The sequence below is a fragment of the Talpa europaea genome, assembly GCF_964194135.1.
Source record: "Talpa europaea genome assembly, chromosome: 4".
NCBI classification, from domain to species: Eukaryota; Metazoa; Chordata; class Mammalia; order Eulipotyphla; family Talpidae; genus Talpa; species Talpa europaea.
The window spans coordinates 57,451,917-57,740,274 of record NC_140070.1 but is presented as its reverse complement, the minus strand read 5'-3'; positions in this window follow the sequence as shown (position 1 = coordinate 57,740,274).

Below are 288,358 nucleotides of genomic sequence, written 5' to 3'. Positions count from 1 at the left end.
ACTGCTGAGCAGAGCAGCAGGCAAGTCAGGAGAGGTCTGCTGCGCCATATGGGTACCTCCTTGGCCAGGGATTGAACTAGTGCTGTAGTGGCTGCGGATAGCTTCATAGATTGCATCTTAATCCCTTGTGCCACCAGGGAGGCCTTAAACTTTCACATTTTTACTTTGATTATGCTAAGTATTTGGTGACAAACTAACCAAATGACTTAGTTTGGCAATAATATTAGCTATGATCCCTTTACTTTCCTGAAAAATAATAATGTTATTATAATAAATTATGTATTATTACAAATTTATTTTTAATAATAGATAATAAGTAATTTTAGCAAAACAGTTATACCAGAGCCACACATATTTGTTCTGAATACAGACTAGGTTTCAATAGATCAGAATTGTTCAGTATGTTAGCGAGTAAGCATATGTCACTAGGTAAATCAAAAGGATGAAAATTAAAAATCCAGTTCTTCCATCACAGTAGCTCCATTTTAAAATCTAAACAATCACATGTAGCTAGTTACTATGGTATTAGTGCAGATTTAGAATATTTCCTTCATCACAAAAAAAATCTGTTGGATAGTGCTGATCAAGATAATTAGTGTTCTGTTCCTAATTTTATTTTTATAGCATGTTTAAAGAAGCAAATTTTTGTATTAGTATTTCAACTCTCTTTTTAAATTTCATCATTACATTAAAAATGTACTTTTTTGAGAGAGTAACAGAAAAGACATCTTTAGTATGTTTTGTTTGCCATGTGTGTTTATGTGACAAAAGAAAGTCATATGATTGAATAATAGTCTGTACTAAAATAGAATCCATCTTTCATGCCTTTGTTCTCACAATATTTGATTTTTTTTTTTCAAAACCCAGATGTTTCTTTTTTTCTACTTTAACATGAGCTATAGGGCACAAAGTCTTATGCAAATAGAAAGTGTAGGAAAAACCTAGAGGTTACCAGTGATTTAAAATTGAAAGGTAGGGCCTCCCTGGTGGCACAGGCCAGTGCACTGTGAAGCTGTCTGCAGCCTCTGCAGCACCAGTTTGATCCAGGCCCGCCAGGGAGAATCCCACATGGCGCAGCAGAGCTCTCCTGCCGCGTCCTCTGCTCCCCTCAGCAGTGTATTTCGTCCGTCGGCCTGTTCTGTTCCCTGCTCTGGCTCTGGTAAACTCTCTCACCCTCCCACGCTTCTGTCTGTACCCAGTGCTTATATAAATAAATAAATCTTAAAAAAAAAGATCAAAATATCTTCACTATATTTTCATTTTATTATATTGCATAGTTAATATACATTTATAATTGTAAGAATGAAGTTCTAAGAAGGAGTGAACCTCTTTCCAAAAATCATAAGTAATGAATGTTGTAACATTTTATACGTCAATAAAAAAATCAAATGGGCATTTTTTTGGTAAAAAAATCTCAATATATCATAACATTTATTCAAATAATTAAATTCCTCACAAAATAAAATTTTAAGTCTTTTATTTTGGCATAGGGTTTATTTAACTAGCTTATTGCTTTGGGATATTTGAGTTATTTTGAATTTTTGTATCATTTTTATTTGTTTTAATGATTTTTATTTCTTTGTCATGATCAGGAAGGTTTGTTCACTATGGCAAATGAAGGTCAAAACAGAAAACATATTGTATTTGGTCAAGTAATTAAAGGAATGGTTGTGGCAAAAATACTGGAAAAAATGAAAGTGAACACTGAACAATCTGTCACAGTAAATAAAAAAGTTATAGTGAAATGCACTTAAGTAGTTGCTGTCTTAAGGAAATGAAGGCAAAAGGAGAGGAGGAAAAATCTCAGGATAAGTGTTGGCATAGGAAGTCTGGATCTGCCACTTTTTCTTTGAAACTATTTCTACAATACTAAAGATTAGAGCAGTTGAGATTTTTATTATATCAATTTCAATCTTGGTGATTTTTGGAATGTTACTTACATCTTCCTACACCTGTGAAGCTTTGAGTCCGTATGTATATTATCAAAAGCAGGTAGAAGAAGGAGGGCAGGAAACCTGGAATCCTGTTTAGGCTGCCATTTAACTGGTGACTGGGTCTTGATCTTGGTAGTTAGCTTTTTTGTCCTCTAACTCTATATTAATTACTTAAGGGCCTACTCTAGACTAGAGTACATAACTAACAGTCCCTGTGTACTAATTGTGGATCAAAATGATCATAATACTATCAAACCTAATGGCAGTGTGTGATTGAATTCTATTATTTAAATAGTGCTGCTTTAAACTTTTTTACTCCTGAATCCTTACCCACTTAGGACATTATTTTTTCTAATGTTTTAAGGATAGTAGAATTATTAGATTATGGATTATAAACATATTATTCTCATGTTTCCTATTGATACATTTCTTTATAAAAATGTGATTTTTTGTATGTTTTGGGTACATCCCTAGGCTTTTGAGATTATTAGATTATTGATTATACACGTTATTCTCATGTTTCCTATCGATACATTTCTTTATAAAAAATGTGATAAAGTTTTTTGTACACTTTGGGTAGAAACGTAGGCTTTTGAGATACCTACACACTGTAGGGGTTGCAGCAGTCTACATTCCCACCAAGAGTGTAAGAGGTTTTTTTTTTCCCTCCACATCCTTGCTAGCACTTATTTCTGGTCTTTTTGATATTGGCCATTCTCATTGGTGTGAGATTGTATTCCATTGTGGTTTTGATTTGCATATCCTTGATGATAAGTGATGATAAACATATTTTCATGTGTCTTCTGACCATCTGTATGTCTTTTTTGGAGATGGCATTATTATTATTATTATTATTTTAAAGATTTATTTATTTATTTATTTATTTATACAAGCACTGGGTAGTCAGAAGTTCAGGAGAGTGAGAGGATTCACCAGAGCTAGAGCGGGGAGCAGAACAGGCAGAAGGACCGAAGTACGCTGCTGAGGGGAGCAGCGCGCACAGCAGGAGAGGTCTGCGCACCATGTGGGACCCTCGCTGGCCGCATGGGATCAAACCGGCACTGCAGAGGCTGTGGGCAGCTTTGCAGCCCAGCGCTCAAACACTGCACCCACCAGAGGAGGCCCTGGAGATGGCATTATTTGGCTCTTCTGCCCAATTTTTGATTGAGTTAGTCATTTTCTTTTTGTTGAGTTGTATGAGTTCTTTGTAGATCTTCGATATCAATCCCTTGTCAGATATATGATGTGTAAATATGTGCCATACAGGAGGCTGTCTCTTTGTTTTAGTTACAATCTCTTCTGTTATGCAGAGACTTTTTTAATTTTTATGTAGAAACAATTATTTATATTGTTCTTTGTTTTTCTTGCTACTGAGAACAGATCCACAAATATATGATAAAACCTGCACTCCAATTTTCATAGCAGCATAGTTTACAACAGCTAAGATATGGAAACAAACTAAGTGTCCCAACTCCCTCAGGGGAAAGGAAAAAAAAAAAAACTTCCACAAAATAGGTTACTATATTTATATTCTATTGTGTAAAAAGTCACCAAAAATAAATAAATAGTTAAAACAAAAAAAGAAGTGTATATATAAAAATGGAGTACTACTCAGCAACTAAAATATATAAACATACCCATTTTGAAAATATTTTTATTTATTATTTATTTTTATTTATATAATTTACATCATTGTTTATTCCCTGTATAATTCCCACAACCAGTTCACCCGTGAGTCATCACCATAGTCTTTTGTATTCTTGTCTCTTGTTTTGTTCTCATTTCCTCTCCCTCCCTTGCAGAATGTCTCTGATGTATGGTTGCCTGCTAATTTTGTTGATTTTATTATTATTTTTTTCCTGATCCCTTATTTGGTTCCCTTATATTCCTCTTATAAGTGAAACCATCCAATATTTTTCTTTTTAGTTCTGCTTATTTCACTAAACATGATCCCTTCCAGCTCCATTAATGTTCCTGTGAATGGCATTAGTTTATTCTTTTTGATTGCTGAATAGCATTCCATTGTGTGTATATACCATATCTTCTTAATCCAGACATCTATTTTTGGGCATTTGGGTTGTTTCCATATCTTACCTATTGTAAATAGTGCTGCAATAAATATAGAGGTGAAGTTATCTCTTTGAATTAATGTTTTTGTGTCCTTTAGGTATATTCCTAGGAGTGGAATTGCTGGATCATACAGTAGCTCCATTTTTAATAGTTTGAGGAAACTCCACACAGCTTTGCATAGTGGTTGGACCAGTTTGTACTCCCACCAGCAATGAAGGAGAGTTCCTTTTTTATCACATCCTCATCAACATTTTTGCTGCCTGTTTTTTTTTTTTTGTGTGTGTGTGTGTGTGTGTGCTTGTATGTGCCATTCTCACTGGTGTAAGGTGGTATCTCATTGTGGTTTGATTTGCATTTCCCTTATTATAAGTGATGTTGAACATTTTTTCATATGCCTGTTGGCCATTTGCATTTCCTCCTTGGAGAAGTGTATTTTTAGTTCTCATGCCAATTTTTTCACTGGATTGTTTACTTTGTTTTCGCTGAGTGTTGTGAGCTCTTTGTAGATTTTTGTCATCAGTCCCTTATCAGTTGTATTGTGTGCAAAAATTTTCTCCCAATCAGTAGGATGTCTCTTTGTTTTGGTTAGTTTCTTATTTGCTGTACAGAATCTCCTTAGTTTGATGTAATCCCAGTTGTTTATCTTTTCCTTCACTTCTTTGCTCTGGGGGATGTCTTTAAAGATTTTTCTGATATGTGTGTCATGTTGTGTTTTGCCTATATTTTCTTCTAAGTATTTTATGTAAACTCATACTATTTGCAGCAACATGGTCAGAGCTAGAAGGGATTATGCCAAGTGAAATAAACCAGGGCAAAGATAGTACTGAATGATAAGCCAGAAAGAGAAAGGTAATACCTAATGGTATCACCTATGTGGAATACAAAAAAAACAAAAGAAGTGTTGGACAAAGACACACTTTAAAACCCATCCTTGAAAATTGAGCAGAGATCTGCAGCTTACAGAGAGGGAAATTTGAAGAGTGAGAAAAGCGTGATGGGGTGGGGGGAGAACACAATGGATTATGTTAGAGGCCTACCAGTGATTCAGTGGTGGGTGTGTTAAGATGACTACACCTGAGGGAGTAAATCCTATACTGTCAAAACAGTTACAAAGATGTAAAACAATGATATTTCAGTAACAATTAAAAATACATTTTAATAAAACAACTATGTGTTACTATGAATGTGTTTATACTAATATAAATAGTAATATTTGCCATTGTGAGAAAGGCATAAAAGGAATAGTATGACTACAGTTGGAAAATATTCAGTGTATGTCTATATTTATTCATGATTGATAATACATTTGAAAGAATTAATTTTAAGCTATGCTAAAGCAATATCTCTAGCTATCTCAAAGTATACTTCTTCAATGAATAAAATACTATTAACTATTATGCAGAAATGGAAGCTTTAATTTCCCATATGTTAATCAAAACTTCTTAAAAGTACAGGATATATAATGAGTTAACAATAGCATTTGATATGGCATTTTCTTTTGATTTTCTTGTTTTATTGAGGTATGACTAACAAAAGTTGTATATATTTAGGTTGTACAATGTCATATTTTGAAATACATATTCATTTGGAAATGATTACAAAAATCAAGCTAATTTACATACTCATCCATTCACCTCACATAATTATCCTGTTTTGTGTGTGTGTGTGTGCACACGCGTGTGTGTGTGCATGTGTGTGTGCATGTGTATATGTTGAGAACACTTGAGATGTCTCTTAGGAAATTTGAAATATACATACATTATTATTAACTATAATCATTATGCTGTATATTATTTCTCCAAAAGTTAGTCATCATATAATTGAAAATTAGTACCATTTTTACTCAACCACCAATTATCTGCAACTACTAATTTACATTTTGTCACTAAAAGTTTGTTTTTTTTTATTTGGGGTCCACAAATAAGTGAGACCATTCAGTATTTATCTTTCTGCATTTGAGTATTTTCACTTCAGATGATGTCTTTCTGCTTTATCCTTGTTATCATAATGGCAGAGTTTTCTCCTTTTTTAATGCTGAAAAATATTTTAGTCATCTGTCTGTTTATACATAAGTTGGTTCTTTTGGGGTGGGGAACTATAAATAATTCTGCAATTAATATGGGTGTACAGGCATTATCATGATACTGATTTCATTTCTTTGAAATGGGATTGCTGTGTTAAGTTAGATCTATTTTTAATTTTCATAGCACCCTCTATCCTATTTTCCATAATGGCTGCATCAATTAACATTCCACCAACAGTGTGCAAGGGTTCCTATTTTTCTACATCTTCACCAACACATACTATCTTTTGTTAATTAGTCACTCTGACAAGTGAGAGGTGATATTTCATTATCTTTTTGATTTGCATTTCCCTGATGATTACAGCTGTTGAACAACTTTATGTATACCTGTTGGCCATGAGTAAGATTTTTGAAAAAGAGTATCTCTGTTAAAGTCCTTTGCCCACTTTTTATTTGAAATTGTTTTTTGCTATTGAGTTGTAATTGTTTCTTTTTCTTTTTTTTTTTAAGATTTTTTAAAATTATCTATGTATACAAGCACTGGGTACAGTCAGAAGCGCAGGAGGGTGAGAGAATTCACCAGAGCCAGAACTGGGAACAGAGAAGGCAGACCTACGAAGTACACTGCTGAGGGGAGCAGCAGGGCATGGCAGAGAAGGCCTGAGCACCAGGTGGGACCCTCGCTTGTACCCAATCGAACCCAGCGCTGCAGAGGCTGCTGGCAGCTTCACAGCCCAGGGCGCAACCACTGCTCCACCAGGGGAGGCCCTGTAATTGTTTCTTTATTGGCTGTCTTTCTTGTCCTCATAATGGATATTTTGTTTACAAATAAGTTTCTTCCATTTTATAAGTTGTCTTTTCACTTTACAATTATTTCCTTTGTAGTGTAGAGACTTACTAGTTTTGTGAAATCTCACTTGTTAAATTTGCTTTTACTGCATGTGCATTTATTGTTATCTAAATTCTAGTTTTTTTAAATACTAAATTTTTTGATTAAAAAAATCCAAATATATTATTAGTCAGATCCTACATATATTTATTGCTTCTGGCTTTACATTAAAGTCTTTAATTTATTTTTTATATTTATATTTTTTATATTTATTGCTTCTGGCTTTACATTAAAGTCTTTATTTTTTATTTGATTTATATCAATGGTGTAAGTTGGGTCCAATTTCAATCTATTCTTTAATATTTAGTTTTCCCAGCACCATATATGGAAGATACTATCTTTCTTTATACCGTATTTTTGTCAAACATTAGTTGACCATATAGGTCTTTTTTTCCTATTGTTTAGGTGATTGTATTTTAGTATAGATCTGTCATTTTCTTTTTTTTTAAATGATTTTTTGTCAGGTTTTAATATCAGAGTGATGTTGGCTTCACAGAAAGTGTCTGAAAGATATCCCTCTATATTTTTTGGCAAGTTTGAAAACAATAGGCATTAGTTCATCTTTGAGGATTTTATAGAACTTACTAGTGAAACTATCTGGGCCTTAGTTTTGTTTTTGGAGAGAATTAAAAAAACTGTTTTATTTTCTTTACTTGTAATTGGTCCATCCAAGTTTTCTATTTCTTTCTGGTTATGTCTTGAAAGATTGTATATCACTAGTAATTTGTCCATTTCATCTAAGTTGTTGAATGTGCTGTCTTGAAATATTATAAACCACTATTAATTTGTCCATTTCATCTAAGTTATTGAATGTGCTGGCATATAGATGCTGTAGTAATCCCTTATGATCCTTATGATACTACAATAGATACTACAATATGATCCTTATGATACTACAAAGAGATACTACAATAGTATCTCTTTCATTTCTGTAGTATCTCTTTCATTTCTGATTATAGTCATTATATTTTTCTCCCATTTTTTGTTTGTGAGCCTAGTTAAAATTTCATCTATTACGATGATATTTTTCAAAGAATGAGTTTTGGTTTCATTGATGTTTTGATTTCTCTTTTGTTTATTTCTGCTCTCATTTTGGTTCCTTCCTTCTACTGGCTTTTAGTTTAGTTTATTTTTCTTTTTCTATTTCCTTAAGGTTAGAGGTAAGCTTGTTTATTTGAGCTCTTCCTTGTTTATTTGTGTGGGCCTGCATTATTATATACATTTCTCTTATTACTGCTTTCACTGTGTCTTATAGTTTCTGATAAGTTGTGTCTTCATTTTCATGCATCTTCAGGTATATGTTTTAATTTATTTTTCAATTTATTCATTTATCTCATGTTTGTTTAATACTGTGTTGTTGAATCTCCAGACTGGAGAATTTTCCCCCTGAGTAAACTATTTTATTTATTAAATGAATATACTGATTGGTAGTCCCCTACATCTTTCTTGACTAAATCTCAACCTATTTGAATTGTCTATATTTTCTTGTTTCATGTTTTCAAACTAGAAGAAGGTATTTTGAAATGATATTAAGTTCAGTATGCTTGTGAATTAACTTATTCCAATCATTTTTTGTTATCCTCAATAAGAATTGTTTTTCTCTTTGCATTTGTATTTCACTGGATTATGAAATAACTAATTAAATAAATAAATTCATTAACAAGTCCAATTAATATAAACATTTTGGATATACAAATAACATACTTTTCTTAAATATTTAACTCATCCAACAGAGCAGACAATGGTGGATGTAAAAGATATTTACAAACCTAGTGCTCTACACATTGCATGCATCAGTAGATATGTTATACAGATGGAATGAAGAACTTTAAAAAGCATTGCTTTTCTCTGAAATATATAGCTAAAATTAATCCTTTTCTTATCTCTTATATTTGAAAGATTACCATCCCTTCTTGTTTGTTTTCATTATATTCATGATAAACACTATTTGATATTTTACTATAGAAAACACTTGTAGAAACTGTGTAATCCCAGAATTTTTACTAACCTTGATTAAACCTTAGCTGGGACTAAAGAATATGAAAAATAAAGTTTTCAGTGCCTTGGGTAAAATCAAGGAGGATTTGTTATTCAAACAAAATGCACTCCATTTTTTTTAAATTTTCTTTCAGGACTTCTAATAAAGCCAATATTATGATTTTATTAAAAATAATAAAGTTTTACATGCCATTGACTTTTTTTATCAACAAAGTGACCAAATCTATAAAGAATCTTTACAATCTTGACAAGTATTAAAATAATCTAAAATATTCTATGGAAAATATGGCGGTTACCAAAGGGAAAGAAGGAAAGGTAAGGGTTAAGAAAACATTTCGATAGTTTGATGCAACAAAACCTTTTGTGATGGGCAAGTGAAGCACACACACACACATACAGACATTTGAAGGTATATCCTGGAAATTACATAGATTTGTAAATAAAAATATATATATTAATAAAGGATTAAAATTATTTAAAATGCTACAAAACTTTACTATAAATTTATCCTCACAGCATTAGAAGTATATTAAATGTTCAACCATATGCCATTAAGATCATAAGAATCTGTCCTTTGATTCTCAAGCATAGAATGAAGTAGACTTGACCAGGAAATACATTTAAGTAGAACTCATGCAATCTAAAGATGCAAACACAACTCTTAAAAACCTCAATATAATGTATGACTAAGTTATTTTTTAAAGATTTATTTGTTTATGCATACAGGAGCTGGGGTACAGGCCAGAGGTGTGGGGGGGTGAGAGGATTCACCAGAGACAGAGTGGGGAATAGAACAGGCAGATTGAACAAAGTACATTGCCGAGGGGAATAGCAGGCTAGTCAGGAGAGGTCTGGTGCACCATATGGTTTGCTCCCTGGCCAGTTGGGGATCGAAGTCATGCTGCAGAGGCTGCGGACAGCTTCATAGGTTGAGTCTTAACCCCTTGCTCCACCAAGGAGATCCCTGACTAAGTTATTGTGTTAATAGTTAAAATAAATGACCATGCGTATATCATGGACTAAGTAGGAAACCACTGAAATCATTTTAGGAAAGATTTTAAAAATAATATTGAAAACTTCTAATTTTATAATGTAAAACCATAAAGTGAAACTGATAATATGGTCTAATCATATCTATTAATAAAAGGGTGATATAAAACACTGAGGAATATACACGTGTAGAGCTTGTTGGTAATTTTTATTTTTCCTTCACTTTTAACTTACTATCATTTGACATAAAGGCTATTTTAAACATGTATTACATACATTTCACTTTTCCTTAGTATACAATTTAACAGATGAGTTTTAAAAAATCCCCCCAACAATTTAAAATTCATATAATTTTTGCAGTCAAATTATGTACCATTGAGGTATATTTACCTCCAAATTCAAAGAATGTTTACTTATTTTCCAGTCTTGATGAGCATGTATTTCAGCACAAACAACTATAAGATGTTAATGGTCTATCCATAGCAAGGGACAAAGGTATTGCATTAACACTGTCAATATCCCATGCCTCATTACATAGATTGGGATGCATTTATATACCTTAAAATATAATATAGCCGGCAAATATTTTCTGAAAAAGGAAAGCTTTATCAGATTAAAATTAAATTAAGTATATATTTCCCTATTAGTAATGCAATTCAGTTTTTGTAGGATATATGTTTTTTCAATTATGTGATAATAAATGACCTGATTACATGACAACTCTCAACTAAAGCCATTCCAGATAATCAAGGTCCATTTAGGTTTCTTACTCTGTGAAGGTTAAATAATATTTTTGTATTTTAGTTTGATAAGGAATTCTGTGGTAAAGATAATAGATTTCCTATAAATGGATAAAAAATGTAATGCAATGAGATGCTCAAGTTTTGAGTAGGTAAGCAAAAAATAATCACTATCACCAATTTGTTTATTGTGTACATTTTAGTTCCTGTGTCTCACCTACATCCTTCTTGCCTGACTTTTGTTAGAAAAGGTCAGATTTTGAGTAATTGGCTTAAAGTATAATTAAAGCTAATTAACAAGTAATGCAAGCAAGACTGTTCAATTGCAGAAATGATTTATACAGTGATAAGCTATAGCAAAAGTTAGAGTGTTACAGCTCCTAAAATATTATTTCCCTAATCATTCTTTAAATTGCTTCCATAATATAGGCAAAATAGGTGTGACATTATTCATATATTTGACAATATATGTTTTAATTGTTATTCATCCTTCACTTAACCCAATCCAGCTATCCCTACTAAATTTAAATGGGCCATGAATTTCATTGTACAAATGACACCACAGAAAATATTACTCTTTATAGGTAAATAAGATGCATAGAATAGAAAAATAAGCCTTTTTAAATTTTATGTCTAAAATCCTTGTGGTTTTAGATTTAAAATAAATAATGAAATGCCCACCAAATTATGAAATAAAAAAGTTGTGAACTTGTTGAAATTGGTTAAAAAGATTAATTTACAATATTTCTTTATATTTTTGATTCTTCACAACTTGATGTATGTACATTTATCTGAAGTAATACTGTTCACAATAAAAATGCTTTCATGGCAAGAAATGTATTTATATATTAATTTTCATCTGTTCTATTAGATCCTGATTATGGAATTTTTTAACTGCAAACGTTTGTCAGCCACACTACCTCAAAATAGATAAGTAGAAAAAATAAAAAGGAAGTCTTTAGACTGAATACTTGTTTCATTTTGTTATAGCGATTATAACACAACTAGCAAAATTAGTGAACTTGAGATAATCTCAGTACTGCTATATGTATAGGTGTGAGTAGTTAATTATAACTTTTTTAGGGAGAGGTTGAAGAAATAATAGCTATGTTGTTTTTCCTATTAACATTTTAGTAACAGGATTTCCAAATACTTAATCCTGTTTTCCCCTTTTTTTAATAACCATCAGCACCATAACAATCATGACCAAATATAAAGGGGTTGTAAGAGTTGGGGAGCTTAATTTGAGGCTCTATATTATTTTACAGATTGTGCGCTTACTAGGTGAATGTGTTTATAACAGTATGGGGGTAACTTTTGTGTAATTTCTCCAATGATGGCTGCTGATTTGACTTATGAAACTTTCTTTCTCTTTTTGATTTTACTTTTTCATTTGTTTTCTGAGTTCACACTCTCCAAGAGTCTGTAGCTCATTTTCAAATTCCCATATCCTTCATCCTCTTACTTCTAATCAATCTTCAAATCACTTAAATATGTTCTATCATTCTACTCCTACAGTATTTCATTGATTCAGTCCTATATAATTTTTCACTTTACTACTGTAATAGTTTTTTAAATTATTCTATTTGATGATTCCTTTTCTGTACTATTAATGTTTTCTATGAACTCAGTTCCAGAGATCTTATATAGTTCCATAAATTCTATGTACAGTTTTGAAGGGAACACATGAAGGTCATAGTAATTCTGAACACAAGTTAGAATATAGCATCTGGTATAAAATAATTGTTTCATTTTGCCTCATTGTAATGCTGATATGTTTGCATAAATTAATTTATATTTCCAGATTATTAGGTGCTCCTGGGTTTCCTATTTTCATAAGTTGCACAGGACTGCAACCATTGGGCTTTCCTGTCTAATGAGTCCTGAGCAGTAAATTGTAAATACTAAAATATCTGCAGATATTTTAATTTCTAAATATAGAAACTGTACAGTGTTTCTTAAACTTTAAATTGCATATAGATGATTTAGTGGGTTTTACTCTATACAATGGAATCAGTTGTTTTGAGTATTGCCATCAATGATTGCATAGATGGAACTCAAGAAATATACTACCTGTCCAAAAAAACTGTCAGTTCAACAAATATGTATGGAACATTGCTGGACATAGAGTTAAACAATATCACCCTTTTTTCTCATAGAGATTTCAATTAAAAAGAGGAAAAGCCAAGGACAAACCACTACCATAGTACAGGGTAGAAAGTGGCACATGTCAATATAAAGACATGATAGGGAGCAGGATGATGTGCCAATTACTTGGAATTTAAGAAAAAGCAAAAAATTCTTCAGAAAGGATGTATCTCTTTGGAATGTAATTAGCTTTCTACTTCTTCTTTTTAAAAGATTTATTTTATTTATACAAGAATTGGGGTATAGGCCAGATGCGCAGGAGGGTAAGAGGATTCACCAGACATAGAGCAGGGAACAGAACAGGCAGACTGATGAAATACACTGCTGAGGGGAGCAATGGGTGAGGCAGGAGAGGTCTGCTCGCCATATGGGTTGCTCTGAGGCCAGCAGGGATCGAACTGGCACTGTAGATGCTGTGGACAGCTTCACAGTGCTGCACTCAACCGCCTGCGCCATCAGGGAGGCCCCAGCTTTCTTCTTTTTTTTAAGATTTATTTATATATGCATACAAGAACAGGGGTACAGGTCGGAGGTATGGGAGGTGAGAAGATTCACCAGAGACAGAGTGGGGAACAGAACAGGCAGATCTACTGAAATACACTGCCAAGGGAAGCAGTGGGCTGGCTGGGGATCAAACTCATGCTACAGAGGCTGAGGATAGCTTCATAGTGCTGTGCTTAACCCCTTGCGTCACCAGGTAGTCCCCTGGAATGTAATTAAATTTCAAGAGTAACAATATGAATAATGTGATAGGGCAATAGGAATAATGAAAAAAGCATATTCTGGTTTGAAGATATTGCTATTGATTAGAATGCAAAGGTAGAATAGGAAATATTTAGAAGTCTTGTTTTGCTATTCCATCAGGTAAGTAACCTATAGAAGAGGTCTAAGAAATGGAGAAGACATTTTAAAGGTTTGCCAGATGTGAACTTGGACTATATTCCACACAGGAAAGGTAAGTATGATACTGTGTTTATGATGTTGCCTGAATATTTTGGACTTGCCTAGACAAGTCATCTCCCTTGAAGCAACAGGACATGTAATAAATAAGATGCAGGATATAATAAGCAAATCTTTGATTCTAAACTACTTAATCAGGTGAATAAATTCTTGTCCATAAAGATGTATTAAGGCACCAGAACTACCATAATGACTACATTCAGGACATGATTAATGGTGTAAAAGTGACTTCAATATTATATAGGTAACAAATGTTATACAGGTGACATTTGAAGTACAACCACAGATGGCTGGAATTAAACCTCTTAACACTGTTTTTAAGATTCTAATTCTCAGTTGCACACAACAATTTCTGCAGAGATATTTAATTTGATTGGACAAACTAACACAGAATTTTTTTAATTTATTTTAATCTTCCAATGGCTTCTCTGGTCTTCTTGATTCTTTGAAGATAATGAAAACATCAGAGTCTTTCTCTCATTGTGTCTCTTCTCTCCATAAAATCAGCAAATAAAAATATAATACAAAAGTGGTATTTACTAAATGTGGAGTCAGGTCATTCCAAGGTAATATGCAATCCAATTTAAAAAATAGTGATCTTTTTGTGACTTCTAGACAATCCCTCTCACCTCTTATTTAAGCTATGCTATTCTTCTATATATATTGTCCCTTCTAGAGTTGCCACCATAAAGAAAAATATGGAATTTAGGAGGATTTCCTTGCTACCTGTTTTCAGTCTCTGTATGTTAACTGCAAGTTCATCATATCGATATGACTCTGTTATACATAATGTGGCAAACATGGATGTTTTCATTTTTTCACTGAGAAGAGAAAGGTATAAAGGGGAAAAACAATGGATTGTATTATTTCCAAAATGTGAAAATAAGAGCCATGCAAGCATTTGGGAGGTAGTGACTCAGAATCAACCTTCATGGAAGCACATAGTAGCAATAAGTATCAAAGTAGCTGTAACTCAAAATTCTTAAGAAAGTAAGGTATTGAAATATATAGATCCTGTTTGAAGGTCCTTTAAGACATAAAAGTTAAGGGATTGTCCCCAAATACATTGTCTTTTCTTTATTTGTTTTCTTGGTGAAGTAGGCATTTCTGAATGTTTTTGATCCCCACCCTGACCTCTAGGCAAGAGAATGTAATTTCCCTGAAGTTAGGTGGAAGTTAACAATTTTAAGTCTATGATGGGTCGAAGAAGAGGTGGGGTTGGCCTTCATTTTCTGAGAAGATACTTGGCTGAGATATTCACATTATAAGAGAGCACACATTTGGGGACAATATTAATGTTTTCATTGAAAAATTAGTATACTTATGAGTTAATATTTGACTCAGGAATAGCATAATAGAACAACAGATTTATTGAAAGGTAGCTTTGTGATTATTCTCTAATTACTGATTAATCTTTAATAACTACTTAGTTAATAAAAGTTTTTCAAATATTTTGCTAGTGCATGAGACATATATGCATATGTGTTTTTGTCTCTGCATGTATGAATGGAAAAAACATTTTCTGTTCAAGGCAAACAGAGACTACTGATTGTGTGGCAAATTATAAAATGATAATTAATTTTTTGTAATGGTATATAGTTCTATATACCTGTATCCTTTATATCCATATCCTATAAAACAGGTTATACTTTTTAAACAGAGAAAAATAACCAGAATCTACCCCTCCCAAAAGAACTTTGTGATAAATAACTCATTTCTCATAAAATAAAAAAAAAAAAACCCTTTGGGCATGATATCATGTGTTTATTTCAGTAAGAAACATGTGTTATAATAATAGGATGGATTATTGAACTCTAATATGCTTTCTCAATCTGCTCAATCACTTTTTTAAAAAAGATTTATTTGTTTATGCATACAAGAACTGGAGTATAGGCCAGAGGTATGGGAAATAAGAGAATTCACCAGAGACAGAGTGGGGAGCAGAACAGGCACATCGACTGAAATACACTGCTGAGGGGAGCAGCTGGCGAGACAGGAGAGGTCTACTGTGCCATGGGGCTAGCTCCCTGGCCGGGGACTGAACTCATGCTGCAGTGCCTGCTGATATCTTCATAGGTTGAGTCTTTTGTGCCACCAGGGAGGCCACAGATCAATCACTTTTAGTACAAAAGGATTTTCTTTTTTTTCCTTAAGATTTATTTATTTATTTATACAAGCACTGGGTACAGTCAGAAGCGTGGGAGGGTGAGAGAATGCACCAGAGCCTCAGCAGGGAGCAGAGCAGGCAGACTGATGAAGTACGCTGCTGAGGGGAGCAGCAGGCAGCAGGAGAGGTCTGCGCACCATGTGGGACCCTCACTGGAGGCCGGGGATTGAACCGGCCCTGCGAGGCTGCAGGTAGCCTCGCAGCCCAGAGCTCAACTGCTGCGCCACCAGGGGAGGCCCAGTACAAACGGATTTTCTAGGGAGGTCAACAAAATATTCAAACAGCAGGAATTGAGTAGACTTTATCATTTCATAGAAAAAAAGTCTGAAAAAGTTGCCATGTTCCTTTCTGAAAACTGTAAAAAAAAAAGTTCTTAATATTACCAATATTTTAAGGAAAGAAAACTAACAATTTTATATTATATAATTTAATTACAATGAAAGCCACTTTGTTTTTCAACCCCATATTCCCTAACATAACACAAAGTTGTTCTTAGATAACAGTAAACTATGGCACCATTGACCAGTTACAAATAGTGAAGACAATGAAGGAGTATGTGTTTAAAGGCCAATTGAAAAATATTTGAATGGCCTTTATCAAACTCTAGAATTCTGAATTTCATGCATGTTGATAGCAAGTAAAGTGGAATAACCAGAGATAAAAAGGATTTTTGATCATAGGAATAAACATATCCAGGTAGAAATTAGCCATAAAATTTACTTTTGCAGTTACTTCAAACTAAAGATATTTATAAATCATGTCCTTTTTCCTTTATGTTCCATCTCAGCAGACAAATACTTTGCAGAAGTGTGCTCTGAAGAAGTCACATGGAGGGCCTTCCTGGTGGCGCAGGTGGTTGAGCACCGCACTGTGAAGCTGTCTGCAGCCTCTTCAGCATGGGTTCTATCCCAGCCAACAGGAGAGAAACACACATGGCACAGCAGACCTCTCCTGTCTTGCCCGCTGTTCCCCTCAGCAGTGTAGTTCGTCAATCTGCCTGTTCTGTTCCCTGTTCAGTCCCTGGTGAATTCTCTCACCCTCCTGTGCATCTATCCTGTACCCTGGTTCTTGTATAAATAAATAATTTTTTAAAAAATAAGTCACATGGAGCATACCACCTTGTGCAATTATTTTTGAATATCAAATTAAAATTTGCTGCATAGAGCCTCCCTGGTGGCACAAGGGGTTAAGATGCAACACTATGAAGCTATCTGCAGCCACTATGGCACAAATTCTATCCCCGGCCAGGGAGCTACCCCTATGGCACAGCAGACCTCTCCTGTTGTCTGCTGCTCCCCTCTGAGTGTATTTCAGTAGATCTGCCTGCTTTGTTCCCCACTCTGTCTCTGGTGACTCCTCTTACCCCCACACCTCTGGCCTTTACCCCAATTCTTGTATGCATATATAAATAAATCTTTAAAAAATAAAAAAATAATAAAATTTGCTGCATACATTTTGCCTTTTGTTAAATTATATAAAAATATAAAAATGCATTTTATATTTTTATTATTTTATATTTTATCCTATAATAAAATATTATGATAAAACTGATAAAGGTTGAACTCTTTTTAAAAATAATCTTCTAAATAGTTTCATTAATAAATGTGTAATCAAAATGAGTTAAAAGTCCTAACAGGAAAATTTGGAGTGACCAATGAATGGGAGTGATACTTAAATATTGTTTTGATCAGGGGAGGAAAGAGCACAAGGAACTATTGTGATGGTCCATGGGTGAATTGGTGGTGGGGATCTTATGGGGACTATACCTGAGAGGAGAAAGGAAACATTGTATAAAAATGAAGATGTGGTACATATACACAATGGAATATTACTCAGCAATCAAAAATGATTAACACATGCAGTTTGCAGCAACATGGATGGAGCTAAAAGGGATCATGCTCAGTGAAATAAGTCAGAAAGAAAAAGAAAAATAGCCGATGATTGATCACTCTTAGCAGGAATTTGGAAAACCTAAATAAGGGACCAGGAAAAATACTAATTAATACAAAGTAAAAATCAAAATCAACAAGCAACTATAAACCAGAGACACACTACGGGTGGGGAGGCAGGGAGGAAGAATTAGTGTCAAAATAAGGGGGGGGTGCAATAGTATAGGGAATATAACCAAAATGAAAATGCATACATTGTGCAAAAATGAAAAGTTTTGATTAGAAGATTAAGTCATTTATAGGTATAGATATAGTGAAGCTGATATCTGGAATATTCAAGGTAGGAGGAACAGCAAGCTTGAAGCAAAGATGAAATAGCTTTAGTAGGTTTTATAAACAGAAAGATCTCATGTTGCAAGAGAATGGAAATTCAGTAATGCAAAATTACTGTAAAAAGACCCTGATAATACAGTTTTGTAAGCCACAGGAAAAAAAAAATTGGATATTGTTTTCAATATAAAGAAAACATAAAGATTCAGTGAAGGGCATTTACATGATCCAACAAATATTTTAAAATATGTGACATTTTGTTCTTATGTCAAAAGTAAACTGAAAGGGGAAAAGGGAAAAGAGAGATCTGTATGGAAGTCTGTTGGATTGGTCTAAGGGGAGATGATGGTGGTTTTGACCAATGTGGCATTGATGATGAAGAAATTGATGGATTTAAGAATATGTTGAGCTGTTAATATGATATCGAAGGTAACTGAGAGAATGTCAAAAATGCTTTGTTTATGGTGTGGGAAAAACGCATGGCTCTAGGTGCCTTTGATGAGAAAAATTGTCCTTCAGGAAAGAAGGATTGTCCTTCAGGACAATTTATTACTCATGTCTTGTCTAACTCTTAGAGTTGTATTTCCGGCATCTCTGCAACCTTGTCAGTTTCATTTAAAATAGTTTGGAACTTTCTTGTTAGGTACCTAAATGTTTATATTAGTTCAATTTTCCTGGAACAGTGATCATTTTATTATAATAAATGTCTATCTCTAGAAACAATTTTTATTTTAAAATCTATTTTATCTGATACCACTATAACTCCTAAGCTTTCTTTGGTTTAGTGATTTTATAGATTTTCCACCTTTTTATTTCTATCAATCTCTTTGTGACTTTGAAACTAAAGTGTGTATATTGTAAACAGTAAATGGGTAGGTGATTTTTTTTTTAAATACATCTTCTAATCTCTGCCTATGATTTGTGTGAATACTCCATTTATATTTTATATAATTATAAATAAGTCTCATCTGGTATTTATTTATATCACTTATGTCATTTTGTTTCTCTATTCACCATTTACACGTTTTATATTAGATATTCTTTAGTGTATCATTTTAATTTCCTTATATTTTATTGTATTTTTGAGGGATTTTTTAAAGGAATTTGTGTTTACACTGGTATTACCATTAATATATTGAACAATTCAGTTAGAATAATACTAATTTCAATAGCACACAAATACTTTGTTCCAATGTTGTGCTCTCCCTCTTTCTGGTATAATTGTCATACAAATTACATTTTTTCATTATAAGCCCATCAAAACAATATTGCTAATGTTGCTTTATGCATTTGCATTTAAATAAGATAGTAGGAAATAAGAGTTACAAACAAAAATACATTAATCTCTCTTCATATTTACTTATGTAATTATATTTGCAGACTCATTTCTTCATGTGGGTTCAAGTTACTATGCAAACTTACATTTCAGTCTGAAGAATTTCTTTAGTAATTGCCGTAATTAAGAATTACTACCTTGGACCTCCCTGGTGGCACAAGGGGTTAAGATGCAACCTATGAAGCCATCCACAGCCACTGCAGCTTCAGTTGGATCCCCAGCCAGGGAGCTACCCCCATGGCACTGCAGACCTCTCCTGACTAACCTGCTGCTCCCCCAGCAGTATATTTCAGTCAATCTGCCTGTTCTCCCCACTCTGTCTCTGGTGAATCCTCTCACCGCCACACCTCTGGCCTGTACCCCAGTTCTTGTATGCATAAATAAATAAATCTTTAAAAAAAAGTTGCTACCAGTGCAGGTTCGCTTTACTTTTTTATCTGGTAACGTGTTATTGTTCCTTTATTTTATTTTAAAGATTCATTTATTTATACAAGAACTGGGGTACATGCCAGAGGCATGGGAGGGTGAGAGAATTCACCAGAGACAGAGCAGGGAGCAGAACAGGCAGACAGACCAAAAACACTGCTGACAGGAGCAGCAGGTGAGACAGGAGAGACCTGCCGTGCCATGTGGGTATCTCCCTGGCTGGCTGGGAATCGAACCCATGCTGCAGAGGCTGTGGACAGCTTCACAGCAGCACTGCACTCAACCCTCTGTGCCACCAGGGAGTCCCTGTTCTTTTATTTTTTGAATAATATATAGAATTCTGAATATATTGTCTTTTTATCAGCACTTAAATTTATCGTCACACTGCTTTCTGAGCTCCATGGTTTTTGCCAATAAATCACTTTTTACTCTTATTGAGAAGAACTTGTATGGGATAAGTTGTTTTTCTTTTGTTACTTTCAAGATTTTGTCAACATTGAAAGTCCTTGATAGGACTATATATGACTAGGTTTCATTATTTTTTGAGTTCATTATACCTGGTGCTACTGGAACTTATAGGATAAGTAGGTCAGTATTTTTTTTCATTAAATTTCAGAAGCTTTGTTCAATATTTCTTCAAATATGTTTTCTGGGCCTCCCCTGGTGGCGCAATGGTTGAGCACTGGGCTGTGAAGCTGCCCCGTGGCCTCTGCAGCGCCGGTTTGATCCCCGGCCACCGGTGAGGGTCCCACATGGTGTGGAGACCTCTCCTGCCACCTGCTGCTCCCCTCAGCAGTGTGTTTCATCGGTTTGCCACTCTGGCTCTGGTGAATTCTCTCATCCTCCCATGCTTCTGACTGTACCCAGTGCTTGTATAAATAAATAAAAAATAAATCTTAAAGAAATTGTTGCATTATATAGTAGATTTAATATATATATATATATATATATATATTTTCTGACCTTTCTCATCATTAAGACTTCCTGTTCTATGTATGTTGGCATGTTTAATATCCCTCAGGTCTCTGAGGTTTTGTTCATTTTATCAATTCCTTTTCTTTGCAGACTGGATAATCTGCTCCTCAGATTATGTGGTATCTCTTAAACTACCAAACATGATGATTCTTCTTGCCTGCTGCAACAGTCCAACAGTCCAACAGTCCAAAAGTCAATTGGACTGTTTTTGATATCCTTGAATATTTCTTTCTCAGTTGTATCTTTAAACTACAAACCTTCTTTTATATGGTTCCATTGAAAATCTGTTCTGTTTCTTGCATTTGTGCTGACACATTATAGTCATACTTCTATTCATATATTTAGATATAATTTCCTTTGACTCTTTATAATAGAGTAATATAAAATCTTTATGTACTAAGTCCAAATTCCCCATTAACAATCTTATTTCACTCGTCTTTTGCATTTTTTGTGGCATTCTTATTTTTCATTTTGCTTTAGTTTTTGTTTTTTCCAGTCTCATAACTGTATTTTGGTGTTGCTTCTCTTCCTCCCCTTCGGTTAACCTCAGTTTTACCGTCATAGTTATATGATTTGTTATTGGTTTGGATTTCCCACTTCAAGATCTACCTAGGTATAGAAAAACACCAATTCTTAAGAGACAGGAAGAGAGAAGGCTTTTATTCTACATAAAAAAGTTGTAAAAACTAAGGAAGTGTCTTCTAAAACTAAAATTGACATGTTTAAGTATACAAACAAAGCTGACAAAATTAAGCTTAAGTAGAAATAGATGAAAAGAAGGCCTCCCCAGTGGCGCAGTGGTTGAACGCTGGGTTGCGAGGCTGCCGGCAGCCTCTGCAGCGCGGTTTGATCCCGGGCCACAAGCGAGGGTCCTACATGGCGTGCAGACCTCTCCTGCCTCCCGCTGCTCCCCTCAGCAGTGTATTTTGTCATTCTGCCTTCGCTGCTCTCCGTTCTGACTCTGGTGAGTTCTCTCACCCTCCCGCGCTTCTGACTCTAACCAGTGCTTGCATAAATAAATAAATCTTCAAAATAAATAAATAAATAAATAAACAAACAAATAAATAAATAAATAAATAAATAGATGAAAAGAAAAAGAAGAAAAGAAACATACAAAAAACAAACTGAACTATAATTTATTAAGCTATCTCCTTTGTAAAAGGTTATAAAATACTAGGCCATTTGTTGCTCTATCTGTGAGAATTAAAACACTGATCACCATTTTTAAGAGTTGTTTTTATTATGTGTAACATTATTAATATAGACAGCTGTTCTTCATAAAGTATTCTTCCAATGTTTTCTGAAAAGCTAGAAAATGGTGTATATGTCTTTATATATATATATTCAACCAAACCTGCTCTGGGAAGGTTTTGCCAAAGCATGATTTTTGGAGTATTCTTTAGGTTGTTGATGTGTATGTGTGTCTTTCAAGATTTGGCTATTATAATTATTCATCAAATCCAATATCTGATAATGGTTATCCTTTAATTATAATCAGGCCCCAACATCTGATTTGGAGGAAAATAATTATTTATTTTTCAGTGAAAAAAAAAGGTAAATTCTTATTCAAAGATTTACCTAGACTAATTCTCTATATTCTGTATATCCTGCTGTGTGCAACTGCTGAATTTTCTGCTTGATATTTTTTATCAAAATGTTGAAAAATTATTTTAAATGGGATGTAAGATACTTTTGAGGGAAACACAAATCACTCAAAAAAACTGTGCATGGAAGCAGCATTTCTCCAGAGTCTTTTGAAAAACAATCTTAGCTCAGCCATCTGAGACTCTTAGCAGGGAACTGAGTTGAGCCCACTTAGACTTCTGACCTATAGAACTGTGTTTATTAGATTTTATATCTATCATCTCTAGCTGTCTAATGATTTATTTATTATTATTGTCTCTTATTAAGGGAACATTGTTTTAAAATACTGTATATGTTTTAGGGGTATATGTTCACATTTTTAAAAATGGATGTTATCACACCATGCCCACCACCAAAGCCCTAATAATCATCTTTTAATAATCATTTGGGCCCTAAACGCATTTACTCTCTATCCCAATGTCCCCTGGTTGTCAGGTATGCCTTCAGATTTCAAAAGTTTATTTTGATTAGTTTTTTTTTTCCTTTTCTTTAGCACTGTTTCTTTATATTTCATACATGAGTAAAATCATCTGATATTTGTATTTAGTGTCTGATTTACTTCACTTATCATAATCCCTTTAGTTCCATCAATGTTTTCTCATATGGCAATATTTCATCATCTTATAGCTACATAGAACTCCACTGAGTTTGTGCACACACATGTAAACGCACACACATTTTTCATATCTTCTTAGTACACTCAGATATTATTGGGGTCAAGTTTTTTCCATAACCTGACTATTTTAATTACAGCTGCAGTGAACAAAAGGGTGACCTTATCCCTTCAAATTAGTTTTGTATGCTTCAGATAGATACCTGGGAGTGGAATTATTGGATCATATGGTATTTCTAATTTTAATATTTTGAGGGAATTTCATTTTTGTAGGGATTGCATCAATCTAAATACCCATCAGTAATTTATGAGGGTAACTTTTCTCTGCATCCTCACCGACATTTGTGGTATCTGGTCTCTTTTATATGGACCATTCTCATAAATGTGACGTGGTCTCTTATTGTGGTATCTCATTTGCATGTCCCTCATAGTAAGTGTTGATAAACCATTACTGCATGAGCTGTTGTACATCTGTGTGATTTTGGAGAAGTGTCTATTTTGTTTTTCTGTCTGTTTTTGAATGGATTATTTTTTTTTTTATTGATTTGCAGTAGTTCTTGTAACTCTTAGATACCAACCCTTTGTTGGATATATTATGCACCAATTTGTTGGATATCTTTTAATTATAGTTTTCTTCATCATGCAGAATGTGTTTTTTTAATTTGGTGAAGATCCATTTGTTATATTTGCTATTATTCTCCCTGTCTTGTAATTGAATCCGCAAAGACTCACTGAAGTTTCAGTGTGAAGTGTTTTGCCTATTGTTTTTTCTATGTACTTTATAAGTTCAGATCTTACTTTCAAGTCTTTAATATATTTTGAGTTAATTTTTGTAAATGTGAGAGAGGTCTAATTTTATTCTTTATCATATAGCTGCACAATTTACTACTAATTTTTTGAAGAGAAATTCATTTCTCCATTGTATATTCTTAGTTCCTATCTTGTAAATTAACTGTCCATAGAAATGTGGGCTATTATCTGTGTTTCTTCCTCATTGATGCATATGTACTTTTATTTTAATGCCACATTTTAAAAAAATATTTATTTATACAAAAACTGGGGTACAAGCCAGATGCACGGGAGGGTGAGAGGATCCACCAAAGACAGAGCGGGGAACAGAACAGGCAGACTGACGAAATACACTGCTGAGGGGAGCAGCAGTCATGACAGGAGAGGTCTGCTGCACCATGTGGGACCCTCGATGGCTGACCGGGATGGAACCAGCACTGTGGAGGCTGTGGACAGCTTCACAGCGTGGCACTCAACTGCCTGTGCCACCCGAGGAGGCCCAGTGCCACACTGTTTTGATTATTATTGTTTGGTTGTATAGTTTGAAGTCATATAGAATGATATTTCCTTTTTTTTTTGGTCAGAATTGCTTTGTCTAAGGCCCCCCTGGAGGCATAGGTGGTTAAGCACAACGTTGTGAAGCTGTCCACAGCCTCTGCAGCACCAGTTGGATCCCGGCCATCCAGCAAGGGTCCCACATGGTACGACAGACCTCTCCTGTCTCACCCACAGCTCCCCTCAGCAGTGTATTTCATCAGTCTGCCTGTTCTGTTCCCTGCTCTGTCTCTGGTGAATCCTCTTACCCTCCCATGAATCTGGTTCTTGTATAAATAAATAAATAAATCTTAAAAAAAAAGAATTGTTTTGTCTATTTGGATTCTTTTGTGATTCCATATAATTTCCATTAGCGTTCCCTCAATTTATTTGAAGCATGCCACTGAAACGTTGACATTCATTGATTTGAAGCAGAATATTGCTTTGGGTAAGTTGGCATTACATTTGTGTATTATTTTGGTGAGATGTTCATTTTAACTATGCTAATTCTTCCAATTCATGAGCAGGTAATATTTATTCATTTTTATTTATTTTAAGATTATGTTACAGCTTTCCATAGTATGCTTTTCACTTACATTGTTAAATTGATTCCTAGATACTTAATTCTTCTTGATGCTATTGTAAAGTGTATTTTTCTTAATTTCTTTCTTGTTCTGTTCATTTTATGTATCTAGGAATGGAACAGACTTTTGAATATTGATTTTGTAGCTGGCCAGACTACTGTACTGATTTATGTTTTTCTAATATTTTTCAATGGAATCTTTAAGTTTTCACATGTATAATATCACTTTTCTTCCAATTTGAATTCCTTTTATTTCTTTTTCTTGCCCAATATCTCTATGTAGGACCTTCAGTATTATGGTGAATAATAGCAGTGAGAGAAGGAATGCTTGTCTTGTACCTAATCTTAGAAGAAATACTTTAAGATTTTCACCATTGTGTATAATATTAGTATGCTATTAGCTTTGCTTTTTTCTTATTAAATCCTTGTAATGTTGAGGTATATTTATTTTATCTCCATTTTATTGAGAATTTTTATTATAAATGGATGTTGGATTTTGTCAAATGCTTTTTATGCAACTATTGTTGTGATCACAAAATATTTTATCTTTCTTTTTTGTTGAGGTAGTGAGTTATAGTCACTGATTTATGGATGTTAAACCATCCTTGAATCCTCAACATTAATTTTACTCGGTCAGATGTATGCTTTCTTTAATGCACTGTTGATTTTGTTTCACTAAGATTTTGTTATAGATTTTTGCATGTATTTTTATCTTAGAAATTTCTCTGCAGTTTTCTTTTTTTGTGATATGTGTGTCTTCTTTTGGCATCAAGATAATATTGTCCTCATCTCATAAAATATATTTAGAAAAGTGCTGCCTTCAATTTTTTTTAAGAGTTTGAGAAGGGTATGTTTTAATCTGTTTAAAGGTGAAAGAGAGAATGAGAGTGAAAGAACATGAGAAAGAGAGAGAGAGAGAGAGAGAGAGAGAGAGAGAGAGAGAGAGAGAGAGAGAGAGAAGAGATTATCTTACCCTAGGTAATGTCCATGACTCAAAGTCAAATCTAAGCAGTAACCATTGCAAAATGATTACTGGGTCTCTACAGCAGAGGTAGCATTAGCAAGCCCTGTCAAGATGGCAGCTGGTCTGCTGAGGACAGACTGTAGTTCACCCCACAGAGAAAGTCCTGTTTGCTGGGGCTTGAGTGCAAACAGGAGCCAGGTCCATGTAGAGGCCAAGAACTGAAGCCACGAAAACCACAGTCATGCTTGCCAGAGTCCACCATGCTAAAAGAAAGTTGACCAGTGAGGTTTCTGGATCTTAAAGTCTCATGGCCACCTGTAACTCTCTTCTTTCTCAGCTGCCCTAGTCAGTGGGTAGAGTAGGAATCTCTACCCTTTACTGGTGGGCTTCCAGCTGGGCTGCCTGGGGAAGAGGCAGACTATGGATCCCGCTGCACAGAAATTTCTGCAGCTGAGCTGGACAGAGATAGATAGTGGTTTCTCTACCTCAGAAGCATGGGCCATGGCTAGGATCATGCTGAACAGGTCCCTGACACCGCCTTTGCATCAGATATCTTGAATTGGTTCTTCAACAAGGTGGTGCAGCAGCAGTAGTTAGGAAAGGCTGAGACCAATAGACAGGGACCAGGAGAAGAAGGGGCTGTGTCCAGGTAAATAGGGCTTTTCAGTGCCCAGAACTGAACCAGTTCTGATGGCGGTGGCAGTGGTGATCTCTGTGCCTGCGTATTTGGGAGATACTAATGCCTCCTGGAGATTTTCATGTACTAACTGGCTTGCCATGAAGCTAGAGGGCTAGAGGTAGCAATGCCCCCCTTTACATGCGGCCCCACTGGAGTTTTTCTTCCTGAAACTATGTTTATCGAAGTAAAGTAGATTCATTTTTGTATCTGCTTGAGAGGTTATGGGTTCAAACATCTACAAATGTATACTTGTACACCCTGCCCACCATCTATGCTCCAATAGTCTTCAACCATGTTCCATTAGACGCCTTTCTATCCCTCACCCCATTCTCAGGCTCTCTCATTGCCTCAGTATTACAGTCATTTGTTACAAATTTATTATTGGTTTGGTTTTGACTTACCCTTTGTTGTGTTTTTTCCATATTCAACATATAAGTAAGACCTTTGAGGTCCATCCTCCAATACATGGAGAAGATATAACTCCAAGGTATTGTTAATCTACCATCTTGTATCTAATAGTGGTAAGGATTTTTTACTTTTTTTAAAATTTTTAAAAAAAATTATTTGTTTATTCATTCATTTATTTATTTAAACAGGCACTGGGTACAGTCAGAAGTGCGGGAGGGTGAGAGAATTCACCAGAGCCAGAGCGAGGAGCAGAACAGGTAGACTGACAAAGTACACTGCTGAGGGGAGCAGCGGGCGGCAGGAGAGGTCTACGCTCCATATGGGACCCTCGCTGGCGGCCGGGGATCGAACCGCTGCTGCAGAGGCTGTGGGAAGCTTTGCGGCCCAGCGCTCAACTGCTGCGCCACCGGAGAGGCCCTAGTGGTAAGGTTTTAAAGGTAAGAGCTGGTTGTAAGATTATATTTAAGGCTTCAGGTATACAGTATTATAATATGATATGCATGACATACACACACACACACACACACATATATATATATATATATGTAACATTGTGATCATGAACAAAAGTCTAGATTCTGTCTCCACCATATAATTGATTATTGATACTTGATTTCCTCACCTCCACCCCCCTTTTCCTTCTAGTAACAACTATTTTATTTATATAGTCTAAGTGAAATAATTCTTGTTTAAATTTTAAACCTGGCGTCCTATGAACCACTCTGCTTTATATAATTTAATTGTAGGCAAGGGAATGATCAATAAGAATATGCCTTTAATATGTTGCCTGTATATTTTCTTTTTCCAGGGGATCTGTGTGAAAAAGAGTGCCTTCAAACTTCAGACAAGATAAGATAGTCCTAGCTTCCACTTAATGCTTGCTCCAAACCTCAATTTCATATAGACATACATGGGGTTTTCTTCTTAAGATTGTTACAAGGTCTTTACAAGGCTGTGTACAAGGTTATTCAGACTTTTATATGTCCAGAAATATGTCAGAGCTTTTCAAAATTTCCTATAGCTTTTTATTCTCCAATGGCTCCTTTAAAATCCCTGACAAGTTTTTGTTTTTTTTTTAATTCTAAGTGCACTAATAACTTTTGGTAGCTGCAATGTTGTTAGTATATTGGTATTATTTCTGTGTTGACTTGGGTAAAGTATTCTTCTCTCCCTCCTCACACATACCACCCCCCTCACCCTTTAAACCAAAATCAGAATTAAAAAGCCATAATTCACCAACAATAGAGCTTTTTCGTGGAGTTCAATATTTGCACATTATGTTGACAAAATAATTGAGATGATGTTTCTTACAGAGCTACAGAAGTCTCAGCAATTGGCTGAAATACTATTGGCTTTTTATGGCTGTGGAGTCACAGGGGTATTGAGAGTATAGAGATAGGAATGGCTCCAATTTATAATGTTGAGTTCCCTGCTTTCTAAAGAAGTTAAATGAATTCTTTGTGTAGGGTAAGTAAAGTATCAGGCTTTTCCGCCCTCCTGTCATTAGATTAAATGCATGCCTGATGGCGGACACCTGGAATAGGGTGTGGGCATGCATAGGTGGGTACAACTGTGCTGAGTGACTGGGCTTATAAGGGCGGCATCACGGGGATGTCAGCAGAGAAGAAGAAAGAGAACCACTGGAAGCAGAGAGCCCAGAAAGAGTGAAGATTCGCTGGGGACTGGGAGGCAGGCTACAAAGCCTCCTGGCCCCCAGCACCCCTGCCTGCGGTGGGTGTATGTGGTAATCCCCATAAAAGCCTGAAAAAGTCACCAAGGAGTCCTCCTTTACCCCGTCTGCATAGGAGTATAGAGATCCTGCTCCATCCCTTCCTGACACTACACTTTGCATAGATGATTTTTAGTTCTTGTTCTGAACCTTCTTATTTGCTCCATTGGTGAAGGAGAACTCCATTTGCCTGCATAATATAATATGGTTGAACACAGAACACCCAACATTGTTGATATTGGAAGCAGTTTATCAATCACATATACTTATAACCAGTGAAAACAGGATGCAGCATACCATGAAATGTGGTACAGAAAGTGCTATGGAGATAGAGTGATCAGAAGGAGCTGTGGGAGGTAAGCTTTATTTTTGTATTATAGTATGGTGAGAGTGCTATTGTTTCTCTCAGGAGGATATGACTCTCTTGTTTGAACAATTTTACTGGTTATCAGGAAGGTGAAACTAGTAAGACTGAGAGCCAGGTGGAGAGCAGCCAAATAAATTCATAGGTAACTGCTTGGGCAGGGAGACTTCCTGATTTAGTAAAGGGGGAGGCATAACTAGCAAGAGTAAGGGAATTCCTGGCTAGGCCTTTGATGTTCACTAGGCTTGAAGCTATAAAGGGAGATGATGGAAAAGCAGGCCTTATTGTACAGCTCTATAGCTTTGGTTAATTTCCAGTTAATTTCCAGTTCTAGAAATGGTTTTAATAACTGTGTCAAAATTTGTGTCTTCTTTTTTTCATAATTATCATAAAGATTTTCTTGTTGTTGTTCATTGCAGTTTCTCATGCTGACATTCCAGAAGTCAATTTCCAGTTCCTTGGTTCCTTGATTTTGCATATTAGAGTTGGGCCATTAAATGATATCAGACATTGGGAATTTAGAAAAGATTTTAATCAAAGTGGTCTTTCTCAAAGCACTATCATTCTGCTTAGGATATTTGGATAGAAAAGATAGGAATTAGGAACATGTAAATTATATTATTCTAAAATGCTTATAATGCATTTCATCTCTGAGAGATTTGGTTAAAAATGAGTTATTGTTTTACCTATTATTGTATATATTAGAAATCTCTGATAAACATGTATCATTTGATTAGTAAGAGGGTTGAAAAATGTATCACCTCTCTTTAAAATTGTTGGTAATCGATAAAGATAATATATATTCATGACATAATGTCATTATTGAATATTAATAATTCATTCAGAAACAATTTATTAGTCAGAAATAGCATTTAAGAGAAATAGCATGATTTTCAGCATAATTTCTATTTAATTTAATATTATATCTATATTTTATATTTGAGTGTTAGTTTCATGTCTTTAAAAATAGGAATTATAAAACTGTACAGAATTATTTAAAGAATGAAATAAGTTTATACATTAAAATGTAGGCATTTAGTAAGACTTCAGTAAATGCTAAATAATCTTACTGTCCAAAGCATAAACCTAAGAATGTTTAAGTAGTACACAGTGGTAATATTACTGTGTGTCAATGTGGAAAAGGAAAAGTAACATGGATTACATTCAGAACAGCTTTATGGATTACTAGGTGGAAGAGCCTTGTTTAAAGAGAGGGGTGCCAGCTTCCCCGGTGGCGCAGCGGTTGAGCGCTGGGTTGCGAAGCTGCCCGCAGCCTCTGCAGCATCAGTTGGATCCCCGGCCACTGGGTGAGGGTCCCACGTGGCGCGCAGACCTCTCCTGCCGCCCGCTGCTCCCCTCAGAAGTATACTTCATCAGTCTGCCTGTTCTGTTCCCCGCTCTGGCTCTGGTGAATTCTCTTGCTTACCCGCGCTTCTGATTGTACCCAGTGCTTGTATAAATAAATAAACAAATCTTTAAAAAAAATAAAATAAAATAAATAAAGAGGGGTGCAAAGGAATTCAAAATGTGGCAACCAGACGCCACTAATTTTGACTTTTGCAAGTTAATCTGGACTGGGTTCATTTATTAACTCTACACTAAATGAGCTCTCAATTATCTTTTTGAGTTTCATTATTTTATTCACACCTACTTTACATTCATTCCACATTTACTCTCAAGTTTATGCTTTTTACATTTATTCCCTCACTTAACTCTTTTTTTATCTAATTCATATAAATGTTTGGGTCTTCAACATTCTTGTGGTATCAAGTTACTGCAGAATGTCTATACATTTTTAATAGTTATCTTTCCTTAATCATTTGCATTTTCTACACATTTTATGTAACTTTTCTTTCTTTTTTTTTTTAAAGATTTATTTATTTTTTATTTATACAATCACTGGGTACAGTCAGAAGCGCGGGAGGGTGAGAGAATTCACCAGAGCCAGTGGGGAGCAGAGCAGGCAGAAGGACCAAAGTACACTGCTGAGGGGAGCAGCGGGCGGCAGGAGAGGTCTGCGTGCCATGTGGGACCCTCTCCTGGTGCCTGGGGATCGAACCGGGGTGCTGCAGAGGCTGTGGGCAGCTTTGCAACCCAGCGCTCAACTGCTGCGCCACCAGGGAGGCCCGAGATGGCATGTGTTTAAAGTTTTTTTTTTTTTTTAAAGATCTATTTTTATTTATTTATGCCTATAACAACTGGGGTGTAGGCCAGAGGTGCAGAGGGTTGTTGAGAGGATTCACCAGAGACAGAGTTGGGAACGGAACAGGTGGATCTAATGAAATACACTGCTGAGGGGAGCAGCAGGTAAAACAGGAGAGGTTTGCTGTCGCATGTAGGTTAGCTCCCTAACCGGGGATCAAACTCATGTCACAGTGGCTGGACATAACTTGTTAGCACTGAGACTTTAACCCCTATAACACCTGCGAGGCCCATGTGTTTGAAGTTTTATTTTTGTATTTTCCTCTTTTACATTTGCCAACATTGTTCATCTCAGGCCATACCTCTGAGGAATAAGTTGGTATTTACAATGTAAGATTGTATTTGTATGTAAGTTTCTGTATTTGTACATAAGTATATATACACACATATATATGTGTATACATATGTGTAAGGTGAACATTGGTATGTTTTTATATATTTATATATAAATAGATAGATATAAATCACAATCAATTTAGAACTTGATAAAATTTTAGTTTAAACTATATGAAATCTAACTGCCAATTGTCACTGGGCTTGATATCTCATTTTGAACTTTCCATTTTACAAAACAATTATATGAGTTGAACAGGATAGCAGACTTTAGATTTTATTTATTATGCATTATAAAATTTACTTATTAAGTTTAGCAAATTATTAAATATTATATCAATTTTAGTCCTTATTGCATAGTTTACACAATTTAACATATATAATATTTTGAGGGGGAAGATACTTTATTTCTATAGGTAGAAATGTCTAGCTCTAGACATTTTTCTTTTTTTTCCTGGCAAGAAAAATAAAAGTAGCTCTGGATAAACTTGTGAATGCTTTGTCATTTCTGGAAATTGAAAATACCAAAAGCAGTTAGTTTATTCATCCTTGATTTTCCCAGATGGCTAAGTTCCCATTAACTCACCAGAGAATGAGATGCAGACCTAGTGCCTTCACGTATCATTTTGACAAGACATAATGTCCGATCTTGTTTGTGTATGCCTCTCCCTTCTACCTCAAGCCTGCTTCGCTATTGGTGGTCTGCCCTGGTGCAACACAGATGTTTCTCTCTCTCCTCTGCATGCCTTATTTTTCAAGTAGCTTGGAGAAGCATATGTTTCCATGTGAGCCTCTTCCTTCTCCCAACACCTTTTTGTGCTACATAAACAATCTTCATCTGCCCCCCTCAGATCTGTAGTGCACGAGACTTTCACAGATGTCTATTTCTTTTTCAGTTGGCTCGCCTCTGGTGAACAACGTCTACAGATAATGTCTCCATTCCTTCTCTGTTGCAAATGACTCAGAATGCTGATATCCCCCCTCCTTTCAACTCAGTTTCCTTCTGTGACCCCAGCATGTTTTCATCCCCTTTCTTCCAAGTTTCTCTTTGTACTAGCTCTCCAGATGGGATCAAGAATGAGATCGTCCTGCTTCTCATTTTATTCTCTTTACCACTGTTTGGTTAGCAGGAGTAGCAAGAAGCAAGCTTCACATGTTAAATATTTTACATGCATGGCCCCTTTTGTTTTATGTTTGATTTTTTTCACATTTTATTTATTTATAGCTGCCATGTTTCCCCCCATTTTTGCTAGTTAATTGCAAAGGACAAATATATGCACAAACATATGTCATCTATAATTATATATGACATTAAGGCTGAAACTACAATAGTAACTTTATTTTGTAAAAGAGGAGTATAAACTTCTCTCATATTTATTCAACACGTATTTGTTGAGCATGTTTTATGTGACAGTTTTCTCTGGATGTCAGAATATCATAATAAACAAAATAGAAAAGGTCTCCTTTCTCAAGGAATTTTTATTCTACTGTGAGAGACAGACAGATAATATAAAAATATACAAAATGTTAAGATAAGTTGGAAAGTTTGCCAATTGAACTGAAATCCTAATGTTAAGTAGAAGGTTTGATGCAGAGATCAAGGTGATGAGCTTTCTGTGGGAAGGAACAAGTGCAATGTTCCTACAGAATTGGTCTTGGTTTGGTTGAGAAACAGAAGAAAGGGCACTGTGACTGAAGTCCCATTAATCATGAGCATAGGCTTTGTAGTATAGTTTGAAGTCTGGGAGTGTGATGCCTCCATTCCCTTCTTTTTTTTTTTTTCAGGAGAGCTTTGGCTATTCGGGGTTTTTTGTGATTCCATATGAATTTCATCAATAATTGTTCTATTTCTTTGAAGAATGACTTTGAAATTTTGATTGGAATAGCATTGAATCTGTAGATTGCTTTTGGTAGGATGGCCATTTTAATAATGTTTATTCTTCCAATCCATGAGCAGGGGATGTCTTTCCATTTCTTTGTGTCTTCTTCTATTTCTTTTAACAGTGTTTTATAGTTTTCTTTGCATAGGTCCTTTACCTCTTTTGTTAGATTTATTCCCAAATATTTGATTTTTTTTGTTTCGATAATAAAAGGGATTGTTTTTTTTTTTTTATTTATTCTTCTTGACTGGATCAAGAAGATGTGGTACATATATACCATGGAATATTACTCAGCATTCAAAAAAGATAAACACATGCAATTTTCAGCAACATGGATGGCACTGGAAGGGATCATGCTCAGCAAAATTAGCCAGAAAGAAAAAGAAAAATACTGGATGGTCTGACTCATAGCAGGAATCTAGAAAACTTAAATAAGGGACCAGGAAAAGGAATAACTATAAGAAAGTGAAAATCAAAATCAACAAAAAACTATGAACCAGAGACACTCTATGGAGGGTAGGGGGCGGGAGGGAAGGGATTAGGGTCAAAATAAGGGGGTTGCAATTGTATGGGGGATATAAAAATAAAATTTATTATAAAAAAATCTTGAGCATAGGGAAGGAAAGAGAAAGTATTAAAGAGATATCTATGTTGAAATCATTTAGGAGTTCAGAAGGCAAAATAAGAATTGGCGATATGATTTCAAATGCCCTGAGAAAACATGAATCTTGTTTAAAAAAGTGGAAGTAATATGATTTGACTTACTTTGTTTTTGAAACATTGTTTTGGTCATTCTGATAATTTCATATAGTGGCTTGACAGTAAGAGAAAAAAGATGGTGCAAGTGAAAAAAAGATGACTTTCTTACTTTATTTTTGAATTCTATTTTTAGAGCTAACTTAGGCTAGCAATAAAATTCATAGGAACATAGAGATGTCCCTTTTATTCAGTCCTACACATATGCACAGCTTCCCCCATTACCAATATCATTCACTAGAATCCTAACATTAGTACAGCTAAGGAAATTATACATAATGTACCTTAGGGTTCACTCTTCGTGTTGTACAATTTATGGGTTTGGAAAAATGCAACTATCACTCTAATAGCATACCCAGCGCTTTCACAATCCTGAAAATCTTTGGTGCTTGTCTATTCATTCTTTCCTTCCCTTAATCCCTGGCAATGACTCATCTTTTGGTTGTTTACATAGTTTTTTTCCAGAATGTCATATAATTGGAAACAAATAGTCTTGTAACTTTTTCCCAGTCATCTTTTTTCACTTAGTAATTTTGCATTTAAGTTTCCCCTATATCTTTTCTTTGCTTGCTATCCCATTTCTTTTTAGCTCTGGATAATATTTCATTATCTGAATGGCATATGCTATTTTGAAAGCTCATTTGGGGGATCAAGCAAAGGAGCACAGCTACTCATAAGCCCTTGACCAAAGAACAGCCCTTCTCTCTTCATGGATGACCATCCTCTTCCATTGAGCACACGACCTTGGGAGAGATGCACATGGAGTGGGAAGGGAGGAAAGGGATACCCACCTCGCCAACCAGATTAGCCAAATTGACTCTAATGATCAGTAGGGTGTCAGATGTCACAGCCACATAACTCTCATATCTGGCATATGGTATTTTGTAATTAATAGTATATAAATGATATAAATGTGATCAATAATATGATTAATTTTCAAAAATTTGCTCCCATTTTTTTCCCCATTTCTTTTCTTAACCAGCTTGCATTTGTAATAGAATGATGGTGTCTGGATATTTCAAATTCTGTATTTTAACATAGAAAGATATATTTGGATTCCATTTTTGAAGCTCTTTTATTAGTTTTTGGCTTTCTCTTCCTATTTTAAGCACATCGTATTGTAAACTTCAGCTTTATTGAACTATGTCCTGACTTCTCAAACTTACTTTGTGACTTAGACATCTATCTCTGCTCATACTGTTCTCGTCCTGAGGATATGTCTTCTCCCCATTGCCTGTTTGGGATGCTTATTACTCACGCCACACAACAGAGATTTCTCCATGAGGCCTTGTGTGTGCTTTCCCCATACTCTGCACAGGCAAGCAAACATGATTCTGAATGAACAGCAAAAACTGGGAAATGCTGAGGGCTGGCACAGACAAACATTACAAAAGACATTAATTACAGGTTAGGGATTTTTATTTTACTTTAACCCCAAAATTGCAGAGTAAATTTTCAAGAATTTCAATGTGAGAGTAAGTGGACAGATCTGCCATTTATTTATTTATTTATTTATTTATTTATTTATTTATTTATTTGCCTTTTAGAAAGTTCACTCTGGCAATGTACCGGCAAGAAGAGCATAAGGAATTATGAAAAAAGATTGGAAGCAAACTATTGCATTATACTGGGTAAGAAATTATGGTGGACAGGAGAGGAAGGTGGCAATGGAGACGGGAGAAGATTCCATGCTTCACTCCCAGGAGAATAGTCTATAGAGTAGTGTAGGGGCAGGATGGGGACAGAGCAGGTTTTCTATGATCCAAGCAGTCTGTATAAAGGAGAATCCTGGAGCCCTCAGTGGCTTTCTCAGGCTTTTATTGAGATTTTACATGTAGTACAGTAGCCAGGTATATGGAAGGTGGGGGTGCTGGGGGGCCAGGAGGCAGGCAGGCCTTCAAGCCCCTGGCAAGTCTTCATTCTGGGATTCCGGGTGCCGGATTCTCTCTCCTTGCCTCTGCTTCTCCTGGCAAATATCTCGAAACTGCTGCCATGGCCTACAGAAGTAAACAACACAATTTATAACAATGCAACAAAATGCAGGAGCCCCATCGGTCAGGGGAATTCTAATGGCAGGAGGGCAGAAAAGCCTGAAAACCATTTACCCTACAAGTAGTCAAGACAGGTACTGATCATGGAGAATCCCGTAACTTAGGACAAAGTTGGAACACCTCCTAGATATTGGGTACTTATGCTGACCATTCACAACCAAAGAGAAACTGAGGAAATTCAACTCTAGGCAAAAAAAGCTGGGTGGGGAGAGGCATCTGGGGAAGCAGAAACTGTGGTTCAAAGCCATGCTAGGGAAGCCTCTTGCTATAGCTATAACTGTGGAGTCAAATATGAGAGTGTTGGTGGTGAGCCAAGTGAACAAGGGCCCCAGTAGTGAAGTTAAAGCACAGAAAACATGACTTCTCTGTTTCTCTCTGGGATCAGGCAGATATCTGTTTCTCTCTGGGATCAGGCACCAAGTTAATACAGTGAAGCTGCGCTGAAAACCCAACCTGAAGACTGCAGAGACACCAGTCTGAAACCCAGAGGAGGGCAATCATTGGTCCCATAAGCACAAGCCACATCCCCAGACATGATGTTCACTGGTGATGAATCATAACAGGTCTCTCCACACCCCTAAGAAGTTTCAGCTACAGATTAGTTCTTCCTAACAAATAATATATAATTTATTGAAAAAGTGGAAGTTCTGCACTCATAAGACAAACAATACCTGAAAATGAATAATGGGGACATGGGAAAATATAACAAATATTACCTTATGTTTTCAGGGGAATTACATGTCACAGATAGAACAGATCTGTAGGACTTAACCAAAAACATGGAAGATATTTGCTTCTTATCAGATATGGAATTCAAAATTGCTACAATAACGAAATTCAAATAAGTGGAAGAAAAAACAGAAAAGCTGAATAGAAAAGAATGTCCTGAGAATTAAAATTCATGAAATTAAAATTGAAGCTTAAAATTAGAAAAAAAAAGAGGAATGTGAAAATAGCAGAGGAGATAAAAATTTCTGGAGAAATTATGGAAATAGAATAGACCAAATCTAAGATTAAATTAGTTACCTTCTAGGCAATGATGCTGTTGTGCCAGGATGGGCCACTGAGCAGGTTATCAATGATTCAGCAGACTGGGCTTTCTCAGGCTTTTATTAAGCTTTTACATGTAGTGTAGCAACCAGGTACATGGCAGGCAGGGGTGCCAAGAGGCCTCCAAGCCCCCAGCAAGTCTTCACTCTAGGCTTCTCTAGCCTCTTCTTTCTCCTGCCTCTCTCCTGCTTCTGCTTCTGCTTCTCTTGGTGACTATCTCAATACTCCTCCCATAGCCCACAAAAGTAAACAAGACAGTTTGCAACAATGTAACAACTGCAGGTGCCCCATCAGACAGGGCAGTCCTAATGGTGGGAGGGCAGAAAAGCCTGAAAACCATTTACCAAACAATTTACCATACAGATACCTACAAATTCCAGTAGGAAGTAGAGAGAGATACAAAGGAAAAAAGTTTAAAAAAAAGCACTTTGAGAATTATCTCATTCCATTAAGAAAAGCAATATGAGGGCCTTCATAATGACCTAGGAGTTAAGTCTCAGTGCTGTCACTGCTATGGCCTTAGCTGCTATGAATTTGAGCCTCAGCCAGGGAGCTAACCCACAAATGGTGCAGCAAACATCTCCTGTCTTACCTGCTGCTCCTCTTAGTAGTGTCATTCAGTAGATCTGCCTGTTTAATTCCCTATTCTGTCCCTGGTGAAGCCCCCACACCTCACCTCTGGCCTGCATTCAGTTCTTCTATGCAAAAAAAAAAAAGGCAATATGAAAATAATGAATACTCCAATACTGGCCACCGGAGGAGGGTCCCACATGGCGTGCAGACCCCTCCTGCCGCCCACTGCTCCCCTCAGCAGTGCACTTCGGTCCTTCTGCCTGCTGTGCTCCCTGCTCTGGCTCTGGTGAATTCTCTCACCCACCCGCACTTCTGACTGTACCCAGTGCTTGTATAAACAAACAAACAAATAAACAAATAAATAAATAAATCTTTAAAAAACAAAAGATTAAATAAGATTAATGAAACCAAAACCTGGCTCTCTGAAAATAAATAAATAAAACAGACAAGCTTTATAGTTAGGCTTACAAGGGAAAAAACCCAAATAAAATCAGAAATGAAAGGGAAGTTCAGATAGACATTCAGAAATTCAGAGTTATCATGAGATTATTGTGAACAATTGTATGCTTTAAGTTCTTTGCTGGAATATTTATTTTAAAGTATTTTGAATCTATCACTCCAGTATCTTCTTGTTTGTAGGTTTGTTTGAGAAGTCTGAAGTGAGTCTAATAGGAATAACTCTATAAGTTACTTGCTTCTCTACCCCCAACCCACACCATTTACAATATTCTTTCCTTGACTTGAACTCTTGGTAGTTTCACTAAGACATTCATGCAGTTATACTATGTGTCTTGATGCAAGTTAATTTACATTTAGATTACTAGGTGTTTTTTGTTGCTATTATTATTTTTTAAAGATTTATTTATTATACATACAAGAACTGGGGTACGAGCTAGAGTTGTGGGGGGTGAGAGGATTCAGCAGATACAGAGTGGAGAATAGAACAGGCAGACAGCCTGAAATATACTGCTGAGGGGAGCAGCGGGTGAGGGTGAGACAGGAGAGATCTGCTGTGCCATGTGGCTGTGGCTAGCTTCATGAGTTGCATCTTAACCCAGGGAGGCCATATTATTTTTTAACTTCCTGGATTTGTAACATATTTAGTTCCTCCCCCAGGACTGGTAAGCTTTCCTGTATTATTTATTTGAGTAAACTCTCTCTTCCTTTCTCTATTTCTTCCCCATCAGGATACCTATTATTCTCATGTTGCCTTCCTAATGGAGTTGAAAGTTCTCAAAGTGTTTCTTCAAATTTAGTTTTACTTTGTATTGTCCTTTCTTCTTCTGCCTGCGTCTTTGTGCATTATATTTAAGCTAACTGATGTGATCCTTCACTCAATCTATTTTATTTCCATAACTTTGTCTAGATAGTCTTCTATCAATTGAGATTATTTTACATTCTGAATCTCTGTTATTTTCATATTTAAATATTCAATTTGTATTTTTGGGCTTTAATTATATCTCCAAGTAATTTGTTTGTCTGAATTTTGTTGTATCCCTTTGATTAGTTTTTCTCGAATTCTCTTGTATTATTTTGACTTGCTTTTCTCTGCTTTATTGCTTTTCTTTGTTTTCTTACTTTTCTTTAAATTTCCTTTTTTTTATGGCACTTTTGAAATCCATGTCTTGCAGAAAGATAAAATCTTCTATGTGCTGTGGTGGGAATATGGAGAATTGATCTCTCCTTGAAATGACATGTTCCCTTTAGGTCTCAAGGTCCTGTTTGATTTAATTTTTGATCGTTCATTTTACTGTTTTATATTTGCCTATTTTTTATTGTATCTATAAGAATAACTTATGGTGTTAAACTTCTTATATTTTGTCAGCAGATGCTACTGTGGTCTTATTATAGATTTTTGGCCTTCATCAGTCTCTGTCAATACTGGAACCTGTTTTTCTGAGTCACAGTGTGGAGGAGAGATTTAGAAGGGTCTTTCCACTAGGGATGGCTGGCTTGAGCTGTAGCAGTGCTATTATCCCTCCTCTCTGGGGTTACAGATGCCATCTGCATTCTGCATGATATCCTCACTCTTTAGGACTTATTACAATTCCCAAATGATGGGGTAAGGGATCTGTAGTCCATTGCATGGTCCTTGCTCTTTTCACTGTGTAGCAACCTGTTCTGTGGGGGAATATCCCTTTTTTTCTACATCTGTTTCTCCTAGTCATGGTTGTGTGCCTCCACAACAATTTTATCTCCCTCCCCAGAGCCCCTGACTGAGTGGCAGCCTCACTAATTGTATCTCCTGCCCCCAAATTGTAGCTTCCAGTCACATGTCTCCATTACCTCTTGTCCGTGATCAATGAATCTCATTTGTGTTCCTCTTGCTGCAGTCTGTGATGATATCTGATATCCAAGATGTGTTCTAGTCTTCCTCTAAGCTGCAGGGCTCTCTGGGTGTGGTATCCCTCTAAGTAACCACTAGATGATCCTCTCAGAGTGAAGCAAATAATTTCCTCTGTCATCTTTTCTCAGAAAATATTTCTCAGAAATATTTCTCAGAAATATTCATTTCATTTCAGAAAATATCCATGTCATTATGCAATGCATGACTCTACATTCCAAGTAGTTCCCAAATGGTGTTCCTGAATATTCTGGAGATGCCAGAGAGCATCGTACACAGCAAGTAAATGGCAGGAAGGAGTTGGACACCAGGGGTAAAGCAAAGTAAGAGATTGTCCCTCTGTGGCTACAACTTTCCACTAGAGTGATTCTGCTTCATTTGTCTTTACTTAATGAGTCTTTTGTGATGAAAGAGGCCTGTTCCCCTAGTCTCACTCATCCAGAGAAGTCTGTTATGTATGTCTGATTCTTTTTAATTCCACATGCTCGATCCACTGGCAATGTTTTATGATTTTTACAGTTTTACCTGCCTAGAGTTTCTAATGACCTCCAGCTTGGTGCTATCATGAATGATGCTACTATGTACATTATTGTATACTTCCTTTGCTAGTACACGTTTCCATTTTGCTTGGATATATATGGAGGAGTAGGATTGCAGAACATAAAGGTGATTCAGTCTTACTTTATAGGAAATAAACAGTTTTTGAAAATGAATGTAACATTTTACACTGCCATGTGAAACTTTTAAAATTTTTTTTCATATGCATTTATTTTTATTTGTAGATATGAATTGAGAAGATAATTATACTAGTATTCTTTTCATAAACAGATCTTGAAAGTTATTAGTCAGGGGAAGTTAATTATTATAACAAATAGTGCTAAAATCTTAGTGGCTTAACACAGAAATAGTCTATTGTTGGTGTTTGTTTTTCCCTCACATATCAATCCTGTATGGACTGTGAGTGAGATTCTGCTCCATATAGTCTTTCAGGGATGCAGGCTCTATGCAGTTATTGGCTTTGTGTGAAACATTGTTAAACAGAAGATTGCTGTTTTCTAAAAAAAGATTCCCTGAGAATTATATAATTTTAAGTACATATTATAGTCTTTTTTAAAGATGTATTTATTTATACAGGAACCATGGTATACTCCAGATGCATGGGAGGGTGAGAGGATTCACCAGAGACAGAGTGGGGAACAGAACAGTCAGATTGATGAAATACACTGCTGAGGGGAGCAGTGGGCGCTACAGGAGAGGTCTGCTGCGCCATGTGGGACCCCCTCTGGCCTGCTGGGATCAAACCAGCACTGCAGAGGCTGAGGACAGCTTCACAGCGCTGCGCTCAACCACCTGCACCATGGGGGAGTACAAATCTCTGATCTAAAATCTTGTCAAAATGTTCTAAGTCAGTTTTCTAAAATCTTTTTTTTTTTTTACTAATATGAACTTTTAATTTTTTTAAGGTTTATTTATTTTTTTCTTAATTTATACAATAACTGGGGTACAGGACAGAGCATGGGAGGGTGGGAGAATTCACCAGAGACAGAGCGGGGAGCAGAACAGGCACATGGACTGAAAACACTGCTGAGGGGAGCAGCGGACGAGACAGGAAAGGTCTGCTGAACCATGTGGGTTGCTCCCTGGTCAGCCGGGAATCCAACCTTACCTTCAGAGGCTGCAGACAGCTTCAGAGCACTGTGCTCAACCCGCTGCGCCACCAGGGAGGCCCAGTTTTCTCAAATCTTATTATGATTTTCTTTTGCTTATAATTTTCTTTTCTTTTTTTATTTTTACATCATTTTTCATTTTTGCACAATGTATACATTTTCATCTTGGTTATAGTCCCCATACAATTCCCACCCCCCTTGTTTGGATCCTACTCTCTCCTCCCCACTCCGTAGTTTATCTCTGGTTTATACTTGCTTGTTGATTTTGTATAATCTTATTATGAATGCTTGTAAAAGTAGCAGGTTGATAAGCACTAATGGATTGGTTGTTAAGAGATTATTCTTTACTTAATGGAGCATTACGTGCAAATTAATTTAGCAGAACCTTTGTGCAAAGGAAGAAGGATAGGGGCTTTTACTACTCTTTGACTTAGGAAGTCACTGTACTAACAGGAGCGATCCTATCCATGCTCTGGCCCATCATTCAACTTCTTTCTTCATAATTTTTTTTTTCTTCCCATTCCAGCTTCATCTGTTTGGAATAAAAAATGTTGAAGACCAAGAAACTGAGACAGTCAGCAGAATGGTCCTCTCCATTGACTCATAGTGAGGTACAGAGAATGCTCTTTTGCTGAAATAGCGAAAGTTGCAGCAGCTGAGGGAAATTAAGCAGAGTGGTCAAAAAGACTGTATATTATGGTGTCGGGCAGATCTCTCCTGAAGGATAAGAATGTGCCTTCAGATCTATTTATTTAGCTTTCCTCAATACTCCAGTGCATTATAATTTTCAGGCAATGAGGTTATAGTTTTGTTAGTATGGTAATTGTTGCATATCAATTACCATAAAGCTTCATCCACTATATGAAACTCAGTCTGTCCTATATTATTTAAATCTCTAATTAATGTTACATTTCTACCTAATAACAGAGTAGAAAAAGTGGCAAATCAGTGATTCTCAATCTGGAATGGTGGGATTTTCCCCCTGTACCCTGGGTGGAGGAAAACCAAAGTGATTCCATTTTGTGTCAACCATCTTAAGCATGTAACCAATATCTGCCCTACCATCGGAGGATAGTCAATATCCCCATCATTTATTTTATTTGTATTAACCTGTACTCAAGACCTAAATGCAATTATTTTAATATTAAAAAAATATTTATTTACTTATGCATACAAAAACTAGAGTCTAGGTCAGAGGTGCGGGGGTGTTTGAGGATTCTTCATAGACAGAGTGGGAGCAGAACAGGCAGATCTACTGAAATGCACTGCTGAGGGGAGCAACAGGTGAAACAGGAGAGGTCTGCTGTGCCATATGGGTTTGCTCCCTAGCTGGGAATCAAACTTGTGCTGCAGTGGCTGGCAATAACTTGATAGCACTGAGACTTTAATCCCTGTGCCACCAGGGAGGCTCAATTATTTATTTATTTTTTTTAAAGGATTTATTTATTTATTTATTTATTTATTTATTTATTTATTTATTTATACAAGAACCGGGGTACAGACCTGCGGCTCGGGTGGGTGAGAGGATTCACCAGAGACAGTGTGGGGAACACAACCGGCAGACAACCGAAAACACTGCTGAGGGGAGCAGTGGACGAGGCAGGAGAGGTCTGCTGTGCCATGTGGGTTGCTCCGTGGCTGGCAGGGATCGAACCAGCACTGCAGAGGCTGTGGACAGCTTTATAGCGATGTGCTCAACCGCCTGCGCCACCAGGGGAGGCCCGAGGCCCAATTATTTTAATCTTAACAGTGTAAAGATGCACGTTTTATGTTCCTCCAGACATATTGTGTCAGTAGTTTTATAAAAGAAAAATATAGGAAGGCACCTGTTATGGGTGGGATTGTATGCATCTTGCCTCCAACTGAAGTCCTGTACACTGTCTCTGTTGCTGATAACCCCTGAATATAGATTGGCCTATAAAACTTTAAGGGTAAAAAAATGCATATGCATGCTCAGACTGACTCAAATTACCTTCTGAATTTGGGGGAACTTATTCATTCCAGTAACTACACATCAAGGGTATATTTGGCATGTCTTGAGATATTTTTTGGATGTCACAGTTTGGGAGTGGGTGCTACTAGAATGTAGATGTTAGGGATGCCGTTGAAAACCATACAATGTCAGAACAGCCCCTCACAACAAACCCCAACCTCATAATATACAATAAAAATTATTTTGGTTTATAATTCTAGCTTTTTAGTGTATTATCTTCAGACTTACACCAATTATAGGAATCTCACAAGTCTTGTGCTGAAATTATAGACCTGAATTTTTTATACAAATAAGGAGATTGGGGTTTTATAACCTGCTAATTAAAAAGTACCTGGTATAGGGTCCACATTCAAGGGTGGAGTATGATCCAATAATGAAAATGAGTAGAAAAAAATCAGACCTTAAATGTATAATGAATTTCACTTTGGTTTTAGGAATTTGGAAATGATGTTACTTTGAGGAAATATGGGATCTCAAGCAAGCTGTGAGTGAGGGAAAATTTCTGTATAAGTATAGTCTCTGTAGGTAACTCATGGTGTCTTACTAAAAAGGGATAATGTGAATAACATAATGAAATTGTTTACGTACACATCTTTGTCTATTGACATGCTACTTCTCTCTGCCAACACTATGAAAAATTTAAAATTGTTATGGTTGTTGTATTATATGTTTATCACAATGGACTATCATCTCTACAAAAACAGAAATTGCACTGTGATATTTAAAATTGCACTCCTAGTAGCTAGCCCAGTGGCTGCCTTTATAACTAACAAAAATATATATTATTATTTTTAAATTTTATGAATGAGTTTAACATTTAACAGTTTAACCTTTAACATTTATGTAGTTTGAAATATCATCATATTCCATCTATATTTAAGAAGAGGAAAATTTTATTCCTTCTAACACCTAAAGGGAAACTTTTTCTTAAAAAATTCATACATTATTTCTTCTTTATTCCATTTATATTTATAAGAAAAGCTCAGTTGAAAATTACTGCTCCTACCTTCTGTTTCCTGTTCAAAGACACTGCTCCTGGGCCTCCCTGGTGGTGCTGTAGTTGAGTGCTGGGCTGCGAAGCTGCCTGTGGCCTCTGCAGCGACAGTTCAATCCCCGGCCAGCGGGCAAGGGTCCCACATGGCACGCAGACCTCTCCTGCCATGCCCACTGCTCCCCTCAGCAGTGTATTTCTGGTGAATTCTCTCACCCTCCCGTGCTTCTGACTGTACCCAGTGCTTGTGTAAATAAATAAATAAATCTTTAAAAAACAAACAAATTATAGTCAGGGACTGACTTGAAAAAAACAAAAAAAGACACTGCTCCTGCCTTTTTTTTTTTTGAACCTTAGAGAATGAATGGGATCTTATGTGTAAGAAAAGATATTTCTTTTGAAGAAGAGCATAGGTTGTTTACCTATAATGAGAAGAAAGAGTACAAACTATATGGATTGAGTCAATAAGTGGAAGGGAAAAAGGACTATGACTCGCTGAAGTTCTCAAGATGCAACAAAGAAGACAGAAAAAGACAGGCAAGATTTCTACCTCTAAGAAGTTTAAAATGAGGATGTTGTTCAAGTGATAATATAGAATACTCCTGAAGTCATTTCCTTCCATAAACACAGTGAATCTATATCAACACAGGGGATGATTTCCTCTGAAGGAAATGCAAAATATGTTGACTTACTGGTAACATTGGTGCATGAGGAAAAAAAAAAACAAACATCAAAATGAGTTGCTGATGTCTCCATGAAGAGAGCTGGCATGTTCGATTTTGTAACACTCACCCAGAGGTTCTAGTGACCAACAAGTCTGTATTTGTGGGACTACTATGCTAACTAAAGAACATGTTGTATATCCCCTTGGGGTCTGGAGTAGAGGAAACAGAGGCACACATCTCCCAATCTATCTCTGAAATTAAGGGATGGATTTTACAGGAATAACGGCAACGAAAATAATGAATAAATTACAGGGATAGATGTATTTGAATAAATAATGCATGAGATGGAATTAAGTATGGTCAGACTAATGACATTATATAAAAAGAACAAGCACATTTATATACTGTGGAGAACAAGAAGCTAAACCAAAACTGAATTCAAACACGCTTATTATAACAGGGGCTTAATATATTTCATTTGTTAATTGCTGAGTAATATTCCATTGTGTATATGTACCACATCTTCTTGATCCAGTCATCTGTTTTTGGGCATTTGGGTTGTTTCCAAAGCTTAGCTATTGTAACTAGTGCTGCTATAAACATGGGGGTGCAGGTGCTCTTTGGAATTAATGTTTCTGTGTCCTTTGAGTAAATACCTAGGAGTGGAATTGCTGGATCATATGGACGCTCTATCTTTAGTAGGTTGAGGAATCTCTACACAGCTTTCCACAGTGGTTGCAAAAAAGATAAACACATGCAATTTGCAGCAACATGGATGGAGCTGGAAGGGATCATGCTCAGCGAAATAAGCCAGAAAGAAAAAGAAAAATACCGGATGGTCTCACTCATAGCAGGAATCTAGAAAGCCTAAATAGGAGACCAGGAAAAAGAATAACTATAAGAAAGAAAAAATCAAAATCAACAAACAACTATGAACCAGAGACACACTATGGGGGGGTGGGGAAAGGAGGGGTTGGGGTCAAAATAAGGGGGTTGCAATTGTATGGGGAATAAAAAATAAAATTTAAAAAATATATATTTTCATTTGTGCTATTATTTATACTTCTTTATGAGGCTTTATCATATCAATAAAAATATGATATCAAGTCAGCATCTTTGAATATTTGAAGCTGGAAATTATATCTATTTGTATGTATGATATGCATATATATGGAAATGGATATATGTTTGCATATATATGTTTGCATATATCACACTGTAAATATATATATTTAAATTTCAAATTCTAGGATTTAAGGTATCTGAGTTAATTCTGAGTTAATATTTATGTGTCATCTTTGTTACTTCACATTCTGCGATATTTACGTTTGGAAGATACTACACAAGTTCAGTTGTTCAAGAAAAAACAATATTTACAATAGTGAAGAAAGGGAAGGGCAGAGAAACAGTTTTTGGACATTTCTTATTTGAGGAATTAAGCATATAAATCAAATGTTTTTGGTGACCTTAGTGAAATGTATATCTACTAATTTATATATTTTATGATTGAAATTGACTTATGATTTAGACATTCATCACAGTCTTATAAGGTTACAGATAATTTATCTTATTCCACACTGAATTAGCCTTTTTAATTGAAATCACCATATTCTAATACTAATTTTTCAATATTTTTATTGAAATAACATTGGTTTACAACAATGGATATGATTCAGAGGTAGAAGATCCCAGATCATCAGATGTACATCCCCACACCCACCAAATCAGCACACATAACCCTTCACAAAATCCATTGGAACCCATCTACACCCTACTCTTTGGTGGGTTCCATTCTACAGACAGACGTCTAGGGTGTGGTTATTGGTGTGGTTCTTTGTTATTGATGTGGTTCTTTTTGATGCTTAGTTTTGTTTTCCTATATTCCACATATAAGTGAAACAATCTGGTATTTGTCTTTTGTTGTGCTTATTGAGCTTTGTTTAATAGTGTTTGCTATTTTACACATTTGCTTAATATCATTGCTCCTTATCAGACTATAATTTCCATGAAGGCAGGGGCCATGTTTATGTTCACAACTGTAAATCTAGAAATGTACTTCAGTCAGTATTCAATAAACATATAGTAAGTGAATAAATACAAAAATATAAAAGATATTTTTTAAATTGGCAAAGGGGCCTTCCTGGTGGTGCAGGTGGTTGAACACAGTGCTGTGAGGCTGTCCACAGCCTCTGCAGTGCCAGTTCGATCCCCGCCCGCCTCAGAGCAACCCACATGGTGCAGTAGACCTCTCCTGTTGTGCCCGCTGCTCCCCTCAGCAGTTATTTTGTCAGTCTGCCTGTTCTGTTCCCCGCTCTGTCTCTGGCGAATCCTCTCACCCTCCTGCACACCTGGCCTGTACCCTGGTTCTTGTATAAATAAAATAAATCTTTTTAAAAAATTGGCAAAGACCAAAAATTCAGGATATGTGGTTATCATACTTAGATGTCAAAGTGAAATTAATTTAACAGTTTTGAAAATTTCCATTTTAGAATACAGTTCCTGTTTCTGAGATATCAATGGTAATCTACCATCTCTTTATGCCTGAGAACTATGCCCCAATTTTTTATACTAAAAAAATCAATGAGTTCACTTGTCCACCTTTCACAAAACGTAGTTAAGATTACATCAAAATTTTAGTAACTTGAAGCTGGGTAAGTTGTTTAAAATACTTTCACTGAAAATTTTGTATTTTGTACTAATTAGACATTCAGACACAACATTTCTATAATATTTTTCTCCATAGCTAGTGTCTTCTGCTTGTCACATGATTAGTTAGTTGGTAAATATGATTGGCACACCCTTCTACCTCTGGAAGCTCTTAGTAAAGATAATTGATGGCCACATAAAGCACAGTGTTTAATCTTAAGATCCTTTCAACATGCAACTCTGCATCTGAAATAGTAAAATTTCTATCATGCCAGATTCTCCCAGTGACTAAGGATCCTGGGAAGTGGACATGGACTGATCTAGTGAAGACTTTCAGAGATCCCCCTCTCCACAAACATTATTATTGCTAAATTGCTGCTTGTCACCTTTTTAGAGATATTTTCCAGTTTATTTTATTCAAATGTTTTAGTATGATGGAGTTTCCTGCTGGTGCTTTCTTAGGAAAAAGATGATTGTAAGTCCTTTCAATATCATGTTAGGAAAGTTCTTCTCAATTTTAAATGTGCGTCTGAATCAATTAGTGAATTTTTAGATTGTGTTTTCTGACAGCATATATGTGGTGATGGCACAGATTCTGAATTTCAAACAACTCCCAGATGGTGGCAATACAGCTGGATGATGGAGTGCATTTTGAGTAACAAGGTGCTAGAGCAAATTGTTAAAAATCCTTGGAAAAAAAATCATGCTATTTTCTAGGTTTATGGTTCTCAAACTTGAACATCTCAAACTGGGGAATTTTTAAAATCCCTCCTGCTCAGGCCAATTTCCAATTATATTAAAATATCATGGGTATGACTTAGTTATCATCAGTTTTTAAGACTCCTAAGCTCTTTCTAATATGCTCTATGACTATCATTTTTTTTTTTTACTCAACTAATAAGGGTCATTTTACAGTTCTATAAAACTGGTAAAAACTGATGATGCTTTTTTGACCTTGTAATACTTTATCCAATTTTGAATCTTATTTAGCAATTTATGTCAAATTTTCATTTTACCTACCTACTAAAAAATGTTTCTTATTTTATTAAGATTGTCTTTGCATATTTGCTAGTTCCCTTGTTAATAGGTTAAATTAAGCTTTGACATGTAATGCTCTTATGCTTTTTATTTATTTTATCCAACAAGTTACCATTTATCAGCTAGTATTTACATATTCCTTTTGTTTTAGTAGCAGGCCAATGTTTTTGGAATCAGTAATTAAAATATTATAAATTTGTACATTATTTTAGGGTCTCCATATACCACCTAGTTATCATCAATTCAATCCGAATAAAACCAACAATTAATTAGTCACTCAATAATTGTTGGCATACTGAATTTTAAAATACTTTTCTGGAGATCAAATTTATACTCTCATCTATGCCAATTCACTATCATTTCTGAGGTTTATGTACAAGATAACTATGACAGACAGTATAGCTATCATCTAGTTTGGATGTGGACTGTTTTCCTACAGTGGAGATGAGTTGGTTCTACTCCACCCATACATTTCCCCCAGCTTCTCTTCATAACTGGTGGTTCCCTGTTGTAGGGTGTTAGAAGGACTGACTACCTGCATCACAGTAATTGTTCTCACTTAGGAATCAAACCTGTGTACTTCATCAGCACAGTAATCTTAGCAGAGAGAGGAACTGGCTGTTTGATCAACTGATTGATTTAGTGAAAGTTATGATTCTGAAGTTGTTCTGCTTTTAAACTTCCGTGTCAAAATAGCTAGAAAGACAGTCAACCAGAATACGATTAATGCTGCCTCTCCAAACTTTTAGGTAAGCAGAAAAATACAAGAAATTGAAGCCAGCATATTCCCCAAAAACACACACATGGATACAAAGTATTTTTGGAACTTAATGGGCATCAAGAATTTTTGTTATTACTAATAGATTTGACTTAAAACTACACATTTTTTTGTGCTGCAGCTCATGGCTACTTATTAGTTTAGAAATATGTAACTTTTAAGATACACATGTGTCTTAAAATCCTTCCTTCCTTCCTTCCTCCCCCCCCCCTTCCTTCCTTTTTTCTTTCCTTTCTTGGAACAAATGCCATGTTAGAAACAGGATATTTCTGAAAGGCCAGTATTGCTACAGGAATACTGCTTCCAATAGGAATTCTTCCAATAGGAATTCTTCCTTTCTTTCTTATCCTTGATGCAATATTATGTAGCATTTCAAAGAAACAACATTTGAAGCTTCAGCTATGGTTAGGATAAAGGTGGGTTACTTTCATACATGCATCTGCGGTTCTTGCACTTCTTGCTGCATTCATTCATTCATTCATTCATTCATTCATTTATTTATTTATTTGTTTGTTTGTTTGTTTATCTATCTATCTATCTATTTATTTATTTATCTATTTATGGCTTCCACTTTTGCACAGATGTTTAAGGTTACAGTTTTCTGGCTGCCTGTGAAGAAGGGAAATTTCCTATTTCCCGCTGTCCTACATTTTCAATAAAATAGGTCAGCCGCAAAGTACTGTTTCCAAGCATATAGTTCTTTCTTTTTGAGGTAATGAATTTCTGGCATCTGATCCTTTTAATTGATGTGTTGAGTTTTCTATCTTTGCAGTCTAAATATTATTAATCATGGTTTTATCTTACAAACTTCTATGACATTAGTAGACCTTCAAATATTTAGCATTGTTAGCAGCATCATAAATGATGAAACAGGGGTTTACTATTTATTATGGTGAAATTTTGCTATTTAATAATGAAAATTTATTATTTTTTAATGCAGTGTGTATACTATCTTGGAGGTTTATTTCTCAAATGCTCAATTCAGTTCTGTTACTTAAAATTAAATTAATGTCTGCTGTTTTTGTTTAATCGAGGTAACAGTTTACAACACTGTATAATTGCTCTTCTCAGTAACAGAATCCATCACTGCATAGCCACCACAAAATATCCAGTCACCACTCACTACCAAGCAATTGACACTCTCTATTCCTTCCCCACTCCTTTCCTGTTGGTAATGATCATTCTGTTATCAGTGTAAGCATTTGTTTTTGTTTTGCTTGTTTAATGTTTTTTTTCTTTATGTTCCACAAATGAGTGAGATCATTGGGTGGTTGTCTTTCTTCTTCTTATTTATCTTATTTGATATAAATCCCTCTAGATCATTCATTTTGCAAATAGCACAATTTCATTTTTTATGATAGAGTAGCATTCCTTATATATGCATATGCAAATACACTGAAGTATATTTGGTAGTTCTATCGTTACTATTTTGAGGAAGCGTATATAGTTTTTCACATTGATAACACCAATTTACATTCCCACTGACAATGGATGAGGGTTCCTTTTACTTTACAGCCTCAACCACATTAATTATCCCTTGTCTTTTTGATACTAATCATTCTAATGTGTATGAGGCAAAATCTCATTGTTTTGATTTTCACATCTCTAATGACAAGTGATGTAGAACATTTTTTCATATGTTTATCAGTCATCTGTATTTCTTGTTTGGTGAGATGCCTATTTAGATCATCTGTCCATTTATTAGTTGGGTTGCATTTTTGTTGTTATAAAGTTGTATGTAATTTAAAAAAAATATATTTGGATATTAGGCTTTGTCTGATATATGGTTTACAAATGTCTTTTTTCAAACAATAAGCTTTTTTGTTTCAATTTTTTTCACTGTGCAGAAGTTTTTTGATTTGAGATAGTCTGATTATTTATATATTCTCTTTTGTTTTTCTTAATGTTGGAAATACACAAAGGCATCATTAAATCTAATGTCCAAGAGTTTATAATCTCTGTTTTCTTCTTTATATTTTATGGTTTCAGACTACATTCAAGTTTCTAATTGATTCTGAATTGATTTTAATACATGGTGTAAAATACTGGTCTTGTATTATTCTTTTGCAAGTGGCAGTCCATTTTTCCCAGCACCATTTATTGAACAGACTTTCATTTCTCCACTGTGTTTTCCTGACTCTTTTGTTAAAAAACTAGTTATTATTATTTGTTTATTGTATTTTTTAAGATTTATTTATTTTATTTATACAAGAATGGGGGTACAGGCCAGATGCGCGGGAGGGTGAGAGGATTCACCAGAGACAGAGCGGAGAACAGAGCTGGCAGACTGACAAAATATACTACTGAGGGGAGCAGTGGGCATGACAGGAGAGGCATGCCACGCCATGTGGGACCCTTGCCGGCCAACCAGTATTGAACCGGTGCTACAGAGGATGCAGACAGATTCACAGAGCTGTACTCAACCACCTGCGCCACCAGGGGAGCCCCTATGTGAGTAGTTTTAATTCAATTTCTACTTCAATTATTTGTTTACCTGTTTTTCCCTTATACTAAACTCTTGGATTATTACAGCTTCGTAGTATAATTAAAAGTGAGGAAACATGATACCTTCATCATTTTTATTTTTTTTTCCTCAGGATTGTTTTGGATATTTGAAAGTTTTTATGGTTTCATATAAATTTTAGGATATATTTTATTACAGTCTGTGAAGAAAAACATTAGGATCTTAATAGTGATTGTGTTGAACCTGTATAGGTAAAATGAATGTATGGGTATTCTTTAATGGAATAAACTAAGCTATTGTTTACCATTCTTGCTTTTCCTATTTGAAAATTTAACCTAGGCTGTTTTCTCTACTGTAATAGTAAATCTTTAAATAATTATTATGACTTGAATAGCTTATTTCTCTCACATATGTATTTACACATGTATATATGTACATGCATACATGTTAAACACTATTTGAAATCCTGGCTATAACAAAGAATAACATGATAAAATAATACAAAAATAATCTCACCTGGTTATTTTCATCTAGTTTAGAGCATTATGAAGGCTGAGTTTCAGCTTCTTATTTCATTCAAAGTCCAATAATTACATAACTGAAATATTTTTCATAACTTAATGCCTATATATATATATATATATACATGCATGTATGTATATACATGATCTGTGAATATATACATGTATGTATGTATATACATGATCTGTGAACCGTAATATCAAATGTAATACAACTTCTTATCTATACATTATTATTTACCTTAAGCATGATGTCTTTGACAATCAATTTTTTTGTTGTTGTTGAGTTGTGTAAGCTTTTTGTAGATTTTTTTTTAAAGATTTATTTTTTATTTATTTATGCAAGCACTGGGTACAGTCAGAAACACAGGAGGGTGAGAGAATTCACCAAAGCCAGAGCTGGGAACAGAACAGGCAGACTGACGAAATACACTGCTGAGGGGAGCAGTGGGTGGCAGGAGAGGTCTGCACTCCATGTGGGACCCTCGCTGGCAGCCAGGGATTGAACCAGTGTGCGGTGGCTGCAGGTAGCTTTGCAGCCCAGCACTCAACCCGCTGCGCCACCCGGGAGGCCCAACAATGAATTTTAATGTGCAGGTATTAACTTTCTATAGTGACCTACATATAATGACATTGATAAAGAGCATTGCAGCAGAACACTCTTTAATTAGTCTGGGCCTGGGCCTCCCCGGTGGCGCAGTGGTTGAGCGCTGGGTTGCGAAGCTGCCTGCAGCCTCTTCGGCGCCGGTTCAATCCCCGGCTGCTCCCCAGCCACCAGAAGAGGGTCACATGGCACGCAGACCTCTCCTGCCGCCCGCTGCTCCCCTCAGCAGTGTGCTTCGGTCCTTCTGCCTGCTCTGCTCCCTGCTCTGGCTCTGGTGAATTCTCTCGCCCTCCCGCATTTCTGACTGTACCCAGTGCTTGTATAAATAAATAAATAAATCTTTAAAAAAAAAAAAATTAGTCTGGGCCTCCCAGGTGGCACAGTGGTTGAGCGCTGGGCAATGAAGCTGCCCACAGCCTCTGCAGCGCCAGTTCTATTCCCGGCCGCTGGCGAGGGTCCCACATGGCGCTCAGACCTCTCCTGCTGCGCCCACTGCTCCCCTCAGCAGTGTACTTCAGTCCTTCTGCCTGTTCTGCTCCCCGCTCTGGCTCTGGTGAATTCTCTCACTCTCCCTCACTTCTGACTGTATCCAGTGGTTGTATAAATAAATAAATCTTTAATTAGTCTGCAAATTTGACCCAGTAACCAACATGCATATTAAAACACTGATGTGAATTGTAAATAAATTAATTTCACTTGGCAGATATAATAGTTTAAGTGATTTCAAATTAACCACATACCACTGACCACAAGTAAAGAAGGTGTGCTTTCTCCTGCAATGAAACAAATTCTGGGGGCTTATTATATTGAGTGGAGGAAGTAAATGTGGAGTTGAGTAGTTGGTACTAGACAGGAGATAGTGACAGCCACTTTATGATTCTCACGGATACATAAAGATACCACAAACATTGATATGTTATTTTCATCTTAATTTTTAAAAGATTAATTTATTTATGCATACAAGAGCTGGGTACAGGCCAGAGATGTGGCAGGTGAAGGATTCACCAGAGACAGATTGGGGAACAGAAAAGGCAGACTGACTGAAATACACTGCTAAGGGGAGCAGCGGACGAGACAGGAGAGGTCTGCCTCGCCATGTGGGTTTCCCCTTGGCTGGCCAGGGATTGAACTCATGCTGCAGAGGCTGTGGATTGCTTCATAGTGTGGTGCTTAACCCCTTGTGCCACCAGGGATATCTTGGAAGAGTATACTCATATTGTAATTTTGGAAGAGTATACTCATACGTGTGTTGCAATTTTAACACAAAATACAGCTGTGAAGGAAAATTAATCACAACAAGGGTGCATTGGTTAGTTCAAGAAAATAATAAATAACAATTGCCTTTTACATTAAAATATATATTTCATAATAATCTTTGTTCTCTTCTATTTCTTTAAGAATTAATGTAATATTTTTATCTGAACTGTTAAATTTCATTAGTTTTTATACTAAGAATAAAAACAGTATTATTTTATACACATATAATTGTATATCTTTTGCTTGTCTTTAGGTTACACAAATATGTTTGCTAAAATAATGTTTAAAAGTGGAAATATTAAAAGAATTAAAAATATAAACAAAAGTTTTCTTCCAAAAACCAAATTTGGCTAAAAAAGAAGCAAAGGTGTAAAATTGAAGTCCTGAAAATATTTTGTTGTGGAATTTTTTATGCCTCTATTTATATTTAAATATATATTTATATGTCATGCACTGTGCCTAGCACTGTGGATACAATGGTGGACAAGAAAGATTTGTGTGCTGTATTCATATCGCTTGTTATTTATCAGAGAAGCAGATGTTATATGTAACTTTACATGAAAATGGCAAGGTGTCACAGATGTATATAAGTTGTAACCTTTAAGACCATTTAAGAAATCATATAAAATTTCTGACACTTGGAGAATGAAGAAAGTTTTCTATTGTCATCTTAGAAGATGAAGGAAGGACAAATTAGGAGAAATAGCATGGAGCAATAGTAGAGAGTAGGTAATGTAGCCTTGCAAGCATGGTAAAATGTTTGAATTTTTATTAACACAGAGTAGAAAAGTTTCATGTTGGGAGTAGCGAATGCAAGTTTGTATTTATGAAAACTCTTTGAAGCAGCATTGTGTACTAGAAGGTAAAATAAGGTAGAAAGAGCAATTTGTAATTATACTATTTTTATCTAGATAAGAGGTGAAAATAACTTTGATTAAAATAATATTGGTGGTGGGATGACTACAGCTACCACATCAGATAGAAGAAAGCAAATACTATCCAAAAATTAAGAAAGACCTAAGAAAATAAATAAAACAAATGTAAAAGAAATATTGGTGAAATTAAAAAAAATAACATATTTGCAAGAAAATACTGAAAGAAGTATGTTTTTGTCATTGATTATGGAGAAGGATAAAATGGGTAATAGATTATATTCAGGATCCTGATTTAGATCATTGGAAGGATTGTGACATTCATATAGATGAGTAGATAAGAGAAACTGACCATGGACAAATCATGAGTTTAGTTTGGAATTTAGTGAGTTTTAGGTGGTTGCAAACTTATAATTTTGAATGTCCACTAGGTTTTTGCATATATGAATCTGACACTCTTATGTGGACTTAGATAATAAGGAAAGATTGAGGTCTCTATGGAAATGGCAACTGAATCTCTGAGAGAATAACAACATCCAATGAACTGGCTAAGGATCAAGCCTCGGGGAATATCAGTCTTTAACTGGAGGAATTAGAGGGGCCTGTGAAGGAAGCACAATTGCAATCAGATGTAGGACACAAAATTAAAGGCCTAGATGAAGAGAGTATTTCAACAGCATCCAATGTTGCAAAAATAGACAGAAAGGAACACTGTATTTACCAACAATGCTCTTGGTAAAATTAGTTTATATTATATAATGTATTCAACAATCAGAGAGCAATAAATTGTTGAGTGTTTATGGAGTGACTGAAGACTATGAAGAACTCTTGCAAAAAGCTGTACTATAAATGGAGAAAATAAATAAACTGTAGCAGACATTCCATGAAGATGAATGACGTGTGTGTGTGTGTGTGAGTGTGTGTGTGTATTTTAGGTGAGGGAAATTTAAATACATTGACTTAAGTATTAATAGGAAGGATCCAGTTGAGAAGAAATGGTTAATATATAAGTGTGCCATTGCTGTTGGAAAGAGAGGTGTGAAATTAGATTAAGTGAAATACAAGTACCTGGTATTAGAAGGAGACATGAAAGGCACAAAGCAAAAACAATGTGGTTGTGGGTCCTCACTTTGAAATTTCAAGCAGAGGTATTCTCTATTTATTAGAATGGAAACTTAGAACAGTGCAGTCAGCATAATAAAAATCATTTTATAAATTGTGGTGTAAAAGTCATGTAAGGGAGAAAGTACTTCTTTGATTATTGCTCAGTCTCATGTAGACTGAACAGTATGGAAAAGAAGAATATTTTTTGGAATATTCTTTGGAAAAGAAGAATATTTTTAAAAAATCAAATATTGAAACATTATTGAAAGGATACAAAACAGTGCTGATAGACACACACTGAACAAGTGCTAATCAGTCACATACGTAGTGCTAAGGGACAGTGACCAAGGTAGGGGACAGGTCACTCTTCCTTCAAATGTACTCAGTCTCAGGGCCCAAAAATAAAAGGAGGGTTTATTTAATAAACAGGAAATGGGAGAAAAAGACAGAGATCTGAAGCCCACAAATGGCTGGCTATCTCACCCAATATAGTGTCTGCAGTGTCCAGAATTCCAGAGGCCCCTTGTAGAAAATGAGGTGGCACAGAGCAGCTCACAATAAGAATCTGAAGACTGGGTGGGATGTCAAAGCAGACAGTAATGGACTCAATAGCGCTAGAAATGGTGCTGGAGAACCAGAGGCTGCGGTCAGCTGTTTGAGACATTGGGCTAAACCCAATGGTGCTGTCAGAAGTCAGAAGCAGGAAATGTCAGAAGCAAGGCTAGAAGCAGGTTCAGCAGTTAAGCCTCTGTGGAGGTCTACAGAGGTGCAGAGCTGTAGTGGTCTAGAAGTCTACAAAGTCTATGAAGGTCTAGGAAAGTCTGATGAATCACAGGGAGGTCAACTACATGATGATTCTCTATCTTCAGATGATGGGCACATAATCCTTCAAATGTGGTCTGATGAATGTTCCTCTTCCAACGCTGGCTACAGAATGAACCCTTCTCTCTTTAGCAGCCAGGAGCAGAATTCTAATTCAAATATAGTCCAACAAATTTTTCTCTCTCTTTGGAGACCTGGAACAAAATGAATCAAGCTGGCTCTAGCTCTGCTTTAAATCCCCTTCAGTGTCCCCCACCCTACAAGCCTGATTGGACTATTTTCAATACTAATCATCTGATTGGACCTTTTTACACCAATCAGCTCATTTTCCATTTTTCAATCTGAATGATTAAGGAAGTATGCTTGAACCTGCCTGCACTTTCATAATTGATGGAAATTACTACATTATTATCATTCACACCCATGAAGCTAAACAGGCCACAAGCAAAATACACACACACACACAAGCACACACACACAGGGAAAATGCTGAAAAACAAAAATAAAAGTAATCTAGGAAGGTAAAAAATAAATATGTATTGGGAGCGGATCAATTAGAACTTAGCACTACAAATAATACAAATCATGAGATAATGGCATATTTAACATATTTATTTTTAAATATTTATTTATTGATGCATACAAGAGCTGGGGTACAGGCCAGAGATACGGGGGAGGGGGTGAGAGGACCCAACAGAGACAGAGTGGGGAACAGAACAGGCAGACTGACTGACATACACTGCTGAGGGGAGCAGCAATGCGAGATAGGAGAGGTCTGCTTTGCCATGTGGGTTGCTCCCTGGCTGGCCGGGGATCAAACTCATGCTGCAGAGGCTGCAAACTGCTTCATAGTGCGGTGCTTAACCCCTCGCACCACCAGGCAGACCCATATTTAATATATTTAAAGGAAGAAAAAACACCTGCAATCTTGAACTTCATGTACTACAAAAAATTCAAAATAAAAATTAAATCAAGATAATTTCACACAAAATTTGAGGGAATTTCAATAGCCAAATGCCAATAAAAAATTATGAATTTCTTCAGGCTGAAGGGAAATACTTGACATAAACTCAAATCTCTATGATTAGCACCAGAAATGGCAAGAAATGGCAACATAGTTAAATATAAACCACATTTTTCTATTTCTTTTGTATTTTACGTAATAGTACAGGTGTACTTTTGAATTAATATTTTTGTGTCCTTTGGGCAAATTCCTAGGAGTGCAATTGCTGGGTCATAGGGTAGCTCCATTTTTAGCAGTGTTAGGAAATTCCACACAGCTTTCCATAAGGGCTGGACCAGTTTGCATTCCCACCAGCAGTAAGCAAGTACTTTATTCTCCACATCCTCACCAGCATTTGTTGTTGATAGTTGTTTTTTTTTTTTTAACATGGGCCATTGTCAGTGGAGCGAGGTGGTATCTCATTGTGATTTTGTATTTTGCATTTCCTTGATTACAAGTGATGTTGAGCATTTTTCATATATCTGTTGGCCATTTGCATTTCCTCTTTTACAGTAGAATCTTTTTAGCTCTTCTGCCAATTTTTTAACTGGACGTGTGCTTTGTTTTTGCATTTTCCTATTTCTTAATAAAAACAAACAGTAACAATGTGGGGAGGGTTTACACTAAAGAGAGAGATAAAATAAATAATAAATATTTAACAAAAGATGGAAAAGGATAAGATGGAAAAGGAAAGATGGAAAAGGATAAGTAAGTCTCTTACTACACACATGAAGAGGTTTAATTTTAATTCCAAGACTATTGGAATAAATTGAACATGCATATTTTAATACTTAGAGCAATAAATTAAACTAAGAGATATAACCAATAAGGGGGATCAAAATAAGTTCTTAAAAAACATTTGAATTTAGGGGCCTCGCTGCTGGCACAGGGGTTAAAGAAGAGCTATCAACCTATCACCAGCCACTGCAGCACAAGTTCAATTACCTGGTTGGCCCACATGGCACAGCAGACCTCTCCTGTCCTGCCTCCTGCTCCCCTCTGCAGTGTATTTCAGTAGATCTGTCTGTTCTGCTCCCCACTGCCTCTGGAAATATCCACCTTTTCATTTGATATCAGGGAAATGCAAATCGAAAGCACAGTGAAATACTGCTGCATATCCTAGAATAGCTAAAATGAAGAAAGCTGAGTATAGAAGTTTGGCAAGAATAAGGACTAACTGGAAATTTCATGCACTGATGGTGAAAGTATAAAATGGCATTAATAAATAAGGAAAATGAGTTAAAATCAGACTATTTTTCACCTTCTACTTTTCACCTTCTACACAGCTGTCAATAACTTTGAAATGCTTTTTTTCACCATTCATAAATCTAGCAAACAACAGATTATGCTTGCATTAGCAACGATGTATCAGTTGTGTGGCTATGGGTGCCTAACAGTGTCAAGGGGACTCAGTTGCTGTTCTGCCTCTCTCAGTGTTACAGTCTCTCTCAGCCTACCTGTGTTTATACACAGGCCAGCAGAGTCCACCAAAGGCTCCAAAATTTTATTTTTGCCTGTGGAAAATGACAATGAATCTGCCTGACCTGGGATGGTTGTGCAACACATTCTTTTAAAAAAACTAGTAGTTTCTTTTAAAAATAATAAAATTGAGACCATCTCTTATACATCCAGAAATTCTACTCATAGTTATTTACTGAATAGAAATGAATTATATAGACTCTAAAAGACTTGTGCACAAAATGTATTATATACATAATAGACAAAAATGATAAAATAACCTAAATTCTCATCAAGTAGAGAATAAACATACTGCATACTACCCCACAATTAAATATTATGTAACAGTAAAAAAGGAATGAACTGCTGACATGCAAAACACAAATTAATCCCAGCAATGGAGCTAAGGAAATAACACAGAAATATGCCCATAACATGGTTCTATTTATATGAAGTTATAGAATACAAAATATTTAAAAAAATCATAGAAATTAGAGTAAAAATAGATACCAGAAATAAATTACTTCCGTGTAAAAGATTGACTGTGAAAGGATTAGAGGAAATTTTTGGAGCATTGTTATTTTATATTTCATGATCACAGTTCCTAATGCAAAAAAAAGGAACAATTATGAAAAATGTACAAATGCTTTCAACATGGTATCATGTTCACTTGTGTTAACATTGGATCTTTGGCTGCTACTAGAAAAATTTTCTACATTTTAAAATTTAATTGAGGAAAGAAAAAATAAACAAAAAAGAAATAGAAATCTGAATTGTTTTAAATCTATTAAAGAAATCACACAATATCCTTGCAAATAAAATAATAGTCCACCAAGAAAAAATCAGCAGGCCCAGTAGTGAATTTTACTAAACATTTAAGGAAGAAATTATACCAATGTGCTATAATTTCTTTTAGAGAACAGAAGAAGCGGATATAGTTTCCAACTCCTTCTGTCAATAGAAGGATTACCCCAATACTCAAACCAGACAAGACATTATAAGAAAAGTAAAGTACACCCTAATATCTCTGATGAAAATAGATGCAAATATCCACAATAAGATATTATTAAATAAAATCCAAACACATATAAAAATGTTATGTTCCACAACATAATGTTTATCCCAGTGGGTAAGAGTAGTTCAACACTAAAGAGTTGTTCGCTAAAGAGTAATTCAACCACTAAAAATCAGTTAATGTAATCTAGCACATCAAATTTTTTTTTTCTTCACATTAGAAGGGGTTAGATTATATGGTGTACCTTATTTTTAAAACTCATCAAGCTTTGGGCCTCCCCTGGTGGCGCAGCGGTTGAGCGCTGGGCTGCGAGCCTACCCGCAGCCACTACAGCGCCAATTTGTTCCCCTCCGCCCAAGAGGGTCCCACCAAAAAAAAAAAAAAAAAAAAAAACACAAAAAAACAAACGAAAAAAACTCATCAAGCTTTTTGTGTGTGTGTGTGTGTGTGTGTGTGTGTGTCGTGGTTAGGGTTGTCTACATACAAGATCATATCATCTGTGAATTGAGATAAAATTACTTTTTCCTTTCCATTTTGGATGCCTTGTATTTTTTTTTTTCGCAGAGAGCCCATTTTTTATTTTTTATTTTTTAAATTTAATTTAATTTTATAAATATTTTACATCACACTTCCTTTTTTATAATAAATTTTATTTTTATATTCCCCATACAATTGCAACCCCCTTATTTTGACCCCAATCCCTCCCCTCCCGCCCTCTACCCCCCATAGAGTGTCTCTGGTTCATAGTTTTTTGTTGATTTTGATTTTCACTTTCCTATAGTTATTCATTTTCCTGGTCCCTTATTTAAGTTTTCTAGATTCCTGCTATGAGTGAGACCATGTGGTCTTTTTCTTTCTCTTTCTGGCTTATTTTGCTGAGCATTGCATGTGTTTATCTTTTTTGAATGCTGAGTAATATTCCATGGTATATATGTACCACATCTTCTTGATCCAGTCATCTATTTTTGGGCATTTGGGTTGTTTCCAAAGCTTAGCTATTGTAAACAGTGCTGCTATAAACATAGGGGTGCAGGTGCTCTTTGGAATTGATGTTTCTGTGTCCTTTGGGTAAATACCTAGGGGTGGAATTGCTGGATCATATGGAAGCTCTATGTTTAGTAGGTCCAGAAATCTCCACACAGCTCTCCATAGTGGTTGGAAGAGTTTGCACTCCCACCAACAGTGCAAAAGAGTTCCTTTTTCTCCACACCCCCCGCCAACATTTGTTGTTGCTAGTTTTTTTAATTTGTGCCATTCTCACTGGTGTAAGATGGTATCTCATGGTAGTTTTGATTTGCATTTCCCTGATTACAAGTGATGTTGAACATTTTTTCATATGCCTGTTGGCCATTTGCATTTCCTCTTCAGAGAAGTTTCTTTTTAGCTCTTTTGCCCATGTTTTGACTGGATTATTTTCTTTGTTGTTGTTGAGTCTCATCAGCTCTTTGTAGATTTTTGTGATCAGTCCTTTATCATTAGTGTTGTGTGCAAAAATGTTCTCCCAGTTGGTGGGGTTTCTCTTTGTTTTTGTTATTGTCTCTTTTGCTGTGTAGAAGCTCTTTAATTTGATGTAGTCCCAGCTGTTTATCTTTGCCTTCACTATCACTGCTTTGGGTGATGTGTCCGTAAAGATGACTTTGATGTGAATATCACGTAGTGTTTCACCCATATTTCCTTCTATGTATTTTATGGTTTCAGGTATTATGTCTAATTCTTTAATCCATTTTGAGTTGATTTTTGTGTATGGTGTGAGGTAGTGGTCAAACTTCATTCTTTTGCATGTAACGACCCAGTTTTCCCAGCACCATTTATTGAACAAACTTTCTCTGCTCCAATGCATAGTCTTTGCTCCTTTGTCAAAGATTAGTTGACCATAAATCTTTGGATTTATTTCTGGATTTTCTATTTGATTCCATTGGTCTGTATGTCTGTTCTTGTTCCAATACCATGCAGTTTTGATGATTATGGCTTTGTAGTATAGTTTGAAGTCTGGGAGTGTGATGCCTCCATTCCCTTCTTTTTTTTTTTTTCAGGAGAGCTTTGGTTATTTGGAGTTTTTTGTGATTCCATATGAATTTCATCAATAATTGTACCATTTCTTTGAAGAATGACTTTGAAATTTTGCTTGGAATAGCATTGAATCTGTATATTGCTTTTGGTAGGATGGCCGTTTTAATAATGTTTATTCTTCCAATCCATGAGCAGGGGATGCCTTTCCATTTCTTTGTGTCTTCTTCTATTTCTTTTAACAGTGTTTTATAGTTTTCTTTGTATAGGTCCTTTACCTCTTTTGTTAGATTTATTCCCAAATATTTGATTTTTTTTTGTTTCGATAATAAAAGGGATTTTTTTTTATTTCTCCTTCAGATTTATTGTTTGTGTATAGGAAGGCTACTGACTTTTGCGTGTTGATTTTGTATCCTGCCACTTTACTGAACTGATTGATGAAAACTCATCAAGCTTTATATATGAGTGGCTTCTTCAATTTTATACTATTTTTCTCAAATACTAATAAACACATATTTGCACATATACACAAAGTTTTGTCACTAAAATTCACACCATACTAGTAATAGAATAGACTATTTTATCCTATTTTTTCCTATTAACTGCTGAGCGTTTCTAAAATGAAATTTAACTAATAAACTGAACATGGAAAATAACCTTAAAAGCAGAGCTGGTCAGGGTGAAAAATAAATGTCTCTGTAGTGGCAGGAAGGGCACAGAGCAGGATTTCTACGATCCCATGCAGACGGGTAAAAGAGAAGAGTCCTGGAGCCCTTGGTGGCTCTTCCATGCTTTTATTGGTGATTTTCCAGGTACATGGCAGGGAGGGGTGCTGGGGGGACAGGAGGCTGGCAGACCTCCTAGCCCCTAGAAAGTCTTCACTCTTTCTGGTCTCTCTGGCATTCTCTCGTGGCCTCTGCTTCTCTGCTGGTCCTCTTCCAGTCTCTCACTTGTTCTTCTGGTCTGCTCTGCTCCTCTGGCGTCCTGTGATGCCTCCCTTATAAGTCTAGACTCAGACCAGGTGTACCCACCTACATATGACTGCACCCCACTCCAGGTGCCTGCCATCAGGTATTCAGGACCTCAGGGATCCATCATCAATGGCGGGAGGGCAGGAAAGCCTGACAATCATTTATCCTACACTCTCACTTTTTGAGAACCAATGAGTTCTTAATCTAAACCCATTAGACTTGAGAAGTAAATTAACCAAGTACTTGGACAATTGAAACTTTAAATTCAAATACCTGCTTTCCATTGACTATGGGGTTGTGTTGGCAGAAATCTAAACTATCCCTCAAGATTGTTGTCCACTATGGTTCTGAGAAGGCGAGTTAGGGATCAAATGATAGGAATATTAATAAAACCTACAAGCTGAGAGCTGACAATCACAGGATTGAGGGGTCTCAATTCTACTCCAAGGAACTAAACTGTCAGCCATCTGGATAAGCTTGGAAGGATATTCTACCCCAGATCCTCCAGACATACTGTCAGTCTGAACTAATACCTTGATTTTGACACTGTGAGACTTTCAGTAGAGAATCCAGTCATGTTATGCCCAGCTTCTAGTCTCCAGAGCACTGATTTAATCAATCGATGTTGGTATAAGCCACTAACTTTGTAGTAATTTGCTATGTGGCATTATAAAACTGCTACAAAAACCTTTGATAAATTGCATTATCAGTCTGCTTTCTCTTCAGTGGAATGTGAGTAATGATAGTAATAGTATGCATTTGTTTGAAGATTAAATGAAATAATTAAATTGAAGCACTCAGTTGACTGATCAGTAAGTGCTAGTTGATACCTTGTTGTGCAGCCATTCCAGGAAAGGTAGGTTTATTGTTGGTTCTCTCAGATGAAAAGAGAATTTTGGAGCCTACAATGGATTTTGTAAGTTTTTAATGCCGAGACAGGGGGCCATATACACAGTCAGGCAGAGAAAGAGAGATTAAAATGTAGAGGTGCCAAAAAACAGAACTACAGAATAATAGCAACTGAGCCTCCTAGTCCCCTTTATAGCTGTTGAGTGTCCATATCCACATAGCAGATACAAGGCCGGGCTTGCAAGGCCTGACTCTTGTTTGCCAGATGTCTAAAAGATGGAAAACATAACATTTCAAGGTTATGGGCTGTCTATTGTTTGGGAGGTGAAAATAGTCTGAATTTAATTAATTTTCTTATGTGTAGATTTGAGGATTCAGTGAAGTAATATCCAAAAATTCCTCAGCATATTACCTGATACCTAGTAACCTTGTAACAATGTTATCAATATTATGATTGTTAGAGATGGTAAACATTGACATGGCTTCTCTGTAGATATTATTTTCTTTTCTATATTCTTTCCTTTGAAACCTCTTAATTTTTATTTAAAATTAATATATAGTATAACATGACCTTAAATTAAATGTGATTCTTTCTCTAACTACAGAAGAATGGAGTTACTACTATACAACATTTGGATCTAGCTGTGAAAATTTCATATATTAGCAACATTCCTTTCCGAGGAAGGGTGAATTCTGAAAGACAATTGTACATTGTGAATTTTGAGTGGGGATGCCTCCATGTGCACTTGGGGGTCCATCCATTCCTTACAAAGATGACTTCAATCATATACTGAAGTTTTAAAACCACCTAGGATTCTACTTTTATTACACTGACAGGGAGATCATAACCGAAGGAATGTAACGTAAGGAATTTCCATTTCACCACGTATGTTGATCCTCAGTTCTTAAATCTCTTATAAAAAGATACTTGGTGAAGTATGAATCAAAAATATTTTCATCTATTTATTTATTTAATTTAGGGAACACAGAGTACAACTTTCACTGGGCTGTATTCCCCAAAATTCAAGTATAGTGGTTTACTTGAAGGGCAAACAATTGAATAAATTTGGATTTCTAGAGTTAAAAAAAAAAGAACAGCAAACATATTAAGACTCATGATTGAGTTCACACTATGTCTCTAATGCAATAAAACATTTCACTATGCCTAACGGTCTATACCATTACAATTAAAATGTGCTGAAATGGTAGATTGGGGGATTATGTTTGGTCTATAAAACAAAATATTCTCTGAGCTTCTTGAAAAAACAGTTCAAGGAAATGTAATGAATATTTAGGTGGAACAATACATTTTTAATGATATTATCACTAGAAAAACTTAAATTAGCCAAGTAGTTGAAATATAAGTGTTAAAAGAAACCCATTTCAAGTTGAATGGAAGTCTTTATTTTCGGAGAGGCAAATAATGACAGAGATTTTGAAAAACACATCATTTCATCTAGATAAATATAGTTCCATGATTAAGTAAAATTTCTCTTAAATGTTCATAAATCCTAAATTTTGAACATTACAGTGAAAGCAAAATGGATTTTAAAACCTTGAATTAAAAAAAAATGATACAGAAAAAGATCTTTGGACATGTCAGAAAATCTTGCAAGTTTGAGCATCAAAAATCCATGCACTGTTCTAATAGCAGTAATCAAAGTTACCCACAAAAATATCTCCATGTATGATAGCAAATAATTACAGCTCATGAACAACATGTGCTTCATTTCCAGATTACAGGTAATTGTATACACATCTAAATTTGTTTATTTTGCATGCATAATCTCATATTTATGATGATAACTTAATCATTTGTACCTGATGTGATGGAAAAATTATGGTGTCTAATCATGCACCCCAGATTTCTGGAAATTTTACCCTAATATAGGGAAAATATGCATCATGCAAGAAAAGAGATTTCACTTAACTGTCTGAAAGACAACTGCCAGACATGAAGAGAAATGGTCAATGACTATCTTGAGTTATGATGTATCCATATTTATTTTAAAGAAATCAAAAGTCCTTACAATTTGAAAATTGTGTGTAATCTATTTCTAGATTCCATTGAAATATATTCTTTTTTAATATTCTAAGGGATAGTTTTGTAAAACTGTATTATGTTTCTTCTGTATTTTTTTCCATTAAAGTCAAAATTAAATGGTCTTTTTTTGGTATAGAAGAGACTGTTCTTTATGTATAATTTAAAATACATTTGTAAGCAGTGATTGTGTTGAAATTTAAATATCGAGATTGCTTTGTATTCATGATAGTTGTTTAAAAACATATTTCCACAGAAGACTTAAATGCTGTATGAGTACTGACGGTTGGTTTTCAGAGTAGGTTTCATTTTCCTACAAACTAACCTACAAGACACAGGAATTCTGATAGTCCCTCGATTAAACATGCACCATTTGTAATAATTTTCCACTTGATTATCCCAAATAGCCATAGAAGAACACAAAACTGTCAATCACCAGACAATGAAAAGGGGTCGATGCCACAGTACTATTTGCTGGTGAGGCCTATACTGTCCATTTGCCTGTGATGTGCTGTTTCAAGATATGCAATCACCATGTTATTATAGCTGGTTTGAGAGAGAAAAGAGATTTCAAAGAGAACATATGTGGATTAGGCTAACGCAGTCAAGAAAAAGGAGTATCCATCTATCTATACATCTATCGATATAGATATACTTTTTTATAAGATTTATTTTTATTTATTTATACAAGCACTGGGTATAGTCAGAAGCAGGGGAGGGTGAGAGGATTCACCAGAGCCAGAGTGGGGAACAGAACAGGCAGACCTATGAAATACACTGCTGAAGGGAGCAGCTGGCATGGCAGGAGAGGTCTGCACGGCATGTGGGACCCTTGCTGGAGGCTGGGGATTGAACCAGCATTGCAGAAGCTGCAGGCAGTTTTGCATCCCAGTGCTCAACTGCTGTGCCACCGAGGAGGCCCAATATACTTTTTTTATTTTTACTTAAAATATTTTAAAGAGATGTTGTTGGAAAAGTAGATTTGAACTAGTTGTATAATAACTTGGGTTTTAATTTTCTTTTTCTGTTTTTGGATTCGGTGTTGTATAAGGAGAGTATTATTTTAATCACTGAGACTTCTGGATTAAATAATGTGGAAATAATTATTTTTTAAGATCTGGAGAGCAAAAGAGAGAGAGAGAAGAAAGTGGGATAAAAGGAAAAGATAGATGGGCAGGAAGAGGGAAGAACGGAAGAAGAAAAGTGGGGAGAAATGTGTAGAAGAAAGGGAGAATTAAAGAAGGATGATTCCAAGAGGGTGAGAGAGAGGAAAATATAATCATTTAATTACTTCAAGATACTTAAATGAGCATACAGAAAGTAAATATGTAGCAAATATTTCATGGCACCATTAGTCTAAAGTCTAACAGCATCTCCTGGAAAAAAAATATGTTAATATTTGGGAAACTATCCAATCACAGTCCTATACCATGTGTGAGGTCATGACCTAGGGACTGCACACATGTAGTTACAGCTTAAGGAGGATGATTTTTATTCTTGAATACTAGTGTACTGGCAGTGTAAGGAAGTTGTTATTTTATCGCAATGAGTCAAACTTTCAGTAAATGTTTCAAATACTTTGTAATGACTTCTTACTTATATTTAAGATATCTAATAATTATATTTAGGTGTAAATTTCCTTTAAATATTCTTTCTGAAATACTATTTCCCAGACTCAGCAAAAACATATATTTTTTTAAGCATATAACCAAAAAGATGGATGGATACAGGTAATTTAGATAATAATGACAGCCAAAAACTTGATTTGACACATTCTTTTTTAATTTCTTTTTAATTGAGATAGCATTGGTTTATAACAGTTTATTTGATTCAGAGGTATAGGCTCACAATTCTTCAGAGTTCTTTTACCACTCTGCACCCATCAGCAAAGAACCCATAGTCCTCCCTTTTAGTCCATTAGGCACCTTCCACACTTTGTTCCTCATTCTCTTCTGCCAGCTCTGCTAGTCTCAATTAGATAGTAGTAGAATTTCAAGGTTTTTTTTTTTTCTATTGGCATGTTTTTTTTTTCCTGATCTTTTTCTTTGTTTCTCTATATTCCACATGTGCCAGAAACCATACAGTATTTATCCTTTTTTTAAGATTTATTTACGCATACAAGAGCTAGGGTACAGGCCAGAGAAGTGGATGGTGAGAGGATCCACCAGGACAGAGTGGAGAACAGAACAGGCAGATTGACTAAAATACACTGCTGAGGGGTAGAGCGGGCAAGACAGGAGTGGTCTGCCTCGTCATGTGGGTATCTCCCTAGCTGGCTGGGGATCGAACTCATGCTGCAGAGGCTGTGGATTACTTTATAGTGTGGTGCTTAACCCCTTACACCACCAGGGAGAACCCAGTATTTATCTATTTACTTCTGATTTATTTTGATTAGTATTGTCCCTTCCCAGTTCCATCCATGTTGTTGCATGTGACAAGAGTTCACCTTTTTCATAGTTGAGTAGTATTCAATTATCCTGCATTGTTTGGTACATGAGTGAGGAACCACCAACTGGGTTACACCTGGTCTACTGGGTTTTCTCCAGTTCAGCTTCAGAAGACAACATGGGACCAGTTCCCCATGCTTTGTTCATCCTAAGTTTCCTTCCCTTGCATTGCCCACAAAAAGTACATTGCATTTGTGGGATACAGACATGATTTTTTCTTTTCCTAAAACAAAAAAGTCTGGGTTGTACTTAGAGTTCTCTTATGCTGTATACGTGTGTGTGTGTGTGTGTGTGTGTGTTTATTCTTCCAACAATGGAAGCATATAAAATAAGCTAACTTTGGAACTTGACATGAGGGAGCATCTTGACACAGGACTGTCACCTGACACAAGAGTAAGGTACTCTAGGGTGGCAGCTAGATAATAATTGAAACATATAATAACAAGGTTCATGCATTCAGGCTAACGGAGGATTCCAGGAACCTAAAAACTAAAGTAATAAAATATATTAGTCTAAAGAATTGTGAATTAACGATTATGGGAAATGAGGAACAAAGTAAATAAAGATTAGAAATAAAACAAATTTAGAGAGAATAATTTACAGAGAATTATGGTGGAATTTCAAATTTGGTGTGCCAAACACATTGATAATGCCCTGATTGTGACTGAAATGGAATGAAGTGTAGGTTTTGAAATTAAGAATGTTGAATGACTTCATGATGGAGTCTAAGAACTTCAAAGATGGCAGAAAATAAATGCAATATATAGAATGATCATCTCAGTTTTACATAAATAAGATAGTTTGGTCATAGGCAAATATAAATCTAGAAATTTCAGTAAGAAAGAAACTGCTATTTATAACTCTTGATCTTTTAGGAGATTCAGAAAAGGGCAGGGAAGAAAGGCAGGATTGAAAGAATAATCATAGCACAAACTTTGTAAGGGTTTGTGTTCCTCAGAGGCAAATCATGTTTGTTTAACAAAAAAAGAATATAAAGAGGAGAATATAAAAAGGTAATATATATATATATATATATATATATATATACACACAACTTGAGGAAAATGCTTAAACTGAGAGGATACAATACATTTGTTAAGGTAATGGGCTTTGAATTGATTGACAAACACCACTATTCACTAACTGTGACCATGGGCAAGTTACTTTAATTCTATGAAGTGCAGGTTCCTCTTCTCCAATCTTAAGATAATAGCAATAGCATCTCATGAGATTTTTTTGTAGACATGAACTATATTTCAATAAACAAGAACAATGATATTTGGAGAACTAATAACTATTGTTCATAGGTGTCATGGGAGATAGCTGTGGAGTAAGAAGGATATATGGCAGATTATTTGATTAGGACTATGAGTCCAATGAAAAAGAAAGAAGAACTATGTCGGGATGATCGTATGTTTGATAAAAGTGAGCATTGAGTATGTACAACTTTTTATAGAAATGTGTGGCAACAATATACATGTTTAAGGTTATATGTGGGATATCATTTAGTCAGTGTGGGACACTGTAGGGTTTTCACATGCTGGGACATTTGGTGATTTCTTCCCAAATTGGGGATGAGGCAAGTGAGTACGTTGTTTGACAAATTCACATAGCAACTTGCGTTTATATCATATAGATCTTCATCTTCATCCCCGATAAACTGACAGCAAAAGACCAATTTGTCACTCAGTAAACAAGTGATGTTGATGATGATGATTGAGGATGATGATGATGGTGATGATATATCAGAGACACTTTATGTAATAGAGTTAAGAAAATGACAATTTGGATCATTTGAATGTTGTCAATGGTTTGATTCTTCACAGATGACATTTGGAAATAAGAGTATTTTTATTCATTTTAGAAGCATAGTAATATTATATTCTGTGTTAGTAGATGAAATTGTATATCATTTCCCCTCTATTTGCTTTAAAAATGCAAGAGTTCATTTACATCAACGAAACTTATTAGGTGCTTCCATTGTTCTGTCCTTTTGCAAATTTGGCATGCCCTTAGAACAATAAGATGGCCATCCCAGGGATAAGTAGCAGTATCTTTTGGTCACTTAAGTTGAAGCTCTTTCTTTCCTTCTTTCTCTTTACCAGTGTGTTTTTCACTTTCCTTTCCTTTGATTGCTGGAGAAGACTTTTTCTCCATTCTGTCCTCTTCTGGGTATGAAGACATAAATGCTGAATTACTCAAACTTAGGTAACCCTTAGGATATTTTTTAAGCAGCAGGAAACAGGGCTATCTGGCTGTGCAGATAATGATATCAGCTGCTTCCTTCCAAAACAACAGGTGCTTTGGCATAAAAATGTATATCATCATACTGAGATGATGACATCAGTTCATACTTTAGCTTAATTATAAACTACCTCCATTAATCCTCAAATAATTAAACATTTTGTGTGTTCTGCAAGGTGAAATGTAAAGTTAAAGGTGTCTCTTTATTTTAAGAATTTGAAATCATTTTCTCTACAATGTATTTCTTTGTCTACCAACAGACTGCAATCTGAATTGTATTTCGAAAAACATATGTTGCTCCTATCAAAGAAATATAAATGATAAAATAATTAATGAAATATAGTTTTGCATGTTTGGATGAGCTTAGAACCTGAAGGCTAGGAGCTATGGAAATTATAAATGATTAAAATTGGCAAAAAATAATAGGAAAATATAACATATTTGAATCAACCTAATTAATATTTCAGTTTTATATTTTAAATAATACCATCTACTTTAATTTGCCTATCATTAAACAATTTGACCTGTCATCTATGCAGTCTGAATTATATCATAAAAATTAAGTATATTATATATTTTGGTAAAACTAAAAATATTTCTATGAAGCAATATTTCAGTCATTGCAAATATTTTTAATATCGGAAATTTCAGTGAAAGATTTTTGACATATTACTTATATAAGCAAACCCAAAACAAAATTACAAAACCTAAAACCTTTCTTGATTTTGCAGAGTAATGTAACAAATAAAAGTACTGTATCCCTCCTCTGTTTTTAAAATATAGTGCTGACATTGTTTAAAATAGTTGTTATCTTCATGAGCCAGATGTATTTTTAAGCAAATTACTTACATGGAATATACCCAGTGACACAGCCATTTAAGAATCAATAAATTATGCATTTGTCATTTGTTATTGGGAAAGACTAAAAGGGACATCTTTGACATGCATACAAGTGTCCCAGCACTTGGTAATTACCTTAACAATTTAACAGAGGTGATTTTCTAGGGGAATTAGAGAACAGTGGTCTGTAGCATTGTTTTTAGCATAGAAGTTATTATTCCCATAGATTTAACTTATGCTATATCCACTAAAATGTCCAACTTCCATAGGTTATGTTACAATTGATGTTAACAACTGAAGAATGATATTCTCAAGCATTTCCCCCATTATTAAAAATATATATCTAGTTAACAGGCCTTTTTCTCTCAATAGGCATATAATGATAAATTCATACAAGAAGAGTTTTATTCTTTGCAAATAAAACTCAAACTGGAAATTTTCTGTGGATTTAGCTGAAACATTTGGGTGACCATATGGAGCTCTCTGTGGCGCCACGGGACCATGCAGCTATGAAATCTGATCACTATCTCCCCAGTGACAGCTGGGCCTTTACACCATCAGAAAATTTTCAGACTTCTAATTTGTCATAACTACCTCCTGGTGGAAAGGAAATATGTTATGTAGCCAGATTTAAAAAAAAAAAATCGAAATAACCAATACCACAAATGGTTAATTCCTTCACTACATTTTATAACTCACTGATGCAACTTCCACACCACAAATCTATGGAGTTTTTTTCAGTTAGAAGTAGCCAATTGCTCCACCTTCTCAAAAAGCCATTTTTTTACAGAAATGTATCCAAAGAAAGATTCCATCACGAGCTTCACATTTTAAATACATTTCACTTGAAGTTGCTCTCAAAACGTCAGGGATATCTCTGAGAGACCAGCTGAGTTCCATTGACCCTATTGATTTATTTTGTCCAATTACTCTTTGAGTAGTTGAATATTATGCCCAGCGCTTCTTCTTATCTGCTTCTTTGAGGCCAAAGCTATCTTCCTGTTGTGATTATTTCAATATTTTCAGCAGCTTATAGATTTATTAAATATCCCCCCAGCTACCCAAACATTGTTTTTGCTGTCTGTTTCTGATCACTTATCTCAAATTTCTGCTTGGGAATCCCCTCATAAACATTTCTGTCATAGTAATAATTACTAGGATGTAGTATGTGTTTTTCCTCAACCCAACTCTTTGAAGGTATAACTTTAAAAAGTAGCTTCAACTTTTACTTCTACGGGACCAGAATGTTCACTTTGAACTTATTGTGTACTTGAAACATATCTAACAGCTACATTGCAATTCCTAGATTACTATTTGACTGAATAACTAGGACCTGAAGGCTAGTCAAGTGGATGCATGAAAATGGTCATTATTGTCCACCCCTTCTTAAGGAATCCATCTTCTTGGAACATCTTTCTTTAAGTCTTATTTAATCTTCAAATACAAGCTATAACAAAGTCATATTTATATGATACAATTATCTTGAGAATAATCAAAAACTTGCTACTCCTTCCCTAGAAAAAAGATGGAAAATTATTGGATGATGTTAACTCTCTGCATTTGAAACCCTTATTCTTAAATACTGTGAGATAAAGTTAAATGTAGCTAATACATCTATGTTACATGACAAAAGAATGAGTGAGGGTAGAAAATTAAAATGTTTGACATGTGACCTATACATAAAAATGAAGGAAGAAACACTCATAGTGAGATAATTATTTCTGCAGTTGTCATATGACTTAAACTGGTATTTATAATATGCTCATCCATTATCCATTACATACTTCCTTTGCCCTCAGCTCCCTTGGTAGCATAAATCAGAAACCTTCTTTCCTGGGGGCTTGAGCCATTAGCATTTCAGTCTGAATTTTGTTGTCATAGTTTCTGTTAACTTTAATGACAGGATATGGTAGTATAAAGGGCACTCTAAGGGATCTACTATATTCCAGAAATACTCTTCCTTAATTCCATTGTATAATAGCAAGTGATTTCCCTTTGCACCCTGGTCTGCACAATAACCCACTTCTTTGCCTGTTGATTCAGAGATAGGAGGAGCCCAAAATGGGTCTTCTACCAGTTAAAATTTTTCATTCAACATAATCATTGTTCTGTCTCCTGATAGAAGCAATATTTCATTTGGTACTAAGACCTCTAGACTAAGAAAATGTAAGGTCTTGGGAAAAGGGAACACACATTTTTGGCAATGGAACATTATGGGTAAAAGCATTGCCATTCATATTTCCAACCTTTAATCCCGGTCCTGTGAATGTTCCCTTTGGGTGAAAGAATATCATATACTGGGTGCTAAGAACATATACAGCATCCTAAAATTGTCAAAGTCCCCAAGGTCTTGCCATCTAGATGGTGTTATAACTGTCTTCAAAAATGTATTCAACTATTCTAAGGAGCCAGCTTATTCAGGATGATTGGGAATATGGAAAGACCAATGAATGCCATTAGCATGGGCATTTGGTTTCACTTTGGCCACTTTCATAGTCACATTTCCTTCTGACTCTCTTTCCCACTTTTAAAGACCTCTGTGATCATATTGAGCCCACCCAAGTAACCAAAAAGAGCTCATGTAAAGATTCATAATTTAATTATGTCTGCAAATTCTCCTTTGTGAAAAAAGAAGAATTTGTCATAATTTCCAGTAGCAAGGATCTGAATATTTTAGAGAGATATTATTTTATATTTTACATTCCATAGTTTATTTTTTGTACTCCAAAAATTCAGGTTCACACTACATTGCGAATATATTCATCCTTTTCCAAAGTCTACAAATCTCAGTCCATTAGAGCATCAACTGAAAGTCTGAAATCTCTGGGGCCTCCCTGGTGGTGCAAGGGGTTAAGATGCAGCACTATGAAGCTACCCATAGCCACTGCAGCACAAGTTCAATACCCAGCCAGGGAGGTAACCCACATGGCAGAGCACACCTCTCCCGACTTGCCCGCTGCTCCCCATTGCTCCCCTCAGCAGTGTATTTCAGCCAATCTGCCTGTTCTGTTCTCCACTCTGTCTCTGATGAATCCTCTCACCCCTCACACCCTGTACTCCAGTTCTTGTATGCATTAATAAATATTTAATAAAATAATAAAAAATGAATAAAAGTCTAAAATCTCATCAGCACAAAAGTCTGAAATTCAATCTTCATTAGAATATGCAAGGTAGGGCCTCTCTGGTGGTACAAGGGGTTAAGACACAACCTATGAAGCTACATGCAACCACTGCAGCGCAAGTTTAATCCCCAGCCAGGGAGCTACACACATGGCGCAGCAGACCTCTCCTGACTCACCTGCCGCTCCGCTCAGCATTGTATTTCAGTCAATCCACCTGTCCTGTTCCCCACTCTTTCTCTGAATCCTCTCACCCCCCACAACTCCAGCCTGTACCCCAATTCTTGTATGTATAATATATAAACTTTTTTTTGTGTGGGACCCTCGCGCGTGTCCAGGGATCGAACTGGCACTGCAGAGGCTGAGGGCAGCCTCGCAACCCAGCGCTTAACCGCTGCACCACCAGGGGAGGCCCAAATAAATAAATCTTTTTAAAAAATAATCCAAGCTAGGTAGATATAAATATAATGCACCCTGGTGAAATATTTCTCTCACCGCCCACAATTCTGGCATGTACCCCAATTCTTGTATTTATAAATAAAAAAATATTTGAAAAAATAATCCAAGCTAGGTAGGTATAAATATAATACATCCTGGTGTAAAATTTCTCTCCATTTGTGGACTTTGAAGTTAACTGTTCCTAAAATACAATAGTGATAATGGCATAGGATAGCAGTTATGGGCATTATTTCTGAAAAAAGTGTGAACATATAAGAAAAATGAATCACTGATCCCAAACAAATTCAAAATCCAGTCAGTGAAAGATAATTTGGCTACCAGGTCTGGGAATAGAAATTCTACCCTCTGGACTCTAGCCTATGCAGTATGATATAAGTATCCACCCTTTTGCCTATGGCTCCAATTATTAATAATCTTTCCATTTTAATGTATGATGGTATGAAATTTTTGTTAAATAGTTTTATCAGTCAGTTTCCTTCCTAGAGAATTTTGGGGACCCAAAAGCCTTTTATTCTGTCCTGTCTTGTCCCTTTTAGTCCAAAGTGGCTGTAATTTTTTTCAGCATAACATTCTTAAGAACATTTCCAGTTTCATTTGTCTATGATGGAGAATTACTACAGTACAGAAGAATCTCCTCTATAGACCTTTCCTACATAATTTCATCTCTAGCTGGTTTCTGCCCCCCGTTGGCTGAGGGGATTAATGAGTCATACACCTAATCAAAGAGCATTTGTGTTACTATATAACTATTTAATCTTATGTAAATATCATCTAATGGTCTTAAAGCCACATCCTTAGTTTATTTTTTCTGAACACTCCTTTTATATTAGCATTCCTTTAGGAGGAATCTCTTAATTTTAGTGTTCTTATTTGCAATTGGCTAGGTGATGATTTCCCAAATAATCAAGTCTAGGTTCTTCTGTATTTAACAGTTATTTTCTCAATATATCTATTTTCTCTTGCTATTAATATATTTTAATATTTTATATTAATATTTTAATATAAAGACAAAGAAAAAACCATGCCACAAATTCATCTTTTATTGGGTATGCCCTATGATAAATGTCAACTTTAATTAGTTCCAAATTTTACTCTCTGTATAATTTGAGGAAATGATACTACTAAAATTTTTGCAACTGTAAAGGAAAAATATCCTCTTTCACTATTTTGTAATAATATATCCCTCATTTTCTCACAAGCCTTCTTCTGCAGCAACACTAATCTCCATATATCCACTTAGAGTTTCTGAACCACAATTTAGTTATCTGATGGAGTTATCTGTTAAGTTGATTTAAGATTTCTTTTCATGGAAAACGAGGATTTTCCACTGAGTCTGTGATGATAGAGTTATTGATACATGTATTTCTACTAATCGTATGTTCAAAGCAATCCTTTTTTTAATTATGTTCCTGAAAATTCACCAATTTCTTATTGCCCAATTCCAAAGTCACTTTAACATTTTAGATATTATTTTCAGCTACCAAAATCTGTATTGATCAGGGTTTAGCTAGAGATAAAAAAAAAGAAGTACTGATAACTATTAAGCAATGTGCATAAGGAATAGGTTTTGTGTTTTGGGGGAATAGAGAGATAAATCTAAACCCATAAAATGGACCATCAGGAAAGGCATACTAGAACTATTAGGCATGAACTGAAGCTGTTATCAAAATGTAAAATTTCTTCTTCAAAGAAACTTTGGAGCTAATTTTAGGACATTTCCACTGAGTGACTCATGCTCACCCATATTATTTTAGAAAATTATGACATTATCTGCTTATGACCTTTAATAGCATTTACACAATACTGTCACAGCCGCACAGAGATTAATATTTTATTGAATAATGTGGATTATAGCCTGGACAAATGAATATATCACAGTGTGCTAAGAGTCAATATAACCTTCCTTTCTTTTTATTAACTAATTAATTAATTAATTTAAGGAAATACCATTGTTTTACATCCTTGCTAATATTTTGACAGTATACAATTTTTCCCCTCAGGTGTGGTCATGATAACTCTCCCACCTCCAAAGCACCCATAGTCCTTCCAATAGTCTATTGGGCTCTTCTCCCCTTTGTCACCCTTCCCCACGTCTTCCCGCTCCCCCTCTGAATGCTTCACATCTTTGGTTAGTTTTCAAGGGTTGATTTTAATGTTTATCTTTGACCTTTTTTTTTTGGTTTCTTTATATTCCACATCTAAGTGACACATCCAGTATTTATCTTTCTTTTTCTGTCTTAATTCATTTAACATGAATATTCCCTCCTGACTCCAACCAGTTGCTGCAAATGCCATGAGTTTATCTTTTTTTTTAAAGATTGATTTTATTTATGCATGCAAGAACTGGGGTATAGACCAGAGGTGAGGGTGGTGGTGAGAGGATTCTCCAGAGAAAGTGGGGAGCAGAACAGGCAGATCTACTGAAATACACTGCTGAGGGGAGTAGCAGGCAAGACAGGAGAGGTCTTCTGTGCCATGTGGGTTGCTCCCTGGTTGGCTGGGGCTGGGATTGAACTCATGCTACAGTAGCTGGCAATAGCTTGATAGCACTGTGTCTTTAACCCTTGTGCCACCAGGGAGGACCGCCACGAGTTTATCTTTTGATCATTGTGTGTTTATTTTTTTGGATCATATGCCAAATCTTCTTGATCCATTCATCTGTTATGGGACACTTCTATTGTTGCCATACCTTGGCTACATTAAATATGGCTGCATAGACATGAAAGAGCACGTTTCATTTTGAATTTGGGTTTCTGTGTTCTTTGGGTAGATATCTAGGAGTGGAATTGTTGGGCCTCATAGCAGATCTATTTTAGCCAATTGAGGAATCTCTACACTATTTTCTATAAGGGCTGAATCAGTTTACATTTCCACAAACAGTTCACATTGAACAAATTTGCAATTACATTTCTCCATACCATCACCAACCTTTGATAGCTCTGGCCTTTTTAATATGGGCCATTCTCACTGGTGTGAGGAGGCCTATACAGCTCTTCTGTCCTTTTTTTTTTGGTTGGATTGGTTTTCTTTCTTTCTTTTTTTTTTTTTTTACTTGATTGAAGGCTTTATGGTACATAAAAGGTAGTTTTTTTTATAGTTGCTCTCAGCTTTTTTCACACTGACTTCCATTATATTTGGGTGTTCTATGCCTGAGATTGCTCAGCTGTTGCTGTTGCCATTGGTTTGTTTTCTTTCAGGATCAAGGTGGGTACTTTCATATAAAATCTTATTTTTAATTCCTTCTCTGGCAATTCTATCCTGGATTCTTTGTTTTGCATAGTTGTACCTACAATGGAACCAGCATCCTAAAGTCATTAAGAAAAATCCTCCTACTCCAACATCACATGATCTTCTAATTCTACCTTTTCCTTCCTGGGCTCACCCGGCTCCTGCTCGGCAGCCAGGGGGCACAAGGATTGCTTTTCTTTTTGTTGATTTGCATTAGCTTCTTTAATGAATGATGCTGGGAAAGTTAGACTGGCATGCTAAAGAATGAAACTTGACTACTATCACACATCACGCACAAAAATCCAATCAAAATAGTTGAAACTCTTATATAAGAGTTAAAACAATAAATTACATAAAAGAAAACATAAGCAAAATACTCCATGACATAAACTTAAGAAATATCTTTGCAACTTCCCTCCCAACTGCAAGGAAGACAGAAGAGAATATAAACGGTTGGGACTACATCAAATTAAAATGTTTCTGTACAATAAAAGAAACTAATCAAAGCAGAGACACTCTGCTAAATGTGAGAAAATATTTGCACACTGTACAACTTTCTTTTTTAATCCTTGCTCAGAAAGTACTGAGTTACCAAGGAAATTAACAAAACATTCTGGCCATAATTTTCAAAATTCTAAACAAGAATAGTATCACTTACCTGCATAGCATGGAGATGAACACTACAAATTTTTGATTATGGTACCAGGGATATAAGGTGTTTAAAAAGGTTAATTTCATTGTCTCTTTTCTTCTCAGAAGTAGGGAAAAAAAAAAAAAACACTTGAAAATCCTTTTGATCATCCCAGAACAAATTAAAATTTAATTATGAATATTTATTTAAGATCAACAATACTATATTCTAATTATGTATCCCTTTCTGATTAGTCTGCAAGCTATAGTGTTCCTAAGACATACCCACCGTTACCCCTTCTATTTATAGTCTAACCTTAATGTATATACTAATGGTTTTACTTCTCTTGCAGTGTTACTATTAAACATAATTTCATAGCAAAAATAATGTGTACTTTTCATGATGAGGTTGATGATATTGGTGATGATAACGGTGCTTATTTGCTCATGATTTGCAATTATGAATGTATACAACGTAACTGGCCAGGCTCTGAATATACAAATAAACAGGGCCAGTGACTACTAGTGCACTGAAGACAATTAATCAATATGTGAACAATAAAAACATTAGTAGAAGTCAACAGGTCTTGAGCTTGTATCAGTTCTCAGCACATTTTTATTTTTACTTAATGTATTTTTTATTGTGTTAACATTGATTTACATTTTTTTTGCTGTTTTGGAAATATAGGATTCTCCCTTCAAGTGTAGTTACCATTACAATCTACCACTAGCACATTTTTAAACACTGTAAATGTATTAACCTAATTAAAGAAAAATTATGAATTACCAACATGAAAGAAATGATGTGAAACACAAAATATTCAGATTACATAAAATGTTACTGGAGCAAGAAAATCTACTAACTACTGCAAAATAATGATTTTTAATATCCATTTTTGATTCTGGTAAAACTAACTTGTCCAAACGGAACATATAACAAAAAGTTACATTGTTTTACACTTTCTGAAAGTTAAAAAAAATAATAATAATAGCCTGTTCAACCTATTCATTGAACCAAAGCAAGGAAAAACATGACAGGAAACAATTTAAAAAGAAAAGATTCTTATAGAAAACTGTACATTGGCAATGTAAGTAAATTTCAACTTTAGTTCTTTTGTTGAGCATGGCAACTGAAAGCAGAATCTTGCTGTCATATTGGAAATTGGTATGATATGGAATAAATCAAGTACCCTATGTATAGTGATTAAAATTAGATCCATTTACTGGTATATATTTCCTGGCTTCTTCTGCTGCCAGGATAATTGCCACTGCCAAGGCTTTATGTTCAACGAACTCAACTTGCCAGTCCAAAAAGTCACGTGATAGTGCTGTATGGTGCCAAGCAAAGGGGAGAATCGCTGGGGAGCCTAGGAGGGGGGAAAGCTCAAACAAATGAGCTTTTTGGCAAGACATGATCCCCTTTGGAAGGACCCCTACCTTTCAAAGAGCAGACTGCATTTTGCTAGTAACAAGTACCAACTGTGTTCCTTTACAGAAATCCCAGTAAGCTTTACCATCACTGATAATACAGCTCTGATGGTGGCAAAAACTCCACTAATGAGAGCCTCTTATCTCTAAAATGAGTTTACAAGATTATAACTTATTCTCAAAATATATTTTGTTTCTATTTGTCTCTTCAAATGAGAACTTTCCAATTCTCTGGTGTCTTGCCATAGTTAAACTGTTACATATTTTTTTCTACCACTTGAATGTTACAATTTATAAAGGCTTTAAAGAGAGATGTTTTTAAAAGGGTGTGTAAAACAAAATAATGAACAGATAAGATAAAAGACTTTATGTAGTTGGCTTTAAGTTTATGTTAGGAAGAATAATTATTATTATTTTATGATTATAATTGTTATAATTATTATTCATTTACATATAGAAGTTTTGTTATCTTGATTTTAACATGTATTTGATTCACCTTGCAATTTCCCACAAAACAGGACATAAGGTTCTCTTGTCTTTTTTTTTTTTTTCCCTGTGCTTTCCTAGAATAGATATAATGTGTTCCACCAGATTTTAATTACACTACTACTTTGGCATGTTGTCATGTATTGCTGTACTTGGTTTCTTGAAAGCATGAAGATGTGTTTGTTATAGACACTGCTAAATATGTCTTTCATTTATTGAGCTGTTAGAAGATGGAGAACAAGAGTTGAGATTAGCAAAGTGGTCTTTGCAATGACAAAACTGTTTGTAGTTAATTCTTGAAACACGCTGAGTCTTGGATCTTTTTCATGAATTTATAAATGGTTTTTCTTCAAATTTAATTTTCTTTCTGAAATATTACCCTTGAAATTATGAACAAATATGGAAATGCCATATATCCAAAAAATCAATACCTCACAAATAAATTATTTTAGATTTTTGCCAGATAAAATATTAATGTTTACATTTTAATCTCACATGAATATAATTTAAAGTTATAAAATTGCTATTTTTTAATCTTTTTCTAATTTATTATTTTATACAAGCACTGGGTACAGTCAGGAGCCCGGGGGGGGGGGTGAGAGAATTCACCAGAGCCAGAGTGGGAAACAGAACAGCAGACTGATGAAATACACTGCTGAGGGGAGCAGCAGGTGCAGCAGGAGAGGTCTGAGCTACATGTGGGACCCTCGCCAGTGGCCGGGGATGGAACCAGTGCTGCAGAGGCTGTGGGCAGCTTCGCAGCCCAGCGCTCAACTGCTGTGCCACCAGGGGAGGCCCTGAAATTGCTATTTTTAAGGTCAGGGATAAAAGGGCAGCTTAGAAGTCTTGTGTGTGTATGTATTTATAATTTCTCTTTTACATTGTTGTTGCTTGGAGAATTTATGTTTAATCAAGTAAAATTAATACTTAAATTCTCCAGTTACTAAGATTTGTTTGTACAAAAACCCATGCCTAAAATTAATAAGTTTAACTGTTACATACTGTGAGGAGCAATGCAATAATTTATGAACCACTTAACTAAAATTATCATTTACCATAAGAAAAATGTAAGTTCAACTTCCTGTTGTTTCATAAAGTTATCTTTTCACTTATGTACTATTATCATCCCAGCCAGCACTTGACAAAATAAAATCATCTTTTTGACTGTATGTTAGATTTAAGAAAATTCTTCCTTTCCACTGGATTCAAGTTGTCAAAGGACATCTTTAATGCTGATGTCCTAATAACTTCTAGAAGTATGTATCTGCTTATGTTTGTGACATTTATAATTAAAGAAAAAGTGGTTCAATCTGAAAGACATGAAGAGTTTAGACAACTTACTGAATTATTAGCCAAAAAAAGAGCAAAGGGATATTTCCACTTGTTTTCTAAGCTCTTCCTGCTTTATTTCTAAAGTCAGCAGTTTTTGCAAGTGAGATTTTCTTTGTTCCTTTTTAAACAATCATAGTTTTCCTTATTTTTAAATTAACATTACATATTTATGTAACTTTGGGGTTACATTTTTACTTCTCCATATGTGCACATGCTTCATTCACCTTCCACTAAAGCTCCAATGCCAACGTCTTATTCTCTTCTTACTCCTACCCACTTCTCCCTCCCCCCAATCACTTTGGTCACCAGTATATTTTTCATAGTCTAAGAATTGTTTTTTTGCTATGCTTTTCCAGTATATGATTTCTGGTTATTTATATTCCACAAGCAAGTGAAACCATCTGGGGGCCTGTCTTTCATTTTATGACTTATTTCATGTAGCATAATTTCCTTAAGTTCTACCCATTTTCTCCAAAAAAGCACTATTTGAGATATATATATATATATATATATATATATATATATATATTTAAGTCAAGTAGTATTCCTAATCTGTCATGGGGCATTCAGATTGATTCCATGACTTGACAATTGTGAAAAAGGCTGCTATGAACACAGGAGTGCTTAAAATACTTTTGTATTAGTGTTTTCACATTATTTGGGTGAATATCAAGCAGAGGTATTGCTGGATCATGTGGGATTTCCATTGCTATTTTTTAAGGAATCTACATTACCTTGTCCATAAAGTCTACACTAAATTGCATTCACATCAACAGTGGATGATTGCTCATTTTCTGCACATCCTTTCCAAAATTTTTGTTTATATTCTTTCTTATATGGACCATATTCACAGGGGTGAGGTGATACCTCATTGTGGTTTTTATTTGCCTTTCTCTTAGAATAAGTGACATTGAACAATGTTTTACATGCTGTTAGAACATATGAATGTCTTCTTTGCAAATGTATGTATTTAGATCTTTTCTCCATCTTTGCATTGGGTTGTCTATTTATATTAATGATGTAAGTACTTTATTTTGGTAATTAAGCCTTCTCAGATGTGTGCTGTGCAAATATCTTCTTCCAGTCTGTAGATTACCTTTTTGTTTTTGTGATGGTTTCTTAGAGGAACAAAAGATTTTTTGTTAGATGTAGTCCCACTTATTTATTTTTGCTTTTGTTTCCATTCCCGTTGGGATGGCGACCCAAATTTCTGTTTGTGGTTAATATCCAGTAGCATATCCTATGTGTTTCAAATAATTTATAGTAGTAGAACTTATATTCATGTATTTAACCCACCCATTTTGAGTTAATTCTTGTGATGGATCTAAGTATGGATCTCCTTTCTCTCTCTCTTTCTCTCTCTCTTTCTCTCTCTGTCTCTCTCTCTCTCTCTCTCTCTCTCTCTCTCTCTCTCTCTCTCTCGTCTTTGCACGTGACTAAGTTTCCAGCACCATTTGTTAAAGAGAATGACATTACCCATTGTATGCTGTAGCTTGTTTGTCAGATAAACTGCCCATATTAGTGCAGATTTATTTCTGGGATGTCTATTTTATTCCATTGACCTGTTTCTGTTTTTGCTACAATGCCATACTGTCTTGATTACTGTTGCTATGCATTATATTTTGAAGTCAATGAGTGTGAATCTTCAATTTTCCTCTTTTGTCTCAGAATACTTTGGATATTCAGGACCTCGTGTGGTTCTAATCAAATTTTATAGTTGTTATGTTTCCTTGAAAATTAGTCATTAGGATTTTGATAATGTATTATGTCAAATTTGTAAGTTGCTTTAGGTGATATGGCCATTTTAATGGTGCTTATTTTTTTAATTCATGAACTTTTAAGATAATTTTCCATCAGGACCAATCTTTTTATCCCAAGGATAAAAGGCTTAATCAATATTTAGAAAAACATTAACATCATTCAGCAGATCAACACAAAAGAAGATAAAAATCTCATAATTAGAAGAAGAAAGTTGCCATAAAAGAGGACGAGAAGGGAGGGAAGCGCAGAACCCTGCTCCCCTCCCCCGCCCACAGAGGCGGCACTCTCCGACCGGCAGAGACCAGGGAAACAACAAACCAAAACGCCCAACAAGAAAAACGGATGCAGCAAGCGGGACTGTGAGTGGAAAGGAACTATTTCAGCCACCACACCCCGTGAACGGGAGCTGAGGCGAACCCTGCAGGATCCGCCGCGGAGGTGAGCTCCACGCGCCATTAAAAAGAGAGCCCCGCCCACCAGGAGGAGACCAGCACCAGCACACAGCCCCGGCCGCCCGGTAAGCTTGCGCGAAAGCGGCGCTCAGATTGCAGCTGCCCAGGGCCCTGCGCCTGCCACCTAGGCTTGCGGGGAGACTGCGGAGGCCCTCCCTGAGTGAGCAGGAACAAGGTGCCCAGGCAGGGGAGCGGGATTCAAAAGGCGCCATTCCCGCGCCACTGATCTGGGCTACAGCCCACGTCCTGGAACTGAGGGCTTTGGAACTGAGACCCGGGCGAGGCCCTCCCTGAGTGAGCAGGAACAAGGCGCCCAGGCAGGGGAGCGGGATTCAAAAGGCGCCATTCCCGCGCCACTGATCTGGGCTACAGCCCGCATCGTGGAACTGAGGGCTTTGGAACTGAGACCCGGGCGGAGGCCCTCCCTGAGTGAGCAGGAACAAGGCGCCCAGGCAGGGGAGCGGGATTCAAAAGGCGCCATTCCCGCGCCACTGATCTGGGCTACAGCCCGCGTCCTGGAACTGAGGGCTTTGGAACTGAGACCCGGGCGAGGCCCTCCCTGAGTGAGCAGGAACAAGGCGCCCAGGCAGGGGAGCGGGATTCAAAAGGCGCCATTCCCGCACCACTGATCTGGGCTACAGCCCGCGTCCTGGAACTGAGGGCTTTGGAACTGAGACCCGGGCGGAGGCCCTCCCTGAGTGAGCAGGAACAAGGCGCCCAGGCAGGGGAGCGGGATTCAAAAGGCGCCATTCCCGCGCCACTGATCTGGGCTACAGCCCGCGTCCTGGAACTGAGGGCTTTGGAACTGAGACCCGGGGCACGAAATTAGGGGCGTGGGTTCCCCACGACGGTGGCGCACAAGGCAGACACAGCACCCCAAAGCTGTTGAGGTGTACCCTACCATCCCCGCTCTGCTCCCTGTCCCACGGGGTGGAAAATCAGCTCCCCAAGGGCTCTAGGAGAGATCTCTGGTGCCACCTAGCGACTTGACCCCAGCACAGGCTACTGAAGGAGCTAGTGGCCAGCTGGGGAGTTAGCCCACACCGGGCCCCTTCTGAACAAGTAGTCTGAGCCCACAGGGAGAGCGAGCACCCACAGCCGGGGCAGACCAGGCGCGCAGAAGAGTGTGCCTGAGACCAGAAGCACAGGGAGTGTGTCCCACATCACCATTTTAGAACAGGGACATTTCTTCAGTAAAGACTACCTGCAGAAGGCTTCCCCAGGAGCCAGAGGTGAGCGGGGGGAAGTTCGCCCACGCCAGACCCCCTCTGGCCTGCAGTCCAAGCCCAGAGGGAAGCAGGAACCCACCGCCGGGGCAGACCAGGCGCACAGGGGAGTGTGTCCCCACATCGGCATTTTAGAACAGGGACCTTTCTCCAGTAAAGGCTGCTTGAAACTGACAGATGACTCCTGGAAGAACCAGAGGGGAACAGAGAAGCCCACCCAAGATGCCGGCAAGTCCCAACAACACAGTGTCCCAACGCATACGGCAAATTAGAAAACAGACAGTAGGGAGGAGAAGAACCACACGCAACCTAGCAACTCTCCAGAGAAAAAGCACACCACAAAAAGAAAGCCAGCCCCCAGATTGCAACGACAATAACTTGGAAGAATTTCTGAGCCTTCCAGAAAGAGAATTTAAAATTGCCGTGATTAAAAAACTGACAGAAGTCATAAAGGAAAACAATGATAAGGGAAAAATAATCAACGATCAGAAGAATGCAATTGAGTCCCTAGAGAGGGAAAACAATGGTCAGAAGAAAGAAATTGAGTCCCTAAAGAGGGAAGTAAAAGAAATGCAGGAGATCAAAGAATTAATGGAAGAACTAAAGAATTCTGGGAAAAGCAATGAAAGCAGAATAGATGAAATGGAAGAACGAATAAGTAATCTTGAAGACACAGAAATAAAAAGAACCAAAACAGAAAAGGAAAGAGAAGTACGAAGGAAAAAGAACGAAGAAAGACTTCGGGAACTATCTGACTCCATGAGGAAAGGAAATATAAGAGTTATAGGAATACCAGAAGGAGAGGAGAGAGATGTAGGAACAGAGAAAATATTCAAAGAGATAATTGAAGAGAACTTCCCAAATGTGAAGAAGGAGCTGAAAATTGATATACAAGAAGCAAGAAGAACACCAAACTTCCACGACGAAAGGAAAAATACAGCAAGACACATAATAGTAAAGCTCCCAAGAATCCAGGACAAGGAAAAAATAATGAAGCTGGCAAGAGGGAAGAAACAGATAACATTCAAAGGAAAACCAATCAGGCTGACATCAGACTTCTCCGAAGAAACACTACGAGCAAGGAGAGAGTGGAGGGACATAGTCAACAGACTCCAAGAAAACAGATGCCAACCAAGAATACTCTATCCCGCAAAGCTCTCCTTCCTCTTTGAAGAAAGAATATGGACCTTCCCAGACAAACAGAAACTCCGGAATTTCATTGCAACTAAACCCCCACTCCAAAAAATACTACAAGGAGTCCTAAAGCCAGAACCTCAGAGCGACGAATAACAATGAAAGAAGGCCAAAAAAAAAAAAAAGTTATTAAAAGAATAAATAAATAAAATCAAAGGAAAGACAAACACAATGGCAAATACAGATGTTAACATATCAATATTAACTCTAAATGTAAATGGACTAAACTCTTCAATAAAAAGACACAGAGTTGCAGCCTGGATTAAGAAACAAAACCCAACCTTTTGCTGTCTCCAAGAAACACATTTAGCTACAAAAGATAAAAATAGGCTCAAAGTTAAAGGATGGAAAACAATCCTACAAGCAAATGGACCAAAAAAGAAAGCAGGAACAGCTATACTTATATCAGATAAAACAGATTTCAAACTCAAAAAGATAAAAAGAGACCCCAATGGTCACTACATTATGATCAAGGGGACAATACTTCAAGAAGAAATAACACTCATTAACATATACTCACCAAATGAAGGAGCACCAAAATATATCAGACAACTGTTGTCCTCTCTGAAAACAGACATCAGAGAAAACACATACGTAGTGGGAGACTTCAACACACCACTATCAACAATGGATAGATCAACAAGACAAAAAATAAGTAAAGAAACCAAAGCTCTAAATAAAGACCTAGAGCAATTGGGCTTAACAGACATCTATAGAACACTAAACCCCAAAAAAATGGAGTACACATTTTTCTCAAGCGCACACGGATCATTCTCCAGGATCGATCACATACTGGGGCACAAGACAAACATCAACAGATACACCAAGATTGAAATCATATCAACCATCTTTTCTGACCATGAAGGCATCAAACTAGAAATAAACCATAAAAAGAAGGCAAGGAACTTTCCTACCTCATGGAGATTAAAAACCACACTACTGGAAGACCATTGGACTAATGAGGAGATCAAAGAAGAAATTAAAAAATTTTTTGAATTGAACGACAAGGAGGACACCAATATCCTAAATGTATGGGATGCAGCAAAAGCAGTAATAAGAGGAAAATATATAGCAATAGAAGCTCACATCAAGAAACAAGAAAGAACGCAAAGAAACAACCTAATCTCGAAGCTCAAAGATCTAGAAAAAGAACAACAAAAAAACCCCAAAACCAGTAGAAGAAAAGAAATAATAAAAACCAAAGCAGAAATAAATGAAATTGAAACTAAAAAAACAATCCAAAAGATCAATGAAACCAAGAGCTGGTTCTTTGAAAAAATCAATAAAATAGACAAACCCCTAGCCAGGCTCACAAAGGAAAAAAGGGAGAAAGCACAAATAAACAGGATCATCAATGAAAGAGGAGAAATCACAACGGACACAGCAGAAATCAAAAGAATAATCAGTAACTACTATGAACAGTTATATGGAAACAAGTTTAACAATCTAGAGGAGATGGACAAATTCCTACAACTCTACAATCACCCAAAGCTAGATAAAGAAGAAATAGAACACCTAAACAGACCAATTACAATTAGCGAAATTGAAATGGTAATCAAAAACCTCCCCAAAAACAAAAGCCCAGGACCTGATGGATTTACAAATGAATTCTACCAAACATTCAGAGACGAATTAGTGCCTATCCTTCACAAACTCTTCCAAAAAATTGAGAAGGAAGGGACAATACCAAACACGTTCTATGAAGCCAACATTACACTAATACCAAAACCGAACAAGGACAACACAAAAAAGGAAAACTACAGGCCAATCTCCCTAATGAACACTGATGCAAAAATCCTCAATAAAATTTTAGCTATCAGAATCCAACAATGTATCCATAAGATAATTCACCACGACCAAGTTGGATTCATTCCAGGGGCACAAGGATGGTTTAACATCCGAAAATCAATCAACGTTATCCAACACATCAACAAAAAGAAATATAAAAACCATATGATAATATCAATAGATGCTGAGAAAGCTTTCGACAAAGTGCAACACCCATTCATGATAAAAGCCCTTGAAATTCTTGGGATACAAGGAACATACCTCAACATCATAAAGGCCATCTATGACAAGCCAACAGCCAGTATCATTCTCAATGGTGAAAAGCTGAAAGCAATTCCATTAAGATCTGGAACAAGACAAGGATGTCCACTCTCACCATTGCTTTTCAATATAATACTGGAAGTCCTAGCCAGGGCAATAAGACAAGAGAAAGACATCCAAGGAATCCAAATAGGAAAAGAAGAAGTCAAACTATCACTATTTGCAGACGATATGATATTATACATAGAGAACCCCAAAAACTCCACAGAAAAGCTAATTCAACTCATCAATCAGTTCAGTAAAGTGGCAGGATACAAAATCAACACGCAAAAGTCAGTAGCCTTCCTATACACAAACAATAAATCTGAAGAAGAAGAAATCAAAAAGACCATCCCTTTTGTTATTGAAACAAAAAAAATCAAATATTTGGGAATAAATCTAAAAAAAGAGGTAAAGGACCTATACAAAGAAAACTATAAAACACTGTTAAAAGAAATAGAAGAAGACACAAAGAAATGGAGAGACATCCCCTGCTCATGGATTGGAAGAATAAACATTATTAAAATGGCCATCCTTCCAAAAGCAATATACAGATTCAATGCTATTCCAATCAAAATTTCAATGTCATTCTTCAAAGAAATAGAACAATTATTGATGAAATTCATATGGAATCACAAAAAACCCCGAATAGCCAAAGCTCTCCTGAAAAAAAAAGAAGGGAATGGAGGCATCAGACTCCCAGACTTCAAACTATACTACAAAGCCATAATCATCAAAACCGCATGGTATTGGAACAAGAACAGACATACAGACCAATGGAATCGAATAGAAAATCCAGAAATAAACCCACAGGTTTATGGTCAACTAATCTTTGACAAAGGAGCAAAGACTATGCATTGGAGCAAAGAAAGTTTGTTCAATAAATGGTGCTGGGAAAACTGGGTCGCTACATGCAAAAGAATGAAGCTTGACCACCACCTCACACCATACACAAAAATCAACTCAAAATGGATTAAAGAACTAGACATAAGACCTGAAACCATAAAATATATAGAAGGAAATATAGGCGAAACACTACGTGATTTGCACATCAAAGACATCTTTACAGACACATCACCCAAAGCTGTGATAGTGAAGGCAAAGATAAACAGCTGGGACTATATCAAATTAAAGAGCTTTTGCACAGCAAAAGAGACAATAACAAAAACAAAGAGAAACCCCACCAACTGGGAGAACATTTTTGCACCCAACACTAATGATAAAGGACTGATCACAAAAATCTGCAAAGAGCTGATTAGACTCAACAACAACAAAGAAAATAATCCAGTCAAAAAATGGGCAGAAGAGCTTAAAAGAAACTTCTCTGAAGAGGAAATGCAAATGGCCAACAGGCATATGAAAAAATGTTCAACATCACTTGTCATCAGGGAAATGCAAATCAAAACTACCATGAGATACCATCTTACACCAGTGAGAATGGCACATATTAAAAAAACTAGCAACAACAAATGTTGGCGAGGGTGTGGAGAAAAAGGAACTCTTCTGCACTGTTGGTGGGAGTGCAAACTGGTCCAACCACTGTGGAAAGCTGTGTGGAGATTTCTGGACCTACTAAACATAGAGCTTCCATATGACCCAGCAATTCCACTCCTAGGTATTTACCCAAAGGACACAGAAACATCAATTCCAAAGAGCACCTGCACCCCTATGTTTATAGCAGCACTGTTTACAATAGCTAAGCTTTGGAAACAACCCAAATGCCCAAAAATAGATGACTGGATCAAGAAGATGTGGTACATATATACCATGGAATATTACTCAGCATTCAAAAAAGATCAACACATGCAATTTGCTGCAACATGGATGGCGCTGGAAGGGATCATGCTCAGCGAAATAAGCCAAAAAGAAAAAGAAAAATACCGGATGGTCTCACTCATAGCAGGAATCTAGAAAACTTAAATAAGGGACCAGGAAAATGAATAACTATAAGAAAGTGAAAATCAAAATCAACAAAAAACTATGAACCAGAGACACTTTTAGGGGGGCGGGGGCGGGAGGGGAGGGATTGGGGTCAGAATGGGGGGCTGCAATTGTATGGGGAATATAACAATAAAATTTATAAAAAAAAAAAAAAAAAAAATCTCATAATTATTTCAATAAATGCTAAAAACACCCCAAACATTTGTGAAGATTCAAAACCCATTTATGATAAAATTACAATAAAGTGGGAACATATGCAACTTATATCAACATAATAAAATCATATTTGACATAGTCAATGTGATGCCAACATCATACTCAATGGTAAAAAACTGAAGTATTCCCACTAAGATTAGGAACAAGAAAAGGGTGTGCACTTTCACTACTGCTGCCCAACATAATATTGGAATTTCTAGCCAGAAAAATTAGCCAAGAAAAAATTTTAAAGGAATCACACTGGAAAAGAAATGATCACAATTTTCAGATGACATGATTATATACGTAGAAAATACAAGACTCTACCAAAAAAATAAAACTACTATAAATAATAAATAAATGCAATCAAGTAAGGGAGATTTTCTTTCCCTGATTTTCTTACTTCTCCACCCCAACCCACTCACTCACAGTGGCCTGTGCTTATCCTACATTCAAATCACTACTCTCTTCCTCACAATATTTTTTCCACTTTAATGTAAGTCATTGTTTGACAGCAGCTCTTGAAAAAATTGTGCTCATGTAGAAAAATATATTTTCAACTCCCCTGTTTATACTATTATTCAACTTCCTGGAAAACTCTCTACTATTATTGTTAAAGTTAGGCTTGCCATTTGCTCCTGTCACCCAAATATCCTATTCACTATTTTTATTTATCTTATATTGTCCTCCCAGATACTGAAACACAATTTCTAACCATAACTTGAAAGATTTTCATATAATTAGGACATTGATATTTTCCCTTTGATTTATTCCTTGCAAATACAAATTATTTTTGACTTTTATTAACTTTTAATTAGTTAGAGAAGTATAAGAAAGTATGGCAAATATTTAGGAAATATTCAACTTATTATTTTTTCTATGTAAATTGTGTGTTTACATTACACGTGAAAAATATTTTTATAATAGTGGCATATGGAGGCTCATTTTATAATTGGTGAATACTATACTTCAGTAAAATAATTCATAGTTTTAAGAATATTTCAATTTTATAGATATATTGCAGATTAAGTCAGAAAAATCAATTTAAATTTATTTTTATTTATTAAAACTATATATAGTACATAGTTCAAAACACAGATTTGTTTTGTACTGCTTATTTAAAATCTTTCAAAGTATCTTCTTGTCTTTAAGATGAAGTCCACCATGTCTATTACGAACATATCAACTTTTTATTATTTGGTAACAAAGTCCCTAGTTGGGCTATGTAATATGTAATTATCTATCTTCTCAAGTTCTCTACATATAGCTCTGTAGTATTTCAGAGGATTTTGCAGTCCGTCCTTCTTAAACCTCTCATCTCACACTATCCATGATTCCAGCCTTCCTTTTTAATGTGGAAAAAAATTCAAATAATCATCAAATAATTATCTATATCTAGTGATATAAACAGCTTGTCTAATGAGAGATATAGAGCATAGATCTAAATATACTGTTTCCTCAGACTGTATGTTTTATCCCAAATTTGTTTGCTAGATTGCATTAATAGCTAGAAAATTATCATTGTCAGCCCTGGCCAAGGGTACATTTAATGCAAAGAATATACAAATACAGTTAAAAGACACCTGGAGAACCAGCACTAATTCTGAAACAAGTTTTTCATGATGAACATCATTACAAATACAAAGCAGGTGCACTCTCTACAAAACAACTATGATGATTTGTTCTTTATTGTTGCAGATATCTCATCTTTATGACCTAGATGTTGACAGATACCTAGTATCTCCCCAAGCACATTCACATTTTGCAGTCCCTTCATTCTCAAAGCCTTTAGTTTCTGAAGAAAAGACTGTAATTCACGACATGGTAACTTTGAGACTTCTTTTTCTAAAAAAATATTTTTTAAACATCCTTGTTTATTTTTTTTTTCAAATGTTGGATTTCTCCCTGCAGGTACAGTCACCAAAGTTTTCCCATCACCAAAGTGCCCACATTCCTCTGCCACACTGGACATGCTCTCCTTCTCCTGTTCCTACTTTCCTCCTTCCCTCCCATCCTATCCCTTCCTGAATAGCTTAGATTTTTCTTGATGATCTAAATGTTAAGACTTGCCAGACACATCACAATAATTGATGACATTGTCTAGATGACTAGATTATGTTTTCATATTGGATAATCTTGGCTTTTACATATTAATTAGTTGACCATCAAAATTGCTATTCTATTAAATTTGTTTGGAACATCTGTAAAACTAATAAAATTATTTATGATGTATTCACAGTTAAAACAAAGATTTTCTTATTTAAGCACTTTAAAACTGAAAAGTCATTAGGGCTTCCCTGGTGGTATAGGGGTTAAGTCTCAGCACTCTCACTCTATCACCACTGTGGCCTAAGCTTTATACCCAGCCAGGAAGCTGACTCACATGGCACAGCAGACCTCTCCTGTCTAGCCCCTGGCTCCTCTCAGCATTGTATTTCAATAGATCCACCTGTTCTGTTTCCCACTCTGTCTCTGGTGAGTCCTCTCAACCCCCTGCACCTCTCGAAACACTCAAGTTCTTCTTTGTATAAATAAATAAAATAAATCTTAAAAAATAAAATAAAAAACTGAAAAGTTACTTGTTGAAATCAGAAGTTGCATAAATCATTAAGCATTTATATGTTCAAAAGTTAACATTTGAAATACTTAAGCTGTTTACATTACATGCAGGGTTGGAATGACTAATGTTTTGGTATCAATGGACTGATGTACTTTAGTTCTCTCACACTCGGAGTGTGTGTGTGTGTGTATGTGTGTGTGTATCCCATTGATTTCAAAACTTCCAGATGAGGAATAGAAAATAAATAATCTGCTAATTTACTACTATGTCATTTCAAACACACACACATAAAAATCAGGATGAGAAAAGGAAAACAATGGCCTTCACATCCCTGGTCTCTTTTCTTATTTCGACCTTTGTTTTTAATCTATATATGCTTTGCTTTGACTTCTGCTTTTTAAAAAAATGAATAAATGAAATATTTACCTATTAGTTTCATAGGATTCTATAAATTTTTTTTTATTTTTTAAACATTTATTAATTCATTTATACAAGATCCGGAACACATACCAGATGCGCGGGAGGGTGAGAGAATTCACCAGAGACAGATAGTGGAACAGAATAGGCAGACTGACAAAATACACTGCTGAAGTGAGCAGCCGGCAAGACAGAAGAGCTCTGCCACAACATGTGGGACCCTCGCCGGCCAGCGGGATAGAACTGGCGCTGCAGAGGCTGTGGACAGCTTCACAGCGCAGTGCTCAACCACCTGTGCCTCCAGGGGAAGCCCTATCAGTCTTTAAAATTATCGGATTGTTCTGTCATAAGCTTGATTTCTAAGAAAATAATTATCATTTTGAAAAAAGCATCAATTTGGCATTTCTGACAATTCATTCATTTTGTATTAATGTTATTTTCTGGGGAAAAAGAGGAAACACTTCTCATATAAAAACGCTCCCCATTACTATTCCTTTCCTAACTTGATAACTATTCCTTAAATTATGAATAGTCTATTTATCAGGTTGCTTTCTCAAACATATATTTAATATAAAAGTGAGTGGAATGGTTTATAAAACATTCATGTTAAACACAATGGTTCATTAAGTAATTCATTTATATCTTACCTTGAAGAAAACAGTTTATAGGTCACTCATTCTATGAAACTTCTTGGATCTCTCCATGCTAATACATATATGCAGAATTGATTACTTTCTCTCTACTGTCTAAGAAAATGCACAATTTATGACAATTAGTATACTGTTTATACAGAATTTTCATTTCTTCCTCATAAGCTCTAAATGATTAAGATTTTTAAAAATATATTTATATGTAAATACCTGAGCAATGCCTAGCACCTACAAGTAAAGAAACAAAAAAAAATTGTTGATGTTTTCTTTTAATTTCAGTATTTTTATTAGAAAACAATAAACCTTATTGTAGAATGTGAAAAAAATCTAAAATTACTAAGAACATTCATTATTTTTAACTCTATGATGCTGAATTAACCACTGCCAATATCGATATCTGAATTAATGCTTGTTATAATTGAACGTAATGTGTGGATTAAGATTAATAAACAAAGCCTTTCATAACCAAAAATAACTCTTTTTATTGCACTTGGCTATATTTCTCTTTTTAGCATATTATAAATTATTTTCTTACTAGTGGACTCACAATTATTTTGGGTCAATTTTGATTATTTTATGCATTAAATATTACTAACCTTCTACCATATGAAATGAATATTTCAAACTTACATATTTGTCTTTTTTAAACAAGTTTTAAGTTTGCATTTTTGCTCTTCCATGTGCCATATATATATATATTATTTTTTAAAGCTTTTATTTATTTATAGAAGAACCGAGGTACAGGCCAGATGCGCGGGAGGATGAGAGGATTCACCAGAGACAGAGCAGGGAACAGAACAGGCAGACTGATGAAATACACTGCTGAGGGGAGCAGTGGGCGTGACAGGAGAGGTCTTCTGCGCCATGTGGGACCATTGCTGGCTGGCTGGGATCGGATGTGCACTGCAGGGGCTGCAGACAGCCTTACAGCACTGCGCTCAACCGCCCTGCCACCAGGGGAGGCCACCTGGGGAGGCCTCATGTGTCATATAAGTTCTACTCACCTTCCACCAAACCACCCATGCCAAAATCCTTTTTTTTTAAAGATTTATTCATTTATACATAAAAGAAGTGGGGTACAGGCCAGAGATGTAGGGGTGAGAGGATTCACCAGAGACAGAGTGGGGAACAGAACAGGCAGATCGACTGAAATACACTGCTGAGGGGAGCAGTGGGTGAGTCAGGAGATATCTGCTGTGCCATGTGGGTAGCTCCCTAGCTGGGGATCGAACTTGTGCTACAGTGGCTGCAGATAGCTTTGTAGGTTGCTTCTTAACCACTTGTGCCACCAGGGAGGCACTCCAAAATCCTCTTTACCTTCTTTCCCATCACTTGCTCCCTTCTTGCTGCTCCCGCAGGTAACCATTAAATTCTTTCCTAACTTTGAGATTTATTAGTGTTGTACCTTGCCTGTGTATCTTTTTATTTCTATTCCACAGATGAGTGAAACCATTGATATCTATAATTAACTTACACACTTACTTCAATTAACATGATCACCTCAAGGTTAATCCCTTTTGTCACAAAAGCCACAATTTCATCCTTTTTGCAGCTGTGTAGTATTCCATTGACTCTATATTCCACAATTTCTTTAGACATTAGTTTGTTGAAAGACACTTAGTTTTGTTTTATGATTTGACAGGCATGGGCAGTGCTGCTATGCATTGCACATAGGCATATCAAAACTTTTCAAATTAGAATTTTAATATTTTAGGATAAATGAATATTACAGGAATTGCTTGATCATATGGAAATTTCATTTTTATTTTAAGAAATTCCCGTCATTTGCCAAAGAGGCTGAACCAGCGGAGCAACATTGCGGCGAGGAGACGCTGCGAGTAAGATCTCCCATTAAAAAAAAGTTAATAGGGAGGAAAAGCGGCAGGTCCCAGTGAGAACTGGGACACGGAAGATAAACGGACGACTCCAGCAAACTGCCCAAAGAAGAAAGTTGCCATAAAAGAGGACTAGAAGGGAGGGAAGCGCAGAACCCTGCTCCCCTCCCCCGCCCACAGAGGCAGCACTCTCCGACCAGCAGAGAGGAGGAAGACAACAAACCAAAACGGCCAACAAGAACAAACAATGCAGCAAGCGGGACTGTGAGTGGAAAGGAACTATTGCAGCCACCACACCCCGTGAACGGGAGCTGAGGCGAACCCTGCAGGATTCGCCGCGGTGGTGAGCGAATGGCTCCGGGCGCCATTAGAGAAGAACAAAGACCCCGGGGACGCGCACACAGCCCGGGCTGCTGGTAAGCTTGCGCGGAAAAGCGGCACGCTGGGCGCCCTTGAAAAGCAAGTGCAGACCGGGATCACGGCTGCCCAGGTCCCCACGCCTGCGACCTAGGCTTGCGGGGAGACGCGCGGAGGTCCTCACTGAGGTGAAGGTCCCTCCCTGAGTAAGCAGGAACCAGGCGCCCAGGCCTGGGAGCGGTGCAAAAGGCGCCATTCCCGCGCCACTGAACTGGGCTACAGCCCGCGTCCTGGAACTGAGGGCTTTGAACTGAGACCCGGGGCACGAAAATTCGGGGCGTGGGTTCTCCACGACGGTGGGGCACAAGGCAGACACAGCACCCCAAAGCTGTTGAGGTGTACCCTACCATTCCCGCTCTGTTCCCTGTCCCACGGGGTGGAGGGAGGCGAAAAACAGCCCCCCAAGGACAATAGGAGAGATCTCTGGCGCCACCTAGCGACCAGGAAAAAAAAGTCACTAACACCCCATGGAACAGAAAATTTCTTAAGACTGCTTGAAAAGGGCAGAAGGCTTCTGGAGGACCCAGTGGCCAGCCGGGAAGTTAGCCCACACCAGGCCCCTTCCGACCAGCAGTCTGAGCCCACAGAGGGAGCAGGCACCCACGTCCGGGGCAGACCGGGTGCGCAGAAGAGTGTGCCTGAAACCGGAGGCGCAGGGACTGCATCCCGCTTCGCCATTTTAGAACAGGGACATTTCTTCAGTAAAAACTGCCTAAAACCAGCAGAAAGCTACCCAGAAGACAGAGATGGCTCCTGGAAGAGCCAGAGGGGAGCGGAGAAGTTCACCCAAGATGCCAGTCAGTCCGAGCAACACAGTGTCCCAACGCATACGACAAATTAGAAAACAGACAGTAGGGAGTAGAAGAACCACACGCAACCTAACAACTCCTCAGGAAAGAAGCACACCACAAAAAGAAAACCACTCCCCAGATTGCAACGACAGCAACTTGGAAGAAATTCTGAGCCTTCCAGAAAGAGAATTTAAAATTGCCATGATTAAAAAAGTGATAGATCAGAAGAAGGAAATTAAGTCCCTAAAGAGGGAAGTAAAAGAAATGCAGGAGATCAAAGAATTAATGGAGGAACTAAAGAACTCTGGGAAAAGCAATGAAAGCAGAATAGGTGAAATGGAAGAGAGAATAAGTACTCTTGAAGACACAGAAATAAAAAGAACCAAAACAGAAAAGGAAAGAGAAGTACGAAGGAAAAAGAATGAAGAAAGACTCCGGGAACTATCTGACTCCATGAGGAAAGGAAATATAAGAGTTATAGGAATTCCAGAAGGAGAGGAGAGAGATGTAGGAACAGAGAAAATATTCATGGATATAATTGAAGAGAACTTCCCAAATGCGAAGAAGGAGCTGAAAATTGATATACAAGAAGTAAGAAGAACACCAAACTTCCATGACGAAAGGAAAAATACAGCAAGACACATAATAGTAAAGCTCCCAAGAATCCAGGACAAGGAAAAAATAATGAAGCTGACAAGAGGGAAGAAACAGATAACATTCAAAGGAAAACCAATCAGGCTGACATCAGACTTCTCTGAAGAAACACTACGGGCAAGGAGAGAGTGGAGGGACATAGTCAACAGACTCCAAGAAAACAGATGCCAACCAAGAATACTCTATCCCGCAAAGCTCTCCTTCCTCTTTGAAGAAAGAATATGGACCTTCCCAGACAAACAGAAACTCCGGAATTTCATTACAACTAAACCCCCACTCCAAAAAATACTACAAGGAGTCCTAAAGCGAGAACCTCAGAGGGACGAATAACAATGAAAGAAGGCCAAAAAAAAAAAAAAGTTATTAAAAGAATAAATAAATAAAATCAAAGGAAAGAAAATCACAATGGCAAATACAGATGCTAACATATCAATATTAACTCTAAATGTAAATGGACTAAACTCTTCAATAAAAAGACACAGAGTTGCAGCCTGGATTAAGAAACAAAACCCAACCTTTTGCTGTCTCCAGGAAACACATTTAGCTACAAAAGATAAAAATAGGCTCAAAGTCAAAGGATGGAAAACAATCCTACAAGCAAATGGGCCAAAAAAGAAAGCAGGAACAGCTATACTTATATCAGATAAAACAGACTTCAAACTCAAAAAAATAAAAAAAGACCCCAATGGTCACTACATTATGATTAAGGGGACAATACTTCAAGAAGAAATAACACTCATTAACATATACTCACCAAACGAAGGAGCACCAAAATATATCAGACAACTGTTGTCCTCTCTGAAAACAGACATCAGAGAAAACACATACGTAGTGGGAGACTTCAACACACCACTATCAACAATGGATAGATCAACAAGACAAAAAATAAATAAAGAAACTAAAGCTCTAAAAAAGGACCTAGAGCATTTGGGCTTAACAGACATCTATAGAACACTAAACCCAAAAAAAACGGAATACACATTTTTCTCAAGTGCACACGGATCATTCTCCAGGATCGATCACATACTGGGGCACAAGACAAACATCAACAGATACACCAAGATTGAAATCATACCAACCATCTTTTCTGACCACGAAGGCATCAAACTAGAAATAAATCATAAAAAGAAGGCAAGGAACTATCCTACCTCATGGAGATTAAAAGCCACACTACTGGAAGACCACTGGACTAACGAGGAGATCAAAGAAGAAATTAAAAAATTCTTTGAATTGAATGACAAGGAGGACACCAATATCCTAAATGTATGGGATGCAGCAAAAGCAGTAATAAGAGGAAAATATATAGCAATAGAAGCTCACATCAAAAAACAAGAAAGAACTCAAAGAAACAACCTAATCTCGAAGCTCAAAGATCTAGAAAAAGAACAACAAAAAAACCCCAAAACCAGTAGAAGAAAAGAAATAATAAAAACCAAAGCAGAAATAAATGAAATTGAAACTAAAAAAACAATCCAAAAGATCAATGAAACCAAGAGCTGGTTCTTTGAAAAAATCAATAAAATAGACAAACCCCTAGCCAGGCTCACAAAGGAAAAAAGGGAGAAAGCACAAATACACAGGATCATCAATGAAAGAGGAGAAATCACAACGGACACAGCAGAAATCAAAAGAATAATCAGTAACTACTATGAACAGTTATATGGAAACAAGTTTAACAATCTAGAGGAGATGGACAAATTCCTACAACTCTACAATCACCCAAAGCTAGATAAAGAAGAAATAGAACACCTAAACAGACCAATTACAAGCAGCGAAATTGGAATGGTAATCAAAAACCTCCCCAAAAACAAAAGCCCAGGACCTGATGGATTTACAAATGAATTCTACCAAACATTCAGAGACGAATTAGTGCCTATCCTTCACAAACTCTTCCAAAAAATTGAGAAGGAAGGGACAATACCAAACACGTTCTATGAAGCCAATATTACACTAATACCAAAACCGAATAAGGACAACACAAAAAAGGAAAACTATAGGCCAATCTCCCTAATGAACACTGATGCAAAAATCCTCAATAAAATTTTAGCTATCAGAAGCCAACAATGTATCCATAAGAAAATTCACCACGACCAAGTTGGATTCATTCCAGGGGCACAAGGATGGTTTAACATCCGAAAATCAATCAACGCTATCCAACACATCAACAAAAAGAAATATAAAAACCATATGATAATATCAATAGATGCTGAGAAAGCTTTCAACAAAGTGCAACACCCATTCATGATAAAAGCCCTTGAAATTCTTGGGATACAAGGAACATACCTCAACATCATAAAGGCCATCTATGACAAGCCAACAGCCAGTATCATTCTCAATGGTGAAAAGCTGAAAGCAATTCCATTAAGATCTGGAACAAGACAAGGATGTCCACTCTCACCACTGCTTTTCAATATAATACTGGAAGTCCTAGCCAGAGCAATAAGACAAGAGAAAGACATCCAAGGAATCCAAATAGGAAAAGAAGAAGTCAAACTATCACTATTTGCAGATGATATGATAATATACATAGAGAAACCCCAAAATATCCACAGAAAAACTAATTCAACTCATCAATCAATTCAGTAAAGTGGCAGGATACAAAATCAACACACAAAAGTCAGTAGCCTTCCTATACACAAACAATAAATCTGAAGAAGAAGAAATCAAAAAAACCATCCCTTTTATTATCGAAACAAAAAAAAATCAAATATTTGGGAATAAATCTAACAAAAGAGGTAAAGGACCTATAAAAAGAAAACTATAAACACTGTTAAAAGAAATAGAAGAAGACACAAAGAAATGGAAAGACATCCCCTGCTCATGGATTGGAAGAATAAACATTATTAAAATGGCCATCCTACCAAAAGCAATATACAGATTCAATGCTATTCCAATCAAAATCTCCATGGCATTCTTCAAAGAAATAGAACAATTATTGATGAAATTCATATGGAATCACCAAAAACCCCGAATAGCAAAAGCTCTACTGAAAAAAAAAAGAAGGGAATGGAGGCATCAGACTCCCAGACTTCAAACTATACTACAAAGCCATAATCCTCAAAACTGCATGGTATTGGAACAAGAACAGACATACAGACCAATGGAATCAAATAGAAAATCCAGAAATAAACCCACAGATTTATGGTCAACTAATCTTTGACAAAGGAGCAAAGACTATGCATTGGAGCAAAGCAAGTTTGTTCAATAAATGGTGCTGGGAAAACTGGGTCGCTACATGCAAAAGAATGAAGCTTGACCACTACCTCACACCATACACAAAAATCAACTCAAAATGGATTAAAGAACTAGACATAAGACCTGAAACCATAAAATACATAGAAGGAAATATAGGCAAAACACTACGGGATTTGCACATCAAAGACATCTTTACAGACACATCACCCAAAGCAGTGATAGTGAAGACAAAGATCAACAGCTGGGACTACATCAAATTAAAGAGCTTCTGCACAGCAAAAGAGACAATAACAAAAACAAAGAGAAACCCCACCAACTGGGAGAACATTTTTGCACCCAACACTAATGATAAAGGACTGATCACAAAAATCTGCAAAGAGCTGATGAGACTCAGCAACAACAAAGAAAATAATCCAGTCAAAAAATGGGCAGAAGAGCTAAAAAGAAACTTCTCTAAAGAGGAAATGCAAATGGCCAACTGACATATGAAAAAATGTTCAACATCACTTGTAATCAGGGAAATGCAAATCAAAACTACCATGAGATACCATCTCACACCAGTGAGAATGGCACATATGAAAAAAAACTAGCAACAACAAATGTTGGCGAGGGTGTGGAGAAAAAGGAACTCTTCTGCACTGTTGGTGGGAGTGCAAACTGGTCCAACCACTATGGAGAGCTGTGTGGAGATTTCTGGACCTACTAAACATAGAGCTTCCATATGATCCAGCAATTCCACCCCTAGGTATTTACCCAAAGGACACAGAAACATCAATTCCAAAGAGCACCTGCACCCCTATGTTTATAGCAGCACTGTTTACAATAGCTAAGCTTTGGAAACAACCCAAATGCCCAAAAATAGATGACTGGATCAAGAAGATGTGGTACATATATACCATGGAATATTACTCAGCATTCAAAAAAGATCAACACATGCAATTTGCAGCAACATGGATGGCGCTGGAAGGGATCATGCTCAGCGAAATAAGCCAAAAAGAAAAAGAAAAATACTGGATGGTCTCACTCATAGCAGGAATCTAGAAAACTTAAATAAGGGACCAGGAAAATGAATATAAGAAAGTGAAAATCAAAATCAACAAAAAACTATGAACCAGAGACACTTTTTGCGGGGTGGGGAGTGGGAGGGGAAGGATTGGGGTAGAATGGGACGTTTGCAATTGTATGGGGGAATATAAAAATAAAATTTATTATTTAAAAAAAAAAAGAGCCTGAACCAATTTGCATTCCCAACAACAGTGGATGAGTTTCCCTTTTCCATCATAACATCACTAGGATTTGTTGATATTGATTTTTAAAAAATATCTCTGTCTTAATGAAACTTACAGTTAGGAAACCAGATGGCAACAGATAATTTACAAAAGTAAAGGCTCAGAACTCAATTTAGAAAACACAAGTCTTTTTCTAGGTTGATGAAGGAAATGAAAATATGGATTATCTGTAATATTCAAAATCTCTGCAACATTCCGGAATTGTATTTGAACATTTGTTATTATGTATATGCATTTGTGTGTATGTGCGATCAGATGTCTACATACTTTTCTTATTGTGATCATTTTATGAAAGTACTAGCAATTTTCTAACTATTCTGAATCCTTCTATCTATAATTTTAGGTACTCTTTCTCCAACAGATTTGATCTTTTTTCCTGATTTTATTAACTTACTATGGGAAAAGTTGTTTTTAGGCTTTTCTGCCCTCCCACCATTAGGATTGCCCTGCCTGATGGGGCACCTGCAGTTGTTACATTGTTGTAAGCTGTCTTATTTACTTCTGTGGGCCATGGGAGAAGTATTTAGATAGTCAGCAAGAAAGACAGGGACAGAAGAAGAGGCAGGACAGCGAAGGGGAGAAAGAAGGCCAGAGAAGCCTGGAGTGAAGACCTGGTGGGGGCTTGGAGACCTGCCAGTCTCCTGCCCCCCCACCCCACACCCCTGCCTACCGTGTACGTGGTTGCTGTGCTACATGTAAAAGCTCAATAAAAGCCTGAGAAAGCCACACAGGGCTCCACAACTCCTCCTTTACCCTGTCTGCCAGATCACTGAAAACCTGCTCCGTCCCATCCTGCCACTGCACTTACAAAACAATTGCTAGCTATAATTTAATACCTATTTTAGAACAACTCACAGATATTCAATGTTTTTGATCACTAATTATTTAAATATAAATGCCAATATTTCATATGAATAAATCACATTGATAGTCCACATACATTAAAAGAAAAAATGAAACTAACCAAAAGCAAGTAAATCTCAGAAAATTAGATTTAGGTCTGCAAATGTGAACTGCTTTTCTGATAAAATATTATCTTTAAAATAAAATTTACATAATATGTTTATTATTTATATGTAGATTTCTTTATCCCCTGGAAAATATTTTCAGTTTTTATACTATGTTTAAGCACCATTTCTTAAGAAATACTAAAAATTCAATGCTAACAGGAAAAAGAAGTGTGGGCAAAAGGCTTTAAATCTAAGCAACCCATAACAGATTTCCAAGATGTATTATTTCTTTTCTAAATGATAATCACTTATTTTATCTGGTTATCTCATAATAAAAAATTGAATAAAAGTAGGTAAACTTTGAACTTTGGATGCCATAATGTAAGTTAGACAAGCCTGTAAACTTGAGAATAGCTTTAATCAACCAGTCAATGGGGAGAGTAAAAGTGGAAAATTGTTAATAAATGTAAAGCTTTCTTTTAATTGATTCTGTGAAAGAAAATAATTTATATTGCTTCATACTTAATGGAAAAGCAAATATCAAAGTAAATTATACAGCATTATATATGTATATGTATGGACACACATATATGTTTTATTTATTTATTTATTTTTAAAGATTTATTTATTTATTTATATAAGCACTGGGTACAGTCAGAAGCGAGGGAGGGTGAGAGAATTCACCAGAGCCAGAGCGGGGAACTGAACAGGCAGAGTGACAAAATGCATTGCCGAGGGGAGCAGTGGGGGCGACAGGAGAGGTCTGTCACGCCATGTGGGACCCTCGCTGGTGGCCGTGGATCGAACCAGCGCTGCAGAGACTGCGGACAACTTTGCAGCCCAGCGCGCCACTGCTGCGCCACCAGGGGAGGCCCGCACACATATGTTTTATAAAGATAAATAGATGATGATTAGGTGTTTAATTTCATATTTATGACTTTATAATAAACTGTGTCCTTAATGTCATGTGTTTGCAACTATCCCAGGCCAGGAATGTGCACTGTTAATTTGGCCAAACTAGGAAAAGAATTTTGGAGGCTTAGGTATATCTGACATGCCTTTAATGCTGAAACAGGGAAACAGCAGATAGGCAGGAAGGCCAGCTTCTAGGAAGAAAAAGATGGAAAGACTGAATAGCAACTGAGCCTCCTATCCCCCTTTATACTGTTATGTACCTATTGTCACATAGCTGATACATTGTTGCACATGCAAGGCGCTTTCAAAATTGCCAGCCATCTGTTGTTTGCTGGAAGACCAAAAGGTGGAAAACATAATTGATACATTTCGAGGATCTGTTGTTTGGAAGGCAAAAATGAGACTGAATTAACCCAAATTAACCCATTTTCTTTATAACATAGTTTTATTTCTATTAATGAGATTTAACTTATATTTGTTCTTTATTTTTTCATTTCTTTTTTTGTTAATTAGTTTTTTAATTTTTTTACATCATTGATCATTTTTAAACGCTATTTGCTTCCCCTACCCCCTCAGGTGTAGTCCCCATAGAGTTTCCTTCCCCAATGCAACCGTGCACCATCACCTCAGTCCCCTGTGCTCCTCTCTCCCTCCCTCTGATCCCTCTCCCTCCTCCTCCCTTGCAGTATGTCTCTGATGTATAATTTTCTGTTTTTGCTTTGTTGTGTTTTGTACTGTTATTATTATTTTTAAGATTTATGATTAATGCATATAAGAGCTGGAGTACAGGCCAGAGATGCCAAGGGTGAGAGGATCCACCATTGACAGAGTGGGGAACAAAACAGGCAGACTGACTGAAATACTCTGCTGAGGGGAGCAGCAGGCAAGACGGAAGAGGTCCGCCTTGTCATGTGGGTTTCTCCCTGGCTGGCCAGGGATCGAACTTGTGCTGCAGAGGCTGCGGATTGCTTCATAGTGCACTGCTTAACCACTTGGCCACTAGGGAGGCCCTATACTGTTATTATTTTTTTACACTGATGTCTTATTTGGTTTGCCTATATTCCTGCTATAAGTGAAATGATCCGATATTTTTCTTTTTCCTTCTGGCTTATTTCGCTGAGCATAATTCCTTCTAGCTCCATACATGTTGACAAGGGACTGATCGCAAAGATATACAAAGAACTCACACTACTCAACAAAAACAAAATAAACAATCCAGTCAAGAAATGGGCAGAAGAATTTAAAAGGCATTTCTCCAAAGAGGAGATGCAAATGGCCAACAGGCATATGAAAAAAATGTTCAACATCCCTTATCATCAGGAAAATGCAAATCAAAACCACACTAAGATACTGCCTTACACTAGTAAGAATGGCATATATAAAAAAACCCAAACCAAACTAAACAAAACAAAACAAAAAAAAAAAAACAAGCAACAACAAATGTTGGTTAGGATGTGGTGAAAAAGGAACTCTCTTACATTGCTGTTGGGAGTGCAAACTGGTCCAACCACTATGGAAAACTGTCTGGAGCTTCCTCAGTCTACTAAAAATGGAGCTACCATATGACCCAGCAATTCCACTCCTAGGGATCAACCCAAAGGACACAAAAACATTGATTCAAAAGACCAGGTGTACCCTATGTTTATTGCAGTACTATTTACAATAGGTAAAACCTGGAAACAACCAAAATATCCAAAAATAGATGACTGAATCAAGAAGATGTGGTATATATACACAATGGAATATTATTCAGCAATCCAAAAAGATAAACTCATGCCATTTGCAGCAACGTGGATGTTCTCTACTTTAATACCATAAGAATGAAAATCTCGGACCTCCCTGGTGGCGCAAGGGGTTGGTAGCAGCACTATGGGGCTGTCTGTAGCTTCTGAAGCATGAGTTCGATCCCCGGCCAGCTACCTGGGGAGCGGCATACATGGCGCAGCAGACCTCTCCTGTCTCACCCACTACTCCCCTCAGCATTGTGTTTCAGTCAGTCTGCCTGTTCTGTTCCCTACTCTGTCTCTGCTGAATCCTCTCACCCCCTGCACCCCTGGCCTGTGCCCCAGGTCTTGTATGCATAAATGGATAAATCTTTAAATAAAAAGATTTAAAATATTGAAAAGACATGTAATTGCATTCATTTTCCACTTTTAGTTAACTTGTTTTTTTTTTTACCTTTAAAGTTTTATTGAAATGTAATACACAGAAAAATTTTCCAGTGAGTGAATATTTACTAATGACCATATACATGAAACCATCATCCATATGGCGATAGAATCAGAAATTTCCATCAAGTTTCCCTTTAGACTTTAATCTCTGACACAGGTAACTATTATTCTGATATCCATCATCTTGTATTAATTTCTCTGCTCTCAAACTATATATAAATGGTATCAAATAGCATTTTTTGTTGCATCTGACTGCTTTCACTCAATGCTTTACTTTTTTTTTTTAAAGGAAACTTTTTTTTTTTTTAATAGAGGCATGTTTTTATTTTATTTATTTATTTATTTATTTTTTTTTGTTTATACATGCACTGGGTACAGTCAGAAACGCGGGAGGGTGAGAGAATTCACCAGAGCCAGAGCAGGGAGCAGAGCAGGCAGAAGGACCGAAGTACACTGCTGAGGGGAGCAGCGGGCCGCAGGAGAGGTCTGCGCGCCATATGGGACCCTCCTCCGGTGGCTGGGGAGCAGCCGGGGATCGAACCGGCGCCGCAGAGGCCGCGGGCAGCCTCGCAACCCAGCGCTCAACCGCTGCGCCACCGGGGAGGCCCTCTATGCTTTACTTTTGAGATTTAGTCATATATTTATTTTTCACTATAGACACTAATTAATTATTTTGATTTCTGGAGAGCAGAGATCAACTAATTTTTCTATAAAATGTAAGTTTGATAAAAACATAATGTTTTTAAGGAAATATGGTATCTGTTACATCTTCTCAATTCTGTAGTGTATTGTAGTATGAGAACAGTCATAGACAATATATAAATGAATAGACATGTCTATATTCTAATAAAAATATTTAAAAAATCAGATAGTGACCAGATTTTGTTGATATGACAGTTTGCCAACCCATGCTGTAAAGTAATTCTATACCACAACTGATTTATCCCATATACTGTTATTATTGTCTACAGTTTAGATATCGTTGCTAAAGTCATATACATACACTTGGTTGCATATATACAAAATTATACAACTGCTGGATCATAGTATAGCTTTATTGATAAATACTACCAAGCAGCTTTCTGAATTTATAGCCACCAGCAATGTATTTGAGTTCAACATACCCCACTTCTCCATCAACATTTGGTATTGTCAGCTTTTAATGAACATACAGTGATGTTTTATTCCTTATGCAGAGATAATACAACAATTTAAATCTTTAACAAGAAATATAACTCCATGGAAAGTATTACTATGAATTTGAGTTTAGACATTTAATTTTAGTTGGCCTATATTTTCCCCATAATTTATGTGCACACAAGCAAAGCCAACTCTCATACACCAGCTACTAAAACAACAAACACTGTATTTTTTAATCTTGAAAGAAACCCGTGATTTCCTTTTGTGCTTTAGAAAAACATATCGTGCATTTGTATGCTTACAGAAAGAGAGAAAAAGTGAAGCATCCTATTATCTTTAAGAGAATCATTTTAAAACCTCAGAAACTGTCTCTAGCCAGTACTTTCAAAGTCAGCTCAAAGTGCAGTGGGATGTGCAGAAAACGTTCATTAGTCAGGCATACCGCGAGTTAAGTCTTTGCTTCTAGGAAATCATTTCTAATCATTTGTAATTAGAGTAATGCTTTTGAAAATGTTTGCATTGCTAACCATGAGTAGTTGAAAGTCTCTCTATTGGGAAAGTGAGCAGATGGTGTCACTTCGTTTACTTTTTCGTTATACAGTGAGGACTAGGGGATTTAACTTGTCCTTTCTGTCTGTCTTGTCTAGGGTTTGGATAGTTGTCTAGTCTGTGGTCATAGCTTTTGGCTCTATTTCTTGTCCAGTTCCTTTTGTTTAATACTACTTTGATCTTCACCCAATATCAGCAATGCCTTGCTTGGATGACTCTCTCACACTGGCTCTTACTCTTTCCTTTGGAAAGTATTCTTTTCTTTTGGTTGTAAGAATCTGGCCAGTAATGAGGTGGTAAGCTCCTGTCAAAGCAGCAGGAGTTGTCAGTGTTCCTTTCTTTCATTAACTTTCTTGGGCTGTAGCCACAACAGCAAGCCTTTAGGGACTGAGAATTTAACCTTCTCCAGCACTTATCATTTTTCCACATGGATTCACATGGCCCCCATAGCCCCTTGGTCGCTTTCACCACTCTCCTCCCTCCACCCTGCTTTGTATAGGTTGTCCTGAACTTTCTGTCCAGTGCTCTCCAGGTTCACCATGAAGTAATATGCTTGAAGCATTTCTTTTCATTAGTTAACCACCTTTTATTCATTGTTGTTAAGTGAATAACTTTCATGTAGCTTTAACAAAAGGTCTTGAAACTTCAGATGACAGCTATGGCAAGTTATTTCCTTCCTGGTGAAATAAGAAAGTAATTGGTAACCATATTTGTGATAAAATGTGATTTAAGTTAATCCTAGCACAAGATTGAAAATCATATATTTATGTGTATACACACATAATTAGAAATATCTATAGCACTTCAAAGTACTTATGAGTCAGTTAGATAATTAGAAAAATTTATAACACTTCAAAGTGCTTTCTAGTCAGTTGCATATATATATTTAAATGTGTATGTGTCATAACTTACCACTAAATTCTTCTACAAGAAACAATGTATTGAAATACTGTCCGGGGTACTTGATTAACTTAATGTGATGATGATGGTGATCATGAAAACTGTCATATTCATCATCATTAAAATCATCATCATATAGTAATACCAATATAGCAATAATAATAATGATGGATACAAAATTATATTTTAGATGCCACCTATGAGCCAGATGTAATGACAGACATTATATGTTTAGTCTATGTGTATAAATTTTCTAATTATCAAAAAAATCTTGTAAGACAATGTAGATCATATCCATTTTACAAATAAGAAAAATGAGACATACGTGTTTCTTGCCCAGAGTTAGACCAAGTTGGGTTGATGCTTTCTTTCCTCCAATACTTACAACCACAACTCCCAGTAAATTTGTTGTTCTATCAGATTTGGCTCTCATGGATATCATCAATATTCATCTACTATTTCTAATATGAGTATTCATTTGTAAATAATTTCCTACATTGTTCTTGGACCTATCATTATAATCAATATAAAGTTAAAAGACTTGATTTTCTTTCAAACTTATTTTGAATGATTTCTGTATATTAATGGAAGATCCATCCTTATTGTCACTTTATTTTTATATGTGAATTTATTTATGTACAATCACTTATGAATTTTGATTTTGTGTTTATGGGATTACAGGATATAGAGCTAAATGCAACTATTGACTATTTTAACTTTTATATTATTTTCATTAATTTCCAGATTGCCATTATACACTAAAATGTTTTTCCATCCCTTCGATCTATATATATAGATGCCAAATTAATATCAATACAGAAAAATGTCCATGTCAGGTACTACTTTCTTAATATGTGCCATTATGTGCTTTATTATAAATTCTCATTTCCTGGCCTGTCTGTTACTCTAATGGTCCTTCATTTTTTATTCAATAAATGTAACTCTTTTATATTTGCAAAGGATAGAAATATTTCTATCATCTTTCACCACTAGCAGCCATGGGCTTCTTGTTAACCCAGGAAAATTAAAAGGCAACTTCTTCAACGGTGTGCTCTTTATCTCAATATTTGACAGCATAAGCAAAATATCAATCTAAGTCAATTCAGTTTCATAAGATATTCTACTAATGGCTTAGGCACTGTGACAAGCCCATTAAATGAGTTCAAAAAAGAATAGAGACTTTCAGATTATAAAGATATAAGATTGTAAAACAAAGATAGAAAACTAAGTCAAAATATTTCTTTTTTAATTTTCTTTTACTTGTGTGTAGAAGAAATGGGTGTAGGTAAGAGGTGTTGGAGGTGGGATGATTCACCAGAGACAGAGTAGGGAGCAGAATAAGTGGATCTACTGAAATACACGGCTAAGGGGAGCAGCAGAAAACAAAGAAGAGGTCTGCTATGCCATATGTGGGTTAGCTCCCTGACCAGGAATCAAACTCAGGCCATAGTGGTGATAGTGCTGAGACTTAACCGCTAGAACACCAGGGAGGCCACCAATATATGTGTATTTAACTGATATTCTCCTTATAAAGAGATGTAAGGTGAATTTATTTCAGTTCATCAAAATATCAATTAAACAAGGTAGAAGAAATTATACACACACACACACATGATCCTCAAGTTTAAAAACAAAATACAAATTAAATCAAATTGCCAAAAAATATCATCACCAAAATCATCTTTCTTTTTTTGTATTATGTATTTTATATCATTCTTCATTTTTATACAATGTATGCTTTATCATCTAAGGTATAGTCCCTGTGAAATTCCTACTACCAATTCACCTGTGTACCATCACCATAGTCTCTTGTGCTCTTCCTATCCCTGTTTTAATCCAGCTCCCTTCTTCCCCTCTGCAGAATGTTTCTGGTTTATAATTGCCTATTGATTTTGATTTTGATTTTATTATAATTACTTTTTTTCCACCTGATCCCATATTTGGATCCCCTCCATCCCTCCATCCATCCTATAAGTGAAACAATGTGATATTTTTTTTTTTTGGCTTATTTCACTAAGCATGAGCCCTTCCAACTCCATCCATGTTGCTGCAAATGGCATGAGTTTATTGATTGCTGAGTAATATTCTATTGTGTGTATACACCACATCTTCTTGATCCAAACATCTATTTTTGGGCATTTGGGTTGTTTCCATAGCTTACCTATTGTAAATAGTGCTGTAATAATCATAGGGGCGCTGGTGTCATTTTGAATTAATGTTTTTTTGTCCTTTGGGTAGATACAAGTAGAATTGCTGGAGCATATAGAAGCTCCATTTTTAGCAGTTTGAGGAACCTCCACGCTTCTTGCCATTGTGATTGGACCAATTTGCTTTCCCACCAGCAGTGTAGGAGAGTTCCTTTTTCACCACACCCTAGCCAACATTTGTTGTTGCTAGTTGTTTTTTTTTTTTTTTTTTTTTTTAGATTTATTTTACTTATACAAGAACTGGGGTATAGGCCAGAGGCACAGGAGGGTGAGAGAATTCACCAGAGACAGAGTCAGGAACAGAACAGGCAGACAGACCGAAAACACTGCTGAGGGGAGCAGAGGACAAGACAGGAGAGGTCTGCCGTGCCATGTGGGTTTCTCCCTGGCCGGCCAAGAATTGAACTCATGCTGCAGAGCCTGTGGACAGCTTCGCAGTGCTGTGCTCAACTCACTGTGCCACCAGGGAGGCCTGCTAGTTTTTTTGTTTTTGTTTCTTTTTTTAGTATGTGCCATTCTCACAGGTAGAAGATGATATCTTATTGTGGTTTTGATTTGCATTTCCCTGATTACAAGTAATGTTGAACATTTTTTCACATGCTTGTTAGCCATTTGCATTTCCTCTTTGGAGAAGTGTCTTTTTAGCTCTTCTACCCTTTTTTGACTGGGTTATTTGCTTTGTTTTTGTTGAGTCTCATCAGCTCTTTGTAGATCTTTGTGATAAGTTCCTTATCATTAGTATTGTGTGCAAAAATTTCTCCCAGTCACTAGGGTGTCTCTTTGGTTAGTGTCTTTTTGGCTGTACAAAAGCTCTTTAATTTGATGTAATTCCAAATGTTTTTCTTTTTCTTCACTATCTTTGCTTTGGGTGATGTGCCTTTGAAGATGTTTCTGAGGTGTATACTTTTTATTTTTTTTTTTTTATTTATTTATTTTTTTAAAGAGGCATGCTTCATTTATTTGTTTGCTGGTTTTGTTTGTTTGTTTGGTTTATACATGCACTGGGCACAGTCAGAAGCGCGGGAGGGTGAGAGAACTCACCAGAGCCAGAGCGGGGAGCAGAGCAGGCAGAAGGACCGAAGTACACTGCTGAGGGGAGCAGCGGGCGGCAGGAGAGGTCTGCACGCCATGTGGGACCCTCCTCCGGTGGCCGGGGAGCAGCCGGGGATCGAACCGGCGCCGCAGAGGCCGCGCGCAGCTTCCCAACCCAGCGCTCAACCGCTGCGCCACCGGGGAGGCCCTGAGGTGTATACTTTTTAAATGATTATTAACTTTAATTCATTTCCCCAGAGTACTCTGATTTGTTGCAAGCACTGGGGTAAAGGGAAATAAACCAAGTAACACTGGCTTAGTACTTCACTTTTATATTATTTCCTTTTCTGTACAGTGAGGAATTTTGAGAAAATGATCTAATATGTCCTTTCTTTCTCAAGAAATGTATAACTTATTTGTATAAGATTGGGATTTACTATAAATATTTGGGTAAATCATACCACATATTATTTACCATACAAAAGATGCTAAACCTTGGGGGAATTACTTAAATCATTAGGAAAATATCTTGTTCTTCATCATAGATATTGCTAATTGAAGATGATCACAGCACCTCCCAATTTAAAGTCCTTCAATGGCCCCTTATTGCCTTTAAGATAAACATCAAACTCGTTGATCACATAAGCCCGGGTGAGGACCCACAGCCAGGTACCCATTCAATATCGGGGCTGCTCTATAACAAAAGGACATACAACATTTCTTCTTAAGTTCTATAGTTGGGAGTCACATGAACATACTTAAACACGAGCATGAGAAGTTGAGGAATATAGGATTGGTGACTATATAGGAAGATTAACTTGGGTACACAGCAGACCTTGCCAAAGTTTTATCTGCCCTTTCAGTCATGTTTGATTCTTTTTTTTTTTTTTCTTTAGTACCTAGGATGTCCACATTCTTTTCTGCTTTCTGGTATTCCCTTATGATCCCTTCCCTATTCACCTGACTCCAACTTGTTCCTCAGGTCTCAGTTGGTGTAGAAATGACACTTTGTCTCTATACTATTTGGACTGCATGACACTTTGTTTCTATTTACTATCTTTTGCCTTCTCATAAACTGCAGTTTATTCTAGTAAGTTTTGTTTTTGTTTATGTTGAAGGTAGATACATACATATATATATATATATATTTCCCCTGCAATTCATTCAGGAAGGATAAGTCATTTTCAGGCTTTTCTGCCTTCTTGCCATTAGGATTGCATGCCTGATGGTGGGCACTTGCATTTGTTACATTGTTATAAATTGTGTTGTTTCCTTCTGTGGGCCATGACTGTAGTATTGAGATAGTCACCAGGAGAAGCAGAAGCAGGAGAGAGAAGAGGAGAAAGATGGCCAGAGAAGCTCAGAGTGAAGACTTGCGGGGGACTTGAGGGCCTGCCGGCCCCCTGGCTCCCTGGGCACCCCTGCCTGAGTGTACCTGGTTGCTGCAGTACATGTAAAAGTGCAATAAAAGCCTGAGAAAGCCACCGAGGGTGCCAGGACCCTCCTTTACCTGTCTGCTCTGCTCGGATCATAGACAACCTGCACTGTGGCTGTCCTGCCCCTACAGCATAGAATATAACAACTTCTCTAGGATTAAAAAGAAACACTAATTATAAAGGAAAAGTGTTGGCTCTCAAAATACTTTCAGTGCCATTCTTGTCTTACATCTCAGCAGTGTTCTTTTAAGCACCACCCAAAACTTTGCTTTCTTATTCATTGTTAAGAATTCACCGGGCTCCTCTTAATCATGGTCATGGAGTTCTAACTCTCATTCTCATTGTTTCTCAGCCTGTGAGGTGAGAGCCTTTATAAGAAGACTGAAACTAAGATCAGATTCACTATGATTTTGTTTTTGAGAGTATTAACTGTAGATTTGAAAATACAAGCATCTGAACCAAATTTTGAATCACCATGAGCTTGTCTTCTTAAAATATTTTAGCACCAGAGAGCTACAGTATTTCTCAGTGAGCTACAAGGTTACTGAATTTTATGTTCACACACACACACACATATATGTAAATTTAGGTTTTAGTTAAGTGAAGGAATGTATTCATAGAAATGTCTCTAGTGCAGCAGTTGTATGTTCTTTCAAAAATAAATATGTAAAAAAAAATAGCAGCATGTTCTTCTTGCTGATGTGGTACATATATACCATGGAATATTACTCAGCATTCAAAAAAGATAAACACATGCAATTTGCTGCAACATGGATGGCGCTGGAAGGGATCATGCTCAGCGAAATAAGCCAAAAAGAAAAAGAAAAATACCGGATGGTCTCACTCATAGCAGGAATCTAGAAAACTTAAATAAGGGACCAGGAAAATGAATAACTATAAGAAAGTGAAAACCAAAATCAACAAAAAACTATGAACCAGAGACACTTTTAGGGGGGCGGGGGCGGGAGGGGAGGGATTGGGGTCAGAATGGGGGGCTGCAATTGTATGGGGAATATAACAATAAAATTTATAAAAAAAAAAAAAAATAGCAGCATGGTGAGCAATATTTCTGAAAGCTAAAACATATCATGTATTTGAAATCACACATAAAGAAAATAAAATACTATATTGATAATATTACTGTCATGTAACAGATGCAAGTCAAATAATCAAAAACTGTGATATACAAATTAGAATATTTGGCTTAATGGAGTTTTGGAAGAAAGAAAATAAGCTACCATTAAAAATAATTTGAGAAATGTTTTGTTTAGATGTGAAATTAAATTGTTAGTAAATTAAATTCTTACTAAAATAGTTGAGAGATAAACATCAAATAAAATGTATTAAAATATGAACATTTTTAAAAATGATAATTCAGACTTCAGACATGGTTTCCATATCAGTTTATATCTTTTATATCATTTATATCTCAAAACAGATTAGTTGCTGCCCATAAAGTTTATGCTTAGCATGGGTTGGTTTAAAGTTTCAAGAAAAAGATCAATTTATCACTGTCAATATATAAGTATTACAATTATAAAAAATATAATCATAACATTTAAATACCTAGACTTTATTAACTTCAGAGTTTTCCTTGATTATAGGTATAATAAAGGAAAAGTGTTGGATCTCAAAATATTTTCAGCTCCATTCCAACTGGATTTAGAGGTCAACCCCTTGTCTTATTATTGTATTACCTATCTTCAGTCCACAGAGGAAAAGATGGTCATTTACACTTTTAAGAAACATACTCCAATAGTTAGTATTCTACTTTATCATATATATGGTCAATATGGAGAGATCATAGTCTCCTATGTTTACTTTAGAGCTGAGAAATGTATACAACCAATCTGAGCTGAAATGAATAGTCTAAGAAAAGTAATTTTCCTTTTATTTTAAAGGGTATTTTCTAAGACATCTTAATTATTTGGATTTAATTTCCAACAAAATTGCAACCCCATTTAAAGGGAAAAAAGGTAGTCTTACATTTATAGACTGGTTTATTTTCATTCATTTTATCTGTCATCATGTAAACAGTTGTTTCAGATATTTAGATATTTGATAATGCATTACTTACATTTCTCTTGAATTACAAAAGCAAACAAAGATCATAGTAATATCTTAACTAGAGTAGTGTAGTCTTAAAGATTCTAAAAGAAAAAAAAATAGCTATTTCATACATAACTCAAGAGAACTAATTCTGATTTGTTCTTGCATCTGCATAAAGGAATGAAATTAGAGATATTTGCCCTTTTATTAAAATCAGCTTAATAGTACTGAACACCACCTGTTACTTCATTGTATAATCCATCTTTGGGTACTAAATTTTCTCCAGATGTTTAGGTTTCTGTTGTCTTGGGAATATATTTTTTTAAGCCCAGTGAAATATAGGTCATATCATTTGACTATAGCAAACATAGAGATATAGGTAGCTTAAAATATTAAGAAATAAAAGAAGTACTGTTAATTTTGAATATTCCATGTTTAGATTAAATAGTGATCTAGTATTAGAAATTTACTAATGTGATCTAGATAGAAATTTACTAATGCAACAAAACCTTAGCAACCTAAAATGGTGATTCCACCATGAGTCTATTTTAAATATCCTTTCCATTCTTTTTTTTTTCTGGAATGGGTCACTGTTTATATGCAAGAATAATACCATGACATTTTAAGTTAAGTGCACAATAATACCAAAGCATAAGTTATATAATCTGTTAATTATTTTTCAGTTCATTTTCAGAAAATAATCTATTCCATAACTATTCTTTCAGAGAGTTTTAGCTACAATAGATTCAAGTTGTAGCTACTTTGAAAGTGGGCTGTTCCTTTCTTTCAATTGTAGTAAGTTAAAGGTGTCAGCAGACTTAATGAAGGTCATTCTCCTTATCATTTGTCCTTTGAGCTCTGTTCCTTAATTATTCAGTGCGCTCATGTTAAAGCCTCATTCTAGTTGAAGTCACCAAGAATGTGGATATATAATATAAATTAGGGCATGTCACTATAAGTGTTCTTTGCCAGTTCTTGAGGAATTTAAATTTCTGAATAATACACAAGATCCTTATCTTGTGAGACTCAACAACAACAAAGAAAATAATCCAGTCAAAAAATGGGCAGAAGAGCTGAAAAGAAACTTCTCTGAAGAGGAAATGCAAATGGCCAACAGGCATATGAAAAAATGTTCAACATCACTTATAATCAGGGAAATGCAAATCAAAACTACCATGAGATACCATCTTACACCAGTGAGAATGGCACATATTAAAAAAAAAAAACTAGCAACAACAAATGTTGGCGAGGGTGTGGAGAAAAACGAACTCTTCTGCACTGTTGGTGGGAGTGCAAACTGGTCCAACCACTATGGAGAGCTGTGTGGAGATTTCTGGACCTACTAAACATAGAGCTTCCATATGATCCAGCAATTCCACTCCTAGGTATTTACCCAAAGGACACAGAAACATCAATTCCAAAGAACACCTGCGCCCCTATGTTTATAGCAGCTCTATTTACAATAGCTAAGCTTTGGAAACAGCCCAAATGCCCAAAAATAGATGACTGGATCAAGAAGATGTGGTACATATATACCATGGAATATTACTCAGCATTCAAAAAAGATAAACACATGGAATTTGCAGCAACATGGATGGCGCTGGAAGGGATCATGCTCAGCGAAATAAGCCAGAAAGAAAAAGAAAAATACTGGATGGTTTCACTCATAGCAGGAATCTAGAAAACTTAAATAAGGGACCAGGAAAATGAATAACTATAAGAAAGTGAAAATCAAAATCAACAAAAAACTATGAACCAGAGACACTTTCTGGCGGGTTGGGGGCAGGAGGGGAGGGATTGGGGTCAGAAAGGGGGAGTTGCAATTGTATGGGGAATATAAAAATAAAATTTATTATTAAAAAAAAAATCCTTATCTTGGTTAGTTGTTCTTTAGGGCTTAGGATGAGTATATCACCACTTCATGAACTAAAAGGAGTCTCCTTTCTGCCTTTGTGAAATTTAAATTTAAATTAAACTCAGACTTCTTTGAAACAGAATAAAGCAGTCCTGATGATTTAGGCCAACCTAATGAGGTTTACTCAAGTTTAAGATCTCGAAAGAGGGTAACGCTCTTTCCCTTTGATGTAGCACTAATTTCGCTAACATGTAGTACCTCATGGAGGCTCCCTGAATTCAGATGTCCAATGTTTTTCTTTTGTTAAGAGGATTCCATCAGCTCTGAGGAGCCTCAAGTATTTCTGGGTACAACTCACTGCTTTTCATAATACTAAGATGGGGGGCATGACAATGAGCACATATCTAACATGTTAGCCAACTTCTGGTTTCACTTAGTTATTCTGTCCCTATATACTTTTTTTTTTGTCCCTATATAGTTTTTACTAGTTACAATGAGTAAGTCTGAGCTATGTTGGTGTATAAATTATCATGGTTTATCAGTATTTCCTCTGATTTAAAACCTTAATTGATTTAAAGCATTCCTATTGCATAAAGACCACCTGTTCTAAATTTAACAATAAACTTTCCCCTTTACCACTTTCATTAGTTATCCAACTTCTTAAATTACATAATAGCATCTTGGGTGGGAGAGAGCAGCTTCCTTGGGAAAAAAAAATATAGTGTATACACTTTTTTTGTAACTCATTCTATAAAAGAAATAAGAACAGGGTCTCCCCTGTGGCACAGTGGTTGAGCACTGGGTTGCGAAGCTGCCCGCAGCCTCTGCAGCACCGGTTTAATCCCCCGCCACCGGCGAGGGACCCACATGGCACGCAGACCTCTCCTGCCCCCACTGCTCCCCTCAGCAATGTATTTTGTCAGTCTGCCTGTTCTGTTCCCTGCTCTGGCTCTGGTGAATTCTCTCACCCTCCCGTGCTTCTGACTGTACCCAGTGCTTGTATAAATAAATAAATCTTAAAAAAAAAAAAGACAAAAAAACTACATAAGACTATTTTTGCAGAAATATTCCACAAAAATGGAAACATTTTCATTTTTATGGCAAACAGTTTATATTTGTTCATCCTAAACTTTGCAGCTCTATTAGGAAAAAAGGACTTAATCTTCAATTATATTTAATTACCTTAATAATAATTTTTATATAAGGTTTGGTATTATACAGCTGTAATGGCAGGAAGGGACAGAGCAGGATCTCTATGAACCCATGCAGATGGGTGAAGGAGGAGTCCTGGAGCCCTCAGTGGATTTTGCAGTCTTTTATTGGGATTTTATCAGGTGCACGGCAGGCAGGAGTGCTGGGGGACCAGGAGGCTGGCAGGCCTCCTAGCCCCCAGTGACTCTTCACTCTACCTGGGCTCTCCAGCATTCTCTCATGGTCTCTGCTTCTCTGCTGCTTCCATTCTCCTCACTTGTTTTTCTTATGCTCTCTTCTGGTTGTTCCATTCTGCACTGCTGGTGTCCCCGTGATGCCAGCCTTATAAGCCCAGTCTAAGACCAGTCTTAGACCAGGTGGATCCAGTCTACATAGGCCCACACCCCACTCCAGGTGCCCATCATCAGGCATGCATTCAGGACCGCAAGTTTCTATCACCAATCCTAATGATGGGAGGACAGAATAGCCTGACAATTATTTACCCTACAACAGTTGAGCATAGACACACAGCTCTTTTGCTCTCTTTAATTCCCCATTCATTCTCATTTTACTAAAGTTTTTAGGCAAAGGAGCTGGGGCAAGCAGAAAAAAAATTGTCAATCGATGAAGGGAAACAACTACATAAAGTTGTTTTTAATAAAAATAATTTATTAAATACTGTGTCAGTGTCAACCCTTATGCTAGGATCTGGTCTGTTAACTTTGGTTTAGCCAACAAATGTATATTAATTCCTGCAAGCTGAGTACTATTCTAGGCAATGGACATAATGATAGACCAAACAAAAATTCTGGGCTTCATTAAACATGCAGTGGAAAAAGTCAGACAGTAATATAATATATAAGTAAACTCTAGTTTACTACATGGTAAATGATAGCATGAATGAAAGGTATTGGGAGATGTAGTGTGTTGCAATTATATTTTGGATGGTTTCAGACAGTGCTACAGGAAAAAGAACTGCTAATGTTAAGTCTCATGTGGGAGTGTAGGGTAAGGTAAAAATTATCAGGATTTTTCTGCCCTCCCGCCATTAGGATAGACGAGGGAACCCTTTGGTCCTGAGTGCATGCCTGATGGCGGGCACCTGAAGTGGGTACAACTGGGCTGAGAGACTGAGTTTATAAGGGTGGCATCACGGGGACGCGGGGATGCCAGCAGAAGCCAAGAGAAGAGAAGCAGCTGGAGCAGAGAAGCCAAGAGTAGAGAAGCAGCAGGAGCAGAGAAGCTGAGAGAAGAGAAGCAGAGGAGCAGAGAAACCGAGAGAGAAGCAGAGCCATGAGAAGAACAGAGAGAACGTTAGAGAAGGCTGGACATCTCAGAGTGAATACTTGCAGGAGGCTGGGAGGCCTGCCAGCCTCCCGGCCCCGCAACACCCCTGCCTGCTGTGTACCCAGTAAATCCCAATAAAAGCCTGAAAAGCCACTGAGGACTCTGACTCCTCCCTTTACCCAGTCTGCTGGATCAGAAAACCTACTCTGTCTCCTGTCCTGTCCCTACAGGCGGTTTCTAAAAATATTAAACATAGATCTACCATGGGATCCAGCATTATCACTCCTAGACAAAAATGGAAACCACTAGTTTGAAGACATATATGTACTTCTATGTTCATTGCAGCACTACAATAGCAAAATTACAGAAAACTAAGTGCTGAAAGACAGATGTATAAAGAAGATGTGACATATACATATAATATATTACTACTCAACTATAAAAGGTGAATTCTGGACATTTGCAATAACATTAATGACAATGGAGTGAATTATGCTAAGTGAAATAAGTTGAAAAGAGGAAGACATATACCAGATGATTTCACTTATGAAGAATATAAAGAAACAAAACAAAGGAACAGACAAAACTAAACTAAAGCAAACCCCATTAATATGACTGTAGAACTGAGGCTATAATAGGAAAGTTTGGGAGTGGAAAATATTCTAATTTAAACAATAGAAAGTAGTTATAATGCTGTCATCTAGATATGGTGAATTTCAACATTTTCATTTATTCAGTCTTTTACCTATTTGCTTATGAAGAACTATAAAAAATCATCTATTGTGTGGATTCTGCTTTATTTTCAAATTATACCACCAACATTTACACATTTCATAGAAGAACTATAGAAACTGTGTTACAATTGTGCTATAGATATATAGCATTATTTACTATATATATATATATATATAGCTAGAAAGCTGGAAAGATGGACTGCTTGCACTTTATATTTTTAAAGGAATCATACCTTTTTTAAAAGATTTATTTATTTTGCATGCAAGAGCTGGGGTGCAGGCCCAGGAGTGGTGGGTAAGAGGATTCACCGGAAACAGAGTGGGGAGCAGAACAGGCAGATTGACTGAAATTCACTGCTGAGGGGAGCAGCGGGTGAGACAGGAGAGGTCTGCTGTGCCATGTGGATAGCTCTCTGGCCAGGGTTGGAACTCACGATTCTGTGGCTGCGGACAGCTTCACAGTGCTGACACTTAACCCCTTGTGCCATCAGGGAGGCTGTTCACCTGTGTTTTCATCATCCTTGTATATATATCTTTGTAGGAATTTATAATGATTTTTCTAAAATACATTAATAGTAGTAGTGAGATTTTAAGAAAAAATGGGCCTCCCTGGTGGTTCAAGAGGTTGAGCACAACACTGTGAAGCTGTCTACAGCTTCTGCAACAAGAGTTCAATCCCTGGCAGGCCAGGGAGCTACCCACATGGCACAGCATACCTCTCCTGTCTTGTCCACTGCTCCCCTCAGCAGTGTATTTCAGTCTGCCTGTTCAGCTCCCCACTCTGTCTCTGGTGAATCATCTTACCCCCCATGTCTCTGGCCTCTATCTCAGTACTTTTGTGCATAAGTAAATAAATCTTTAAAAAAAAAGTACAATTATCTTTCATGTTACTGTTATAAATCAGACTGATTTACATAATCCCAATGACTTAGAAAAACAATGTTGAAATACACATATGAATTAATTTGCTGCTGAGTTTTATATTTATTTATTGTTTTTGTGTTTCTCTTTACCTGTGTTTTTCTTCTATTTATAATATCTTGTTTCATAATAAAATCATTGAACATTCTGTCATGTGTATTGCAAATATATCCTTTTGTGTTTTAATTTTCACATTGTAAATTTTAGATAGGTAATCTATTCCTATGATGTTCTTTCCTTGTTTTTTGAAATACTGCTTCCCATTCCATGATTAGTTTTCCTTTAGGCTCTTGAGTTTCTTTCTTTCTTTCTTTCTTTCTTTCTTTCTTTCTTTCTTTCTTTCTTTCTTTCTTTCTTTCTTTCTTTCTTTCTTTCTTTCTTTCTTTCTTTCTTTCTTTCTTTCTTTCTTTCTTTCTTTCTTTCTTTCTTTCTTTCTTTCTTTCTCTCTCTCTCTCTCTCTCTCTCTCTCTCTCTCTCTCTCTCTCTCTCTCTCTCTCTCTCTCTCTCTTTCTTTTCTTTCTTTCTTTCTTTCTCCTCCTCAAACTCATTCGCTAATTGGATATTATTATGTAGCGTCAGCAATTAGGATCTAAGTGTACTTTTCTTTTTTTATTATGTGGCCAGTTTTCCCAACAATATATTTAAAATAGTTAGCACTTTTTTCATTAAATTGTGATTCTTTTCTTAATCACACGTAAGGTATTTACCTATACTGGGATCTGTTTCCACTGATATGTTTAAACCTTTTCATGCTACAATATGTTTTCATCCATTTCAAGTCTTGAACATATGATTTTTTGTTGAAAAAAATCTTACTATTCAAAGAGACTTACTCATAAGAGGATAAACTTCTTTTTTATTATTATTTTTGCATAAACAAATCCAAGATGTTTTTTATCATGTATCCAGTCATTTAACATCTATTTTAATTAAAATCTCAGAGTAATCACTCCCTAATAGATTAAACTTTTCCCAGTGCTGAATAAATGAAAATATTTGGCCAGAATAAAAATGTAGAATTAAGTTAAATAAAGCCAAAGCCCCAATGTTTAATATAAATACAGTATCGAATGTACAATACTTCTGGTAGATTAAGTGCCTGAGTAACTGAATGAACAAATAAATCAATGAGTGGATAGAGTGTGGTATGGAAAAAAGATAAACTGATAAGATTTTCATGATGAAGTTACCATGGTAGCTATAAAACAGAGAAACTAATACATAAATCCATGTTATGGTTTAAAATATGAACTCTAATTCAGAATTTAAGAATTTCAGTAGACAATGTGATTGGAGAGAGGATGAAATAACTCAAAATATGCATTGATTTTCCAGTTAGCATTTTTTGTTCTAGTGTGAATAGTGTTTTACTATGAATAAATTTCTTATGATAAAATATAAAGGTTTTAATACCCTGATTAGCCTGACAAATGAAATGGGGAGGTATCCTGGGAAGTTTTTTAAACCATAGTTATATTTTCTCATTTAGTAATTTTGCTTCTACTGCTACTTCATCTTCTCTCACATTTTCCTTCTTCTTTTTAGATTTCCATCAATTTCATTTTTAAAATCCAGTCTAATTAACTTTAAAAAGAAAGGACTAATAGCCAGTCAGTCATGAAAAATAGAAAGAAAAAGCAAGAATAGAAGCTATCAACTTATTAGTATATCTTTTTCATTGCATAGTAGATTAGATATTACTGTTTTGACTTCCAGGTCTCATGAGAAAGACTTGGCTGAGAAAGACTACAACAAAACATTCATTTGTATGACATATGGCAAAAATAATGGAAGTGGGACTCAACAAACCCATTCAGGTTAAAATCTTGAAGCTGTAATTGTAAGATAATTGCTTAGTCTTATTGTCAAGCAGTTACAGCATGAGACTAATAGGATGCCAAGGGAAATGTTGATAAGTACTTGAGAACCCTAATTTTCCCGAAATTTTATTTGCCAACTTGTTCAATGAATAGGGCTCTTTTCTGAAGTTGTTGTTCATGCACAAGCTATTAACAGTCACTGCCCAAGCAGTGCTGACTGAGTCTGTTTGAATTGGGCACTCAGGTGAAAAAGTGAAGAAGATACTCTTCCAAAAAATGTATTCCAGTATGCAGGGAATGTCCCAATATGTGCACTGCATTTCTAACTATAACAGTGATATAACTCATTATATATGGTAAATAAGCCATTGCATTATTTTTTCAATTTAGTCTAGTTAAAGAAACAACTTCATGTGTTCAAGAATAATTTGCAGTATTGATCAAATGCTAAAATCTGTGTATATTTTCTTTTATTTGTTGCTGTATGGACACAAATTTGCATATTCTGTTGTAAGATGCTTTTAAAGAATATAATAGTACAGGAATATTGAAATTGTAAGCATTCTGTTCTCTTCAATTAATCTATTTTTTCATTTTTTATGTATTTTACATCATTTTTCATTTTTGCACAATGCTTGCATTTTCTTCTTGGTTATAGTTCCCATACAGTTCCCACCCCCCCTTGTTTTGATCCCACGCCCTTCTCCCCACCTCCCCCCACCATATTGTGTCTCTGGTTTATAGTTTCTTGTTGATACTGATTTTTACTTTATTATGATTAGTCTTTTTCCTGGTCCTTTATTTAGGTTTTCTAAATTCCTGCTATGAGTGAGACCATCTGGCATTTTTCCTTTTTCTTTCTGACTTATTTCGCTGAGCATGATCCCTTCCAGCTCCATCCATGTTGCTGCAAATTGCATGAGTTTATCTTTTTTGATTGCTGAATAATATTCCATTGTCCTTTATGTTTATAGCAGCACTATTTACAATAGGTAAGCTATGGAAACAACCCAAAATGCCCAAAAGTAGATGTATGGATCAACAAGATGTGGTACAATTAATCTATTTTTAATAAAAAAGTGATGTATACTGTATACCATTCTTATTTTAAGTGAATTATGCAGTTTTCCTCCCACTGACTGCTTGTTATAAGCTTCTTAATGATCTTTATTTATAGTGCAGAGAAATAAAAATAATAAATATCCCCATTTGAAATAAGAAATTAAAATATACTCTAGGGCCTCCCCTGGTGGTACAGCGGTTGAGCGCTGGGCTGCAAAGCTGCCCACAGAGCTGGTTAGATACCGGCCACCAGCAAGGGTCCCACATGGGGCTACAGACCTCTCCTGCCATTCCCACTGCTCCCCGCAGCAGTGTATTTTTTCAGTCTGCCTGTTCTGTTCCCCACTCTGGCTCTAGTGAATTCTCTCACCCTCCCGCGCTTCTGACTGTACCCAGTGCTTGTATAAATAAATAAATAAATAGTCTAAAAAATAATAAAAAAAATACTCTATTTTAAGTAGCATAAGTCCTTTAATATCAGAATGAATGGCTAAACTCTATCAAAATGAAATTATTGATTAGCAGAAAATGCTCTAAATGAGTTAAAATCAGAATAATTCAGAAAGTTTTCAAGGTACATTTTCAATAACTTTTCCACTAAGTTGCATTTGACCATTTGATCAAACATGTTAATTTTTCATGTCAGGGAAAAAAGGTACAGCATAATCATGATCAAGAGAATTTTCCAAAGCAATGCATTATTTGTTTGGCATGAGAATCAGGACTTCTTTCTCTCTATCCCAAGGATCTGTTTACACAAACAATAGTGGGAGGTATCCAGAAATAGTACTTTGGGAAAAAAAAAAAACAGCAAATTAAGATGTTAAACATGTGTGCTAGCTCTTTTGTATCTTCTGTCATGTCTGATGATTCTTTAAAAGTGATGGCAGCAATCCTTTGCTCACAATTCTATAGTAATCTCTCCTCCCCCACCTCCATTTCACATCTGATTAAAACCCTGTCCTTATAATGTTCTTGAAAAATCTTGTTCCACTGTCTCTTCATTATTACCCTCTGATCTCACCTTTCCGTATTCACTTTCAACTTACTTTTTCCAAGCATTTGGTTCTTCAAATTTATGAGGTCTTCTTGAACTCAGAACCTTTGTGAGTTCTCTTAGCCTGGAATGTTTCCTTCAAATATATGCCCATCTCTCTCCCTTAGCTTTCTCTCTACCTTCGCACAAAGATCGCTCCTAAAAATGGAGAAGGAAGGCCTCTGCCAATGTCTACTCTTGTAGAGATGATATTTTTGTTCTGCATTTTACTTAACCCCATCTCCCACAAACTAAGTCATTTAACAAGCCAAAGGGAACATCTCCATGTAACTGGCAGCTCCTTTTCTAGACCCCTCTGTTCTTTACCAGGGAGCTAGATATTGTCAAAATGGTGAGGTTATTTTTCTGGAGTCATAGGACCAGTGGAGAGTTTCCTGGTTATATTATTTAAAACTATGCCACCTTTATTATTCTGGCCTCCTTTTTTCTCTTCCCTGTGGTACACACTATCTTCTAACCTAGTATATAATGTATTTACTAAGTGTCTCTAATTCCTCCTGGTAGAATATAACCTCCATGTGGTAGGGACTTTCACCTTCTAGTTTGTTGTAACACCTTCTTCCAAGCAGTTTTGTGACAGAGCATGTGTTCAGTAATATTTGTTGGTTGAATGGATGTAAGAACATAAGGCACAGATCTATCTTCTGCTTTCTGAATAGCTGAAAATGATAGGCATTCATTTGGAGATGTATGCTGTTTACAGTTCATCTTTCTTATGCTTGGAACCTGTTGTAATGATTCAAAATATTCTTGTGAAATTTTGTGAAAGTTTAAAAAATAACTTCAAGTATGAAGGTTTAATTAAAATTCAACTTTAATTTGAATTTAATCATTCATAGAATGGTTATCAATGACTTATTTCCCTTCATTTGGAAATTGTAGTTGAGAATTTATGCTGAAGCAGAACACCCAGTTAAAAGCAACTGCATATCAGTTTGTAAGTTCTGAATTAGCTCTGCTGGGACAATCTGAACTACCTTAGAAGACTAAGGACAGCTATATATGTTAATATTTTCAAGTATTAAAACAATAACTTAAAAATGAAAAATATCTTTCAAAGGAAATCATTAATATGTCATAATATATCACTTTAATTGACTAAATGTTCATATTTTGCCATGAAATTTTGAGTATCTAGAATAGAGTTTTTGGATCTTTAGGAACCTTAAATATTATGTAAATTCAACTCCTTCATTTCACTAGTGAAAATTCTAAGCTTTGAATAATTTGACAGAAAAAACAGTGCACAGGATCATAAAAATTAAATATTTTGATACTCAAAGAACGGTGCAAAACTACTATTTGAGGGATTATAGAACACATATGAGGAGATGGAGATACCATGCTCAGGTCTGACACAAGCAAAGGAACAAAAATGGGGATGCTTACAAGATGTGAAAAGGTTGAGTGAGTCTCAGTTCGGCATGTGGTGGAGAAATGGTGCGTGGATGAGAAGTAGGATCAGATTATATTAGGCCGTTAGTTTTGTTTTACTCTGTAAACAATGATAACTTAATGATATTTCAGGGGTAAGGTTGTTAGGGTTGCTTCAAGAATATAAATTGTCAGTAGTTGGAATGGTCAGTGGGTTGAGAAGATTAAATGTTTGCGTGTCATATGTGTTATGAATTGATTTGGTGTTATTTGTAGTTGTATGAAAATATTAGGCTATATTGTTCTGGGAGAGAAAAGTCCACTTTAACTCAAGTTATGGTGGTAAGATGGAGAAGAAAGAATAGAAAGGGAAAATGCTTTGTGGGACTATGAGAACAAGGTATGTGTATCTGCAAAATGTGTTATATAATTGTAGCACCAAGAGAATCCAACCACCTTCTGGTATTACACTTCCTTTAGAATCATGAGATAAACCATAGTAATAAAGAATAATTGGGGTCTGTTAACATCTCTGTGTCACTTTTCCCCTTTTAGAACCAGAAAGATGTTTTATTAGCTATTAGACAATACCAGACAATGACCAAAATTACCTCTCCTGATCTTCATGGGGGCGGGGGTTGGATTCATCTGCTATGATGCTAGATTTAAAGAATGAATGCAAAACTAAGATATTGTTGATGGCTAGATTCCAATGAAAATATTAAGCAAAATAGATATGATTTTTTTTAATTTTTTTTATTTTAAATATTAAATTTTATTTTTATATTCCCCCATACAATTGCAAACGCCCCATTCTGACCCCAATCCTTCCCCTCCCGCCCCCCACCCCCCAAAAAGTGTCTCTGGTGCATAGTTTTTTGTTGATTTTGATTTTCACTTTCTTATATTCATTTTCCTGGTCCCTTATTTAAGTTTTCTAGATTCCTGCTATGAGTGAGACCATCCGGTATTTTTCTTTTTCTTTTTGGCTTATTTCGCTGAGTATGATCCCTTCCAGCGCCATCCATGTTGCTGCAAATTGCATGTGTTTATCCTTTTTGAATGCTGAGTAATATTCCATGGTATATATGTACCACAATAGATATGATTTTTAATATGTGAAAATATTGATAGGACCTCCCTGGTGGCACAGGCAGTTGAGCACAGTCTTGTGAAGCTGTCCACAGCCTCTGTAGTGACAGTTCTATCCCCACAGGCCACAGAGCTACCCACATGGCATGGCAGACCTCTCCTGTTGCGCCTGCTGCTCCCCTCAGCAGTGTATTTTGTCAGTCTGCCTGTTCTGTTCCCTGCTTTGTCTCTGGTGAATCCTTTTGCCCTCCCGTGCATCTGGCCTGTACCCTGGTTCTTGTATAAATAAAATAAATCTTTTTAAAAAAGAAAATATTGATAAGGTGGTAAGATAACTTAGAAAAGAGATGTAAATGATTTTGAGTACCATTATGTGATATTTATGATAACATTATGATGGTTACATTAACATCTATTGAGCAATTAAAATGAGCTACCTACTTGCCACTTTGATTGTGGAGAGGATACTGATGAGGATATTTCACAGAATACTGAATTTATAGCCTTGAAACTCTTTAATTGTTCCTGCAAAGGCGATGTGATCAAGGTTTTATCATCATAACTTACACAGAGGAGTGCAGACCATTCTAACTTTGAGATTTTATGTGCTATTATAGGCAATACTTTCCTTTTGAATATGTATTCGAAAATAATCTGCTTATCTATGTTATGATCTTTTTTCATCTTGGATTAAATTTCTTCCAATAAGGACACATCTCTAATAATGAAAATCAGTTGGAAACAAGATTCAATTAATGTATTTAACAAATACATTGGAAGATCATATTTTTAAAGCATGCAATATCTGTAGTTATATTATTTCAGGATAGTAATTTGCATTTAATTTAAAAAGAATGTTTTCTCATTAGGATATATTACTGACAAAGCCACAAGAAAGCATTTTTTGGAGAGGATAGGTGTATTAAATTATACACACTTAGGGATTTTTTCAAGGAAATAGTAATTGTAACAGTATAAGCCTGTAGGTATTATGGCAAGTAAATCCATTGTGTGACAACAGTTGTCATTATGAAAGCCTCTATGTCAACTACAAAGAACTTTCAAAGCATTTACCATTTGATTTAGTATACTGTCTTACAGATTTTAAAGATTCAGTTGTTGGCTAAGGAAATTGAAAATAAATGCCAAAACCCAACATGTGAACTTCTATAACTGTTTAGTCTGCCTAATTCCTCTCATAAAAGAATAAACAAACATAAGATACATTTAGAAAATGAATTTACCTATTTGAATACAGTAAGCCAAAATGAGTCATTTGTCAAAATAAATTATTTCAGGATTCAGGCTAAGATGGCACCAAAGCGGTTTCCTTGTTTTACTCCCAAGAGGGTCATGTGATGGGTAACAAGAGGGGCACAAAATACAGATAGTCCTCTTATTTGGAGCAAAACTAAAACATCTCTTGGACATCAGACAGCCTCACAGTTGCAGCAATAGGTACATAAAGGTGGTTTATACTTCATTGAACAAGTAGTGAGTGGAGAGAAGTACCTGGAGGCTCTGCAGGGGTTGGAGACACAGATTATATGGCTGCAACTTAACTTCTTGGAAGGGGAGCACTAAAGAATGTGACAAATGACTGAAGGGGACACATTTGGGGGAGCTGGGGTGTTCCCCACAGGCAAGGTCCCTAGTAAAAGAACAAAGATAGTTCTTTGTACTGTACTTTCCTTACCCCACCCCTTGAGACTGATACAGAAGCTCTTTCCAGCACAAAGACTGCACCCTTTCAGATGTAGGACCTCAGAGAGGAGGAATATCAGTGGTGTCACAAAAATGGCATAGCCAGGGCCTCCCTGGTGGTGCAGGGATTTGAGCGCAGCACTGTGAAGCTGTCCGCAGCCTCTGCAGTGCGGGTTTTGTTCCCCGCTGGCCAGGGAGATACCCACATGGTGCAGCAGACCTCTCCTGTTTTGCCTGATGCTCCCCTCAGCAGTGTTTTTGGTCATCTGCCTGTTCTGCTCCCTGCTCTGTCTCTTGTGAATCTTTTCACCCTCCCGCACCTCTGGCCTGTACCCCAGCTCTTGTATAAAATAAATAAATCTTTTTTTTTAAAAAAAAGCATACCCCTACCCCTCCCAGTATATAAACATAAGGATCTGGAACCCTCTCTACATCTCTCCATACCTACTCAGTAAGTACAAAATACTCAATAAGTGCAAAAACAGTTTTTAGTACATAAAGAAAACACCAAAGGTAAAACAGCTAAATTCAAATAAAACCAAAGACCAGCTGCTGGAAAAATAGTACATTAACTCCCTAAGTTACTACTACAGATACTTTATTTTTAAAAAAAGGGTAACGGAGTGAACAGACAAGATGTGGAAGAGTCAGAACACAGAGGAATGTCGAGTGAACAGGGAGTTGCATTTGTAGGACTGGGCCCTAACCTGACTGTTGGACACATCAGAGGCCTCACTACTACACTGGCCACACCAGGCAGCCAACTGCCAGCTACAAGAGACCAGTAGTCAGCCAACAAAAGAACGAGCAAGGTTCAGACCTTTTCCAATCTGGCCGCCAGTTTCTGGTTCCCAATAAAGGGACATTTATCCTTAATGCCTAGGCCCCATAGCCACTAATGGGAAGAAGGATGTGGACTGTCCCCAGAGGCTATTCTCTTGCTCAGAACCCAGTCCCAGGCCATCTAAAAGGCAATGCCCTGCCCTCAGAGGATATTGTCTGCAAGAAAGGAACCCAGCCCAGACTTTGACTCCCAGAGCAACAATGCTTCTCAGCAGGAGTCATGTTACTTTTGTCCTGTGGTGGCCATTGTTGTCACAGGAGCCCTGCACTCATTCCCCAATTATGTGAGTAGGAGCTGGGCAACTCCTACCCTCCATCTAGTAGTGGAGAGAGCCAGGACCCTTCTGGCCTCCAGTTATCTACTTCTGGAGAACAATCTCCAGCTGTGAACTTGGAGAAACGCACTGCCCTTGACCCCCACTTATAAGTAGGAAAAGCCCAACCACCAGACACCAACTTCCTCCTCCAGACTTATTTCACTTTTCTATTAGCATAATCCCCTGTAGTTATACTCACGTTGTTGCAAATGACAAGAGTTTATTTTTATTTTTTTAAGTTGAGTAACATTCATAATGTATATACTATATCTTTCTGAACCACTACTCTTCTCTCTTTGGGCACTTAGTTCTTTTCCATCTCTTGGCTATTATAAATAGTGCTAAAATGAGCACAAGCATGCATATAACCCTTGAACTTTTTGGTTTTTTATTCTTTTGATAGATATCTAGGAGAGTAATTGCTGGTTCATATTGTAGATATATTTTAATATTTTTAGAAACCATACTGTTTTCCATAGGGGTTAGACCAGTCTACATTTCCACCAACAGTGTATGAGGACTCATTTTCCACATCCTTGCCAACATGTGTTGTTTCTGGTCTTTTTGATAAAGGTCAATCTCACAAGTGTGAAGTGGTATATCTCATAACTTCGATATGATATGTAATAATAAATGATTTTTTCCCTCATGATATGTAATAATAAATGATTTTCATGTGTCTGTTGGCCATCTGTATATCTTACTTTGGAGGAAATTCTATTGAGCTCTTCTGCCCATTTTTCAAATTGGGTGATATGTTTTCTTTTTGTAAGTTGTATGAGTTCTTTTAGATCTTCTATATAAACCCCCTTTCAGGTGTATGGCTTGCAAAATGTTCTCCCATTTATTTGGGTGTCTTTATTTTAATGATTAGAAAGTTTGTTCAATGCGTGGTAGGAAAAACTGGACAGCCATTTTTTTCCATTCATGTGCAAATGAATAAAATTAGACCACCAGGTAATTCAGTGCAAAAATATTAATTAAGAATTGGTTTGACGTTATGAATGTAAGACATTAAATCATAAAATACATATGAGAAAGTAAAAACATTGTATTCCTTAATATTAGCTGTAGAGTGTGTTTGCAGACTCAACTCTAATGAAAGGGAAACAGAACCAAAAATAACAAATGGAACTTGATCAAATTAAAATATATCTGCTGGCCTCCCCTGGTGTCTCAGTGCTTGAGCACTGGGTTGCAAAGCTGCTAGCAGCCTCTGCAGTGCCGGTTCGATTCCTGGCCACCGGGCGAGGGTCCCACATGGCACGCAGACCTCTCCTGCCGCCCACTGCTCCCCTCAGCAGTGTATTTCTCGTCAGTCTGCCTGTTCTGTTCCCCGCTCTGGCTCTGGTGAATTCTCTCACCTCCCGCGCTTCTGACTATACCCAGTGCTTGTATAAATAAATAAATAAATAAACAAACAAACAAACAAATAAATAAATAAATAAAATATATCTGCATGGGAAATGAGAAAAGATATGTATCCTTTATAACCTAAAACACAGCTAGTAATCAAATTTAAAAATAACTCATATAATTCAAGAACAAAAAAACCCTATTTTAGAATTTTTTGTTTTTGTTTTTTAATACAATTTTATTTTATATATATTTTTACATCTTTCTTAATTTTTGTACAATGTATACTTTATCATCTAAGTTATAGTCCCCATGAAATTCTCACCACCAATTCACCCGTGTACCATCACCATAGTCCCTTGTGCTCTTCCCACCCCCGTTTTGATCCTACTCCCTTCTCCCCCCTGCACAATGTCTCTGGTTTATAGTTGCTTGTTGATTTTGATTTTCATTATTATAATTTCTTATTTTCCCCTGATCCCTGATTTGGATCCCCTATATTCCAAGGAGCAGAAAAGTTTAAAAATGACTTAATTCTTGGGCCTCCCTGGTGGCGCAGGAGGTTGAGCACAGCACTGTAAAGCTGTCCACAGCCTCTGCAGTGCCGGTTCATCCCCGCCGGCAGTGGAGATAACCCACATGGCGCGCAGACCTCTACTGCCGCCCGCTGCACCCCTCAGCAGTGTACTTCGTCAGTCTGCCTGTTCTGTTCCCCACTCTGTCTTTGGTGAATCCTCTCACCCTCCCACACATCTGGCCTGTACCCTGGTTCTTGCATAAATAAAAAAAAAATGACTTAATTCTTTCAGCTTATAATCAACAGATAGTAACAGTATTTTCTTTTTCCTCTTAATTTGACATTGATCTTGTTAATGCTAAGTCAGTCAGATGACTCCCCCCCCACGCTTCTCTTTATCTAAATACTATTTCATGTTATCCCCAATAAATGTAAATACATTTTATCAGAGGAGTGACTTTGTAGACCTGATTTCTCCCTTAGGACAGTTGTATCTTCTTGTATCCACTCAATAAATTTCTCCTGATGTAGAAAGTGTCTGACTGGGAGATATGGAAATAAATAACCAGTGATTATCAGTTCTGCAGCAGAACTATAATGCTTACAAAATTCAACAATCTCCCCACTGGTATCCATCTGCACATCTTTATTTACACAATTAAATAAAAACATTTATTGGGCATCTATTATTATTATTTTTTTAAGATTTATTTATTTATATAAGCACTGGGTACAGTCAGAAGCGCGGGAGGATGAGAGGATTCACCAGAGCCAGAGCAGGGAGCAGAACAGGCAGAAGGACCGAAGTACACTGCTGAGGGGAGCAGCAGGCAGCAGAAGAGGTCTGTGCGCCATGTGGGACCCTTGCCCAGCAGCCGGGTATCGAACCGGCACTGCAGAGGCTGCAGGCAGCTTCCAACTCAGCGCTCAACCGCTGCGCCACCAGGGAGGCCAGAGCATCTATTATGTTTTAGGGACATTTTAACACATTGAATTTTATTCTAAAATGGTGAAGACCTATTGACCTGACAACCTAGGAAAGTAAATTACATTTTTTGTTTTAGTAAAATGGAAGATAATTTAATTTCTCCTTTGGCTTTGTTTTTTTTTAAATATTATTTTATATAATTCTTACATCATTTTTCATTTTTTACACAATGGATGCATTTTCATTTTGGCTATATTCCCAATACAATTCCCACCCTCCTTATTTAGACCCTAATCCTTCCCTACCTCCCAACACCCATAGTGTGTCTCTGGTTTATAGTTGCTTGTTGATTTTGATTTTTTCTTCATATAATTAGTTATAAGACCTGAAACCATAAAATGTGTGGAAGGAAATATAGGCGAAACACTACTTGATATGCACCTCAAAAACATCTTTACAGACACATCACCCAAATTAGTGATAGTGAGGCAAAGATAAACAGCTGGGACTACATCAAATTAAAGAGCTTCTATACAGCAAAAGAGACTATAACCAAAACAGAGAGAAACCCCACAGGCTGGCAGATAATTTTTGCACAGAACACTAATGATAAATGTCTGATCACAAAAATCTACAAAGAGCTGATTAAACTCAACAAAAACAAAGAAAACAGAGCCTCCCCGGTGGCGCAGCGGTTGAGCGCTGGGTTACGAAGCTGCCCACAGCCTCTGCAGCGCTGGTTCCATCCCTGGCTTCTCCCCGGCCACCAGAGGAGGGTCCCACATGGCGTGCAGACCTCTCCTGCCGCACACTGCTCCCCTCAGCAGTGTGTTTCGTCACTCTGCCTGTTCTGCTCCCCTCTCTGGCTCTGGCGAATTCTCTCACCCTCCCGCCCTTCTGACTGTATCCAGTACCTGCTTAAATAAACAAACAAACAAATAAATAAATAAATAAATAAATAAATCTTAAAAAAAAAGATAATAATCCAGGCAAAAAATGGGCAGAAGAACTAAAAAGAGGGCCTCCCTGGTGGCGCAGGAGGTTGAGCACCGCACTGTGAAGCTGTCCGCAGTCTCTGAAGCGCAGGTTCTATGCTGGCCGGCCAGCGAGAATCCCTCATGGCCATGGCGAAGCAGACCTCTCCTGTCTCGCCCACTGCTCCCCTCAGCAGTGTATTTTGTCAGTCTGCCTGTTGTGTTCCCTGCTCTGGCTCTGGTGAATCCTCTCACCCTCCTGCACATCTGGCCTGTTCCCTGGTTCTTGTATAAAAATAAATAAAATCTTAAAAAAAAGAGCTAAAAAGAAACTTCTCCAAAGAGGATATGCAATGGCCAACAGGCATATGAAAAAAAAAAAAAGTTCAACATCACTTGTAATCAGGGAAATGCAAATCAAAATTACAAATTACATATTAAAAATTACAAATTACAAATCAAAATTACAAATTACATATTAAAAAAACTTGCAACAACAAATGTTGGTGATGATGTGGAGAAAAAGGAGCTCTCCTGCACTGCTGGTGGGAGTGCAAACTGGTCCAACCACTATGGAAAGCTGTGTGGAAATTCCTCAAACTGCTGAAGATGGAGCTTCCATATGATCCAGCAATTCCACTCCTAGGTATTTACCCAAAGGACACAGGAACATTAATTCAAAATGGCACCTGCACCCCTATATTTATAGCAGCACTGTTTAAATTAAAATAGCTAAGCTATGGAAATGACCCAAATGCCCAAAAATAGATGACTGGATCAAGAAAACACACACACAATGGAATATTACTCAGCAATCATAAAGATAAACTCATGCAATTTGCAGCAACATGGATGGAGCTGGAAGGGATCATGCTCAGTGAAATAAGCCAGAAAGAAAAAGAAAATACGGGATTGTCTCACTCATAGCAGGAATTTAGAAAACCTAAATAAGGGACCAGGAAAAAGACTAATTATAATAAAGAAAAATAGCCACCTGTTTTAAGAAATGGGCAGAATATCTCAATAGACACGTCTCCAAAAAAGACACAGATGGTCAATAGGCATATGAAAAGATATTCATCATCACCTGTTATTACAGAAATGTGAATCAAAACAACCATGAAATATCACTTTATGCCTGTGAGAATAACTACTATCCAAAAGTCAAGAAACAATTGAGGAGAATGTGTAGAGAAACAAGGGAGAAATTTTTCAAAAACTTAAAAATTGAAATCCCACATGATCCAACTCTCCCATGTCTGGGATTTACTAAAAAAAACATAAAACTCTTATTCAAAGAGATATGCAGCCCCATGTTTATTGAGGCATTATTTATAATAGCCACATCTGGGAATAATTTAAGTGTCCACTTGCTGAGGAATGTGTCAAAAAGGTGTGATACACACACACACAAACACTGGGATTCTAGTCAGCTATACAAATGATCAAATTCTGTCAGTTGCACTGACAGAAGAAACTAGAGGGGGTTATGCTTAGTGAAATACACCAGATGGAGAAAGACAAACACCTTATGAATACTCTCCTATCGAGAAAATAAGCAAACTGATGAACTACATAGAACAAAAATGAACTTTGGATTATAAGACCAAGTAGTGACTACCAGAGGAAAAGGAGTTAAGAAAGTGGGAAAATTGGGAAAAATGGAACAATAGTATGGTAAAAAATAGATTTGAAATTTTACATGTAACCTTATTGTGATCTATACACATGTTGATTCTCAGCAAAGAATACCTGAAACTTACAAAATGTTATGATGCAATATTAATTCAATTAAAATAATAAATATATAAATAGGGCCTCCCCTGGTGGCACAGCGGTTGAGCGCTGGGCTGTGAAGCTGCCCGCAGCCTCTGCAGCTCCTGTTCGAACCCCGGCCCCCGGCGAGGGTCCCATATGGTGTGCAGACCTCGCCTGCCTTGCCCGCTGCTCCCCTCAGCAATGTATTTCGTCTGTCTGCCTGTTCTGTTCCCCACTCTGTCTGGTGAATTCTCTCACCCTCCTGCGCTCCGACTGTACCCAGTGCTTGTATAAATAAATAAATAAATAAATATTTAAATATATATATATATATATAAATAAATCACTGATCTTCATTGTCTCATATGTGAAAGAGATATAGTATATAGATATATCTTTTTTTTTATTTATTTATGCATACAAGAGCTGGTGTACAGGCCAGAGATGTGGGGATTGAGAAGATCCACCAAAGAGAAAGTGGGGAACAGCACAGACAGACTGACTGAAATACACTTCTAAGGTGAGCCGCAGGCGAGACAGGAGAGGTCTGCCTCACCATGTGTGCTTCTCCCTGGCCGGGTGGGGATGGAACTCATGCTGCAGAGGCTGTGGATTGCTTCATAGTGTGGTGCTTAACTACTTGCACCACCAGGGAGGCCCTATATCTATATCTTAAGAATGGGTGAGATTGATAATAGGAAGATATGCTATTGATCTAGAACAGAGGTTAAATTAGTGGTAATTCTTCTATGTATCCTACCATGGAATTGTTTTCCTTTCCACCCTCCATTCTTAACTCTTAACTTCTTCTCAAATTCTGATTAAAGTGAAAACAACTGATAGGTCACATACACTCTGGATGCTGTTTTCTGGTTATTTCTTAACCTATACAAACTTTAAACTTGTATAGTTTAAGAAGAAAAACAAAATCAAAGTAAAATAATTATTTGTGTATTAGTACCCATTATTGTGTGCTTATGGTTACCCATATGGTAGTAGTATCTGGAAGAGGACAGGCTTTGAGGAATGGAGCCAGAGTACCTAGATCTGGCTTGGGCTCTTCTCTTGAGCTGACATTAGTCCTTATACACCCCTCTTACATCTTCCACCCTGGCACACTGCTGAGCACAAAGGTGTAAGTCTGAAAGACACATATGTATGGAGTTTAATCCAGTTACAATTTTTTTTTAAAGATTTTTTTTTTAATAGAGGCATGTTTTTCTTTATTTATTTGTTTGCTTGTTTATTTGTTTTGTTTATACATGCACTGGGCACAGTCAGAAGCGCGGGAGGGTGAGAGAATTCACCAGAGCCAGAGCGGGGAGCAGAGCAGGCAGAAGGACCGAAGTACACTGCTGAGGGGAGCAGCGGGCGGCGGGAGAGGTCTGCGCGCCATGTGGGACCCTCCTCCGGTGGCCAGGGAGCAGCCGGGGATTGAACCGGCGCCGCAGAGGCCGCGGGCAGCTTCGCAACCCAGCGCTCTACCGCTGCGCCACCGGGGAGGCCTGAGTTATAAATTTTAATGAAAAGTTTTAACAAACTTTCACTTAACTGAAAAGAGAATATTATATAAGATACAAAGAATGAATCTGAATGCATAATCATAAAATAGGTTTTGTAATATTTAGATTATAAGTCAGTTTATTTCAAATCTCTAAATTTTCCATATCTGCTTCAATGTAGACTCACTGATTAAAACTATGCTTAAGAGATTTCTAGGGCCTCCCTGGTGGCGCAGGCAGTTGAGCGCTGCACTATGAAGCTGTCCGCAGCCTCTGTAGCATGGGTTCACTCCCTGCCAGCCGGCGAGAATCCCACATGGCATGGCATGGCAGACCTCTCCTATCTTGCCTGCTGCTCCCCTCAGCAGTGTATTTCGTCAGTCTGCCTGTTTTTTTCCCTGCTCTGTCTCTGGTGAATCCTCTCACCCTCCTATGCATCTGGCCTGTACCCCGGTTCTTATATAAATAAATACATTAAAAAAGAGAGAGAGATTTCTATATGAATGCATACATATCCTATTCACAAATCTTTCCTAGATGGATTTTTTTTTCCCATTAGTCTTTCCAACCTCTAAGTTTTGGAAAATATCTGCAGCTACGATTGGCAATGTTTGTTCAATAAGCATTTCTCCTGTTATCTAATTGATTATTTAGAATATCAATTTTCTTTAGTGGCCATTAGTGAATTGCTTTGCATATATTAAAGGCTTACTCTCTGGATATATATTTAATAATGTGGTAAGTAAAACATTATTTTCCTGAAGAATTCTTACACCATCAAATCTGTTAAAATTCTAAAACAACACAAAAGCTCAGGGTTCCAGTTAGTCCAAAGCAAAGGCTGCTTGTACTAGATGACATTGTCCTTTTGATGAGATCCTGGAACTGGTGGCACATCTGGAAGTGTTGGACCAGGATCCGACTCATGTTGGTAGCTGGAGGTGATCCTAGGTGGTGCTACCGAGGTGGCACCACAGAAACCAGCAGCACCTATCTACAGGCTGGGCTAGGCAGTGCCAGATGTAGACCAGATGGCACCAGGAAAAACACCACCAGGAGGCAGTTTTGAAGGATCAGTAGTGATAGACAGCTCTTAGAATGGCTGATCACAGTTTAACAATACCAATAAACAGTTCCGGTTAGCACATGTCAGCAGGCAGCAGTGCCATATACACCAATGTTATAGCTCTCAAAGGGCTACTGGCTCTTTTAGAGACATTGGACACAGGGATAGCTATCAAACTGCAGTTTGAAGTGGAGATCAGAGTTCTGACAAATCTCCTGAGGAATCTGTTTCAAGTCCTCTAGAACCTTGGCTTATGCCCCCCTCAGGGTGCCTGACTTTCAAGCCTGATTGGTCCATTTACAATTCAACAATCCCAGTTGAACTCAAATCTGATTGGTGTATATATAATTCTGAATAGTCTCACAAACCTTGCATGGCACCAGTTGGAGCTTGAACCTGATTGGTCTGTTTACAATTCCAGAGTGGCATTTAAAAGTGAAACCTTGGCATCTGTCCAGATCCAAATTATTCTGAGGACAAGAAGGCAATTACTGCCATGCCACTGCCCTGCCACCCCACCGGGATGGATTGGGGTTACTGCAGTGTATCCCTAGCCAGCACTAAAAGGAGCTGGGACTGGCAGACATGTGTTACAGGCTTTCTGCACAGCTTCCAATGGGGCTGGTTCTAAAACCTGCCTAGAGCCAGGGTCAGTCATGCCCCCTGGCGGCCACAGAACTCCTGTTTCTATTCATCATGGCCACACTTGATTCTCCTACCTTCTGCCATCTTTTTTCTAATTGGTGCCACAAAATATAAGCTACAACATACTTTACTCCCTACACTGAATAAAAACACAATAAAAATGTATTGTTAAATCCCACGTATTTTAGGATTTTCCTACTACCCTTTTCCACTACATATATAACACACATATACTTGACTTGGTATATCAAGTGTTTCTTCTTAGATCAATTTTTTTTTTAAGATTTATTTATCTATTTATACAAGCACTGGGTACAATCAGAAGCGCAGGAGGGTGAGAGAATTCACCAGAGCCAGAGCGGGGAACAGAACAGGCAGACTGACCAAGTACACTGCTGATGGGAGCAGCGGGCGTGGCAGGAGAGGTCTGTAGTGCCATGTGGGACCCTCGCAGGCAGCCAGGGATTGAACCGGCACTGCAGAGGCTGCGGGCAGCTTTGCAGCTCAGCGCTCAACTGCTGCACCACCGGGAGGGCCCTTAGATCACTTTTTAATTGGAAATATTACTTGTTGAGATGAACATGTGCAATATATTGGGCTTTGTATATTTACTAAGCATAATACATTATCTCCACAACCACTTTAGGAGGTACAGGCATTGCTGACATTATTTTTTGAACACAGAAGCTGAGGTTTAGAGGGATTAAGCAACATGTATCCATATGATTATTCCAGAAACATGGTCATATTATATCTGGTTATCCAAATTTTGAAAATCACACTGTACACATGCAATGATTCACCAAATTGAATCTAAAGAATGTTCTTGATTCAATTTTCAAACTTGACTCTTTGGAACAAAAATCTCTGTTCTCTATGGTTTGACACAAGACTGGAAATTTCAGAGAATGATGAACAGTAGCCTCTGGGATGCTGGTACTGAGCTTCTTCCATGAGAATGTCTATTCCAAGAATGGGTTTTATTGACAATTAGTTGAACAGGTCCAGGGAAGTAGTATAAGTCGGAGTAGAAAACAAATGTCATTTGCTCTCCACTGGGGAGGGCACAAACTTTGCACAAAAAAAGTGGGCAGGGCACAAACTTCAAAACAGAAAAAAGAGAATAATCTCCTGTTCTCCTTGTGACTGGCACAAGACTTTTTTTTTTTCCTACCACATCTAATAACAGAGGAAAAATATTAAGTGTCTCCAGCTCTACAGAGTAAGGACTAGGCTTGGTGTTTAAAAAAAAAATCACTGAGGAGGCACAGTGTTTCCAAAGCTTACTATAATTTTTTATGTGTGTAGACTCCCATTGTCAAATTTCTAATCATTTCATATTTTGTTCTAAGAGATCTCAAATATAATTGCAAGAACAATGAATATTCAAGAAAAATAGCAGTTTCAAGGACTCCAAATACTTGCAATTATTCAGTTTCAATATGAAAACAACTTTGAATTAGCTCTTAATTGGTTTGAGTTATTTACAATCAGTTGAATGAGTTGGAGTCAGTATCCAAAAAAAAAAAAAAAAGAATCTGTTTTAAACTCTTCTAACGGTTTAGAACCAACTTCAAACACTTCAACACAGTTTGAATTGATTAGTATGGGCCAAAAGCACTTTGACAAATCAGAATTTGATTGGTTCTTTGAATTTCATTACTGAATTTTTTCAGCAGTTTCCTAAGTGTATTAACTATATTAACCCAATTCAAGTTTAAATTACTATCACTTTAATTTTCTCAAAAGCAAGCTTTATTGAGGGCATATAAGGTACCAAGTATTCTGCTAAGCCTAGTAGATCATTAGCTTTGATTCTTCACATATTACTGAACTAAAGCCCAAACATATCAGTTCATCAAATTTTGTCACATTATGAATACACTCTTAATTTTCTTATAGTTTTATATAAACTTTCTTGTTTCCTAGCCATTCTGATGCACCATTTACTCCTCAAACATACTTGAGCTTTCCTTTGACCTTATAATTTCATGAATCTGGAATGGAATCCTATTATTTTTGGACTCATAGAAGCTGTTTCTGATATGAAGGCATTTGTTGTATGTTTACTTGTTTGACATTGATTCCTTCTTTTGGTAACATCATGAGTTTATTTTGGGTAAGCATTAACTGCCACATTCTGAATCCTTTTCTGCCACAATAATTGGTCATGGATCAGCATATGACACAATCAGAGTCATCCAGAAATAATCCAGGGTCTAGACTACATGGGAAGGTGTATTTTTCACCCTTGATTTAAACTTGGAAGAATATTATCAGAGTCCTTCCGAATGAGGGAATTGTCTATTTGAGAAAATGAACTAGAGTTCATGGAGAAAATGAACTAGAGTGATGGAGAATGAAAAACACTGATGACAGTATTTTATTCTTGCATCAAAGATGTTATGTTACCATAGCCAATAATTTTATCCTGCCATTGTTTCCCTAAGAGCCAATTTATACTGTATTCTCTCCCTTACCTTCAATTGCAACTTCCATTCCAGAAGCAATTCATTCTACTCTGTACTTCTAGAGAAAAAATGTTTACAGAAGTATCTATGAAGAATATGCTACTTAAATCATCTTATATGTCTCCATTTTTAATTTTATTTCTCCCTATCCATTCAAGAAAACATAATCAGGAAATTTAAAATATGCTATCTTCATGGTGAGAAAAGTGTTTTCTCGCTCTCCTTCTCTCTCTCTCTCTCTCTCTCTCTCTCTCTCTCTACCCCTCTCTGTGTGTATCACCTATTTTGTATGTATATATATATATGTTTATAAATAATAGGTAGTGCCTATTATTCATATATATGTGTGTATGCCTATTTAAAGTAAGTAAATCCAAATTACACAAAATATTTTCTACTTAAAAAGAACATAGGGAGATTTTGCATGTGCTTTTCAAAAACTTAGTACTGCTAAGATAATTTCTATTAACTTAACATCAAAGTGAAAATCCACTTAATTCTAGTATTGATGAAAACACATCTGTATATTGATTACATGGCCTAGTGTGTATAAATAACCTCAAGAATATCTCATAGTGCTCAGAATCTTGTCCAACCTAAGATCAATGCCAGAGATGACCTTGGCTTCATATTTGCAGCTCAGCCAGTGATGCCACAGTATATCTGCTGGGCGACCAACTGAATGCAAGTAGAGAGAACAGTTCCCGGTAACCATGTTCAACCACTATGCAACAAAACCGACAGCATTTAGATGTCATCTACAAACAGATCATCTTCTGTAGAAAGAACATGTATTGATTTGCTGATATAGTGTAATTTTCCCCCAAAGAGAATTATTGTACATGAATTTAAAAAAATGTGCATTCTTCCTTATAAGACATTTATTTGAAAAAGTACAAACAGACATTGGTAAAACAAAAGTTAAATTGAAAAGTTTTTTTTTCCAATATTGTGTAAGTTTAAATACAGAGGTTTATTTGATGATTTTATTAAATGTCCTATGAAAAGTCTTTTTTAATTTTTTAAGATTTATTTATTTATTTATACAAGCACTGGGTACAGTCAGAAGTGCAGGAGGATGAGAGGATTCACCAGAGCCAGAGCAGGGAACAGAACAGGCCGACTGATGAAGTACACTGCTGAGGGGAGCAGCGGGTGGCAGGAGAGGTCTGCGCGCCATGTGGGACACTCGCGGGTGGCAGGGGATTGAACCGCCACTGCAGAGGCTGCGGGCAGCTTCGCAGCCCAGCGCTCAACTGCTGCGCCACCAGGGGAGGCCCTGAAGTCTTTTAATGCTGAAAAACTACCTGAAAAAACAATTTAATACATAATCATTCGGTGTGTGTTGTATATGTGTTTATGCTTATAAATAGCTGAGCTACACATGAAATCCTGGTTCTGAGATTCTCCTGACAAATAAACTTAAGAAGCTTGTCACTACAGCTAAGAGAGATCTTTCACAGGAACCTGAATAACATCTGTGCCCCAAGGACCCTGAAGTAGTACATGACATTGACCAAGGAGAATCATGGGCTATCACCATTTGTATCATGTTAGATTTAGATCCTGATACCAGAATTCATGAAGACTCTTCCAAATTAACATCTCAATTGCTCTTTTATCCCTCATGTGCTATTTCTGAAATTAATATTTACATGACCAACATTTTAAGTGGTTTTACTTTCCAACTTAGAAAATACCTCTATGCAAATACTGTAACATACAAAAGCAATATTTGGAATATTGTCATCTTTTTAAAACTTTTAAGTTGCAAGGTATTATACTTTAAACAAAACTCAGGATATCAAAAAAATAGGAAAGGTTTTCTTTTAAATGGAATTCTAGGTAATTTTTGGTTTAAACCACTTTGCTTTGTTTGCAAATGTATACAGCTTAATTAGTAAGTTTGGCTAAACATCTGAATAAATGTCACATACTCCCAATGGGCCTATATGGACATAAAAAGAGTCTGCTATTGTATATACCACAATAACTAAGTCACATGTGGTTTTAAACAACAGCCAGGGGAACACACCTTTAGTAAATGCATCTTATACATTACTCCCATTGCTTGACTAGCAGGTATTCAGATCGGAGTTAAATATTTTCTACTAGTTCCTCATGAGAGCAATTTCTCCTGAGATGAATACATGAAAGAAGAAAGAATATGGAAAGATTTATTAATAAATTTACTTACTTTTAGTATACACTATCTATAGTACTGAATTCCTGTTTTTAGGGAGGTCTATTGAGGATTTCACATTATTAAAAAAGTTACTTGCTTATGGAATCGACCTCTTCCCTTGTCATGTTCTGATTTTGCTAGAGAATTGAGAGAGAGAGAGAGAGAGAGAGAGAGAAGGGAATCAAGGTGAGGATAAGGAAAGGGATTGGGAGACATGGAAGGAAGAAGAGAAATAAATTCAGTATCTTCCCTCATAGTAGCTATCGTAGAAATAAATTTGGTAGAGTTATGTGTTTGGGGAAAATATATTCAGAATAAACAAGTCTTTTTTTTTTAAAGATTTACTTATAAAAGAACTGGGGTACAGGCCAGATGTGCGGGAGGGTGAGAGGATTAACCAGAGTCAGTGCGGGGACAGAATAGGCAGACTGTCGAAATACACTGCTGAAGGGAGCAGCGGGCGAGTCAGGAGAGGTCTGCTTCGCCATGTGGGATTCTCGCTGGCCTGCTGGGATGGAACCCGAGCTGAGGAGGCTGCAGACAACTAGGGGAGGCCTACAAATCAAAATTTTTAACTATAGATACTAAAATAAAAAATAAAGAAATTTGGTATAAGGAAGAGGCCAGGTAGTCCTTGATAGAATTTTGATATTTTTTTCAGTTTTTGTCTGAATACCATTAGGCTGTAGAATATAGACTTTGCTGAACCTCCTCAGTTTCCATAAGTATAAAATATCTACAATAATATATACCTCATAGGATAGAGAAATGATGGTTATTTGGAGAAGAGAAAATCTTATAATTTCAGGACTTCTAAATTTAATAATAATAAATTTTCCTAGATTAAGTTATTTCAATCATATGAATACATGTGTTAACTAATTTTATTTAACTCTTGTCCAGCATAATTCCCAAATCCTAGATGTTCTAGTTCTAATTAGAAGAATGAAAAGATCTAGTTTTATTTTGCTCTTAATGAAATAATTTGAAAAACAAAAATGGAATGTAATTATGATCCAAAAATATACAATAATTTGTATTGATGTTGTATGTGAGTAACATTAATAGGTTTAAAGATTTGGGCCTCCCCGGTGGCGCAGGCAGTTCAGCACTGCACTGTGAAGCTGTCCGCAGCCTCTGCAGCATGGGTTTGATCCTGGCCAGCGGCAAGAATCCCACATGACACGGCAGACCTCTCCTGTCTTGCCCGCTGCTCCCCTCAGCAGTGTATTTCTTCAGTCTGCCTGTTCTGTTCCCCACTCTGTCTCTGGTGAATCCTCTCACCCTCCTGTGCATCTGGCGTGTACCCCGGTTCTTATATAAATAAATAAATCTTTAAAAAATAGATTTAAAGATTACATCACTATACTTTCAGATTATACTTTCAGATTATTTTAGCAAAGAGAGTGAGTATGTGTGGATTGCCTTCCATAAACTTCACTCTATGCTACATGTTATCCATATATATACTTTGTCTCCTTTTAATCCTGTGATGGCACTCCACCCTAGTTGTTACATATATTTCAAATGAGACAACATATCAAGACAAGGAATTCAAGTCTTGATGGGATTGAGTAACTCTTGGAAAATTATATGGTTAACAAGAGAACAATGTGATAATATAAATCTTTCTCCAAAGTCCATACTTTTCTTAGCTAACTCATCTTCCTATAGCAATTGCAGTGATCCTCAGAGCCAGTGCTTTTGGAGTCCTTTCTTTGTCACCATCACTTCAGATATGTACACTTTTGTATCATGACTGGATTGTAGGTTGAGAAGAACTATATAGAGCAGTGACTACTATTTCAGAAATGGAGGTCCCTACATACCTGAGTTTTGAGGTCAAGAAAAAACTATTTATTTTTCATACATCCATTGTTAATAATGGCAACTGACTTTCAAGGCAAACACCCAATATCCACTTAACCTAAATATGTCTGAATTATAGTAGTGATGGTGACATTTCAGCACTAGATCTGATGTATGCTTCTATAATTCCATGTTCTTTTTCTCTATAGGACTCATGAAAGTTTTAAATCATATTGTGTGCAATCACTTGATATGTTTATTCATTACTAAACTATAAAATCCTTGAAAGCAAAATTCCTTTTAATTAGAAATGTTTTGTTCTTCATAATATCACCAACACCCAGTAGAGTGTTGTGAAAATATTTTCTCCTGTTCAATAGAGTGTCTCTTGTTTTGGTTGCTGTCTGTTGCTGTACAGAAGCATTTTAATTTGATGTAGTTCTGTTTATCTTCTCCTTCATTTTCTGGAGAATAACCCTAAAAGATGTTTCTGAGTCGTATATTACAGATTGTTTTACCTGTGTTTTCTTGTATATATTTTATGGTTTCAAGTATTTTATCCATTTTGAGTTGTTTTGTGTTTATGGTGTGAGACAAAGCTGAAATTTAGTTCTTTTGTATGTGGCCATCAGTTTTCCCAGTGCCATTTATTGAAGAAGCTATCCTTTTTTCCCAGTGTATATTCTTTGCTCCTTTGTCATAGATTAGTTAACTATGTAAGTGTGGTTTTATTTGTGTGCTTTCAAGTAAATTCCAAAGTCTGTGTTTGTTATAGTACCATGCTCTTTTAATTATTCTGTCTTTGTAGTTTAATTTGAAGTCTGCGAGTGTAATACCTCATTATTCCCCCTTTTAATCATGAGAGCTTTCACTATATGTTTTTTTTTTCCTATTCCATATGAACTTCAGCAATATTTGTTCAATTTTTCCTTGAATTGTTTTTCAGCTCCCTTATCTCTCTCTTCTTCTTGGATTCTTATAATAATTATGTTTCCTTTCCTGATAGTGTTCCATAATTATTGAAGTGTTTCTTCATTCTTTTTCCTTTTTATCTCTCTTTTCTTTTTTGGTAATTTCTGTATCTGTATCTTTGAGGGTACTGTTTCATTCTTTCACATCATATGAAATTTTTACCTACTCCATTGATCTTTTAATATTCCGCAGCTCCTTTACTTTTTTTTAAAGATTTATTTATTCATGCATGTAAGAATCGGGGTACAGGCCAGATGCTCAGGAGGGTGAGAGGCTTCACTAGAGACAGAGTGGGGAACATAACAGGCAGACTGCCTGAAATACACTGCTGAGGGGAGCAGTGGGCAAGACAGGAGAGGTCTGCCATGCCAAGTGGGATTCTCACTGCATGGCCAGAATCGAACCCGTGCTGCAGAGGCTACGGACAGCTTCATAGCGCTGCACTCAACCACCTGCACTACCAGGGGAGGCCCTCCTTTATTTTCTTATTTAAATTTTCATTCTCAGGGGCCTCCCTTTTGGTGAAAGGGGTTAAGCACAGTACTATGAAGCTATCCACAGCCACTGCAGCATGAGTTCGATCTCCAGCCAACAAGGTGACCCACATGGTGCAGCAGGTCTCTCCTGTCTCCCCCGCGGTTCCCCTCAGCAGGTATTTCAGTCATCTCACCTGTACTTTTCCCCACTCAGTCTCTGATGAATTTTCTCATCTTCCGCTCCTCTGGCCTGCACCCCAGCTCTTGTATGCATAAATAAATAAATATTTAAGAAAATAAAATTTCATTCTCAGTCTTCTGTTTGTTGACTGTGTTTCTCACAGCATTCTTCTTTTTTTTTTTCATTTTTTTGACTTTTTAATTATAGCAAGTTTCAATTCTCATATGCCCAGGAGAAAAATTTTTCTGTGTCAGTGTTGTTGGGTTTGGAGACAAATTTTATTTCTGTGGTGTGTTGTTGCTAGGAGAGCTTGCTTGCCCATTTGTATTTGTCTTTCTCTCCTTTGTTTGTTTTCAGGTTTGTTCTAGGAATGGTTCAACCTGACTGCTGAGGCTGGAGGGGGAAGCCTCCCATACATCCCACCTAGGCGTGAATCCACTGGGCTGCTGGGGACAGTGTGTTGGATTTCCAGGCACTCTTACGAGGTTGGGCCATTTATAGGGTGTCTGTTCTACTGGAGTTAGTGGACAGAGTTCCCAGCTAGACATGAGTTGACTCACTGCTAGAGCCAGTGGGTGGCCCTCTCATGGCTACCACCTATGTGGGAGATGACATGACTGCTGGGGTTGGTATGCAGAGCCTCCTATGATTTCTACAGTGTATTGGGTGTTCCTGCTGAGTATTCAGGCTTCTGGGACCAGTGGGTGCTTCCATGGGTCTATTCCAAGCGTGAAGACCCGATTGCTGGGGCTGGTGGATGCGAGCTCCTTGGGCTCTCACTGGGCATGTGTGGTCCTGCTGGGTATCTGGACTGCTGGGATCACTGATTTTTCTCTTTACCAATCTGATTTACTTTTAGTAGCATTATCATTTATGAACTTATAAAAGGCCTCCTTATCCATCACAGTATTCCAAATAATGTTGTTTCTGATTAAGGAGCTCTCTAAGTAAAGAAAAGTAGTGGGCTCATACAATGATAATCACTTATCCTACAAAATACCCTGCTAGAAGCATGTTACCATGTAGAATAATGGAAATATTTTCCAAAGACTCACTGACAGATGTCAAGAAAAATCTTCCAAGTGTGTACACTATCTTACAAAAGGCAATGAATACATTGAACCAGCAGTTTTCCATGACCAGTAAAAACAGGAATTAACAGCTGGAAGCAAGGATGTTTTCTCTCTCATATAAATTTATTATTTCATTTGCAAATTTTGCTTCCTGACTGAAAACTTTGGGTTCTGAGAGTTTAAAAGTCTTAGTTCAAAAAGAAAAAATAATTCCAAAAAGGGCAACAAATTGATTTTTGAAACTGGAATCATGTGGCGTATTTCAGGCACACAAAGAAGCGGGTAATCTGTTATGAGTAGAGGCTAATTATTAGGGCAGAGAGAACTCTATGTGCAGGACCCAATGAATGATTTGGGTTATACTTTAGTAGCTTCATATTCATAATAAAATTTAACAGAAGATTATTTACATATAAATAATAAAGGTAGTATTAAACTATAATACCTGGGAAAATCCTGGCAAGGTGAGTTTAAGGGAATGGATTTGGAAAAATGAAATCAGTGTCAAATATAATCTTGTGATTAATGAATTTTCTCATCTCTTTATAATATAAATTATTTCCCTCTCATTACTTTAAGCAAAGGATGTTAGGGATAAAATTGAAAAGGAATTAACTAGAAGAGGAATTAACATTATCTAAAAATATTTACTATGACTGATAAGACAATATTTCTACTTTTAGGGGGAAATAATGAAAATGTCATCATTTATAAGAGAGATAATTGAGGCCTCGCTGGTGGTACAAGGGGTGAAGTCTCAGCACTATCAAGCTATCTGCAACCTCTGCAGCATTAGTTCAATACCTGGCCAAGGAGCTAAACCACATGGCCCAGCAGACCTCTCCTGTCTCACCCGCTGCTCCCCTCAGCATTGTATTTCAGTTAATCTGTCTGTTCTGTTCCCCACCTCTGGTCTGTACCCCAGTACAGGCCTCTGCAGCCTCTGCAGCATGAGTTTGATTCCCAGCTGGCCAGGGAGATACCCACATGGTGTGACAGACCTCTCCTGTTTCACCCACTGCTCCCCTCAGCAGTGTATTTTGGTCACCTACCTGTTCTGTTCCCCACTCTATCTCTGGTGAATCCTCTCACCTTCCTGCACCTCTAGCCTATACCCCAGTTCTTGTATAAAAAAATAAAATAAAAATAAAAAATAAAAAAGAGAGTTAATTGGACCCATTAGGATAAATATGATAATTTATTTCTGTTGTTATTCAGAAGTTTAAATATGGCAAATACATGCATGGGTGTTCTCTTTGCCAAACCAAATGTTTGGAAATTACCAGACATTATTAGCAGGTATTCTACCTTCTTATCCTCTTCCCACTTTTAATTTCCTTTGTACAGCAGACTGAAACCTGTGAATTATATTTCACATACTGTATTCCCAACCAGAGTGATTCCCAACCAGATTTCTCTGCTTTAAAGCAGAGAAAAGGACTTTTAGAAGGTAGAAACTATTTTCTTCTGGCAGCAGTACTTGAGGACTGTGGGTTCTTGCAAAAGCGTAGGGGATTCCAGAAGATATGCCAGAGTTCCAATTGTAGCCAAGTTAATGGCAGCAATGGGTGACTTTGGGCCACTAAAAGTTATCACAGCCTTTTCCAATAGTTTTGGAATTTGGCAGTGATATTTAGAGCAGTGTAGGTTACTTAAGGGTAATATCCACCAGATGATGGGGCTTCTGAAGCAGCTGTACTGAGCCTTATGACTCAGACAAAATTACTGTCTTATGCAAGTCTTAGCATCTTTCTCTATTACCTAATCTTTGGGATTCAAAATGCTCCTCATTTTTTTATGTTTTTTTCTTGTTATTTCAAAAATATATAAAACGGTTCTCATATCTCTATTTAAAGGTTCTGAACTTGTATCTCGTTTTCTAAGTGGACATTGGTTCATCCTCCTTTCCTCCACTGCTTAATATTACTACAAAGCTCTGTAATTTATCCTCTTCTATCTCTATTTATATCCTTGGTAAGCTCATTCAAATTTGTGGGTTTTTAATATATACTCACTTCCGTGACAACAGATTTCCAATTTTAATCTCCACACTCATATATGCAATTGCCCACTGGGCATCCCTCCTAGGATATATTACCAATAGATATCCAATATCCTCAGAGTTGAAGTCTTCAAAAGTAAACCAGAATTTCCTCTCACATTTTCTTCCCCCCCCCCCTTTCTGATGTAGTTGACAGAAACTTTCTCCTTCTGTATCCTCAGTGTCTTTTCAAATGTCTTTCTTTTACTCATTTTCTATATGAAACATAAATGGAAAATATGTGGCCTTTTTTTTTTTTTTTGTATTTTCAAAGAATTTCCAGAACCTCCTCAATTCAGATCACAACCTTTGCTGTTACCATGGTCCAAACTACCACCATATTTTCCTTGATTTATAGCAACAGTCTCCAAATAGTCTACCATCTTTTCATTATACCCAATACAAAAACAGTGCTGCTGTTAAAATATTAGCAAGGAATTCTATAACTTCTCTTCTCAGAATCTGGAAATAGTTCTTTTCCATTACAATAAAACCCAGACTGTCTGGCAATATGGTGGCAGAATGAAGACAATATTCTTGCCTCCTCCAAACATTCACACAAAAATGCAGCATGAATCCAAACTCACTGAGAGCAAAACCGATTATCAGTATACACAATAGAATCATCATCCCTACTGAAAGCAATAGGAAAACTGTAAGTGAATTTTATTTAAAGAAATAAAGGGGCAGTATAATCCACAAAAGGCAATACTGGATGTAGTGCAGAACCCCCTATAGCTATTAACTTGGTCACATACCAATTTCAGGGCTTTTAAAACCCAGCACTGCACTGGCTGCATTAACAGCCTCCCTGGATTGAGAGTGCATTGTGGGAGAAACACAGAGGTAAGGCAACAGATCAAGTTTGACTAGATTAAAACTGAGACTGATAGCAGAACAGCTATAGCTTGAATAGGGTCAGAGGACTGGGACTTTCTTATAGAAGAAGCAACTACTGAAGTCCAGATTGAGATGTCTAAACCACATGCTCCCTTCACAAAAATATGTAAGACAACAGAAATGGAAAGTAAAATTAAATAAATAAATAAAAATAAAGACAAACTAAAATGAAAACAATAAGAAAATAAAATGACAATAAGCATTTCTATCTTAATAATGTTAAATGTGAATGGCTTTAACTCAACAAAAGTTACAGAATGGTTGAATGATTTCAAAATGAAATACAAATTACTGCTGTTCATAAAATTCTCACTTTACAAAAAAGTCACAGATTGACTTAAAGTTCAATATTGGAAGACCATTATACAAGCCAATGGCACAAAAAAAATACAAATCAGAAATAATATGTACATAAACCTTATAAAATAAAATTTTAATTAAGAAAGATACAAAAAGGGAAATGGAAGGAAATTATTATTACTAAATAATGAATACAACAAGAAGAAATAATGCCTATAGATATACATGTAATGAAAAATGGAGCACCAAGATACATAAGGAAATTAACAATAGAACTAAAAAGACAAATACTGACAACAGCACGATAAGCCTAGGAGATACTAATACCCCACTTACAACAATGGACAGATCAACAAGACAAAGCATAAAAATGAAACAACTCTCAATGAGGAACTACATCAAGTAGGTCTAACAGACATCTGTAGAATGCTTCACCCAAAAATGACTGCATAAACTTTTTTCACCCCAGAACACATGAAAAATCTTCAAGAATAGACCATGTATTGTATTGGGACATAAGTCAATTGTCAATGTAACTGCCAACACCAAAATTATACATAGTGCCTTCTCAACCACAATGCCACAAAATTAGAAATAAATGATAATGGGAAAAAAAACTGTAAAATCTGTGAATAATTGGAAAGTAAACAATGTGTTATCTATAGAAATTGGATAAGAGAGGATATCAAAGCAGATATTAAAAAAATACCTTGGGCCTCCCCTGGTGATGCAGGTGGTTAAGAATAATATAGTGTATCAATTTTTATGCATTGAAATTAACCTAAGATACTTAAGGCTTGACACAGATCAAATGCAAGGCTTATGTAAGTTATCTTTTTAGAATTAGAACCTACAAAACAGCAACATTACTCCCAGAAGCACATTTGATTAATATTTATTTTGAAATGTCAAACTATTTGAATTTTTATATTCAATATTAATTTAAGGTGGTTCAAACTAACAAAAGGAATATTTTATTGAGTTGAATGCTCTTCCCTGACTCCTATTCTAAGAATCACAGGATGGATATTTTTTCACATTAGTATTTTTTATAGATTTCTGCAATTGCCATAAAATATCAGAGTATCTGGGTACTACATGGATGTTTTCATGGTTAGAAGGAGAAAAAATGACTATGAATATTTAAAGTGAGTTATGCTGTGCTTTATTTTGAAAAAAGATTAATATATACATATATTAACTTATCTATTTTGCTTATCTTCTCATAGATCCTGCTCTTGGTTTCATTGATTTTTGTGTGTGTGCAGTATTTTTTATCTGTATTCCATTTACTTATACTCTTATTTTTCTTATTTGTATTATTTCCTTCCTCCTACCAACTTTAAGTCTTTTTAAAATACTATTTATTAGTTGAGGTAATTGAGGTAATATTAGGACACCCCCATCAGGTATTGCCAACATAGTTCTTTAAAACTAACTTAAGTTTTATTCATTTCTTTTTATCAAGTTGCTCTAGGTGTCATATTAGGTCCTTTTCTTGCATTTTAATACAGGCTTGTATTGCAACTATCTTTCTTCTTAAGGTCAGTTTCACTGCATCCATAGAGAATGGCAAATTATGTCATAATTTTTGTTCGTCTCAAGGGGCATTTTTTTAAAAGATTTATTTATTTATTTATACAAGAACTGGGGTACAGGCCAGACACGCGGGTGGGTGAGATGATTCACCAGAGACAGAGTGGGGAACAGAACAGGCAAACTGACAAAATACACTGCTGAGGGGAGCAGCGGAAGAGACAAGAGAGGTGTGCTGCACCATGTGGGACCCTCGCCAGCCTGCAGGGATCGAACTGTCATTCAATTCTAAATGAATCAATTCCGAATGAAAAGGGCAGAAACCACTTTGGATGACAAATCAGAAAAGGAACTCCCTGGATTATTTTCTTTGTTTTTGTTGAGTCTCATCAGCTCTTTGTAGATTTTTGTGATCAGTCCTTTATCATTAGTGTTGTATGCAAAAATGTTCTCCCAGTCAGTGTGGTTTCTCTGTGTTTTGGTTATTGTCTGTTTTTCCGTGCAGAAGATCTTTAATTTATTGTAACCCCAGCTGTTTATCTTTGCCTTCACTATCACTGCTTTGGGTGATGTGTCTGTAAAGATGTCTTTGAGGTGCATGTCATGTAGTGTTTTGCCTATATTTTCTTCTATGTATTTTATGGTTTCAGGACTTATGTCTAGTTCTTTAATCCATTTTGAGTTGGTTTTTATGCATGGTATGAGGTAGTAGTCAAGCTTCATTCTTTTGCATGTAGCAAAACAGCACCATTTATTGAACAAACTTTCTTTGCCCCAGTGCATATTCTTTGCTTCTTTGTCAAAGATTAGTTGATCATAAATCTGTGGGTTTATTTCTGGATTTTCTATTTGATTCCATTGTTCCAATACCATGCAGTTTTGATGATTATGGCTTTGTACTATCGTTTGAAGTAAAAAAATGGGCAGAAGAACTAAAAAGAAACTTCTTTGAAGATGAAATGCAAATGGCCAACAGGCATATGAAAAAATGTTCAACATCACTTGTAATCAGGGAAATGCAAATCAAAACTACAATGATATACCATCTCACACCAGTGAGAATGGCACATATTAAAAAAACTAGCAACAACAAATGTTGGCGAGGTTGTGGAGAAAAAGGAATGCTCCTGAACTTTTTGGTGGGAGTGCAAACTGGCCCAACCACTATGGAGAGCTGTGTGGTGATTTCTGGACCTACTAAACATAGAGCTTCCATATGATCCAGCAATTCCACTCCTAGGTATTTACCCAAAGGACACAGAAACATCAATTCCAAAGAGCACCTGTACCCCAATGTTTATAGCAGCACTGTTTACAATAGCTAAGCTTTGGAAACAGCCCAAATGCCCAAAAATAGATGACTGCATCAAGAAGATGTGGTACATATACCATGGAATATTACTCAGCATTCAAAAAAGATAAACACATGCAATTTGCAGCCACATGGATGGCGCTGGAAGGGATCATGCTTAGCGAATTAAGCCAGAAAGAAAAAGAAAAATACCGGATGGTCTCTCTCATAGCAGGAATCTAGAAAACTTAAATAAGGGACCAGGAAAAAGAATAACTATAAGAAAGAAAATATCAAAATCAACAAACAATTATGAACCAGAGACACTCTATGGAGTGTGGGGGATGTGGGAAGGAGGGCTTGGGGTCAACATAAGGGGGTTGTAATTGTATGGGGAATATAAAAATAAAATTTAAATTAAAAAAATCAATAAGCAACTATAAACCAGAGACACACTACAAGGGGGTGGAGGGTGGGGTGGGGAAAGGAAGGACTGAAGTGAAAATAAGGGGGGAGGTGCAATTGTATGGGGAATATAACCAAAATGAAAATGCATACATTGTACAAAGATGAAAAAAGATGTAAGAATTATATAAAATAAAATATTTAAATAAAAATATAAAAAATGAATAAATAAAAATAATGAATAATTAACATTTAAGTACAAAAAAAAAAGAAAAGGAACTTCCTGTTAGGAAATACCATGAAAGAGGAAGAAAATTTCAAAAATCAGACTTGGACAGGAAGACCAAGATCCTAACACTTGTCAACATAGAACTCATAGTTTGAGACTATGCTGCATTCTGTTCCACCATATCAAATAGAAATAATCTCACATGGGCCCTGCACATTTTTCTCTTTCTCTCAAGGTTTGAAATTTCACATAGAAGTGTCTTATTATAATTGGTGTCACACCTTCTCAACTGTCTTCTTTATGGCAATTTCTCATCTTTATCTGCAGCAACGGGAGACAGACCCTGCTTCCTACCTTGACTAAATGTTGGCTATTCTTGACTAAAAGGAAATCTGTTTCTATGTTTGGCATATATACAAAGTTCATTAACTGAAATCCTGTCTCTGGATTTATTCTCATACAATACTGTGTTAAGTTGGGTTGTACTAGTTTGGTACAGACAGAAGAGATTTTTCATTTTTGATCATTAGTTTTTGATTATATATATACACATATATTCCTTTTTAATATATTTATTTATGTTCATAAGTGTAAGCCCAAAAATGAAGTATGAATTAACATACAGTTTCTAAAACTCAAAATTGGTAGCTTAGGATTCTCTCATATTTATTTGATTTTTCTCAATTGTATTATCAGTGTCAATTGCTATACAAAGAATGACAAAAAGTAATATGATGACTTTTTTTTGTTGTTTTATTGGTCAAAATATACTTAAGAGAGTGCTGTCGGGGATGCTATTCACACATAAAAGAAGTCACACATTCAATCTCTGTGTAGAAGGTATGGGAGATTATCAGTTTAACAAAAGGGAAACAAAAATCAATTTTCACCCAATTCAATTGTGTGAATTTAATCAAAATAGAAAAGTAAATAAACCTGTTTGTTTATGACTATGCTTTCCATTGAGGGTAGAAAAAGGATGTTTGCATTGTTATGAATAAACCATCTTTCACAAAAATGAATCCATCCTTTACTAAAATAAAGAATTTACATCAGATTAACTCAACAAATGCAGTGTTAGGAAAGTTAAAATTATATTTAATCACAATTATTTCACAATAGGAAGAAAACATATTGAATTCTATCATCCTATATTCCTTATGACATTTCAACTCTATGAACAATTTGTAGGATCTCAGAGGCAATGTCTTTTTTACATAAGCCTTTCATGCATATTATATTCTCCAGACTACCTTTCTTTATTCATGTAAAAGAAACCTGAAAGAACTTTAGAACATACATGACAAGTGTAAACTATTCTTTCAGTTGAATTAACAAATTAAGTTACTTTGAATTTACTTAGTTTCTCTCCAAGAATTAGATGTTTGAAAATGCTATCATCTTTATTATTTAAAAAGTTGAGAGGTCTTTTTTTTTTATTCCATTTTAGAGGAGTCAGGTACCTGAGGAAAACATATTTTTTATGCTGATGGCAAGCCCAGTATATTGATAGAAAAATAATTGGAAAGTAATGAAACACATATCCAAGAATAGTTGCAATAGAGCAATTGGATACATGAAAATTAGTTTTTTTAAGACTGTTTACAATGTGATGATATTTGTAAAAGTAATGAAATAAGTCAGGACATAAATGATGATAATTGAAGTGGTGAAGAAATTTTCCTATTAATTGAGATTATTTTTAGCAAATCAATAACTGGATTTAGGTATTCATTTGAAGATGGCTGGTAGATTATCAAGGGATATTGTTTCTTCATCATGAATCATAAAAGGTTGGAAATGTTTTTCATGAGCGCTGATCGTTAAACTTGGTGCAAAAACTAGTGTGCTATTTCAATCATTTCTTTATTTATTTCATATTTAAATACTATGTAAACTGATATTTGACACCAATGCCCATGAAGAGGAAAGGACATTTTATGAGAAGACCAAAAACTAAAGTTTTAGGACTTTGATTTCTTTTTACTGTTTTCTAGTTATTTGTACTGGGAACATCATATCACAGACACCAAAAACATTACCAAGCAAGAAAAGCATCATCAACGACAAGTTTGATTATTTTAATTCCATGTAAAACACAAACTTTTTTCAGAAAATGAGTAATTAATTTTTGGCATTTATGTAATAACGCAAATATTCTTTAAAAGAATACTGTAGATCTGCAGAACTGAGACTAGTAGTGAGGGAATAGAGTGGGAATGGGAACAAAGTAGGTACTGGGCCCAGGGTTCTATGGCAAAGGACTGTGTGTGCTTTGATGGGACATACATTTGAAGAGGTGTGAACCTATTATTCTAAATCATAGGCAATGTTGTAAACCATGTTATGGAAATCGAATAAGAATAAGAAAAATTATGGGGGGTGGCTGTTGAATTTGTCAAGTCCAGTGAGTAAATTATCCATGTTGTTTTTACACAAACAGTAAGATAGCAAAACAAAATACAGACAGTAGATTATAAAAACGACTGTGTGCATGTCTGCTTTGCTCTTTGAGTGACATGAAAGGGTATCTGTATGTTTTGTGTTTGTGTGTGAAAGAGAGAGCGAGAGAGAGAGAGAGCGAGAGCGAGAGAGAGAGAGAGAGAGAGAGAGAGAAAGGGAAGGGATGGACACAAGGGAATATGGTGATGGTTCTTGGGTGATACAGTGGCAGGAAAACTATGGGAATTGCAATGATGTTTTTAAAAAAAAAAAGTAGGTTTATTTCACTGAGCATGATCCCCTCCAGCTCCATCCATGTTGCTGCAAATGGCATGAGTTTATCTCTTTTGATTACTGAGTAATATTCCATTGTGTATATGTACAAGAAAAAAGATAAATACTGGATGGTCTCACAGCAGGAATTTAGAAAACCTAAATAAGGTATCAGGAAAAAGACTAATTATAATAAATTAAAAATCAAAATCAACAGGCAACTATAAACCAGATACACACTATGGGGTGGGGGAGAAGGGAGTAGGATCAAAACAAGAGTGGTGGAAATTTTATGGGGACTATAACCAAGATGAAAATGCATACATTGTACAAAAATGAAAAAAATAATGTAAAAATATATAAAATAAAAAAAAAAATTGGGGCCTCCCTGGTGGCACACTGGGTTGAGTGCAGCACTGTGAAGCTGTCTGCAGCCTCAGTAGCATGAGTTTGATTCTTGGCCAACCAGGGAGATTCCCTCACGGCATGGTAGACCTCCCCTGCCCTACCCGCTGCTCCCCTCAGCATTGCATTTTGGTCATTCTGCCTGTTCTGCTCCCTACTCTGTCTCTGGTCAATTCTCTCACCCTCTCACACCTCTGGCCTGTACCCCAGTGCTTGTATAAATAAATAAATCTCTAGGGTCTCCCCTGGTGGCACAGGCAGTTGAGCACAGTACTGTGAAGCTGTCTGCAGCCTCTGCAGCACCAGCTCGATCCTGGCCGGCTGGTGAGGGTCCCACATGGCGTGGCAGACCTCTCCTGTCACACCTGCTGCTCCCCTCAGCAGTGTATTTCGTCAGTCTGCCTGTTCTGTTCCCCGCTCTGTCTCTGGTGAATCCTTTTACCCTCCCGCGCATCTGGCACGTACCCTGGTTCTTGTTTAAATAAATTAAATAAATCATAAAAAAATAAATAAATCTTTTAAAAAATTAAGTAGGTAATGAAAATAGTTAGTAAATGCTGTCCCTTAAACTTATTTTGGCGGAGTTTGCTATATATAAACTGCAGCAGGCTTCTATGTTTCATTTTCCTACTATAAAAAATTTGAACAAACTTCCTGACAGAAGGAATCTGATACAATCCAGAGGATTATGGAATTCCCAGTCTTCGAACACCATAGCAGAAATACCATCTTAGGGCCTCCCTGGTGGCGTAGGGGTTAAGTTTCAGTGCTATCGCCACTATGGCCTGAGTCTATCCCTGGCCAGGGAGCTAACCCACATATGGCGCAGCAGACCTCTCCTGCCTCCCCCTCCACTCTTCTTAGCAGTGTTTTTCTGTAGATCTGCCTGTTCTACTCTGCAATCTGGTGGATCCTCTCATGCCCTCACACCTCCACCTTACTCCCCAATTTTTGTATGCATAAATAAAAAAAATTAAAAAAAAAGAAATACCATCTCAAAGTTTTCCAGGGTAACAGCTGACTAAATATGTTAAAATATGGGTTATCTATGAAGAAAGAAAAGAAAGATGTCTATTGGAAAGGCGGTAGGGCAGAGTAAGAAAGAAAAGTGACAGCCAGAGGAAAATCTGTAAAAGATATCTCTGAGAAAGGTCACTCCAATTGACGTAGGTTTCTCTATTACAGATTCCTTTTTATGTGTTTAGCTATAAAATGTTAAATCTTCCATTTTAACCCGGACTTCAGTTTCACCACGGAATAGAGCTCTAACCCATGCAAATGATAATCAGTGTCTACATATGTATTTCATTTTATATCATGTGTTCTTTGCACATGTCTTCTATTTTTCTTTTTTGGTGCCCTGATATAAGGGCATTTATCTGTCAGAAATGTCATTGTGTGAATGTGTTTTAATATCATCTTGTGTAAATGCCTCAGGGACATTCTTTGCTAACGGATGTTCCAGATGTCAGAGTGTACACCTGTTCCTAAGTGTAAAATGTGTAAGTTAACCAACCTAAATAAAGTTTATAAGACTAATATAATTTTAAATTATATCCATGTAAATTGATACAGCAAGGTGTAAAAAAATATTGAACATCTCATATTTGTTTGAAAAATAAATAATTTCTATAAGAGTGCAAAATGGACATTTGAAGGAAAGGTCTGGATTAAGTAACATATATTCAAGTGACTAAATAGGATAGCTTAAATAAATAGTTTCCAGGTTCCCATGCAGTTATGATTTCTTTTTCTTGACCTGATATTAGAGGCCAATAATTTCAGAGAAGTAAAAAAATAGAATTTAAAAATGAAAAATCAAACCTAAAACATAAATAAAACTTAATAACATTATGACTTCTCTCTACTTAATGTAATCAGCAATGTAGTTAATGGTGATATAAAAGTTAATAGAGAAAAACATTTATTTCCCTCATTAGCATTTATTAGTAATAGTCATTCAAACATCCACTCAACTAATTGTTAAGTGTTTAATATGTGTCTTGTAATGTTCTTGGAAACCACTTTAGCATTTCTGAAACTTTACTACCTGATCTGTAAATTGGGTAGTGATTTTACTTATTTTTTATTTAAATTTTATTTTTATATTCCCCATACAATTAGGGGTAGTGATTTTAAAGTGATTTTAGATAGTAATCAAAATATTCTTGAAATTTTCATTACAGATTTATAATTTCATTGTTTTGGGTAAGCTCATCAATTTGCTCCTCATTTTCTCTTCTTCCCAACAGGAAAAAAAAAGAGAAAACCTTAAGCAAGCAAAGTAACATAACAGAAACAGGAACTCTTTACAGTTAAAGGTAGCTTTAGCAGAAGAGGTAATAAGAGAAAAGCGAGAGAAAACCAGGATTAGGAAAACTTTTAGCCCCACTCTTGTTGCTGCAAATGGTATGAGTTTATCTGTTTTGATTGCTGAGTAGAATTCCATTGTGTACATATATCACATCGTCTTGATCATCTTGATTTTCTGTTTTTGGGTACTTAGGATGTCTCTATTGCGTGGCTATTGTAAATAATGCTGCTATAAACTTGGAGAGCAAGTTTCCTTTTTAAAATTTATTTTCTTACATTGTTTTTAATTTTTGCACAGTCTTTGATTTATTCCCTCAGGTGTAGTCCCATTATTTCTTCCACCATCATAGCTTCCAGGATCCATCACTACAGTCCCTTGCACTCCCTCCTTCATTTTTTAAAGATTTATTTATACTAGAACTGGGGTACAAGCCAGAAGCTCAGAAGGGTGAGAGGATTTACCAGAGACAGAGCAGGGAACAGGACAGGCAGACTGACTGAAATACACTGCTGAGGGGAGCAGTGGGCAAGACAGGAGAGGTCTGCTGCACCATGTGGGTATCTCCCTGGCCAACCAGGAATCGAACCCACACTGCAGAGGCTGCTGAAAGCTTCACAGCACTGTGCTCAACATGCTGCTCCACTGGGGAGGCCCCCCTTTTCTTATTTTTTTGAATCCGGTCCGTTCCCTGTTGTGTTCCTCAGATCTATGGTCAGCTTGCAAGCTTTGTCTTTTTCCTGACCCTTTAGTTTCTCTATATTCCACCTATAAGTGAAACCATCCAATATATCTCACTTTCCTCCTGACTTATTTCACTTAGTATAATCCCTTCCAGTTCCATCCATGGTGTCACAAATGGCATGAGTTTATCTTTTTTGATCACTGAGTGGCATTCCATTATATACATATACCACATCTTATTGTTCCTTATGAATTTGTGTTTTTGTAATTTTGGGGTGGATATCTAGGAGTGGGGTTGCTGCATCATATGGTAGGTCCACTTTTAGACATTTGAGAAGACTTCACACTGTTTTCCATAATGGCTGGACCAGTCTACATTCCCACCAATAGTGAAAGAGTCTCCGTTTTCTCCACATCCTCATCAGCACTTGTTGTTTCTGGTCTTTTTGATATGGGTCTTTCTCACTTGTGTGAGGTGGTAGCTCATTGTTGTATTGATTTGCATTTACCCCATGGTAACTAAAGATATTTTTTCAAGTGCTGGTTGGCTATCTGCATATTTTCTTTTGAGAAGTGCCTATTTAGCACCTCTGCCAACATTTTATTTGGGTTATTGGTTGTTGTTGTTGTTGTTGAGTTGTATGAATTATTTGTGGATATTTTTATGTCAGTCCCTTGTCAAAATATTATGTAAAAATATTTTCTTCTAGTCAGTGGAGTGTCTCTTCATTTTAGTTGCAGTGTCTTTCATTGGGCAGAATCTTTTTAGTTTGGGGGGTCCCAATTGTTTATATTCTTCTTGTTTTACTTACTATGGGGACAAACTTACAAAGATATTTCTGATATTTATGTCTTAAAGAGTTTTACCTGTGTTTTCTTCTATGTATTTTATGGTTTCAGATCTCACATACCAGTCTTTTATTCATTTGTGTTGATTTTTGTGTATGGTGTGAGATAGTAGTCTAACTTTATTCTTTCGCGTGTGTTATTCCAATTCCCCAACACTATTAACTGAAGAGGCTTTCCTTGTTCCAATATATTTTTTTTTGTTCTTTGTTGTCACTTAGCTGTCCATATATATATATATATATATATATATATATATATATGTATATATACACACACACACACACACACACACACACACATATATATATATATATGGGTTTATTTCTGGATTCTCTATTCTACTTCACTGGTCCATATGTTGCTTTTTATTTGCCTACCATGCTGTTTTAATTATTATAGCTTTATACTATAAAGTCTGGAACTGTTATATCCCACTTCTCACCACCACTTCTACCTCCCCCCCCCTTTTTTTTTTGGTCAGGATTACTTTGGTTATTCAATCTTTTGTGATTCCATATGCATTTTATTAATGTTTGTTCATTTCTTTGAAGAATACAATGGGAAATTGTATTGGGATTGCACTAAATATGTAATTGCCTTGGGCAAGATAGCCATTTTGACAATGTTGATTCTTCTTATACATGAATAGGGGGTATCTTTGCATTTATTTTCATGTCTTCTATTCCATTTAACAATGTCTCATAGTTTTCCTTGCATAGGTCCCCTCCCTTGTTAGGTTTACTCCTAGGTATCTCTATCTTTTTTTTTTTTTTTTTGATGTGATGGTAAGAATTGTTTTCTCAAGTTCTTCCTCTTATAGTTCATTGTTTCCTTATAGGAAGACAACTGGGTCCCTTTATAGTTACTGGTTGTTACATACACTCCACTATATAGATCCTAGCTCACATATGTTTATAATAAATCCAGAAAAAATAGCTTTCTGAAGTGGTTGTATTAATTTATAATCATAACACAATGTATCAGAGTTTTAGTTACTCCACATCATTGCTGTCTATTGAGTCTTTTTAATTTTCATTATGGTTCTTGTTTAATTTCATCACATTGTCATATGATTTGCATATCCTTGATGAAATTAAACCCTTTCATAGTCTTATTGGAAACTGATATTTTCTTTTTGTAAAGTACCCATTCAAGAATTTTATCCACTGTATATTTCTTTTTAATTTTGAATTGTACAAGTTGCTGGATATAAATCTTCTGTCAGATAATGCATTGTAAATATATATTTTCCCAATCTGTGATATTTCTAAATAGTCTTAATGTTGACACAACTAATGAAAGAAATTTTAATTTAGGTGAAGAAAGCTTTATTTTTTAATGTTATAATTAATAAGTTCTGTGCTGTGTTCACTTGAAGTTATGGAAGTACTCTTCAATGTTTTATTATAGATATCTTATAATCAGAGTCATCTAAAAATTATATGAGATTCAGAAGAACAGGTTTAGAGCTCTTCAGATATGCAGCACTACACCCCCTGAACCCAGAGCACCCTCTTACTTTTATCATTCATACACGATTGGGTCCCCTTCCCTCTGTTCCACACCACCTCCTTCAGTGGCCTCAATTCTGAAGTCACTTTTAGACTTTGTCTTGCTTTAGTTCTGTCAGTCCTTATGATTTTTTTCCCCTTTGTGTTCTTCATATGAGTGAAATCATCTGGTATATGTCTATCTCTCTTTGATTTATTTCACTTAGCATAATCCCCTCCAATTCCATACTTATTATTGCGAATGACAAGTGTTCATCATCTTCTTTTTTATTTTTTTTGGATATATTTTTTAAGATTCATTTATTTTTATACAAGAGCTAGGGTTCAGGTCAGAGGCAGAGGAGGGTGAGAGGATTCATCAGAGAAAGCGTGCGAGCAGAACAGGCAGATGACAGAAATACACTGCTGAGGGGAGCAGCAGGTCCGAGAGGAGAGGTCTGCTGCACCATGTGGGATTCTCGCCGGCCTGCCAGGATCAAACCCGCACTGCCAAGGCTGCGGACAGCTTCACAGCATGGCACTCAACCTGCTGTGCCACCAGGAAGCCTCATCCTCTTTTTTTTTAATAGCTGAATAGTATTTTGTCATGTATATGTACCACATGTTCTTAATGCATTCATCTGCCATTGGGCACTTACGTTGTTTCCATAACTGAGCTATTGTAAATAGTGCTGAAATAAATATAGGAGTGCATATATCCTCCAAATTTATGTTTTTGCATTATTTGGATAAATATCAAGTAGTACATCTAATTTTAATATTTTGAGAACCTCCATCCTATTTTCCAAAGGGTCTGGGCCAGTCTGCATCCCAACAATGGTGCATGAGGGTCTTTATGCTCCATATTCTTGCCAACATTCATTGCTTCTGGATTATTTGCTTTGTTTGTTTTAGGATTGGTTTCATTCTCATTGGAGAGAGGTGATGTTTCATTGTGGTTTCAATTTAAATTTCCCTGATGATAAATGATGCTGAGTATTTTTATTTTATTTTTATTTTTTTAAAGATTTATTTATTGGACCTCCATGGTGGCGCAGAGGTTGAGCCCTGGGCTGTGAAGCTGCCCACAGCCTCTGCAGCACCGATTCAATCCCTGGCAGCCAGTGAGGGCCCCACATGGCACGCAGACCTCTACTGCCATGCCTGCTGCTCCCCTCAGCAGGGTAGTTCATCAGTCTGCCTGTTCTGCTCCCAGCTCTGGCTCTGGTGAATTCTCTCACCCTCCCATGCTTCTGACTGTAACCAGTGCTTGTATAAATAAATCAATCTTTAAAAATTTATTTATTTATTTATTTAATTATTTTTTTTATTAGATAATAAATATTATTGTTATATTCCCCATACAATTGCAGCCCCCCCATTCTGACCCCAATCCCTCCCCTCCCGCCCCCGCCCCCCTAAAAGTGTCTCTGGTTCATAGTTTTTTGTTGATTTTGATTTTCACTTTCTTATAGTTATTCCTTTTCCTGGTCCCTTATTTAAGTTTTCTAATTTAAGTATAAAAATTGATTTATTTATACAAGAATTGGGGTATAGGCCAGATGAGAGGGAAGGTGAGAGGAATCACCAGAGACAGAGCGGGCAAAAGAACAGGCAGACTGATCAAAATGCACTGCTGAGGGGAGCAGCGGGTAAGACAGGAGAGGTCTGCCCAACCATGTAATAGCTCCACAGCCCATGGGGATCCAACCGACACTGCAGAGGCTGCGGACAGCCTCACAGCAAAATGCTCAACGACCTGTGCCACCATGGAGGCCTGATGTTGAATATTTTTAATATGCCTGTAGGTTATTTGCATAGCTTTGTTGGAGAACTGTTTATTTTACTCTTCTGCTCATTTTTTTAAGATTTATTTATTTATACAAGAACTGGGGTACAGTCAAAGTCGTGGGAGGGTGAGAGAATTCACCAGAGACAGAGCAGGGAACAGAACAGTCAGACGGACCGAAGACACTGCTGAGGAGAGCAGCGGGTGAGACAAGAGAGGTCTGCAGCGTCATATGGGTATCTCCCTGGCCTGCCAGGAATCAAATCTGTGATGCAGAGGCTGTGGACAGCTTCACAGCCCTGCACTCAACCCACTGCACCACCGGGGAGGCCCTCTTCTGCTCATTTTTGATTGGGTTCATTATTATGTTGTTATTGAGTGGTATTAGTTCTTTGTAGATCTTCTGTATTATCTCATTGTTAAATGTATGGTGGGAAAATTTTTGTCCCATTCAGTAGGATGTCTTTTGTTGCTCTGGTAGATTCTTTCACTAGGCAGAAGTTTATAGTTTGTTTAATCACATTAGTAAATTTTTGTTTTGAGTTTTCTTGCTGTTGGAGTCAAGTAGCCAAAGACATTTTTGATGTCAATATTATGGATTATTTTGTCTAGTTCTCTTCTATGGACTTAACGGATTCTTCTCTGATATACAAGATTTTTTTTTCTGATATCCAAGATTTTAATCCCTTTTGAGTTGGGTTTTGTGTATGGTGTGAGAGTATAGTCCAATTTCATTTTTCCACATGAAGCTATCCAGTTTGCCCATTTAAAAAAATGATTATATCAAGTACTTAGAACAACATTTGGAATTTTTGTGTGCCCACTGTTGAAAGTAAAGGATGTAGACAAAACGAAATAATAAAACTAGCACAGGGAGAATAAACTCATCATCATGGAATCTAGTATTAGTAATATGAGGAAACAGTGAATATACAGAATGTCATAGGGTTAGGGATCAGAACTGGGGACTTTAAGTTTAGTTGTTATTTGCTATTTGAATATGATTTTATTCATAAGAAGGAATGGGTTTTACTTAATGTAACACTGCTTTCTCTTATTTTCTCAAATCATGAGGCCTCATTATTTATATTCAATAGATGTTTACTATTTAAGTATGAAAGGGTTTATATTAATTAATTATTTAAACATGAAAGGAATATTAATGGTTATTAATAAAGGTTCACATAAATAAAGTAATGAAATATTTGTCTCTTGCCAGAGTTGAAATTCAAAGCATTACATTCATATACTCTACCACTTCATCTAATTCTCATCATGAAATTCATCTGTTGCTTTCTTTTATTGTTAGAAGTGCAATAATCTCATGTGCAACACAGCATTTAAAACAATGAAAGGTGGCTTGACTATTGTAATAAAAATACACAAGTAAAATCAAATATTAGTTCAGAATTGTCACAGAGAACATATAACACTGGAGGTTACCATGGGATGGATATAGAGGGATTATTCATAAAGAAACCAATGATAGTCATTATAGTCAGTTCAAGTAAAGAAAAAATTACCAATATTTCCCAATAATAAAAAGATCTTTTCTTTCTTCTTTTCTAACCAGTCTTCATTATGCTTTAGTTCTTGTAAGAATCAAGAGAATGAAGAAATAGAGACAAAATACCAGGTAAACACAGGAGTGGATTTGCTTGGGATCCTTGGGATGCCATGGACTAAATTGTGTATTCATAATTTCTATTTTTTTAAAGGATTTGAAGATTTTATTTTATTTATTTATACAAGCACTGGGAACAGTCAGAAGTGTGGGAGGGTGAAAGAATTCACCAGAGCTAGAGCGGCGAGCAGAGCAGGCAGAAGGACCGAAGTACACTGCTGAGGGGAGCAGCGGGCGGCAGGAGAGGTCTGTGCACCATGTGGGACCCTCCTCCGGTGGCTGGGGAGCAACCAGGGAGCACTCAAGGAGCAGCCGGGGAGCAGTCGGGAATCGAACAGTCTCTGCAGAGGCTGCGGGCAGCTTCGCAACCCAGCGCTCAACCTCTGCGCCACCGGGGAGGTCCCATAATTTCTATTTTTTTTATAAATTGCGTATGTTTTAGCATTCACAAAATCTGGTAGATGAAAAAACAAGAAACTACACAATGGAAACCCTTTTATTTACTGCTGTTTGCCTGGTCATGGGTTAGACTATGTAGAATGTAGGAGAAATTAATATTTTGAAATAGAATGGACTGAGCTAATTAAAACCTGAAATTTAAACACTTTTACTATCTGGATAATATTAAACATACATGAAAAGGTTCATGTTGCTGTTGAGAAGGGAAGGAAAATAGCATAGAAGTTTTAAAGACTGTAGAGTGGAGGGAAGAGTAAGCTGTTTCCCATTAAGGATAAACTATACCCTTAACTGCTGAATACTTGTGTTTTGATAGGAAAGGAAAAAAAAATAACTGATGCTAGTTTTATGGTGAGCCTTAACTGTAATTTGGAATGAAATAAAATTAACTATTCTCTTTCCATTTCTATCTTTCATGTTTGTACATAGGTTTTAATCTTAGAGCTAGGTTTTAAAATGAAGCAAGAGAAGATGATTTAAATGTTGCACACACACATGCACACATATTTCTAACCATCATCTTTCTAATGAATATCTGAAAAATTTCTAATGAACATGTGAAAAATCAGTCTTGTGCTGATTTCAGACCCAAGGAAATCATTAAATTTGAGAATTTTATGTTTTTGCCTCATATTTAAAGTATTATTAATTAAAATGTTGTGCCTAAGTGAAAAATGATTACCTTATGTAGTGTAAGTAAAAAAGTATCAAGCTTTCCACCCTCCCGCCATTAGATTAATGATGATACCTGTGCATGCCTGATGGTGGACACCTCGAGTAGGGTGTGGGCATGCATAGGTGGGTACACCCGTGGTGAGACTGGCTTACAAGAGTGGAATGGAACCAGCAGGGAATGAGGAGAAGAGAGCAGAACTAGCAAAGCAGCAAAAGAGGAGACAGAGAGAGAATGCCAGAGACCCCAGAAAGAGTGAAGATTCGCTGGGGGTTAGGAGGCATGCCAGCCTCCTGGCCCCCAGGCATCCTTGCTGCCATGTACATGGTAAAATGGCAATAAAAGCCTGAAAAATCCATTGAGGACTCCAGGACTCACCTTTACCCATCTGCTCTGATCATAGAGACCCTGTTCTGTGCCTTTCCTTTCATTATACCTTAAAAATTAACTTTACTCAAAATTCTTCCTATCTATACATGGAAACAGATATCATCAGTGTGTTTATCATCTTACAATGAACACCTTAATTTGGTTTGCAATAAATAGAAAGAGAAGAAAATTTCTCTAAGGAAGAGAAAATAAAGCAACAGGTTGTAATTCTAGTGGCAATAAAATAAAAAGTTTTAAATGTAATTTAATATATAAAAAAGTCAGTCAAAATTAAATCAGATAATGAAACTGAGATTTAAAGTCTGTAGAGTATAAGATTTTATTTTGTCATAATGTTTTTATTCCATTATTTATCAAAATATCCGTGAACATACTCTAATTTACCCCATGATAGTTATAATTTGCTCATTTTTTTTTTGTGAGCTATGTCAATTTTGCTTCTTAGTACATTGTGCCCTCAAGTCACATTTGTTGTATTTCTGGTTTCAACTTAAACCCTTTGGAATACAGAGTGCTATTGAATTGAGTTTCCATTTGGATTTCTTCCAGAGCTATTGCTTTGAGAGCATCACATGAAATAACAAAATTGGCATTGGCTGGTTTAGCATCATGGTTAACTCTGTTGTTTTCTATTGATTATAAGTTAAGGCATAGTTGAAAATGTAATCTATAATGCCACTTTTTTATGCAGATAGATATAATTTGAATTTATCTTCAGTTATATTCTGAAGCCTTATACATATCAGTAAATATCTTTTATATTTTATGATAGATAATTAATAACAGAGTATTGAAAATAAGGAAACAGAATGATCACACTCTTTACTTGCTAGAACATAATAATCAGCCTTGCCTGTGTGTGTGTTTGCTTTTCAAACATTATAGTAGTTTTCTGGCACAGTTGATAATGTGATTTGAGGATTTGAAATTCTCTTTATATTGTTATATTTCAAAGAAAGACAGAGGGCAGTAATTTAGATCAGGATATTTTTGAGAGGAATGTGTCACAGATTGTTGTGGAAATCCTTGTTCTGATTCAATTCACTGAAGCACCATTCTGGAATTACTCTTCTAAAGAAATGTTAGTATTACATAAAGAAAACATACCAATGAAGTTTTGATGTTAAAAAAAATAAAACCTTGCAAAATATGTTTATTCTTATAACTCAGAGTTCAGTCTAGGTGCCCTATGCATCTGGATTTAGAATAAATGGCCTCTCTTTCTTACTTCAAATTGTTTTGAATTCTGAGATCCTAAGTATTTTGTAAGTAGATAAAATGATCAATTTCTTTTTTTATTTAATTTTTTATATTCCCCATACAATTACAACCCCCTTATTTTGACTGCAAGCCCTCCTTTCCCCATCCCCCACCGGCCATAGAGTGTCTCTGGTTCATAGTTGTTTGTTGATTTTGATATTTTCTTTCTTATAGTTATTCTTTTTCCTGGTCCCTTATTTAAGTTTTCTAGATTCCTGCTATGAGTGAGACCATCCGGTATTTTTCTTTTTCTTTCTGGCTTAATTCGCTAAGCATGATCCCTTCCAGCGCCATCCATGTGGCTGCAAATTGCATGTGTTGATCTTTTTTGAATGCTGAGTAATATTCCAGGTGTATATGTACCACATCTTCTTGATCCAGTCATCTATTTTTGGGTATTTGGGTTGTTTCCAAAGCTTAGCTATTGTAAACAGTGCTGCTATAAACATAGGGGTGCAGGTGCTCTTTGGAATTGATGTTTCTGTGTCCTTTGGGTAAATACCTAGGAGTGGAATTGGTGGATCATATGGAAGCTCTATGTTTAGTAGGTCAAGAAATCTCCACACAGCTCTCCATAGTGGTTGGACCAGTTTGCACTCCCACCAAAAAGTGCAGGAGCATTCCTTTTTCTCCACAACCTCACCAACATTTGTTGTTGCTAGTTTTTTTTAATATGTGCCATTCTCACTGGTGTAAGATGGTACCTCATTGTAGTTTTGATTTGCATTTCCCTGATAACAAGTGATGTTGAACATTTTTTCATATGCCTGTTGGCCATTTGCATTTCCTCTTCAGAGAAGTTTCTTTTTAGCTCTTCTGCCCATTTTTTGACTGGATTATTTTCTTTGTTGTTGTTGAATCTCATCAGCTCTTTGTAGATTTTTGTGATCAGTCCTTTATCATTATTGTTGTGTGCAAAAATGTTCTCCCAGTTGGTGGGGTTTCTCTTTGTTTTTGTTATTGTCTCTTTTGCTGTGCAGAAGCTCTTTAATTTGATGTACTCCCAGCTATTTATCTTTGCCTTCACTATCACTGCTTTGGGTGATGTGTCTGTAAATATGTCTTTGATGTGCATATCCTGTAGTGTTTCGCCTATTTTTCCTTCCATGTATTTTATGGTTTCAGGTCTTATGTCTAGATCTTTAATCCATTTTGAGTTAGTTTTTGTGTATGGTGTGAGGTAGTAGTCAAGCTTCATTCTTTTTCATGTAGCAACCCAGTTTCCCAGCACCATTTATTGAACAAACTTTCTTTGCTCCAATGCATAGTCTTTGCTCCTTTGTCAAAGATTAGTTGACCATAAATCTGTGGGTCTATTACTGGATTTTCTATTCGATTCCATTGGTCTGTATGTCTGTTCTTGTTCCAATACCATGCAGTTTTGATGATTATGGCTTTGTAGTATAGTTTGATGTCTGGGAGTGCGATGCCTCCATTCCCTTCTTTTTTTTTTTTTATTTCAGGAGAGCTTTGGCTATTAGGGGTTTTTGGTGATTCCATATAAATTTCATCAATAATTTTTCTATTTCTTTGAAGAATGACATTGAAATTTTTATTGGAATAGCATTGAATCTGTATATTGCTTTTGGTAGGATGGCCATTTTAATAATGTTTATTCTTCCAATCCATGAGCAGGGGATGTCTTTCCATTGCTTTGTGTCTTCTTCTATTTCTTTTAACAGTGTTTTATAGTTTTCTTTGTAAAGGTCCTTTACCTCTTTTGTTATATTTATTCCCAAGTATCTGATTTTTTTTTTGTTTCCATAATAAAAGGGATGATTTTTTTGATTTCTTCTTCTTCAGATTTATTGTTTGTGTATAGGAAGGCTACTGACTTTTGCATGTTGATTTTGTATCCTGCCATTTTACTGAACTGATTGTTGAGTTGATATGTTTTTCTGTGGAGTTTTTGGGGTTCTCTATGTATATTATCATATGATCTGCAAATAGTGATAGTTTGACTTCTTCTTTTCCTATTTGGATTCCTTGTATGTCTTTTTCTTGTCTTATTGCTCTGGTTAGGACTTCCAGTAATATAATGAAAAGCAGTGGTGAGAGTGGACATCCTTGTCTTGTTCCAGATCTTAATGGAAATGCTTTCAGCTTTTCAGCATTGAGAATGATACTGGCTGTTGGCTTGTCATAGATGGCCTTTATGATGTTGAGGTATGTTCCTTGTATCCCAAGAATTTCAAGGGCTTTTATCATGAATGGGTGTTGTACTTTGTGGAAAGATTCTCAGCATCTATTGATATTATAATATGGTTTTTATATTTCTATTTGTTGATGTGTTGGATAATGTTGATTGATTTTTGGATATTGAACCATCCTTGCGTCCCTGGAATGAATCCTACTTGGTCGTGGTGAATTATCTTATGGATACATTGTTGGCTTCTGATAGCTAAAATTTTATTGAGGATATTTGCATCAGTGTTCATTAGGGAGATTGGCCTGTAGTTTTCTTTTTTTGTTGTTGTCCTTGTTCAGTTTTGTGTAATGTTGGCTTCATAGAACGTGTTTGGTATTATCCTTTCCTTCTCAATTTTTTGGAAGAGTTTCTGAAGGATAGGCACTAATTTGTCGCTGAATGTTTGGTAGAATTCATTTGTAAATCCATCAGGTCCTGGGCTTTTGTTTTTGGGGAGGTTTTTGATTACCATTCCAATTTCGCCGCTTGTAATTGGTCTGTTTAGGTGTTCTATTTCTTCTTTATCTAGCTTTGGGTGATTGTAGAGTTGTAGGAATTTGTCCATCTCCTCTAGATTGTTAAACTTGTTTCCATATAACTGTTATAATAATTACTTATTATTCTTTTGATTTCTGCTGTGTCCGCTGTTATTTCTCCTCTTTTATTTATGATCTTGTTTATTTGTGCTTTCTCCCTTTTTTCCTTTGTGAGCCTGGCAAAGGGTTTGTCTATTTTATTTATTTTTTCAAAGAACCAACTCTTGGTTTCATTGATTTTTTGGATTGTCTTTTAGTTTCGATTTCATTTATTTCTGCTTTGGTTTTTATTATTTCTTTTCTTCTACTGGTTTTTGGGTTTTTTTGTTGTTCTTTTTCTAGATTTTTGAGCTTTGAGATTAGGTTGTTTCTTTGAGTTCTTTCTCGTTTCTTGATGTGTGCATCTATTGCTATATATTTCCCTCTTATTACTGCTTTTGCTGCATCCCATACATTTAGGAAATTGGTGTCCTCCTTGTCATTCAATTCAAAGAATTTTTTAATTTCTTCTTTGATCTCCTCATTTTCCAGTGGTCTTCCAGTTGTGTGGTTTTCAATCTCCATGAGGCAGGAGAGTTCCTTCCCTTATTTTTATGGTTTATTTCTCGTTTGATGCCTTCATGGTCAGAAAAGATGGTTGGTATGATTTCAATCTTGGTGTATCTGTTGATGTTTGTCTTGTGTGCCAGTATGTGATTGATCCTGGAGAATGATCCGTGTGCGCTTGAGAAAAATGTGTAATCAGATTTTTTTTGGGGGGTTTAATGTTCTATAGATGTCTGTTAAGCCCAAGCGCTCTAGATCCTTATTTAGATCTTTAGTGTCTTTACTTATTTTTTGTCTCGTTGATCTATCCATTGTTGATAGTGGTGTGTTGAAGTCTCCCACTACTTATGTGCTTTCTCTGATGTCTGTTTTCAGAGATGACAATAGTTGTCTGATATATTTTGGTACACCTTCATTTGGTGAATATATGTTAATGAGGGTTATTTCTTCTTGCAGTATTGCCCCTTGATCATAATGTAGTGACCATTGGGGTCTCTTTTTACCTTTTTGAGTTTGAAATATGTTTTATCTGATATAAGTATAGCTGTTCCTGCTTTCTTTTTTGATACATTTGCTTGTAGGATTGTTTTCCATCCATTAACTTTGAGTCTATTTTTAACTTTTGTAGCTAAATGTGTTTCCTGGAGACAGCAAAAGGTTGGTCCTTATTCTTTCTTCATAGAGGAAGGAGAGCTATGCGGGATAGAGTATTCTTGGTTGGCATCTGTTTTCTTGGGGTCTGTTGAGTATGTTCCTCCACTCTCTCCTTGCCCATAGTGTTTCTTCAGAGAAGTCTGATGTCAGTCTGATTGTTTTTCCTTTGAATATTATCTGTTTCTTCCTTCTTGTCAGATTCATTATTTTTTCCTTGTCCTGGATTCTTGGGAGTTTTACTATTATGTTTCTTGCTGTATTTTTCCTTTTGTCGTAGAAGTTTGGTGTTCTTCTTGCTTCTTGTATATCAGTTTTCAGCTCCTTCTTCATGTTTGGGAAGTTCTCTTCAATTGTCTCCTTGAATATTTTCTCTGTTCCTACATCTCTCTCCTCTCCTTCTGGGATTCCTATAACTTTTATATTTCCTTTCCTCATGGAGTCAGATAGTTCCTGAAGTCTTTCTTTTGTCTTTTTCCTTTGTACTTCTCTTTCCTTTTCTGTTTTGGTTCTTTTTATTTCTGTGTCTTCAAGAGTACTTATTCATTCTTCCATTTCATCTATTCTGCTTTCATTGCTTTTCCCAGAGTTCTTTAGCACCTCCATTAATTCTTTGATCTCCTGCATTTCTTTTGTTTCCCTCTTTAGTGACTCAATTTCATTCTTCTGATCTTTGATTATTTTTCCCTTATCGTTGTTTTCCTTTATGACTTCTGTTAGTTTTTTAATCACAGCAATTTTCAATTCTCTTTCTGGAAGGCTCAGTAGTTCTTCCACGTTACTGTCGTTGCAATCTGGGGGGTGGTTTTCTTTTTGTGGTGTTCTTTATTCCTGAGGAGTTGCTGGGTTGAGTGTAGTTTTTCTACTCCTTACTGTCTGTTTTCTAATTTGCTGTATGCATTGGGACACTGTGTTGCTGGTACTGGCTGGCATCTTGGGTGAACTTCCCAGCTCACCTCTGGCTCTTCCAGGAGCCATCTGCCGGTTTCAAGCAGGCTTTACTGAAGAAAGGTCCCTGTTCTAAAAAGGCGATGTGGGATGCACTCCCTGTGCGCCTGGTCTTCCTGGGGGTGGGTTCTCACTCCCCCTCTGGGCTTGGACTGCAGGCCAGAAGGGGCCTGGCATGGGCAAACTTCCCAGCTCACCTCTGGCTCCTCCGGGAGCCTTCTGCTGGTTTCAAGGAGTCTTTACTCTAGAAATGTCCCTGTTCTAAAATGGCAATGCGGGACACACTCCCTGCGTGCCTGGTCTGCCCCAGCAGTGGGTTCCCGCTCCCCCTCTGGGCTCAGACTGCAGGCCAGAAGGTGCCTGGCGTGGATGAATTTCCCAGCTCACCTCTGGCTCCTCTGGGAGCCTTCTGCCGGTTTTAAGCAGTCTTTACTGAAGAAATGTCCCTGTTCTAAAATGGCAATGCGGGACACACTCCCTGTGCTCCCGGTCTGGGGCTCTTCTGCCCATTTTTTGACTGGGTTATTTTCTTTGTTTTTGTTGAGTCTCATCAGCTCTTTGTAGATTTTTGTGATCAGTCCTTTATCATTAGTGTTGTGTGCAAAAACGTTCTCCCAGTTGGTGGGGTTTCTCTTTTTTGATCAATTTCTTGATTATGTTACCTGAGAAATGTAATGGCCTACAAAGAGGAATTCAATATTGATTCAATGGTATTTTGTTCATTTATGATTGCAGTACACTACCACTATAAATGATTGAAAATAAGTGAAGCAATATTAGTTAAGATAGAAGACCATCGGGCAGACACGGATTAGCTTTTAGTGATATCTCAACATTGCTAATATCTAAACTCTATAGGTCTCAGAACTCATTTTCTACTCCAATCAATTTTTCACATGACTTTCTGATTGATCATTATATTGTGATTTTTTTTTTTTTAGTTTAAATTGGACTTTTCTTTCTCTCTTACATTTCCTAAAAATCTTGTTTGCAGCTATGAATTGCTTTACTCACCTGCTTATTTAACTGTCTGATTACTACAGCTAAGTCTTTATAGTCTTAGTCCTATCTACCCCACCTATTAGATTAATTCTTCATAACATATTGTTAAAATACCTCTTCAAGAATTTATTTATATGCTCTCTATATTTTAAATCTCTCTCTTTTCTTTTTACTTCAACTCATTCAATAAAATCTTCTCTAATATACCAAAACAGAATAGGAGGTCCTATTACATGATTTTTCTGCTTATGAGACACAACTAGCAGTTTTTATATTACTTATATTTTTGTTTTTCAAGTCAATCATATCGCACCATTACAGTATTCAGAAAACATGTAATAGTTTATCTTCCTAAATGTACTGTGATCTCCTATGACACATTGCCTTATAAGCAGAACTATCTCTTGTAGGCACTTACCAATCTTTTATTTTATTGATTAGCATATGAAAAAATTCATGAGCAGCCAAGGAAAGATAATTTCTATATTCTGAGGCCAAGAGAAATATCTTATTTTTTCAAGTTCAGTTTATCAGCTTTTTTTAAAAAGATTTATTTATTTATTTATTTATTTATTTATTTATTTATTTATTTATTTATATGAGCACTGGGTTCAGTCTGGAGCACAGGAAGGTAAGAGAATTCACCAGATCCAGAGCGGGGAGCAGAACAGGCAGACTGACAAAGTACACTGCTGAGGGGAGCAGCAGGTGCGGCAGGAAAGGTCTGTGCACCATGTGGGACCTTTGCTGGTGTCTGGGAATTGAACTAAGCTGCAGAGGCTGTGGGCAGCTTTGCATCCCAGTGCTCAACTGCTGCTCCACAGGGGAGGCCCCACAATTATATATATGATATAAATTTTATATTATATAAATATATATATATATATATAAATTATATTTATGTAGGGCACAGGCCAGAAGTCCAGGGAGTGAGAGGATTCACCAGAGACAGAGTGGGGAGCAGAACAGAGGGATCTATTGAAATTCATTGCTGAGGGGAGGCTGAGACAAGAGAGTTCTGCTGCACCACATGTAGTGGGGGATGGAACTTAGGCAGTAGCAGTGCTCGTGCTGAAATTTAAACTCTAGGCCACCAGAGAGACCCAAAATAACTTGATTTTAAGAATAGAATAAAAATAATTTACTTTCTCTGGGGGGAAGTATATGCAGGGAGGGATGGAAAATGATCTGCGGAAAACAATTGACAGAAGAATCTAAGAACAATCTACCATGATGTATTTTGTGTCAAATATGTCTAGTTATGGATAAATCTCACTTTTGGGTCAGTGCAACTAGAGTTAGAAAAGATCATTTTCTCCTCTGTTTTCTTCTCCTTTTCTTTATTCAACCTTCTCCTTCTTTACCTCATTTTTATTAGGTCACACTCTAATAACTTTGCCATACAGAGTACCATTATAATTGGAAAAGATGAGAGACAGATCCTCTTTCCCAACTATGAGTATCTGTCAAACTAGTTCTTCCTTCATGATATTGACTGTAAAGACCATCTAATAAGGATTTCTTTAAAGATCTATTTATTTATGCATGCAAGAACAGGGGTACAGGCCAGAGGTATGAGGGTGAGAGGATTCACCAGAGACAGAGTGGGAAACAGAACAGAGATTGACTGCAATACACTGCTGAGGGGAGCAGTGGGCGAGTCAGGAGAGGTCTGCTGCACCATGTGGGTAGCTCCCTGCCCGAGGATTGAACTTGTGCTGCAATGGCTATGGATAGTGCTGCATCTTAACCCCTTGTGCCACCAGGGAGGCCCTAATAAGGATTTTATATAGCTGTATCCAGAACATTCCTCAACTGTGTAACCATGCTAAAGTCTTCATAATATTTAACTGTTCTCAACTTTTGACTACCTTTGCTTAATTTTAAGTTCAGAAGCTAGTGTGATGCTTTAAAATATAATTCAGGACCTCCCTGGTGGCACAGCAGTTGAGTGCTGGGCTGCGAATCTGCCCACGGACTCTTCAGTGCTGGTTCGATCCCCAACCACCGGCCAGGGTCCCACATGGTGCACAGAACTCTCCTGGCAAGCCTGCTGCTCCCCTCAGCAGTATATTTCATCAATTTGTCTTTTCTGCTCCCCGCTCTGGCTCTGATTTATTCTCTCTCACCCTCCCGCACTTCTGACTGTACCCAGTGCTTGTATAAATAAATAAATAAATCTTAAAAAAAAATCATTCATACTATCTTCCTTTCATGCTCAACCCTCACTAAAATCTGTCATAGTATTACAAACCAAACAATAAACTATAAAGTATTGTATGATTGCTCACTACTCTCTACCCAACCTACCCTATAATTTACCTTATCTCCTACTAAGCTTCCCCTTTCTTTTTCAACTTCAACAACTCCTCACAGCACCTGTGCATGTGCTGTCGCATTAACCTGTAAACTGTTCTCCCACATGCCCCAAGATCTTTCTCCCATTTTTTCAGGATTTTTTTCTCAGATATCATCTTCCCTGTTCCCCCTATTTATAATTGGTCACCCTAGTTTACACTCTATTTATATCCTCCCACTAATTGTTTGCAATTTTTCACATGTTTGTCTTCCTCCTAATATTTACTAATTTACTTGGTTTATCATCTACTTTACCCCTACAAAATGTATATTCTGAATTATGTTCACTGCTATATCTGTAGCATTTATCATAGATTCTGAAAATGAGTAAGAGTTCAGTAAATGAGTAAGAGAAATTTGAAATATTTAGGGAAAAACAAACAATAAGGGCTAAAGTAGGTTGTAGCAGAAGGGAATAAAAATGAAAGTGTATTCAGGGATTATTATGGGTAGACTGGAAAAATAAATGGTAACTATTTTTAAAGTTTGTTATAAAAATGCCATCCACTATCCATACAGATAATTCTTCAACCCAATGAAAGTGAATATTCAAATAAAAATTTTATTTAATTTTCACTCTGATCTGAGAAACTGCAGATAGTATGGTTTGATGATATTTTTAGAAGCAGAGACTAACCATCCTTTCTTTGCATTGTACTCAGAATTCATATGGCAAGAAAATTTGCCCCTAGCCTGAAATTTCCAGTAATATCAGATTTCCAGTTAGACTAATTTGTGCAACCCATAACCATCAGATGCAAACAATGGTCTGGCACATATGGGAAGACAGTTATCCTCATTGCCTCAATTCCACTAGGGAATGATAAAAGAAGGAAAATCTTCTCAACATGAAACATTTCATGTTTGCAAGAGGATGATGAGCAACTCTTTCAATGAGAATAAAATCTCCAAAACTCTCTCTCAAATTAGAGCAGGAGGCTTGCATAGCACAAAACAAAACACGACAAACAAATAAAGGTGATCAAAACATGCTTAGAATAGACAAGCTGCAAACAAAGCCAGAAAGGGTTATGTTGGGGACACAGTAACATAATTGGATTCCTCTGCCAACCCTGGTAATTAAAATGGAGACACTCAGTACCTTAGTTGCTCTGCAATCCCCATAATATGTTTGAGATTAACAACCCTTGAATCTTGGTTTTACTGCTGTATTATTTGAAGATACAATACGTATTTGTCGCCACTTTCAAAACACACAAATAGAGATTTCTGTAGGGATGTAAGGATTTCAAAGCTTCTCACAGGAGAGTCTGACTTGTGCTCTCCATCATACTTCTTTGCTGCCATGAATATTTTGGTCAAATTTGAATAGAAAATAAACAGAAAGAAAGAAAAGTAGCAAGTTTTGTAGTAATTTAAAGCTTTTCTACATTATTTCAAAGAGAGAAAAAAAAAGCACAAAAAAAACCGAGTCAATGCTCTGTAGTTATCCACAGCCACTTTGCTGTTTTGCCAGATTTTTTTTTTTCTGATCTCACCAGTGCCTTTTAAAAATGAAAGACATAAAGCGTGCTATTGCCTTTAGTTGCCTGGAGAGGGCTTGGTTATCTGAGGGACCATTATCCTCATTGATGCTGCCCTGCACAACTCAATCCCCAACCCTGTGTCTCAAAGCTCTGTGTCTGCACCCATCTGGGGAGGGTGTAGAAGCAGGGATCGCCTTATAATCTGTGGCCTTATCTAGCTGATGCCCACAGCCGCTGGCCAAGCCACCCAGTCACGGGGGGGAGACTGCACACACACACAGACCCCTTGCCACTGAAAGTTCTTTCTGATGATGTACGTGGTAATTTCAGCTAAATCCTGCTTGAAGAATGATGATAATGCTTCATGTTTGGCTGGAGGTATTTGTCAGGTGCCAGAAAATATATTGCAGGGCCTCCCTGGTGGCACAAGAGGTTAAGACACAACCTATGAAGCTGTCCGTAGCCACTGCAGCATGAGTTTGATCCCCGGCCAGGGAGCTACCCACATGGTGCAGCAGACCTCTCCTGACTTGCCCACTGCTCCCCTCAGCAGTGTATTTCAATCTGCCTGTTCTGTTCCCCACTGTCTCTGGTGAATCCTCTTACCCCCCACAACTCTGGCCTATACCCAAGTTCTTGTATGCATAAATAAATAAAAGTAAATCTTTAAAAAACAAGAAAATGTATTAAAAAGGCAACAGGAAGTACACATCTGTAACTAATATCCTATCTTGTCCCCAAAGATACCCTTCATCCTGTTGTCTTGTAGTTCACTGATTCCCCAAGTCCTTGGAGATGTAATGATGAAGTTAATGTAAACACTGAGCTTTATACCTAATTCCCACTATTAGAAGGAAGGGAGACACACAAACACACAAAGCAGGTGGGTCATAGCTATGAAAAAGGTCAGTGATATTTGGAATGCTACTTAGAGGAATGACCCAAGCCTAGTGTTTATGGGGATTGTTTCTAATAAGGTCTAATTGTGTGAAAGTTATTACAAATCAGGAGTTTGGAATTTGCAAAGGTTTCATGTGAAAAACTAGAAAGGTCCTCTATTATTTTTACTTCTGCTTCACTCCTATACTAACCTCTTTTACAAAACAAAACCCTTGCAACAAATCTGAACTAATCCAACTTGGCATGATGTCAAATATAGGTCAGCTCTTAACTCACCTCCTTGACTAGTGAAAGAGGTGAGCAGAAGACCAAGGGTAAATCAGTGATTATTTTCCCCACAGTGTAGACATCTATCCTTTCAGACTCCAGGCTGAATAGCAAGTTCTCTAACAATAGTAAGAGAACAACTGAAAAACTCAAACTTTAAAAAATGACTTAAATTATACATCAACCACCTTTTGGCATGAAAATAATAGGGATTCTAAGGTAAATGTCTATTCTAAGCATGTGAAAAATCCTATAATGCCTGCTTTTGATCATTCATTTACTCAATAGATATTTATTGTGAGCTTTGCTACTGCATTATAACTGCTGGGCTGTACATGTGAAGATCCAGGTGAAGTGAAGACTAAATGATCAAGTTTGTTAGATAAAGCCTGACGAAAAAGGGGAAACTCTAAACAGATGTGAATTTTGTTTGATTAATAAGACATTAAAATATTAATAGGAGAGAACAAAGCTGCATTTCATTTCATTTGTTATTGAAGTAACATTGGGTGATAACATTGTTCGTGTTATAGAAATTTAGGATCTCCTTCTTCAAGTGTTTTGACCACACTGTACCCACCAAAAGATGGATCCCTCTAACTCCTCCCCACCAACACCTAATCTCCCATGTTATACTGCCACAATTTTTGCAGGACTGTATAAGATTAGTTAGGAGTATTACAGCTAAGGATTCTGACCATAACATAGTTTCAGGAATACTCACTCTGGGTACTATATGATCTGTTCACAAAGAGTCAGAATAGCTACTGAGAAATCTGATGATTCCTTTGTTGCTAAGAGAAAATTCCATCCTGTATTCATAATTTTATTTGGTTAAATTTTTTTTTGATTTGTGACTTCCTGGATTATCCTCATTATTTCCAGGGGATCATGCCATTTCTTGATCCTTGATGGCCAAATATTTCAAATTCATATATCATAAAAATAAAACATGACATGCTTGATCATGAGGATGAAGGGAAGACATTACAAAATAAAGAAGTAATGGAGTGCCAAAACTCCTCCAAAGTGGACAATCATTACATAGTGACTTTATTTATATTTATATATAGAGAAATAATATGTGCACATATTCTCTTTACTTATTACAATTACCATTTCTTCACCACTTAACATAAGAATCAAAATGACTTTTTTCTGTCAGAAAAGTTACACTAACCTCAACTATTTCTGTCAGTGAAACGATGTTGCTCCTTAATGGAAACAATAATACCATTTCTTCTGAACCTCAGTATTTTTCCAATGCTTTTGGAATCTCAGCATTTTAATTTGAGTAGTACAGTTTTAGGGTTTGAGTATTTCAGGAGAAAAAGACCAAGTTTGGGTCTACTTGTGCACAGCAGGGGTTATGCTTCATAGCAGATGCTCTGGAGGGAGAAGGGAACAGATGTAGCTGTGGAGGAGAGTAGGCCTCTGCTCTGGGACACTGTTCCACATTGCTGGGGCTCAGCACTGGTGATTCTGGGAGTTGCACAGCATTACGGTGGATGCAGTGGTTCAGCTGTTATTAGTGAGTGTCATTGTGCCTTGATTGCAAGCATTCAAGTGTTCATAGGGGGAATCACAAATACAAAATGGAGAAAAAACAATTCACAGGAGCCTAATATCTTTAAGCGGGTAAATTATCTTTTCCTTGAGAAAGCAGAAAATGTTAATGGCTAAGTCTGCCAAGACATTTTGTAATAGAGGTAAATAAAGAAACAAAAGATTGCTCTAGTACTTTTGTATGTGTAATTAAAACATGTCATTGAATACTCTGAATGAATTTATGAATGTACCAAAAAAGGTACAGTTTGGTTTGATTTTTGCCTTTATAAGAAATGTTTTGCAAGTTGGTATTTTTCATTTGTCCAGTAATAATTCATATTATATTCTATGCTGTGTTAATATTAGAACAAAGTTAGATTTATTTTTATTTATCTTTTATCTTTTCCCTTTTATAAACCATCTTACTGGACTATTTGGCCTTTGGCACTAACTTTTGCTAGTCAAAATTTCTTTTGTTCTAGATAATAAAATGGTTATTGAATTATAAAATTTGACTAGGGAGGAAAAAAAAGAAGTAGACATTTAATTGAGAGATTGTCAGAAATAGCTCAACCAAGCAGGGTAGTAGTAAGACAGGCTCAGTTTCCCTACCTGAGGAACTCTTTCAGTTTCCTCTGGTTTAATTTACTTGCTTTTCGCTGGTATGTCTGGAAAAGTTAAGCCTTTGACTCTGGGCTTCTTGAGGGCTTGTTGAGGTAGAATTTATCTTCCTAACCCATAATTGCTACACTTAGAAACCCCATTGATAAATTGGGAAAAAAAAATAAGATGAAGTAAATTCCCTGATGTTACAATGCAGGAGGTTTGATTGCTAAAATAATTTCCTAACTATATTGTCCTCAACCCTCCCACAAATGGATACTGGATTGATGAAATCAAATATGTTACATCCCTAATGTGAGGTGACTTGACAGAATAAGGTAGTCATTGGAATTGTTGAACTTTTGTATTCGTGCCAGGTACTGCCCTCATCAACTGTGAATAACAAGGTTTAATCTTCCCGAGTCTCATAATCCAAATATATGAAAGAATATTACTTTTACCACCTACTTCTACAGTATTTCCAATGGTGATTGAATGGAAAAAAAAAATTTCCTTGTACATAGCAGATTCTCAGTATTTACATGTTGAATAATGGATCCAGGGTGTCATAAAAATCTTTTTAGATCAGTCAAGATGACTAGGATGGAAACCTGTCACCCAAAATTCAAAGGAAAAAAAGATGGTAAAACTTCTTTGGAACACCATTTGGCAGTATTTACAAAAGCTGAATATTTTACTTGCCACATGGGCCCCAAAGTATACCCCAGGGTGTATATCCAGAAGACATTTATATATATATATATATATATATATATATATATGATTTTTTTAGGAATTTTTCTGGCTTTTTCTTTTTCTTTCTTTTTTTTTTTTTTAAGATTTTATTTATTTATTTATACAAGCACTGGGTAGAGTCAGAAGCGCGGGACGGTGAGAGAATTCACCTGAGCCAGAGCGGGGAGCAGAGCAGGCAGAAGGACCGAAGTACACTGCTGAGGGGAGCAGTGGGCTGCAGGAGAGGTCTGTGCGCCATGCGGGACCCTCCTCCTGTGGCCGGGCAGCAGCCGGGAATCGAACCGGCGCCACAGAGGCTGCGGGCAGCTTTGCAACCCAACGCTCAACCGCTGCGCCACTGGGGAGGCCCCATTAATATATTTTTAACTAAAATCATAAGCAGGGTGCATAGTAGTATTAATTTTTAACATTCCCTTATCAGAAAATATGCAAACGCACATCAACAATAAAATGGGTAAATAAATGATAATGAATGTACTGCAACTACACAATCAAAAACTGTGAAGGAAGCCACCCAAAAAAGAGTATTTAAGAATTATGTTTCCAGAGCCTCCCCGGTGGCGCGGCTGTTGAGCGCTGGGTTGCAAAGCTGCCCACAGCCTCTGGCCAGCTTGTTCGATCCCGGCCGCATGGTGAGGGTCCCACATGGCGCGCAGACCTCTCCTGCTGCCCGCTGCTCCCCTCAGCACTGTACTTCGGTCCTTCTCCTGTTCTGTTCCCTGCTCTAGCTCTGGTGAATTCTCTCACCCTCCCGTGCTTCTGACTGTGCCCAGTGCTTGTGTAAATAAATAAATAAATCTTAAAAAAAAAAAAAAATTATGTATCTATAAGCTTCAAAACCAAGGAAAACTAATCAATGATGAAAGAAGTCATAATGTTGTTCTTGAAGGGTTCCTGAGCAGGGGTGCTAGGTGGTTATGTTGTATTTATTTTGTGGCAATCCATCAGAATTAGTAGACTTTTCCATATGTGAGTCATACTTATATAAATATTACACAATCTGGGTTAGATGAAATTTGGTTTTAGCTATTCCAGATTCCCTGAATTCACTGATTTCCATAAAAGCCATCCTGATTATTCACGTGAAACTCAATTTTACTGTCTTTATCAATAGAAAAGGTAAGCCAATCAAATTTATATGGTATTATTTATTATATCATACCTCTCATACATATTTACATTTTAAAAAGAGTATCCACAAAAGGAGATTTCTGGACCTACTAAACATAGAGCTTCCATATGATCCAGCAATTCCACTCCTAGGTATTTACCCAAAGGACACAGAAACATCAATTCCAAAGAGCACCTTGCACCCTTATGTTTATAGCAGCTCTATTTACAATAGCTTAGCTTTGGAAACAGCCCAAATGCCCAAAAATAGATGACTGGATCAAGAAGATGTGGTACATATACACCATGGAATATTACTCAGCATTCAAAAAAGATAAACACATGCAATTTGCAGCAACATGGATGGCACTGGAAGGGATCATGCTCAGCGAAATAAGCCAAAAAGAAAAAGAAAAATACCGGATGGTCTCACTCATAGCAGGAATCTAGAAAACTTAAATAAGGGACCAGGAAAATGAATAACTATAAGAAAGTGAAAATCAAAATCAACAAAAAACTATGAACCAGAGACACTTTTTGGGGGGTGGGAGGGGAGGGATTGGGGTCAAAATGGGGGGGTTGCAATTGTATGGGGAATATAAAAATAAAATTTATTATTTAAAAAAAATAAAAAAATAAAAAAATGGTGGTTATTCATTAAATAAGGAAATGATGTAATGAGGGCCTAAAATCTTGTTAAAGAGGTCAAAGAAAACATCCCTGAGAAATTAATGTTTGAGTTGAGATCTCAAGAATTGGCAGGAGTTGAGGAGACAGAGAGAAGAAAGAGTATCCTAGGCAGAGGGAACAGTATATGCACAATCTTATGGCAAAAGGAAATGTGGAGATCAGAATGGTATAACTAGGAGAAGAGTGGTTACATGATAACCCCATCTTAACCCATATTTAAGATTAGTGTCCTTTTATTTTTTTTTAACTTTTTTTTTAAAGATTTATTTATTTTTATACAAGAACCAGGGTACAGGCCAGATGCATGGGAGGGTGAGAGGATTCACCGGAGACATAGCAGGGAACAGAACAGGCCGACTGAAGAAATGCACTGCTGAGGGGAGCAGCTGGTGAGACAGGAGAGGTCTGCTCACCATGTGGGTTGCTCTGAGACCGGCAGGGACCAAACCAGCACTGCAGAGGCTGCAGACAGCTTCACAGTGCTGCTTTCAACCACCTGCACCACCAGGGAGGCCCAGTTTCCTTTCATTTGAATGCTCAATTTTCATATATTGAAAATCTGCCCAATTTTCAAAACTCTGGTGTGGTTTGGAAGTTGTAATATTTCTGTTGCATGACTTCCCATTTTCATTTTTAACTATTGACAAAAAGGAAAATCTGTACTCACTAACAAGAATGATAGATTTTACTAGCTACTTTGATATTTGTACATTTTTTACTGTTTTTGTAGACTCCACTGATAGGAATCTACCCAAAGAACACAAACACACTAATTCAAGAAGAGTCCTGCACTTCCATGGTGGATTATTCAACTAATTTTACAATAACAGCCTTTACAAAATTGAATAAATATTATTTCATTATGACAAAGATAACAAATCTAGACACAAAATAAGAAAACTGATTGAATCACTGTAGAATACAAGTTAAATCATAATGAAATAAATTGAGTTTAATTTGAATGTAATAATCCATTACATCTGTGCATCTCTTTCTTTCATTTTAATACAGTGAGATAATTACCTTTGCAAACCTGAATATAATAACATTTATCAGAGACAGGAAAGTATTCTGTTCGATGAACTCCAAAAAACACTTATGACTAGAAATATGTGTTTAGGATACTTTCAATAATTTGTGTATGATTAATTATTTTAATGTGTTTCACTGTAATGTTAAAGCATGCTTATCATTATTTTCAAATTTTCTAGTCATCATACTTTATTTTTTTAAAAAATCTTATCGTTCTTACTTTTTTCTGTTTATTATTTTTATTTTCTGGTGATTTGAAAGTAAATAATCTCTTAATTCTCCTAGAATATACATTTACAATTTTAAAAACATTGATCATTCTTCAATAATATTATCATTTTTTATATATATCATGATTGATATCACCTTTCTATTAGATAAGGAAATTTTATTATTTATTACAGCTTCTTTTTCAACTTTTCAAATCTAGTTCATATTAACTGATGTATTATTTGTTTTATTTCTACTGATGAGATTTTTTTCCCTGAACTACTTTATCTTATATTTCCCTGAGAATTCCTATTACAAACTTAACCTTTTCAGTCTTTTGACTTTTATAATAAAAGTAAAATATAAAGCTGGTGATAGAAAATATATAAATATAGTAACATGTATATAATGTTTCCTAGTATTCTCGGGTGAAAATAATTGACCATTTATATTAAAGTAATTTTCTCTATTTGCAGGGTCATTCATTCATGCTCTCCGTTATTTTATTCCAGATTTGATGGACCTGCTGTTATTGCTCATAGAATTTTTTAGGCTTTATTTATGGAACATTTAAGCAAAGTTATATTTGCTCAAAAGAAAGGTTAGCAAAGGAAGTGAATAATCATTGGGAGTTTTTATGTCAACAAGAATTTAAATCACAGAATATTGTTTTATGAAAATCATATTTTTTTATGTTAAAGATCCATTTCAGGAAATCCAGTCAGGCATTTTTTGTACTAACAAGTAAAATAATTAAAATAATTCTGAAATTTCTGATGTAATACCATTATTTTGCAAATTGGCAAGACTCACTAAAAAGAAATACGTACCGAGGCTGTTCGATGTTATTTGTTCCATGGCCCTCGTCACATAATGTCAAACAGTGTCACAATATGTTTTTTGTTGAACACAGATTCACATTACACCAGCATTACTTTTTTTTTTTAAGATTTATTTATGTATTTATACAAGCACTGGGTGCAGTCAGAAGCGCGGGAGGGTGAGAGGATTCACCAGAGCCAGAGCAGAGAGCAGAGCAGGCAGACTGACAAAGTACACTGCTGAAGGGAGCAGCGGGCGGCAGGAGAGGTCTGAGGGCCATATGGGATGCTTGCCTGGCAGCCAGGGATGGAACCTGTGCTGAAGAGGCTGAGGGCTGCTTTGCAACCCAGCGCTCAACCACTGTGCCACTGGGGAGGCCCACACCAGCATTACTTAAGAAAAAAAAAAAAGTTGTTCTTTCTTTTTTGGCTTATACTCTTTTTGCTATTTTTAATAAGATGCTACTCCCATCTTATCAATATGCTACTACCTGAGTCAAAGACCCTTGACGATTCTTGTTAAGGTTAATTTAGAGAATGTATTTTCCTCTCTAAAACCACTTTTTAGCATTTATAACCCAAGCATCTTATTCTTTAATTTGGTTTACTGGTTGTTTAACTGTGCTTTTCTTTTTTTTTAATTAATTAATTTATTTATACAAGAACCGGGGTACAGGGCAAATGAATGGGAGGGTGAGAGGATTCACCAGAGACAGAGCAGGGAACAGAAGAGGCAGAATGACGAAATACACTGCTGAGGGGAGCAGTGGACGAGACAGGAGAGATCTGCCACACCTTGTGGGACCCTTGCCAGCCAGCCGGGATCAAACTGGGGCTGCAGAGGCTGCCGACAGCTTCAGAGTGCGGTGCTCAACTGCCTGCACCACCAGGGGAAGTCCCCAACTGTGCTTTTTATTAACTCTTCCTTGGGTAGAATAGTGGTATACTTTCTGAATTCTTATAGATGAAAGATTATCTTGCTATTAAGTTCTCATTTGATTGAAAACTTAGATGTACAGAATTATTTTTTTAAATATTTATTTTATTTATTTATCTATCTATTTATTTACTTACTTATGCATACAATAACTGGGGTATGGGCCAGAGGTATAGGGGGGTGAGGGGATTCACCAGAGACAGAGTGGGGAACAGAACAGGCAGATGGGCCAAAAACACTGCTAAGGGGAGCAGCAGGCGAGACTAGAGAGGTCGGCCTCCCCATGTGGGTAGCTCCCTGGCCGCCTGGGAATTGAACCTGCACTGCAGAGGCTGCTGACAGATTCACAGCATCACCAGGGAGGCCCTGATTTATAATTTTTAACCAGGTTTTTTTAACTATATTCAGATGTCTATAAGATATTTTTCTGAATAAATTAAATTAAAATTTTGATCAGAGTTAGTCCAATGCTTCTCCATGACTGTAAAAATTTAACTCACTATGGTTTTATTTTCCATGTCCCTCATAATAAGTAATGATGAGCATATTTTAATGTGCCAGAGGACCATTTATTTCTTCCTTTGAGAAGTGTCTATTTAACTCTTCTGAACATTTTTTTTTTCTTGGGTTGTTTTCTTGTTGTGGAGACAAATAGGCTCTTCTTTGATCCTGAATATTAGCTCATCAGCAAATGGATGATATGTAAATATTTTCTTCCATTCATTCATCAGGGTATCTTTTGTTCTTTCTTTCTTTCTTTCTTTCTTTCTTTCTTTCTTTCTTTCTTTCTTTCTTTCTTTCTTTCTTTCTTTCTTTCTTTCTTTCTTTCTTTCTTTCTTTCTTTCTTTCTTTCTTTCTTTCTTTCTTTCTTTCTTTCTTTCTTTCTTTCTTTCTTTCTTTCTTTCTTTCTTTCTTTCTTTCTTTCTTTCTTTCTTCCTTCCTTCCTTCCTTCCTTCCTTCCTTCCTTCCTTCCTTCCTTCCTTCCTTCCTTTCTCTCTTTCTCTCTTTTTTCTCTCTCTCTTTCTCTCTTTCTTTCTCTTTCTTTTTCTTTCTTTCTTTCTTTCTTTCTTTCTTTCTTTCTTTCTTTCTTTCTTTCTTTTCTTTCTTTCTTTCTTTCTTTCTTTCTTTCTTTCTTTCTTTCTTTCTTTCTTTCTTTCTTTCTTTCTTTCTTTCTTTCTTTCTTTCTTTCTTTCTTTCTTTCTTTCTTTCTTTCTTTCTTTCTTTCTTTCTTTCTTTCTTTCTTTCTTTCTTTCTTTCTTTCTTTCTTTCTTTCTTTCTTTCTTTCTTTCTTTCTTTCTTTCTTTCTTTCTTTCTTTCTTTCTTTCTTTCTTCCTTCCTTCCTTCCTTCCTTCCTTCCTTCCTTCCTTCCTTCCTTCCTTCCTTCCTTCCTTCCTTCCTTTCTCTCTTTCTCTCTTTTTTCTCTCTCTCTTTCTCTCTTTCTTTCTCTCTCTCTCTTTCTTTCTCTTTCTTTCTTTCTCTCTCTCTCTTTCTTTCTTTCTTTCTTTCTTTCTTTCTTTCTTTCTTTCTTTTCTTTCTTTCTTTCTTTCTTTCTTTCTTTCTTTCTTTCTCTCTCTTTCTTTCTTTTTTTCTCTGTCATTTTTATTTATTTTTCACAGTATAGGATTTTCACCTTACATTACAGAGAATGGTTCATATTTTTTAAAAAGGATAAAACACCAGCTAAGGCAATGTAGACTAGTGGTATGGGTCAAACCCTGGTGGAAATCTGTATGGACTTTTCCCAAAATATTAAAAATAGATCTACCATATGATCTAGACAGTCCACTCCTTGGTATATATCCAAAGAATACAAAATCAATAACTTGAAGTGATATGTTCTCTCCTATATGCATTTCAACAATATTTACAATACACATTTGAAAACTACCTAAATGCCCAAGGACAGATGAGGTTATAATGATATGTTATCTATATATAATGGAATACTACAGAAATAAAAAAGGTAAAATATTTCCATTTTCAATGATATGGATGGAACTGGAGGGGGTTGTGCTAAACAAAATGAATTAGAAGAAGAAAGTCAAATAGTAGATGATTTCACTCACGTAGAATACAGCAAAACAACACAAAAGAATAGGGAGAAGTAAAACAAAAGTAATTCTTGAAATTTAACTGCAAAACTGAATCTATAGGGGAGTGTGTGGAAAGTAGGGAGCAAAGATGGGGAGGGGGCCTAGTGGACTGTGGAGAACTATAGATACTTTGATAGAGAGTGTGGTGTAATAACATAAACTTGAAGAGGTGTGAACCTATATCACTAATATATAGAGTGCTTTATTTTTTTTTTTTTTTTTTTTTTTTTTAAATAAATTTTATTGTTATATTCCCCATACAATTGCAGCCCCCCCATTCTGACCCCAATCCCTCCCCTCCCGCCCCCCTAAAAGTGTCTCTGGTTCATAGTTTTTTGTTGATTTTGATTTTCACTATCTTATAGTTATTCATTTTCCTGGTCCCTTATTTAAGTTTTCTAGATTCCTGCTATGAGTGAGACCATCCGGTATTTTTCTTTTTCTTTTTGGCTTATTTCGCTGAGCATGATCCCTTCCAGCGCCATCCATGTTGCTGCAAATTGCATGTGTTTATCTTTTTTGAATGCTGAGTAATATTCCATGGTATATATGTACCACATCTTCTTGATCCAGTCATCTATTTTTGGGCATTTGGGTTGTTTCCAAAGCTTAGCTATTGTAAACAGTGCTGCTATAAACATAGGGGTGCAGGTGTTCTTTGGAATTGATGTTTCTGTGTCCTTTGGGTAAATACCTAGGAGTGGAATTGCTGGATCATATGGAAGCTCTATGTTTAGTAGGTCCAGAAATCTCCACACAGCTTTCCACAGTGGTTGGACCAGTTTGCACTCCCACCAACAGTGCAGAAGAGTTCCTTTTTCTCCACACCCTCGCCAACATTTGTTGTTGCTAGTTTTTTTAATATGTGCCATTCTCACTGGTGTAAGATGGTATCTCATGGTAGTTTTGATTTGCATTTCCCTGATGACAAGTGATGTTGAACATTTTTTCATATGCCTGTTGGCCATTTGCATTTCCTCTTCAGAGAAGTTTCTTTTAAGCTCTTCTGCCCATTTTTTGACTGGATTATTTTCTTTGTTGTTGTTGAGTCTCATCAGCTCTTTGCAGATTTTTGTGATCAGTCCTTTATCATTAGTGTTGGGTGCAAAAATGTTCTCCCAGTTGGTGGGGTTTCTATATAGAGTGCTTTAATCGGATGTCCTGAGATAAAAAATTCACTAGCAGTTTGCACCATGCTGTTTGAATAAGTTATGAATTGATCACACTGAATTGTAACTTCCAATTTATTGTTCTCCTTGTCTCAAGAGGCTTTATCTCCTTATACATATTGCAATGTTATTTTTTTTAAAGATTTATTTATTTATGTATACAAGAACCAGGGTACAGGTCTGATGCATGGGCGGATGAGAGGATTCACCAGAGACAGAGTGGGGAACAGAACAGGCAGACTGATGAAATACACTCCTGAGGGGAGCAGTGGGCAAGACAGGAGAGGGTCTGCCGCACCATGTGGGCCCCTCGCCAGTCGGCTGGGATGGAACTGGTGCTGCAGCAGCTGCAGACAGCTTTCACAGTGCTGCACTCAATTGCCTGCACCACCGGGGGGGGGGGGGGTCCTGCAAAGTCATTTTTATGCTGTATTTTTAGCATGTTGAATAATACTTGGTACAATGTAGTTCTCAATAAATATTTGTTCAGGCAAGCTAATGAAAAAGTTCCAATTCCAGAATACAACAAAATTTCTTTATTAAAGTTTACAACAAGCTGACAGACATAAGTGGGAATAAGAATTAAGAGTTTACATATTTTTCCATAACTTTTGACAAAAAATAAAATGTTGGGCCTCACCTGGTGGCACAGCAGTTGAGCACTGGGCTTGAAGCTGCCCGCAGCCTCTACAGCACTGATTCATCCCCTGCCACTGAGGAGGGTCCACATGGCACACAGACCTCTCCTGCCGCCCGCTGCTCCCCTCAGCAGTGTATTTTGTTAGTCTGCCTGTTCTGTTCCCCACTCTGGCTCTGAATTCTCTCACCCTCCCACACTTCTGAGTGTACCCAGTGCTTGTATAAATAAACAAACAAACAAATAAAACTTTAAAATAAATAAATAATAAATAAATCGTTGCCACAAATATAAAAATATTGTTCCAAATAAAACATTTAAGTCAATTATTCATATTTTTGCATCTATTAACTTATTCATGAATGTTTACTACATATGTGTTAGGTAAGCTTTTATGGTATGATTATTTCTAGAGTGCACTGTATTGGCTAGGATCATCTTGTGTTTTAGATGTAAGCACATATGTGATTTTTACGTTGGTACTAAGAGGGGCACAATTTATTCTCAAAATATTGATAAAGAAAATTCAAACCTCCTACTTGTATGTGGTCAGGGCTATATTCCAATTACTGAGCTCACTCTCTCCCCACCAGAAATGTGAGTAGAGAAAAATCTTAGGACCATCTTGATTTCAGCTTTGTATTGATTTTGTGTTCCTGTTATCTGTGTTATCTCTCAGGAGACAACAGAGTATAACTTAAATGAGTTTGTATGGAGACAATGCTTTTCAAGGTATGAGTGCCTCATTTTGCAAACCTGTTGAAGCATCTAAACTCATGATCCAACCCCATACAGTTTAAGTCTATTTTGGAGGGACCTCCCTGGTGGCTCAAGGGGTTAATTGTCAGCACTATGAAGCTATCCGCAGCCACTGCAGCATGAGTTCTATCCCAGGCAGGCTAGGGAGCTAGCCCACAAGGCGCAGCAGACCTCTCCAGTCTCGCCTGCTACTCCCCTCAACACTGTATTTCAATCAGCCTGTACTGCTCCCTGCTCTGTTTCTGGTGAATCCTCTCACCGCCCCTCCCCAGACCTCTGGCCTACACCCCAGCTTTTGTATGCATGAATAAATAAATCTTTTAAAAAACGATTTTGGAAAATCCTAGGCCCATCTTGACTTCAGCTTTGCATTGATTTTGTGTTGTTGTTTCATTAATAGTATCAGACAACTTTTTATTTTTTTCTTTTAGTTCAACCATACAGTATTTAATAGTTTTAATATGTATTATATTTCTATGCATTGGAGTAGAATTTCACTGTATTATATTGAGGCAACGTGTACTGATATTTATATTTCCAGTGCATTATGCTCTGTGAACCATAATGGCTCTTTGTTTGCTGAGTTAGTTATTCAATACGCAAATAAAGTAGAAGTAAATGCCCTAAGTGTTTATGTTCATTGGAAAAGTGAAGAGTAAGAATCAAAGTGGTCTATATATCAGATCAGAGCAAACTTAGGAAAGAATGATGGCTTATAAAAAGTAGTCAAAAAAGAGTGAAGAATAGTTGTTGTTTTTTGAAAAAATGCTTAAGTCATCCTAATAACACTGACTTTTTTTATTAAATTGTTTTATTTTACCTTGCCAAATTCATGTTTTATTTATTTTATTATATAAAGCTTCTTTAAGTCTTCTCAAAATGTACATAATAAAAATTCTGCCCAAAATGATGGAAGATCTCATTGAAAATATATAGTTGAAAAGCCATCTAATGCAAATTTCTAGTAGCAAGTTTCTCTCCATGACACTTCAAGCTTGACAAATTTACATCACAATGCAGATATATAATTATTATTTTTTGGCAATAGTGCTACTTTTCCTCCAAATAGAAACTATGTGTTCACTGCTTTCCAGATGTACAACTCCCTCTGGTAAATTCTTGCAAACATGGCTTTTATTGTTTAAAAAAAAAAGAGCAACTTTCTTTGTTTGTTTATTGTTTCATTTGCTAAAAGACAGTTTATCTACACAGCACATGCATTGCCTTCTTTCTTTCTCAGAGTAACTTGTGGCTGCTGGATTTTTTTTTTTGTTTTGTTTTCCTGAATTTGCTAAACTTAGTATGAATTGTAGGATAATCCTTACTAGGAAAATGGATTATAAAGATAAAAGAAAGAAGCATTAAGTTCTTTCCCCAGCCAGTTCCAAATGTGCCTTTTATGGCTATAATATCCCATAAACACCAGGGCAATTCTGCCAGCTGCTCTTGACTCTTGAAGGGCTTGATATTTCCTCTCATTCTGGCACCAACCACTACCACAAAAGAAAGAAATGTACAGAAGCCAGAAGTAGACACACAGGACATTTACCAAAGCTATAGATAAGCTCTAGGACCTGATAGCTCTCTGCTGACTATGATTTCCTACAAAAAAAAAATAAAATAATAAATAAATAAATAAAATATAAAAGACACTAAATCTAGATATAAAAACAGATTTTTGAATTTTTTCATTTTATTTTTCTGATATTTTATAAATGTGACATCCAAGTTTATTGAACACAATGCATTAATGGGAATGAAGTAAAGAAAAAGGGGATTTAACTACCTGGATGGACTGATAAGTGCATGGTTTACTTGCTTCCATTAGATGGAAATCGATTTTTTCTCATTGTATGTTTTATACAGCTGAAAACAAACGCATTGGCTTTAGATAAAACCAGAAACACCATTCAAGTACCAAAACTTACGAGGTATACTTCCTGCTTTTGTAATGATTTTATTTTAGACTATCAAGTGGTGAAACCTAACATATTCTTACACAATATTTTAAAACTATTTACATTTTTTAAGTAACACTTGATTGTAAAGTTGATAGTATTTTATGAGGATGGGTTACTCCTCCATTCCAACACCCCCACATACACACACTGGGTGTAGTCACCAAGACACATAACACCAAGTTACCCACACTGCTCCATCATAATACATTGTACTCTTTCCCCACTTTGTTCTGGGCTGGCCTCTTCCTGCTGCATCCCCTTCTGGATGATTCAGTTCTATGGTCTGCTTTATTGGCTTAGTTCTTTATTTGACCCTTTGTTTGGTTTCTTTATATTCCACATATAAGTGACACATCTGGCAATTGCCTTTCCTCTTCTGGCTCTTAGCATAATCCCTTCCATCTACATACATGTCACCTCAAATGTCATTTTTATCTTTTTGATTACTTAGTATTCCATTGTATGTATGTGTGTGTGTGTATATACATACACACATACCATATGCTCTTGATCCACTCATCTGTTTTTAACACTTAGTTTGTTTACATACCATGACCACTATAAAATGGTTATAATAAATGTAGGATGGTAAGTTTTCTCTCAAACAAGTGTTCTTTTGTTTTGTTTTGTTTTGGTTTGTTTTATTTTATTCTTATGGTAGCCACCTAGGAATGGATTAGGTCATATAATGAATTATTTTTATCTTTTCAAGGGCTGGACCAGTCTATTTACCCATCAGTGGTGTAAGAGGGTTCTGTGTAAATGTGTATATTGCAGCACTCCATAAATGTATTAGGTCCACAGGTTATATCTTTGTTTAAGGCTATTGCATCCCTTTTTCGTTGTTAGTCTCATTGATCTCTTCATTGGTGAGATTGGGGTGTTAAAATCTCCTACCACAAATGTGTTTTTTTTAAATTTATTTGTTTATGCATACAAGAGCTGGGGTAGAGCCCAGGAGTAGGGAGGGTGAGAAGATTCACCAGAGGCAGAGTGGGGAACAGAACAGGCAGATTGACCGAAGTACACTGCTGAGGGGAGCAAGCAGGCAAGTCAGGAGAGATCTGCTATGCCATGTAGAATGCTCCCTGGCAGGCCGGGGATCAAACTAATGCTGCAGAGGCTGCAAACAGCTACATCTTAACCCCTTGAGCCACCAGGAAGGCCCCAAAATGTGTTTTTTTCTAATAATAGTTTTCAGAATTATAGTAGTTGGCTAATATATCTTGGTGTTCTTTCATTTGCTGAATATACGTTGCTAAGGGTTATGTCTTCCTGCTATATTGTTCCCTTGGCCATCCTATAGTCTCTATTCCTTATTATTTTAACTGGAAATCTATTTGTCTGATATGAGTGTGACTATCTCCACATTCCTTTGAGTCCCATTTACTTGTTAGATTGTTTTCTTTCCACTTCCCTGAAACTATGCTTATCATTGGAGCTCACCTGCATCTCCCAGAGATAGAATGTTGAATTGTTTATTTTTTTTAAGATTCATTTATTCATTTTATACAAGAACCAGTGTACAGGCCAGATGTGCAGGAGGGTGAGAGGATTCGCCAGAGCCAGAGTGGGGAACAGAACAGGCAGACTGAAGAAATACCCTGCTGAGGGGAGCAGCGGGCGAGACAGGAGAGGTCTGCTTCACCATGTGGGACCCTTGCCAGCAAGCTGGCCAGGATGGAACCAGCGCTGCAGAGGCTACAGACAGCTTCACAGTGCTGTGCTCAACTGCCTGTGCCACCAGCGGAGGCCCTGAATTCTGTTTCTTAATCCTTCTGTGTCTTTTAATTGGTAAATTTAGTCCATTTACGTTTAGAAGGATTATTGATATATTAAAGTCTGCTGCTGCCATTTTCCCTTTAATTTTGTGGTTCTATATAGTTCTGTTCTTTTTGTGTGGGTTCCTCCTTTTTGCTTAAGTTCTAGACCTCCTTTTAATATTTCAATTACATCATTTCATTCTTTCCTTGCCCACAGTATTTCTTCAAGAAGTCCAATGTTAGCTTGATGTACATTTGTTCATAGAATATTTGTTTCTTCCCCCTGGAATACTTCAGTATTCTTTCTTTGTCTTGAACTGTTGGTATTTTCACTATCATGTGTCTTATAGGTCACATTTTTCTCAGGTAACCTGGTATTCTTTAGTTTCATGTACTTGTATGTTTATTTCCCTTATTAATTTAAATAAGTTTTCTGTTCCTTTCTTTCTTTCTCCCCATTCTGGGATGTTCCTATATTACCTTTTTAAATTATTGCTTTATTTTATATATTTTATATCATTTTTCATTTTTGCATAATATATGCTTTTTCATCTTGGTTATAGTCCCCATAAAATTCCCACCCCCTTGTTTTGATCCTATTCCCTTCTCCCCCATCCCCCCGCAAAATGTCTCTGTTTTATAGTTGCCTGTTGATTTTGATTTTATTATAATACTTTTTTTCCTGATCCCTTTGGTTTATTCTACTTTCATATATATCTGTAATATTTTTCAACTCTTCTATTGATCTTTTAACATCCAAAAATTTAAAGTATTTTCTTATTTAGAGTATCATTCTCAATCTGTTTATTTATTTTGTTTTTCAGGGCATTCATTTGATTCATTTGTTTTTTTCTGAATTTTCTTGTGTGTCTTTGATTTTCTTTTCTGTTTTCTCTATGTTGCCTTCAAATTTCTTTATAATTTGGCAAGATACATGAATTATGTATCCAATAGGAAGAATAGATTTTCCATGACTTTGTGATCATGTTATAGAGATTTGTTCTTGTTCTGTTGTGTCATAGCCCCTTGAGGACTTGCATTGTTATATTTTTCCAGTTCCTTGTTCTTTGTTTTCAGGGCTGTGATGTTGTGGGTCAGGCTCCCACTGGCTGTGACTCTAACCCCTACAGGGGCTGCTTTATGGGAGGTTCTACAGGACTCTGGTGCCTGGCAGGGCCTTCATAGGGGCTTTGCTCTACCCCACCCATGCTGGGGTAGGCGCCTGACCAGTGGTTCTGTGTGACACTGTGATACAAAGACTAGACACTTAATTAAACCCCCCAAAAAATTACATTACTAAGAAAGGACTGAAAAGTACTGACCTGAGCATCTGCACACACTTAAACTCTGGCCACAAGTTACTATGTAACTGATATTGCCAAAGCAGACAAACAAAAACATCCTAAATTTGTTCAGCTGTTAAATGATTGCTCAAAGAAAAGAGTCTTTCATATATTGTGATAACAGTTTAATCTTTCACACATATTAAATTAAATCTATGCTAAGTCCCCTAATTGATGGGGAGACCCCATTGTTACTTCATTTAAAAAAAATATAAATGTAGTTTGACATAATGTATGTGTTAACCTTTCAAACATTGCTTATAGGAAAGAGATTTTCCTATATTGGAGAGATTTATATTTTGTATGTATAGATGGCACTTAGAACTTCTTGTGTGGAGCTACTACTCTAAGTGACTTAAGTCATTAATTATTATCCTTATTTGACAGATCAGTAAACTGAGACACAGAGTAATCCATCCATGTTTTAAATTCTTACATTATATTAACATTGTATGGATTGTGCTGATTAAAATGGTACAATATACTTATGGAATAGTAATCTGGTATTTAAATTGGTTTATTTACATTTTGAGGTAAAAGCCCTTAAAAACAGTACTTGGTAACCCTATGATAAAATTAGGAAAGAGACACCAAGATGTCTGCATCTTGGTGTACACATGGGAGTACACATGGGAGTAATAGAGTTCACATGGGAGTAATAGAGTTCATCATGGAGAAACATAAGGTAATGACAGTAGCCTGCTCCTGAGTGACCATAACTGCTTATAGTTGTGACCATCAGTCATCATCCCTTTGTAGATATCATTATTATAGTCCATGTAAGTAAGCGACAGCAGAAAATAAGAGTAGTGAAGGAGAATTTAGGAAATCCTATCCCACACTATCTTAGAGAAAAAAGAGTAAGATGAAAATGTTATAAACTAAATTGTCTGAGCAGGAAAAGACAGGGAACAGGCAGAAATAAATAATGAAATTGTTCATATAGTCTGGAAAGAGAACTCAATATATGCATGCTTGTCATTTTTCACATTCTGTACTATTTCATTAAAATGTCAAGTCCTGGGCCTCCCCTGGTGGCAGAGCAGTTGTGTGCTGGGCTGCAAAACTGCCCACAGCCTCTGCAGCACCTGTTCAATCCCTGGCCACTGGCAAGGGTCCCACATGGCGTGCAGACCTCTACTGCTTCCCTCAGCAGTGTATTTTGTTGGTCTGCCTGTTCTGTTCCCCACTCTTGCTCTGGTGAATTCTCTCACCATCCTGTGCTTCTGACTGTACCCAGTGCTTGTATAAACAAACAAACAAACAATCACATAAATAAATCTTTAAAAAAAATGTCAAGTCCTTTGTAGATAACCAAATTTGTTATGGGAATGGCAGAAATTTGGGAACATTCATGGGAGTGAATCATAGGGTATATGTTCTCTTTCTTTAGTTATTATTTTCTCTTTTTATTGCTAGTATCTTAGAAGCTTAATTATTGCTTCCCATTTAACAAACACCTGTTTGCAAAACATTAATTTCTAGCAGAATAGATTGGTTTCTGTTTTGTCATGGATACTGCATTTATTATCCATTGCTGAATAAAGAAAAACTGCACCAAAATTTTGTAGTTGAAAATATCATTTACTAGGGCCTCCCTGGTGGCACACATGGTTGAACGCCACATTGTGAAGCTGTCTGCAGCCTCTGCAGCACAGGTCAATCCCAGACAGCCAGTGAGAATCCCACATGGAGCAGCAGACCTCTCCTGTGTCCCCCACTACTCCCCTCAGCAGTGTATTTTGTCAGTCTGCCTGTTCTGTTCCCCTCTCTGTCTCTGGTGAATCCTCTCACCCTCACCCTCCCGCACATCTAGTCTGTACCCAGGTTCTTGTATAAATAAATAAATCTTAAAAAAAAATCATTTACTATGTCACAGTTTCTATGGGTCAGGAACATACTTCGCTTGATATACTTAGCTTGATACCTCTGACACCATTCCCACAAAATTCCAATGAAGGTGTTAGCCAGGACTTCCATCATTTCAAGTCTCACCTGGGGAAGGATCTGTTTCTAATTTCACTCCCAGGGTTGTGGGTAGGATTTAGTTTTTTGCAGCCTGATGGTCTGAGAATGCCATTCTTTGCAGACATCAGCTAGAACTGCCCATACTTCCTTGCCATATGGTCTCTTCTCACCATAGTTCAAACATGGCAGTCAGCTTACTGGGTACTGTGTCAAACATGGGATCTTCGAGATTTGGGTCTTTAATCACTAGCTATGAAGATAAGATTGTTTAAGCTATCAATCCACATCTTCTGGATGTGGGTCTCTAATCATATGTTACAAAGGTTAAGCTAAAATAGTGGAACAGAATGGCTAAAATTTGATGTAAATGAAGGTCTTTAGAAAGTTCCATGAGTGCTTCCTATGGATGTTGAAATCACTGTACTTGCTGGTAGGAATTGGAGTTTTCAAGAAAGATTGTGAGAATCAAAAAGAAGGAGTCTCAAATTTTAGTGTAACAAAATGGCAAGAGTAAAAAGGAGAGTGTGAGAGAGTGGTGTGTGAGAGATTAAGGGGCCTCTATCTGGGAGAACAAAAAGAGAAATTGTAACTTCTGGAGGGCCAAGTTATTTCAAGTAAGGATGTGGAAATTTATATTCATTAAATTTATTGAAGTTGTTATGGATATACAAGAGTTTCTTTAAAGTATTAACTACAGAACCGTCCAAATCAGTGACAACTTTGATTTTAAAAATTATAGGTCTGCTTCTACCATCATTTGGTAGCCTTAATTCTGCAGTCTGATATTTAGGGTTATTTTACTTTGAATTGTCTGTTCTTTTATTATGTTTCTCTATATTTCCATATGAGTGCAATCATTCAGTATTCTAACTTACTTTGTTTAACATATGCCCCTCCAGTTCCATCAATTTTTTTTTAATAGTTAAGTGGTATCCCATTGTATATATCTGTCTCTCTGTCTGTCTATATATACACCATGTCTTTTAATCCAATCATCTTTCCTTGTTCACATAGGTAGTTTCTATAACTTCACTATTTTATTTTATTTTATTTTAGACAGTTATTTTTTATTTTATGTATTTAATTTAAATCTTTTTTTAAAGCTTTCTTTATTTATGCATACAAGAGCTGGGGTACAGACCAGAGATGCAGGGGGTGAGAGGATTCACCAGAGACAGAGTGGGAAAAAGAACAGGCAGACTGACCAAAGTACACTAGTGAGGGGAGCAGCAGGCGAGTCAGGAGAGGTCTACTGAGCCATGTGGGTTGCTCCCTGGCTGGCCGGGATTGAACTCGTGCTGCAGAGGCTGCAGGATTACTTCATAGTGTGGTACTTAACCCCTTGCACTACCAGGGAGGCCCTTCACTATTTTAAACAGTGACACAGTGAACGCAGGGGTATAAATATCACTTTGAAATATTGCTTTTGAATTCTTCTGTTACTTAGTGAAATTATTGGATCATATGGCACATCTATTTTTAACATTCTGATAAACCAACGTATTTCATTTTCCATGGGGTTTACATTCCCATTAACGCTGTAGAAAGGTAACTTTTTCCCATTTTCTCCACACCTTCACAAACAATTATTTTTATTTGTCTATTTGTTTTCTTTTGATACATGGTGCATTCTCACAGGTGTGAGATGGTATCTCACTATATAGTTTTGATTTAAATTTCCCTGATAAGAAGTGATGGCAAGCATTTTTTCCTTGTGTCCATTGATTATCTCTGTGAATTCTTTGGGGAAAAACTGTCTACTAGTTCTTCAATTTTTGATATTTTGTTTATTTTCTGTTGAATTGTATGGTTTATGATTTGCAAATAGTGATGGTTTTACTTCTTTTTTTCAAGATATCTCAATATTTCCTATATAGAAACGTGGGACTGATATTTTTTTAAATGAGATTTTTTTTAAATGTAACGGGCAGGTAACTCAGGAAAAATTATAGTTCAACATGTGTATTATTTTCCTAGACTGCTGCAAAAAATCACCACACACTGGATGGCTTGTGTTGGGAAAATGATTTTGAGCCTTTTCTGCACTCCCACCATTAGTATTACCATGCCTGATGAGGCCCCTGCATTTTGTTACATTGTTATAAGTTGTGTTGTTCACTTCCTGGGCCATGGCAGCAGTACTGAGATATTGGCCAAGAGAAGCAGAGGCAGGAGAAAGAACAGGAGAGAGAAGGGGAGAAAGAACACCAGTGAAGCCCTGAGTGAAGAATTCTGGTGGGGGGTGGGGCGCAAGGGGAGGTCGGTGGGGGCGGGGGGGGGTGGAGGGGCACCCCTGCTTGCCTTGTACCTGATTGCTGCACTGCATGTAAAAGCTCAATAAAAGCCTGAGAAAGCCATTGAGGACTCCAGGACTCTCCTTTACCCATCTGCTCCAATCACAGATGAACTTGCTCTGGGCCATCCTACTGCTACAGCTTCAAATGACGAATTTACTCTTTCAACAATTTTACTCTTAGCAAGCTAGAAGTATGAGATCAAGGTGTTGCCAAGATAATGTTCTAAAAGTTCTACAAGAGAATTCTTTTGTGCTTTTCCTAGCTTCTGCTGATTTTTGGCAATTGTTGACATTTATTGGCTTTAGTTATATCATCCCAATATCTATCTCTGTTTCACATATATCTTCCCTGTGGGTATCTCTAATCACTTTTCTTTTTTTTTTAAAGGGATGCCAACCTTTGTATTAAGGGTCTAGTTTAATCCAATAGGACCCTAAATTGACAAAATAAGTAAGTCACTATTTCGTTCACGTTCATAGGTGTCTGGGGTTAGCACTCAACATAGTCTTCCTAAAGCACATATTTTAACCTACTAAAAGATTATTACCAATGCATTCTTGAAATTTCCACAAGACAAAGTGTATGCCAAAAGAACAAATGAGGCAATGAAACTTGAAAATTTATTATTCAGGTAAACTGCCAAATCTCATGATCATGTTGCAGTCACATAAAGAAGTTATTCCCTCATCCCCAATTAAGCTAGTTCTTCCACATGAAGTTGTCCAGCCATTACTTTTGATATGCTGTCTAGTTATTGGTCAAGTGCATATGAGAAAATTTAGATTTGACATATCCTTAGTCTGGGTGATATTTTTGCTTTGCTCTGCTGAGGTTTGAAAACACTCTAGGGAACTTAAGAATAGAGGAAAGCAGAGAGAAGGGAAGCAACAATTAGAGTTGTTTCAACTTGTTTCAAATGACTTGATTCTGAATTTCTCCATGCTAATGGTCCTCAGAGGTGGAATGCTTAGCACCCCTAAAATGTGCAAATATAGTCTGTGAAACAATATGCTCCCTCCTTACCAGAAACACCACTGGGAAGGAAAAAGAAAAAAAAAAAGAGAGATTTTTTTTTCCATGTTGGAGAATGATATTGGTATGAAAGATGTGTGAAAGCAACGAGATTTATTCCCTCTAGCCTTCATCATTGCAAATATGCACTGTCATGTAGATTAACTCTCAGATGTAAAATATAAGACCCATTGAATAGAGTTGCAACATTGAGAAATTACAAAAGACGATTGATGAGCATTTAACATCTCTACCTGGTAAAATGAAAGATATATTTACTTTTTGTTTAAAAAATGCTACTATGTTTTATTATTTTTAAACCATTTGTAAGCAGTAATTCCTGAGGAAATACGAACTTACAATTGACTTAGTTCATTTATTCTGCAAAGTGAACTTACAACCAAAATATTCAAAGAATTAATAAAACTCAACAGTGCATAGGTAAACAACTTCATTAAAAGGGGCAGAAGATAATGAATAAAAATTTCCCAAAGATGACATTCAGATTGCCAATAGGCACAAGAAAAGATGCTCATCTCATATGGTTAGAGAAACGAAAGTCAAAACTACAATGAAATGTAACATTATACCTGTAAGAATGGTTGCTATCCAAAAGATAAAAGATATGTTGGAGAGGATGTGACATAAGGGAATCCTTGAACACTGTTGGGGTATGTAAATTTGTGCAAGTATTATGAGAAGCAGCATGGAGTTTTCTCAAAACATTGAAAAAAATTCCATATGATCCAGTTTTCCTACTTCTTGGTATTTACCCTAAAATAAAAAAAAAAATACTAATTTGAAGAGATGTATGTGTATTCATTTTTATTGCAACATATTTTAGCAATAGTTAAGAGTCAGAAACAACCCCAATATACGTGAAAAGGTTATTGGATAAAGAAGATGTGGTATATATACACAATGGAATACTATTCAGCTATAAAAAAGATAAAACCCTGCCATTCACAAAATGGGTGGATACAGATGATATTATGCTTAATGAAATAAATCAGATGGAAAATACAAATTCTCCAAATTCTTTGATAACTTTTTCCTACTTTCAAAATGTTTTATTATTTTAAGATATATTTATTTAAAATATTTTTTAAATTTTATTAAGATAACATTGTAACATCGTTTACAATGGTTTTGTTTATTTTCCTTTTGAAATTGACATGACTAATTTTATTTTCAGGAGATTATACTTAGAACTTAATATATGGACATCCATGAAATGTCTGTTATATTTTTCTTCACCACATTTTCACTGCCTTAGTTATTCTCTACACCTCTGTTAATTGACTTTACAAATGGATCAAATATTCATTTTCTTACAGGTGTCTTTAGCCCCATTACTTTCATGGCTAGTCTATTTTGTCAGTCATTAGTGTAACAGACTATATAATAAAGTCACATTGAACTTTCTCTGTCATTTCTTTACTGACTCCCTTTTTCTAATAAGGAAAATTCATTATCTTCTATTGGCTTCAAAACTTACCTAGTAAAGGGCCTCCCCGGTGGCGCGGCGGTTGAGCACTGGGTTGCGAGGCTGCCCTCAGCCTCTGCAGCGCCGGTTCGATCCCCAGCTGCTCCCCGGCCACCGGAGGAGGGTCCCACATGGCGCGCGGGGGCGCGGACCTCTCCTGCCGCCCGCTGCTCCCCTCAGCAGTGTGCTTCGGTCCTTCTGCCTGCTCTGCTCCCTGCTCTGGCTCTGGTGAATTCTCTCACCCTCCCGCGCTTCTGACTGTATCCAGTGCATGTGTAAACAGAACAAACAAACAAACAAATAAATAAATAAACATGCCTCTATAAAAAAAATTAAAAAAAAAAAACTTAGCTAGTAGGTTTGAAAAGTACCTCAATACTCTTGCTATTGAATTAAATACTTATGATGAATGCACATAAACTTATGGTTTATCATCACTTGCTTGTTCTTCGACAGTTCCTGTCTGGAACACGTTTTTCAAACAATTTCTGAGCCTAAAAATGAATGACATCTTTAGATCGTTCTCTGTATTTGACAGGTTACAGTTGGTGGCAGCGATAGTGTCAGTCACACAAAACATGATTACTAACTCAGGCTCACAATACTTTTCATTTCATTTCATTTAGTGTTTTTGGATACTATTTTTTTTGTTTTCACAAATTTCATGATGTAGGCATTACATGGGATCCCACTGGACAGTCAAACTTCCCTAGATATCACAGCCATTAACTCACCTTGCTGAACTTCAAATGATCTGAGAGAGACAACTGTCCACTAGCTGCTTTTTGTGGCACAGTGCTGGGCCTGCAGTGACATGGCCCTGCTCTGGCATGAGCCCACCCTGAGTTGGAGTGTCACCTGAGACTTTGCACTATAGGTATATCAGTCTCCTCACATAAATTCCAGCCCTGGTAGCACCACACACTTCCTGGCATTTCTTTTAAAAAAAAAAAAAATTTATTTTTCATACAAGAGCTGGGGTGTAGGCCAGAGGTGTGGGGGGTGAGAGGATTCACCGCAGAGAGTGGGGAGCAGAACAGGCCAACTGAAATACACTGCTCACGGGAGCAGCGGGCAAGACAGGAGAGGCCTACTGCACAAGGTGGGTTAGCTCCCGGGCTAGGGATAGAACTTGTGCTGCAGTGGCTGCCAATAGCTTCATAGTGCTGAGACTTAACTCCTTATGCCACCAGGGAGGCTTCAGCCCAGCATTTCTTAACCTAGTTCCTTGGTATACCTTGAGAACATATTCTGTTTGTTTTGGATACAGAGAACACATTTATGAGATTATACATGTATACATGTATATATGTATGTATGTCTTAAAAATAAGTGTTAGATAAATGAGTTCTCAGGAGTTTAGGGGGAAATTTGCTTTGCTTTGATGCTATAAAATTTGCAGCTTAAAACATGAGGAAATTGAAGGATAAGATTACAACAATACCTGGAAGGTGGAATCTTCAAGTCTTGAATCTTCAATCTTCAAGAGACAGAAAACAATTATCATACTATCTATTTCAGAAATTTTGTACAAAACATGGGTTGTAAGAGGCTCTGCCACCTACCAACTGTGTAGCATGAAGAAAATTAGTTTCCCTGAACCTCTATTTCCTCATGGGTTTATTTATATGGTTAGAAATAGCCTATATAAAATGACTTATTTTGTGCCAGGCAAATGGCCTGGACTCACTAAGTGGTTCTACACTTACTATCATTGTTTCTTGATTAATGCAAATCTAACCACCATCATCTCAGCAGGCCTCATTTTAGCATTCACATGACAGACATTAGAAATCATAATTGACCTTAGCAATGATTTAGTCCAGTCTCTTCATTTTTCTGAGAAAATTAATGCCCAGAGAAATTAAGTGACTTGCCCCAGGTTACAAAGTCAGTTGGTGGCAGTGACAGTGTCAGTCACAGAACATATGATTTCTTACTCAGGCTCAGAATACTTTTCATTTCAGAAAACTTCATTAATTGCAGTACACTTGTCTTAATAAACATGTGTTTTAAAATGTGTACTAATTATATATAGATAGTCAATGAACTGCAATAAATGGAATAATTATAAAATCTTAGTATTGTATTATGTTAGTGCTGCACATTTACATTCAAGACATCCCTGATGTGCAAGGCAATTGAAGGTTCTCGATTGCTTCTAACAAATCTAATACTCTTTGGAAGCCTTGACCCTGCCAAACAGTTCTTGGTTGAGATTTGAATTATCTAACTAATGACATCTCAGACTCCAAATTTTATTTTTTGGGGGGGGGGGCGGATATTTTGTTTACATATTGCAACCCACAAGTCCCAAAGTGGGAGGGACACAAAGGGATATGTTGATTTGGCAGAAGAGGAGCTGAGATCCAGGGCTCCTGGGATATTCCCAGATCTCAGTTGTAGGATGGCTGGTCCATCTTGAGAGTTCTTCAACCATGTCGTGGGGTGCAACATAGATCAGTGACTTGTTTTCTTAGACACTTGTGAGTTTTTGGTTGCTCTCCTTATTTTTAAAAACACCCTTTGCCTGGTGCTTGATTAGACTATTTACACTGTAGTGTCTACACAAAGGCCAAGAGTCTCTTACTATGGTACCTCAAACAAACCTCTTAGTGCTGGGTTCAGATATTTTTCATTTATTCCAAAGGAAATGAAGCCACTTCTGAGTCCCATCCATGCCCTATAAAACAAAGGCAGCCCTGAGCATTCTCTCAGTCCTCATTGTTTAACACTGTCATGCCTTCATTTTAAACATACCGTGGCTGACCTACATTGCTACAAATACAACACAGTGATGCTGTCTTTTCAGAGTCAAAATAGACGTGGACAAAAATAAATAAATAAATAAATAAACAAACAAATAAACAAACAAACAAAAAAACTCTACGTAAGTTTTCTCCTGAATTAGCTGAGATTTTAGGAGCGCAGGCCAAAGGTGATTCATCTACATCATGGTCTTTGTTTTTATTTTCCCTTCACCTTGGCATCTGTCTTTTTACCCCAACTTCATTGAATCATAATGAATACTCATCACGTTTCATTTTCACTCTACCCATAACTCCTTTTCTAACATAATTTTCTATATTTTTTCTGCAATTTGGATAATAACTACCCATGGTTTGAGACAGTTTAGGATTTATTTTTTTTTAAATGTATTGATTTATGCATACAAGAACTGGGGTACAGGCCAGAGGTGTGGGGGTGAGAAAATTCACCAGAGACAGCGGGAAACAGAACAGGCAGATTGACTGAAATACACTGCTGAGGGGAGCAGCAGGTGAGCCAGGAGAGGGCTGCAGCGCCTTGTGGTAGCTTTCTGGCCGGGGATCTAACTCATGCTGCAGAGACTGCGGGTAACTTCATAGGTTGTGTCTTAACCCCTTGTGACACCAGGGAGGCCCCAAGTTTAGGATCTTGATCTTGGAGTCTGAGATATCTGGAAACTAGTGTTCAATTTATAATCATTCTATTTTTTATCATATACACATGCACATATATTTATAGGATGTTTACTGAGAGCTGAATTTATACTAAAGGGACACCAAGATTGATTATTTATCTAGGGATATTGGGGCTGTAATAGAGGGTAATTGCAACTTAATGTTGTTGATGCCTTGTAATGAATCTTGTCAAAGCATCTCCATTAATTTAAAGTTGATGGAAAAATGACAGAGAAATGTTTCTTTATCACCTTTTTCTTCTGACAAAAATAGAAAACGCATTATAAATACAAGTTATATGACCAAGTGGAATGTACATTAAAAGAAACTTACAAGGAATAATATTTAACAGAATTTTGAACTTGGTTTACATTGTAATTTTCACTTAATTATCCCTTACTCAGAATTAAACCCCTGTTTTTCCCCAAAAACCTACTTAGAGTATTATTTTATTGTGTGACATAGCTAATATTTTTTTTTTATTTTTTCCTTTTGATTATACATTGCTTCCTGTGGGTTTTAGATTTATAACCTGAATCTTAAAACAATACTTCTTACATACATCAGTTTACAAAGGAGGTTAATGATTTTATTCACTCAGTTGTAACTTAGTTTTCTCAGTGTTTAAGTTTCTCTTGTTTTCTAATGGTATTTTCTGTCCCTGTATCCTTCCCTCATCAAACAAAAATCCTAACTTTGTCATTGTTCCTTGTGTGATTTAACAGAACTAAAATTTGAACAAAACAAAAATAAAATACAGAGAAAGAAACTCTCCCTAATATGAAAAATATTTATTCATTAAGGGCAATGCATCACACCTCTTCCTTTATTTTTATTTTTTTAAGATATATTTATTTATGCATACAAGAACTGGGGTATAGGCCAGAGGCGTGGGGAGTGAGAGGATTCACCAGAGACAGAGTGGGGAGCAGAACAGGCAGACTGACTGAAATACACTGCTGAGGGGGGCAGTGGGGAGTCAGGAGAGGTCTGCTGTGCCATGTGGGTAGCTCCCTGGCTGGCTAGGGATTGAACTCTGTGCTGCAAAGTCTGCGGACAGCCTTACAGTGCTGTGTTCAACCCCCTGCGCCACCAGGAAGTCCAGCTTCCTTTATTTTCAGGTGTTTTCTCCAACTCCTCAGTCATGTCCCACATACGCATTTAAAAATAGAATAAAGATATTAAACTTTTATAAACTTTAGTGAAAGTTTTAATTTCATTCTTATCAAACAATACTGATTATAAAGAAATGAAAAACTTTACTCTATTTCCTTTCAAAATGTATAAATAAATTTATTTTATTTTTTAAAGATTTATTTATTTATGCATATAAGAGCTGTGTTATAGGCCAGAAGTGTGACAGTTGGGGGTAAAGGGGCAAAGTGAAAGGATTCACCAAAGACAGAGTGGGGAGCAAAATAGGCAGATTGAGGGTAATACACTGCCAAGGGAAGCAGAAGACAAGAAAGGAGAGGTCTGCTGTGCTATGTGGGTTAGCTCCCTGGCCAGGGATGGCTTTATTGGGCTGAGACTTAACCCCTTGCACCACCGGGGAGGCTCCAAAATTTCTTTTATTAATAACACATCAAGAATACTTTCTGAATGACTTATCATGACTTTAACTTGAAGGTGAGTCATATTACCTCCCCTCAATGAATGTATCATGGTACATGGTATTTATAGGCTATACCACAGTATTTATATGATAATTTTCTAGGTCTTTGTTTTAACTATACCTTTTGTACACTGTAAGATTTTTTTTTTTAATTTTAACTTTTTTATTTTTTACATTATTTATTATTAAACAAATTTTGGTTCCCCCCTCAGTTGTTGTCCCCATATAATTTCCTTCCCAAATGCACCCGTGTGCCATCACCTCAGTCCCCTGTGCTCCTTCCTCCCTCCCTCTGATCTTTCTTCCTCTTCCTCCCCTGCAGGATGTCTCTAATTTATAATTGTCTGTTTTTGTTTTGTTGTGTTTTGTTTTACACTGATGTCTTATTTGGTTCCCCTATATTCCTGTTATAAGTGAAACCATCCAATATTTTTCTTTTTCCTTCTGGTTTATTTCACTGAGCATAATTCCTTCTAGCTCCATCCACATTGCCCTGAATGGCATGAGTTTATCTTTTTTGATTGCTGAATAATATTCCGTTGTGTATATATGCCACATCTTCTTGATCCAGTCATCTATTTTTGGGCATTTGGGTTGTTTCCAGGTTTTACCTATTGTAAATAGTGCTGTAATAAACATAGGGGTACAGGTGTTCTTTTGAATCAATGTTTTTGTGTCCTTTTTCACATTGTAAAAAAATCATTTTTACTATTTTTTTCTTCATAATCTAATTCTAGAAAAATATTGACGGATAATTGGAGAAAAGTCAAAAGCAATAGTAGATTTCTTTCTACTTAGAAGATTATCAAAGAAATTTAAATTTCTAAATAAAGCAAAATTCTAAAGGTCTGTGCTATTACATTAGCGAACGTCCACATTTTATCAAAGTTTTCATATCGTTGTCTACATCTCTAATCCTAATAGGACCACATATAATCTTTTTGTTCATCAACTGAATAATTGAGACATTGTATACTGATGTTAGATTACCTTTTTTATTCTCTATCATCGTATGATTTATACACATATATTTTGTTCATTATCCTTAATTTTCCTTATGTTCTTCCCCCCACTCCTTTTTCCTCCTGTTCTTTCATTCCTCCTTTCCCTTCATCTCCTTCCCACATATTTTTTGCATTATTAAAAGGAGAAAAATAGCCCCTGTAACTCTTTGATTTAGTGTTTGTAGGTATATCTTGACAATCACTTTCACTACTTTTCTCTTGGCCTCTTGACTATGACACAATCTTTGTTAAGTTATATATTACTGCTGTAGCTCTTGGTTTTTAATACACTGCTGGTTTGTTTCATGCAGCTAAATTTTAACTAGATAAAAACTAATAAGAATTCTAAACAACCAAAATGATTTTCATTCTATTTATATCCCCAAATTTTGGATATGTTATAGCTTTTTTTTATGGTATTATATAATTTTTAAGGAAATTTCATAAAAGTAGATCATAAAAGTTTTAAATTCCCATTGAAAAATTTAATTAATACAGGAGTATATATGAAGAAATTAAAAATTATTTCCTTTCAATCTTTATTTCTTTCCCAGAATGCATTTTTGAAAAATATAAGTCCATAATAATTTCCTTTAATATTGATATACATATTAACTGTATACAGAAATACCTATTAATAAATACTTTAAGCAATACCTGCATCATAGAATGCAATTGTGTTAAAATTAGAGATTTTAAATGAATAATATTTCATGAGTATTGATATACTCATTTTAACCAAAACACTAATTTGAAGGGAAACATGGGTCACTGTGTTCTTTGCAGCACTATTTACAATACCTAAGATGTGGGAAACAGACTAAGTGGCTAAACACAAATGAGTAGATCAGGAAAATGTGGTGTATATATGCATAGTGGAATACTACTCAGCAATAAAATAAGATAAACTCTTGCCATTTGCAACCACATGCATGGAGTTGGAAAGAATTATGCTAAGTGAAATAAATCAGAAGGAGAAAAAGATACACTGCATGGTCACTTATATGTGGAGTGAGCAAACTAAAGATAATCAGATGAAACAGAACTAAGAATTAAGCCTAGAAAACTGACTATAAAACTATGGTTACCAGAGGGGGAGGGGTGAGACCAAAGTAGTGAGGGACTATAATTGATATGTTTGTGAATATGAATGTTTTTTTGGTGGGTGTATTTGGTAGTAACACCTGAAGCGGGAGATCCTATACTTCTAAAACACAACAATTATGTAAACCAAGGTTACCTCAATAAAAACATTAAATTAAATATTACACTCTCAATATAGCAAAGCAAACACAGAATTTGAACAGGATTCACATTAAATTTCAGTAAGAGGGCCTCCCCAGTGGCACAGCGGTTGAGCGCTGGGTTGCGAAGCTGCCAGCAGCCTCTGCTGTGCCGGTTCCATTCCCGGCTGCTCCCCGGCCACCAGAGGAGGGTCCCACATGGTGCGCAGACCTCTCCTGCTGCCTGCTGCTCCTCTCAGTAGTGTACTTCAGTCCTTCTGCCTGCTCTGCTCCCCGCTCTGGCTCTGGTGAATTCTCTCAACCTCCAGCGCTTCTGACTGTACGCAGTGCATGTATAAACAAAAACAAACAAACAAACAAACAAACAAATAAATAAATAAAGCATGCCTTTATTAAAAAAATAAAATTAAAAAATTAAAAAAAATTCAATAAGAACAAATTTTATTTAATTTTAATCTATTTATTTTTATTTTAACCTTGTCATTTTTTTACATTTTTTAGATAATATCTGCTTCCCCCCCAGCCCTTCAGATTGAGTACCCATATAATTTCCTTCCCCAAGGCACACATGCACCATCACCACAGTCCCCTGTGCTCCTCCCTCCTTCCCTCTGATCCATCTCCCACCTCCTCCCTGCAGTATGTCTCTGGTTTATAATTGTCTGTTTTTGCTTTGTTGTGTTTTGTACTGTTATTATTTTTTTTTACACTGATGTCTTATTTGGTTCCCCTATAGTCCTGTTATAAGTGAAACCATCCAATATTTTTTCTTTTTCCTTCTGGCTTATTTCACTGAGCATAATACCTTCTAGCTCCATCCACATTGCCACGAATGGCATGAGTTTATCTTTTTTGATTGCTGAATAATATTCCATTGTGTTTATATACCACATCATATTGATCCACTCATCTATTTTTGGGCATTTGGGTTGTTTCCAGGTTTTATCTATTGTAAATAGTGCTGCAATAAACATAGGTGTACATTTGCTCTTTTGAATCGCTGTTTTTGTGTCCTTTGGGTAGAACACTAGGAGTGGAAATGCTGGATCGTATGGTAGCTCCATTTTTAGTAGACTGAGGAACCTCCAGACAGCTTTCCATAGTAGTTGGACCAGTTTGCACTCCCACCAGAAATGTAGGAGAGTTCCTTTTTCACCACATCCTCTCCAACATTTGTTGTTGCTTGTTTTTTTGATATGTGTCATTCTTACTGGTGTAAGGTGGTATCTTAGTGTGGTTTTGATTTGCATTTCCCTGATTGTAAGGGATGTTGAACAGTTTTTCATATGCCTGTTGTCCATTTTCATTTCCTCTTTGGAGAAATGTCTTCTGAGTTCTTCTGCCCATTTCTTGACTAGATTGTTTATTTTGTTTTTGTTGAGCCATGTTAGTTCTTTGTGTATCTTTGTGATCAGTCCCTTAAAAGTTGGATGGAGTGCAAAGATTTTTCACCAATCAGTGGGGTGTCTCTCTGTTTTGGTTAATGTCTCTCTTGCAGTACAGAATCTTTTCAGTTTGATATAATCCCAGGTGTTTATCTTTGCTTTCACTATCACTGCTTTGGGTGATGAGTCTTTAAAGATGTTACTGAGATTGATGCCTGGTAGTGTTTTACCTATATTTTCTTCTATGTATTTTATGTTTTCAGGTCTTATGTCCAGTTGTTTTCTCCATTTTGAGTTGATTTTTGTGCTCAGTGAGAGGTTGTAGTCTAGTTTCATTTTTTTGCATGTGGAGGTCCAGTTTTCCCAGCACCATTTATTGAACAAACTGTCCATGTTCCATTGCATATTCTTTGCTCCTTTGTCAAGGTTAGTTTTTCATATAAGTGTGGCTTTATTTCTGAGCTTTCTATTCTGTTCCATTGGTCTGTGTGGCTGTTTTTGTTCCAATGCCAAACTGTTTTTAATTATTATGGCTTTGTAGTATCACTTGAAGTTTGGAAGTGTGATATCTCATTTATCCTTTGTTTTCATTAGCAGGGCTTTGGCTATTCGTATTTTTTTGTGGTTCCATATGAATTTCATCAGTGTTTGTTCTATTTCTTTGAAGAATGTCATTGAGATTTGTATTGGAATAGCATTGAATCTGTATATTGCTTTTGGGAGGATGGCCATTTTAATAATGTTGACTCTTCCAATCCATGGGCAGAGGATGAGGGGATGTCTTTCCATTTCTTTGTGTCTTCTTCATCAATTAGAAAGATTTAGTTATAATTCCAGTATTGGCTAGATCAAGAAGATGTGGTATATATACACAATGGAATACTACTCAGCAATCAAAAATGATAAGCCCAAGCCATTTGCAGCAAATGGATGGAGTTGGAAGGGATTATACTCAGTGAAATAAGTCAGAATAAAAAAGAAAAATATCGGATTATATCACTTACAGGAGAAATATATGGAAACCAAACATTGTGTAAAAAAAAAAAGACAAAACTTGGGCCTCCCTGGTGGTGCAGCAGGTTGGGCGCAGTGCTGTGAAGCTTCCCGCAGCCTCTGCAGTGCAGGTTCGATCCCGGCCAGCTGGCAAGGGTCCCACATGGTGAAGCAGACCTCTCCTGTCTCTCCCACTTCTCCCCTCAGCAGTGTATTTCTGTCAGTCTGCTGTTTTGCTCCTCACTCTGTCTCTGGTGTATCCTCTCACCCTCCGAGTATCTGGCCTGTACCCAGTTCTTGTATACATAAATAAATAAAATCTTTTAATCAATCAATCAATCAATCAATTAATCTTTCAAAAAGACAAAATTTGTAGGCAACTATAGAGTTGAGGCTTAAAGCAGGGGAATTGGAGGAAAAGGAATCAAAACAGGTGTGGGAAGAGCACAAGCGGCCATGGTGATAGTTCACAGGTGGCATGGCAGTGGGGTATTTATGGGGAATACACTGTAAGATTTGAGAGAATTCAAATACTGTAAAAATCTGAACAGCAATTTAAAATAATAAAAATTAATAAAAAATGAAATTCTAACATTTGCTACAATTTGGACTTACTTTCTAACTTAAATATGGCATGGGAGAGAAAGACACTGTCTGACTGCTGTCTGATAACCTGAATTGATAGTACTTTCTAATTTTCCAATAAAAGGTATTCATGCAACATTAGTACTGGCCATATCAACAGTAGAATATGTTAATTGTGTTGTGTTAAATATCATTTTAACTGCTGTTATTAAAAACATTAGTACATTAAGCAAGGTAGAATTTCTTTTTCATATGTAATTCTAGCTAGTGTAGTCTCAAGTTATGAAATATTTAGGTTCATTCTATTTTTTTTGTTTATTTGTTTCTCTGCCATCCTCAATAGACAGTTTCTGTATCATGGTCTAAGGAGGCTAAGAAAAATCAGTCACAAGGAAAAAGAAAAATGCTGGATGGTGTCACTATTATGTGAATATAGAGCAGCAAAACAAAGGGTCAGGTAAAACCAAACTAAAAACAAGTCCTAGAAATTTGACTGTGAACTGAGGCTACTGGAGCAGGGAGGGCAGAAAGAGGGAGAAGGACAAAGTGGGGTAGGAACACAATGGACTATAGTGGGGGATTATGGTGCTTTGGTGGTGGGTGTGGTGAAGTTAACAGCTGGGGGTGAAACAGAAGTTGTGGTGAAGAAGGTGTGGTGAAGTTAACAGAAGGGGATGAAACTGTATCTCTAAAACACAAACAATGTTGACTCAAAAAATAAATAAAATTAAAACAAATTAATAGATTTTTTTTCAACTTAAAAAGAAAAAAGGCTGTTCCTGCTCCTGCTGTCATGGTCACATTCAGTTGAATAAATTGAGAAATGGAGTGCTGGCTCTCTCTTTCTTTAAAATCATTGCCCAGGTGTTATAGACTCTTCTGATCTATTTCATTAGGCAGATCTTGATCACATGATTATACATAACTTCAGGCAAAGCTTGGACTTGAAATATTTCTGTATGTTTAGCAAAAAAGTTATATATCATAAAAATGAGGCAATATGGGGCAACAAACAGTTTGTCACACGTCATTATTATGAACAGTTTAAATCTTTTGAAATGATCTCTCATTTGATGAAAGGTTACCATGGGTAAAATAAATGGATACATTTTAATACTCATTACATCTATGATCTTATAAGGAAAAAAATGATGTATCTAAGAGATTCATACTTTGCTCTTTTTAACACTGTTTATTGCTTTTATCAACTGTAATTGAATTCTTTTCCACCTGTGTATATGTCACCTTCCTCCCCATTAGTATAGTGCCATTATATCAGATAGCAATCTTGTTTTACCTATTCCTCTTGATTAAATTACTTAGTTTAACTTTGTCTGAAGTCCCTCCCTGTTTAATGCTGAGCATAATGCCTTTGCTATTTTTGTAGATAATTTGTAGAAAACTACCTCATAGATAATATAAACAACTACATATAATATATGATAGTTGTCATTCTCTAGTGAAATAATCATAGCCAATAATTGCCTGTTCTGTGCAGAAAAAAATTTTAAATATATCTCATTTAATTTAGTCTTTGAAACAACTATGTGGTGCATATCATTGTTTATCATTGTAGATATGAAGAAAATGAGGCTTAAGAGATGTCAAATGATTGGCTGACAATGTCATTTCCATCATGCTCAGGCCTTGCTACTTTAAGCTTTTAGCCTTTAAACTTATGTTTTATAAACATGATGCAACTTTATTTTTGTCTCCCTTGGTTCCATTTAAGTTTTATCAATAGAACAAGTTTTCCTCTGCCTAATGAAAATTCAGTCAGTCTCTATGACTTTTGTGGTAATTCTTATGTAAAGGAACATGGGAATCAATCAGAATTAAAATGCCAATAATATCTTTGTAATTAATAAAAGAGTTGGAGCTAAGTTCTTCCTCCCTTTGGTGGGAGCATGCTGCATGGGATAGCCTTTACTGGCAAAAAATATTTGCCATTTCCCTTCAGCATTTCTCCTCCTCCATTCCATCTTGCTAAGCTGGTTCCTAAGTCAGAGCTTAGGGGCCTCCCTGGTGGCACCAGGGGTTAAGATGCAACCTATGAAGTTAGCCATAGCCATTGCACCATGAGTTCAATCCCTGGCCAGAGAGCTATCCACATGGCACAGCAGACCCCTCCTGACTCGCCCACTGCTCCCTTCAGCAGTATATTTCAGTCAATCTGCCTGTTCTGTCCCCCACTCTTTCTCTGGTGAATCCTCTCACTCCCCACAACTCTGGCCTATACCCCAGTTCTTGTATGTCTAAATAAATATTTTTTATAAAAAATTTAGGGCCTCCCCTGGTGGCGCAGCAGTTGAGCGCTGGGCTGCAAAGGTGCCCGTGGCCTCTGCAGCACCGGTTCATCCCTGGCTGCTGGCGAGGGTCCCACATGGCTTGCAGACCTCTCCTGCCGCCCACTGCTCCCCTCAGCAGTGTACTTTGGTCCTTCTGTCTGTTCTGCTCCCCACTCTGGTGCTGGTGAATTCTCTCACCCTCCTGTGTTTCTGACTGTCCCCAGTGCTTGTATAAATAAATCAATAAATCTTAAAAAAAAAAAAAAATTCAGAGCTTAGTCAGGACGAAAAGAAAAGGAAGGTAACAGGAGAATTCTTAAGTTCCAGATGATCAATGATGGCCTAAAACATGCCTTCACTGAGTTTGAGTATAAAACTAATTCTCCTGTGAACACTTTTATAAATTCCTGGGGCAGCTACTGCTCCCATTTCTCTGGACTTCTCCATTTCTCTGGATTTCTCCCATTATTCAGGACTTCTTAAGATATCCACATCCTCCTTCTCTCGCACATACTTACATATGACAGTTATTTCTTGTTTACATGCACTTACAGAATCCTTATTCAGACAAATTTAGGGGTCCATATTGTCTCACAGTGAACTCATTTAACAATAATAAGATTTTTTTCAAATGTTCATATTTATGAAATTCATTTTATGAATTCTTTTATTTTTTTATTTTTTAAAGATTTATTTATTTATACAAGCACTGGCTGCAGTCAGAAGTGCAAGAGAATTCACCAGAGACAGAGTGGAGAACAGAACAGGCAGACTGACGAAATACACCGCTGAGGGGAGCAGTGGGCGCTGCGGGAGAGGCCTGTGTGCCATGTGGAACTCTCGCCCTGTGGCCGGGGATTGAACCAGTGCTGCAGAGGCTGCGGACAGCTTCACAGTATGGTGCTCAACCACCTGCGCAGCCAGGGGAGGCCCTATAAAGAATTCTTGATAGCAAGTAGTTGTATATAGAACTTCTGGACTTTAAAAATTGTCATTTTGGAAAAAAGTTTACATGAAATATTAGAAGTTTTTGTTATAAAATATGCAAAATCTTTCTCTTCTAAAAATACACTGTAAACTATTTTTTATTCCTGATGGACTTTATATTTCAAGGGAGATGATTTTCACACTATTAAGTAAAACAAAACAAATGAAACAAACAAAAAACCTTAGAATATCCATATGTCCATCTTAATTGTTTTACTTTAGTAAGTAACTAAAATTATGTGAGCTACTCATGAAAAGAAATAAATAGGAGACTTTTCTAAAACAGATGATATCAAAATCAAGTACTTTGGTTCCTTCTCCTGAAGGTCATCCTTTTCAGACTATTTTTGTGCTTTTCTAATGACTGCTAAGTGATATTGCTTAAAGTCTAGTTCACTCATCTTTAACTGTCACCTATATTATTCCACCCATTTGCAAAGTCAGCACTGAAACCGAAGGATAGGCTGGCATGCTGTTGGTCTGGTTGAGTGGATGTTGGGGCATATAAAGATAGGGAACTTGATTTCTCATTTCTGTGGAATATTACATTGTAAGGTGTGCAATGTGCACTGAGATGGAAATCCAGAGAAAGTTTCATCATGGCTAATGATAGTGTACCTTGCTGGTGGGTAATTACAGGCCTTCAAGCTTCAGTATCTTACTCTTCATCAGATTAATGTTTATTCAGAAAAATAAATGTAAAAATCTATGACACCTTTAAAGTTACTCTTAAATGTGACCTGGTGACCACTGATGAATGACTGTGGTTATTTCATGCCTTGCTAAACACATTTGACTTTTCACAAGCAGTGGATTCTGAAAGGTAGCGTATTCACAGTGGGTGCTATGTAAGTACACATAATAATTCTGTAAAATTGGCTAAGAATCTTGTCTGATTCTTTGAGAGGTGACATTAGCAGATTTTGTCATATAGTCTTAGCTTTTATAAGTGCTGAGCAGCTGTGAGGTGGGAAGAGTTTTCTCTACATCAATTCCTGCACATGCATGGCTCTTCTTCTGACAAGAGAGCTCATTGTGGATTTCTAGTTTTTGTAGATATTCTGAGAGAAAATGAACTTTTAAAAATCCATTTTCTGGGGCCTCCCCGGTGGCACAGCGGTTGAGCGCTGGGTTGCGAAGCTGCCGGCAGCCTCTGCAGCACTGGTTTGATCCCCGGCTGCCAGGCGAGGGTCCCACATGGCACGCAGACCTCTCCTGCCACCCGCTGCTCCCCTCAGCAGTGTATTTCGTCAGTCTGCCTGTTCTGCTCTTCGCTCTGGCTCTGGGTGAATTCTCTCACCCTCCCGCACTTCTGACTGTACCCAGTGCTTGTATGAATGAATAAAATAAATCTTTAAAAAAAATCAATTTTCTGTGTAAGCTAATCACAGTGGTAGTATTTGCAATTAAGGATCTTGAAAATAAAGCCCTGAAGCCTGCCTAATATGTTTAGAGAGAAAGTTAGTTTCATTCATGCGTTGAATAATTTGTCTGCTACTTCCATTTATTTATTTTCTCTGATCTTCCTTTTCTTTTTTAAAGATTTGTTTGTTTGTTTGTTTGTTTATACCAGCACTGGGTAAAATCAGAAGCGGGGGAGGGTGAGAGAATTCACCAGAGCCAGAGCGGGGAGCAGAACAGGCAGAAGGACCAAAGTACACTGCTGAGGGGAGCAGCGGGCGGCAGGAGAGGTCTGCGCGCCATGTGGGACCCTCCTTCGGTGGCTGGGGAGCAGCCGGGGATGGAACCGGCACTGCAGAGGCTGCGGGCAGCTTCGCAACCCAGCGCTCAACCGCTGCGCCACCGGGGAGGCCCATTCTCTGATCTTCTTGAATAAATAATACTCATTTAAAGTATTTCTCCAGTACCAACTGCATGAGTGCCATTTTGTTAATATTGCAGGAGGAGAATCAATGAATTGGAACAGTAGCCCTGTTTCAAGGAATCTGTGTAACCTTGCCTCGCCCGTACTAGAAAACAGAAGGTATCCATCCATGCTGTGACAGTAGTCCAGAGGTACTTTTCTGTGAGAGTTCAGAGGAGAGAGCATCATAGGGCCTAGCAAGAAAGAATCACCTCTTACAGAAAATAGATGGCATAGGAGACACAAATGGGGGAAAAAAAGGGAAAGTTTCAACAGAAAGATGGAAAGGTATCTTCTGGGTAGAGAAGGTATGAAGGGGAGAAAATATGTGACATATATGAGAAATAGACATAACTTCATGGAACATGAATGGACCCAGAAAAGAGTAAAATGGGAAAGAACTTTCCCATGCACAAGTGTTTTCACTTTAGTTAGAGCAGGAAGAGACACTGAAGAATTCTGTGAAAAGAGCACTTCAAGTAAGGTATTCTTTCATATACTTAATGGCTTTATTGAGATAAAAGTCACTTATATCATTCACTAATTTAAAATGTAAAATCCAATGTTTTTGTTGTTGTTTCACAAAACTGTAGTTTTTCAGACTATAGGTTTTAAGCACTCATTAATTTTTTTTTCATATTTCATTTTTAATGGTATTGTTTGTGAAATCGTTTCTTTTAGTTATGTATTGTCATTTCAAGTGTCCAGAGATGTAGTGGGTTTTTGTGTATTGATCTGATAAATTGAAACTCCACTGATCTCATTTGTTACTTAGGAGTTGATTACTTCTTTTCTTAGGACTTTCTATAGAAAAAAACATGCAATCTGAGACATTTTTATCTACTTTCTAACATGGATTCCTTTTTGTTTCATTTTCTGGCCTAATCACCCTGACCATGCTTCTAATAAAAGACTAGATTAATATCAGTAGCTGAGAAAATATCCCAATCATGTTTTCAGAAGTAAGTTTGATATTAACTTATTATTTTCATAGATAAACTTATCTAATTGAGTAAAACCCTTTTTATTTCAAGCTTATGGAGTATTTTTATTACATAGGCAGGTCAAGAAGGTCATTCTGATGTCTGTCTATAAAAGGAATTGGAATTTGAAGATACTAAATCTGTTACATAAACATCAAGGCAAAAGGTAATGATAGCTTGAATTAGAGTACAGAGTATGGCAAAGTCATATATAAGAAAGATATCTAGGAGGTTTAAATGATAAGTAGTTTGCACTCAGACAACCTGGGTTTTAACCACTTAGGTCCTCTCATATAGGAATTTTTCATTTCAATAAATATACAGTCGATACTTGAACCCAGCATAATTTAAAATACTTTAAATGCTTCTTTTTCCTTACTTATGATTTACTTAACAACATCTTTCCTCTAACTTACTTTAAAAATATATTTATACTACATTAAGCACATATATATCATTTATAATGCACAATTCGTATAACAGAACCTAAAATATGTGATAATAGACTTACTGGGAATATTTTTGGTCAACAGTAGATTATCAGTAGTCAAGTTTTTGGGGACTCAAACCACTAATCCCCTCATTGTTTCAAGTTCTACTATACTGGAAAATGAGCTGACATGGTGAAAATGTAGAGAGAGGTGACTGCTTGTGTGCCCAACTATACTTAATGTAATAGAAAACAGTTTAAAAGTCTGGGTTAAAATCTTCACTTGACTCTTTCATAGATATGTGACCTTAGTTGAGCTACTCAGCCTTTGTGACCTTGTTTCCTGAGATTTACAAAACAAATAATAATTACTATCTCACAGATTTTCTGTGACTATCATATGCATAATATATATACCTATAATTGGTATTATTTCAAATGAACCTGCTTTTGCCCCCTTTAATTTATGAGCAAATATATAGCATCAAATATTCCAACCAAAATGTAGACATAAAAATAATTTTCCACTCCACAAAGAAGTGAAATACATTGAATTTATGAATGCAAAATATTAAATTATAATAGGTAAGATAAAGAACACATATCTTGACACAATATATTCACATGATTAGGGAAACATCCTGTTTTCTTATTTCAAACTATGACTATTGTGAGACTGCAGAAATTAAAGGCCTAGAAGATTTTAGAAACAGCTATTCAATTAACATACATAAATTTTTCTTTGAGTAAAGATGCATATTTAATAAATCTAATCAAAAACAACCATATCTAAATTGTCTTACACTTGCCTAAGACATGCTCACACCTGCTGAACAAAAGGAATAAAATATCCCGTCTCTAGGAAACCAGTGCAGTCAATCAGTTTCAGCAATCTTTTATTTTTGAATTTTCCTTTCATCCACACCCAGAGCACCATCTAATTAGAACATAGAATATGGTGATACCAGGGACTGTTTTATTTAAAATGGCTATATTTTGTCTCTCTCTCAACATTTGCATTCAAAGAGCAACTCTTTAAAAATATATTTAAACAGTATTCTGAAATTATACTTCATGAAAGGGACCAAAAATGTCTATCATGTCCAAAAGAAAACTGGAAAAGTATAAAGTAAGATAAAGTTCAGTTCACTTGTCTGTGCATTGCGTTGATGAATGTATTGTCATTTCTGATGTCTGATGCCAAACTAATTGGGATTAAAGATTTAATATTTTAATCATAGGTCTAATTTCCCCCATCAGAGTTTAAGCCTCTTAAATATCATTAGTTTTAGTCTAGTTTAGAAACCTTTAATTAAAATGGCATACTACACGATTTGTTTCATAATGTACTTTTCATCAGATGACATTGCATCATGATGCCATATAGCCTATGATGAAATTCTAGTGAACTAAATTCTAAATTAATAAAAATTTATAACAAAAATATTGAGAATAAAAAATAATTAAGTGAACATTGCTTTTAAAAACAACAGTAATAAAAATGACCCAATAAGCGATTTAGATCTAGATTTCAAAATCTTTGAAAATATATATAATTTCACCTAAGACCATTATGTTTAAGAATCTATACTAAAAAAGACCTTGTCAATGACACATGCTCAAATTATAGAAATTATAATGTATAATTCTCCTTACAAATTTTAATATATAAAATAATAATTCATGTATTTGCAATGCAGCTTCTTTAAGTATAATTTGATACATACATATCCATAATTTGTGAAAGTAGAAATTAGCCTATATATTCAAAAACAGGGACTTTACAATACAATAGTAAGATGTAATATTTAGCATCCATTTAGTAATGGTTGAAGAAATTTCACTGAGTTATGAAAATGTCCACAACATAAAGTGAAAGAAGCAAAGCTATAAATATTCATTTACTTTTATTATATTCACATATTTTTCTTCATATATTTTATCAGTGATGGTTTGTTATGACAAATATTATCTGGGGCCTAGCACTCCTCAAGTAAATGTCATTTTTTAATGCTATTTTTTCCTTTGGTCACTAGATAGTCAACTATTAAGCCCAAGCCCCAAAGACTTTGATATTAAGGGCAGATATTATTTGGTTATTATATAAATCATTGAATTTAAAGAACAGTGAATTTTTTGGAATGTAAGCTTGTGATTGACTTTTAGCTTTATGTTTTAGAAAGTTTACTTATTACTTTTGCTCTGAGATTACAGCTCTTGGGCCAACGTTGATGTGATCAGGCAGTCTATTTCTCCTTCCTTGTCTTACCACATTTAAGGAATACAAGGACTAAACCCAGCTGTTTCCATGAAATGAAAGTCCTGTGATCAATTTCCTGTGATAATCAAAAACAAAAATGATAATTATACTCAAGGCACCATCTCTGTAGCTAGACATGCTGATGAAAAAATTATTTCTTCTTTTGGTCAAACAAGAACTGATAATTATGTGGTTCCTTCTACTCACTCTTCTCTGCTAGAAGTAAAAGTCATTTGTAAAATTGCTCGGAATAATAGTAAAATACAATTGTTGACTTTTTTCTTAAGCCAGATTCTTTTAGCCATTTATGTATTTAATTAATGTTATAATATGAATCCAAATGTTTTAGTATTTTATGGCATTTAGAAATGACTGCATTCTTATTTAATAAAGATTTTCATAGTTCTATTTTTGCTCTTAAAGTTATATTATACACATTCATGGTATTTTATCTTATTTGCAAACTAAATAAATTTAAATTACTAATCTTTTAAATTTTAAATATTCAGCTTTCTGAGGGGGTTGAGGAGGGAAAGGTACAAAAACTGGAGGATGGGGTAGAACATCCATTGAAGGACTGTGCATGCTTCAGTGGATGGAGTGCTATGGTGACTACACCTGAGAGTGGAAATCCCATACTGTCAAACACTAACAAGGATGAAAATTAATGGAATCTTAAATATCAATATATTTTAAAAAGAGAGAAAAATTCCTGAAAAATAAAGAAATGAACTAACAGACCTATTTTTGTCCTGGGATGACAAAATGCAAACTGTGATATCTTTCATTTTATTATCTATTGTCTACCATTGGTAGAATGTGAATATTAAAATTTTGAAAAATCATACAAGATTGGTGGGAGTCCAATCTTAATAAATCATTATCTACAGTGAAAATTAAAAAAAAAATCCATCCTCTCCTCTCTCTCCTTCCAAGTCAAATTAGTCAATTTCTTTTGAAGAAGTCTTTTACCAACATATTTTCCAACTATTTTTGTTTATTCATCAGTTTAGAATACTATAATAAAGTACACAAACTGGATATTTTAAGATTTTTATGAGGGGTCTCTTCCTGACTTGCAGATGACTGCTTTCTTCCTGTACTCTCACTTGACAGAGAAACAGAGAAAGCTCTAGTCTCTTCCTCCTATGAGAACACTAACCCTAAAATGGGGGCCTTAGCCTCACCACCTCATCTAAACCTAATTACATCCCAAAGTTCCATGCATTCTTATAGTACCTTTGGCATCAGTTTTGAAGATAAAATCCAATTAAGTGAGACACACTCACAAAAGATGTGAGATCTATCTATGGTATTTATTTACCTGTCATTGAATCTTTACATGAATAATTAACATTCAATTCAATGTTATTTTTTATTTAAACACAAATACATATTGCACTATGTCATTTTATATTTAAATGCAAAGACATATTGCACTTGCACTATGTTCAGATATATGAAGAAAAGTAGTTTTTTTTTTTTTTTTTACTATGTCTTTAATTTCATAACCATACTTTTGAGCATCCTGAATCTTGGGAGAGTGAAACATTATAATTCACTATATTAGACTGTCTTAGCATAATGAAATATTGTAGTTACCTTAAGCATAATATCTTATTTACTCATTTCACCTCTATTTTCCTTTTCCTATGTCAGATGATATTGACATATGAGGGGAACGTTATATTAGTGAAGAAAATTTTATGCTGCTGTGTCATTTTCTGACTTCTTTATACCTCCTGCCTTCTGCAGACCAACCTGCCTGTTTTCCATTATTCACATTATTTTTGGCCTCACTGTAATATATGGTCCAGTCTTATCCTAAAGACTTTATCAGAGCCCAATAGTAATATTAATGCTTGGACTTCTTGGCATTCATACATGAAAAAGAATGCTATAATATTCCACCAAGCCACTTTCTAGATGCTCACTTGTCCTCTGCTCAGTCTCATGAAGGTCCTTGGAAGGCTCCAGTTGACTGCTGTGTATACTGTTACCGCAGAGTTCATGAGAATCTCTAAGTGTTATTCCTACAAGACAAGAACAAAACAGTTTATGACAAACATTAATCCTTCTTTTCTTTAATCACACTGAGATGGCAAGTTTATTTGCTATAGAGTTGCTCTTCAATGTCATAGAGGAACAGGACTTGGAAGTATTAGACAAAAGGAGAAGCTAATGTTAAATTAAATGTCCCAAAATTCTAAATGTTATACTCAACAAAAGTCCTTTTCCCTTTGGTTTCTCTCAACTTTTTTTTTTTCTTTAAGCCTTCCCAAAAAAGGTTACATGTTTAAATCTTTAATAAGAAAAGTTTAGAATCTACCTATCACTCTTTAGTACCTCTTATTGTTTCTGTTTCTATGATTTTTAATAACATAGGAACAATAATGTTTTTATATGCTTTATGTCATTTCCTCCTAATATTTTATTCTCCCTTATCTAGGCCTACTCTAGATCCTTGCAATGCATGATAGTACTAACCATCAACTAAGCATGCCAGGAGTATATGTAAAATTACCCTTTACATCTTTGTTTCTTTAGGTCTTATAGTCATCAAGTTATACAAAGTGATTCTGATTCTTTCTTTTAACTAACTCAAAGTCTTATATATGTCTCTGTTTCTACTGCCCTCAATAGCTTATTCCTAATAATAATCATTGCTATTTGCCTGTACTGTTACAAAGTCTCTTAGTGGTTTTTGGTGCATCTATTTTTGTCTGTTGTCTTTCTGTGTCCTCACTTGACAAATAAACAGGAAATTCTAGGCTAGATAAGAGACGTCTCTAGTCTATTTTTGTCTCCCAATAATTCATTATATATTCTACATATAGAGTGTTCTTTACTATATTGTATTTGTCTTTATTTTTGTGATACCAATTTTTTGCATTTTTTTATTGAGGTAGCATTTTTTTTTTTTACAATTTTACACAGCATATGATTCAGAGGTATAAGACCACTTCTCTCCAGATGTATGCTGTCACACCATACCCTTCACCAAGGCATGTATATCTCCCACCATAGTCTATTAAGCCCCCTCCCACCTTTGGTCCCCACATTCTCCTGCCCTCTGGTAGCTTCACGCCACAGTTATTTCTACTATTTATTTTGTATTAGTTTTTTTTTTCTTTTCCATTCTTCCCTTTATAATCTACATATGAGTGAAATAATCCAGTATTTGATTTTTCTGACTTATTTTGCTTAGCATAATACCCTCCATCCATTTTGTCACAAATTTATCACAAATGAGTCACATTTTGTCAAAATTTCACCCATTTTGTCACAAGTGACACAAATCACGTTATACATTATAAACTTCACTTTTGATCACTAATTAACACGTAATTAAAAACTTTCTGAATTACTGTCATAATTTATACTTAGTAATTAAAATCAATCTGAACCAACTTGTTAGTATTTCATATACCTATACCAAAATGAACAGATTTTATGTTAAAATTGACCTGGGTACAATTTCCAGTCTCCAAATTAGGTTCAGATAAACCTTTTGTTCTCAGAGGTACCTCCATTTATGTATTTTAAATGGTTACACATAACTCTTACATAAGTAAGGATATAAAGTTTTTCTTCTTAGAAAGTGTTTTTCCCATTAAAAAACAAACCAAAAAACAGATGCACCATTGCCTGTTTCACAGTCAGAGACAATTTGAAATGGCTGATGCTAGCTCAGGGAAGTCATATAGAGATCAAATTACTTCTGGGCCAATGGAAAGCTCTGCTGTCTTAATGTTTTTCAGGCCAATTTGAAGAAGTAATTAGACTTACACAAAGCTTATGTGAATAATGCTGCAAGTATTATAAACTGCCCAGACATACTGCTTTTAGTGTAGAAGACCTTGTCTACTGACTAAAATGGGATGTATGTAAAATTCAAGATCTTGATATTAGAATGGGTAAAATGATGGCAACATCATGATGTATCAAAATTTTTGGTTTATTTCTGGAATTAGTTGTCAGATAAAATGTCAGCTATTATTCAGTTGAAATAATATCATGTTATTCTATCTTTAGTATTCAGCTTTACTTGTTTTCAGTGTAGATCAATGACTATAAATCTAAGTAGTTCACAGATAATAATAGAAAAAGATTCTAAGAACTAAAAATTGAGAAATTCATTGCAATTTCAGGCCAATGCAATGCAATTAAGGGATGTTGTGTGGATTTCTCTGAAGTGTTAATAAATGAGTGTGACTTTGGTCCTATTGCCAAATGAGTCCAATATCCCACAAATGAACTGAAAACAAAATGCCTGGAATACTGTGTTTGTGTGTCTCTTTAAGATGACTTCTAAGCTTTATTACTGCAGTGATTTGATAAAAATAACATGGCACATATCTATTTTAAATATATATACTCCAAGATACTGTGTTTATACTTATATGCACTAAGATATTATATTTAAATCTCATCTCATTCTAAAGAAAAAGGTGTTTATCATTCAAGAGAGTATGTCTGTCACCAGAGTTAGTATTCGGTATGACTGAAAGATATTGACAGTATGCTTTATTCAGAGTATGATTACAAGCTGATCCTGAGAACATTAAACATATTTATTACAAAGTCGTAGAAATGTTAAAAACAAACAGTATAGAATATAACTTAATTTCTATTAAATTCAAACATTAAATAATTGTGGTTATATAATACTTGGCATATTTTCTAAAGGGTTTTTGTTTTTCTTTTATAAATAGAAATAATTTTTTAGCTATGTTCTGGAAGTTCCAATAAACATATTTCTTTCTATATTCCCTTTTATAAACTATTTATTAGTGCGTACTCTGTACTAGGTACTAATTGATTTACAAATGTCAACTCATTTAACAGGTAGATTAGCCCTATTAACACTTCTGTAGTCAAAAAGTTGGAGAGGGTGAATAATGAGCCAAGGATCACAGAACAGTGAATTAAGGTGCCCAATTTAAAGCCAGGCAGTTTGCTGTAAAGAGCTAGATTTAAATTTTCAACAGCAACATATAAATCAGTGTGTACACAATGAGAGTAATCAGAAATACTTTTTAAATGTTTTACTGCACAAGTTCCACCCCATGCACAGATTCAGTAAATCTGGCTTAGGACCCAGATCTTCCATTTTCAGTAAGATTTTTATAATGACTTTGATATTGGTGTTTTGTTGGCCATTCTTTGAGATACACTGATTTAGAAATGCAAGGTTATATCCTTGGTGTTGTCTAACACTATATTCTTAGAAACGAAATTTTTTTATTGTTTTTAATTCTTAATCAAATTATATTACTTGCCATTCATCTGCAAAACATATGGTTTTATTTTTATCTTATATTCTCCCTCTTGTTTGATTCTATGTCTTTTTGACAATCATAAACTAACTGATTGCAGCTACATCAGCATTCATTCTGTTCCTCAATAGAGTAAATTCAGAGAGACAAAGCCCATATGGTTCAGGGTAACATTTTTAGTTATCACTGAGGTCTGACCCTTCAGAGAGCAGACAATTTTAAGGATTATTATTTATTAACCTAGAGCAATTAGTGAGCCAAAAATTATATAAACTTTTGTCAGTAGAAATAGATACATCCACCTTCACTTAATACAACCAGGATGTATGCCTTCCTGAGTCTTTGTATTCTCTTAAATTAAACTTTTTGTGTTTACTTCATCCATGATGATCAGGATGAAAATGTTCTTTTCCTTATTCAAATGAATACTCCCTACTTGTAATACAATAGTTAATTGAGTATTTTCATTTTATAAAATAACTTTGAGTGTAATGACTGCAAGTACTTTGTTGAATATTCATTAAGTATCCTTTTCTCACAGGGCATATAAATTCCCTGAAATACAATACATACACACTTTAAACTTTGACATAAAATACTCATATTTCTAAAATAAAGGAGTTTTGTCTTCTTTAAGCACTCTCTCAAATCATATATAAGCAGGAATATTGGCAACATTGCTGCTATGAGAAGGACAGAGAGAACATCAAGAAATCCAAATGAATTCAAACCCATTAAATGTAATGGTGTGGTAAATCTCAGTGTACCATCTGCTGTAGAACACTGATACACTATTGGAATTTCACATCTTATTTACATAACAGATAAGAATGTGCTGGTAGATTTATATGGTGAATAAATACCCGGAGACAAAACTAAGTTTTTCTAATATTCACATCTGGGGATTTCTATATCTATATAAAATTTTATCTATTTCTGGTTAGCTACTCTACAGTAAAATTTAAAATGCCACCTTATCTAAATGTTATAAGCAATATTGTCAGTGAAAACTAAATAATCAATAAAAGAAACAAAAAATTAGTATACAGTGCTGTGTAAAATGTGAAATTTACCCAAACAATTCTCTCTTCTATACTGACATGCATAATTAAGGACTAACAGTGTAAGACTATAATACATGCCTAATATATCTGTATTTACATTTAACAAATAACTTCATAACACTTTTTTTTAGGAATGTTTGACTTATATTTACTCAAAAACTGCATTACCCTTACAAAGCTAATTTATTCCAAATGCTTTGAAGTCTATATTTAAGTGAAATCCTAAAAATAAAGGCAAATAAAAAAATAAATAAATAAAATTCTCAAGTGGATGAAATTTTGTCCTAAAATTCAAATTAATCTCCTTTTCTCTTTTGCTTTTACTTAAAATTTCCCTGAATATACTGAATCAGGAAGCCTATAGATGTTTGCATGAAGCCTATCTCAACATGATTATGAGAACACATTATTTCTACATGTGTCTTTTTAGCAATAGAAAATTTTAGGTAACATACTTTATCAGCTATGCATACTTTCAGCTGCATTCTTTATTCTTTTTAATTTAAAATGGAAAATAGAAAATTTATATTTTTGTCAGGGTTGCAGTAGAAAACTCATGAGATGCTAGATTTCTTCTGGATCCTCTTATTTTACTTTGCATTCAACAACCAGAATTTAATTAAACACCATTCTCATTCTCTTCAACTGTTCTCACCAAACCTCCAGAAGTTGAAGAGTGTTGCTGTTGATGATGGCAGTCCACCAAGTGGAAAATTATGCAAAGAATTGAGAAAGTAGGAAAAATGCCAGGCTTAGTGCCTTAGGGAAGGTGGAGAATATGAAAGTAAATACAGTACAGAGTATTTTGGTTATTGCTGTTGGCAGTCTTCTTGATTATGTAATTGACTTTGTAAATTGATATATTACATGATTATTACTTATTATCAAATTACAGAAATAGGAAACAATTTTGTTCTTGAAAGAATGATGGCCCATTACACAAGTCCCATCAAGAATGTATTTGGCTATTTAATTGACCATGGTGATAAATTATGCTAATTTCAACATAGGTTTTGTAAAGCAGTATTTATCTCTGATTTCCAATATTTAGAGCCAATTTTTTATTATATTCACATATTTCTCATCATACGCAGGCCCATTTCTTTTGCATACAATTAAGAATTTTGCTAACAGGGGCAATTAAGTACTTTGTAAGTAGAATCTGGATTCACATTTTAAATGCTGTGAAACCATGCTGTTCTACTGATATGACATTTGTTAACCATTAAGAGTTAGTATGACTTCATTATTTAATACACTTCTAAAAACTTTCATTATAGGTTACAAATGCATTTTTGATTCTTGTAATAATTAAGTACATATTATGTGGGACTGCAAAATATACAATGACACAAGGACCGAGAAAAGAGTCTTTGTCCTCAATATGACCCTTAATTTAATTGATAAACATATGTGTAATGGATTAAATGGTGCCTCCTCCTCCCCGCCAAAAACAAACAAACAAACAAACCTATATGCCCATGTTCTGAAACCTGCAACATTAATATCATTTAGATATGCTACCTGAGGGGGAGGGAGGAGGTAGTAAATGAGGAGGAGACACAGTGGGCTATGTGGAGGAATATATGTGCCTTAGTGGGGCATGTGGTGTGGTAATATACAGATGAAGTGTGTGATCCTACACCTCTAAATCATATATAGTATTCTAAAACAATGTTATATCAAAAACAACAACAAAAAGTGACAAAAAGAAGAAGGAGGTCTTTGTAAATGATTTTTGAGATCATCCCGGATTAGGTTGAACTCTAAATCAAATATATTCTTCATTATAATTACATCAACATGCTAAAGAAAACCTTGACAGAACTGTGAAAGTTAAAGTGGAGAGTCTTGGATAAGGAGATCATAAAAAGATTTTTTTTTTTCAGTAGACCACCAGAAGAGGATAAAGGTTAAAGGAAGGAGAGGTAGCAGCTAATGGATTAAAGACACTGGGTATAAGAGAAAAATTGGTAGCTACACGGTGATTGCAGTAAAAGCTTGAACTCAACTTGATTGTTTGGAAGAAGGAATGGGAAAATGAAGAAGAAAGGATAATGTGGATTCTGAAATAACTTTCTGTTGAGGAAAGACACAGTTGCCATGTCAATAATTTTAATGAATTTTAGAAAGTCTAAACTATTTTAGGGACTTTAAAATATACTGAAAACTGTGAGACAAATAAAAAATATTACTCCATACAAGAAGACATATATCTTGACTTCTGTCATTCTCTAAACAAAACTGTGTTGTACATTAATCTCTAAATGATTATACTCATTAGTATTTCATCTATTTCTTTGGAAGACTTTGGCTACAAACCTTTACAAATTCCATTTGTTTCAAATCTAGTTAGTTATCCTTTTCCTTTGAACTTACCATATTTTTACTTTAATACACAAGTATTTTTATGCCCTAATTTTTTTTTTCATTTTATCTTTTTCTCTGAATAAACATTTTTCTCCTTTTTCTCTGCTTAACTTTCCTGCTCCAACTTGCACAACTGCATTTCAGTCCAAGTGCTCCTATTATAGTAACATTAGAGAGTTCAATGGCTGAATGTCCTTGTGAAAACATTGGCAGTTGTGTTGTTCTTTAATCTTCTTTCTCTAAGTTTTGCAAATGTGATCCATCTTATAGTTTTGTTTTTATTATTTTAAATTATGTTTATTGAAGAAACATTGATTTATAGTACTATATGTTTTATATTTCTAAATTCATCTTTTTCTTTTATCTACCCTTGAACTTTCTACTGAGTTTTTAGTTAACCAGACAGAACGTACTGATTTATACGTGTGCTGTTTCATATATTCACTATTCCACAAATATTCACTGAGTGCTTCTTTTCATGGATGGCACTATTTTTGATATTTCATATGTAAATTAAGCCACCTGTGTGTCTAAGCTATAAGATTGTTTAAAAAAATAAACCTGGGTAAAATACATCCTTGTGGTCCATCCATAGACAAGTTAGTAGACTCTTAATATTTGCATTTATTAACTTTTTATTAACTTTATACTTGTATACATGCATAAATATGTTTCATTTAGGTATATATTAATATATATAATGACATGTAAATATAATTTAGGTATATAAAATTGTATCTGTGTTTGTATGTGTATGTATATATACATATATACATAGTGTGTATATACATATATACAGATAGATAAGTAAATTAAATATCTATATACACATATATATTTAGCAGCATTGCTATGTTTCTTTAAGTAGCAATGGCATAAAATTAGTAAAAAGCAAATTAATTCTGATTACTCTTATGTGGACCTACATCATTATATGTAAACTTTGTATTATTCCCTCATATCAAACCTTATCATATAGTTAGCCTTTTGAGAACATCTAACTATAATCAAAGAATGAAACTTGCATTATTCTCCATATTTTATCTCCATTATCTCTGAAAAAAACTTTTCACAGAATTATGCCATTTTTTCCTGAAATATCACATAGCTATTGAAATGTCAAAGTAAATGGAAAAGTGAATTTCATTTTGATAGTTAAAAAAGGATGAATAAATAAATGCAGATTTTGCTACAAAGTGAGAAAAAAATCCAATTATATGTCCTTTCAAGAGAAGACTTTGAATTGTTTAAGAAAATCCTGAGTCCTTATGTGAGAAGATGCAAACCTTATGTTAAGTGAAACACCACCTGACAAAGAAAGACAAGTACTGTACAGACTCCCTTATAAATGGAATCTAAGATAATAAAACTAATAGCAGCACAAAGTAGAATGGTTACATGTAAGGGGCTTGGGAGGAGAAGGAAAAGGACAGAAGATGATCAATGTGTACAAAGTTTCAGATATGCAATGTTCTGACTTTACTATATAGAAGAGTACCTATAACTAACAAATGTAAAGTAATAAATTTCAACGAGGCTATGCCATATTAAGTGTTGTAGCACAAATAATCGTAATAAGAAAGAGAGTGAAAGGAAGCTTTAGGAGGTGATAAATATGTGTATAACCTTGAGAGTGTTGATGGGTCTCTGACTACACACTCATCCTGAAATGCACTGAGTAATATACATTTATTATGTTCAACTTTTTACATGTCAATCATACCTTCATTAACAGGATTAAAAAAGGAGTGAAAGCTTAGATACACACAGGAGAAGCCCATTTGAAGAAGAGATTGGGTTTTTGCAGTCCCAAGCCAATACTCCTAGAGGTATCAGGGAAGGAGTATACTCTAGATGTTTCAGAGTGCGTATGGCCCTGCCAGCATCTTGATTTTTCAGAGTTCTGGCCTCCAGAACTGTGAGAATAAGTTTCTATTATTTTAAGCTACACAGTTTGTGGTAATGTATTATCCTAGGAAACTAGCAAAATATGTTTAACACAAAAACATTTTAGTGCTGCGGTAAAAAAATAAATGGGCTTTGGAGAGATGGAACTGATAAGTAAAATATTTTTATACTCTCCTCTGAGTGAATAATAAAAAAAACTATTAAGATGAAATCAAATTATTAATATAATTTCCAAAATTTTAAAAATAATTTTATTTATTATTTTTTAATTTATTTTAAGATTTATTTATTTATATAAGCACTGGGGTACAGGCCAGAGGTGCGGGAGGATGAGAGAATTCACCAGAGACAGAGCAGGGAGCAGAACAGGCAGAAGGGCCGAAGTACACTGCTGAGGGGAGCAGCAGGCGAAGCAGGAGAGGTCTGTCACGCCATGTGGGAATCTCCCTGGCTGACTGGGAATTGAACTCATGCTGCAGAGGCTGCGGACAGCTTCACAGCACTGCAACCCACTGTGCCACGGGGGAGGCCCAATTTCCAATTTGTAACAGGTAGGTGAACCGAGTTTCATAGAGTTGAAAGTGAGAACAGAGAAGAGAAATACAGTTTTCTAGCATGTGGTTGGAATAATGGTCCCCAAGATATCTACATTTTAATCCCCAAATCCTGTGAATATGTTAGTTTATATAGTAAAAGGGACTTGGAGGATTATGTTAAGGATCTTGAGATAAGAAGATTTTCTGGGAGCATCCAAGTGGGTCCAAAGTAAGCACAAGAGACCCTGTAAGTGTGTGGCAGGGGTGTCAGAATTACTAAAGGCAACATGACGATGAAAACAGATGAAAGAAGGGACAGAGGGAGGAAAACAGAGAGAGATGAGAGAGAGAGAGGGGCAAGAGAGAGAGTGAAAAAGGGAGAGGGGTTAAGCTATGGTACTGGCTCTGAAGAAAGGAAGAAAAGGGACATGAGCAGAGGAAGGAATGCAGGGAGCCTGTAGATGGGAAACAGCAAGGAAATGTATCTCTCCTAGACCTTCCACAAGAATCAGTCCTGTTCAATACCTAAAGACCTAGAGGACTTATGATCTCTAGGATTATAAAATGATAAATTTGTCTCATTTAAGCCATTAATTTTGAGGAAACTTGTTAAAGTGCCACCATAGTCACCCACTCTAAAATATGTGGTATATGTCATTGAATGTAATTTAGAGAAATATGCTGTGTATATTAGTTAAATGAACATAAACTAACACTTGTAAGAAAAATGAGTTAATCTGGTTATTTTTTCTGCTTTCCAAAAAAAACAGATAGCCCATAACCTTGCTGTTTTCCACCTTTTGGATATCCAGCAAAGAACAGATGGGCCAGCATTTGCAACAATGTATCAACTGTTTGACTATGTGCACAGAACAGGGTAAAGGGGGCTAGGAGCTCAGTTGCTGTTCTGCCTCTCAGTCTCTCTGCCTGCTTGTGTTTACAATCCCCTGTGTTGGCATTAAAGGTCTGAAAAATTCACTAAAGTCTCCAAAATTATCTTTTCATCTGCGAGAACTGTCAGTGAACCTATCTGGCATAGAATGGTTGCACAACACACATTTATTCTGTTCTCCTTTTTTAAAAGATTTATTAATGTATGCATAGAAGAACTGGGGTACATGCCAGAGGTGTGGGGGGTTGAAAGGATTCACCAGAGACAGAGTGGGGAACAGAACAGGCAGAATGACTGAAATACACTACTGAGGGAAGCAGTGGGTGAGTCAGGAGAGGTCTGCTGCGCCAAGTGGTATCTCCCTGGCCTAGGATCGAACTCTTGCTGCCTTGGCTACGGATAGCTTCATAGGTTGCATCTTAACCCCTTGCACCACGAGGAAGGCCCGATTTATTCTGTTCTTTTCTCCCAACATTTGGTTTTAAGACATATCCATGCTGTTGAATACAATACTAATGCATAGTTTCCAAATTGTGTACATTTGTTTCCTAAAGAATTCATCCACCAGTTCTCATTCATTCCCCTTATAATAGAAAGTTAAAGTTATCTCCAAATCCTTACTACTACAAATACTGCTGTAATATATATCTTCACACTCGTTCCTCTAAGGCTTAGAGGAACGTTCCTCTTAAGATACACAGGCATCTCTGGAATATATATGCAAGAGTAGGTTGACTGCAAATTAGGGAAAATGCAGAGATTTTGATTGAGAATGTATTGGATGTAGAAATTAATTTGTGAAGTATTTAAATCTTAAAAATATTGGGTTTTCCAATTGATAAACATGTTAAGTATCTCTTATTTAAATTTTATTTAATTAATCTCAAGGATAACTTGTAGATTTTTAAAGAAGCACACACAAAAGGTTAATGAAAGGTTTATTTACAAGGAAAGGGGAAATGAAGCAATGAGTAACTCAGGGAGAAAAAGAGGGAGATAAATTCGTAAATGCTTCCTACCTGTTCCGCTGACCTGGAATCCCAATGATCCACTGAGTTGGCAAAAAGCCAAGCCCCAAGTGACCAAGAGGCCCACCCCTACTGACATGGCTGGTTAAATACCCAAACAGAGAACATGGCTGCTTAACCCCACCTTCAGGTCCTCGCAACCCTCCCTTTGGTGATCATGGGATTTGTAGTTCTCAGTTTCTTGATGGAGTGGAGGTGGAGTCCAAACAGCCTGTATGGGGTTTGCTCAAGACGTCCTTTCCCCCTAACAGAAGTGCTTTCAAAATATATCTTAGGTATATACCTAGGTATTAGATAATGTGTATGCTAATGTGTCACATTTTTCATTTCAATTTAGAATTGTTTAGTTTTTGTTATTATAGAGAAATGAAACTGGAGGTGGTCTCTGCTCTTCCCATTTTGCTGGTTTCTAATTCCATATCATAGCCACAGAACTGAACACAATGTATGTGCTAAGCATAATTTTGTTGAGTAAATAAATGAAGGTTTTTGCAAAAGCATGGATACTTATGCAGTTAGGAATAACACTTCTCAGTTTTACTGAGAGCCTTTGTGTGTGTGTTTATTTTATTTTATTTTTTTTTTTATTGAGGTTACTTGGCTTACATTATTGTGTAACCAGGGGCTGAAGCCAAACATTGCTGCAGATGGCGCCCCCTTAAGGGGAGTGCCTGTGACGATGAAAAACCCCAGGTGAAATATGAATAAGTATCTGTGGAGTTGAAATTAAGGGACTGCAGAAGGAGCCACTGAGATTCAGCATTCATGGATTTCAGTTTTTGGAACTTCAGGGATTCTGGTATCAGCCATTTCTGCCCCCACCATGCCAATCTTCCAGAAGGCTGTTGCAGGTCTCTGAAGGATGTGGAGAGGCTTCCATCAACCAACATCAGAGAAGAAAAGTTCAGCGCCTTTGCATGTAGCCTAGCGACTGAAATTGTTTCCAGCTTTGTGGCTCTTACATCCTAAAAGGGAAGGCAAAGACCCAGAGCAGATGCCTGCTGAGCTGCAAGAGTTTGTTAGGTCATCCAGCCACTGCAGCTGCTGTTTCCAATGTAGATTTTCTGGTGTTGTGTTGGGACATCTTAGCAGCTCCAGTGAGCATCTCCTCTTGTGTCTTCTGCTATCTTCATGAGTTGAATCCTGGCCTATTTTATGGTAATCATGTGCTCCAGGCCCTTAGTGGTGGGAAGACACCATCTTGGGAGCCTTCTATTTAGGATGTTAAAACACTGCACACTGCTTCACCTAAGGTAAACAGCCATTTGTTGTTTCAGTGACTCTGTTTCCTGAGTATTCTTGCAATTGTATGCATGGGTAAAGAAATCAGACAATGACCAGTACACTGTCCTTGGCCAGTTTTAGTTTCCCTTACTGCCCTGTATCAGTTGGTATTTTTTTTTTTAAATAATAAATTTTATTTTTATATTCCCCCATACAATTGCAAACGCCCCATTCTGACCCCAATCCTTCCCCTCCCGCCCCCCACCCCCCAAAAAGTGTCTCTGGTTCATAGTTTTTTGTTGATTTTGATTTTCACTTTCTTATATTCATTTTCCTGGTCCCTTATTTAAGTTTTCTAGATTCCTGCTATGAGTGAGACCATCCGGTATTTTTCTTTTTCTTTTTGGCTTATTTCGCTGAGCATGATCCCTTCCAGCGCCATCCATGTTGCTGCAAATTGCATGTGTTTATCTTTTTTGAATGCTGAGTAATATTCCATGGTATATATGAGAGGAAACTGTGGCGAAAGCCTTGGTGATTGGAACTGAAGCTTCCAGAGGCAGATGGGGAAGAGGGGAGAGGACAAAATAGGAAGGGAGCATTATGGACTATGTTGGTAGACTACAGATGATTTGGTAGCAAATGCACTATTGTAACCAAGGGAAGATTATCCTGTACTTTAAAAATACCAACTGATATATATGGTATATTCCATGGTATATATCAGTTGGTATTTTTAAAGTACAGGATAATCTTCCCTTGGTTACAATAGTGCATTTGCTACCAAATCATCTGTAGTCTACCAACATAGTCCATTGTGCTCCCTCCCTATTTTGTCCTCTCCCCTCTTCCCCATCTGCCTCTGGAAGCTTCAGTTCCAATCACCAAGGCTTTCGCCACAGTTTCCTCTCAACCTGAAGTGGGTATGATTTGACCCAAACACATAGTGCTAGATTATTTCTCCATAAATCAGAATTCTCCACTGTCAATTACAAAGAGAAACAGTATTTCCAATTCTAAGAAAGAATGCAGTGAACATGAGCTGCATAAAAATCAGCCTTGTCCACTGACTATCAAGTTTTGTCAAACTGACATCTCTGAAAAAAATTTAGAGGTTGTCCAAAAGTCAAAATACAAATAAGGCAACGATTCTCAAAGTTTAATTCTCTCAATAAAGCACTCTTTTTTCTTACTGAAAGAAATGAACTATTGTAGTCTACACATGTGAGAAAGGCCAAGAATTCTTGATTCCTTTCATTCAAAACCTAATAATACATCCAAAATTCTGATTTATTTCAGAGAAAATTTTCATATAACCCAAGAAAATATAAATTTCAAACAAGTTGGCTATGGCTATTAAAGTGAGACAGTTTTTATGTGACTATTCAAATCAAATAGCTGGCACTGGTTCTTGGACTGAGGTATCTGCCAACTGTCAAATGTCAGACTAGATGAGATTGGAAGAAGGAGAGGAAAAGCAGACTGGAAAAGCAGGATTCCTTCTGTTTAAATTGCCATTTTTCAGCACCATTCACGCACTGTTGTCATGAAGCATCAGTGTCTTTTGTCTAATGTTTAGTCCAATCCTACCATCTGGACTGTTCAATAGATTGAAAACCCAATGTAGTCAGGGTTTGCTTAGTCACTTTAATAAAAGGTGAAATTTTATTATCTCATATATATATATATATATATATATACACACATATATATATATATATTTAAATTCCACATCAAAATATAGAGGAAGCAATAGTCATTTGCTTTGGCTTGTTTTCTTAGAGACCATAGCATTTTATTAGATGAAACATTTTTCTAATGAGAGAAGAGTTTACCTGTTTCTATTAGTTCATACTCAGTTGACTTAAAATTTTGGAATTTGTTACCATTTACTATATTACAATTTCTCTGAAAATCCCTATAAAAAGGTTTCATCTGTAAAAGCTTTGTGATTAATGTGCCGAAATTGTGGCAAAAATTTCTGAAATAGTGACATCATTTTACCTTGTAAAGTAAAATTAAACAAAAGAACTAAATTTATGTATCAGTCTTATGTGTCTGACAAAATTTTTTTTGTGATCAAAATTATCATCCCCAAATAGAAGATCATCCTCTTTCATTACATACAGTAATAGGATATTGTGTAAACCAGAAAAAAATTATTTCTATTTCAATAAAACTTTCATCAGTGGAGAAGAGCACTATCTTCTTCAAAAAAATTCAGCATCGAATATTACCTTTAAAATACACAAATAAAATTTCTAACCATTATTTTGCTTAGGAAAAAATTAGAAAGGAAAATTGACTTATTATTTGAATTAGGTCCACACTTTTCAAATGTTTGAAAATATATTGAGATACAAAATATTACAATACTAACTTTTTATGAATACAGTGGTAACTTTTAGTGAGATTCATGATTGGGATGTAATCCTACAAAAATTCTTATTGTTAAATTTTTTGTTGTGGTGATGATATAGACAAATGCAACAGAATATTTTAATCAAATTAAAATAATTCATGTGTTCCTAAAGATGAAGTTTGGGACAATAGAAAAGAGCTTAAATAATGAAACTATAAAATATACACAATTATTTATTTTGTGTTAATATCATGCATTATATTATTTTACTTATTTACTTCATATGTTAGAATTATTAAATATTAAATACTTATTGAAGGTAAAACTAATTTGTGTATGAAAAAATTTAGTAATTTATAATAAAATAATGTTCACATTGTTATATGATGTGTATTAATAGAGATTTGGTAATTAATTTTACAGTTTTACAGATGAAAACACTATGAAATTTAGTTCACTTTAGTTATAAAATTTCATCTTTAAAAAGAAGATGCTACTGATGCTAACTATCAAATACATATTTGAGTCTTCTGCTAGAGGCTGAGGTAGAACAGGCATGGACGCCTAAAATCCAGGTTTGGGGCTGTGACTACCAAAGACAGACCAAGAGGGTCCCGGGAATGGGAGAAAGATAGGATTTTAGCAAAGCAGATAATGAAAGATCAAAACAATTCTGGATTTGGATTAGTAAAACAAAAATCTGAAATAGGGCCATATTGATGCTATAGCCATGATTATCCTGCTACAACTCTAAATCTTCTGGAGGTTGTAGTTGACAGTAGTTTACTAAATATAAACATGAGACAAATTCCAAAAACAAGAACTAGATAATGAAGAATGAATTCAAGAAGCTGAGAATTACAAGGAATATGTTAATAAAGTTGTAGATATGGTACAAGGAGGTTAGGAAAGGAATACTCTTACTCCTAAGATTTATATACCCAGGAAATAATTTCTAATCTGCATTTGTATTTATTTTAAAATCTATTTTTATATTTTATTGTTTGTAGAATGGCATGCTATTTAAGGTATCAGTTAATATTTTGAATATTCTCATATATATATATATATATCTTTTAGAAAGCCACAAAGGAAGTTAGAAGGAAGGTCATAACTACCCAACCTGCCTATATCCTCAGATTCATCAAAAGATAGTAATATGTGACAACTAGTTCAACACATTTTAAAAATAAAACTTCAGAATTTTTTAGATTATTTTCCCATTAATGTTTCCCTAAATTATTTTCATAGTACACTATGAAAGTGCTCTAATTAAAATTGCACACTTTATTTTGAGTAGATGTTACCTAACAATAAAATGTTTTGAAAATCATTCATTAAACTTTTCCACTGGGCTCCAAGGTGAGAGTTCAGTCATGTGCATACAACTTTGAATTTAATATAGCTGTGTAAATGCTGTCAAACATGTTTTTTCTTTTCTTGTTTTTAAACAAATGTGGGTAATTCAAGTAAATTTCAATACTAATGATTTTTACGTAAATATTTTCAATTTAAGAGGCTCAAATTCAGTAGTTGTCCCAGACATTTCTGTGTTAGAAATATTGGCAAGAACAATTTAGAAGAACCATCCAAAAATGTAGGAATTGCACAATATAATGTGTTACAAGGCCATAAGAAGGGAAAAATATAAATATATCCAATCACAAAGAAATTGTGGTGGTGGTGGTGGTATTTTCTATTTTTCCTCCACAACTTCAGTAAAGATATTTTTTCTTCCAACCTACATTTCTATCTGAAAAGTATCTCAGAACATTTCTTGGAAAACTGTTCAGTATTTTTTAAATCTTAATACTTAAACTTTTTTTTTTTAAATAAGTGTATTGTCTTCTTGTGACTTAATCTGATTTTCTTATGTTTGGTTTTCAATGGATAGGTAAAACTTTCAGGGAAACTGAAAGGTAAAGGTATAGGTAAACTGAAAGGTAAAGGATAGGTAAAACTTCCCATAGGAAACTGTGTACACTTGATGTTTATAAATTGCCAAGAATGTAAAATACAGAAAAGGTGTTTTTTTCTTCTGTGTCTGTGATAAAATATTTTACCAACACTATTAAAATAAAATCATTGTAAACTTGATATTTCTTCTGATGTTACCTATCTAATATTGTCTCACACCATACTATTGATACTTCTATAGCATGAAATGCATCTTTCATATAAGCAATTGCTGAAACATCCAGGTTTGGTTACTTCTCAGTTTTTATATTTGTAACCCTTAAACAACTAGATGATGTATTTTTTTTTAATAGAGGCATGTATTTATTTGTTTGTTTGTTTGTTTATACAAGCACTGGGTACAGTCAGAAGCGTGGGAGGGTGAGAGAATTCACCAGAGCCAGAGCAGGGAGCAGAGCAGGCAGACTGATGAAGTACACTGCTGAGGGGAGCAGCGGGCGGCAGGAGAGGTCTGCGCACCATGTGGGACCCTCCTCCGGTGGCCGGGGACAGCACTCAACCGCTGTGCCACCGGGGAGGCCCTAGATGATATTTTTTTCCAGCTATCTAAATATTTTTTCTGGATGATTTTCATCACGATCTCTTAAGTTGAAGTCAAAAGGATATACATTTTTTTAAGTATAGTGGTTATTTAGTTATTTTTATTGAATTAACATTGGTTTACTTAGAACATTGTATATAATTTAGAGGAATAGGACCTCTCCCTTCAGGTGCTGTTTCAACACTACACCTGCCGCCAAAATACCCATAGTCCTGCAGCATATATTACTGTGCTCCCGCCCACATAGTGTTCACCCTTCCTTCTTCCCCTCTTAACCTCAGCTCTACAGTCAGATTTCTAGGGTTTGCTATTGGTTAGACTTTATCCCACCCTTTGTTTTGTTTCTCTGTATTCCACATATACATTACACCATTTGACATGTGTCTTTCTCCTTTTGATTTATTTCCATTAGCATAATTCTCTCCATCCATGTTGTTATAAATGGCATGAGTTTAATTTCTATAAACCGATTTCCATTCCCCGAAATGTGCAACACAAGCTTCCTACCTAACCAGTCTTCCTTGTTCATATGTATCTCCCAGTGTTCCCATGACGGTAACACAACACGTCTTTAAAAATAAACTGTTATTAAACTGTAACAGTTATTATTTGCAGGCAGAATAAAATCATCTTCTGGTCAGTTCCTCTCAAAAGTTTGTGTTTATTGATTTATACTTATTTTTCTGGAACAACCCCGGACACAAAATGTCATTATTACTATTGTTCTGGGCCGTTTTGTCTGAGTTCAATCAAATAAGAATTTGAGTGACTGGGGCCTCCCTGGTGGAACAGGCGGTTGATCGCAGCACTGTGAACCTGTCCACAGCCTCTGCAGTGCCGGTTCTATCCCCACTGGCCTTGGAGCAACCCACATGGTGAGCAGACCTCTCCTATGTCGCCTGCTGCTCCCCTCAGCAGTGTATTTCTGTCAATCTGCCTGTTCTGCTCCTCACTCTGTCTCTGATGAATCCTCTCACCCCTCCCACCTCTGGCCTGTACCCCAGTTATTGTATGTATAAATAAATAAATCTTTAAAAAAATAAAAATTTACAGTTATTTTTGGAAGGAGCTTAAATATACCTTCATGAACCAAATTTTCATTGAAATAAAATGTCATTTAAATCATTATATTTTGATTTAATATTTATAGGAGAATGAAAAGGTGATACTTTTCAAAAAGGCTTTGATTGATAAATAAGACAACAGGTAAAAACCTGGCCTACTAAATAATAAAACTTAATTTAAACAAAACATCATTAATAAATAAATATATTTTATTTAAATACTGCCAATTTGTCTTATTGATATTCTGTTTAACATTTCTTCTAAGCCTTCGAACACTTTTTAAGACTTCTTTAAAGTCCTTTACTACAAATTTCAGTATTCAGGTCATTTTATGGTCTCTTATGATTCATGGCTTCTTCTAACTCTAAGTCATATTTTGTTGTAAACTTAATAAAATGTTTAGAGTCTCTCAATTATTTTATCTTCCTCTGAATGTGTTGACATGTTTCAGCAGTGAAATTACTGACTAAACATGCTGGTCTTGTAATAAATAAGATTTATAATTTAAGATGAGAATGTTTAGATTTTACATTATTCCTTGCACAATATTTTTTTTTTTCTTAAAATGTGGGCTTTCTTGGACTTCAATAGTAAGTCCAAGGTTATTGTCTGACTTGGTGAGACTCAAACTTCACCCTTTTTCTCCCTAATAGGGAGAAGCAACTGGAATTCTGCTTAGCATTTTCAACTATCTTTTCTGTTTGACTTCTCTAAGTATTTTTGAACATATTTAGTTCAAAGGGCAATAAAGATTTGAGGGGAGATTATATATATATATATATATGTATATGGATTTGGCATCCTCTATGATTTGGTTGTCTCTCTTCTTGGATTAATCACCATTCACTTCTGCAACTATTCTGACAGCTCCTATCTCTGTTGTTTGAAAATTTGTAGTATTTTGCTGTACTGATGGCCCATTGTGAACCATGTACCCCTTTTATTCATGACCTTGTAGAGTTTATTTCATGTTTTCTATGCTGGTCTCATAAGTGCTTTGACCAGTTGAATGTAATGGCAATGTTGTAACATTGCCATTGCCTAGTAGATAATATGCCATTATCTTCGACATCTCCAAATCCAGGCACCAAGAAAATTTGCCATTTTTTTGTTTGTTTTTTTTATTTTATTATCTCACTCTGGGAGATGCTAGTTACCATATGAGAAGTCAACTTCTTTTACACTCTCTTACTATGATATGACTGACCTTGCCAGAAGGATAAGTGACAGGTGGAGAAAAAATATCCCTTGTAAACAACCTTAGTTGAACTGATAACTGAAAATGATCACCAACTTGCTACCATACAAGTGAGGTCATCTGTAAAGGGACCCTCTAGTTCTACTAGATTGTTACAGATGACACTAAATGAAACAAAATTAATCTGTTCCCATCAAGATTTTTCCAAATTGTAGAATTTATTTTTCCCAAATGATCGCATTTAAAAACTGAATAATAAATATACATATAACTCATTTTGGAATATATATTGGCACACATATAGATACTTTGAGAAATCAAACATGAGGTACATGAATATAAATAGAAAATCACTCCCACATTGGACACACACTACTATTCCTTTTCTAAAATTATTTTCCAGTGGCAAATGGATTATTGTATATCCTTCCACATGACTATATATATGGAAAAAAGAGCAAAAGTGAGGACTGAGAGAGATGGCACCAAAGCAGGAGAAGGTCCCTGCTTTGCTCTTGGGAGAATCTCAAAGTAGTTGAGAGGTAATGGGCCTAAAGGGTCCTATGACTTGGAGAAAAATAGAGTACCACTTGGATATCAGAGACCAGCAATGACCATTCCAGAAAAGACACCGAGGAAATTAAATTTCATTCAAAAAAATGTGGGTGGAAAAATATGCCTAGAGACAATGTGTAGGGGAAGGATCTTGCTGGACAAACTCTGAAGTCCTCCAGTATTCGGTTGCTTTCCTGAAGAGCAGGGAGCTGAGTAGCAAGGAGGTATATCCTAAATTGAGGTGAGATATGTACAGAGGATAGATTGTGTCAGGTGCATTAATTTCCCAGTGAAAAGGACAGTGTACAGGACTATATCAACTCTCCCACATCCTGGGGTTCTGGTGCTTTTTCTGTGAATCATATTAATAGCGCACACACACACACACACACACACTGCTGAGTCATGGGATAGAAACCCAGAAAGGAAGGCTATCAACAGTGCAATAAACATGAGCCAGTCCCAGACTACCACTTTCAATAGTTTACTGAGTCCCTTTGTCTTTCCTGAAGTCATGGAGTCATAAGCTACAGATCAATTCTCATTGACTTACAAAATAATTAAACATCAAGGCTAGAAAAGGTAAAAACAAAAGCTCACAGCACCATCTGCTGAAAAGTGGAATTCTTACACTCTTATGACACTTGAAAAAACAGCAAACTGGTATGTAAAAAGGCCAATGAAAAAATGCAACATAGCATCTTAAGTCCTCAAAGAAATATTTCATCACAACAGAGAAAAAAAAATTTTCCAGAATACAACTACAAAGACATGGAAGATATTTTTGTTTTTCCTAGAGGATACAGAGTTCACATTTCCTGAAATAAAGAAATTCAAATAATGGAAGAAAATGCAGAGGAGTCTGTCTCAGATATATTAAAGAACTCAGAAAACTAATGGATGTCTTCTGAAATAAATTTAATGAACAGAGATAGAAAGTGAAATTTTAAATAGGAAAATAATGGTGATGAAAAATGTAAAAAGACAATAGAATACATAAAGAATTCTGGAGAAAGTTATGAAAGCAGAACAGAGCCAGTGGAAGATCAAATCAGTGACCTTGAAGATGGACACACATTAAAAATCTAAGTGGAAGAAGGAAGAGAAAGAAAAGAAAAAATGAGAATCACTTTGATTATTATCTAACTTCATTAAGATGGGCAATATAAAAATTAAAGATATTTCAGAAGGGGAGAGAGAGAGGGAGGGAGGGGGAGAGAGAGAGAGAAAGAGAGAGAGAGAGAGAGAGAGAGAGAGAGAGAAAAGAGAAGAGAAGAGGAGAGGTAAGAAGAGGAGAGAGAAGAGAGGAGAGGAGAGGACAGGAGAGGAGAGGGAGAGAGAAGAGAGGAAAGAGGAGAGAGAGAGAGAAAGAGAGAGAAGGGAACAGACAACATTTTCAAAGAAATAATAGAGGAAAACTTCACAAACCTAAGGAATGAACTCACCTCTAAGAAGTGTTGAAAGGAGTTCTAATATCTCAGTTGAAGAGAGCAACTACAAAAAACTGAACAAGAAAATACCACTAGAAAACTAAGACAAAATGACACTAGCAAACACTCTTGTATCAATATTACCCTAAATGTCAATGTATTGACCTCATATATCAAAAGTCACAGAGTGGCTGGTTGGATGACAAAACAAAACACAACTTACTTTCATCTCTAGGAGACTCATCTCAGCTTCAAAGACAAACTTAGGCTCAAAATAAATGTTTGGAGAGTAATCCAACAGACAATTGGGACTCAAAGAAAGGAAAAGACAGGCATACTTATATAAACTATATATATTTCCAGGTTAAAAGGTAACAAGTGGGGGCCTCCCCTGGTGACTCAGTGGTTGAACACTGGGCTTCTAGACTGCCCGTGGCCTCTGCAGCTCTGGTTCGTTCCCCGGCCACCGGGCGAGGGTCCCACATGGCGTGCAGACCTCTCCTGCTGCCCACTGCTCCCCTCAGCAGTGTACTTGGTCAGTCTGCCTGTTCTGTTCCCCGCTCTGCATCTGGTGAATTCTCTCACCCTCTGGCACTTCTGATTGTATCCAGTGCTTGCATTAATAAATAATATAAAAAAAAAAAAGGTAACAAGTGTCAGGGAAGGACACTAACAATGATTAAGGGAACATTATATTAGGAATATATAATAAACATTGGTATATATATACCCAACAAATAAGCATGTATACATAGATAGTAAACCAATTATTATCAACTCTGAAAAAAAAAAACATTGAGGGAAACACAATATTGATAGGGTACTTAAACACCACACTTTCACCAATGGACAGCTCATCAGTGAATAAATAAAAAGGACCAATAGCCTTAAACAAAGAGATTACACGGGCTTACCTGACATTTATAGGGCATTGCACCCAAAACCAAAATTAATACAGATTCTTCTCAAGTGTATAATGGAAATTCTCCAGGGTAGAACACCCATTGGGTCACAAAATTGTTCAAAATTCATAAATTGAAATGATATCAAATATATTGTTTGGTTACAATATTATCAAATTAGAAATCAACCAAAAAGAAAGGAAGGAAAAAGCTCTAACATGTGGAGATTGAACTATATACAACTAAATGGCTGTTGCCTTAGTGAGGGATTTAAAATATACCTGAGGCAAATGAAAAAAAAAAAAAAAAAAGGACAAAATTTACCAGACAGTGTTACTAAGAGGGAAATATATAGCAGTACAGCTGCACCCTCCAAAACAACAACAACAGGAAAACAAGAAAGAGCTGAAAAAAATAAACTCTCACTTTAAGGATCTACAAAAACATGAGCAAATTAAATCAAGTCAGTAGAAAGAAGGAAATAATAACAATTTACAACAGAAATAAATGAAATAGAAATTTAAGAGTCCCAACAAATCAATGACACCAAAAGCTGGTTCTCTGAAACAATAAATAAAACAGATGGACCACTAGCCAGGCTAATAAAGAAATAAGGGAGATTGCATTTGTTTATCTTTTTTGAATGCTGAGTAATATTCCATGGTGTATATGTACCACATCTTCTTGATCCAGTCATCTATTTTTGGTCATTTGGGTTGTTTCCATAGCTTAGCTATTGTAAATGGTGCTACTAGAAACATAGGGGTGCAGGTGTTCTTTGGAATTGATGTTTCTGTGTCCTTTGGGTAAATACCTAGGAGTGGAATTGCTGGATCATCTGGAAGCTTTATGTTTAGTAGGTCAAGAAATCTCCACACAGCTCTCCATAGTGGTTGGATCAGTTTGCACTCCCACCAGCAGTGCAGGAGAGTTCCTTTTTCTCCACAACCTCGCCAACATTTGTTGTTGCTAGTTTTTTTAATAGGTGCCATCATACCCAATGAAAGTAAAAAGAAACTGGAATGATATGAGGGACCAGGAAAAAGACTAATAAGGAAAAAATCAAAATCAATAAGCAACTATGAACCAGAGACGGACTATGAGCGGGTGGGGATGGGGGTTGGGGAGGAGAAGAGGGATTAGGGTCAAGATAGGGGGGTTGAACTGTATGGGGAATATAACCAAACTGAAAATGCATACATTGTGCAAAAATGAAAAATGATGTAAGAATTATATAAAATAAAATATATTAAATGAAAAAAAAAGAAACTGAAAAAAAAAAAAAGAAATAAGGGAGAAAACAGTAATAAGTAGGGTCACAACCAAAGAGAAGATGACACAGTAGACATCTCAGATATTCAGAGGACTATAAGAGGTTACTTTGAACATTTGTACACTATGCATTGAACAAACTAGAAGCAATGGACAAATTCTTAGAGATATACAACCATCTGAGACTGAATCAGGAAGAAATAGAAAATCTGAACAGATCAAATATAAGCAAGGAAATTAAAACTTTAATCAAAAGTCTCCCAAAACACAAAAGTTGAAGAACAGATGGCTTCACTAATCTTATATCAAACATTTAAGGATGGCCTAATAGAGCCTCCCCTGGTGGCGCAGTGGTTGAGCACTGGGCTGTGAAGCTGCCCACAGCCTCTGCAGCGCCGGTTCGTTCCCCAGCTGCCTGGGAGGGTCACACATGGCACACAGACCTCTCCTGCCGCCTGCTGCTCCCCTCAGCAGTGTACTTCGGTCCTTCTGCCTGTTCCGCTCCCCGCTCTGGCTCTGGTGAATTCTCTCACCCTCCCGCACTTCTGACTGTACCCATTGCTTGTATAAATAAATAAATAATTCTTAAAAAAGAAAAAATAAATAAAGATGGGCTAATAGTTATCCTTCTCAAACTCTTCCAAAAATTTAAGAAGTAATACTTCCAACCACATTTTATGAGGTAAATATTATCCTGATACCAAAACCAGACAAAAACAGAAAAGTGCAGACCAATTTCCCTGATGAACTTAGATGCAAAAATCCTCAACAATATCTTAGTCAATCTAACACAGCAAAGCATTAAAGTGGTGAAACAGTGAGATCAAGTGGGATTTATACCACAAATGCAAGGGTAGTTCAGCTTCTAAAATTGATCAATCATTTTAGCACATCAACAAAAGGAAAAACAAAATTCTTATGATCATATCAATAGATTTGCTATCCATTAATGGTTAAAACCCTCAAAAATGAGGATAGTTGGAACTTATCTCAACATAATTAAGACCGTGTTTGACAAATCCACCACTAAGATCATATACAATGGTGTAAAACAGAAAATTTTTCCAACATGATCTGGTGTAAGACAAGGCTATCCACTTTTAACAATAGTACAAATAGTCAAGAGAAAGATATGAAATTAATCCAAATTGCAAAAGAAGTAAAGCTATCATTATTTGAAGATGAAATGGTAATATACACAAAAAAATCCTTATAGACTCAACAAAAACCCAAATGAAACCATCAGTACAGTAAATTGGCAGGTTACAAAATCAACATACAAAAATTAATTGCCTTCCTAAATGCAAACTATTAGCTAGAATAAAAATAAATCAAGAAATAATTCTCATTTACAATCACATCAGAAACATTAAATACATATGAGTGAACTAAATAAAGGAGGTTAAAGACTTGTACAAAGAAAACTGTAAGGCGGTATTAAAAAAAATAGACAAAGACCCCTTGCTAGTAGATTGGAAGAATTAACATTGTTAAAATGACAACTTTACCCAATACAATATAGATTCAATACAATCTCTATCTCAAATCTTCTATACAATCATCAAAGAAATATAACAAATATCACTCATATTCATATAGAACTACAAAAAACACTGAACACCCAAAACACAAAAAAGCAAGAATGATAGCCTCATACTTCCAGATAATATATTACAAGTAACAATAATATACTACTTATATTGTGTGTGTTTGTGTATATAGTATGCATGTGTATGTGTATATATGTATATATATATATATATACATATTATATTTAAAATGGACCTAGCATATATTACAACAATTCCATTCCTAAGTTTACCCAAAGAATGAATAACACTAACTGGAAGTGATATATGCTCTCTGATGTTTATCACAGGACTATTTACAATAGCTTAGTTATGGAAAAACCTAAGTGTCCCAGGACTGGTAAGCAGATCCAGAAGATATAGTATGTATATACACAGAATGCTACTCATTAAAAAATGAACTTTTGTTATTTGTGACAAAATGAATAGAACCAAAAGAGATCACCCTAAGTGAAATAAGCCAGAAGGAGAAAGACAAGCAAATGTTTGCTGGTTTAACTTAATTGTCAATTATAGCAAAACAAAATAAAATGGGCCTCCCTGGTGATGCAAGGGATTAAGAAGCAGCACTATGAAGCTATCTGCAACCATTGCAGCATGAGTTCGATCCCCGGCCAGGGAGCAACACACATGGCACAGCAGACCTCTCCTGTCTTGCCCACTGCTCCCCTCAGCAGAGTATTTCAGTCAGTCTGCCTGTTCTGTTCCCTGCTCTGTCTCTGGTGAATCCTCTCACCCCACACCTCTGGCTCTATACCCCAGTTCTTGTATGCATAAATAAATAAATCTTTAAAAAACAAACAAAAAATAAGGGATCATATAAAGCTAAACTAACAACAAACAGTAGAAATCTTATGGTAGAATTTGGACTAACAGAGTTGGAGCAGGAAGATGGCGAGCAAAGAGGAAGGAGACACGATTATAGTGGAGGACTATGGGTGCCCAGTGGTGGGTGTGGTGAGGTAACATATACTAAATGGGTGTGATCCTATACCTCTAAATCATATACAGTGTTGTAAACCAATGCTACTTCAATAATAAAAAACAAATCATTTTAATACATTTGTGCATTCATATGAATTCACATATATTCATTTATAACATAAATGAAACTGCATAAAGTTTTATTTATATTTTAGGTATTATATATAATACATTATATATGTATCCTAATTTTACACACTCAGAGACTTAAATCACTTACCTAAAGTGATTGAACTATTTTATTTTGTGTTATACTTTGTGTTATGTATATGTCATAAATAAGGATAAGCATGTGAGTAAGTAATTTTTAACTTTGGGTTTCACCCACACTGCTGTAGTGCACTTTCTACATGGTTTTGTACATGCATGTACATGCATGCACATACACACATTTCTGCATGAGTTCCCTATCACTGGAATTCTTGAGTTAGGAAATTTTAAATTTTTAAGTTTAATAAATCAATGTAAGTTTTTAATAATAAAACACAACCATAGAAGAGTTTCTATATGACAGATATGATATATAATTGACATATGATATATCATTTGCTTTAGCTTTATGATTCTTTAAAGCATGTTTTATCAGATAATGATACTTTCCTTAGGAAGAGGGATAAATTTGTAAGCAGTCTGTCATCTTGATACAATATCCACTTATTATGCAACCTATTAGTAAAATCATTAACATTATGTGTATAGCTTTTCAGTATACTAATAATTATTTTTAAAATTTTACATCACTAATGAAAATATAGTGATTGAAAGGTAGCATTGTTCAAATATTATTTGAATTAGAATGTGACTTTAATCAAGATATGATCATCTTTTCAGGTGAAAAAATGGATGTTATTTGACATTTTTTTGTTTGTATTTCCACATTTAAAATATAGAGGCAATCTCTAACAGTAATTCATTACTATTAGCCTCATTGGAAAATAGCATGTTAAAGTAAGTGACAGACATGAAATTCTACTAATCTAAGATCATGTAAATGAAAACTATTATCATTTGATTATATGTTGTTAAATTTAAACCTGAGAGAAAGGGTCATATTTTTCATACTCTTCTTTGTCTATATCATGGGTTAGTTACTTAAAATCTCATCAAGCAATAAAAATTTTTCTGTATTTGATAGTTTTCTACAGGAAGATCCCTCTACTCAGAGTTCTCATAGCCCTCTTCTCCTGACTAACTTTTTTTCCCCCAAGATCCACCAGAAGGCATATATCCTCCTAGAAATGGCTCCCTGTAGCCCAATCTCTCCCATTTGTAACTTTCAGGCTACATTGTTGTTATTTCTCTGAGCTATGCTATTGCAAGAACAGAACTCTATCATCATTTACTACACTACATTATAAGTCTCCAGCCATGCCTGTGAGGATCTTAAAGTGAACAGCTTGGTATCTCCTATGTACACATCTGTATTTTCTTTGTCCATTCATTACAACAACACTGTGATATAGGCATATTAATAATTCCACACATTTTAAAGAGAAAGAAAATAAGTACACAGAGAGATTGAGTACAGTTTCCATGTCACACAGCCAGTCAATGACACACCCATGGAATGAACACAATGGAATGTGTTCAGTCCTGGAGTTGGATACACTTTATACTATGCTTAAGTCCAGACTTGATAATATAATCCAATGAATAAGCATTGAAAGGGTGTAAAATACATGTAAATTCTCAAAGGATAAAGTTTTAAGCTATCTGTTTTTGTGTATCCATTCCAACATTTAATATAAAAAGGTATATTTATGGAAGTGAACAGGATAAAAAGAAACATAATTTCTTCAAACATTTGCAGCATTTTCCTATAGAATTTATGGACTAAAAATAGGAGTTTCCAATAATTTTATCCATTAAATTGAGGAATTTTCAACATGCTCTTACTAAGAATACATTTAACCATATCACTATATTTCTATATCAGTGTTAAATTCAGATAGTCAAATAATCAAAGTTAGATCTAAATAGATAGTATCTCAATACAACGGAATTCAGTTCATGCACTTTTAAATGTGTCCTTACATTTCAGGCTAAAATCAGTTTATTCTTTGAATGTATAGCTATAAATCACCAAATAAAGGTTAAGTTTTAAGCCTCAACCAATTTTGTACACCATTGGGAAAAAATGCATTCATTTTTTAATTATGTAGATAAATGCAAAATATCTAACATTTTAAAAGCTGATTTTAAAACACTATGAATAGTTGAGTTTCATTTATATATATGTATATATATATTTTTTAACCATGCCTTATTTGAGAATGGCACCTTACAGAATAACATGTAATGCCTTCTTTATTATAACAAAAATCCTATAAGATAAACTATAAATTCCTTCTAACACCAATTTAAATAAGTGTTAAATCAGGTTTTTTTGCATCAGAAATTAAGTCAGTAACTTAATAAACTAAATCTGCAAAAATCACACCCTACAATACACACTCACATCCAAAGGTAAATATACTCTTCTCTATACGCTGTGGTAATTCATCCCAGTCTTCCTAACTCCCTGTGCATGAAAGTAATAATACTGAATATCCCTAGGTTTATTTTACTTCCTTTTTTCTATTCTCAAGTATTGTCATAAAAATAAATGAATATTGTTCCACTGTGCATGCTTTTTACACTCTTCATGATGAGAATGGATTCATGAAAACCCATTTTCTTTTCTTCTAACAATTTTTGCAGCAAGAATGAGATGCTGAATTTCAATGCATAATATATACTTTTGAAGAGTGTAAACTTTTAATAGACTTTAAACATAAAATGAGGGAAATATAAATAGCAGGGAAATCTGTGGTTAGTCCCAGGAAATCCTGATTAATAGCCTTCTGATTGTGTCAGACCACTGTGAATACTTTATGGAAACAATTGGTTGATTTTATTTCCAAATAAATTGTAATTATACTTACCAACTTCCAACCAAGTAAAAATTATAAATGAATGGAAAAGACAGAAGAACACACATTTCTTTAAATGAGATAGCATCTAAAGAACATCTCATTTTATTTGCTCTTTGTATGCACTATTTATTCCTGTTGATTTCATGTGACAAACACAACAGATTTAAGATAACAAAGATTTTATTTTTGTCTCATCCTTTCTGTGAATTTTTCTTAGCTAACCATAAATTAAGATAAAGTCAGAAATATTCAACATTCTCTTAAAAACCTCAAGGGCAAAATATTGACAAATTTCAGTGGTCTGCAAGTACAGAATTTAAATTATCCTTGAAGGGAAAATTATCATCTGCAATATCACATTTAGCAATGTTTATTATGTGCTTTGAAATTTTGTTCTCTGTTTATAAATTTAAAAATAAACGCTCAGCCTTATTATGTTCATAGATCTTTATATCAACCTTTCAAGGTCTGTAAATAATCAAAGACATGTGTTTTTTATAATCAGAAAAAATGGACATAAGCATTGATAATGTACAAAAGGTTCAAATAAATTTTGTATCTGTTAATTCCCTAGTATTTCTTAATTTTAAGATATAAACATTTTTTATTACATAAAAGAAAAGCAAATGTGTAATCTTGTGGAGTGATGAAATACTATAAAAGATTCTTCCAAAATTGCATCTCCCTTTAAATGGAGGGGGAAGAAAACAGTTTAAAATATTTGTTGGTATTGCTACACTATACACACCCCCCTGAGCTTTGCCTTTTAAATCAGCATTCCGCTGTTAAATAATAAAAGAAAGGTCCCATTATTTTCCCAGCTTCACTTTGCTTAAAGTGATTGATGTAGAATTTTACTGCCATCCAATGGCAACCGCCTAATATAGCTCAAGTAAATGTCTAAAGCTTTTTGATCAAATTGCAGTCTAGGGAATTTAACTTATGTAGTACACTCAGAACTTACATCAATACATCTCTGTTTGTTACACAGTGAGAAAGAAATATGACTACAGTTTCAATTTATTGTGCATTCTCCAAATTCAATTTAACAGTGAATTACTAATATTGCTGAACATAATTACCTAAATGAATAAATCAACCTAGGCTACTCACTAGAGAGAACATTAGAGCATAATATTAATTTTTACATGCACATCATCATATTAGTTTAAAAGGTTTCTTTTTACAACTAACAATCTTTCCCTACCAGGCAAAATGGCCTTTATTAAAAGACTGTTCTCAGTTTTACTTCTGTTATTTGGAAGTCATTTGAATCTTTTTAGCTGCTACTGTACATCATATAATTTCTGATTAACATTAAATTGCATACTGTTTTAATTATAATCTCCATTTCTAAGTGATTGAGTATTTAGATCATTTCTCAAAAAGGCAAAATAAAAATTATGTCTGATTGATATGAATGAGTTTGTGTTTTAAATATTCAAGTTTAGTTATTTAAAATTCCTGATTTGAGGTAGAAGAGTTGATGTGTAGTAAACCAATTTCATTTTTCATTAACATTAACTCAAATATAATATGTTTGATGTTATGGGTAAATTTCTATTACAAAGTTATATTATTTTATTTTCATGATTTATTTATGAATTACTATTTGCTAAAATACAAAAAGATTATTTTGGTAATCATTTTAAATAAAAGCAATTCAGATAAATATCTGACTCACAATTTAAAAAGTCTTGTCAATGCTATTTTACCCAACTGAATATTGTAGAAGTGTGTGTGTGTGTGTGTGTGTGTGTGTGTTTAAAAACAGCCTCAGGCTTTAAATATGCTAGGACAATTTTGAACATCTGAGAGCAATAGTCAATGGAATTGAAACACCGTAACATAGTTATTTTAACTTATCTTACATTGGAATATTAATTTCAACATTTCTTTCAGTTAAAATCTCACAATCTTGTTTTTCTATACAATGCCCAAATTAAAGCTAAAGTATGTCTTATGAATATCCAGACAGAGTTCATGATGAGATAGATTTGATAAGGAGCTTAAAACAATTCTAGGAAGTTTGGATAGAAATACATAAATTAATGAGCACTTTATGATATTAGATGAAATCTGAAGACTTGGCATTTACAGAGTAAAAGAAGAAGCTATGGGTGCCTGTGTGTGTGCAAGAAACCAAGCATTATATTATCTGATTAGTAGAGATGACACAAAATCACAAAGCTAAAGAAAAGACCCAGACATTGACAAATACCAGCAATGACTTTGGACATTTATTCTTAGAAATATAATAATAATAAATACTGAAAAGAATTTTTCTTTTTCTGATGGCTTTTTAAAACTTTTCATTTACATATTGTGGATTTGATTCTTGTTTACCCACTTAATATTTACACAACTATTTAAGCCTTCTTTTCTCAGTTCATATTTTAGTGTGACAACTGCAAATTTCAGCTGTTATTTTATATAGAAGTAAAATTGCATTCTTACATGTTTCAGGTGTGTATTGTTGAGAATGAACATATATATAAACCACCATAAGTTCACTGCTAAAAGTTCAAATCTACTATTCACATATCATTGTCCCTATTTTTCTGATTTACCAACCCCCCGTTCTTTTTTCCCTTTTTGTAACCACTGATTGGTCTTATAATGCAAGGGTTTATTTTGGCTTTATTTAGTTCATGTGTTTGTTTGTTTTATCTATATGAGTAACATCATACAGTGTTTTAATAATGTCTATAAAGGAAATCTAAAGTTAGCTCTGCTTCAGCTACAAAATTTATAATATAAGAAAATAAACAGCAACAATAATATTGTTAATAGAAAGATCAGTTGATTGGTGTATTAAGATATTCTATGAAATATGAAATAAATTTAAACAAACTCTAATCAAAACTTTCATTCCACCTATACTGTATTTTACAAACTATATTGTATAGCATAATCCATGTAATGTATTTGCATATAAATATAATTCTATACTATAAAATGATTTTTAAAAATTTTATATTTGATACATTATTAAATTTTGATGATAGGTTTTAATTTGTGAATGATGTTTTAAAGTTATCAATTATATATTTTAGTTTAATTGATATTACTTTACAAATTCATCTTAAGTGAAGTTCATTTTGCTTTGCCACCAATCTATCTAATGTGCACAAGACAGAAATTTGCTCACCTGCATCTATATACCAGCAATTAAATCAAAATATGAAGAGTGTGCAGTTTTATTACTTAGAACTCATATGTAAATAAGAACATTTTCATTACATGATCTATCTACTATCATTTTATCATGCATTGTAACAAACAAATGAGACTAATGAATTTCTTTATCCTATGTAAAATATGAAGATTTCTGAAATCCTTTATTTCATTCAAATATCTTGTTCTATGGTGATTTTATTTGTTCTATTATTTACAATGTGTTCATCCTCTATAACTTGTAGATATATCTGTTCTGCTTTCAGTCTATTATGGAGGTTATAAAAATTAACTCACATTTAGATCTTTTATTGAATGTGATACAAGGACAGATATGAGAATCAATAGAGAAAATAATGTAATGAGCTTTTGAGCTTTTTAACTATCAATGGTATTCAATACTATTGTATTTCATATTAGGTATTAAATATAAATTTAGGAATTCCTATTTTAATGTGAAATTAGCAGTATGTCATGAACATTCTTGAGCACTAGTTTTGTGACCATTATCATCAAATATAGTTATGTCTTTTTCTGCTGTAGAGAGTGTAGTAGGAAAGAATACACATACAAGAAAAGACACAAATGGTTAAATTTCTAAGCTGTACATCTTTTATGATATAAATGATTCAAGACTTATTAAGTTATTTACTTTTTTATACAATAAGCACCTTGTTGCCAAATCTATGTTTGTATATTTGTACTGCATTAAAAATACATATTTGGAATAAAACATACTACATTAAAATTGTGATTAGTTATTATGTTATTTGCTTCTTTCCCTGAAAACAAAAATCTAACACCACAGGTAACACAATTTCTAGCCATAACACAGAAGTTCTTACAGCTTTCCAATTTCATCAGAAATGGAAAAACCCATTATGTTTCTGCAAGACAGCATTGCTGAAGGCTTCTATTTTGAGTTAAGCATGTTAATATCAGATTATATCAAACCAAAGTATTTCAGAAGCACAGAGCTTGGTCTTTCTTCCTCCAAAGACAGCATCAAAATCTAATCAAGATAAAAGCAAAAACTTCTGATGAATATACACTACATGATTAAAACTCTAAGTCCCCATGGTTTAAACCTTGAAGACATTTTAATTATCTATTTAACATCTTGCTATTTCTGGAATTCTGACTGAGAATGTTTCTGACATAGTATTTCATGGAATGTCCTTTTCTCATACTGAGCTGCTTTTATTCTCCAGATATAAACACAAAAGCTTGCCTTTCATCTTTTTTAAACACCATCACATAAAAGAAAAGGTATAAACCCTGAAAACCATTTTTTAGAGACTCCTATATGTATATGTTATATAGATTATAAAACTAATAATGTTCTCTAAAATACTTGTCTTGGTATTTTCCTTAAAATTTAATGTACTTGTCAAGAATATATTTAAAATTTTTCTAATTGTCATGATCTAATTTTACTTCTTTGTGAGGGTAGAAAACATATTTTTGTTATGATTTGCACTGAGGCTGTGTTGCATTCACAGGAATTAAGTCATTACTAAAAATGTTTTCACCTGTAAAAAGTAGACACTAAAAAAACAAAATCTCCCCCTAATATTCCAAAGTAGTATTTGTTAAATAAATTTTCACTTAAAGTTTATCTCAGCTAAATTTAATTCAAGTTTATAAAATGTTCTATGAAAATGTGATAAAAATTTTAAAATGCTACTACTATTGCCTATTATTATTATTAAAATATTTTCATATACTCAAAAAGTAGCATTGATGTTTTACAAAGATAAAATAAATTTAAAAATATATGAGCCTTCCTATACTTCTACAGTTGGCGATTTTTCCTCATCTTTGCCACTATTTCTTTATGTATTCTTGTCAGAAGTTGTGTATCTAAATGTTTCTGTATAACTCTAAATGCTGAATTGTATGGTTCTGCAATTGCAAATTAATTTTACTTTTGAAAAGATGAATCACATACTATGATGCATTTTATATTGCCACACATACCCCAGAATACAAAAGAATACATACAGTCATGAACCTGTAACTTTTTATATTTGGTTAGAAAATAGGTTAAGTTTAGCACTATTTGTTTCTAAAATATGCCTGATTTATAATGGGATTTGCACAAGAAAATTTGCTTTCATTTGGTTTTATCAACCTTATGGCCCTGATGGTTACTCATAGGAGACAGATTTCATCTTAGAAGGGGGTATGTGCTAACTAGGACTAAAAGCTTCATGGTGGTGGCATGCTCCCAGATTACCACTCCAGGTTCATTGGTGAGTGATCAACAGAGCAGCTTTGATTGTACTTTTACAAAGCCAGGTTCCTGCTGTCCTGGCTTCAAGGTTTGTTTTCTTTTATGTGTAGCAAGAAAGGAAGTGATACTTGATTTTCTACTTATGCCTGAAGCTTACACTTTAATTTTGGACTAAGGAACTGGTTTTCACTTTTTTTTTTAATAGAGTGGACAATAGGAAACAGATCTTGCCATTTTCTCCTTCATATTTAATTTGAACCTCCTTTATAATTTCAGAAAGTCCCCTAAAATGAATTGGCAGCATACCCATGGTCCCCAAGTCCTGGAAATAGAAAATGGACTTATACATGCACACACACACACAAACACACAAAACAAAACAAAAAGTAAAACTGAAAGAAAAAGCAAAGACTAATTATAATAAAATAAAAACCAAAATCAACAAGCAGCTATAAATCAAAGACACACTACACACTACAGGGGGGGGAGTGGGGAGGTGAAGAAGGGAGTAGTAGGATCAAAACAAGGTGGGTGGGAATTGTATGGGGACTACAACCAAGATGAAAATGCATACATTGTGCAAAAATGAAAGATGATTTAAAATATATGAAATAAAATTTAAAAAAAACCAGAATATAAGGTGTCCGTCAAATGAATTCTAAGGATCTTTGTCTGACGTTAACCACTTTTTTGCACTTGGTTCAAGTTTTGTTCTTCCAGGATGAAATTATGCCCTGCTTTTTCTCTGATCTGTATTTTTTCCTTATACCACTCTATTTTCTCTGGCAGGAATAAAATAACATGAAAGAGTATATGGTATCATTAAGTAGTTTGTGAAATAAAATACTTAGGTGCAAAATAACATAAAAACAATGGGAAATAAGAGAAAGATAAGTATCTTACATTGTTAAGAGATTGTAATGATAGCTTAAGGTGAGTTGAGATTTTAAAAAATCACTGAAATTATGCTTTGATATGATGCTTTCATTTTACACTTTTATGTGACTTGTTCTTCAAAGTGAATTATATATCTGATGTCAAAATGATAATTTTCACATAATACACTCACATTGATCTCCATTTCTCAATGTATATGCTCAACAAACTATTCTTGAAGGGAATGATGACTGACTATAAAGTGTGGTAAGTTAGCAGTATTGAGTTCAATATACCTCATTCTCATAAATTTTAATTGTTAATAATAAACCAATAATACATTTTATTCATTCAAGTAATTTATTGAACACACAACCCCCAATCATATACAATAATTAAATATAAATTATATAGATTATAGATAGATTCTTTCAAGGTTTGTCCTCATGAGAGACTGGATAGCAAATATATTTCCTACAGAGTTTGCGCTGTATAAAATTCCAAAGAGGGAGTACAATAATATAATGCATTATAAACATTTTGTGATTAAATTTTTAAAAGATTAAGAACACTATGAATGCATTAAAATTCAAAACAAATATTACCTATCTTTCATTAGATAGAGATAACATGGATAAATTAATAGTCAGTTTTTTCAATAAATCATAAGATGTTTGAGAATTCATTGGGATTGCGTCCATGAAACCATGGTCAGTTAAACTTTGAGAAAGCATGTGTCAGCATTTTATATACACAGAAGATAGAGAATGGCCCACTAGAGAATATTTGATATCTCAGTTTAGTCTCCTTTATCTGTGCAAATGCAGAAAGGAAAGATTGTCCTGGGCTCCTTAGGAGGTTGTTTTTAGGTCCAGTTTTAATCAGTTTCTAGGGTCACTCATGAGTTAGTCTTCATGTTATATCTGAAATGGTCAGTCTCTGCCATCTAGGTCTTTCTGGAATTGTCTGAATGTTAAAGACGTCATTTTCTTAAATAATGTCCTTGGTTTGGGAGGGTCTTTATTTATTGGAAGTGGTTCATGAAGTCTGCTGTAGGATAAATTCATTAAGTCTAGTGGAATTTGGTGTACATGTTATTGATACATAGTCATTGTTGGAATAAATATGATAGCCAGAGATACAAAATTTTTAGGAATGTTTCAACCAATTATTCAGCTGGCTATGTTTATATGATCATAATATTCCTAAAATAATACCATATTAAGGTAAATATTGGGGAAACATCCATCATAATTTCACATAACAAGGGTAATTAAAGTACACTGCCTAATCAGTGTCTCATAGTTTTGTTAAAGCCATTAAAATCGGTAACTTAATTTATCACACATATACATACAATATATCTGCAATAATAATCTGTAATAACAGCAATATTTTCCAGAGCACTTACTAGAAATCAGATCTCAAGGAAGAATTTGAAACAAGAGTCAGCATATATATCTAGTATTACATTGTATAGATGTGAAAAAATTATTTTCTTTGGCAGTTAAAAGCCCAAAATTTGATTTTATTTGGCGAATAGAAGTAAACATAATGAACAAGAAATTAAAAAAATACATGAGACAAATGAAAACGGGGACACAAACTAGAAGAAATGGAAAATTTCTTAGAGGTATACTACCTACAGAAACTGAATTAGGAAAAAATAAAAAACAGAAAATCTGAACCTATCAGTGACAAGCAAATAAATTAAAATAGTAATCAAAAGACGTCCCCAAAATCAAGACCCTGTATCCTTTAAATGAAGCAGGACAAAATGCCCAATTGTGATTTCCCAGCATTATACAGGGACATCTTATTTCAATTTACTATAACAATAATCTTATAATTTTCATAGGGTGCTATTTACTATCAAACTTAAAAATACACTAGAGATGAAATGTAATTTGAATTATTAATACATTACATTCAGCAAATAACTTAGTGAAACCTCTTGAGAATGATCTGAAATGCCAGTACTCACCTACCCTATATATGGTCAATATTTCAATATTATTTTCTGTTAAATTCTCATGATGAGATTTCAGAGAACTTAGAAACTAATTAAACATATAGGTTCAAACTTTTCACTCATAGTCCATTTTATACAGCCTACTACTCCTCTAGGAGATCCTAAAACTTCATTTTAACAAGCTGAAAAGATATTATGAAGATGAATGTATCAACAGTTCTGATATGTATTTACTTATGATTAACAATGCAAGGATAAACCACTTTCATTTTTCCCCCTCTCAGGTGTAGTCCCCATAGAATTTCCTTCACCAGTGCACCCGTGCTCCATCACCTCAGTCCCCTGTGCTCCTCCCTCCCTCCCTGCAGGCTGTCTCTGATTTATAATTGTCTGTTTGCTTTCGTTCTGTTTTGTTGTGTTTTGTATCGCTTAAAAATGAACAATGATGTAATATATATATAAATAAAAAAGAAACAAACAAAAAAGAATAAACCACTCTCAGATCTGTACTTACATCTCCCCCACAGCTGTTTATTAGTGAATTACAATATAACTTCATACATTAAATTAACTGCAATATTGAAAAATTAGTTTAAGAAATAACCTGAATAAAATAGAAAAGTCTGCATCAAACCCAATTCACATTTGTATCTTTTCAATTTATTTTTTAGGGGAAATATGTTTTTTGTTTTTTTTTTTGATAAGTCTAGTATGGATGACTGTTAGAAAGAAATACATTTGCAGAACAGCCACAGATAGGACTATAACTTCAAGTGTTTCAATGTTTAATTACATGTGAATATTAATATGGTAAATATATATTTTAAAAATACATAGCAAGAGAAGATGTCCATGAGAATGCCATAGTTCTAAACAGCATTCAAGACTACAATTGTTGTTTCCCATGGACATAGACTGTAAAAGGACCACAACATATTTATCTTCCTACATTTTATTCGCAAGGCTGTGGGCATTTATATTCAGAAGGAAGATTCCTAACAGTGAGTTAGTCAATAACAAATGAAAGCGCCCCAAGAAATTAAGGTATATTTTCATTATAATTTTATCACAAAATCAACTTGTTTGATTGTGTACCTACAGGAAGTAAGATTAAGTTTAAACTAAGACCCCTACTTAAAACACTAGTGAATACTTAAGAGAACGTGCACTTCACATTAGGTACCAATGAAAATCACCTAACCAATGTAATATTTGTTTTGCGACATTCTCGATATTATGCAAGAAAGGATTTTATTTTATTTATACATTTATAATTTATTTATTATTTTAATTGAAGTAACATTAGGATTCTTCCAACCAGGTATCACAACCATATGGCATCAGCCATAAAAATAACCATCACAGTATATGTGCTCCCTTCTCTCTTTGTTCTTACCCTTCCTATCTTCTATCCTGGATGCTTTAACTCTATAACCTGCTTTAAGGGTTAGTTTCTATACTCTCAACGCTATCCCATTTGTCTGTTTTTGTTTCTGACAATGCTGTTTTAATTGTAGCTTTATGGTATAGTTTGAAGTCTGGACGTGTAATCCTACCATTTTTCCACCCTTTTTTCAGTATTGTTTTGTGGTTCCATATGAATTTCAGTATTGTTCATTTCATTTCTTTAAAAAATGCCATTGAAATTTTTATGGGAATTGCATTGAATCTGTAGATTGTTTTGGGAAGGGTGGCCATTTTCACAAAAAAATGTTCGTTCTTCCAATCCATGAGCAGTTGTGGTATTGATGACAGTAGTGGGACTTGATTTATAAGCCCTCTCTTCAATATAGTGTGAAACTCTTCAGCATGTAATCTATCGATGTCCGTGCTGGTCTATGCTGTCCAGAAATAATAAATCCTGCTGCTCTCCACAGGACTGTTTCTCAGACCTGTGTTCCTCTGTTTCATTGTTCCTGGAGGCGCAGGAAACAAAACAACAAGGTTTATGGTATTAGTAAGGATTTATGGTATTAGTAAGGATTCCACTGTTGGTATCTGGAAGTTGGGAGGAGTTTGGTTCTTGCTTAAGAGACTAGTTACTGCTAGTTGGTGTCTAGTAGTTGGGTTTTCCCTGCTGATAACAAGTGGACAGAGCAGTGCCTCCCTGGTGGTGCAAGGGGTTAAGACACAGCCTCTGAAGCTATCCACAGACACTGCAGCACAAGTTCAATCCCCAGCCAGGGAGCAACCCACATGGTGCAGCAGATCTCTCCTGCCTCACCTGCTGCTCCCCTCAGCAGTGTATTTCCATCAATCTGCCTGTTCTGTTCCCCACTCTGTTTCTGGTGAATCCTCTCATCCATCACACCTCTGGTCTCTACCCCACTTCTTGTATGCATAAATAAATAAATCTTAAAAAAAAAACCAAGTATTTGTTGTTGTTCCCCAAGTTAGCAGCTGTAGATTGTGTTCCTGTAGATGGCAACTGGAGACAAGAGGTGATTACACAATTAGCAAATGGGGATTAGGAGTTCCCAGCTGTAGCTAAGCTTTTATAGCATTTTATCAAAAATAACTATGCCTTGGGGCCTCCCCGGTGGCACAGCGGTTGAGCGCTAGGTTGCGAAGCTGCCCACAGCCTCTGCGGTTCCCCAGCTGCTCCCCAGCCACCGGAGGAGGGTCCCACATGGCGCGCAGACCCTCCTGCCGCCCGCTGCTCCCCTCAATAGTGTACTTCATCAGTCTGCCTGCTCTGCTCCCCACTCTGGCTCTGGTGAATTCTCTCACCCTCCCGCGCTTCTCATTGTACCCAGTGCTTGTATAAATAAATAAATAAATCTTTAAAAAAAAAACAAAAAAACTGTGCCTTGCTCTTATATACATAGAACATCCATAGGCAAGCTATGGTTGGACTCAGAATAGATGGGTTTAGCTGAACTTAGTTTTATCTAGCCTGTGACAATATGGTCTCTTTAAACCAACAGCAAATCATGTTTTCTTTTCAAAAGGAAAGATTAAAAGACAACAGGATCTTATACTCGTTCCACTGAGAGGCAACTTTCAAGTTCCCACTTATGCACTAACACCCCATTGTACACTACCCAGAGTTAAAGAAATGAGAAATAGAAATCAACCATGGAAAGGTGAAGGTTTTCCAAACAATAGGACACTTGCGTGATTTTGTCTGATTACATTCAATCAACCTTTATCTTGTGAACACCCAGATTACAAATGATTTGAATTTATTTCCTCCCTTCTGGAATCCACCCTGAGAGCTTTGCCTTGCTTCTGAATTTAGAGGTACTCAATTTCATCTACTTCAGGGACTGCTCTCCTTCAATCTTCAACCCTATCTTAACACATCTTGTAAAGAATTATCAGTCTTGTATCTTAAAATTGCACAATTATAAAGATTGTTCTGTATATTACTAGTTTTTATGACATTATCTTTATGGCAAAATGTAGTAATGTTTCCAAACAACTCGTTTGCAAATAATTTTTTTTTTTTTTAAGATTTATTTATTTATTTATTTATACAAGCACTGGGTACAGTCAGAAGCGCGGGAGGGTGAGAAAATTGACCAGAGCCAGAGCAGGGAGCAGAGCAGGCAGAAGGACCAAAGTACACTGCTGAGGGGAGCAGCGGGCGGCAGGAGAGGTCTGCGCACCATGTGGGACCCTCACCCGTTGGCTGTGAAGCAGCCGGGAATTGAACCGGGGCTACCGAGGCTGCAGGCAGCTTGGAAACCCAGCGCTCAACCGTTGAGCCACCAGGAAGGCCCGCAAATAATTTTCTAAAATATTTCATGTTGCACAATAAACTATACATGTAGGGTGTAATTTATTTAACTCCTTTTCACAGCTAATTTCTTATTTAGTGTTATAATTCAAATAAACTAAAAAGATTGGAAAAGTTAGTCAATAGAAGTAGAAAGCATATATAGTTAAATGTAAATTAATTTGATCTATTAAATTAAAAACATTTATTTTAACAATTAATGTATAGTATACTTATGGGGAATTTTATCACTTTATAGTCAAAAACAGTGGTCAAAAGTATCAATATGTAATATTTCACTAATTCCACTAACAAATTTTGACTTTGTCTCCTGATTCTAAAATTCTCTCCTATTTTAATAAATATACACATGCCAACTTTATCTGTTTCGGGACTTTTTGGAGACCTTTTAAGACTCCTTTTAATAATATTCCAGAAAATTAATTTAAATCTTATATTTAAGAGAGTTATTATTATAGTTTCATTTTTATATATGAACGTCATTAAAATGATAAGTGATATGTAGACAAGATAATAGTTTTGAACCTTGACTAATTTTGTTTAGATGTTATGCATAGTTCATTGCACATAAGAGCCAAAAAATAATCATCATATCATAGATTTAGAAAATTAAATGTCCCAAATGAGAGGAATATATTTCCCAGATCCAAGATCAAGTAAGTTGCCATGGGAAATTATTAACAAAGATTTCATTCAAGGGGATTTCAGACACTAAACTATGCCTACAGGATTAGTAGAATAATGTGATAAAAGGACATTGAATAAGATATTATGATTAATGTTTTGTTGTTGTTACAGGTAGGCTTTATGTTTTCTTGTAGGAAGAACTGTGCCACACTCAAATGTGAAATGCAGGAAAGCACAGCAGTTTTGGAGGAAAACCTGATAGGTTGAATCAGGGCATAAAGGCAGAATCCTGGATTTGCCTTAATGCTGTTTTATCTTTTACAAGGTAACTTAAAATGATGAGACTAGACAGTATATCTTCTTCTCCAAACTTAGTGTCTCAATTAATAACATTATTTTATATTTAGCTATTCTTACTTTGTGTGATTAAATCCAGTGTAGTTCAAGATTCAAAATGTAATCCAAAGGTTCTTTGTTATTACAAAGAAACATAAAATTACCCTAAGTAGAAATTGATTGATATACATTGAAAAAAACTCCAGACACCATCAAAATTCTCAATGTTGACATAAATAAAATTTCTTTACGATTTCATTTTGATTTGTGTTTCAATAATGATTTTCCCATTAGGAGTCCCTAGAGGTAAATGAATCAATGCATTCTACTAACTGAAATGTTTCATGAGACAGATTTACTTGTGCTTTAAAAGTGTATTTTTTAATACTTTTCATGGGAGACAATAAATCTCTGAAAGAAAAGAAGAAAATATTAATTTCTCAATACCAGATTAGTAGTATCAGTTTTTATGTAAACAATTTTCATCCATCATGAATTATTCATCACCTACCTTAATTTTAATTACAACCCAACAAAGTTAAAATCACACTATACCTAAAAATATAAACATTATCACACTGAAGTTGAGAATGCATTATTCTTTATACATAATTGCTATCATGCTGAGGTTGGGTTGCCACCTTTTCCTGTGAAACCACAAAGAGGTCTGTATGTATGCCTTCACATAGGCACATACTTTTTTTCCCCTTGTTAAAAACAGTCCCTTTTTGAAATCTTTTTTTTTTCTTAATTCTTCTCTTCCTAGTTTATCACTTTTAGTTACATAACATTTCAAGTATATGTTACCACTAAATAGAAGACTTCTCAGCAAATAATTGACTCAGCAACTCAGAGGAAGGACAGAAACTAGGGCTAAAAATGTTCCATATTAAAGTTACCTCTAGGAGTATTAACAGTTTTAAAGCTCTGAAATAGTTGCTACATATGAAGTAGATCCATGCTTATATGGGGAATTACCCCCTCTGGAAAGAGTAAGGGCTGTAGACTACTTGTTTCGTGTTTCCATCTGTATGTCTACTGTTCTGTGACATACTCTTTAAGTGTTGTAGGTAACCTTCTCATGAAACAGGAAAAACATGTTGATATATGACATTCCAAGAATTGTGTTTTTAATCCTCCCAAACACACATGCAATTCAATGCATTCAAAATTGTAGTTATCTTATTTTTTGGTAATATAAATACATCTTAAACCTTAAATTTCTGTTTGAAATGCCAAGACTGTATTAAGCATTAAAAAAATGTCCTCTTTATTGATAGTGTTGCAAAGCATTTACAAACTGATTGTTGGCGCTAGCTACAGAAAGGAACTATCAAAAATTAAAGTATAGAATATTTAAACTAAATTAGAATACTTATTTCAGCTTTGTTCATAATATAATTTTTTTTGAAAAATGTATTTCAAATATCTTTAGTGGGAAGTTCTTACAAAGAATCATGCTGACTCTAATGAAAGATTCTTAAATGAACTATATTTCAAAATTTAAAAAAGCAAATTTTAGAAGACTATTTTAGTAAGGCTAAACTTTTGTTAATTGTATATATATATATCTCAACTCACTTAATCTCTATAACTGATGTATGAATAGGATTTAAAAAACTCCCCAAAGAACTGGGATTCCAACCCAACCTATTGGGTACCAGAGTGAAATTTCCCTAATTCAGCCCTCATTGTTTAAGAGGTCTGATTTCACTGAGTTAATGAGAAGAAAAATGAGTATATAAATATATTGTATATACATATGCTATCCATGTGCATATATAAAACATGTTTGTCCAAATGCAAAATAGTTCAAGCTAAGCTAGTTTCCCCCATTATAATTTTATTACTATGTATTAGGAATACTCAGTGCATTTTTACATTGCATTGTTGAATAAAATTGACTGGTGGTTAGTTTTATCTTTACTCAAGCTTTCCTATGTTTCATCTTCGCTTCAGTCTTTTAAGCTATCCTAAATACAGAAACTGTTTAGGAAAATTCCTATGCAACATAATCCAACAATAATATTGCTTGTTTGCGGAATGCAAACAAAAGGCTTTAAATCAAACTCCTTTTTATATGTTTACAAGATGATTCCAGAGAATATAATGTTTATTATATATATATTAGATTCCTCCACTTCATGACTTTGCAAGAAATTTATTCCATCATGAAACACACCTGCTATAAAACAAGGCTGTGCCAGTTATTTGAAACACAACCAGAGGTGAGTGGAAGCCCACTAAAAATACATGACAACTGAATTTAAATACCCAGGAATTTTACAACTCTGTTCTTAAATCATGATAGTTGTCAATGGACCATGGGTTACATGGTAGATTTCTGTACAAATTGCAACTAAAAGCTTTTTCTTACCTCACTATGACTGGTTTAATAACATGTTATGTGTTTACCAGCTATAATCATGTCTTAACAATGCTATCTATTAACCTAATTAAAATTAAGGAATTTTTGGATCATATACAGACTCTCATCCTCCTATAATGTTCATTTATTATTTTCATGCCTTATTACTCTCATGCTAGTGGTTGATTAAAATTATAAAGTATGATTTTCTGCAAGTTACTAGTGAAGGAAATTAATTTTCACAACTTTTCTAGGCCTCTCATTGCTAACAGGTTTTTACCTGTGAAGAGATAATTTTTGTCAATTTTAGAAGATATTCCAATTTGTTTTAAATGTTTCTTTTCTGTTTTAGCTATAATCTTATTAGCCTATGAGCACATTCACCATATTGTCTTGTCTGTTCTTTCTTCATTTATGACCTCATTTTTTTTTTAGGCACTATGGTGTCAGAACAAGGTACTTTGCTGTTTAGTTAAAGTTAAGTGAGGCCACAAATACTCTTACACAATTATCTAGGGAACAGATGGGCCAGTAAAACAGGTCCATGATGACCAGTCATAAAAGAACTCTTCCCAGGGTGTCTTAACAACAGTGGAAGCATTAGAGGCATTTCCTCTAGACCATCTGGCTTTGATTTTTTTTGGTACTTTTTCTCTCCACAGACAAATCCACAAAGTTAAGGAAGCAATAATTCTTTACTAGTTACTGTAACTGCTGATGCAAAACCACCAATCTTCTTAGTTTCTCATACAGTACAGAGACCTATCTTACAGAGCATTCTGTGGGTTAAAATAACATGTTATCTAAGGGAGGAGTGGTGCAAAGTGACATAGTGGTTTAAAGTCAGTGCACAAGCACTTCAGACATTATTACTGTAGTTTGAAGTGTCATTTGCTTATTTTATTCCAACTGTAATTAAAGACCCAATTATTCTCTTCCACAAACTCTCCAGAATACTTTTAAAACAATAAATCAAAGTAATGGTACTTTTTTGGAAAAGCACTCCTCCCATATACCCAGATTTATTCTGACAACAATGGCACGTAGGTAATACTTTTGAGTTGTATTTACTAAAGCCTATGACATTCAGATTAGCTCCAGCACTGCAGTTAGGTAAGGAGTTTCATATACTTTGTTGAGAGAGGATATTTCTACTGGCGGGAGGGGGTGTGTGTGACAAAATTCAATGGAGAATGCTATTAGGAGATGAGGAAGTAAACTAGCAGAGTGGACAGAGGAGGTGAAAAAAGATATATGACAATGATAGCAAGTTTTTTATGAATACATGGACTCAAATCATAGGTTACAAGTGATTATAAATACAGATGATTAACAGTTCAGTATTAACCTTGGGGCCAGAGAAAAGCAAAATGAGATGACAGTCACAGCAGTCTCTCCTAAGATAGTGTCAGAAAAGAGACTTGATTTCTAAGAACAGCAAATTAAGAAGCTGAAAGAGAACTGTGGTTAATAAGACTACATGTCACTGTAGAAATAAATCCATAAACAAAAAAGAGAACCATATTTCAGAAATTACAATAATGTGGTCAATGATGTCATAGAGAGCAAACTGTGGTTAGATATGAGAAACAAAGAAATGATGCATGAGTAACATAGATTCCACTTGTATTTTGGCTTTTCCTTCATAGCACAAGCATTGTTTTTTTTTTTAATATAGTAAATAATATATAATATAGCAACAAAGATAATGCTGATGGTAGGTGATATTAGATTTTTTTCTCCTGAAAGTCCTTAACTATATTTTAAATTAAAATAGCAGCCCATTCGCACCATGTCTTGTCCTTATTCTGATGCAAGTTACTGAATTTACAGTGGTGCTGACTGTACCAAACATCACCTTATCAAGAGGAAACAAGAAGTCATTTCAGTGAGATCTTTTACAGTACCTTAAATTAGTGGGATTAACTCTTCTAGGGAACCAGATAATAATTAGCTTATTAAATCACTCATTTTTATATAAATAAACTTAATTTTAAAAACATTTTTTATTTGTTTTTTTATAGAGGTATGTTTTATTTTATTTATTTGTTTGTTTGTTTGTTTTGTTTATACACGCACTGGGTACAGTCAGAAGCGTGGGAGGGTGAGAGAATTCACCAGAGCCAGAGTGGGGAGCAGAGCAGGCAGAAGGACCGAAGTACACTGCTGAGGGGAGCAGCGGGCAGCAGGAGAGGTCTGCGCGCCATGTGGGACCCTCCTCCGGTGGCCGGGGAGCAGCCGGGGATCGAACTGGCGCCGCAGAGGCCTCGGGCAGCTTCACAACCCAGCGCTCAACCGCTGCGCCACCAGGGAGGCCCTAAAAACATTTTTAAAAGGGTTCACAGAAAAAACTGAACAGAAATCAGACAGCTACATATACTCCCACTCTCCATACATCTATGACCACACTCACTATCAAAATCCCACACCATGGTGGTATACACTTGTTACAGTCCATGAACTTACACTGACATTATCATCACCCAAAGTCCATAGTTTACATTAATTTTCATTCTTGGCTTTGTGCACTTGGTAGGTTTTGAAAAAATAAGTAATGACAAGTAACCACTAACACTCTGTCATGCTGAATATTTTCAATGCCTTAAAAATCCTTTGTGCGCTGGCCCTCCCTGGTGGCACATGGTTTAAAGTCTCAGCACTATCAAACTATTGCCAGCCACTGCAGCGTGAGTTCAATTCCCAGCCAGGGAGTTACCCACATGGTGCAGATCTTGCCTGTCTCACCCACTGCTCCCCTCAGCAGTGTATTTCACTAGATCTGCCTGTTCTGCTCCCCACTCTGTCTCTGGTGAATCCTCTCACACCCCCCACTCCACTGCACCTCTGGCCTACACCCCAGTTCTTATATGCATAAATAAAAATAAATCTTTAAAAAGATCTTCTGTGCTCTGCATTAATCCTCTGTATTCATCTCTCTCTCCCCCTTCACTCATGATAATCTCTATTCATGGTCATCTCTCCATACTTTTGCCTTTTCCAGATTGTCCTGTAGTTGGACTCATACAGTATGGAACCCTTGCAGATTGGCTTCCTTCACTTAGTACTATGAATTTAAGGTTTCCCTATGTCTCCTTATGGTTTCATAGCTCAATTCTTGCTATTGTTGAATAATATTTTCTCTAGGTATATCACAGTTAATTTATTTATTCCTTTACTTAAAGGCATCTTGGTTAATTTCAAATTTTCCAAATTATGAATAAAGCTACTTATAAGCATGTGTGCAGATTTTGGGGGGTGGTATGTGTGTGTGTATACATATAAAAGTGACAATGTGTTTGTATATATATTTAAACACACACGCACACACATATATAAAAGTGTAAATCAAGTGCATTGTCAACAGTATTAGTTTAAATAAACCTAAAATGTTAAACCTATTAACAACCAAAAGAAGAAAAGCTTCTATTTTACATTCACCTATTCATTCTCTCATCTCCTTTCTTGCTTTATGAAGTCCCCAGTTCTGACCGACACTGCATTCCTTCTATCTGAAGAATTCCATTCAACAGTTTTTGTAAGACAGGGCTACTGGCAACAAATTCCTGTAATATTTCTTTATCTGAAAGTCTACTATTCTCATTACTTTTGAAGCATAATTTGAAGGAGGGTTGACAGAGCATAGAGTTTTAGATATTTTTTCCCTTTTAACACTTTATACTCTACTTTCTTCTTGTTTGCACTGCTGAAAAGTCAGTCTCGTGTGTGTGTGTGTGTGTGTGTGTGTGTACATGAATTAAGATAACATTGGCTTATAACACTGTATATTCTGTATATTTCCATACTTGCTCCTCTGCAGATTAGGAGTTTTATTTCTCTGATTTCTTTCATGATTTTTTCATTAATTTTCTAAAGTTTTAATGTATTTTTCTTAGGTATGTAAGAGCAACTCCTAGGGAGGTGTACAGCAGAGCATGCCCTCTGCTCTGCATCCACTTCAGAAATCTGCACCCCATACCAGATCCTGGTGCAGGTCATGTTTCACACACCAATCAGTTTTCATGCACACATGGGGTATGGGTTTTGCAATCCATATCAGTTTTCAAAACACATCAATTAGGGTGCCTTCTGTGAAGGCACCCAATCAATTTTGAAAAACAACAATTTTAAAAATACATTGAAATCTACCCCATACAATCACGGAAGAGATGGATTTGGACACTCTCTCCAGGGAAAACCACCATTTCCTGTCTTTAGAACTGGAGTCCTCCAAGGCTCTCCTGGGATGACTGCTTTTGAGCCACAGCTTGTTACTTTGGATCGTGGATTGTGTTTCTGCCTCTGGTACAAACTGCACCACCTTGTGATGCAAGATGCCTTTAAGAGCTATCCCCAGCCACCTGATGACAAGTGTCTGATCTTCCCCACTGACCTATGACACCCCTAGACCTGTCTCCTATTGTTGCCTATGGTGTTTCCTAGCCCAGTCTCCAGGTCAGACTTCAGCTGCACCTCCTGCTGTTGCCATGAGATGGGTCCTGGTCTACTCCTTATCAGTGAGCCATCAGCTCCAGGCACTGATTGTAGGGGCAACACCATCTTTCATGAGCAGCTTTCAGTTTGGACTACTGGACGCTGCAGGCATTATCTGTGGTAGGAAAGATGGTTATTTGTGGCCTTAGAATGCTTTATTTTTTTATCTCTTCCAATTCCCCCTTGTAAATAAATCATGTTACTTTTACACTATGTGTTTGAGTTGTGTCTTGTAATTGTAAGCACACCAGTGAGGACTCATGGACTGTAATATTTCCCAGGTTTGCAGTTTCAGGTACAGCTTTTTTCCCCACGTTTGATTGATGGCTGACATTAATTTGGGGAAATCCCAACATTTTGCTTCAAATATTGTTTCTATATCTTTTGATCTTTCCTCTCCTGTTATTTCCATTATGTTTATGTTATACTTTTTTGCTATTTTTTGATAGTTCTTAGATATACTTACCCTTGATTCTTTCCTCAACTGAGTTCAGTCTACTAATGAGCCATCAAAGACATTCTTCACTTCTGTTACACTGTTGATCTCCAACATTTCTTTGTTTCTTTTTTAGAATTTCCATCTCTCTGATGATATTACCCATCTGTTCTTATATGCTGTCTATGTTTTCAATGAAAACGTTTAACAAAACTCCCAGGTTTCCTTCTTAAGTAACTGGTTTGATAATTCCAATGTTCCTGCCATGTCTGATGCTGGTTCTAGTACATGCTCAGTCTCTCCAAACCTGAGGGGATTTTTTTTTCCCCTCTCTTAGTTGCTCTGAGGATCTAGTCAAATTCCTGAATGTAAAACTCACAATAGGATAGGGATCCAACTATAATTTGATTTCCTAGAATTTTTAAGGCTCAAAGTAGTTCACACAGAGCCTCCTGCAATGTGTCAGTTACTATTTAGGCTTCCTGCTTGGGCATTGATTCCTACAGATTTATGCTCATGAAATTTGTAAATTTTTATTCTTTATGTACCCACTTGTCTCTCCAATTTGTAAGGCTGTAGTTTGTCCTAAGAACTCATTTCTCTGACAGTTAAGAAACGTTGACTTTCAGTTTGTACAGCTTTTTAATTTGTGTTAGCATAGAGTGGTGACTTCTAAGCCTCTTTGATGCTGGATTGGAAAGCAAAAGTCAATCACTCTGTTTTGAAAACTTGAAGAACTTAGTTGAAACAAAGATAGCAATGTTTACAAATAAAATGAGTTAATGAGATAAAAGAGAGGTAACAGGGAACATTTCGAATTTCTGAAGCTGATAGTATGTTACAATTTTCTCATTAAAGTCAGCTGAAAAATATTACACCAATCAAACAAGATGTTGAAAAAAATAAAAATCAGGAAGTGAGTCAAAGGATATGCTCCATATATAATTATTGCCCAGAGTGTAAAAATAGACCCAATAAAATAGTATTTAAATATGTAAAAATATTTTTTGAAATATTGATTTGATTTTCAAAAAAATGAGAAAAAAGATAAGAATATAGTGATGTGTCCCAGCCCGGGCGAGCTGTGGCGCAGTAAGAATGCATATCATTAAGCAAGCAGCCAATGGGACAAAGCAGCCAATGGGATGAACGCATGTGTACAGCACGATATGTGCACAAGCCAGGCATGCAGGGAAAGTGCCAACCAAAAAGAAGCACGCAGCCTGAACATGAGACACAGGCAAAGCGCAGGCACAGCACAGGGTATATAAGGCATGGGCTAGAGGAAATAAAGGTCCCCCATTCTGCAGCTTCTCATCCAGTGTGTCAGCCTCTCATTTCATCCCCAGCCCCTCTTCCGTGCCTCTCGAATCCCGCGGGGCAGGACAGTGATGCAATATTTACAAAATTTGTAGAAGGATTTAATACTGGTTCAAATAAAAAAAAAGAATAGGTAGCTATTTTATATGTGCATAACACATTAATATACTTTTTTAAGATTTATTTTTTTTATTTAGTTAAGCACTGGGTAGAGTCAGAAGCGCGGGAGGGTGAGAAAACTCACCAGAGCCAGAGCGGGGAGCAGAGAAGGCAGAAGGACCGAAGTACACTGCTGAGGGGAGCAGCGGGCGGCAGAAGGGGTCTGCGCGCCATGCGGGACCCTCCTCTGGTGGCCGGGGAGCAGTCGGGGATTGAACCAGTGCTGCAGAGGCTGCGGGCAGCTTAGCAACCCAGCGCTCAACTGCTGCGCCACCGGGGAGGCCCCATTAATATACTTTTGACTAGTATTTATTTTAAAATTCTTTATTGTATAAACAAATAATAACAACAAAACACTTGGCTGGTATTGCAAAGTAAATTATTTGAAAATTAATATAATAATCAATTAAAATGGTAGGTTAAGGTACAATGTTTTAAATTGTCCTGAACGCCTTGATAATAAAGGAAAACCCTCAGAACCTGAACTTAAAGATCCAGCTATAAGCAAAGCTCAGAATGACTACCTAAGGTCGTGGCTGTTCTGGCAGGTGGGGAGGTTTGATGCTTTGCAGAAATTAGTGGACAGGAGTTTCAATGTCCTAATAAGACAGGAGAGAAAACCTCAGTGAAATTAAATTGCAAATAACTTTATTTCTATCTTTAGTTCTCAAAGAAAAAATGAAATATAGAACCTGAAAATTCAAAGCAGTAGGTCTGGGTCTTATGTGAATTTAAGATTAAATTTACATCAACAACTTGATCCAGAGCTTTCAACCACAGAAATTCAAGTGAAAATTGGACTTAAGTCTGCACTGTTCCAAAAATTATATGTTATGGGCATATGTAAACCATTTTTAAAAGATGTCTCTACAAAGCAGCTGCATATGAGCGTCACACATATACACAGACATACACACATCTCACTAAAGGTGAACTCAGTTTTAAATATACAAACTGCAAAAGGAATTGTCTATGTCATATTAAATAATACTCAGATGCATTTTTCATATTTTAGATATGTAGAAGATGAAATATTGAAATTATATCCACAATTGTTTTTCCTCTCCTTAAAAATATGAAAAAGATTGCATCTTACGCTTGATGACACTTTCGATTTTATGAAAGATACAAATCTGTAATGAGGAAAATCAAATAAATAGCAGACAACCTACAACAATAACAAGTATTTAGATGATAGTATTAGTGACAATTTTCTTAACCAGATAATATACCTACCACAATCTCACATAAAATACTGCACCTTGATGATAGAGCTTTCAGAACTATGGGGAAACTATGGTGACTGTACCTGAGGGGAGAAATCTTATTTAAAAAAAATACGTAAATAAATAATAAAATGAAATAAAATAGGAATGTGTGGAAAAAAGAAAAATTGAAGCACAATGAAGATTCTTAATATCAACATTTCCATCCAAAATTCTTTTTGAGCTTTAATCAATATATTAAGATAAAAAAATTGCAAGGCTTTATAAAAAAATGAAAGGATAATAATTAATTGTTTATTGAATATGTGATTTTACATAGAAAAAAATATACAGAGAAATTATCAGTATGAATAAGATTTCAGAATATCACTTTTAAACATTAACCAACAAATTCCAGTTAAGTATTTATACCATAATATAATAATTAGAAAATATAAATTTTAACTGAAATTATTTAGAACAAATAAAATTTTCAATTCATGGATTTGGAGAGGATAATGCTAAGAGAAATAAGATGGAAAACGACAAATACTGGATGGTCTCACTTATATGTGAAATATAGAGAAACATAACCAAGGGTCTAACTGACCCTTAAACCAATAACAATCTGACTGAAAAACTGTGGCAACCAGAAAGGGGGAGAGTGGCAGGGTGGGACTCAGGAAGGGAGAAGATCAAGTGCAACAGGATGGAGGATTATTGGGGCACTGGTATTGGGCATGGTTTGAATAAATGTATTTGTGAATTTTGAATCTATTCCCTCCAAAATGCAACAATGTAACCAACTATATCTCAATATATATTTTTAAAAGAAACTATCAATCGATTACATAATATCAAACCTAGCAAAATTATAAATGACTTTTAAGAAAAGTCATTGTATTATCTACATGACAGAAAAATAAATATGCAGAGACATACAATGTGATGATTAAGAAATTTTTATTTGAGTGAAAAACGTATTTCCCTTAGTTAATAAAAGCATTGAAATGGACCACACAATGGCACTAGGTGCCCAGGGAAAGGAAAGGTGATACCTACAAGATGAGGCAAAGACACTAAGTAAATTTACTTCATAATTTTATTCTACCAAAATTCCATTCTGAGAATTCACAGGATGATTTTAATATTGCAATTTGTTATGTCTAGACACTCATCTGGAGGAATAGAGAAAAACGTTTTCTGCAGCCTCTGTTTTAAAGATAAATACCAAGTTTAACAATGTTCTTAGTTGTATCTGTCTGGTCTGAGGAAGGAGGAAAGATTGAAATTATGTGGAAAGTGAACAGAGAACTGGCTTAGAAGAAAGCAGTGCTATTAAGTCCTCAACTTTAAGAGCTTGGATTCTCTAGCACAAGATTTTCTTAAAATTCTGCATAATTTTAATTTTATTGTAGTTATCACCTTTGGACACTGATTATTTTGGAGAAGCAATCACAGAAACCCGAAAAATCAAGGCTTGATGAAAATCCTAAATAAACCATGATTGAGAAGCCCAACTCTGAACTGCAAAGATGTTTTAAATATACCAGTTCAAATTGTGCACTTCTTCTCTGCTGAGAAATGTGTTTTTGCATAGATTAAAAGCCGAAGGGAAGGTGTTAAATAAAATAATTAGATTAAGACAAGTCACAGTTTAGTGAGTTAAAATGGCATATAAATGGAGGAAAAAAGCAAGGGCATAATGGAAAGCATCTGCTAATAGAATGCAGAATCATTATTTAATTTGTTTATAAAATATCGCCAATAAAATTTACTTAATTATACATTTACTTTTAATGTGTGAGTGGCTTATTGTTATACATCTGTATATCTGATCAAAGGTACGCTATACATTTTATCATTTACTCAATTTGTTAGGTAATAGCTAGTTGTCTCAATATCCTTATTGAGGGCCTCCCCAGGTGGCAAAGGCGGTTGAGTGCTGCGCTGTGAAGCTGTCCGCAGCCTCTGCAGAGCCGCTTCTATCCCTGCCAGCCGGCTTGCAAGGGTCCCACATGGCACGGCAGACCTCTCCTGTCTCACACGCTGCTCCCCTCAGCAGTGTATTTTGTCAGTCTGCCTGTTCTGTTCCCTGCTCTGGCTCTGGTGAATCCTCTCACCCTCCCACACATCTGGCTCCCTTGTTCTTGTATAAATAAATAAATAACTCTTTAAAAAAAAATCCCTTATTGATTTATCTTATCTCATAAAATTTAACTTGGGCTTTATATGTATGGTGCTGGTTTCTCAACCAAATCTCTCAGTGTTGGAGTTGTTGAGGTCCATGCTGAGCATGGACCCACTTTGTTTTTCTTTTGAGTGTAGGAATGTTCATGGTTTTACATTCCATTTCCAAGATGACCAGCAAAATATTTATTTTTCCAGGCCAGATATTTACTCTGACCACCAGACTGGACATGCCCAACTGTTTTCATTAGATCTCTACATATAACATGAGACCCTTTATTTTGCGGACAAAACATGACTCCTTTTCTTGGTATTCCTGTAAATAAAAAAATAACAGCACCAAACACTAATATTTGAAACTAGAAATTTAGAAGACTTATCTTGAGGTAGAATTTTCTTAATTATTTTTCTTTCACATCTAATTTTAAGAACAGGTTGTGCCCTGACAATTATACAGACTAATAAATATTGCTGACATTGAAATAGCATTTGCACACACTTTTTTTTTGCAAGTCATGTCATTTTTTTATTGATTCAGGCTTTATTTAAAATTTTGATATCTTACTCATCATGAATTTTTCTGCACTAATTTTTTTTTAAAGATTTATTTATTTATTTATACAAGCACTGGGTACAGTCAGAAGTGCGGGAGGGTGAGCGAATTCACCAGAGCCAGAGCGGGGAGCAGAGCAGGCAGAAGGACTGAAGTACACTGCTGAGGGGAGCAGCGGGTGGCAGGAGAGGTTTTCCCGCCAAGTAGGACCCTCCTGCGGTGGCCGGGGAGCAGCCAGGGAACCAACTGGCACTGCAAAGGCTTCACAACCCAGCGCTCAACCGATGAGCCACCGGGGAGGCCCTCTGCACTAATTTTGATGGTTTTAATTATATTAAAATATTGTGAATGTATATATTTAGGGAAAACTGATTTTATTTTTTTTCTTTTAGTTTAGATTTTATTGAGGTAACATTGGGCTGAACCACATTGAAACAGTCTCAAAACAACAAATGTTGGTGAGGATGTGCAGAAAAAGGAACCCTCTTATACTGTTGGTGATATGCATCAATTTCTTTACAGAACAGCTGGAGCTCTTAAAAGTCAGTGTTGGAATAAGTATACTACTTTGCCAGAGGGACTTCTTTTCTTCATCACCAAGAAGATGTTTCTTAAAAATACCCACATGAAGCTATAATTGTTAAATGAGGGGTCTTTCTTTTGGGGAAAAAGTACAAGGCAGATATAATTAATTACCATCATTTTATTTTATTATATACTTTTAATAATGGTAGTAGATTATTTTAAATCTATTTTACAATCCTGAGATTTTTTTTAAAGAATAAATTTTATTTTTATATTCCCCATACAATTGCAACCCCCTCATTCTGACCATAATCCCTCACCTCCTGCCACCCACCCCCCCAAAAGTGTCTCTGGTTCATAGTTTTTTGTTGATTTTGATTTTCACTTTCTTATACTTATTCATTTTCCTGGTCCCTTATTTAAGTTTTCTAGATTCCTGCTATGAGTGAGACCATCTGGTATTTTTCTTTTTCTTTCTGGCTTATTTCACTGAGCATGATCCCTTCCAGTGCCATCCATGTTGCTGCAAATTCCATGTGTTTATCTTTTTTGAATGCTGAGTAATATTCCATGGTATATATGTACCACATCTTCTTGATCCAGTCATCTATTTTTGGGCATTTGGGCTGTTTCCAAAGCTTAGCTATTGTAAATAGAGCTGCTATAAACATAGGGGTGCAGGTGTTCTTTGGAATTGATGTTTCTGTGTCCTTTGGGTAAATACCTAGGAGTGGAATTGCTGGATCATATGGAAGCTCTATGTTTAGTAGGTCCAGAAATCTCCACACAGCTCTCCACAGTGGTTGGACCAGTTTGTACTCCCACCAACAGTGCAGAAGAGTTCCTTTTTCTCCACACCCTCGCCAACATTTGTTGTTGCTAGTTTTTTTAATATGTGCCATTCTCACTGGTATAAGATTGTATCTCATGGTAGTTTTGATTTGCATCAATCCTGAGATTTTAAATTAAAAAAATAGCTAACTTCTCAAAATCTGTTTTCCTAAATGTAAAATTGGCACCTTTCTATAATTTGTGCTATCTCCCATTAGAAGTCTACTCAAATATCAATGAAGAATCAGAAATATCATTTTTCTTCAAAATCTCCCAGTTGGGCTAAGTTTTAGATGTCCTCTGGCAATCTTACCAATGTAATCTTTCCATAACTTTTACAACTTTAACTGCAGTTATGCTTCATCTAATACCTGGACACCTACTTAAACCAAAACAATGTATAAGTTATTAAGAATAAGCATTATTTTATTTATTGGCTTGACATTTCAAACTGTTTCCCCAAAGTCCATGGATATCTAAAATGCAAAATGTCAATATCCAAATTTTAAATAGAATTTTAGTTTCAGTGGAACACTATAAAGGATATTTTGCTAATGTGGTGAAACATTTGTTAAAATACTGCAATCATATGACAATATATATAAGCATTAACTGACACATGTGTATATAGTCAATAACTTTACGTTTCCAAGAAAAATGTTTAAAAATTGGCTTTATACTTTTTGTTAAATTACAAACCAATCTACTTCTGACTCTCGAAGTGCAGGATGGTTTGAAACAGTAATTGCCAAGACTGAGAAAGAAAATGAAGGTAGATGGTTGGGGAATGAATGGGGCGAGAAGAAGATAAGCTATTTCTTTCTACTTCTTTTCCATTGTTTTTGTTATTTGTTTCTTGTGTGTTAGAGAAGAGTTCCCAAAGATAAGTATGATTTGGCTATTTTTAAAAATCTAGAGTTCTAGTTAGCTAAGAAAAAGAGAGAGAAAACTCAATAAGATAGATTTAAATGTGAAAGAGAAGTTACAACAGACACTGGAAAGAGTCAGAGGATAAAAAGAATATCTGAACATTTATATGCAAACCAATTCAACAACTAAGACGAAATTCAAAGATTGTTAGAAAATTATAATCTTCTAAGAGTGAGTAGGGAAGAAATAGAAAACCTGAACAAATCAATAACAAGTAAGGAAATTGAAACAGTAATCAGAACTCTCCCAAAAAACAAAAGTCCAGGAACAGATGGATTCATAAGCAAGTTCTACAAAATTTTCACAGACAAACTAATACATATTCTGTTCGTATTCTTTCAAAAAATCAAGAAAGAAGGTGTACTTCCTAATACATATTATGAGGCCAACAACATGCTAATACCAAATCCAAACAAAGACAACAAGAAAGAAAATTATAGACCAATCTCCTAATGAAAACAGAAATAAAATCCTCAATAAAAATTTATAAAACCATATCCAACAATGCATTAAAAAAGATTATGTCCAGGGTCTCCCCTGGTGGCGCAGTAGTTGAGCACTGGGTTGCGAATCTGCCCGCAGCCTTTACAGCTCCTGTTAGATCCCCAGCCAGCCGCTGGCAAGGGTCCCACATGGCGCAACAGACCTCTCCTGCCACGCCCTCTGTTCCCCTCAGCAGTGTATTTCGTTGGTCTGCCTGTTCTGTTCCCCGCTCTGGCCCTGGTGAATCCTCTCACCCTCCTGCGCTTCAGACTGTACCCAGTGCTTGTATAAATAAATAAAAAATAAATCTTAAAACAAAAAAAGATTATGTCCATAACTACATGGGATTTATACCAGGAACACAAGGATGATTCAATATCTGAAAAGGAATGAATGTAATTCGCTACATGAACAAAAAAGGAAAGGAAAAAACACATATCATCTCAATAGATGCTGAGAAATCATTTAATAAGATTCAGCATCAATTTATTATGGAATCCTTGAAAATTTTGGGTTGGAAAATTTATAAATTAACATAACAAAAACATATTAAAATTCCACAGCAGTATTCATATTAGTATTAGTAATAAGATTAGTACTATTCTCAGTAGTGAAAAACTGAAATCACATCTACTGTGATCCAGTACAAGATAAGGAAGTCAGCTCACACAACTACTATTTAACATAGTATTAGAAGTCCAAGCTGGAGCAATTAGGCACAAGAAAGTCATTTAAAAAAATCCAAATTGGGCCTCCCCTGGTGGTGCAGTGGTTGAGTGCTGGGCTGCGAAGCTGCCCACAGCCTCTGAAGCACCAGTTCGATCTCCAGCCACCAGCGAGGGTCACACATGGCATGACAGACTTCTCCTGCCGCGCCCACTGCTCCCTTCAGCAGTGTATTTCATTGGTCTGGCTGTTCTGTTCTCTGCTCTGGCTCTGGTGAATTCTCTCACCCTCCTGTGCTTCTCACTGTGCCCAGTACTTATATAAATAAATAAATAAATCTTTAAAAATAAAAAATCCAAATTAAGAAAGAAATAAAGCTATCATTAATGCTAGATGATGTGATGATATACAGAGAGAATCACAAAGACTCCATGGAAAATCTAATTAAAACCAAGAATCCAGTTCAACAAACTGCAAGATACAAAATCATGCAAAATCAATTGCCTTCCAAGATGCAAACATTGAACTAGAAGAAGAAATTAGGAAAACCATTCCATTTACAACCACACACTCACACTCATACACACACACACACACAAAACAAAAATATATGGGAATAAATCTAGCAAGGGAGGTAAAGGACATATGCAAGTGAGTATATAAACCATTGTCAAGGGAAATAGAAGAAAACACAAAGAAACGGAAAATTATTTCCTGTCAGAATCAACATCATTAAAATGGACGTTTTTCCCAAAGTAATTTACAGATTCATTGTAATCCCAATAAAAATCCCAATGACGTTCTTCAAAGAAATAGAATACATATGACAGAAATTCATGTGGGACTACAAAAGGCACTCAATAGCCAAAACTCTTCTGAGTAAAAAGGGAAAAATTTAGTGGTATCAGACTTCCAGATTTCAAGCTATACTATAAAGCCACAATGATTAAAACAGAATGGCACTGGGACAAAAACAGACAAACTAATAGAATGGAGAGCCTGGAAATAAAACTACATGCTTATGTAGAACTGATCTATGAGAAAGGAAAAATTATAAACACTGATACAAGAAAAACCTCTTCAATTAATGATGTTGGAAAATTGTACTGCCACATGCAAAAGAATGAAACTAGATTATTATTTCACAACATATGCCCAAATCAAATCAAAATGGATAAAATACTTGTATGTAAGACCTAAAATCATATAATACATAGAATAAAACATAGGCAAATGACTCCATTACATAAACTTCATAAACATATTTGCGTATTTATCCTCAGAAGCAAGGAAAGCAAAGGAGGATATAAACAACCAGGACTACATCATACTGAAAAGCTTCTTTACTGTAAAAGAAACAGTACCACAATAAAAAGATACCATACAGATTGAAAGAAAATATTCAGATACCATACATCTAACAAAGGACTGATATTGAAGCTCTACAAAGAACTCATACTATTCAACAAAAAGAAAACAAATAAACAAATAACAATCAAACAATGGGCAGAAGAGGTTAACAGGCACTTCTCCAAGAACATATTCAGATGATCAAGAGACATGAAAAAAATGTTGATTATCACTTGTTATTAGGAAAATGCAAATTAAAACCACAAGGAAATACCAACTCACACCTTTGAGAATGACCCATAAAACAAAACAAACAAAACAAAACAAAAACAAATAAACAGAAACAAGGGCAGGCTGGGTGTGGCGATATAGGAACCCTCTTACACTCTGGGACTGTAGATTGGTCTAGCCACTATGGAAAGAAGTGTTTTGGTTCCTCAAAATGCTAAAAATTGATCTGCCATATGACTCAGCATTTCCATTCATAGATATCTACCCAAAGAATACAAAATCAATGATTTGAAAGGAATCCTACTATCCCATGTTTATAGCAACACTGTTTACAATAGTAAAGATATGTAAACATACTAATGCCCCAAAACAGATGAGTGTATCATGATGTGGTATATATACATGCTGGAATATTACCCAATGATCCAAAAAGATAAACTTAGGCCATTTGCAACAATATGGATGGAACTGGAAGGGATTATCCTAATTGAATTGAGTCAGAAAGAGAGAGAAATACTGG